The sequence below is a fragment of the Strix aluco genome, chromosome 2 (genome assembly GCF_031877795.1).
Source record: "Strix aluco isolate bStrAlu1 chromosome 2, bStrAlu1.hap1, whole genome shotgun sequence".
NCBI classification, from domain to species: Eukaryota; Metazoa; Chordata; class Aves; order Strigiformes; family Strigidae; genus Strix; species Strix aluco.
In genome coordinates, this window is record NC_133932.1 from 1,461,115 (window position 1) to 1,748,131 (window position 287,017).

The 287,017-nt window shown below is 42.8% G+C and overlaps 9 protein-coding genes and 1 long non-coding RNA gene across 27 annotated transcripts; 4 read left to right on the top strand and 6 right to left on the bottom strand.

Annotated features, from left to right (window-relative positions):
- The first annotated feature begins 3,449 nt into the window (after positions 1-3,449).
- ATP1B1 (ATPase Na+/K+ transporting subunit beta 1) lies at positions 3,450-18,743 on the top strand. Its single transcript, XM_074807795.1, has 6 exons — positions 3,450-3,763; positions 6,481-6,609; positions 13,651-13,806; positions 14,578-14,762; positions 16,590-16,670; positions 17,332-18,743. The coding sequence occupies exons 1-6, from the start codon at positions 3,664-3,666 to the stop codon at positions 17,596-17,598; spliced, it is 918 nt and encodes a 305-aa protein (XP_074663896.1). The 5' UTR covers positions 3,450-3,663; the 3' UTR covers positions 17,599-18,743.
- NME7 (NME/NM23 family member 7) lies at positions 18,379-112,694 on the bottom strand. 4 transcript variants are annotated; one of them, XM_074807755.1, is made up of 12 exons: positions 112,652-112,694; positions 92,790-92,897; positions 89,166-89,332; positions 83,668-83,778; positions 79,924-79,974; positions 77,281-77,488; positions 73,398-73,503; positions 58,109-58,173; positions 57,186-57,254; positions 53,293-53,394; positions 35,259-35,366; positions 18,379-18,820 (listed from the first exon to the last, which is right to left on the bottom strand). In XM_074807755.1, the coding sequence occupies exons 1-12, from the start codon at positions 112,652-112,654 to the stop codon at positions 18,788-18,790; spliced, it is 1,131 nt and encodes a 376-aa protein (XP_074663856.1). In that variant the 5' UTR covers positions 112,655-112,694; the 3' UTR covers positions 18,379-18,787. The 4 variants fall into 4 exon arrangements, with proteins under 4 accessions (XP_074663856.1, XP_074663866.1, XP_074663884.1 ...); XM_074807765.1 differs by lacking the exon at positions 112,652-112,694 and adding an exon at positions 112,242-112,249; XM_074807783.1 differs by lacking the exon at positions 112,652-112,694 and adding an exon at positions 92,384-92,512 and having other exon boundaries at positions 92,790-92,859.
- A 107-nt stretch (positions 112,695-112,801) lies between these two features.
- On the top strand, positions 112,802-122,691 carry BLZF1 (basic leucine zipper nuclear factor 1). 5 transcript variants are annotated; one of them, XM_074807842.1, is made up of 8 exons: positions 112,825-112,874; positions 114,309-114,447; positions 114,703-114,759; positions 115,882-116,321; positions 116,969-117,168; positions 119,399-119,527; positions 120,136-120,355; positions 121,279-122,691. In XM_074807842.1, exons 3-8 carry the CDS (start codon positions 114,741-114,743, stop codon positions 121,462-121,464), a joined length of 1,194 nt encoding a protein of 397 aa, XP_074663943.1. In that variant the 5' UTR covers positions 112,825-112,874; positions 114,309-114,447; positions 114,703-114,740; the 3' UTR covers positions 121,465-122,691. The 5 variants fall into 5 exon arrangements, with proteins under 5 accessions (XP_074663934.1, XP_074663943.1, XP_074663964.1 ...); XM_074807833.1 differs by lacking the exon at positions 114,309-114,447 and having other exon boundaries at positions 112,802-112,874; XM_074807863.1 differs by lacking the exons at positions 112,825-112,874; positions 114,309-114,447 and adding an exon at positions 113,001-113,019.
- Positions 122,692-123,252: 561 nt separating this feature from the next.
- Positions 123,253-135,109, bottom strand: CCDC181 (coiled-coil domain containing 181). 3 transcript variants are annotated; one of them, XM_074807822.1, is made up of 5 exons: positions 129,365-130,363; positions 127,857-128,834; positions 125,527-125,673; positions 124,721-124,875; positions 123,253-124,098 (listed from the first exon to the last, which is right to left on the bottom strand). In XM_074807822.1, exons 1-5 carry the CDS (start codon positions 129,500-129,502, stop codon positions 123,936-123,938), a joined length of 1,581 nt encoding a protein of 526 aa, XP_074663923.1. In that variant the 5' UTR covers positions 129,503-130,363; the 3' UTR covers positions 123,253-123,935. The 3 variants fall into 3 exon arrangements, with proteins under 3 accessions (XP_074663923.1, XP_074663916.1, XP_074663908.1); XM_074807815.1 differs by lacking the exons at positions 123,253-124,098; positions 124,721-124,875; positions 125,527-125,673 and adding an exon at positions 134,994-135,109 and having other exon boundaries at positions 127,093-128,834; positions 129,365-129,525; XM_074807807.1 differs by lacking the exons at positions 123,253-124,098; positions 124,721-124,875; positions 125,527-125,673 and adding an exon at positions 132,323-132,388 and having other exon boundaries at positions 127,093-128,834; positions 129,365-129,525.
- Positions 135,110-136,198: 1,089 nt separating this feature from the next.
- Positions 136,199-149,658, bottom strand: SLC19A2 (solute carrier family 19 member 2). Its single transcript, XM_074816768.1, has 6 exons — positions 149,392-149,658; positions 148,679-149,284; positions 144,117-144,339; positions 140,438-140,630; positions 138,962-139,103; positions 136,199-138,745 (listed from the first exon to the last, which is right to left on the bottom strand). Exons 1-6 carry the CDS (start codon positions 149,572-149,574, stop codon positions 138,620-138,622), a joined length of 1,473 nt encoding a protein of 490 aa, XP_074672869.1. The 5' UTR covers positions 149,575-149,658; the 3' UTR covers positions 136,199-138,619.
- A 239-nt stretch (positions 149,659-149,897) lies between these two features.
- On the top strand, positions 149,898-157,423 carry LOC141916059 (uncharacterized). Its single transcript, XR_012621058.1, has 3 exons — positions 149,898-150,219; positions 152,804-152,955; positions 155,070-157,423. It is a non-coding gene; the product is annotated as an uncharacterized LOC141916059 (long non-coding RNA).
- A 1,006-nt stretch (positions 157,424-158,429) lies between these two features.
- On the bottom strand, positions 158,430-203,759 carry F5 (coagulation factor V). 4 transcript variants are annotated; one of them, XM_074808096.1, is made up of 29 exons: positions 202,724-203,759; positions 202,509-202,633; positions 198,101-198,167; positions 194,845-195,015; positions 194,091-194,276; positions 190,971-191,062; positions 189,471-189,593; positions 188,058-188,270; positions 185,036-185,179; positions 183,914-184,135; positions 183,007-183,172; positions 181,126-181,303; positions 179,982-180,084; positions 179,365-179,576; positions 178,453-178,603; positions 177,628-177,840; positions 173,882-175,814; positions 171,629-171,794; positions 170,191-170,427; positions 169,519-169,726; positions 168,349-168,528; positions 167,239-167,355; positions 166,717-166,788; positions 165,421-165,515; positions 163,915-164,070; positions 162,924-163,068; positions 162,621-162,769; positions 161,662-161,844; positions 158,430-159,974 (listed from the first exon to the last, which is right to left on the bottom strand). In XM_074808096.1, the coding sequence occupies exons 5-29, from the start codon at positions 194,249-194,251 to the stop codon at positions 159,786-159,788; spliced, it is 5,808 nt and encodes a 1,935-aa protein (XP_074664197.1). In that variant the 5' UTR covers positions 194,252-194,276; positions 194,845-195,015; positions 198,101-198,167; positions 202,509-202,633; positions 202,724-203,759; the 3' UTR covers positions 158,430-159,785. The 4 variants fall into 4 exon arrangements, with proteins under 4 accessions (XP_074664197.1, XP_074664206.1, XP_074664215.1 ...); XM_074808105.1 differs by lacking the exons at positions 194,845-195,015; positions 198,101-198,167; positions 202,509-202,633; positions 202,724-203,759 and adding an exon at positions 194,600-194,724; XM_074808114.1 differs by lacking the exons at positions 194,091-194,276; positions 194,845-195,015; positions 202,509-202,633; positions 202,724-203,759 and having other exon boundaries at positions 198,101-201,844.
- ATG3 (autophagy related 3) lies at positions 201,974-225,947 on the bottom strand. Its single transcript, XM_074808131.1, has 12 exons — positions 225,761-225,947; positions 222,665-222,706; positions 219,402-219,451; positions 218,122-218,192; positions 216,293-216,400; positions 214,231-214,280; positions 212,206-212,287; positions 211,649-211,683; positions 210,741-210,896; positions 209,942-210,069; positions 203,766-203,834; positions 201,974-202,195 (listed from the first exon to the last, which is right to left on the bottom strand). The coding sequence occupies exons 1-12, from the start codon at positions 225,830-225,832 to the stop codon at positions 202,114-202,116; spliced, it is 945 nt and encodes a 314-aa protein (XP_074664232.1). The 5' UTR covers positions 225,833-225,947; the 3' UTR covers positions 201,974-202,113.
- Positions 225,948-226,147: 200 nt separating this feature from the next.
- Positions 226,148-237,318, top strand: SLC35A5 (solute carrier family 35 member A5). Of its 6 annotated transcripts, none has more exons than XM_074807906.1 (7): positions 226,148-226,236; positions 227,277-227,429; positions 228,248-228,346; positions 229,936-230,069; positions 233,199-233,266; positions 234,274-235,069; positions 236,252-237,318. In XM_074807906.1, exons 2-7 carry the CDS (start codon positions 227,300-227,302, stop codon positions 236,318-236,320), a joined length of 1,296 nt encoding a protein of 431 aa, XP_074664007.1. In that variant the 5' UTR covers positions 226,148-226,236; positions 227,277-227,299; the 3' UTR covers positions 236,321-237,318. The 6 variants fall into 6 exon arrangements, with proteins under 6 accessions (XP_074664007.1, XP_074663991.1, XP_074663999.1 ...); XM_074807890.1 differs by lacking the exon at positions 226,148-226,236 and adding an exon at positions 226,339-226,510; XM_074807898.1 differs by lacking the exon at positions 226,148-226,236 and having other exon boundaries at positions 226,618-227,429.
- Positions 237,319-238,273: 955 nt separating this feature from the next.
- CCDC80 (coiled-coil domain containing 80) lies at positions 238,274-264,086 on the bottom strand. Its single transcript, XM_074807877.1, has 8 exons — positions 263,510-264,086; positions 261,246-263,149; positions 257,169-257,325; positions 252,144-252,280; positions 251,391-251,539; positions 248,070-248,173; positions 245,596-245,676; positions 238,274-242,868 (listed from the first exon to the last, which is right to left on the bottom strand). The coding sequence occupies exons 2-8, from the start codon at positions 263,139-263,141 to the stop codon at positions 242,522-242,524; spliced, it is 2,871 nt and encodes a 956-aa protein (XP_074663978.1). The 5' UTR covers positions 263,142-263,149; positions 263,510-264,086; the 3' UTR covers positions 238,274-242,521.
- Between the last annotated feature and the right edge of the window lie 22,931 nt (positions 264,087-287,017).

Below are 287,017 nucleotides of genomic sequence, written 5' to 3' on the forward strand. Positions count from 1 at the left end.
AAGGAAGCAGGGATCTCGGTGGTGGCTGTGCCCAAACCCACCAGAGAAAGTCAGAAGTGCTCCTCACATGCTAACTCCTCAGGGCAGCGAGATAAACCCTGAACAACTTCCATCCTCCAGGCTGTTCCTTCTTAGGTGCTGGTGCAGAGCTTTCCCCAGCCCCGTCCTTTCTCCTGCAGCTAATCTCCTGGACATGGATTGCTTTTCACATTTTGTTCTTGGCAGTTTCAAACGTTGCCTCAGGGCCCTTATCGCCTTAAAAAATCAGATCATATAGTGGTGGCCTTAGAGACGGCCTGATTGATATCTGAGCGGCCAAACAAACAGTAAATTTGAATAAAATTTGGCACCCTGTTGCCTAGTAGTTCTGCCGATTCCAAGAGGATAATTCACCGACATCAAGGAAGGTGCGTGTCCTGCCCGTGCATGGGACTGAGGCTTCGGGTGTGTAAAAGAGTTTGCAGGAACAGTGCTCAACCCCCGTGAAGGGCCTTGTGCCCATTCCTGATCCCGCGTGCCCCAGCCTGCGCAGTCACGGGGATTTGGTGTCGCTGGCCACTGCCAACCCAACAGGACTTCTCTGTGTATTTATACAGAAATACAGACGCTTGCAGGAAGAGGAGAGAGTTTCCCGGTGATCCTTAAACAAACACTGATGAAGCCAGGAGCTCCTGCAGCTCAGCTTCCACCAGCACCACTACAGCTTGTAGCGACGGTGAGAATGTGCTCGGAGGAAGATCATGTTTCTGGGCAGCCATTTACCACCTAATTGTGATACAATTATTCAGATACTCTCTAACTGCTTTCTCCAAACTCATTCTCTGTGCTCTTGGGAGATAATGATGTGGGAGAGCGCACTCCCATTCAAACCTTCCCTGATCTGAATATCACCGTGAACCTGCCCTGGATATCCCACGCCTGTTTTCTTTGGGATGACCCCATTGCTGGGGCAGAAGGCAAGGAGGGGAGGGCTTCGCCGACTGCTGCTGTTGCACGTGCGCTGAACCAACTTGTGCGGCGTTTTCCTCCGCAGATGAGGTGAGCTGAGTCCTGGCCCACGGATAATGCCAGACACAGCTGTCTGATGAGTAGACTTCACACTCGGGTGACACCACCGTGCTCCCACACGTAATTCCCAAACTGCTGCCCTTTGCAGGGTAGCATACCTGGGCCGTAAGTTGCCCCCAGGGCGTTAGAAGTCTGAGAGTTGGTTCAGTTCCTCAGTGGCCAGTGCGGACCTGGTGGCCCAGCAGCCGAGAGGAACTGCCGGGTTGGCTACAGCAGCAATGTGCTGAAGCCTGGGAGTTAAAAATGGGTGGTTTTTCCTCCAGCAGTGCTCGCCTGTTTATTGGCTTGATTGTAATCACAGCCACCTTAACTTGTAACTGATCCCGTCCTCCCCGCAGCGTAGCTGATGTTCACTTGGGTATCGGGTACTGCTGTCTGTGTTTGCTTCTGCTATCATCCACCATCAGCAGGTCTCTTGAAAAGCCCAGCTCTGACACCAAGGAGAAAAGACAGATGCCATTTATCCTCTTCCTTCTAGCTGACCAGCCCCTTCCCATCACCATAAAACGCCACTGAGAGCCAGTTCTCCTAACCTAGGCTGAAAATCCGTGTGGCACACCTGAGCATGCGTAACACATCGCGGAGCGTTTGGCAAACCGGGCACTCCCAATTAAACACACCCAGCCTTCTAGGCACACACACCTCCTGCGGGATGCCCGTCCTCCTCCCAACCCACCAGCCTGCCCGGCTTTGGGAAATCTGCTCGCAGGCCTAAAGCTGAGGGGGCTGTGCTCAGCCGCTGCCGTGACCTTGAGGGCGTCTGCGTGGCCCCAGCGTGGTTGGGAAGGCTGATGGTCTCTCATTTCGCTGCTTCAGGGGCTGGTTCTGGGTTGTAGCCATGGACTGCTTGGAGAAGGGTGCTGTGTCACGACTAGACTCCAGACTAAGCTTAACGGCTTAGGGAGGGTAGGAGATGGTGGAGGCCTGAGATCTGAAAAGAGCACGCTGGGGTGGGTTGGTGGGTTGGGTGGCCCTTAATTTCAGGATTTCAGGCGAGGTGATTCTTGCCTGTGACCTCCAGAACGTGTGGCTGCTGGGTGGGACTGAGGAAAGGCCCATCTTAGACGTGTTCATCCAGATTCCCAGACCCCCAAAAAATAAAAAGAGGAAGATGGAGTTAAAGTTGGGAGAACATGAGTAGCTTAAGGGCAAGAAAAGTTGTGGAATACGATATTGCAACCAAAGAGGAAATTCAGAGGTAAATCCAAGGGTGCTTTAGGCAGTAACTTTACCTGTCCTGTCACGGCACTGTGGGATCAAGGCACGTTAGTGACCCGTGATCACACGGCAGATTGACGATGCTGCCTTAAATGCCTTTTTTCCTTTTTTTTGTCTGTTTTCCTGCAAGTGCAAGTATAAGCCTGACGAGAGAGGGGCAGCAGGATGAGTCCCCGGGTGGGGGTGCCGCGGCCCCTCGCGTACTGGCCCCCTCAGTACCCGCCGCCGGGACACGGGAACGCGCCGCCGGGGCTGCGGGGGGCCGGGAGCGCCCTGGGGAGGCTCCGGCGGCCGCTCTTGGGCAGCCCCGCGGAGGGGGGGGCCGGCAAGCGGGGCTCGGGCTACCGGGTGCCCCCCCCGGCCCCGGGGCTGGCAGAGGCGTTTGTGCACCCCCCGGCAGCGCAAGGGCGGCTGCGGCCGGTCGTCCCCCCTTCACCCCCACATCCCTGCAGCAGCTCCCCGGGCAGGCAGCGGGCAGGCACCTGCCTGCCCGCCCTCCCCTGCCGGCAGGTGCTGCCAGCGCAAAGGCGGCGGAGCGCGGGGCGGGCAGCGCGGTCGGCGTTAAGCGTTCCGCAGGCGCGTTACACGTGAGCCAGGCGGAGCGCGGCGGGAGGAGGAGGGCGGCGGCGGGGAAGGCGCCGCTCCGCGCCCGGCCGAGCAGCCGCTGCCGCGGCGCTGCAGGAGCCGGGACCCGCAGGGCGCGGGGGGGGGGGGGGGGGGGTCGGAGGTCCCAGGCGGGGCCGCCGCATGGCACGTGCGCGCGCCCGCGCCTCCAGGTGTGCGGGTGCGCGCGCAAAAGGGCCGCGCGCGTGCGCCTGCGCCTCCCGCCCCGCCCCGCGCCCCGCCGGGCCCGGCGGCGGGGACCGAGTCTCAGGTGCGCGGCGGGGCGGCCCGCGGCGGCCCGCGCCCACCCGCGCTGCCGCTGCCGCTGGTGCCGCCGGTGCCGCAGCCCTCCCCGCCCCCTCCCGCCCCGCCGCTCCCGCGCCCCCCCCCCCCCGGGCCCCGCCCGCCGCCGGGCCCCGCCCCCTCGCCGCGGCAGGCCCCGCCCTCGGGTCCCAGCGCCGTCGCCCATTGGCGGAGGCGGCGGCGGGGCGGGGCCGGCGCTCTATATGAAGGGGCGCGGCGGGCGGCGAGCGCGGCTGCTCCGTGCCCCGTGGGCTCCGCTCCGGTCCCCCTCGCCGCTCCTGCCCGCCCGCGCCCCCGGCCGCTTCCCCCCGACCCCGCCGGGCCAGCGCCGCCGGCCGCCCCGCAGCGCGGGCGGGCGCGCCCAGACCTTCCCGGTGCTGCGGGGCGCGGAGCCAGGCCGGGGCCTGCCCGCGCCGCCCGCCGAGGGCTACACCTCTCCCCGCCGCTCGCCCGCTCGCCCGCCCGCTCGCCATGGCCCGCGGGAAGGCCAAGGACGGCGACGGCAACTGGAAGAAATTCATCTGGAACTCGGAGAAGAAGGAGCTGCTGGGCCGCACCGGGGGCAGCTGGTGTGAGTGCCGGGCCGGGGGCGTGAGGCCGGGTCGGGGGGCGGCGGCGATGCGGCGGGCACTGCAGCACGGCCCGCCCCGCCTCCGCCGGCTGCGGCGGGGCTGCGGCCCCCGGCGAGGGCGGCCCGGGGCGGGGGAGGGGGCCGGGGCTGGGGCCGGGGCCGGCGCGACGCGGCCCCGCGGGGTGACGCTGGGGGGGTCTTTTTCCCCCTCCTCCCCCCCCCCCCCCCCCCCCCCGGGGTTCTGGGGGGGCCCCGCGGGGGTCCGGCGGCGCTGCCCGCGTAGGTGTGACTGCAGGTGGGGCCGGGGGTGAGGCGGGGTCGGGCCCCGGCCCCGGGATGGAGCCCGGCGCGGGCCGACCTTGGCGAGGGCGCCTCGTCCTTGGGTCTCCTTCCCCGGAGGCTGGCCCGGGCCGGGAGCATCGCCGTCGGGGCAGCCTGCCCCCCCAGCCGTCACCTGCCCTAGACTTCGGGGTGGCTTTTCTCTTTTTCCCTTTTCTCTGGATAAAGGCAACTGAGCTCGTTTTACTTCGTCGAGAGAGAACAATTGGCTTTTAATGCCTCTGCAAGAAGGAAATGGCTCTATGTGCATTCGTGATTAAACGGTTATGATGTATTTGTTAGGTGCTGTACAAATAGCACTTAGACTAAGAGGCTTTTAACGTTTTCTTTACGCAAATAGACAGTCTTCCCGTTGCTGCCAACCACAGCTGGTGTGCCACCCTTGCGATGGTGAATTCGGCTCCTGTTGTAATGGATCAGCCGGAGGTGCCACATCCGGAGCTGCCAGCTTTAGCTCTGGCAGGCGGGCGGACTAGAGCAGGCTTCTGCTCTAGCTTTACGTGAGCAGAATTGGGTTGTGGGTGCGCACGGATAGGTATTTTCTGCTCCTGAGGCACCAGGCAACTGCGCAGTGCTTCAAATGCGGAGGCTGAACCAGGTCCTTCTCCCAGAGTGCCCGTCCCTACCCGCCTAGGACTGATTGCCATTTGCGGAGTCGATCTGCAGGCTGAGGAGCCGATTCCTCTGGTCTAAGCCTACCTGTTGCAGGAAGCTTTCTCGTTCAACCCCGTTGTGCTTGGTTGCTAGACCTGCTGTGTATTTTCTGAGACCTCGGCGTGGTTTTGACCTTTAAAGGTGTCTTTGGCGTTAAGAGCATCCTGGCTGGGAACCTGATTAAATAAGCTACCTCCCAGCGTTTGCCTTTTGATGTTACAAAACTCAAAGGCGTTACGCTGCAGACAACAGCATTAGTGTTTGGTTTGTTACAACAGCACCTCCTATGACCGTGCTCTGGAAAAAATTTCCACACGTCCCTGACGTCACAGCCCTTTGCCTTACGCTGCCTGGATACCAAAGAGTACTTTTAACTCCTGGAGCACCACATTACTGCACCCAGCTCTGCCCTCCAGCCTGCCTACCTCCCCTGCCTCCGGTGCACGTGAGGAAGACAAGAGAATGGCGTGCCTTTCCGACAGCATCCCACAGCCTCCGTGTCGCTGGCTGTCCCTCCTGCTCGCCCGTCTTTCATAGACTTGAAAAGAAAACGACCAGAACCGCCTGCTGTCATCGGGAGGCTTCTCCAGTGATGGAGTGTTTCTTACAACGGGGCTGGGGAGCGAGGAGGAATACTTCCACCTACTACTTCCTCCCCTTGCCTTGTAGCTCGTCACTTCAAATAAACCACCTCTTCTTTTTGTTTGCCATTAGAAGAGGACAGTGAGATCAAGCAGGCTCTCTTTCAAGTACTCTTTGGCCCCTGCGTTGGCCTGCTTGTTCCTGCAGCCCGATTAGCATATAGTTGCTTGGCATGGGCTGGCTTCTCCTCCTCGTAGGCGGCCCGGTGATGCCTAGTACGGCATGTTACTGTGCAGTTAATCAGTTGAGATAATCCTTGTAAACTGGTAACTGATACCCGGAGTCTGAGCCGTGCTGCGTCTCCAGGCTCTTCTCCACTTCCCCTCCCTGATTATTCTAGGCATCTCCCTCCAGACCAAAACTAAATTCAGTCTTTCATTATTATGTAATTCACTTTTTAATTGGTATGAGCAGTGCTGGAGTGCCTTTGTAGACATACGAGGCTGGTAAGCGTGTGGTACTGTGACATGTCCGAGTACTCTCCTACATTTGAGATTGAGTATTGGAGCTAATTTGGGCCCCAGTTCTCCTCCTGTTGTCTTTCACGGAGGTGATAGCTGGAAGTACTAGGGGAGATCAGGCTTCCCCGTTGCTTGTAAATCCGAATGAAACGTTTGCTGTAGACTCTCCTGGAAATGGCTTTGAGGCCCAGAGCTTTGTGGAACGGGTGTCCTCCAGAGCACACCCATGGGATGGCCTCTTGCTGTTGGGCACTTGCTCCGCCGAAAGTCTCTCACCTGTGACAGCGTGCGATGGCAGCACCGGGTCAGCCGAGGGGTCCTTGAAAGTATGGAAGAACATGGTTTAATCTTCATGTGTTGCAATCCCAAATCCTGAGTCATGGATTTCTAGGTTTTCAGGGGCTCTTCCAGCCCCCCAAACAAGTGGAGTGATGTATATTTTCTGTCTGCATCGGGGCACAGTCTCGCTGTTAAATGCACCCCTCTGCAGCGGGGCTTGCCATCTGAGTTCAGTGTGCTGGGCTCTTCCTTGTGAGTGGCAAAGGTTGGGAGTTTTGTCTTGAGGTGGGACTGCCTCGAGGGCTTGATTTGATTCCTCTTTCTGTTTCTTTTCTCTTGCAGTTAAGATCCTCCTCTTCTATGTCATCTTCTACGGTTGCCTGGCAGGTATATTCATTGGGACCATCCAAGTGATGTTGCTCACTGTCAGTGAATTTGAGCCCAAATACCAGGATCGAGTGGCACCTCCAGGTAACTAAATAGGAGGCCCGTGTGTGACTTGGTGCAAGCTGTTCTGGGGAGGCGGGCTGGTTACTCACCTCAAGAAGGAGGATGAAATAAGCGTGTCGTTGCTGCAACACATATTTGTAGGGGGTGGGTATGTTCTCAGCCTTCTGTGTTAACAGTACTGGGGCTTGAAGGCAATCCTGCTAGAATTAAAGGTTGCATCACATGAAATATGCCTCCTGCCTGAGAGGAGCTCCAACCTGGATTGCTCTTCTTCCCTGCCCCTAAACCGAAGCGATAGAGTGAGGCCGAGAGGCTTCACTTGGGAACGAGCTGTATGAGGAAGCTGGGTTCAGCTGCTTTTACTTCATAGCCACTGTGTGCTGTGGGAAAGTGAGGGGACAAAGGCGAAATGTTAGCTTTACCTGTGAGACTGGGGTGCACAGGGAGAAAGGGGACAGCACCGGTTCTGGGTGTGCTCCCTGAGTGGTATTAGCCAGCACGGAAGGACACGGTGTGATCTGCAGGAGATGGCAGCGTTTACTAACGCGTGTTTCCATTGAGCGTGTCGTGGGAGGTGAAAGGTGGGTCTTGCAGTTGCTGGAGCGTGACCTGTGTTTACTAGGCGAAGTAACTCTCTGCTCAAAACTGAAAGGATCGCTTGAGCAGCCTCTGTGGCCGGCCTTGGCTAGGGGCAGGCGGAGTGACTAGCCCTTGCCGCAGGTTCCCCGCTCCGCCTGTCCGGGCTCTGCTGCGCCGATCCCCGCCGCAGCCAGCGGCGGCTCAGAGCGTGGCGGGGGAGCTGCGCCACTGCTGCTTTCCCACATTACAAATGACCTTGAGGCTGCTTGGCACTGGGGATGGTAACGATCTGTCTCCGGTTGCTCTGTAAAACAGTTCAGAAGCTTTTAATAACAGTGGTATTTAAGTGACAATTGTGAGGCTGATGGCTTGTAGCTACAGAAGTCGGCTCTGGTGTCGCACGGGGTCTCACAGCCCCGCTGTCTGCAGTGCTGCGCTGTGGTTATTCCCTGCTCTGACAGCACTGGGAATGTTACCATCACCAAATGGTGGTGTATCTCAGCAAAGAATTGTCTTTTTCAGAGAACTGCTTTTCCACCAGCACTTTTTAAAGACAGAACAGAGCCTGGAGCTGCTGCGTTGGTGTGTGGCACTCCTTAAAGTACCAGCGTGGCTGGGGTAAATGCTGCCTTAAGCACTGGAAGTGGCTGTTTGTGTCTCTGCAGTGGGCTCTGACATTTGCAGGAAAGACTAAACTGTCACTGATACTGCCCAGAGCCGTTAGCTGCATCTGAAAAGCCAATGTGCCTAATGGTAGAGTGGCTGTTATTTTAATAAGGTGTTTTTACCCGGCTGAAGCCCAGTGGTCTCACCAGACGTGAAATAATTAGCGAAGAAGCCCATGGATCTTGGGTCCCATCCAGACAGACCTGCTGCTTAGCCTGATGTCACATAATTACTCATTCTAGGTAAACTGTTCACTTTCTGTGTAATAACAGTCTGCGATTCCAATTTGAAAACAACTCTAGTAAAACTTCTGTGTAAGATTTCAGCCTGCAGAGGATTTTTAGTCATCTCTTAATTGCATGCTGTACCAGTTTTTCTGGGGCTTACCCTTTTTTTAACCAAAACGAAGGAACTGAATTTCAAGACACTTGTGTAGCGTGTACCACAGAAACCAAAATGGAAGAAGAATGAAAAGGTCATCAGGGATCTCTGTAATGGGCTTTCAGGACATGTACTGAAATCAAGGGGAATAAAATCCAGCTCCTTTGAGTATACGACAGCAGGCGGCCCAATAAACAAGGGTTTTGGACCATGCTGTGGTGGCACACGCGTACAGCTTTGAGGAAATAATTACCAGGTTCTAGCACAGGGCCCTTTGCAGGGCATCACGCACCAGCTCTTTGTGCAGCTGCGGCCGAGCTGGGGGTAGGGCCTGGGGGGGCTCTTAACGCCGAGTCTGTGCCTTGCCCTGTAGCGGAGCAGCCGTTAGACCCCAGTGAGTCAAAACCAGGCTCTTCACATGGGCTTGGAGAGAGCTGGACACGGTGGCGAGTTGCTGCACTGCTGTGTGGGGGAGGTCAGCAATCCCTGCGTTCTCCTGCTCTCCTGACACACACCCGTGTGGGCACTTTCACTCCTGCACTTGGTGAGCATCAAAAATTTTTTGTGATCTGGGACCCCTCCAGACTGAGCTACACAAAACAAGGTGTTGTGCCATTCTAATGCCTGGTTCTCGTGGGAAGGTTTGCAAGCCAAGTAAGTATATTGGCAGCTTGATAGAGCCCTGGGTTTTCTAGGAAGCTGAAAACCTGGTTTCATTCTTGTTAACAGTGCTCTGTCCTTGGGCAAGTCACTGTTGTCAGCCCAAAATGGCTGGGAAAGGGAAAACTATGCTTCCCTCCAGGATCTGCAGGAGAAAGTGCTGTAGGGGTGCTATAATACCGTTCTTGTTCTGAAATACAACAGATTTCATAGCAGCAACAGAACCTACAGGATGTTTTATGGAGTTCTTGACACGGGTATAACATTGAAAGCCATAAAATGTTATTTTTCTAGCCAAGTGTCATTAATATGCTAATTAGTTTCTGCCTTGCATGCAGCAGGAATGTTACACAGGTGCTTCAGGGCAAGCGGAGTTTTGTACCTTTCCATGATAGTTTTATTTTCCCTCCTCTTTTGTCTTGGGGTGGGGGAAGGGACAGTGCAGTTCACCTTGTCCAGCCTTGCCACCACGACAGCCCCAGCTCCCAGGTCCACGTGTGCTGCAGGCTCGGACTCCGCTTTAAGCACAGCGGACTTACCCTACTGACAGGGAAGGGCAAGGATATCGCCTTTTAAACACAGCGTACCGAGTGTTTAAAAAATAATACTCCATTCTCCTCCTCCCCTTCCCCACCCCGGTATAAATTGGGCTGTGTATCCTGCCATCTTGTGGTGTGCAGCCCCTGAAACGCAGCATCCCAGCGCCAGGGCTGCTGCCTCGGGTGGGTTGTTTTTTTACGGGGCAGCTGGAAGGAAGAACCCCTGCTCAAGCCGGGGGATTTCAGGTGTCCCTGCTTCACATGCTGCCTGGGCAGTGAGCGTGTCACAGAAAAAGCTGCTCTGGTGTGTTCCCCACTTGGCTTCTCTGGTGTGGGGAGGTGGCGGGAGGGCCCCAAGGAGCGTGGTGCTGCCTCCTGCCAAGTCGTGCTTTGCCGCTTCTGTCTCTTGTGGTCTCGGCACCTACGTTTGGAAAAATTGCTGAATCTCGAGCTCCAGGGATGTTCTCTGCCAAGCAGATTTTGCTGCATTTGTAGAAAACTTGCACCTGCTTTTTGCACTTTGGGGATGAGGTAGAGAGGGTGACTGGAAGCTTGGAAGGACACTGCTTGGTATGGAGGCTTTGAAAGTCTGTCCTCAATTAGTGAGTGGGGGGGTGGGTGGTAAGTAAGAATGGTGTAGTGATCACTCAATTCGTCATCTGTGTCAGCCCAGGAGTGTTCAGACTCATTCTGAACCAAGATTATACACTACTTGGAAATAAGCACTGCACGATGAAGCAAGAGTGGTTACTATGGACTTACAACACAGCCATTCCTAATAACAAGCCTGACTTCCCACTCCTAGTTTCTTCCTCTTCACCCTCAGGACACTGTTTTCCCTAAAGTCTTGCTCTTGCACCTTAGAATGATAAAGTCTGTGTGGAAAATGTGGTTTTAAATGAATAAAAGTGATTTTAATCTGCAACAGTGGAACTGCAGCTGAAAAAAAAAATCAATGACTTTACATGCTTTTTGTGGCTTTTGGTGTCTTTGTGCATCCACAGAGTTAAAAAGCCAACAGAAGGTGGTGTCTGTTACCAAGTCAAGGCATCACTCATTTATGCGGTCGCTGTCAGTCAAGTGAAGATAGGAATCGTATTTCCTAGCAGCGCACTCTAAGAGCCAGTTGCAGAAATTTTCTGAAGTAGTTTGTCAGTGTTTTAGCAATAAGTTACTTGGTGTTTCCATGTGTGAAGAACAGCATCACCACGCATGACACCGTGGTGCATCTCTGTGGCAACAGCATGAACTGCAGGACTGCAGCAAACACGTTGTAGCCTGAAGATGGGGAGCGGGTTGTCCCTGGCTATGGAAGCACTTGAGGCTTTTGTTTCTTTTCCCCCATAGGACTCGCTTATAAATGGCTTCCTCATGTGCTTGAAGCTCCTAAGAGGCTTATTCATGCCTGTAACTTGTTGGAGCCATGTACTTCCTTAGGTGTCCAGCAGCCTGTGGTAGGTAGCACTGGAATGGCTCAGCTTTCTAATTTTTTCTTGTCCCTACTTGCTTCAGATCCCAAATGGGGATGAGAGAAGGATTTAGAAAGGTTACAGAAGTGTTCTGCAGAGGTCACCTCCTCTCGTCAAACCAAATCAACACACTTTATTTTAAACAAGATTGCTTAAGGATTCAGTGATTGTGCTGCTCTGATAACAGCACTGAAACTCGTATTTTGGCCATGGGATGTGCAGATGGAAAATGAAAGAAGGAAATGATAGATCTGATCTTTGCATCCGGTCAGTTGCAGGTGTGTGAGGATGGGGGAAGCCAGTAATACATTTTTAATCAGGATAAAGCTATCTTTCATAACAAGTCTTTCATCTTCACACAGATTTACTTCCTTGCTTTGCAAGTGGAAAGATTGATCTCCACTTTGCTCTTGTCCTAAACAAAGCAAGCACCTGCTGTACCAAAACCTGGTCCAGTCTGGTTCCTCCAGGGACCTGTAAATACCCACACTTGGGCTGAAAGCGGCCCAGCTATGGCCACAAGCCCAGCCTGCCTGGCAGAAATGGTTGTTCTCTTGTGCTGGGCACTGGAGCGGCTACACGGAGGTACCGCTTGGGCTTCGGTGCCGCTCTGCAAAGATTTGCAAGGCAGGGATGCTCTGGGATGGGAGTCTGCTCTCCCAGCCAGGTCACTTGTCTCGTGGGCTTTGGACTGTACGTACCGGTGGCCAGGCGTTCCTAACCAGAGAGCAGAGATGTTCTAGCAGGTGGCTCTTACACACCACGAGGTGCATGTTGCTGACCTTCCCTTCACCTTTGCCATGCCTGCAGGGGTGCGTTTATGCACTACCTCAGTCAAGATAAAAAGCAGAGGCAGGGAGTTGCTTTGTTTTAGAGGTCCTGAGCAAAACTAATAGCTTAACTGCATGACCAAAGCTTAACGAGACTGGCCAAGCTTTCTTGAATTTTATATTTATACACTTGAATGACACACCTGTAACTTGAACTCTGGAAAAGGCAGACCCAGGAGAGGACCCAAGACCCAGCCTGCCTTTGCTGCAATTCCAGTTAGCCACTTCAAGTGACGCTGAGCTTGTTGCTTCCCAGCTGAGGGGTAACGTGAGGAGGGTTTGGCAGGATGGGATTGAAGTCCCTTACTAAAATTGAACTTGGCTTATTTATTTTATACGTATTTATTTATAACTGTTTGTGAAGCAAGAAAGCAAGTAATTGCTTGAAAAGGCGTTGAAAGCCACTGACTTTGGGGGGTAGGATGTAATTCTGCTAGTGGAGCAGTAAGTCACTTCTAAACTTGTAACACTCAACCTGGTCAGTTTGTACCAGAGGGAGTTTTGAGCGGTTAAAGCTGCTTCCTGGAATAAAACTTGAAACCCCCGAGCTACTTGCTGGATGTCTCGCTATCTTTGGTGACTAGGAGCTGCGTTTAGGGGAACAAAGCTAATCTTTGTCCTAGGTTACAAATTCCAACTCGGGGGGTAGCGGCGGGGGGGTGGTGAGCTGGCTTGAGGAGGGACTAAGCAGAAGCACTCAAGTGGCTTTGGAAAAATTACTGGAGTCACAAGCTCTTGTGGGCTGGGGCCAGCCAGTTAAGCTGCCCGAGTCTTGCACCAGGGGAACTTGTTGGCAACAGGCCTGTTCTGAAAGCTGTCGGAGCAAATGCTGCTCCCCTGCTCCTTTTTCTTGTTCTTGCTAAAATGAAGATGACAAACTGAGCAGAAGTCAAGACCTCAGTAATTGCAGTGGCCGCCACAAAAGCAGCATGAACTCTAGTTCCCATTACTTAAGTTTAAAGTGTTAGCCATGCATTAATGCGTTCAATTAAAATGTGACCTAAACATCACACAGGAGCAATGATTTCCAAGTCCTGTAATGAGAAGCCAAGGGGTCGGCACTTCTCATCATCTGTAGGCATTGCTTGTATCTAGTCCCTTCTCTTCTCTGTGCATTCTTTGTCTGTTCATCCTCCTGAAGTCAAAAGCGGAGCTAGTTACACAGCCCAGAATCTAGGACGGTCTGTTAAACGTCTCTCCTGTGTGGTGGTATTTCCTACTCGCCTACTCTGAGATGAGCTGCTGATTAGAGCTCAGCGGGCTGTTCTGCAACCAGAAATACCTGCTTACGGAGTGAAAAGACCAGAGAAGGCGATCAGGCTGATGAATTTCCTGAGGGAGAAAATGCCTCCTGCCCTGCATCCTACAAGGGAGACGACATGAAGGCGACGTGGATGACAACCAGCAGAGAGTGACTGTACCTGACTTGGGCAACCTCTCGCCTTTTATTGCAAGGGTTCGTGAGCGGACAGCTCTGATGTATCCTGAACCCATAGCGTGTTTTGCAGACTTTCAGGTCAACCCGTTAGGGATACGTACGTAAGAGCAGGCTTCTGTGGGGCTTTATTTCATGCAGTTGGTCTTGTGTGCAGACAGCTTCCCTTCTGTCCTTGAGGAGGAGGCAGAAGTGGGCAGGAGACCTGTGGTTGACTGTTTTTCTTGAGGAAAGCCTTGACTTGTAGCCTCCCTTTGGGGTTCTGTGGGTTTTATCTGCTTAGTGATGCAAACATCATGACGAATATTCCAGACTGTTGTTAGAAAGAGGAGATAAGAGCCCGTCAGAGCCTCCTCTCTAGTGAGCTTAAGCTATTTTGTGCAAGTCCTAAAGTCTGAAAAATAGAGATTATTAGTTATGTTCTTGGTGTGCGTTGCACTTCCCGGAGGCTGCGCAGCTCTGAGTTGTACTTAATGTTTTCTTCCTGATTTTGCTTTTCTTAGGACTGACTCAAATCCCCCAGGTACAAAAGACAGAAATTTCCTTTAGTGCCTCCGATCCCAAAAGTTTTGAGCCGTATGTGAAGAACCTTGAGAAGTTCTTAAAGGACTACAGTGCCGATCAGCAAACTGAAAGCATAGTATTTCAGGACTGTGGGGGTAAGTCTTGATTGTTTCCTGCAGCTGGGGGCTCTGACCCGTGTCTCTGCGTCAGGTCCCTTGGAAGCTGAGGCTGAGCAGTGGTGGTCTGTCCTCAGCTATTCCTTTTATTGTCACCAACAGCACGTTGGTAAACTGGCAGGCTCTGGTTTCAGTCATATGGCTGCTCACTAAATTAGTTTGGATAGACCGGACTTGGCCAGGGATGTACCTAGAAGTTTATTGTAGAGGTTATATGGTTGGGAACTCCCAGATTTCTCTTGGAGAAAGTTGCAGCTGACTCCCAGAGGCATGTGGCGCTGACCTTATCCTCGCTGAAAGCTGCGGGGGTTTTACTGACGACTTTGCTAAAGCCAGTGTCGGTCCTCTTGATGTAATGCAGCAAAGCATCTGGGAGGTATTAACCTTTAATAGATTCTGTGTAATAATGCGAATGAGACTATCGCCTCATAATACGTGCATGTAAAATCTGAGGGGAACCTGTTTGTAAAAGCTGCCAAAAAAACCAAAGTATCTCTGAGCCAGTGGATTACAAATGTGTGTGTTCTCTTGTCGTCTGGAAGAATCCTCGGTTCAAAAAACAAACCCCCCGCAAACGTGCTGGTCTGGGACCAGCCCACACGTGGGGGTGGCTGGGTGCAGGTCTGTGGTGTCACCTGTTGGGATGAGGGGGAAATCCAGGCTGCGCAGTGACGCGTACGTGTTGCTGTTCCTGACAAGCGGAAAGGTCACGTTGCATATGGTTGTCTTTTCCTTCCCTCACCGTGACAGAAATGCCTACCGATTACAAAGAGAGAGGACCATATAATGATGCCCAGGGCCAGAAGAAGGTCTGCAAATTCAAACGTGAATGGCTGGAAAACTGTTCCGGAATAAATGATCCCACCTTTGGGTACAAGGATGGCAAACCATGCATCCTCGTCAAGCTCAACAGAATTATTGGCTTCAAACCTAAGGCAAGTATCTCTTCCCTTTCTAGCAGAAGCTCCTGATCAGGAGGATGAGTTGGCTGCAGATTTGCTGTGCCTGCTTTTCTGTCTCTGGAGAGAGATCAGTACAGAGGAGAAATTGTGAGACGATTTGAGTAACTGGCTTTAAAAATACTTTTCATTTACAAGCAATGAAAAGCACACACTGCAAGTTGTTAACGAGCAGCAGTGAACCTCACAGTGCAAACTCCTGGTTATTTATCTGGTAACTGAATTGCTCTAACGGGGTATTTTCTTCAAGCAATGAAACCCATTTTAAGTTCTGTGTGCTTCGTGGGACCGTCCCAGACGGACTCTACCTGTAGTAAGAGCAGTACATTGTGTCATTGCCCTGATCTACTCCATGCTTTCCTCAGGCAGTGTAGTTGCCCGCCTTGCTAAAACCACTTAATTAAATGAAGTGGTGCTAATATTAACTATCAGACTGGCCTATAAAGTGTAAACTACATCTGAGAAACAGGCACAGCTCTTACTGCAAGAAAGGTGAGGAGATCTTTAGGTTATTTCATACAGTTTCCTGGATGCTGTAGGATGTCTCTGTCACCCATTTGCTCTGGGCTGCACCTTTGCATGTGTGCAGTAACGCTGAAGGGTGTTCATCTGGACAGGAATGGCTTTTACTTCTAGATTTTTTTCCCCCAATGCATTTAAATGCTAAAAAATTCTCCAAGGATTTGGTGGCAGAGCACGTGCTATTGAATAAGGTGCTGCACAAAACCTGCCACTCCATCTTCTGGGTGGAAGATGGTGCAAATGGTGTGCTAAGCTGCCTTCACCACCATCCCTCGGTGCTGTCAAGGACAGGGAATGGTGCTGTCTGCTGACGAGTGGTGAGGAACATTTTTCTTCAAAGGGAGCCTGTCCTGTGCTAAAAGAAATGAGTTAAAATTTTGGCTCATGTGGTCCAGGGTGGAAACAGTGGGTGCATTTTAGCAGGAATGTGCTGTGCGTGGTGTGCAGTGGCTGTGGGATGGTGTAAGATGCGCACGTTGGGTGACTGGGGAAGAGAAGGGTTGGGTGTGTTCCTCTTCCCTTTGCCACGGAGCTCTGAAGAGCTCCAGACCGCGCTAGACAGCAGGGGCTAGTCAACGAATGCCTCCACGTGTTCCATTTAGCAACGATGTGTGTATCCAAGGTGGTGTTTGTTTTCCTCGTTCCACGCTCTGGCAGAGACCCTTTAGCTCTTGTGTTGGGCAAGGGGTGTGTAAAGCAGGTCTGAGCCTTGCAAGGCTGTGAAGCCCAACGACTGCACTTGCTAAGAGACCAAAGCCCAGCATCGGTGCTCCCAGCTCTCCCTGCCACGCTCGGAGCCTTTGTCCTTCCCTGCGTAGGTGGTGTTGAAGTTCAGCGAGGTCGGGGTGTGACTGATGCTCTTTGTTCTCTCTTGTGCGTTCCCTGTCCTGTGTGCACACACCTGGCAGGCAGGTGGCAAATCCTCCAGCAGCGTGGCTCCTCCTCCACGGCCTGGGCTGTGCACGAACAAGGCCCACTGGCTAGCACTCTGCCCTGAAACTCCTTCCTCAGGGACACCACGAAATTAAAACCAGCCTGATCTGCTTGTCTTGGTATCCGCAGCAGTCAAGCTGTGAGAATAGACAACAGCTCTGCCTGGGTTAGTAAGTTGCCCTGCTTCTAGTTGTGTTACGCCACTCATCTGTCCCAAGAACCACCGCCAAGCGCTGTTGCTGCTGCTGAAATGTAGAGGGGGTTCTGGTTAACGGCACGTCTTTGGGACCTTGGCTCTGCAGAGAAGTGTCCGGTGTGTAACGGCCCCTTGTTTTGGATTTCTTCTAGGCTCCGGTAAATGAGAGCCTCCCTCCAGAGGTGATGGCAAAATACAACCCGTATCTCATCCCTGTCCACTGCGCTGCCAAGGTAAGTTGAAATACAGTAGAGTTGGGAAGCTGCAGGGAGGACCGTCCAAGACTTTGTCCACGTGTAGTTTTCCACAGAAAATGGGGGTGATTCTTAATTTGGGCTATCCTCCCCCTTCGGAACAGGGGTTTCTCAAAACCTCACTGATGATGGATGACGGTCAGCGCTGCCCTCCCAGGGAGGGGTAAAAGCGGGGCCAGACGGTAAAAGGCATCCTCAGAAAGGAGCCATTTAGCTTTCAAGTGCTGTACTGGAGCTCTTAGCGCGGCTGGCTGAAAAAGGGACTCCAGGGAAGAAGTATTTTACTTGGCGGTGTAAAGCAGCTGAGAAAGAGCAAACCCTTTTTTTAGCCAAAGATAATGCATTGCTATGACAGGAACCTGGGGTGGTTTCTGACTGTGTAAAGCGGTTGAGGTTTTAAATAAAGAAAAGCCCTTTTCCTGGCTGGTGCGTGGCTACAGGTTAGACTGTGCTGAAGGGCCCTCTCCAGCCTGGGCCGGCCTCGTGCCAGCAGGGTGAGGCTCAGCGACGGTGACGAGAGGTCGCGGTCTTGGTGAGAAACAACAGGTGCTGCCAGAAAAAAGGGCTGCAAAAGGTAGAGTTTGGGTGACTGTCGTTGTTTGTGACTGTTGTTGTCTGTCCTTCCTTCTCCCGCCTCTAGAGAGAGGACGATGCAGACAAAATCGGCACGGTGGAGTACTATGGGATGGGCGGCTACGCTGGCTTTGCCCTGCAGTACTACCCCTACTACGGCAAGCTCCTGCAGCCGCAGTACCTGCAGCCGCTGGTGGCCGTGCAGTTCACCAACCTGACCTACGACATGGAGGTGCGTGTGGAATGCAGGGCCTACGGGCAGAACATCCAGTACAGCGACAAAGACCGCTTCCAGGGACGCTTTGATATTAAATTTGACATAAAAAGCAGCTGATTGTAAGCACAACTGTCTTCCCCCCCTCCTCCTAGCCATTTAAAAAAGTTAAAAAAAAAAAAAAAAAGAACAAAAAAGAAAACCTACTAGTCTTGAACAAACTGTCATACGTATGGGACCTACACGTAATCTATATGCTTTACACTAGCTTTCTGCATTTACTAGGTTAGAATGTAAACAAAGTGTAGCAATAGCGACAAATATTTATTCTACTGTAAATGACAAAAGAAAACAAAATTGAGCCTTGGGACATGCCCATTTTTACTGTAAATTATGATTCCATAACTGACTTGTAGTAAGCAGTGTTTCTGGCCCCTAAGTATTGCTGCCTTGTGTATTTTATTTAGTGTACAGTACTATAGGTGCATACTCTGGTCATTTTTCAAGCCATGTATTGTATCTGTTTTCTACTTCTCGTGAGCAAAGACTTTTGCTGTCCAAGGTGTAAATACTCAATGGGACTAGAACTGGCATGATACTTCTCATTATTTTGTTCCTTTTCAAAGAAAGGCCCACCTGTGAGACTATATTTAACAGCACTCCATAAGGCTTCTGACTTTTCTGTGGTGTTAGGGTATTTTATTTGGAGGGGTGGCAGGGAAAACTAACTTAAGTGATGTTAGAGAGGATAGATGATTGTGTACTGTGCTTTGTAGCGAATGCTGTCTCTCTCTCCACCTTCTCCCTCATCCTCCAGTATGTTGTGTGAGAGACCGGGTCAGACTATCACTCTCCTCAGTGATAGGCATAACTCTTTGCTTTCTATATTTTCTTTTCTTCTTCTTTTTTTTTTTTTTTTTCTTTTCCTCCTGCTCGAGGCATCGCACACTGTGGTGCTAATGTCTTTATTGAATGTTTTAACCATTTTCATGGTGGAAGAATTTTATATTTATGCAGTTGTACAATTTTATTTTTTCTGCAAGAAAGTGTAATGTATGAAATAAACCAAAGTCACATGTTTGAAAATAAATCTTTATTTTAAACTTTATAAAAGCAATGCAGTACCCCATAGAATGGTGTTAAATGTTGTCTAAAGTGCAAAACTCTATGTTCTAACATGTAATAATAGCCAGGAGTACAGTGCTCTTGTTGATCTTGTATTTCAGTCAGGTTGAAACATTGGACAAATAAATGAATGAACACACCGACCTGTGTGCACGTCTTTTGCGCTGGGTGAGGATGGAGGCTGTTAGTTGTCCAGGATCTTGAAGAAGTACTGCACCTATTTCAATAGGAAAATACAGCTTTACCCTTCCCAGAACGCCTCAGCCGAAGGTAGCTGAAGGTTTGTTACACACCGGCTCTAGAACAGCTTGGTTTGGTGTTTGCCCCTCACGTGCCCGTGATCACACCAGTCAGGGACTCAAAAAAAATCACTGTATTCACTGTCCCTGCACGTTCTGCACACCTGGAGGCACAGGCCACACGTTCTAGTAGTAACCACAGGTAAAACGGATTATGTTTAGTGTGGGCTGAAGCACCCAGCAGCGGTGTGTGCTGCAGGCGCAGAGGGGAGGGCGCCCACGGGAGGCGGGAGCAGAGGAAGCAGAGTGTTGGGATCTGTGCACAGGCTACACCCCACGGGGCTGCTCAGACGTGACACGAGGCGGCAGCTGCCTTCCTGCAGGACTCAAGATGGCTTTATGCTGCGTGACACAGATTACCAGGGAGAGTTTCTCCGTGTAAAGCAACAAAACATGACTATGCTAGAGCAAGCTGCTTGATAAAGCCCTCCTCATCGGAATGCACGATACTGGAAAAGCAAGCTGCTAAACTTTTTGCCATCTGCTAGAAGGAAGCATCGTTATGGCACGCTACGGCCTTGAGCGTACGCATGTGGCTGCCTCATGCTATTCCCAAGGAGCCAGAGCTAGCAGAATCTCACCTTCAACTGTTTCATTTGCTGCTGCATGTTTGTAGCGAGGCAAGACTTTAAAAAAGATGCTGTGATTAAAGTGCTGAAATACTCCTTGCAGGAAGCTCCACCTGCACACGAGCTGCAGGAAAGTGGAGCCATTTTGGCTGCCACCATTTGTGGGGGGGTAGGGGGGTGCACGGCTCAAGGTTTGTAGGGTTAACTGCCCTTACAACTCAATTCTTAAGTGCGTGGCCTGTCACAGTTTAAAAAAACCCCACAACACAACAACAAAAAGCCCCCAAACTGCTTTCTTCATGAAAGACCCAACTCACGGTTAGGTATAATTTATCTCCTTTTAATTTACTATATGAGCACAAAGTCCAAGCATGAACTAGTAATAAAGGTAATGGCTTACGCCAGGGGTTGGGACAAACGTTGTAGAAAACGTATGGTGCCTGTGTTGGCTTCAGGGAGCGACTGTCCAAAGTGGCTCATAAAACGTACTCTACTCTTAGTGATAGCATATGAAATAAAACCAAACCTTGACACACCCCACTCCCAATCACTTTCTCCTACCAAATGAGTGAAAGCAGGCCGGCTCGCTCTGATCACTAATTAACTAGGCAGTAACAGCAGCTGCTACCCCAGCCGCACACCCTGCAGCCACCCCCTGGAAAGACCCAGCTAGCTCATCACAGGCCTCATGACAACTCTGCCACCAAAGGGCCGCACCCCCCCACCCCCCCAAAAAACCACCACAACCCTCCTCCCCCCGTTAGAAATGCTGCTGTAACTTGTCAGACCTAGTAGATACAGCATTAAACAGCTGCAGGATGGTTAAAACAACCCCCAAACAACCAACCAACCCACCCCCAAAAAACCCAACCCCAGCCCCCCAACACACAGGGGCAGATGTTTGGCTGGCCGGCCAGCTCGCCCAATGGCACCCGTACCTTTGGTACAGAACAGACTTGATGCTAAAATGACCTTTCACAAAACGCTGCTGACATAAGGGGGGCAAGATGGGACATCTCATCAACCCAATTTAAAATCTGCATTGCTTGCATGATTAAAAAAAAAAAAAAAATCTGTGCTTTATTGCCTACGTAAAATCGATGCTCCTCAGGAAGGCATCGTTCTCCTTACTGCCTAATAGGACACTACATTATAAACTGCCAGTTTGAACATGTTCTTTCTGCCAGATTGGCTCAACATAGTTAAGTAAAAGTTCACTTTAGTGGCTACAATTAATCTCCCTTCTTGTTGATAAAGGACACCTCCATTTCAAGGTTAGATACACACACAAAAATACTAATAAAATAGCAAAGACACACACACGTTCAAGGACAAGACTTTAAGGCTGTGTCTGCACAAACACACAGCAGCCAGCAGTTCCACAGCTCTGAGCCTTGGCACGTCGGGGCTTCTGTTCCCAGCTTGGCCAGCACGGGCCAGGCCCGACTCTCTGCCTCTGCGGGGAGCTGTGCCAAGAGCAAAAGCGGTGGCCAAGCGCGGTGGCATCTGCTCCTTGGTGGGGAATAACTCTGGGTCCAACCTCAGCCTGAGGTGCCCATAGGACTGCGGCCGCCGCAGGCCCCTTCCCTGAGACGGGGCAGGTTTAATAGAGCCGCCTCATCTCCTCGGCCGGAGCGACGCGGCCTCTCCAGGGTTAGGAACACCCGCCCCTGGCGCACACTGACAGGTGAACGCTGTCCTTGCCCAGCTCCTCTCGCTTGTTATTAGCGGCAAAAGGCATTGTGCTATTTTAGTCCTTAAAAGCCCTTGATTTTGTGGAACCAATTTTCCCAGGCCAGGCTGAACCACCTCAGCTTGCTTGCGACTACAGAAAACCTCTTCCTCCTCAATTAGCTTTTACTGGATTGTTGAACATCCATGCAGACTGTACTGGCAGGGTTCGGACATCAGAACAAGCACACCACCTATTGTATAATGTGCAAAACTAGGTGCTGGTATGTTCTCTCTATATAATTATCTTTATGTGTGTCAGCTGCCACCCAGCTCCCAGTAAAACCAGTTAAGAGCTGGCATATCTGTGGTACACAGAAAGGATCCTCCTCTCCAAGAACCTCACCCTTGGCAGTGCTGGACTAGAAACGCCAGAAATAAGGGGCCATCCGTTACCCCACTCACACAACACCACATACAGTGTTTTGCAGAACAACCAAGACCAAGGATTTCAGCACTACCAAGAGATTTGAGGTGCCCCCGTCTTATGAGGCCCCAGCTGGAGACGGCTTGAAGATCCCATTCTAAAAGCACCAGGTCCTTCTCTAAGGGGAACTTGCACTGAGCATCCAGATGGGGGTTAGGTATTCTGAAGCACTCTGTATTTTAGGAAATACAGTTATTCTCTTTCCCAGGGTCTGCGTATAGCATAAACCACAGAAAAGGGAGCTGTGCCTGTACAAAGCATCTCAACAAGCCTCACATTTGACCTAGGGCAAGGTCAGCTCCCCTGAGCCAAGCACACTTCTGGCCTCTTTACAGGACCCAAAGGTGGCAGGGGACAAACCCAAACCAGGAACTGCTCCGAAACCAACCAAATGTATTTCACAGGTGCCACACAAACGTCCTTCAAATGATGCTAACATTCAGGTGTGCTCACTCCTTCCCAGGGATGAAACAGGATTCAGTTTAACATCAGTACTCTCCTTACAGATCCCAGGGACCATCTACCTGCTTTGTAGCACGGGGCTATGCCTGCTCTAGCTTCTGTTCAGCGACAAACAACAATAATGCTCAGGAAGTCGTAACAAGTAAGTAACTGTGACCTTCTGGCTCTGACCCTACAAACTGCTCCACTGAGGAAGAAGCCGAGAGCTGCTTCAGTTCCGTGAAGTTTTGCTTCAGTCACCCAGTCTCTGCAAAACTCGCGTTAATGAAGTGGGCTGCTCCCTCTGGGCGCTTCCACACTGTACCGCAAAGTTTCAGGAGTTAATACAGCAGGCAATAACAAAATCCAGTCTAATGCCCTGGCTGAGCACAAACGATTATCATCTGAACAATGTGTGCCCTAAGAGCATGGAGAGGCCAGCAAAATTAAGAAGAAAAAAAAAAAAAGGAAGCAAACCAAGTGAGGCAGCCAGTCTTCCAAGGGATAGCAAAGATCTTGGTAATAACAGAGGACCCAGTACAGGCACAAAGTGTCCCGAAGATTTCAAGTGTAAGAATTACAGACACTTACAATTTAATTCTCCTTCTGCCCAGAAAACAAAGCAAAGCGCAGTGCTGAGGAGAGGTGCCAGCTGAGCAGCTCTGGAGTCAGAGCTTTTGTCTACAGAGGCACAGACCAAGGTACACCTTGGTGCCGGTATGATGTGCTGGTACCATCCATTACAGCTTGCCTCAAAGAAAACCCCAGCACTGAAAGGGCACGTCAGCATTCACAGTCCATTCCCCTTCTTCCCTTGGGCTGACAGTTTTGGTAAGAGACCCTGTTAGTATTGTTCGTGGCGAAGCGAGGGGGCTGACAGGGAGACATGCTAGTAAGAATTACGCCGAGATCACAGATTCACTTCTCATCCATCACCAGAAAGACGACAGCAATTCCAGTCCTTCCTCATCTCTGCCGAACCCAAACTGGCAGTCAGGAGATGGGAGGCTTTTTCATTTCTGCATTCATTTAGAGCCTGTCAGTCATCTCAGTGCCTTTTATGCAGCTGGACAGACACCCACCAGTACCCTCTCCCCAAACCCACCAGAACACTGTATCTCCTCGGTTCAGTGTAGGTATCCAGGCCCACGATCCAGAGAGTCTTTGCTGACCTAAAGTTTCAGCATCAGTACACTCTCCCTAAACACTTAGGTCTTATAATTTTTTACAGGTTATCTCAGTTTGAGGTCACTAGTAGGAACCTCCCCCCCAAAAAAAAATAATCTCTCTTTGTCCATTAATCTTGGTCTGTATCAGCATAAACCTGCCAACTCTGTTAGCAAATGCACTTGCTAACCCCTAAAATGCATTTCAGCTACAGTTCACTCAGCTGATTCGCACGACTAAATCATTAGATTGACACACCGAAACACATGGATTCATACCATCCTTCCAGCCACAAGCCATCCAGAAATAAAAATGGTTGTCAAAGAAGAGGGTCTACTTACTCACTGTATTATTTGTTCTGAAAATAAAGAATTATTTTCCCACGCAAACCTGAAGATGGTTTAGTTCCAGGAAGTTTGTTGGAAAAAAAAAAAAAAAAAAAAAAAAAAGGATAGTCACTCCTGCCTCTCTCTCAAGCATCACGCACTGTAAGAAATAAAGCCAGTCAGGCTGCCCAAGGCAGAACAATTTATACACATGCACTTCAACTGTCCAAGTTAATTTCTTAAGTACAACTGGAACAAAAACCCCCTGTGCACCAAAAAATAAAACTTTGCAATGGAAGGTTTTATTAAAGAAACACTACAGGATAACATAGAGTGCATTCTGCTTTGATGCTATGTCAGTCACCTCAAACACTGTGTATGGTAATGATCAACTCGGAAAATACAGTGAAAGAGAAGGGCAAGGGAAGCTATTTGGAAAATGTACCATCAAATAAAAGATTAGAAAAAACCAAATTCCAGACAGGATGTAAATGAGAGGACAAGACAATGATTCGTTACACCATAATCAAAACACCAAAAAGTGAGTTTTATGTTATTTGCTCTGTAACACTACAAGAAAAATAAGTGACCTCAAAAACTTATTTAAAATACAAAGTGTTGTTTTTACATCATACGTAACTACTGTGCTGACTCAGACCACTGATTTCTAAAGTATAGATACTTGTAGATTTAATAAGAAGGTACAAGTTCACTGAATCTCCTCACTCCACAACATAACCCAGCTGCTTGGTAGCTGGGGCTGAACGTATTAGCCCAGGACTCTCCCACCAGGAGGCTCTACTCCTCCTTTAGCAACACCTTTGGTCGCCAACAGAAGAGATCACCGGCCTGGTAGAGCCACTGGAATGAAAGGTCCTTGCGCTCCCATCACATAAGAAAAACTACAACACAACAGCCAGTACTGCTTTCCCAAGCAGCTCACTGAGTCACCACGATCACTGCCTCTGCACTTCACACTTATCTTGAGGGACACTTGCCTGCCTCAAAATCAGGAGCTCCTGTGGAGCTCTTGTATGATGCCCTTGAAGCAGTCAGGTTAGGTACAGACAAGATGCTAGGTGCGCTGCCACAGACAGCAATGCAAGCTGCAAACGCGTCCTGAACGCTGGATAAAAGCACTGAAAAGGGCCCCTGCCGCTAGCACCTGAAATATCTAAGTAAAGCCTGGTTTGGATGAGTTCATACGGGCACTGTGGGGGCTCTTTGCCAATGCCTACTCAGAGACTACTCAGAGAGCACTGAAGTTTGGTCCTCGCGAGCTACCAGATTATGGTAGGAAGAAGTGGTCTCAGAGAGAGAACAAGAACGTGTTTCCACCCACATCACGGATTCAAGCGAGGATGAAAGCAATAAGCAAATAAAGGAAGTAGAAGGCAGCCAGCATTTAAAGCTCCTCCTGAGCAATCAAGATGTTCTGCAGGGTAGTACTTGGCCAGGGGACTCAACAGGCTACACCTGCCAGCAGGGTAAAAGTTATGACAGACAAGACAGTAACACAACATCCTGGAAAAAACCAACCAAACAAAAGCACCACCCAGTCCACAAGGAGTGGCCTTGCATGCACCATCACAAGCCCCTGTGTAGACTGTGGCTCCCTGTGCTGATAGGAAACATCCCACCAAACCAATGGCACAAGCTCCCCCAGTGTAGTGCTCAAAGTACCTTCTGAGCAATGTCACTGAATTTAGACAGCTCCATTCCCCTGTGGAACGGGTCAGTATTAAGAGGCCAAGAGCTCGTTCCAAGTCTCAGCAGCCCTCTGTGATTTCAACACTCCTGCTGTGTGCTATACCATGTACCGTCATGGCAGGACTAGACTCCTGACACCTGCCGTGACCAAGTTCCTCTTGGTCTGAGTAAAGCAGCTACCAGAGAAAGCCCACACTTCCCGGTTTGTGGCTGGATAGTCTCGGCACACTGTCTCTCCCCAGCAGAACAGCAGTAACTACCACTGACACCAATGCAGAAGGAAACTTGTCACTTAGCAACTCTGGCCACTGAAGAGAATTGCCTCTAGCTCAGAGACTTGCCTGCATTCCTCAGTATCTCAGATATACCTGTAGATACAGCACTCCTGCCCATGTGCCAATGCACTTGGGGTTAAAGAGGAAGATCCAGCTCTTCCCGAAACCAGAAGATGCTCGGTGACTTTGAGGAGCCCTAGACTACAGCCAACACCCTTTCAGGTGACCGCTGCCATCTTGTCCCGTGTTTGCACAGTTGCTAGCACAAGATCATCACAGCCAGTGTCTAAGCCCTCAGTATTATCACAACACCAAACCAATACTGGTATGACACTACACTTTGAATAATTAGTTATTATTATTTCTGAAAGGAGAAGTGGTTTCTAGAGCTTGATAAACTCTTAACTCAAGATACCTCATGGTATTAGCATCTGTGGGAGACAGGAAATCTTGTTCACAGTCTTCTAGCCACATTAACATGTTTGGCTTTGGTTTTTTCCTCTCATGTTCCACACGCATTTCAACACACGTATGCAGATAGCTGACTTAAATTCTCCTCTTAATTACCACTAGCTTACAGTAGTCAGTCAAGGAGGTTGTACTGATGAGGGAAGGGGTAAACTCTAAGCGGAAAGTACCGATGTAGCTAATCATTTGCCTATTTGACCTCTGAGAGAGAAGTGGGAGGTGCAACTGGCTGAGGTCAATAATAAGAATCCACGTAAAAATATATTGCATCACATAGCACTGTGTGCTACAGGACAACAGTACTTCTTTTACCCCAAAAAAAAGGTGCAGGACCCCTTGCTCAAGAAATGAAGGGAGATTCTAAGCTTCCACATGACTGTGTAACTACAGTGCCCCACTACTGCTTTTGCTGTATAAGCTATTCCCCCGGGCTCTTCTTCGCTGTGGGCTGCCCATCCTGCAGCTGCGTTGCAGCTAAATTGTGACTACACTTCAGCTGGAGAAAGAGGGGTAATGGAAAGAGGCTCCGGGCTTTTTTGGTTCAAAATGAGAACATGCCGAGCGAAAGAAAGAAGGCAGCAGCCTCGAAGACACAAACTGGGCCTCAGATGAGTTATCAAGATGTGTCACGCCTTCTCTCTGCCTTGACCTCCCCTCCACAAAATCACCTTGCTCAGCGCAACACGAACACGTGCCAAAAGCCAAGCCCTGTTTATCACGTAGGTTACCTTCAGGATCAGGTGAAACTTAAAGAGCTTTAGGAGCTGCTTGGTTCACACTTGTTAACTCCTCTCTGGCACTTATAAACCTCAGACTTGGCAGAACAAGGGGCAATTGGACCTCGGATCTTACCCAGAAGTGGAAGCACAAGAGCTGAACTATTTCACAACTCTGTTTAAACAGGTTTCTAGTTTAGTTTGCCTGTCTGGCCCACAAGTATAATAATTATATGACCTGTGTTCAAAATTAGGCTGCAAGTGACCTAATAATACCATAATGTAATTTTTTTGAAAAAGAGAAATCACCAACATCTGTTCAGAATCCATCCCTCTATCATTCCTATTTATAATTTTAATTTCTCTTCAGGCAGGCTGAAGCAAAGAGATTGCTTACGTCTCTATACAAGTATATGTACAGCATCAGGAGACGTTGAGGGACAGAATTCCAGTGCTGCCTAACATCCTCTGATATGCAAAACCACCACCAAATAAGATGAAGTTTTCCTACACTCCAGATTCTTTCCAACCTGTTCCCACAGCTGTTGGATAAAAAGTCTCAGAAAGTTAAAATGGAGAAGTGCTTGAATCACAATAACTATTATTTGACAGATCATTTTGTACCAGGAGAGACTGAAATTTCCAACTGACAGACAAAAATAGCTACTGCTTTGATGAAAACTTGCAAAAAAACCCGCCAAAAACCCACCTCACCCAAACCCTCCAATTTTTTATTTCTTTTCACTGGAGATGATTAAAAGCATCTTACCCTGGATTATGCAGCTCAGTATGGGCCCCTAATAAAAGACTTCATTGCAAAATTGCCGTATGACTGAGAAAAACAATGGCTTCTTTATAAATATTTTAAAGGCTCCTGAGAGAAATGCTGTACAGATGAAATGCCCTCAGTGAAAGGTTCATTGCCATGCTATGCACTTCTGCTGTGTAATGTTTTACAAGCTGCGCTGCCCTGTGAATGGGGAGAGTTAGTTCTCAGCTGGTGGAGGCAGCTTGCATAATACCAGACAAGTTAATCGGTAACAAGCAATGCAGGAGACCTTTGTTCTGAGTGTGACATACACAAATTCCACACTAAGCACATTGACGCTTCTGAGAGTTATTCATTGACATGCTTTATTAAATTGCTTGGACTATACCTTGATGCACCAAAAAGATTACTTTAACAGAGCTGCATCCCTCTGATGCCAGCCATCCTAAGCTGTTGCACTATAACCTCACCCCATGGATCAGCTCACCGCCCGTACGAAGGCATTGCCAGGGTGGATGATAGCAAGCACCTTGCAGCACGCCCACATGTCGAGACAATGGCAACGGGCAGGCAAGGAAGCAGAAAAACAGGAGTTGGCAGCCAGCAGAGCGCTTCCGTGACAGGACTCTGTTCTTACGGAAATGGTTATGGGAAGCATTTGTCGTGTCCCCCCCTGCTGCAAGGCGAGTGCTCCCCTGTCCACCCTGAACAGCTTGCTAAAACGCCACCCTCCCCCTAGCCTCCCCAGAGAAAGGTAAAGGGAAAGGAGGCATAAGGTGTGCTTCTGGCACTATTTGGAATGCCAGACTAAGGACAGCTGGTTTCTAACAGGTGGAAGACACGCTGCACCACAAGCCCAGGAACAGCACAGCTCTTAACACCCGTCAGAGCATTTAGTTAATACCAAGTCTGAAGAAAACGATGCGGGTTTTCATCACTCACAGCACTTGTCTGGACAAAACACATCTGTTGAACTGGCCTGTCCTGTCACTGCTTATCGTACAACATCCCCTCCCATCTCCCCAAGGCTGGATCCAACCAGCTGAACTTCCAGCGCCAGAACCTGTGCGAGTCTCCATCCGTCAGACTGCCACAGCTGATCCGTACAGCAGGGTGATACTACTCGTTTGCTTAAACGCCTTCAAAACAGTAAGCCAGTCCCACTGGTGCGAGGCTGAGCAAGGGAAAGAAGAGCTTCCAGCAGTATGTTGCACAGGCTGCCAGTCCCCAGCCTCGCTCTCGAGCACCGCGGCACAGCAGAAATTCAAAGAAGCGATAGGGAAAAAAACCAGCCACCGTGACAGCTCTCGCAGAAGACAAACAAAACCCACTCTTCTTTGATAACAGCAAAATCATCCCCCTTTGATAGGTTATTTTCATGTCTGTGGATGCCACAAATAGCTCTGAGGCAAGGGAGAAGGCCAGCAAATGATACTCGAGGAGGTCCTTGCTACTGCCTGGCTGGAAAGCTGCCTGCGACACTGAAAACGGACACATTTCCCTCCACAGTCCCAATGCCCAAGGTGGAGCCTGACGGCACCCAGCAGCCATGCGGAGGCACGCACGCAGCTCCCTGAGGAGTCATGGAAAGAGCACCCATGGGGACGTGAGACTGAGGAGGCAGTTGGCACATCCTCCACTGCCACGAAAACTGGCTTAAGAGCCCACTCCCCTCAGTGGTTTCACACATACCAGACACGCAAAGGCACATGTAAGCACACTCCCGCAGCAATTGCCATGTTATTGTCCACTAGAAGAACTAGTCACCTAATAACAGCATCTTCCCTGGCAACAGGGAGAAGGTTATTTCACCCAGAACTTCAATTTTACCCATCCCATAGCAAATCCATTTTCACTTGTATCTTACCGAGGGGCAGCATCCTCTCCCTCAATGTATCAGTACACACACACATATACATGTATGACTATTAAGCATTTTTTTAATTATGCAAAGAAACCCCATGAGACTGCCTGATGGCCTGAACACCAGGAACACAAAGCCAGCAGGGATGGCTCAGTCACAGCAGGCTGCACCTCAGCAGAGAGACCATTCAGGTCACCCCAGATGTGTGCAGTCTGTCATCCCCACAGTGTCTTCCTGCAGTACAAATGCCTTTATGGAACTGCTCACAAAAAAAACCCCAAACCAAAACCAAAAACCTTGAACTGCACAATGTGAGCAACAATTTATAGGCAGAGCGTGCCAAAACACAGAAATACTGGTTTTGTTGTAAATGCAGATCTAGGCTACCAGGTTTTTAATGGTTGCAGATTATGTAGATTCCTGCATAATCTGAAAGGTACTCAGCCACTTGAGACCCAAGGAACTGAGGTGTGTGTACAGCACCACCTCCTGTGGAAACTTTTACTCACTGGACTTCCAGTGATGTGAATAAGGCCTTCACTGACCGATTTTTAATTTGCCTTCACTTCTTTAAGGAGGCACATAAGCCATGAAGTCTGGTAGCCACAATATCTTGTATCAATAATACTGTGATTAAAACTAGTCCAGGAATGACTAATTTCAAGGAAACTTGTTTTGTCTAGAGAATGATGATTCATCAGATCCAATGGTTTGCAAGCTTCTATTTCAACAAGGTATTTATCAGAAATGTTCCTCAGATCAAAGACAGTGAGAAACAGAATCATCTTTCAGCATGTGCACATGAAAGACCACCTCTAGTCTGTTAAACAGAGCACGCACTTGGCATATAAAATAAGCATGTTCCAGCCCTTGCTCTACCTGACTCAGAAGGAATGTGAATGCAGGCGAGTACTGTAATTGTTTACTTGCTTCAAATATCACCTGCTTTAACTAAAATAGAAAAAAAAAACCTGACGAGAGGTAGAACAGTACCTGGTTTGGATGTGGGAAATAAATGCAAACCCCTGCTCTGAATGAAAGTCCTACGCAACATCAGTTGATCAGAAAAGTTAAGAAACTGCTGGTTTAGTCTTCACTCATGAAACTCCATCATCTCATAAATACTCCATCGCTATCAGACTCCCTCCTCTACTTCCTCCTTTCCTTCCTCTCCCCATTAAAATGGGAAACTGATGACAAGGCTGAGAAAACGGACTGTTCTGAGCTATTTGTGTCTATCCATTGTCAGATGTGAAAATACATTTTGTACTGATACAAGGACACACAAGTCTATGAAGTGACTAAATAAGTGTCTGGCCCAGTAAGTCAGAGATCATCCATATTCACCGGCTTCCTGTATTACTAAACTAGGAATAAAAGAAGCAGTTACAGCTTTACAACTGAAAATACACAGATTTCTCCATTGTGACCGCTGCGTTTTAGGCTCAATTGCATCTCCCCTCCTCTCTCGAGCCAGTGAGTTATTCATTAATTCTAGTTTGCTTTAGTCACCGCCTAAAATGCGAAGTAGTTTGTAGAACAAAGACAGGAGTTAAGGGTCAAACTGAAGGGAGCAAGCACTGATATTTGCTTTTGGGGTTTGTTAGTTTGTTTGTTTGAGGGGTTTTTAAGATTAAAAGTGAACTTTCTTTTTTCCAGGTCCGTGGAAAAGAGGTCTAACAAAAAACCACTGAAAAACTGCTGTAGTACATTAATTAAATATAGTGGTCTAAAGCTAGGTGCACAAGCTGACCCTTACTTAGTTAACGAGTCCTTGCTGTTCCTGAGACGGCGTTGTTCTATCTCCTTTCCCCGAGTACTCCTTGGTCATGATTTTTGGGAGAAAGGTCACTACCTTGCCCTTCCTAGTGACTGTCAACTAAGTATGAACAACCAAAGTCACCTAGAGTTTGGCTATTAACTTCAGCAAGCATTTGATCTAGCCCTCAATTACCTACCTCATCTCCTCTAAGAAGGCTCCATTTGTGCACAATCAGACAATAGCTGCCATTGCAAACACTGCTCAAATTTCAGTTAGACCTTAAACTGTGGGTGACGAAAACTGCAGAGAAAGGTGGAGAAATCTTAAAATAAGCAGTATCTGGCACTAAGGATACCCGAGTCCTCAGGAAAGCACCGGTGTGCTCCCTTCTACACAGGAACATGTCTTTATTGTGTTTCCATAAGTACTGTGCATTTAAGGCCCATGATAGGATAGTAGGTCAATCAGATAGCTCCCCTTTCCATCTCTGTTTGGTTCTGGAAGTTCAAAAGCCACAAAACCAATTAACATACAGACCAACCTATTCAGCTTCCTATCCACAAAGTGGCAACTGCAGCAGTCTCTCGGACCATCTTGCCTCCAAGACCCTTTGGGCACCGCTGGCCCTGCAGATGTGCACACAGAACATGTGACCACAACAGTCAGGACTGTGGCTGGGACCTCTAATAAGCTGCTTTAGCATTAACACGTAAGTACTCCACAGGCCAGCCAACAGACACAGCTAAGGCTTTCTTTGTACAAACCCACTGGGCTCAATTCTAGCTCAGAGATACTTGGACTTCCACTCTGCAACCCCTAGACCTGTAAGGAGAGGCTGCACTGCAAGTGGGAACCTCTGGACAAGGATGATTCAGCCATCAAACATGGTCACGGTTATACAGAAGCTCTGAATCAAAGGCAGTAAACATCTTTATTCACGGTGTATCAGACTGGCTCTGCCTGCTTTTGGGCTCTAACAGTTCCCTGAGGTCCACCTCTCTGGTTCACCAAGAGTTTCAGAAAGCTTACATCACAGCATCCTCTCTCCAGGAAAGTCTACTGGGTTTCAGAAGAGTAATTAATCTATTTCCTATTCTGGAAAAACCCCAAATCAAACCACCACCACCAAGAAACAAACAAAACCCCAAAACAAACATATAAAAAAAACTAAACCAAAAACCTCCCACAAAACACCAAACCCAACAAACCCACCCCCCAAAAAAACCCCATCAACATATATAGTGGGAATTGGGGGGAAAAAAGTGTTAGAAATTTTGTGTCATTATTTGTAATAATGATTCTGCAGTTTGCTTTCTAAAATTTGTTGTATTTAGTATTTTATTTTGGAGAAGAGAAATATAAATCAGAACATCTTCATAGAGAATTTCGGAGACAAACACTTTCATGGCAAAATTTGAGAAGCGGCTTATGCAAGCTCAGATAAACTCAGCACCAGAGTTCAAAATGAAACTCTGGATTCAGATTGCCAAACTTACTGTTCATCAGCAAAACAGGAGTGCAAGAATTTGCATATAGGCTGGTTTCTGGAGCCCTACTGGGTAGTAACTGCAGCAGGAGTATTAACACTGTACAAAAAACAATGCCACCTGAAGAAAGGAGAGACTGCTAGGGATGAATTCATTTTCTTTGGGGTTTTAAAAAGGATCCTTCATCTTTGTAGTATAAATCTAGGAGGTCACATTTCTCTCTGAAATTCGCTCCAGACTCCTCCTCTACTAATCATTGTCCTACAAGAATGTAAAGCTTTTATAGCAAGAGCAGCATTAACATCACCTCAGCAACATCACCTGCTAGAACATGGACATAACAAACACAGTCTAACTCTATATTGAAAAGCAAGTTCCACTGTGCCAACACAGCTAAGGTCATTCTCCTCAATGACAAGTGCCTTACCTATCTCTGAATCCACCTCCTCCGAGGCTGAGAATAATTGCTCTGTTAAACTCTGTATATTAAAATATTCAGTTACCCATCAGAGAACGTGCCATTTACTGAACAGCGTACTTCTTTAAAATGTTAAGTCTGACTCAGTTTCTTTCTATGGTTGTCTTATATGCCACAGAGTCACTCTGCTCTAGCCCAGCACGTACAGCGCTGTTACAGTTACTGGGGTGGAGGGAGGAGAAAGGTCTGGTTTCTGCTTGCCAGCACATGAGACCTCTGTGACTGGATTTGAGCTCCTCTCACAGAAAAGCTCACTGAGAAAAAAGTCCTTCCCCAGGATGATCTCTGTGTATACTGTATTATTTCTTTTTCATCAGTTGTGACAAGTCCTTGCGCTTCAGCAAATCCAGAAGTTATTTTTCATTTTGTTTACCTAAGTTTTCAGGCAACTACATTTCTCACAGAACACATATCTAAAGATACTCCAGGAATGAAAGCATTAGCAGTAAAAAGGTTTCTATAGTTTACATTATAATGCTTATTTGCCAAACAATCAGAATGAAACATTCACTGCTTTGTTTACTCATTAAAGAACACTGACCCATGTCCTCTACAACTGCTGGCTTAACCTGGACTGTTATAGAAGAAACTACAGACAGGTAAGAGCCACATTCTGTGTATAATTATGCCTATGGTAAAAAAAGATTTTAGACACCTCTCCCAAAAAAATACAATCAATAAATGACGGCTAAAATGACCAGTCTGCAATGGGAACTGCAAAGTGTGTAGTCAGAGTAGTATTTGATCAAGAACTTAGTTTCTGCTTCAGCTGTGGGATTCAAAGGATGAACACATGTAGTGGAGACCTTGAGAAAGAACTCCAGCCTCATTTTTTGTTCTGGAGAAGCAATTCAACTGCTTTTTCCCACTCACCTCACTTACAGTTATCTGTAAACTCAAGTTAAACAGCCAGGAAAATGGGGTTATACCTGCTTTGCACCAGCATAAAGGAGACAGACTGTGGACACAAGAGAGAATTCTGCTGAAGTACTAAAACGCTCTGTGAGTGCTGGTGACTTCCATTTTCCCCTTGCAGGCTATGCCTGTTTTTCTGCTGCCATTGAAAAGCCATGACTGAGGGATTTTAGGCATGTGGTGAAAAATACCTGTTTGCTTGTTTAAATCCAGTCCCTTTGGGCAGAAACTAAAAGTTGTCAACTTTTAATGACAGCTTGGAAATGGTTTAAAAAGCTGCAAATTTGTTGATACTGGCTGTCATTCTCAGATGCGGTTTCCTGGCAAACAGCATTTTAACCCACAGATCTGATTTTATTTCACAAAGGGAGATGGTGACACAGTTAGCTCTTCCTCTCCCCTCAATGAAAACACCATTTTGGCTGTGTAAAATTATCCAAGCTAGGAAAAATCCTGCTGCTCCATCATTCTGCTATAGTCTGACAGCAAAACACACACAAATACATGTAGACAGTAAACCAGAAGCTATGCATGTGCTGGAAAAACATCTGCATTGATGCAGAGATCCATCCAAGATACGCTTGCTTACACACCGCTTCAACCCCCTTGTACAGACCTTAGTTCTGAGGCACGGAATTAAGTGAGTGAGCTTGCTCTGTTTTCATAGCGAGTACTTCTGTCTTCATAAACTCCCTTAATTTAACATTTTCCCATTTTATTGGACTTTAATGAAGGCATACAAAGCCAAAATAATATAATAATTAGTAAATTAATTTAAAACACAGGAAATACCAGCTGATGTGCATAATTATGGCTGTCTCCAAATAAACCTGGACCCTATCTGGAGAAATTGAATCCCTAGTGTCTGTAATATTCCAAGCCCTACACAGCTCACTGTAGAGACAATCCAGATCAGGACTCATGGTGGTCATCCAAGAACGGGCTAAGAAGGTGCCCCTGCTGAAGCACTGTTAGGTGCTGATATCCAATCCTAAGGACACATTCAGCCAAAGAGAAGACTCTTGACTTTCATTTCATTAAATACTCTATTGTACTATACTCACTCAAGAAAACTGCATGGATGAATTTTTTAGAGTATCAGAATTAATGCATTAAATGCCCTTAATAAACTCTTTGCTTTTGTTTCTAGCTGATTGCTGGTCTCCAGCAGAGCTACTCCACATATAGAACGCTTCAACAGCTTAAAACAGTGTCAAGTATAGCTTTTCATGTTTGCCTAGCAGGTCTTACCTCCAAAAGTCCATCTTCAGGGAGGTCTGTGCAGTGGACAGCATTCTGAATCTTGTTCTTCCCAAAGACAGCACGCAGAGTTGTAGGTCGGAGATGACGGGCTATTTCCTATTGAACACAAGAAAGCCAAAAGACCTTTGTGAACCACACTGTTGCTTTATATTGTGGAGACGATAGCATCTTATAAAGTAATAACATTATTGTGCTATTAATATATGTGTGGTACACTATAAAAGAAACGAAGAGGGGAATGCCAGCTTGCACTACACACATACACAACTGCTGAAAATACATGACCAGGATTGTGAAGACTAACTGAAATTGGGCCAATCAAGCCAGCTCAGGTGAAATGCAGGACCCTTCGTATTACAGACACACCTTCCTGGCACTTATATTAATACAACTAGCTCATGTTAACACCTTTGCAGCTCTCAAGCACAGAATGTGCTGTCCTTAGTGAGGAGACACAAGCGCACCACCTTGCAGACTGCCTCCTCCAACACTGAGCTGTTCACCTCAGAACCTGACATTTGTGCAGCCCAGCTCCTGAACAGCCCCTCGGTCTTCTCCTCTACAGTGCTCCTCTGACACCATGACTAGTGCCAACATCTGATCCCCTCTGAGGATCAGTCCAGACTCTCTCTACATCTTTCTCTGTTCTTTGAAGTTGATGTTTCAATACTCCTCTTCATCTAAATGCCAAACACCTCCTTGGCCTCTCAGAGTGTTTCTCTTACCAGCAGATACCACTCAGGTCTTGAGACAACATTCCTTCCCTACCTCTTTACTATGGTGTATCTCCCATTTTATACTGCAGAGGACAGCCTTCACTGGCTCTCCCCTCCACCATGCTCTTTCTTCCAAGGCATAATGCAGTCCTGCTGTACTTCTTTGCACTATCGCCTTGCAGTGCTTTCTTTTAACTCCCTTCCTATGCCGACTGTGCTACACCTTGTTGTCCTCTCTTCCCAACACCTTGGAGCTCATCTCCAAGTCTACCTCATGCACAATGTGCCTCCTTTTAAAATTCCATGGTGATGGCATTAACCCAGTTTTCCCTTCTGGAAACCCTTTGGACATTCTTCCACAAATGCCTGCTGAGCACTGCTGCCTGTGAGGGGACAGGCCGATGACAAGCTCACACTACAACTACTGAACAACAACAAAAATAAAAGCATTCTTCCTTGCCAACAGAGCCTACATCAGCCCCTTTCTGAAAAGGCACTGGGTACATAGGGTGTAATCACTCTGGAAGTGGCCAGCTCAGTTTCACTGTGCCACTCCCAGGTGTTTGTTTCAGTGTCACAGCTGGAGGTTACTGCCCCCACAGTCGAGTCACCAGACTGGATCGTCCAAGCATTTCTTAACTTTCAGTGTCAAATGGGTTCAAGGTGACTTCACTAGTGGCTCTTGGATGACCTGGAAAACTTTGCACAGGTACAGATGAGAATCACTCGCATGATGCACACTCTCTTCTGGGACAGCAGTGAATATTTAAAGCTAGTCCCAAAAGACCTCACGAGCATTATCTGACAACACCCTTTAGCTGCTTTTCAGCTTCACCCACGTACCATGTCTCATTACTAAACTAAGACAATTGGACTTTAAGGGCAAGATCTTCTCTTAGCCCAGCAAGTCCTAGATAATTTCCTGTAATAACAATTCACAATTATGGTGATCTGTTACCTAGTAACCTAGATCTGTTACCTATGGTGATCTGTTACCCACCTGGAAGACAATTAAACTGCTTTAATGCTTGAACTGTGTCTAACTCAAAACATGCTACAGACATTTGAGTTCCCCATTGTTACTTGTGTGTATGTCACAGGTTATACAGGATCTTTGGACAGGAATGTTAAGGGTATTTAAATAAGATAGACTTAACATCAAATTTTGCTTCAGAGGAAAGTTCAATAGTTTCACTTAAAAAAAAAAAAAAGCCCCAAGGAGAAAAAAACCCCTTCTCTACATGGTCCTCATTAAAGGCTTGCGATAAGAAAGTCTGCTGCAGAAACAAAAGTCACGTGCCAGTTAACTATAGCTATGTGACACTTTAATTGAGCCTTCCTTGAAACAACTGTTGATTCCAGTAACAACCAGCTGTCAGGAAGCTAGCAATGGCACTACGCTTTCAATTATTTTAAGGAAAGTTTGGGCATATTAGAATTTCCCTTGACCCATCTTCCTCACCAAACCCACTTTTCTGGGGTTTTTTTCCCTTCTTTAAAAGCAGCTATGGCCTCCTGATTTATCATCTGTCCTGAGCCCTCATTTCTATTTCACAGCTTCATAACAGAAGACCTCATGTTTCTTCTCTCAGACTCGCTCTCTCTCACTAATAGTAGGAGCAGTAACAGCAAAAGCTCCTACTGTTGCAGTACGCAATCTCCTGTTCTTCCCTCAATCTTTCAGCACAGGTTGCTACACACTCTCCTGCCCTCCTGAAACTCATCAGTCACCTTGCACAAAAAGGGACTCATTCTGTGCCGCCTGGGACTGCATTAGATGAGAAGCACACAAAGGTAGATCCTCCAGCACTTTATATTGTTAGCACCTGAATAATAAGAATCTAAACAAGCCTTTCTTGCCATCAGTTAATAGACAGGATGAGAGGTAAAGCAGTCTCTGCTTATAGTTACATAGCCAATAATTGTCAATTCCCAAGTTTTACTATTCCGTAGCTTTCTTACTACACCACTGAGGAACCCTCAGGGAACAAGGTCTCTGTACACAATGCAGATACAAAGAGCTGTATGGATCATACATAGGTGTTCTTGTGTATGGCTAGAAATCTTGGGAGTGTTTCAGGGAAGGAGGAAGAGTTCCTTAAGAACTTAATCCTCATAGCACATATTAATAATACACTCCTCTGCTCCATGACAGGGAGCTTGCCAGGCATTTTATTTATAGAGCCTCATCTGCAACAACAGGGACATACAAATATAATAGCAGGGTTTGGGTTGGTTCCCCCACACCCCTCCACCCCCTTTTAAACCTCCTTTTCATAAGCTTTCTACCGAGTCTAGTTTCCAGAGTATGTGTTTTGTGCACTGGTTTTCAAAAACTTTTGGAAAGGAGTCGAGAGTGGGATGATGGAGGAGTTAAGAGCAGCTACAGCTCTACCATATGCATGAGAGGAGAGTAACACGTGTGCACTGGATTCACGTGCGTGTGTAAATAGGGACGCCACGAACTCACACCTCACATAAAAAAATACACTGTCTGCAGCAAAACAAAACAGGGTTGCTGTTACCAAAAGGCTTCATCCTCTTTGGTCTTATTCAGCAGGCTATTTGATTACACCTTACAGGCTGGGCTTTGATCTACAGCTAGCTCTTTGAAGATTCTTGTCCTACACAAGATACAGATGCATATATTTAATGTTTCTCTCTATCATATAACTGTACCCAGTGCAACACTGCCTATATGAAGTACTTAGCACATTCTAAAATCTTTCTATTTCTATACAAGTGAAGGGAAACAAAAATGTCACCAATGCCAGTAATATGTCAAAATCAGACTGAAAAATCATAAACATACTCATAAGCAAAGCTCATTAACTGCTTTTCCTTCAAAAGGCTGTGTTTTCATGGGCTGCACGGGAAGTTATATAGAACGATAACATGTATTCCAGCCAAAACTGCAGATTTCAAGAAAATACAGCCAGGTGTTTAAAAGCATCTGTCCTGAATCCTTAATTGGGTATCTGGAAAGGCCAAAAGGCCTCTGCTCTTAAACATTTCTGCATGCTTTGTTGTTGTTTAAATGGCATCAAAGGAAAAGCCAAAGAGGTGACCACTGACACTGTGCAGAAGCCATTTCCTCGCTCCTCAGTGGGAAAGAGCACAAACTCTGAATAGACCAAAAACACACAAAGGAACTTTTACAGCCTAAAACTTCATTCTGCTTGAACATGAACTAGAACAAGGGAACCTTGAAAATTCGTTGCTGGTCCTCGTGAGCGAAGTAGAGTAAAAAGAAGAATTTGTGATTAAACCCTCTCCTACCCACAACGTGCTCCCAGGGCAGGTTTTTAGGTTTGCTTACAGACCAGCAGCATTCAGAGGACTTTTTGGGCTGCAACAAACTCCACACAGTCCCCTCTAAGCCTCCAATAAAACACCTTCTTTTCCTTCTCTACCCAAGCCCTGACTGCACATCTGCTCCTTGCTCTTCTTGGCATTCCTCATTCATCATCTGAAGGCTTTATGTTGACTTGGTCTCTCCATCCTGCGCTCATGAAGCTTTTTTCTTCTGCAGTTCTCCATGCTCCACTGCTGGTCCCTCTTCCCCCTTGAAGGTGCCAAGGGATCCAGAAGGCTGTAGCCAGCCTCACACAAACAAGCATCTTTCTCCTTTTAAGGACCAGCTACGCCCTTGTCAAGAGAACAGAACACACATTAACTGTGAACAAACAAAATAATGTAAATTCCACCACTCACCATGGAATTTGTCTGTCTGAACTTTAGCCATCGGAAAGATGACTGCCTCATCCAAGCGAGGCACCTGAGCTTCCTCTGTAGTGACCAAAGGGTAATAAGACCTTTCAGGAAAAAAAAAAAAAACCCTCTTCCACAGTACAACAGCTATGTAAAAGGTAGGTAGGGTAAGTGCTTCTCTTCTCTTCCCATCACCACAGCTCTTCAGTTGCCTTTTATTCTCAGGGGATTTTATCACACACTGCTGGTTGCAGCAGGGAGCTGCACAAAATACTCATTCCTACACAAGCCATCAGCAAGAGATAAAATGATAAAAGCAGCACAGCCTCTGTCACGCAGAATACAATACTAGACAAGCATCTCCAGTAATGATTATTCAAGCTAAGAAACACCTTAACATTCTTGTTACTGTGGGAACAACCTCAGTTATCCGTCTGATACATCCTTCACAGAAGTTTGCATCCAAAGACAAAGGCTTAACTGTCAGAATGAAATCTGTGGTCACAGATGATCTTGTGCACGATACCAGAAGGGCTAGCTTGCCTCAGCTTGCTTCAGCTTGCTTCACGTGTTTTCTTTGCAGCCCATACTCCTTCCAAACTCTAGCCAACCAATTTTGATGTGCGTGCTTCCCCCACAGTTACCTGAGCTCTGTTTATGTTCCCCAGTTTCATGCGATGAGCCACCTTACACTCAACGTCAGCTGCTACAGAACACAACAATGTCCTACTCCTGCATCAATCTGAGGTCCATTTAATCACCTGAATGCAGTGCTAAACCTTCTGTCTATATTACAGAGAGAAGAATCTACATAAGATGGTGCTGTTGCCACTGTAAAATCTTTAACTGGGGAAGACCATATTTTGCCCTGAAACCTGGGGCTTGCCTGTTGAAGGTACTTCAGAGAGTTTCTAAATACAAAACCAGGTCAATGTTAAAAAGAATGCAATAGGTTTCCATCAGCTTACATTTCACAAACCAATCCAGAACAGAAATCTCTTGTTGACAGAGTGACGTGTTTTCTCTTTGTGTCCCGCAGGAGCTGCAGCAATGTACAACATACAAATATGGAGTCAGTATCAATGGCCTTATGCACACTTCCAAGGGAGCCAGTGATATCAGAAAGACTTTTGTACTTTCCACATATCACCAAAAAAAAAAAAAAATCAAACCAAAACAATCCCCTCCAAACTAACTCCCTCCACACTAAACACCCCTGATCTTTTAATCTTTATCACAAACCAAACTGATATACAGGTTCTCAGGAATCTGGCAAGGTTGCACTGAAAGTCCTTATAATATTTAGCCTAAACTTCTATCTCCTGAGCACTGTGCATTGGACCTAGACATTCAGGCTGTCTTCTCTTGACTTTTATTTATCTATATTTATACCTCCAATCACTTACTGGCCATCCTGACAAGTTTCTCGTATCTTTTACTGAGCCAAGTCTATGCACATATAGTTACATACTCGAAACAGCATGGCTGTAAATTAAATGATCTGATCCAGGCAACAGCAGTCAAAATTTTCAATTGCAAGGCTGTAAAAAGTGCATCTGAGGCTCACCTCCTTCCAAAATCAAATCGTTTTGCAACTGTAGCAGCAAGTAACCAAACCATAGTTTAGTTTGTTAGAGCAAATAAATAAATAAATAATCAATCTGCTTTTCTGTTTATTTTAAAGTCAGCCTACCTCTGAACTACCAGTCTGAAGCCCTATATCTTCTGGAAGTTTTGTTAACGGGCCTAAAATTATCTTTCATACTCCAGTGTTGGCATTTTTTTTTTTTGGAAGCTCACAAGTCTGTAGAAGTTGTTACACTGGCTCCTTCTCAGCCTCCATCCCCTGAGGCACTTTCATTCTCTCCGCTTCACTCCCACACGTTCCCTACCACTCCTCCTCTCTGGCAGCCCAAAGGTGCTGCACCAACTCTCCGCAGACTCTCTGCTGTGGGCAGCAAACGTGGCACATTTGCCAGCCTGAGATAGCATTTTTACTGGTCTTGGCGCTTCTGGTTGATGCTTAAGCAATTCTTATGATAACTGCCCTGCTCAGAAACTTATTTACTGTTGGTATTTGTGTGCCTGTCTGCCATTGCCTATGGGCTGAATTCAGATAAGAGCAGGCAGCCATGCTTCTGAGTTAAGTGTAAATTAGGTTGGAAGGTGAAGTCTTGAGGATACCTGACACACCAAATGTAAGCTGGTCACAAAATAGGAATAAAGATAAAATATCTAGCTATCCTGCTGTATTATCTGCGTGCAATAATGGATATGTACATTGCTTGACAAATTGGAAAAAGGAAGCATTTAAGAACTGAAAAGCAACTAACGCCACAGGACATCAGAAAGCACAATATAACTGTAAATTTGATTATTAGTTGTTTTACTTCAAGCTTTAAAGGTCCTACTGGTATAATATTGGTCCTACTGATGCTTTTCCAGTGCCTTCGAGGCACCCAGAATTTCATCCATTTATTAATTCACCTGTAAAACAAGGATAAAAAAATACTAGGCTGCAAGGGATATTTTGGGATTTCATTAATTCATGTTAGAAAAATATCTGGAGAGCCTCCAGTGAAAGTCACTATGAAGTTACAAGACATTATTTTTAGTCTGCAGATATCTTGGCTGAGTTTTCCCCTGCACAAACAAGAAAAATTATAAATTATCTTCTCCTCTGAAATTTTTGAGATGGAATTTTACATTTGCAAAAGCAGCCCAGATATCCGAGGTTTACACTTTGCAAAGCAGAAAAAACTGCTTCAGAATTCTACTGAGACTTCCCTAGCTGAACCCACTTTGGACCATCCACCTCAACAGAAGACGCAGACGAGCTGAAAGACAAAATTCACAAGTCTTCTCATTCGGGGCTAAGCATGGGAGAGAGCTTTCCCTTCCACTCTGTGCCCTCAAGCCTCGCCAATTCAACAGCAAGCTTTTCCTGGGAGGCGGCAGTGCTGCCATCTCCTCCCACACAGTTGTGAACAGCCCTGTCCTGATGGAAGGAATCACTCGTTCTTTGTGTTACAACTGCATTTAAAAGCCCCTGCTGTGCTCAGGACTAGCTGTGCTAGTCAGTGCTCCTGTATATACTAAGATACAGTTCCTGGCCTTGAAAACCAGTACGAAGACACAAAGAACAGAAAATAGGAGCAGAATGGACCCCATTTTTTGGAGTGGGAAACCAAGACAGGGAGACAGTAATTTCCCAGGGGCACAAAGAAATACACATTTCACAAGGACTGCAGGTTCAATGTCTAGCTCTTAGCTCAGATCTTTTGAATCCCAGACCAGTGCCTCAGCTATTCTCTCTCCCAGATTTAATGTTGCTTTAACTCCTGTAGAGCACTCTGATGATAAGACACCGTCTGCAAAACTCAGGCTGTACCAGCCTACCTAGGGGAACCTGAGAGCTGCCATGGGAACGTGAAGAACTGCCACTCACTCATCTTCCACCCCAGCCTTGTTCTAGTCCCTTGATCTGGGAACTCAAGGGATGCGGAGAAAGGGAAACCTTCTTAGTAGGAGTATCCAAGGGAAGTCCCACGTGCATATAGGATGCAGTCTATCATAACGTAAGTGAAAGAAGGCGCTAAAAATTCTGCTCAGGTGGCCCTGCAGTAGAACAGAAAATGTCAGCCTAAACCAACAGACCAGCAAGCAGCACTCCAAATTATTCAGCAGGTTCTCAGCATTTGAATTAATCATTTTATATCCAGGTTTTAAAATGCCTCCGTTTGGTTAATAGTGTCCACAGCCAATGAGACCAGTGGTACAGAGTGAAAACTATTACTGCAGCTGTTCTCATGGCTGTCAGCAATTGCAGAGAGGATTTAAAATACCATCATCAGAAATGCAAAATTAGACTACCTACTTCTTTTTGTTACAGAAGGGAAGGCTTAGGCCACGATATTTGTTTTCACCCACTTTGAAGCCTTCAACAATAGAGCTCAAGCAGAAAATAACTGAAGATACACTCTGACCACATCATGTACTTCTTGCATTACTACAGTAGCATGCAAAGCACCTAGGGAATTTCAGTCCAGACACACCCTGTTGCAGTGTACAGTACAAGGATACCACCTATGCCACCAAGAAAGCCAACTAACCCCTCTTAGGGGAAACCCACTTGAGAAACCGATAGATTTCCTTCCAGCAGTGATCAGTTCCCCTCAGAACAATCTCTTTTGTGTACCAATTTATCAGCAAGGCTACATAAGATACACTGTGATCTGCAGCTCCTTTTCTGTTTGGTTATTATTAGCTCTTCCACCAATTTATTAACCAAGCAGAGCCTGAATAAGCAGCGCTACGGGATAAGAAAGAAAAAAGTCATGCACATTCAGGAATTGACTACTCGTAAGTTGCCAACTGAAAGACACGAAACCTTTTGGGACAGCTACAGTCAACTTCAGGATATTCAAGATCACAACATCATCATGGTTATATGGAAAATTAAGAGCCCTACTGCCCTTTTTCTACACATTTATAACTTCCTCTATTGCACATTTTCTGCAAGCACCTTCGTGTGCAGACTCTTGCTAACTGCCTTCTATAGTGCTCTAGAAAAAACCCTTGCAGTCTGTTCTACCAAGTTCTAGCATGGTTTATTATTTTCTTAATATTTTTTTTACTGGAGATATCATTAGTATTACTTCATAACTTGAAGTATACATTACAGCACTACAAAACTACTATGTTCCAACAATAAGTCAGGAAGGATTCAAGTGAAGGACAAGGCTATCTATAGTCAACAAAAAGCTGAGTCAGGCATGTAAGCAAATGCTCTTAATCTATTCGAATCAAAGATTCTGCAAACACACAAGGTCACTGTGACCAGGATGCTAAGAAACTCAAGAATGAGGAAAGAGTTGTTTAGTGCAGTAACAGTATCATTTTCTTTTCCAGACAGAGTGACCGAAGCACTTCCCACCTTCTGGAAACACTGCTCCCTTTTTCCAAGGAAGGACTGAGGTTATGGAGTATTTGGTTTTTGCTTGAATGTTTCTTTTCAGGGATTAACTTTTATATATTAAAAAACATCACTATCCAATGTAAAAGAGTGATTTTGTTGTCTGCTATAACCAAACAGAACACAAGGAAAGAAAACACCACATAGACTGAAATTAACTCAGAACCATCTTGTTCTCAAAAAGGCTTTAACTTGTGCCTTTATGGACTGAATATATTAATGAATCTATCCTCAGAAACCTCAGCAGCTACAGAAGAAACATAATAGAACAGTCCAAAGGAGGAAGGAGAGGGGAAGAAGAAAAAAAAAAAAAAAAAAAAAGGAATCACCAAGGGAGGTAGAACTCCTGTGACCACAGGAGGAAACTACAACCTAGGAATTCTGATGACCAGCTCTGTGTGTTACTGACAGACTGTATTTTCACAAGGGGGAACAATACTTTGATTTTAAAAAAAGTGTTAAAACCCTCCCATAGGCAAGGTAAATCACATTTTGAAACAGTGCAGCCAGGAGAAACAAGCCCTAGAGAGAACCCTGCAGATCACCTTTGATCAGCCTACCTGTGTAAAATTACATTGTGTCTATACCAGACTGGTATCACACCATCACCTGGTATGATAGAAGCCTACCTCTTTTTCTACAGTAGTGAGAAACAAAACTTTTCTCCTTAATCCATCTAAGATATTTAAGCAGAGATACAGTAAAGATATGGTATTAGCTAGCATTATTTAAAAAACAAACCCAGCAAATATTAAACAGAACTAGGCAAGCAAGCACTTTTAAAACTTTGTGTGGTCACCTTTTTAAATAAAATATGATCCACCTATATGAGATACTAAATCTGTAACACCACTCTCTAAAACCTGGCGTATATTCAAAGCTTGGAGAGAACCTGAACAGGAAGATGGAATACAAACAGGATATGGAAGCATTCATGTTGCAAAACAAGACATGCAGATGGACAGTTATAATCCAAACCCCATGCAGTCTGAAGAACCCCACCTCGTCAAGGCTGAATAGACAAATTTATGTAACACACAGCATTTATAAGAATCTTGTGTTCATCACAGACTCTTAAAATACCACTTCTTTAATAACACCCACCTACTACTTTGGGATGCATTCAGTCTGAGTGCAAAGGGAGCCTTTATGATCCCTAAACCAGTCTTTCGGGCTTCTTTCACACCTACCTATAGGTACAATTAGTCTTTGTGATTTCAGATTAGGCTAAATATCTTCATGTATCTGCAGAGCTGAACAGTACAAAGTCTTTGACCAAGAAATTGAGTTTTTTTAGAAAGTAAATAGTCTAAGTGTGGCTTAGCCTTACAATGCTTTGCAGGGAAAGGCCTAAAAACCCAGCTCCAAGGATACCCTGGCACATTACCCATTCTGGGGAGCGGGTAGGAGGTCTCTATGGCAGCACGGCAAGTCAAGGAAGATCAGTAACCAGTGCTGTTAATGCCTTGTTGCACATCCCTGCTTTCCTTCAGTCTCCGGGCTCACGTTCAACTTCTCTTCTCTTGCTATAAAATAGGGCAAGCTATTCCAGCCTGGAACCAGGCACGAGGAGCCCAGGAAGAACCAGCTCAAAGCCAGAGACAGCCCAACGTAAGGGAAAGACAGAAACGTGGATGGGGATCCTGAGGCTTCTGAAGCTGATGCTACTTTTCCAGGAGGGCATACAGTATTTTTAATAAAACATTGGTAACTTCCTGAAAATGTCCAGAAATCGCAGTTAAGAAGGTACCTTGTCATGAGGGGATACTAAAATATCATAGTGTCAGGTAACAGAGGAAACCACAATAAAACCCCTACATAGGTTAGAGGGGCTTTGGTAGCCAACAGAGATTAAAAAAAAAAGCATTGCAGGAACTGGAAACAAGATACAAATGTACTCCATTTCAGTCCTCTTCCAGAAGTCCCCAGAACCTTCTCTCCAGAGGATGAAAGCAGGAGACTCTGCCAGTGTCATGCCTCTGTGATGGTAGTGGGCCTGATATCAGGCAATGAAATATTTTTTATTATCTACTTTACCAAACGACCATAATTTGTGACCACTGAATCGAAGTTCAATGACCTCCCATCCAGGATTTATTTAGGCACTGCTGACATGTTCAAGCCTGGTAACTCTGGAGCCTCAGACAAGGAGTGGCAGATAAAAGTTTTTTTCAAACTGTAACCTTGCCAACACGCCTCAATCACATTGGATTTAAAGCAGAGTTCAGTCTTGAGGGCTCTGTCAGTATTTAGTCTCCTGATGGAGACTGCCAGTCATCACTAATAACAGCAATTTTCAACACATATGCACCCACCCATCAAGAATCAAAGTGAGCCTACAAACTCCAGTTCCACATGACACTGAACAGCCATCATATGACAGCAACCTTCAGGCAATAACAAGCCACGTTTAAAGCAAGCCACTTGCAAGCAAAAGGCTCCTCCACCACTACTAGTGCTCTGATTTTCGTCCTAATCTCCCTGCAAAGATGTATTTCAGTGAGGCTGAAGTCCCTCTTCCTACCAAGACTTCCCCTCGCCTACAAAGGGTGGCTTGGAGAAGACAGTATGCAAGAAACAGAGCTCTGAGCAAGTCCCCTCAGAACTGTGACCAGATCATGCAAACGTGCCACTACACAGCACATACACACACAGTTAAAGCAACCAGGGCGGCAGGGTGAGGGTGTCAGGGACTGGCAGACCTCTGCAATACCCATTCAGAAGCAAGAGAAACATATCAGGAGAACTTACTATGAACACTGAATTCATGCCTGTGAAAACTAATTATTGGATTCTTGGCTCTCAGATGCTCCAGGGCTATACACAGCTGTGACAGGAAGAACAAATACGACATTTATGTATCAGTCTTGTTTCTGGTGCAGCCAGTGCAGACTCCATCCATTTTAAACCAGGGAAAGCAACTCACAGCCACAGGTGTGTTGTTTAGCATCCACACAGGCACAGGCTTGTCTCTGACAGCAAGCTCTAACACTTTTGGAGGTAAATTTCAAACCATACACCAACATACTGAGAGTCTAAAGCAGTGGTGGCAGCTCATGGTTACACTCTCATTACAGCCGTGGGTCATTCTTAATAAGCCCCCTGCCCACACAGAGAGGGGTGACACAGAATACACGCCCTGAACCCACCGAGACTTTGGGCTTTATGAACAAGCAGTATCAGCTCAGCACAAGGGGGCTGCCCTAGAGGGAAGAATCTCCCTCCACAGATACACTTACTCAGTCAAAAATTACCATGTCCCCCAACTAAGAGGCCTTAGCACTGCCCAGAACACATTTTCATTAGACCTGCAGAGGCTGATGTGGAAACTAAAAACTGAAAGGACAGAGTCAGATGACTGACCTTAAATAACATCTAAGCAATTAAATCATGTCTCTCCCATTGCAGGCTTAGACAGCAGGATATCGTAACTGGTATCGATCGATCTGTTTGCTACTCTAGCTGATAATGGTCTGGCACTGAATGCAAATTTTATTATTATTATTACATGACTCAGGCTATCTGAGCAGATAATCAATGTTATGAAAATCAGAAGATCATCAAAGAATTACATTAATAAATCTTATTTCTCTTGAAACACGTTATGTACCTCACTGTCAACACTCTGACCAAGGCTCACTAGGCTATAGGAAGAATTGACACTGAAACAGCTGTGAAGGTATTACCAGAAAACAAATACATGGGAGCTCAAAAATAGTGTTTTGTATTTCTTTGTACCTTCCACTGAACTATTTTTATGTGACGTAATATGAAAATGTCATGCTGCTGATGTAGTTCTAGGAAAGAACATGAACATTTTTGGCCTCGTGTAGATATTTTTTAGTGCTAGAGATTCACAGGAGGTCTATACAAACAAAAATCTTACTGCAACAGTGCTCTTTGGCTCATACCGTTATCCCTATTTAACCGATGTGATAACTGAGGTAGAAACATATTGAACTTGTTGTCCAAGGTCACACAGTGAGGTCAGGAATGGAGCTAAAGCAGACTCCAGCTCTTTCAGTTCACCGCTTTGCTTTAAACCATCTAATCTCCCTTTTAGCTCTTTGGCATTGAAGCAAAAGTACAAAAGACTGTTAATACACCATTACCCTTAAAATTGCAAATCCTTAATGTGAAAAAGAATGCAGGTTAGGATCTAAAGCAAGTATGCGAAAATCCCTTTTCAGCCCACTGGATGCAGAAATATTGCAGCATGTCCCATCACTTTAATAATATCTCACAGCAGAAGGTACTTGAGTCACTTTCAGCATACTGCCAATCCTAACTAAAAGCTCTTAGGACTACTAAAAGTTATGCAATCAGCCAGGAACATGTAGCTGATGTAGACTCCTGGAATCACATGTTATAACCATCCTTTTCATTTGTGTATGAATAAAGTTTAAAAGAAAGGTAAAAATAAAAAAATAAAAGCATTATATCTAATTTCTACAGCATTTTACAAGTATCTTATGAATACTACGTAATCACCTCAACAATTCCATGACAAAATGTTACCAGCAACTATTTCAATATAGAAGCCGCATGAATAAAATGTGAAAACTGCAGCTGTAGCTTGAGACCTAAGTAATATCAAAGGGCCTCCAAGTGCCCCAGAGGCCAAAAATACACAAACACCAATCAAATGAAACATTGATACCAGCAAGCTCAAGCAATGACAGGATTCCCTGGCTGCCATCCCCCTGTTCCGAGGTTTTCTTTTGTAGCCTTCGCTTCCTGATTCACGTGAAACAATGTCAAATCAATGCAGAATAGTTTGGTTTTTCTTACTGCACTTAAACAAAACCGCTTTCTTGACAGCACACACTGTGCTGCATTTACCCCTACCCCTCCAAGCACTTCCAGTTCTTTACAATGAAGAAGAACCATAGCTTCTTTTCTGTTGAACTTTGGTTGCAGTTAGCAACTCTTATTCTTAAGTGATAGTATGTATTGAAAGTTCAACATGCTTGTGTTTTGCATTAATCTGATTTAATTAACATTTTAACTCCTCTTCCTAGCTTTCTAGAGCAGTTACCTCTTTGCCATAGGTGTAACATTTTTTCCTCTCAATGTCAGACCTGCACCCGTAGAAACACGGCGAAACAGCACCCAGCATGAAAAACGTAATTTAACAACCCGCATAACAAGATTTTATAGTATATTTTGAAAAAGGGTTTAAATGATTCAGATACACCATGGAAAAATCAGTGGAATTCAAAGTAATTTCAGAAATCCCATTCCTATTTGAAATTTAAATATCCAAATAGAAGTGCTCAGCTGCTCACAGGATCTCAAACCTCCTAGCTTTGGGTGCATAGCAGAGACTGTGGGTGCTTCCCCTCCTTGAAAAGCTACAGTCTTGTGTGGAATCCAGAGATCTTTTTTAATCAGCCCTTATTAACATTGTAAAGAAACAGTATTTTCAAGAACAGCTGCTGGCCTTTTATAAGGGTGCTGCAACAAGTAAAGCATAAATACCTGTTTATTAGTAGATGTGGAGAGAGCCTTTCATTTCTAAGCCCTACTCTTTAGCCACAGAGCCATTCCAGGACAGAGAGAACGAAGCACAGAGCGACACCAAGAGCAAGTCACAGCTAAGCCAGCTGCAATCAGAAGACAAGAAAAACAAGCATCACAGCTGATCTGAAAGATTACAGAAAGGCCACAGGTGAGGCTACCAATGACACAAAAACATCCAGCTGCACTTCAGGAGCTTAAATCAAGTGTAATTAAAGATGCTGACAGTTCACCAAGAGTGCAATGATCCAGCTGGCTACTCACTAGAAAAGTGCCAGCGTACAACAAGAACACAAGCAGCAGCAAGATCTGCAGAAGAGCCTTTCTCCCAGTGCACATGCTATCCGCCAGGGACAAACGTTCCACAAACCTGCAGCCTGTGCCACTGCGCCCTTCAATCAGGTCATGGTAATTTTGAGGGTCAGCATGTCCAGCACAGCTCCTTACAGACAAGTATCTTTATCCCATGGCCTGCTTTCCAGATTTGATAGGCTGTTTGTACACGACTACAGAGGCTCACGACAGGTTTTTGGTTAGTAGTCTTCCCTACTACATGAGAGTGTTTAATAAAGTATTTATAAGCTGGTTTATAATGAAGGATATTTCTGGTGGAGAGCTTTACTGATCTGCAGTGCTGACAAAATATTACCCAGTTACAGAAAATAGGACAAACTTCCATTTAATTTTTAGCATTGTACACTTGGTATAAATTGCTAGCTTATTAAAGTATAATCCTCAAAATGGAACAACTCTAAATCCTTCTTCAGCCCTAAACATCAGGCACTTGGACAAACCAGACCTATTTCCAAATGACATCTCGGTTTGATTTGGGAAAATTTGTACCACCTCTTTTTGGATGCCTTTTATTGATGTTTACCCCAACCGTCTCCCTGCCAAACCAGGTGCAGACTGAAAGGGCTGTTAACATTCATACTTAGACACCTGACTTGCCACAAAGTAATTATTACATTTGCTATGTATCTTAGATATAATTAACAGCACATGTGATTGGGAGAGATTCATTATATAAGTCAAATTCCAACACCTTTACTCACTTCAAACAGAGCTCCTTGCTTTGAGAGTAATCACAGTGATTTCAATGGCACTACTTGCCAAATAGGGTATTATCTAACAGCCCAAGTGGCCCAATCAGGTACATTTTGTAGTGAACTTACTCTTCACCTGTGTTTATAAACAGGCTGTACACATCAGGATCTAGCATATATAAACAAACAAGTTACAGAGAGAGTCAGATCTCTCAATGATAATGCACGATTTGCACAACACTTAGATCTACTTTAACCACCGGAATATCAAGTCCATGGTATCTTCATGGTCTGTATATAACCTTGCTAGTTAATGAAACTGCTGTTATGGTTTCTGCCACCCCTATCTGAGACAGATATTGTAACCACAAAGTTCAGTTGTGAGTTTCTCTGGAAAAAGAGAAATTTCGGTTGGGAATGACAAAAGACCACTTCTCAAGGACAAGCTACAAATGCTATCTGAAGAGACAGACAAACTTCAGGCAACGATCACCCTTGAGAGCACCTGTAGTTACTGTAGAGATGCTTTATGTAGACAGAATTATATAACACAGCTGCCTGTCTTCCAAACATACCATTAGTGTAACTGCTATGAAGTCACTGTCCAAAACTTGCAGGTACTCATTTTCACTTCACAAGTCACACAGTGAACCATCAAAAAGGGAAACACAAACAGCATAGGTATGTCACCAGCGAGAGATCTGGGAGAAACTATTTTAGTTCCTTCCTTGGCTGTTTTCTTGTGCTACCCAGAGAAGCCATCAGTTCATACATCCCTCAGTTCCTTAGCTCATCAATAATTCCTTCAGCCACGCAACTGTGTGGCTAGGACAGAGCTTTTCATGCGATGCAGTAAGGGAAAACGGAGAAATTCCCCTTGTGTAGGTACACTTGTCTTTAATAACGTAAAGCAGCTGTGATGTTTGCAAGCATATTTTTATTTTAACGTATCAGGCATTAAACAAGCAACACATGAAAAGGATATAATAGGCCCAAATAAAACAACTGCATCTTTGAAAGTTTTAAAGACCAGAAACATGAAACAGAATTTGAAACAAAACTAAAACCACCATATTGTGTACATTACTACTGATATATCATCCTGCTGTTAAAACTAAGACAGATAAACAGGCTATGCTCTGCTTACAAGATGCTATCCCAGCAGAGAAACATTTGAATGTTACCAAACAGAAGGGGAAAAGAGGTTTGGATAATGCCTTTAACTTGTGCTTTCTGTAATGGAAACTCTGGATCTGAAGAAAAATATATCCTGAACAACTTGTTCTCCCCTTCAAATATTAATCTGCATGATTTTTTTTTTTCCATGGAAACTGGTAAACCCGCAAGGTCTGCAACTAAAACATCAAATCATAACCAAAAAACCATAACCCTGACCTCATTGCCTCCATCTTGCTATTCACCTCATGGCTCCCGTGTGATATAGCAGCCTTCATTGTTTAACAAAAAACTGCAAACTTTTTGAGGCAGCACTTATGCTTGTCTCCACGCTGCACACAGCATCATGCCTATCCAATTAGTCACGTCAAGAAATGAAAAATGAAAGCTAGAAGCATTAGCATAGAAAACAGGTATGAGAACTTTCATACTCTTTTTTTGTTCGCTTCCTTCTGAAAAACAAAGGAACCAATTCTGCTTTTACAGTTTCATCCTAGGAGAATGCCACAGACTGCAGTGGACTAACATCTGATTTACACTGGCATGCACAAGCAGTAACTATTTGTTCCAGGACTCCGAAGCCTTGTGTTAGAATATTTATGAATCTTTAACAGAGATTTTTTGCCCAGATAGCCTTCCTTTCACATAAATATCATCACAGTATTTTATCATCTGGTTTAGGTAAGATCAGAAACATGGCTAGAGGATTTGCAAACTGGCCCACTAAGACTAGCATTTGACCTCCACAATAAGGTAATGCTTACATGTTTCCAATGAGTGCAGCAGGTACATGGCAGTCATACCACACTGATATTTTAATTCACATAGACAGCACATCAACTTTTTAAGTATTCCTTATCACTCAAGCAAGTACTTACAGGGTCAGAAGGACCACAAAAGTCTCTGAACACTTTTGGAGGCTCGGGTTGTATAATTTCCATTGCTATGCAAGGGCCTGAACACAACTCTGTAACCATCTCCTGGAAGAAAAAAAAGACAGAAACAAATCTGAGCTGCTTTGGACTTTAGCAAGGGTTGTATTCCTCCCCCAAATTAGACCCAAACTTACAGGACAGGAACAATTAAGAAATATCGGTGCATTTAGGAAAGCAAAGACAGGAAACAAAGATATCATTAGTATTCACAACAAATGTTTTCCATTTTGCTGCTTGGTTTAGAAGGTGGAGATTGAGGTAAATTGGATATTCAGCTTCAACAGCATCCACAATACTTTAAATTCTTTTGTGAGTACATCCTTATTGATCTGGACCTAGATTTCACAGCAGTATCCCATAACTTGTCAAACTAGACTGGATCAATAGAACACACTTTGCTGGGTGTAAGCCTGAAAAATCCCACTATGTTCAGCCAGTTCCACAGGCAGCAATGTACTTTGCAGTGTTCCCTACAGGGAGCACAGTATGTAGCCTATATTTGTTTCCAAATATACACCCGTTTGATGGCTTTAAGTCATTAAAATGTCTCTTGGGCTTTTGGTTCTCACTGTCTTTTCCTCACGTTTTACAACAGAAGATGAAATAGAGAAGCCAACAGAACCTGTGCCTGTGGCACAACCTGTTAGGGAAAGGGTCCTTGATCTGGCAACATTCTTGGGGTGTGCTGTTACCAGAATCTCAGTTACACCGAAATCATCTGTTTTCCTGGAGCCTCCTGGAGAGTAAAGAGACATCATAAGTTCTGAGTGGGTGATGAAGATGGGTCTTAGTTCTCATAAGCTTAAATTAACTCTGGGCATTAGTGCCAATTTGGAGTTTGTTAATTAGAGGTATAGGTTTCACAAGCAGAAAGAATCTATTTTGCTGTTCTGGTCTGACTTCCTTATTTAAATCATGCCCTTATAATTGCATGCTTGTCTAGAAGTCTGGGCAGACAAGTTTTAAACAAACCAGGACAATTACAAGAATCAAAACCAACAAGGAAAGAGGAAAGGAGAAAACACTCACAAGAAATAAGGGAGGACAGGGAAGGACAAGCAAGGTACTGCAATCACGCCCACCAGCCACGGGCAGATCAGGGATGAGCCATGGCAAAGAACAAGAGCATCCAGAGTGGGAAAAAAAGCAGTAGGAAAAGAAGGATTAAGTTCTTCTCTGTCTTTTATGAATTGTGATGGAAACTAAATACACAAAGACTCTAAGTCAAGCAGCATTGTTCCAAAGAGTTGCAATCTTCATAACAGATTCGATGCTGAGAGCATGTGGTTAATCTCCCCACTCTGAAGCCAACGGGACAGAGTTTTAGCCAAGTTCCTCCATCATCAACCTGATCCTAGCAAATGTAGGTAGAAGTATTCCTGAGAGGACATGAAAAAAGTGCAGACTAGTTTCATGCCCTACAACATCCATAAATCTTTTAATTCCAAAAACTGTCTCATCACCAACAGATCCTCTGTTAAGAACCTGTCAAAGGGCAATATATTTCATTCTGTTAAGAAACAGTGAATTGCCATGAAGTCACTACTCTCTATAATTTCACTGAATTCTGTCATCTAAATAACTGTTAACAGGAAAGTGGAGAAAAAACAGGCTTTTAACTTGAGTTGAATGGACTGAATTCGTCTGTGGTTTTTCTTGCTTCTCCCTTTTCTAGTCTTTCTGTATCAGCACTGACATCCCACCAGCAACAGCAAATGACGTAACCAAAGTCACTCCTGACCCCTTCGTTACAACACAGAGCTGAGGACTGAAGACCAGCTGCCATCAGCTACAGCACAGAGGCCGGTGGTACTATGTGAGACAAGCTTGGTCTACCTTACACAGCCTCATTATGTCCAGAGTTGAATTTAAATAGCAGACACTGTTTCTCTGGTAAGACTCCTCGTTACAGCTAAATCAAATTTTCTTTAGCAAATAGTTTATTCATCAAATAACATGGTTTGTGGTCAGCCAAAACCATTCTTGGAGCTGGATCAAGCTCAAGCATTTTTGATTAATGAAGTGGATTCTGAGCTGACTCAAAATAATTTCCCTACTTTTTTCCCCATTTTCTATTCTGGCTACAAAGCAAAGCAGCACAAAAACTAATCAATAGTATGCAAAATCCCATGCAGGAGATACCAACAAAGCTAAAATTTTGGGCAATTGTTCAGCTTTCTCTTTTCACAGAGAATTGTTTTATATACAATGTCAAGCCTTTACCTGACTGACAAGGGATAACCAGAAGAAATGGGAGTACAATTTTTGAAAAGGATTTCTGGATGCCAAGTATCTTCTGTGCTGAGTTATTTTGGAATGATAAATAAAATTCAAATCAAAACAGACGGTTCTGAGTCACAGATATACAAGGTCATATTATTTCTTCAATATCCTATTTTGTAACATACTTCTTCCTATTTGGACAATATCTATTGCTGTTCCCATATGTGCCTTCTCTGGATCCCTTTACCATCATGATTAGTTTTCCCACGTTTTCCTGTTTCACAGACATCCTGAGTGCATGGAGATATTATTTTCATGTAATTTCAACTGAGTGTATCCAGCACATATGGCTCACAGGACAGAGCCCTAGATTCTTACTCTTCTTCAAATTCCATCTAAAACATATCTTCTTTATTGACTTACCCTGTTTAAATGTCACCTTCCCTTCTGAGTAACTCTCCAATTACATTATATAACTAAAATTTGCAACTTATTAGGGGGGTCAGAGATTGTACAAAAGAGCTGCAGAAGACGGTGGAGAATTTCCCATTTGGTTCAAAGCAGAGACTTTTGCAGAGCCGTGGGACTCTTCAGGCCCTGAAATAGTGGTCAGATTTTACCATATTTGAATTCTGCCACATACCTACAAGTTTGCCTGTTCAATCTTCTTTTCATTCTTGTCAAAAATGGTGTTATCAGAGGAGACTTTAAGAGTATTCCCCAATCTGAGAGTGAACTAACAGTACTCCTAACCTATTTAAAGACAAATCTACAAACCCTGTTGAAGTAAGTTAGACTAAACTATCATAAAGGGGGAGAAAAAAATAAAATAAAAATGTCATTATCGGAGTAATATTGGTAACTGTCTGGAGTAATATTAGTAACTGTGCAGAACACTTTTAATAATGTAACCACTTAAAAATTAAGGATAATTTGCATAGCACATAGCATGGCAGTGAAGCTAAACTCATTTACTATTTCTGAAATGAACCAAAAGCCTCTGACAGAAAGCAATACGGAAATGCAAGCTCGTCTTCTTGTATTCCCATTGTTCCATCTGCAGTCAGGAAGTGTCATGTGATGGTACAAGGCATAATACAGACTCTTACAAGTCCACTGGGATTACAGCATAGCTTAAACTTCTTAAATTTTCTGAAGATCCACAAAAGTCAGATTGATAAACTTAAGAATAGCTCAAATTGTTATTAGGAAAGCATTCAAATACAGCAGCCCCACTGTAAACAAAATAATAAATATATATTCTGGTCCAAGCCACTACTGCAATATCAAGAGAAACAAAGACACAGATGTGACACATTCTCATAGCTCTACTGCATTGAAGTAGCTTATCTGAGGGTTTGGGTTTTTTTTTCCACTCCATTGTATTTTATGAATTCCTTGGCTGAACAATTTTCACAAAAGATTCTTCTTTCTTACAACATATATAGCACAATTTTCAAGATGAGTTAGTTTATCTGAGAACAAGCTAGAACTGGTCAATACCAGGTTCCTAAAAGAAATCCCATCACAATCCCAAAAAAGGAAAAATGTGACCGCTTCCTCATTTAATCATATTTTATTTTTAAACAGATTCTTCTCAAACGTATGCTTACCATGTATTCAGCAACAACACCTTTGTAAATCTCATAAAATTCTTCCACGTTTGCACGCTCCATGTTGAACTAAGAAAACAAAAATGTTAGCCAATCTGCCTTAAACAACTATAAAAAAAATAGACACACACCCCTTCTTAACCAGCAAACATTCAGAATACCCCTTTAAGTCTTACTAGGTAAAAGGAATGGCTTTACAGCTGCAATATAAAGTTTGTCAACAACTTAGCCAATGATGCCACAGGCATAGCACACAGAACCTTCTTCCACCTTAAATGTAAGTAGATAATGTAGTGGTGGCTGATGCCACTAACATGCAAGAGGATCTGTTTGCTGCACAGTAAAGGAAAGGGGCTATTTGTCATTTATGGTGGGGATTTGAGTCATAGAGGGATTTCAGATCTCGAGACTTTACAAAAATCAAAGGGCAGGACTTACAGGACTACTCTTGGGAACAATCTCTGTGCCAACTTCCTTTAACTGCTACGGGTGATCAGGGTGTCAAATTCCTTTAAGTATCTTTAAAAACCTTCCCCTAGATTCGTACTAAGCATATATTTCAAAAAATGAGGAAGGATATTAACAACTGTTTCTCTAATCTTAGCTAGTACATTTTGTAAAGATATCTCAAATTGCTCCAGAAAAGACAGATATCATTATCCCCCTTCTAACTACAGGGAAACTGAGATACAGAGAGGTAAAGTGTCTCGGCGCAAGGTCACCTGGCAACCAGAAACAGATCAGCTGACCAATCAAATAATAAAACATAAATATCACAAGGACACTGCTGATTCCAAAACATTGCTGCCCAGTCCACACAAGGGTTTTGTATTGCAGGGAAACACCTGTGCGTTGCTGTGACGTGCACACAGCGCTTCTCCAACTTCTGTTTATTGGAAAAACACACACAAAAGGAAACCTACCATCTGCAAAGCTGAGATCTGAAATCCTTCACTGATGATGACTTTTATAATCTTTCCAGCTAGCCCTGAAGAAACACACAAAAGACACTATTCAATTTTAGAAAGCAAAATTTGCAACTGGAAGGTATTTATGCCAATATACCACTTATTTTCAAACCAAAACCCCAATGTTTGTGTAATGCTGTGAGGGGAAGCAGAGCTGAGTTCCCATACTCTTAAGTTCTATCTAAAGTGACATGTTGATTATTTCAAACATCTAAATTCCATGCAGCTGATGAAAAGAATATCTACCAAAAAAAGGTGATTAGTGAAGCCTCTGCTTTTCTCAGATCAACTGCAAAACACCCAGTTGCTTCAAGATCAAGATTTATATTTTTAATTAAGTTCCACTGGCAATACTGATGCTTAAACAGTAATCAATTCAGAGCAGAGGCTGCCTATTTTTCTGGGTTTTATACAGTGTTCACCAGAGTGGGAGCCCCACTTTAAGCTAGAAACAATGCAGGATGATAATAAATATTCCCAACAAACCAGCATAAAAGTTCCTGTATTCTATGCGGAAAACACATTAGTGCAAAATAACCTACTGCTTTTAAGGTTATAACTCACAAATATGTTATTGCTGATCATACTGCTTGCTGTATTCTCTCCAGAATGCATTCTTAAAGACTGAATAACATTGTAAAACAAAATACTAAATTTTTTTCCACTGAAGGTGTGTTTTAGATTTGCCTGTGCTTACAAGATCAGGCCATTTGAAAGATTATGTCAGCCAAGCACAGGACTCTGTGTAAATGAAATTCATAGAATCACTGTTTTTATAGAACATAAATGCCCGTCCTCTAGTACAATTTGTGAGAAACTACACATTTCTGGACGTTTATTCAGAGCAGAATTAACCATAGAAGAATACCATGTAACGAATGAAACCAGCAGGATTTGACTCCTGGTCATTAAATCCTTTTATTAACTAGTCTTTAAATAGCAAGATTTTTTAGCACTGCATAAATTTAGTAGAGGAGAATAAAACACATCTGGTATCTCGGTTCTAGCATGCTCAAGAGCTAAATTGTGCACAGTCTGCTAATACCTGTGGCATAGGATTGGTGAGCTTCCTACCACATTAAAAGGTCAGTGGAAGCTCTGAGTACGAGATGGATAGTTGGAGGGCTTTCAAAAATTGTATTTACAAATGAAAATGAAAAAAGCTGTCGCTGAAGTATCCCTCACCGTATTTTCACACTAAGGTTTATGTAGAAAAACCTTCACATATAAAACAGTGCCTACTTCTTCCAAAAAATCCTCAAACTACTAAAGGGAAAACCTGAGATTTTGGTATATATTCAGTCCATGCAGCTCCTTGAGCTTATGGAATGTAGAAACAAGAGGAGGCAGGAGCAGTTCCTGCCATCCCACTATACTGTTACACCATGGCTCACTAGCACTGATAAAAGTTCCCTTGTAACACCCCTGTGAAAACAGGAAAATATATTTTCCCTTTTTTTCAAGGTGAAAAAAAAATAATTGCAGCAGCAAAATGAAGGGACTTGGACACGTTTGCCCAGGAAATGCAAGACATATCGGAAAGAGATACCAGACCTCTAGTTTCTTTTTGTCTACACTGCTGGAAAAGCTGAGAAGCTCAGACACTTCTACACACAGGTTCCAGTGAGGCCACCAGCCCATAGTCTTGACTTCAGAGATGAATGGCCAGTTTGTAAGGAGATTAAGTGACTGACTGGGGATCATTCAGGAAATAAGTAAATGAATAAATAATCTGTGACAGAGTATAAACATTTCCTCATTCTCAATTTTCAGAGCAAATACTCCAGACAACAGCCACTGCTTCACAAGAAACCAAAAAAAGGGGAAGAAAGGGCAGTGACAGACAAATGGCAACTGTCACTTGCAAGGACACGGTACTTTGGTATGAGAAAGCTGCTTTGCATGGCAGATCTCCATTTTACACCTGATCAGTCAAGAATGGGCCACTCACATAGGCCTTCACAACTGGAAAGAATCTAATTGAAAAACTCATCAGGTATCAGGTTCTGGGGTACTATGGAGATCTGCTTTTTACAGAACTTTTGTCCTCGGCAGTTTTATGAGCTGTAAGCAAAATTCACATTTTAGGGAAACAAATCAGGACTCAAATATTCAGCTTTCTAGGCTGTTTCTCTACTGAAATTGTTAAGATTTCTCTTCTCTGTAGAGAGGAGACAGGCTCCTTTAATGATAGAAATCAAAGTAGGAATGCATTTTGCATAAAGATCTTTAATATGAGGTTTAATAATTTACTGTGATAAACCTATCAAGATTTTCCTGTAGATTGCATTTCTGAGTCCACTCTCACTCATCAGAGCAAGAGAGCACCTTGTTGCTCCAGACAGATTGCTCACGACTGCAACACCCAACAGGCCTAACCAAAGGAATTATTGTCACCAAGGTACACAGATAGATGTCTTGCCAAAAAAATTCAAAGTCCCTTAAGGAAGAGGCCTGAGATTTCGTTTATGTTTGCAAAGCGGGATGTTAGCTCCACTTCCCAGATGTGGGAATTGAGGCACAGGAGGCTAAGCGAGTTGCCAGTGGCAGCACAGACCTACAAATCCAGTGGCTTGGCCTCCCTTGTCCCAGTTTAGGCAATACACGTATCACTTCTCCTAGGGACACTTGCCTTTCAAATTTTACCTGAACCAAAATAGAAACAAAAAGCACAGAGGCAATCCCCAAGCAACAGAAGAGTGGAAGCTCAAGGCTTGGCTTGGGATCTGTTTCAGGCTTTCAGCCAGTTGCATGACTGAACTGGGACGTGTCCTCTCCTATGTGGGCAGATAAGGCTGAGGAAAAGACGAATTAGATAAGAGTGCCATTTCAGCAGCTTTCAACAATTTGTTTTCAACTTTAAAATCCAGATCGGTAGTGAAAAAAACAACTTTTTAAGGACCGTTCAAACAGGCCAGTGCATGTTTAAAACGTGATTACAGTAAGAATGCAAATCAAGGCTGCAGATTAGGCACCAGTTATGATGAATTTTCAGTCACAAAGCACAAAAATATCACAAGCATTACTAACTAAATACAACCGGGGGAATTTAGTACTAATCCTAACGTGAGAGAGAGGAAGGGAGTGAGAGAACATGCACACGCGGTATGTCTCCTAGGCAGCGTTACGTTACTACGCACCTAATACAGGACAGATAATCTTCCAACATATTTTGATCAGAAAAAAAAGATAAGGCACCAAGACCTTATCAGTTACATTGATCCTCTACAATGTGTTGCTTTACAACACAGAGTATTTGAAAATCCTACTTCATTAAGAAGCAGAAAGTAGCCAGGAAGACATCAGACTGAAAAAATGTTACAACTGTTTGCAGAATTATGGACTGGAATAAAATAAAACAGTTCATGAAAATCACTTTTAACCTAACAGCACTTCAATTAATGGGATGTAACAGCTGTGTCACCGGGACCTGCCAGTCCCTACGCACTATGAACCATCAGCCCTAAGAGTAGGGATGTTACATTCTCTTCCCTTTGTTCTTGGCCTGTTTCCCAATTTAACCATTCCACTGTTAAAAGCTTATTAGGCAAGACAGCAGACTGCCTTCAAATCAAGTCAAGAACTAGCTTCCTCATCTCAACCTCTATATGTCATTATTTTAATACCCTTCCAGTAATTAAAAATAATTCCTCTTGAATAACAACAGTTTTTTGACAGGAATACACAAACTGCCGTGACAGAGCAGATCAATGATCCACCTAAACCAGTAACATATTTCTAGAAGTAACCAGTACCAGATGCTTAAAGTAGCACTAACTATAAGTAGCAATTTCATTTCATGTCTATTTTTGACATTTTAAAATGTAATTTTGCTTCACAGTATAATAAAATTATCTGATTCCTTATTGCCAAGCGTTAAGGTCCTGTCCCAAAATTCTAGAGAATCACAATCAGGCTTGACTCTGAGCAAAGTCCTTTTTGAATTCCAAAAGAGGAAAAAGTGGGACTTGGAGCTGGGCCCTCCTGCGATGTATTTCAGTTGAAGTTCTCACTAATCTTTGTTTCAGACAACATTGCAAAACACGGTGCAGTAGGAAGCTGACAGATGTCCTCAAAAAGTGCACTTCTTCCCATCTGTGGATCAACCTATCCCTTGAAGAACAAGGTTTATCTATCTGTTCTCTTAGAGAACAGAGTTTTTCCTACTTAGAAATACTTAGAAATAACGCAACTCTAGGCATTCTTACTATGCAACACAATTTCTAGACTCCCCAGAAGTTTGGCCATAGTGATAATCAGCAGCCATTGATCTTCCAGCCTCACTGTACCGTCTGGAAAAGGATATCCAGTCATTTTTGTATCTGTTCTCTGGAGCACGAAGAAGTAATTCACAGAGGGACACACACAGGGCCAACAGAGAGGAGAAGGGGAGCTCAAAAGCTACCCAGCTTAACCATGAGGGGAAAAAAAAAAGACAAGTGGATGCAGACAGAAGATAAAGAGGAACACGTGAGGAAATGATGAGAGAATATTGTTCGTAGTGATAGAATCCAAGATTCTCCATCATTCCTCACTTCTCTCTAGGCACTGTATTAAAGAAGTTTGAAGGGTAGCTTTACAGATATTTATGGAGAACTCTCTCAACACTGCAGCACTGCTGAAAATATTTACAAACAGTATTAATTCGAAAATACTGAAAGGGTGAAGACAAAAGATATCACTGCTGCTTTACTGCAGAATAGAAGTTGTTATTTTGCTAGCACAAGAAAAATTATGCACACAGACAGTAAATCTTAGGGGACCTTGAAACCAAAATGGCTGAGCGTTTGATGCAACTGAGAATGGGAACCAACAGAAAGATTCAAAGGGGATGGAAGGTTCAAAAGCTTAATCCCAGCTGCAACTTGTGACTCACTATGAACAAGGCAAGACTCACTTGTGTATGCCAGACAGGGCATTAAGACACAAAATGATGAAAACCTGTAGGGAAAAAAAAACCTGTTCTGGGTCTTCCTGCATGGGAACAGATGGGAAGAGTCACACTTAGAATTCAGATACAAAAGCCCATACAGAAATTCAAGTCAAAGATCACAGCCAGGCTACAGAAAGCATCCAGCAATTTGGCTGTGCAGTGTGTGCCATTTGAGAAGGGAATTTGAGGAAGAAAGAAAGATTAAGAAGGAAAGATCAATACTTCTGCAACATTTATGTTGAACTCAAACTGATGGTTGTATGTTTACAAAAAAACCTGAAAGGCTTAAGTTTCTGACACTCATGGTTCTTGTGCTGAGAGAAAGCTTAAAAATAAATATCTGTTTTGTTTCTCTTTACTTCTTTCTTTTGAGTTGTTCATTATCTTTTACTCCTCTAGCTCGTCCACTCTGATTTTTATTCAGTTCAAAAGATTATGGTCAATCACTAGCCAGGAGAATGTTTCTATGGCTATAATGATCTTCATTTACTTTTGCTTATTTCTTGAGACTGAACAAAATAAACATAGTATTTTAGTTGAGGCCATACTGCTGGCTTATATGATGGTATTCAGTATTATACGTCAAACCGTTTGTATGCTTACTAGTATTTCTTTCTTTTTTTCTGGTTATCCCTACTCAACACTGTGCACGAGACTTTTCATGAATGGTTACAGTTACAGAGAGGAAATGGTTAAAATTATGCCTTGTAGTGTGCATTAGCCCATAATTATAAACAATAATTTCAATCTACTGTTGCACTGTCAATTAACTTAACTCTGGATGTTAAAACCCTCAGGAGATCCCCTATAATCTGCTCCAGCCTTTACTAATTTTATATTCCACTTCCTGTGGAAGGTTTGCCAGCTCACTGTCCTAGATCAATAGTAAATATACTGTAAGCTCTGTCATTTATTTTCGATTTGGCAAAAGACTGTCACATATTCCTACATTCTGTGTCTTGGCTCTTTACAGACCCGATACCTTGCCTTTCTCCTTAGGCTCTGATTTGAAAAAAGGCAGTAAGAGAAGAGACTTCAAGATATTTATCTTTTGCTCCCAGGTACAGTGCAGTTAGACTATGCATGGCTGCATTTTAAACATTTTTCTAAAATGTTCTCAACATCTGGTAACAAAGGTTCCACTACATCCCTAGATATCAGGCCAGTGATATACTTTGAAGTTTTCCTTAATGATTAGGTTAAATCTTCTTTCATCTACATTAGTAAATATGCACATATTTTCCAAATTTACATATAGACAGCTGTATATCCCTGTCTCCTCCATCTCAGGTTACATAAATAAAACCCTTCATGTTTTCAGTGGCTAAATATCTTATTCTTTTTGCTCTCAATTGGTTATGCTCTTTTTTTAAATGGAGTGCCCAGAAACTGGACATGGTACACAAGTTGGGTTCTCAACAGCACTTAGCAGAACTAGTTACTGAAAAAAAACCTAAATAAAGTATGTCCAACATTGTGAATGCTGACTGTGCTCATAATATATGTGTACATATATCATATGCTTATGATATATCACTATTCCAACCATTTCTCTACAGACTTTTCACTGATAACCTGCCAGTTATTCTCTATTTCATATTTGTGCATTTATTTTCCCTCCTCCATGGTAGTGCTATGCAGCTGTTTATATTCAGCTTCATTTCTGCAGTTCATCAGCAATGTTCTGAATTCTAATCACATCCTCCAAAACTGTAGCAGGCGCTTGGTACCACGTGCAAACACTGCAAGCATGCTCGGTCCTTCCCCATCCGAGTCATTAATGGCAGTATTGACGGGAACTGGCCCAAGGATGGGTGACAAGATTTCACTTGTAAAGCCCTTTTAATTTGATGTGCTCACGTCCAGCCCAATGTTCAGGAAAACATTTAAAGCTATGCAGATGCCTACACTGCACAGATCTAAACATACAGATTACTGCATTAAAGGAAAATTTTGGATTCCTAACAGCAAGGGACTTTGACAAAGGCACTGATACTCAAGTGAATTAGACTATCTGGCTCTATTTTACCTTCCTTTACGCAAAGCATACTCAGAGAAGTCAGAGATCGGGGCAAAGCAGATTTTCCTTCAAAAGACATGCTGGTAACTGTCCATCATATGATCACTATCTAAGTGGTTTAAATGAAATTATAGACTCTTGATTAATCAGTTTCCTTGGTATGAAAGAAGTTTCATTAGCCTGAAATTCCCCAGACCACTCAGAATTAACTTTTCTCTAACCTTTTAAGAATGAATAAAAATGCAGTAATAAAGCACTTGTTCTTAATGTTTCCTGGGGTTTTTTTATGTTAACACCATCGTCCCTGCATGGAGATGATTTTCAGCCACAGGAGCACCACTAATATAAGTCTACTGAACACTATTGGGACACGCTCTTTTTCCAGTAGTAGGAGGATACTTCAGTAAGCTTCAGTCAGGATTGGCTGTGCCATTTGATCTGTTTTTTCTCTGAAGTATACTTCCTCCTCTTCCTTCCAGTCTCAAACTGTCAGAAAGGATTTCCAGATTCAGTTCACCTCCCCCTCTACCTTAATCAATTCAAATGTAAAATATATTTTTCATACTTTGAAAAAATAAATGTCACTTCCCCACTAGCCACTGAAATCCAAAGACGGTTTAAGTTGGGAAGCCAGTGTCAAGTCGCTAAAACTTTATTCAGGAAATAATCAAGACACAACAAAGGCTTGGTTTCAAAAACAAACATCCCAAGCAAGGAATATCCATCATTAGAACTACAGCAAAGTAAAACACAGATGGAGGTGGATGGACTACTGTTCTCAGGGAAGCTAGTTTTCTTCTAAAAAACAGTGATAAAGTGGTAAAGTAGGTTGCTTTTATTTTAATCACTTTTTACTAGCTTCTCTAAAGAGAACAAAACCAACCAAACAAACAAAAACCCAGCACCACCAGACACCACCAAACACTTCAACACCCAAATATCATTGATTCATGGAAAACACAAGAAACAAATTGCATTTAATTTTGCATAAATGTCTTCTGCCTGGGCAAATCTGACTGGAAAAAAACACCTGTATCTGAAAGCATAGTGCTTTACTAGATAGTTTTCACATGGTTGCAACACTAAGATTGCCATATTGCATGTGGGAATATCCAGAGGTCACATCTCAAATGATGTACTGTACTTCTCTGAAGCATCTGCAAAGATTTGCATTCATTCCACTTTTTTTTTCCATTTCCAAATTCTATCCTCAAATTTCCTTCCAGACTTCTAACTGTTAAGTGTTCCAAGGCTATCACTGATGGCCCTTTGTACTCAACCTTGTTGACAAGATACAAACAAAAGTTCTGCCTACGCTGAGGGGAGGTCCACAGCATCTGCACTTCACCCTTCTATGATGAATACTTATCACAGACAAAAGATATACTTTCAGATTACTTATTAGAAAATTGCTTTCTCATTTTTTCTCAAATATGAGAAAACAGCTTTCTGAAAACTTTGTTCTACTTCTAAGTTTTCTGAAAATCAAAATTATGAGTTACTTAAACTTATGTCTAAAAACCCAGGGTAAAAAAAAAAATCCAATTTCCAGAATGTTTACAATTTTAAAAAATCTTATCTAATGAATACAAATTATCTTGATAAAAACAATTATATAGATACCTAGTCCTGAGAATGATGATAGATTTGCACCTCTTCTATCCCATCCTCTTTTTCTTTTCCAGCTCATTTCCTTTCCAACCACATACTACTAACTATACTTAGCCCACTACAGAGGTCAACTGGACATTTTCACAGTGATGACTTCTCTCTTTCAAAGAGCAACAATTATATATTGCATGTCAGGAACAGCTCTTCAGCTGTTTGCACTCAGACATATAATCTACTAAAATGCTGGATTTCAGTCCTTCTCTCTCCACTTTCTCTTGTAAAGTAACTTCACTTTAGATCCTATGGAAGTAAACCCTGTTTCTGTACCTGTTTGGGACTGAACTATTGTCCTTGGAATTCTTTCTGTCAGAGGTAGGTTTGACTCTGGAGCGAGAAACTACTCTTTCAATTAAAATTTTTCCAAGTCTTTGCATAAATAAGGAAATATGATTCTTATGGTTACCTGTCATGCAGCGTTTTGTTGATCAATATAAAGGTCTTTGAATCTCTAAAGCAGTCCAGGAGGTATTAAGGTAGGAACACTCTCTAAGATTTATCACCCAGTCAGAACAGGTCTAAAACCACATTTCCACAGAACATCTTTTCCACTTGGGAAGAACCCGCTCCTGCTCCTTTTGTTTTCTATGAGACTTAAATTTTAGTTGAAAAATAATGTGGAAGACAGAACTGTAACTTATTATTATTATTCTTATTTTTATTACAGAAGAGGGACAAGGGTTTAACTTACCAGCAATGTTAGAACAAAATCTCAAGCTTAACACATACTAGGAGAACAAACCTGTCTGGGTAGGCAGTCTCACATCTAGGAGCCCTCAAGACCACAGAGGCTTCCTTATCTCTAGGCTGGCCTTTCAGTTTGCATCAGGTCCAATAAATCCCTGACTAGCAGTTTTCTTTTTCAAGTCTGTGGCACAGCTCTAGCCCCAAATTTGTTTTTGACAAAACTCTGACTTTAGGAGAGCCCATATCTCAGCTTGGGAGTGCAGAAAAGGAGGGCAGGATCTCACCTCTTAAGCTTTGTGCTTTAACCTAAGTATAAAATGTGAAATATAACAAACTTCTGACCTCAGCCTTTATAGCCTGATCATCACTACTTTCACAACTTTTTCCCTGCTCATTCATCAAAGGAATTAAGTAAAAGCTACATCAAAGAAACTTTAAACCAGTCATGAAATACCAAATTCTAATTCCTACAGCAAACATGACTAAACTGTTACACATAAATGCATTAAAGTTAATCCCACCCAGTGATCTACAAGGTGCTATTTCTGCTGACAAAACAGTCAAGTCATAACTGTTCTCAGGGTATTAAACTGAAGTTCATCCATTTTGGTGCATTTACAATTTTGGCTTCTGAGCACTACTGCTAATACCTCCAGACCTAGTAACATGAGGGGAATTACAAAAAGAGAATGTCTAAACGATTGCAACTCTGACCTTGTATCTGAATTATCAGAAGCTCCACGCAGAAGAACCAGTTGGGTTACAGAACACAAATCCACACTAAAACTCACCAACTATGAAACAATTAAGGCCTACAATCCTAACCAACACACTGAGGAGCTGTGCTTACTAGTTACCATCCTCCTTGACTGAAAACTGGTCTCAGGAGAAGAGACGGAGGAGGTTAAAAGACAATGAAAAGCGTGGCACATTCTAGAGGGGCCAAGCCACATCGTGTCTCCCCGCCACACCCCTGGTCAGTCCAAGTCTGCATGGAGTGGTGTCAGGTTGCTTTTGCATTCTTTCAGCTCCCAAGAAAGAGGAATTGTACTGCTCTCGCAAACCCTCTCGAGAGTTAAAATACGACCACCTCACCACTGCCAACTTTCCAGCCAGCCAGGAAGGTGCTTCATCTCCACCGGGAGGAGCCACTGGAGAATGAGCTAAAGCAATCTAGTCGGGAGCGCTGGGCTACATTGCCTTCAATGGCCTTCCCAGCTGGTTTCCCATCTCTGATCTTCCACAGGAGACATTATGCTGACACCAGACCGACAAAATAGCTATTGCCTTACTTCTTTAAGAGGCACGTATCATACACATTCCTAGAGGGCCAGCGATACCACCACTCCAGCATTACCAGCACCCTTGACAGCTGAAGTTAAACTTCGCGTAACTCCCCCGACAGCCTTTATCTGGCCCCAGGGTTCCTCTGTAGGCTGGCAGACACTTTTGGGACTCTCACTTACAGGACTTATCACGTGTGTGAGGGCTGCGCCAGGTCCTGCTGCAGGTGGTCAGGCTGCGCTGCGGCGGCTGCCTAGCAACATGTTGCTGTATGCCTGTCAGGAGAGGGTCAGCAAAGCCAGAGATAAAACCAACAGTGATTTTCCACTGCTCTGTCACTGGATAGGAACCCTATAAACCCTCTATGGTAATCAAAGTCAGTTTCTAAGAAAGGACTCTGTCCAAGAATTAACCAGCGTAAACTAGAGATTAGATCCAGCCTTTTGACAGCAAGGTAAGCTCGCTGAAAAGCCTCCTAGATTACAGCTGTGGTTAAAGCAAACCATCTTCCAGGATCGAAAAAGAGAAGATTTTTCCTTCTAAGAATGAGTTATGCAACAGATTCTGGAGGAAAAAGAAACTCTGGGAAAAAGGACCAGAAAGCAAAATTCAAATCATTAATTTGGTCAAACATTCCTGCAGAAACAAAGACTAAAGCTCCATATAAGCTCAAATATGTAAGTGAAACTTCAAGTAATTGTAAATGTGTAATGAGTGGATTATATTCATGGTAAATTAGATAATCAAGTTCAAAGCCTCAGCAGCAAAAAGGTTTATTTTTAGATACTCGATACTGAAAATTTGTGGAGCACAAATCAAATCTGCAATGCATAAGAGGCTCTGCTGCTTTGACCCATATAAAGTCCTCTCCATGCCTCTGCCCCACCACTTTTTCACGCTGATGGCCACACAGGATTGCCTTTCCTCTCCAGCTGCTGTGTTTCCACTTACATTCTCCCCTCCAGAAACAGCAGGGTGGACAGCCACAGCTAGAAGCACTGTCGCTAGGGGTAAGCAGGTTGCTTATTTTTAAGACCACACAGTCTCCTACATGCAGTTTTGCCAAAAGGGCAGCTCACTAGTTGCCATAGCACCTACTTCAACTGAGACACAGGAGATGTTGCTGGTATAACCAGAATGTCTCGGGTATCACTGAACACTGCTGCTAACAGCCGTTAAAAGGGAAACAAGATGAGCAGAGCCTCCCCGCTCTGTCGCGTATCACTGAGCCCAAAGAGGTCAGCCCTACAGATGCACAATCCACGGGGCCAGCCTGCTCCACTGCTGTGTCTCTCCTCTCCAATCCCTGAAGCTGGGCTTCTCCCTTCTTGTCTGCCTGTTTCAGACAGGCAGCTGAGAGTTCTCCTGAGCAGACTGTTTGGTCCCCCCAAACCCTCTCAGTATACCATTCCCTGACTCCAAAAGAGTCCGCACAGGGAAGGAGGAATGGTGGCATTTCTGTAGAGACAGCCTTCCAAAACATGCTCAAAACTTTAAAAGCCTGAAAATCTGTAGGAGGCAAAGGCTACGTTCCTTCAACTTTAAAACAGGCCGTTTAATCATAGAGTAATTTCAGAATTAAAACTTCCAAAAACTGTTGCAAAGCTAGCACACAGCTCTCTACTCTGTTGCATGTGGTTCTTCCAGGTGCGACGATGCGAAGTGCTTTATAAGAAGACCAAGTGTACCAAAAGAGATGCCACTCAGTGATATTTTTGTTGTTCCTCAGAAGAATAGGCTGAAGAAGATTATGAGAAAGACTAAGGAAGACAGATGAGAACAGGCTAAGAAAGCCAAATCCTCTCCCCTGCAACACTCCTGGCCCATTGGGCTGATGCTGGAGAGTCCCTGCAGCCCTTGTGAAGAAGGATTCACCTCACCTCAAACTGCAGACTGGAACCAGTCCAGTTGCCATATGAAGTCACACCAGTGCTCTCAGCCAAAGAGGGAGGCCACCACACAGCCACAGTGACTCTTCCCTTCCCTAGGCCCAGCTCCCTGTCAGAAGCCAGATTTCTGGAAGTTTTACAAGACCTCCTCAGCCTCATAATCTCTTTAAGAGGTGCAGCACCTGTGGCTTTTGAAACATTCAAAGTAACATTGGAGAAAACAGGCAGGAATAACAGAGCCTAGAAAAGTAAAAGCATAGCCAGTCCCTGAATTCCATCACTCTTGATACTAATTTAAAATTGATAGAACACTTTGCTGACTTAGAAAATTCAGTTTTGATTTCTTCATTCTGTTGAAGGTGGTAATCAAAGCCGTATGGACGGAGAAGGCTCACACAAGGTACACTCTGTCTTTCAAATTTTGGTTGCTGTTTGGCAGCTGTGGTCTGCCTTTCCAGTCCTCTGTGGTGTGAGAAAAAGGACTATATAGCGGATATTAAGCTCAACTTTAGTCCAGTGTTTCTAGTGCTCACATTGCAAAGCTGGGTGTACACTCACATTTTCTGTTTACCTGTGTCTGTACCTCTTTCCCTCTCTCTCACCACCGCCACCTCCTCCAGACACTCACACTCCCAGAGGGGAGTGCAAATAGGGCCAGGATTTGTCCTTTGGTGATTCGGAAAAATTCTAAGTAGTTCAAGAAAAAAGACAGAAAGGAACAGACAGGGCACTATGAAATCTACGGAAGTGAAGATTATAAGTAGGAAGGGACAACCTGAGCTCACCAAGAGAGAGTCTAAGCCTCCATATGTAATAGAAATTATATCTTAAGTATGAGAAAGCACAGCCCAAGCCATCCACTTTGGTACTTTCACAATCAAATTAAGGACCCTGCCAATCCTGCCATAGAAAAGGTTGTCCTCTGAAAACACTTAGCTAGGTAAGATCGTAGTCCCAGCTGCTGCCCATATTTCTGTGAAAGGAACATCACTCTGTCTTTGCTGCATGGCAGACTTATCAGTAGCAGATACCATACAAGGCCTCAAAGAGATAACAGGCATATTATCAGCAGTGAGTGCGACACTCTTTCTTGTGAAAGCCATTTTTTTTTCAGCGAGCTCTCCAGACATCCCACTTGAGGTGTGAAAGGCCTGGAAACTGCTACGGCCACTTCTGTCGTTTCCATTTCAGCTCTCCACAAAGACGTGATTAAAATGTTGCAGTGTGCTCTGCATCTTCCTAAGAAAAATCTCAACACTCTCACATGGCAATATTTATTCTGCACTCAAAAATACTGTTGCAGTGCCAGAGCCAAAATATTTTACCGCACTCACTGCTCCTACACATGCTCCTGTATCTAAGTTCAGGACACAAAAGTGAGACTATTTTTGCATGGTAACAGCTGGGCATTAAACATTTCCAATACTCATATGGTGAGCTCCCAGGGCATTCTCCAGCACAGAAAGCATCATGGAGTCCAACAAATGCCTTAGGTCTTTGGCTCACTTTCATAGAGTAAACAAGCCTTTTCTACTTTCCATCCCCAGCGCATTCAGCAGAACAAGATTCATATCAGCAAAAATCCCCCTTCATGAGTAGTTTTAATGCAACGCGTTACTGCGTGAGTGGAAGACCCCACAACAACACCCTGCATGGCTACAGGCTTGGGGAGGGGGGGCTGGAGCTGTCTGGAAGAGAAGGATTTGGGGGTTCTCATTGACAAGCAGCTGAACATGAGCCAGCAGTGTGCCCAGGTGGCCAAGAAAGCCAACGGCATCCTGGCTTGTATTAGAAATAGTGTGGCCAGCAGGAGCAGGGAGGTGATAGTCCCCCTGTGCTCTGCACTGGTGAGGCCACACCTGGAGGGTTGTGTCCAGTTTTGGGCATCTCAATACGAGAGAGATCTCGAGGGGCTGGAGCGAGGGCAGAGGAGGGCAACGAGGCTGGGGAAGGGCCTGGAGAATAAATCCTGTGAGGAGAGATTGAAGGAGCTGGGACTGTTCAGTGTGAGGAGGAGAAGGCTGAGGGGAGACCTCATCACTCTCTACAGCTCCCTGAAAGGACATTGTAGAGAGGTTGGTGCTGGTCTCTTCTCACAGGGAATTAGTGACAGAACGAGAGGGAACGGCTTTAAACTGCAACAGGGGAGGTTCAGACTGGACATGAGGAAAAAAATGTTTCCCAGAAAGAGTGGTCAGAGAGTGGAATAGGCTGCCCAGGGAGGGGGTGGAGTCCCCATCCCTGGGTGTGTTTAAGGGCCGTTTGGATGAGCTGTTGGGGGATGTGGTGTAGGGGAGAACTTTGTAGAGTTGGGCTGAGGGTTGGACTCGATGATCCGGAGGGGCTTTTCCAACCTGAATGATTCTGTGATTCTGTAATATGGCGAGGTGTCCCGCTGTCGCTCTGCCATGAAGATGCTAACCTCCAGCAGATGAGCGTGGTGGGCAGATGGGAGCAAGGACATGGTAAGCTGTCACAGTAAGATTCATCAAATCTCATGTACATTTTTATCCTTCTTTTTTTCACCTCTTATTCTGAAATTAACAAGTATCCACATGGAAAGCACATGACCCACCCTTCATGGAACTGAACTGCAGAAATACTAAAGGTGTACGAAAGACAACATATCTGCATACTTTTGCATGTACTATGAAATATAACTTGTGCTCTTGCAGTCTCATTTCTCCCAGAAAAGGGCACAGGAGTCATCATGGATACAATGAAGCACACATTGCTTTCACCTCCACTATCTGCATTGCTTACCTTCATTAACTGCATGAGGCTTAATAATGCAACAAGTACAGTTTGTGAATTTTGCACTGTTGACTGGTCCGTGGCCTCCACTGGAAGGAAAGAACAACTCCAGCTCCTGAAAACAATTGTAATTGAATACATTTTAGATCAATTTAGCTGCATACATCAGCTTTTATCATAAGTAACAACATCTTAAGTATCCATATTCACAGAAGAGAAACCTAAATTACAGTTTTTTGTGCTACAAATACTTTTTCCCTATAATATTATAGGGATAAATGTATCTTTCCCCTCTCTGGAATTATTGCTACAATCATTAAACCTTGATTTGAATATTTCTTGCAATGTCTTTCTTTTCACTTCTGCAACACAATCCATTTCCATTCAAGCATTCAAAATGCTGCTGCCACAATTATTTGGTAGAGGTGTTCCCAGTTTTGTGAATTCTCTCTCTTTTCTCAGTATCCTTCCCAAACCCACTCCCATATACACATATTTTATCTTCCCTTTTTTCACATCATCTTCTCCACTATATGGGCAAAAACGCAACTACCATCCATTTCTCAGTATGTTTTCTTTCCATATAGAAAACTAACCTCCATCCCATTTGTTTACAATTTTTTTCCTTTTGTCTTAACCAACTAAACTTTGTCTAAAATGGTTGACTCACTCCTCAGGCCTTGACCCTTTTTTTTTTTTTTCTTTTTTATCTTACTGAATTGAAGCTGATGATCAATTGCTCTGATTTCTGGGATGAAGCAAAAGCACCTCTTTGCCTCAGATCACTTCCTTTCTTCCTACAATCTCTATTCAGGTATCATATAGCTTGGGTCTTAGACCATACTGGGGTGAGCTTGACGGCCAGGTTTCTTTCCTCAGTGATATTTTTTCATCGTTCACTGCCAGCTTCACACTTTTTCCATACCATTTATTCACATATGTTACACAATCTGCCAATTAACATTAGTCAAATGCTCAAAACACAGATTCCATTTCAGACCTATTGGTCAAATTCAGTAAAAGAAATGATAAATTTCTATTTAAGGAAAATAATAATATCCTGGAAATAATACTACTGAATCTACCTGATTTTTTCCTGTGTAACAGTAGCAGTGCTAAAGGCCATTTCCTGGCATTGTCTCATTTAGTTTACTACCTCAATTCAGATGGAATGGACTTAGCTACATCCCAGTCCTTAGCTGATGGCCCTCTGACTCTTCCTGTAACCCTTACCTGAACAATTATAGAATTCAAACTAATGGATCTTTCAATAGAAGGAAAACTTTTTTTTTTTTTCTCCGAGCAAATAACCCAAGCAAATAATCCACATTTTAAGTGGGCATATCAGAGACAAAAGGGTTCATTTCCTACATCCTTCTACTGATAAAATGCTGCACACTTCAAAGACCTTGTCCCACTTTGTTAACTAATGTTTACTCTAAAAGAAGCAGCCGGGAAAAGACAGTAAAATATTTACAAAAAAATTATTTAACATTTTGTTTTATCCATTAAAAGTCATAACAGGAAAGTAACAAAGTAATGCTGAAGGACTAGGATAATGAAATGCCAAACTACAACCATGTGGAGCCTCAAAAAGAAAATGCTTTTCCTTTCCCTTTATTTCTGATCTATAGAAATTCCAAAATTTGGCCTGCAGAGAGACACCAGCTTAAAGTATACCAGAGGCATACTTTCACTTGCCATTTAGCCCCCAAAAGAACAATGCAGTCTTCCACTCTAACTGTTCAGTTTACAATACATTTATTAAAAGTGGTTGAGACCAGTTTTCCTTCAGAAGAGTTCATTTAGGTCCCTTTATCTTATATTTCTTTCTTTTCATCAAAGCTTCTGCAAGGTGCAGTCAACTAGTTTCCATGGCAACTGCTCTACAGCCATATAATACTGGGCCTACTAAATTAAAACAGGCACAGGGGTATTAAATTCACAATTTTGGTTGATTTATTGAAGACTGGTATCAGTAACACCGCAAAGATGCACACACCTGCAAAAGTTCAGCAAAGTAATCCCACAGTCATAAAAACGCTGCAGATGAATGGGGCCTTCAAACAGCATTTCAAAAATAATGAAATGCAAAAAGAACAACAAACTTAAGCCAAAGCACATAGTTATGCTTCTAATCAAAATTTTATGCTAATAGATCCTCTTTCCTACACTCTCGCTTCAAAAGCTGGCACAGTTGTCATGGCAGTACACAGGAACAAAGAGAAACTTTCACCCTTATTTATGAAGACATCTAGCTATTTAACCAGAACTACGAAGACTTCTATGACTGTAATTCCCCTTCATCACAAAAGATCAATTTCATCCAAACTCCTTCTGACTCTGTACCATCTTCATCAAGTCTGCCAGCAGGAAAAGTACTTCAGGTCCAGCGTATGATTTCTTGTCAAAACCAGAGGCACACGGAGAGCATCCCGCAGCCCAAGCATGGTGCAGGTAAGTGAGATGAGTGCTTGACCAGCAGAAAACTACCCACGCCTTGCAGTTTAGCTTGCTATGCCACACAGCCTAACAGCCAGCCAGAAGAAGAGGCTGACCAGCTCTGCCCTCACCACCTGCATAAAATCTCTACGTACATTTTCTAGTATGCAGTAATTGGTGGCTTATTAGGTATCCTGGGGCAGGTCTCTCTCCTGCTGTGCTACTTCAGGGCAACGGAGCTGGTGCAGGGTCTGGAGCACAGGTCTGATGGGGAGCGGCTGAGGGAACTGGGGGGGTTTAGTCTGGAGAAGAGGAGGCTGAGGGGAGACCTCATGGCCCTCTACAACTCCCTGAAAGGAGGGTGCAGAGAGGGGGGATGAGTCTCTTGAGCCAAGGACCCAGCGCCAGGACAAGAGGGAATGGCCTCAAGCTGCGCCAGGGCAGGGTCAGACTGGCTCTTAGGAAGGATTTCTTTGCAGAAGGGGCTGTTGGGCGTTGGAATGGGCTGCCCAGGGCAGGGGGGGAGTCCCCATCCCTGGAGGGGTTGAAGAGTCGGGTTGACCCAGTGCTGAGGGATCTGGTGGAGTTGGGAACAGTCAGTGTGAGGTTCATGGTTGGACTGGAGGAGCTTCAAGGGCTTTTCCAACCGAGATGATTCTGTGATTCAGCTGTTCCAGTTTAAATAGAGGAAAGACTAGGATCAAGGGAGCAACAACTGGTACCTTCTGCTCGCTGGTCTAGAGCTAAGATACCACAGCGCAATACCAATAAATCAAGAGGTAAACTTTGTCCTTGCCATCATTTATCAGCATATCTACCCCACAACAATGCACACAAATAGTCACCTCAATTCTTAGAAATGCTGGTAATATCTGTCACCCGGTCCCAGGGCTTTTTCTTAGCACTAAGGAAAGACACACTGCGAACCAGGCAAAAGAGAGCCGAGCACCTCAAAGCCAAGCCCACTGTATTATCTCTCAAAACACAAAGCACTACGAAGTGGCTTGTTTTCATGATTATTCATTCTGAGCAATAACAGCAGAGGAAAGTAGGCTGCAGGCAGAGGACTAGTGAGGACTGTGGGGGAGAATAGAGAAGTGAAACACGTGAGGGCACAAAAAGATTTGTTTAATCCCTTCCTTTTTATGACCAACATTGGTAGGCTATAGGCAGATTACGCAGACTGTGCAATTAACTCAATGTTTGTGATGAACAGAAGACATTAAAAATGAGCAGGCATGGTCTCCTGATCAAAGTGACCAAGCTTCCCCTTTGTGACAAACAAGATTTCTGTTTTCAGACAGTTTATTTTTCCATGCTAGAAAGGATCCATGAAGAATATATAAACTAGTTCTGAGCTCAAGTGGGGGAAAAAATGAGGAATTCCTGACCCAGCTGTTACCAGATCAAGTAAAAATAAACCTCAGTCAAGAAACAGTCAAAAACTTACTTGAGCAGCTGAAGCAACTGAATCTGGGCCATGAGCTGCATTTCTTAGGCCATCCTGTCCAAAGTTCGCTCTAATGCTGTCTGGTGCATCAGTCTGAGCCACTGCAGAGTTTGCTGGTCCCAGTAATGTTTTCCATTTACAAACCGCATCATCTCCTAAGATTTCCATAGCAACAATGGGACCACTCGTTATAAACTGGAGAAGCTCACTGCAAAATGGAGACAGCACATGGTGATCCAGGCTACAAATTAAGACCAACAAAAACATATGATCGAGTGGAGATGCTCAGAATTCAACTCAGCAAGGCCTTGAGCAATCATATCTAACTTTGAAGCTGACTCTGCTTTGAGGAGGAGGTTGGACTAGGTCATGTGCAGACATTCTCTTTTTATTATAGTTGTAGAAAAAGAACCAGATAACACAAACTCACTCAAGCTACTGTGCGGTATGTTAGACTGCAAAAAAATTTTTAAAAGATCAGTACTGGCAACAGTGAAAGAGATCCTGCTAACCACTTGTCTGACAGGAACAATTCTTAAGTCTCCTCTGCACAGGAGGATTTTAGGATTCTCACACGTGAGCTGTGTGTGCTGCCCACTGACACAACTTCAGCACTGCTGTCAGGACGGATCGCTCCACTGCCCCGTGCATCTCTCCTGTGGATTTCGCCCAGCCAAAACCCAAAGTGGGAGAGAAGCAAGAAGCAAGATCTGGAAAGTTCACAGGGGAAAAGGACTTAACCACAAAGTGAGTTATTTGCATAAGCAGAAGTCACCTGCTTTTAATGGGATGAATCTGAGTAAGGAGAAGCTTCCCTCCTGTCCTGACCACCTCACTTACATGGAAAACAACCACCCAAAACTGGAAACCCAAATGTTCTATTTAAAAACTAAATAAAACACAGTAACTATAATTCTGTATCTTTACAAAACATGCATACCAACAAGCCTGCCTTTTCACTGGGTAGTCTGGACAGAACCAACAAAGCAGAAAGTTGGATGAATGCTTCTTCTATTACTTTCTTAAAAAAAGAGCTTTGCACAATTATAATTGTGGATCTCTTATGCTTCTCTGACCATCTTCTTCCTAATGATCATTTATGCAATGATCAGTGGGCAAGAAGAGAAGAGAAATCCTACTAGTTCTTTGCTAAGGGAACGATATTAAAAATATGAAAAGTTACATAAACATAAAAAAACTACACAGGGAAAAGCTATTGCAACTCAGGTTCCATTGGTCAGAGACTGCTTGTTTAGGATACAGTTAAGTGACACACATACATAAACCCAAGAAAAAAAAAAGAGCAATTTTATAACACTGCTTATTGTGCAGACTAATCCTGACTATTAAATAAATTTTAAAAATTAAATTCTTTAATATGAAAAATATTATTTCCCAAAGAAGTAGAATTGCTAATTTTCCCTACTATTTGCTAGAATTGACTAGCGAACTTGGAAATTAGATTTGAATTTAAAGAGAAGTAATACAATGCTAAATATAAATGAGTCAGAGATTTTACATTTCACTGCCTTGACGATCCTTGTTCTATTTGATTTGTAATGCTTTATAACTATTTGTTTCTAATTTAGAGAAAAATCCTATACAGACAATGTAGCCAATAGGACTGTAGGATGGAAGATGGGCACATCAGAGTGGACAAAGGCTACAGTTCCTCAGATAATTACCATCAGTGTAGATAGACATCTGTGAAATACCACTACGGGCAAAATTCTTGCTCATTTATCAACATATTCAGGCAGGTTTACTCAGCAAAGAAAAGGCAATTCTGAATCTCCCTCTGATCTTCAACGTGGTCAGACATAGCCTGGGGCCATGTGTCTGGGAAGGGCTTGAGTTTGGACCCACAATAAATCACTGCTGTTGCAGGAGAGTAGCTGGCAGATCCTAATACTCAAGCACTTCATGGCAGTACTGAAACCAGGTCCTTTGACCAAGTCAGTGCAAACTCAGGGTCCCACACAGCTGAAAAGCACAAGGCAGAGCTGCACCCTCTTCCTAAAAGAGGCAGACAGCCAAATCCAGAGGGACGAAAAGAAAGTTGTTTGTTGGCACTTTCAGGCAAAGTAGAAACGACACAATCTCTGGGTCATAAGCATCAATCTGGTCAGTTATGGAAACACTAAGGTGTTTGATGTTAGGTGGAGCAGACTAGCATCATGGAAGTTTGACGTCTTGTTTAAGGGTAGCAGTTCAGTAAACAGCTGCTCCATGCACTATCCTTTCACTTACTTATGATCTAGGGTACTTGCTACCAAATCAGTTCTCACAGTTAAGTGTTCCCCACTACTTCTCATTACCTGCAAGCTCCACCCTGATCCTGAAGATGCTCCTTCCCTTGGCTTTGAAGTTTTGCCTTGCTAGGAGCATTTTCACTTCTGAGAGACCAAAGACATTCCCCTGATATCATCAGGCTCTAAAGAGTGTGAGTTAAAACCCTGAATAGCTGAAATAAGGATCTGTCCCTGGAGGAAGATGAACAGGGTGCATACTTTGCAAAGGGCTCCACTCAACTAAGACAAATTCTGATTTTCCCATGGTCCTGCAGTACCAAATAAGGTAAATGAATCCTGTGCATTTAGTAAATAAGCTTAATACATGTCAAGCTGAAATTGATATACCTACTTATAAAAAGGTTTTGATTGGTGGTCTACGTAAAAATCAGCTGCTTCTTTTCTGGAAAAATAAAAAGATATAGATATAGATGTATAGATATATAGATATATACACACACACACACATATATAAAGCCCCCTGAAAACCACAAAATATCATTCATCAACATGTTTCTACAGGTAATGTCTCCCCAAACTGGACAGCTTGTGGGGTGTTCACAGCTAATAACAGAAACTACATTTAAATTTCTGTCATATTTTGTGTGGCTACAGGTGTAGCTTGTAGATGACTCCCCCTTATGCTCCTGTTCTGTGAAACCAGTAATTACTGAAGCCCGTAGTATGGACTTTCAGGGTCTCTGATGGTCCCCACATCCTCAGGTTGAGAAATAAATGCAGCAGAGGCGCCTTCTTGCCAAGCCATTCGTTTGCTGTTTTTGTCTTTCATCTCAGTTTGACTGTGTATGTTGGTTAATGAAGTTTGGCTTTAAAGCATAAATAAACAATTTATCTGCTTCACTGGAACTTATTTCCTTATCAAGACTAGTGTTTGATTGCACTAGTGCACAACAGAATATTGCATAACCTGGTTTCCATTCAGTGTCCTCAAATGTTACAAGTCACATAGGCAGCACAATGCTCTCCAGATTAAAACTCACTTTTTGCCACACTTTCCCACTTGAAAACTCAATTTGGTCTTGCTCTTCCCATCAGGCAACACAGCAATTACTACACACTGCTTTCTCCCAAAGCAATGGGCTTTCTGTAATGAGGAGAGCTCCTCACACTGCCAGGCAAATAAAGGCCAGCAGGCATGAACAGTATGTCTGTAGCACAGCTGTTACTTAGCTTTTACGCAGGTACTGGAAGCAAAGGTACCCTTTTCAGAAGGGTGGTGGCCCTCTCCGAGCTCTGCATTGCCACAGCCATGTTGCTAGCAGCACTGGACTCAGCTACCGAACTACACAAGTTTCAGGGACCACCAGTGCCCACACTATTGTGTGGTTTTCACCCCACCACCCCCTGCAGCTAGCCAGCCTACTCTCTTCCCTGCTTCTTCTCCAGCTGCTTCTCATGTTTAACTCTTGCTTACTGCACTGCTTTTGCTGCATGGCAACAGCTAGAAAAATCCATGGAGGTTTTCAAGTAATTTTGCAGCTTCAAAATTCCAGTTCAGAAGCACAGGCTTGGTCTTGGCTTGCTCCAAATCCTGGTGTATACCAATTTCTGAAGCTGGAATTTGTGGAGAAGGACAAGCTCTTCAGGAGGATTGACAGGTGAAAGGAAGCAATATTGCTCACCCTTAGTCTGGGTGCAAAGTTCATAATCAAAGAAGAGCTGCATGGAGACTAAAAGATTCCCACTTGGAAAATGGTTTTTACCTGCAGAAACAGTCTTCTGATCTTTTCTGGTCTCCATGATTTTGCTCACTCTGAACAGGTCTCTTTACTGAAAGAAATTACCTGCATGTTTTTCAAATAACAGATTCTAAGTATGAACAATGGCGTGGTTCTGTAATCTCTGGAACGTCTCATGTCTCTCTCCCATTTGCAGTCCAGACTTAAGCCCAGTATTGCCAGAGGAAAGAAAGAACCTCAAGAAGAACCTCAGAAGAATTTAATTTTCCTAACCTTGACAAATATTTGAACAGTCACAGCCTTCTCCAGCTTTTTTATCGAAATGACCACCTGCTCATTGGAGCTGAATAATTCCCAGTTTGCTGCTTTCAGTTCAGTGTAAGTATGAGCCATTCAAAATTCAAAAGATTTTCACTGACCATAAAGCTAATATGCTTTCCTTCCATTTCATAACTAAGGCAGAAACATGATTTAAAAGTGATGCTAGTCACAGGAATTCTTGCGGTCTCAAGCTTCAAAATTACACTCTGCAAATAGCCTAAAGTTTTTGCTTACAGTTCACTATTTCATCAGAAAATGCTCTTCTGAAACTAATTCACCAAATAATTTTGGAAAGCAAATATGAAAAAGGTATGCAAGTAGATTAAGTATTATAATTTCTGAAGGTGAAGAAATATTTGAGGAATATATTTCTGAAACAAATTGAGCTCTACTACTGAGTTAAGCATTCCTATTGCAGTAAATACAGAACTGCTGTTGCACTGTATAACTTAGTTCCTTTTTCATTTCATCTCTCTCATTACTTCTCTGTTTTTAAGGCATGGAAAACAGTGTTCATTGGGAATAACAGACTGAACTGACATATGATTAAATGAAGAGACTAGAGAGCTGACCTATCAAAGCAGGTGCCTGCCCTCAGTTTCATATCTTGGCTACAATTTTTACAGAAGGCATGAACCTACTTAACAGTTATTGCCAGACAAATGTCAGTAATAATCCCTTTAAAAAAAGCAGTGGATGATGATGCTGGTTTGAACAAGCATGCCTGCAGAGATCTAAGAGTAGAAGACTTTGGCAAAGCCACAGTTCTATAATTTTTAAATGGCACAGTCCCAAGAAACAGAGTATATAGTATGCAGAGAAACCACAAATACTCAAGACAGTACTTGAAATACATCCAGTATCACAGCCCAATCTTGTGCTTATTAATAATTATTTTCAATTATACAAGACAGGCAGAAATTTTTATATAGCAATAGGCAATAAAAGTTCAAGTCTCAAAGTTTCTTCCCTTCAGTGTGAGTCAACTCTAAAGCACGTGACTTGGCTCAACAGTTCTTCAAGTTCTCAGACAGACACTGAAATAAAGAACCACTCAACACAACACTCCAGGATCAAATCTCTCAGACTGCAGGAGATCAAGCCAAAAAAAGCTGGCTTGAAAGACATTGTGAATTGTAAATTAGCGTTAGAAACCTCACTGAACTCACAAACTGGAGTTGCTTGAGGGCAGATCTGGGACCAGTATCATCAAACACTGCAGCAGGTGAATGCAGAGACAAGAGAAGGAAGTCCCATAGTAGTTTTATCAGTATTTCAGAAAGCCAAAAACAGTTTGAGGTAGGGGAAAATTGTTCCTGACCTCACACAGAAGCCATAAGAACACATGAAAATGGTATTATGTAGGACAGATAGCTTTTGTTTTCAAAGACATGTCATACATGAACAGGTTTGGCAGAGCAGCAATGGAGAAATAGCGCAGCAGCTTTGGGCAAGTCTTCTAGGGTAAATTAATTGTTTTCTTTCCTTTGCAATATGCCTTTTTTAAAATCTTGTGGCTCAATGAGATAAGTGGAGAACAGTGCAGGTTTGGGGCAATTAGGAAGATGCATGAGTAAAACCTGTCCAACCCTGCAACAACACCAGATCATTTGCTGTGCCTGGGACTTCCAGTCATTAAAAAGCAAACAAGTTTGGGTTCTGACAGCACAAATAAAGACAACAGATCTACTGAGAGCGAACAAACCAACGACTTTAAGGACAATGCTGTTATAATCAGCGATATGGTTTGTATCAGGAAGCCATGAGGTGAGGACACACACACGTGTCAGTAGTACACAATGCTGAATTGCTAAAGCTGTGATAGTCACCTTGGATTCGTGCAGAGACATTACATATTTAATCACCCATACTCATTGCACAGAACTTTTTAATACTTAGCTTAATTCTCCACACGCTTTCAGAATCCTACATGATTATGAAACCGATGAATCTTCCCTCTATTACTCACTGGAATGGATGTGATGTGTGGAACAACACAGGATAGCTTCAGAGAACATTCTTAACTACAAAAATAGTATTTAGATACAATAGAGCTAACGTTAACAATTCCTTACCTTGAAAGCACCATCATTTTGGCTTTAGTTATTGTAAAGCCTGCATTAATAATGATATCAATTAATTCTCCAATCTTGGTCATTGCATCGGGTTTAATCAAAGCCAGCGTTCTGGGGGGGGGGAAAAAAAAAAAAGTAGAGAGATACAGCCAACACTACTTTCCTTAGAGGATTTGGTGTGCATGTTGAGTTTATATTCAGATAAAAAACATCACATCAAAGAGAGAAATTCTGCCATAGTCAAACACCCTAGTCCCAGTGTCTCATCAATTTCCACACTGTTCTTGAATGCCTGCACAAAACATTATTCTGATAAGAACGACTTTTGCACATTAACAATTTCCTCGGTTTTCTAACCCAAGTCAGCCCACTGTTCCACCAGCAGTCATTATTTACTGGCTTCTCCTTTCACTCTCAGAGCAAACAATTTTACCACTTCTTCCTTAGCTAGTGTGTATCTCTAGAGCTCCTCACTCACAGCTCAGGGTTAGAACACAACTGATTTGTTAATGTCTCCCTACACTTGCTCAGCTCCTTTTTTTTCCTAATGTTAATCATTATATACATAAAAATGAAGCTGTTAAAATTTCCTATTTAAAAACACTACTTAAACATGTACCTCTTCCATAAAACTCAAAGTGAAATGATTGTTTTATTATTACTTTTAAAATATTTGGAGGCCTCAGTGAGAAGAAGGTCCTATTGTGCTTGGTGCAGTACAAACACTTCATGGTATACAATCTGCACGCCAAATAGCTGACACTGTTAATAGACACAATAAAAGGTTGGCAGAAGAGGTATTACGTCTCTTATACTGACTGACAGCTATATTCTAAGGGAGACCAATCCAAATATCTCTACATTCTCCCCCACATCTTTGTTTCCAAGTACATCCTGTCTTCTCGATAATTATCTTTTTATACTGTACATCCCAAGGCCAGGACTGTTTTATTAGTGCGGTTTGCATAGCACCAAGTACACCATCAGCACTAAACATATTATTAATCAAAAATAACAAGCACAAAAAGAAGGTCTGTAAAATGGCATTTTCTATTTGCATTCATCTTGTGGTGAGTCAGCTTCAAATGTGCTCAGCTTACAAATCAACAGATTTATTCAACCCGGCATCTCAGAAACTCCACGTCTCTGACAATCCTATAGAGCTCTTTCCATCTTTTACACTTTTCAAATAATGAAGGCTACCCAAGATAGAATTTTTTATTGCAGTACTTCCCTAAATGAAAGGCAAATAATTGCAAATTTCTCATTTTATATACCAGCATTGCATGAAAAGCAGCCTTTAGGTTAACAGCAATATATTCTAGGCAGGGCAAATATGCTGAGGAGATGGATGAACTTCCACTACATTTATCTTGAACCTTAAGTGACCCCAGATTGACAGATGCTTTGGGAACAGACAGACTATCTATTTCACAGCAAATCTAAAGGAAGGGAGGTGTTAGGACCAGGAAATGTAAAGAGGAAGATCCGAACGTATGTGACATTTCATCTGAAACTAAGGGAGAGACATAGGTGACCTTCAGACCTCAGAAACAAACACAGATTTCCTCCAGCATCAGGAAGCTCTTACACACGGACAGACCAGCTTAGGCTCAGATCTGTTGGGAAACAGAACACAAAAAGACTGATGGACTAAGGGTGTGGCCAGAAACTGCATGAGAGTGGTCAACCAAGCCTACGCTTCAGCCCATTGCAGTGCAAACTAAAGTCGGTTCAGCCCTGTCTTCAGCTCGGGAAAGGCTGACCTCTGGCAAGTATCCAAAACAATTTGCCAGCATATTCCACGCAGCCTAGAGCCTGTTGCCTGTTCCCCTCTTCCCCAAGGATTTCACAGCTCCACCTCATTTTGTGATATTATTTATCATATGACAGGGTGTGCCATGTGCATCGAGGCACGTGAGGGGGAGCAGCTGCATGCTTGACCGATGACACGTACCCACCCGGTCACACAGTGCATGACTTGCACCCTGGCGTAAGAGGTTCTCCACTCTGCCGTTTACCAGGAACACAGGAAGCTTTCCAGTGCTGTTTGCATTTCCTTGAGGAATACTTTTTTGAATCTATGTTATTACACAGGCTATTTGAGACAGACTGATAATGCTAGAAATAAATTGTCCCTTACTTTTCCAATTTCAAGCTTTCTAGTAAAACTGTAATTCCTACCCATATGTAATGAAATATTGCATTATGAAGCAATTTGCCTAGAAGACATTAATACAAACTGCAATTAGCAACTCTTACATCTTTTCTCTAACACTGATATATAAACTTTAACGTTTCAGTGCGAGCTTCTCAGAGATATGCAGGATAAGAAAAGTATAACTCAGGATGCTGAAGACTGTTTCCGAGATTGGGTTTTGATTCATGTGCCCTATTTTTAGTTCTAATTAGGACTATGTTTCTTGTGGTTTGACATGATGCAGTCTGCAAAGTACATTTTGAAACTGTTTTATGTCTAGGAACAAAGGAAAAAGAATAAAAATTAAGCTAATTTGCTTACATTTTCAGAGGGACTGTACGACAGCACTGCAGTGAGTACTGAAACAACAGAAGATGGGAACTGATCAAAGGAATGGTACACAAAGCATGCTGTGGCTATGCTTTTGAAATCTACTCATTTCTAATAATAGGACTGTTGCATGTACAGTAGCTTATGTCTTGTAGGAGAGGAAACACTGATTATGTCAATGACTAGAAGCAAGAATAACAATACCCCAATCAAAAAAGAATTCCAATATTCCTGGTTGAGACACAAGCTTTCTAACACCATTTTCAAAACCAGTGATATTAACTGACTCAAAGTATAGGCTACTTAGACAGGACACAGTGATCAGACAAATGTTTACCTCAGGTTACAACCACCCAGGATCACAAGTGAAAGACTACAGAAACAGAAAGCCCTGTCCCATGCCAGTGATTCCTTCTGGGGTACACTGTAAGTAAGCACATGCTTACTTACCCATTTTAGTCACTGTTTGTGAGATAGTTTCCTTATGATACACTGGGAGGGGAGGAGGGAAGAACACTCAAATATGGCTGTATTCAAAAATTAACCCAAGACTTAAGTAAAGTAGGTGTAGAAATTGAAGCTCCATAGAACTGTCTTAATAATGTTAACCTAATTCTAGAAAGGGCCTGTGCAAACCTAGCCTCTTTTTTGTACCTCACGTACCTAGAGCCACATTCACTTGCTTTACTGACAAAAACAAAGGTCCCTAATTCAAAACATTCAAGACTTTTTATAAACATTCCTCAGTCTCCCTCAAAGGCCATCGCTGAGGCTGTCTGCACACATATTCAGTGACCAAAGAACGTATTTCCAAAGTCAAACTGCTGATAGTCCTGTTCAGCACAAAGGCAAGAAAAAGATGGGGAAACGTTCTGCCTCATACAACATCCTTTAAATTATTAATAGAATTTCAACTACAGATTGTTTTAGGAATTATCACATAGTGCAGAAATCTTACTATATCTATTTAACTAATAACTGCTGCAAAACCTGCTAGGAACAGGCCAAAAAGACAAACACCTCACATGCAACTATTATGCCCAAGGACTCTTTTAATATGACCCTGTTTACCCAGTGAAAGCTTCTGTGAAGAAACTGGATTTTGAGGATCTCTTGCCTGTTTAAGACACCTTTCACTGTGTTCCTTTGGGCTATTCTGAATATGTAACACCACTTGCATATCTGTTATCTTTCAGATGACATTCCTAACATGTTTTCCAAACAGCTGACATGTCATAAATTCCCCTCCTTCCTTTTGTAGAGCAGTAGAAAAATTCACACCCTCCCAAGACCACTTCATTGACACAACTACAGTGTTGCTGTATAGATGGCAACTTCCCTTACAAGAAGAAAATGTTATTTCATCATAAGCTGCCTTTTCTTGGTGTAACTGCATCAGCACCAGGGCTGATACTAGTTTAGGCAGGGCAGGAATATAAAAGTTTACACTGATATAAAAACCACAAACAAGGCAGATGTAATCTACCCAAGACTCCACTGAGGAACACAGAGAGTAGCCACATATACAGAAGCCTTCCTCTGGTGTTCTCCACCTCCTTTGCTACTCTTCCACCATGCCCAACCCCACCTTGGAAAAAAAGTACTAGGAGAACTCCTTTTGGAAAGATATTGCAGCAGTCATTTCCACAGCAAGGTTTTTGTGAGGTTTTGCATGTTAAAACTTGCAACTCTTCCTATATGTCTGCTTATGTACAACTCTCCAAAAAGAGTTCAAAATAAGCCCAGTTATTAGGAGGGAGCAAGAAAGCAGGCAAACAGGGCTCACTGGAACATCATACCTAAGAAAATATTCTGTGTTCTTTTCAAGAAAAGCTGGGGCAAGTTATCAAAATTTATTAATTTGCAAATTCAGAGATTACCTGCACTGCAGTCAAACCAGATTCCTTTTCAGTTAATCTTACTGTCATTTTATTAGGTCTCTCCTGATATGTTTGTTCATGGATGGGCTCTTAAAAGTCTTTTCCAAAGCAAGCCTTTCAACCAAAATGAGATGATGAGTCTTATCTTTATCCATTATAAACAAAATTTGTCTTAACGAACAAGCCCATAGGTTTTATTGACGTTCTCAATCTATACTTCCTGTCCTCACGCACACAGAGTTTCACGGAATCACACAATTACAGAATCATCTCGGTTGGAAAAGCCCTTGAAGCTCCCCCAGTCCAACCATGAACCTCACACTGACCGTTCCCAACTCCACCAGATCCCTCAGCGCTGGGTCAACCCGACTCTTCAACCCCTCCAGGGATGGGGACTCCCCCCCTGCCCTGGGCAGCCCATTCCAACGCCCAACAACCCCTTCTGCAAAGAAATACTTCCTAAGAGCCAGTCTAAACCTTTTCTGGCGCAACCTGAGGCCATTACCAGTTTAGGAGATGCTGAAAAAATTCTCAGAAAAAATCCTCCATAGTGGGAAAAACAATGGAGAATGGGAATGAGCCTCTCTCACTCCTGTTCCCACTGTTTTCAGTTACTACTACTAACACAGAGTAGATCTGACCAGTAAGGCATCAAGCTTCTACACAGATCCCAGAGAGACAAGTGCTAGTTTTGCAAGATCCAGGCGTTTTGAGCCCAGCACACATCAAGGCTACTGTATCAATTCTGCCCCAAGGGAGTCCACAAATCACGAGAATCCTACAGCTGCCTGCCCCCAGGGAGTATCAAAGCTGAGCAGGACCCCCTGCTTTCCTCCTCCCCCTCTTCTCTCTCAAGAGACCTAGAGGAGGCAGCAGTTGACACCATGGAGAAGCTGGCCTTCAAGATTTGTTGGGTAACAATGACAGTCATGGGTTTGCCCACAAGCACGGGTCACTTTGCTTCTCTCCAACTATCACAGATCACTTCAAACTGCACGCAAACTTGTAGCTATCCTCCTCTCCCCGTAGTACAGAAAGCTTATCTCATTTCCAGCAAAGAGCTAATTTCAAAAACTGTGCTTTCTTACCTCTCTTTGCGGCTTCCCAGCTTGCGAGCTGTATACTGATCCCCATAGTCCACTAAGGATAGATGACGGGAAAAAACAGTAATTTTGTTGCCCACAAATAAATCCTCAAGGTGTAAGCTCTCATACTTGGTGCGCTTCAGAAAGGTGCGATGGTTCTTCACATCATACTGCAGAGAAAAGAAGATTAAAATCTACCATAGCAAGAAATTTAAGCTATGGGCAAACTCAACATAATTTTTACTCTACTTTCAGAAATGTCCATAGTACTGTGGGATTGAAAAATTGATTTAATTCCTAACCCTTTGAACGTACAGGTGTACCAGAAAAGATTAATAGACTAAACCACAATTACAAATTTATTCCATTTAAACAGTCTCAGGCTGACAGCCATCTTTGCATTTTTTATTTTATCATTTGCTTGTGCTAATTCGAGCTGTGATAAATGGTACAGGTGCCTAGTGGATACCTCTGCCCAGTCCCACTGAGAGTTCCCCCTAGTAGATCTATGCTGTTTCACAGACCAATGGCTCGCACCAGGAATGATCAAGATACACACTGCGGCAGGTCTCCTCTTCAGGGCATCGTTCCAGTGATACTATGCTTTATTTGACTGCATAAGACTCAGAATTAGGGACGGATGGATGCCTGCAACACTAGGTTGAGTCGTTCTCGCTGCCTAGAGCTGCAAGCTCAAAAGCCTGTCAAGACAAATCAGCTATACATCATCATTCCAAGCAAGAAGCAAGATGTTAATGTGTAGTTTTCTGGGTGGACTGGCAGAGCACAAAAGGCAACCTGCTGAACAGTTTCTTCACTGCACATCAACATTACAGATGCCTTCAGTTTCCTGAGGAAGTAGAATCCTATGAAAGGAAGAGTTTTGTCCTCCTTGGGCCAAACTTCTCCTTCTCTGCCTTGAATTACATATACTGTCCTCCATTGCAAGTGTATATAGACTAGAGTAACATTAAAAGAAAGAACATCTTTCCCACGAATTTTGGAGGAAAAAAAAATTAAGAGCAAAATTACATACTCCTCCGTGTTCTGAAATGTGTGAATACATTTCTCTCCTGTTAGGAGGCTATAAGAATTGTAAGTTTTTCCAGAATAGCCAAAACTTTGCAGATCAGAGAATATAAATTATTTCGATACTTCTGCTGAGGCAGGATTATAAGGAAGAATCCTTCCCTGCTGAAATGTATTTAGCCCCTCATACGTGCTCCTACTAAGCATCCTCTATTCAAGTGCAGCAGGGAATGAAATTACAACATGCTGAAAAAATAAATCACTGGAATTCAGCTACTTGTTTTTTCCTGGACTTTGTCACGAAGCCTATTTACTGTCTTGATCACATTCAAATTCTTCAATATCTTGACTAAAAATCTGAACATTTCCTTGGTTATTTCACTAACAGTTGCTAGAAAGGCCCCCCAAGCTGTTTCTCTCTTCTCAAGCAGAAGATAAAGGTGGGGGGAGGCATCTACCTGTGTTAAAGAATTCTTCTTTAGAGTGGAATTTTTGATCTGTTTAAAAGACGTTTTCATAAAGCGAATTATAAGCCACAGCAGAAGAAATGTAAGACTGTTTGGACTGTTCCTCTCCTGCCCATGTACATGTAGAAGTAAATTACCCCAAACAAAATAGTTCTCTGCTAAGAATCTGTCCCTCTTAAATATTTATGCTCTCTTTTTAGGAAATCTACTGTAGAAAGAAAAGTTTTTCAGGCTTTAAGAATTCCCCATGAGAGTTATTAACTATGGAAAATTCAGAGAATGGGGCATCTCTTTGTCATGAGATTCAGTTTTGATAAGTTGTTTGCTGTCCTTGGACAAAAAAAACCTATGCTGTCTTCTTCCAGCCACAAGGCAAGCTGGAAACTTGTCTTATTATTCCCACTGTCATTTTTCTTCAGAGGAACCAAGTCATGAAGGACTGATAAAGAAAAGGAAGGCTGAGGACTTCACATAGCACAAGCCTTCAGCAGCTCTGCTCCACCCTCGGCTGAGGTGTGTGATAAAGGAGAGCTATTGTCAGGGAGGTGGGAAAAGGGATGAAACATCTTTCTCATAAGCAGGGAGAAGCTGGCTCATATCCATTACCTCCCTTCTCCTCAGATATGTCAGAGGTAAGAGCAGGCTGTCATCTCCTCAGGAAGATACCAAAAGATGCAGAAGAATGAGGCAGTAATAAGGAAAGAATCACCAAATTCCACAGAAATTTAAAAAAAAATATTCAGAAAAGAATTCTAAATTTAATCTCTGTCCACAAACTCACCCCCAAAAGTGATTTTGAGATATTCTTTCTACAGAGGTGTTACACACATTTTTGCTTTTTTAACTCCTGTCCTGGTCACACACAGCCCATATACACTCATGACTGTGTGCACACCACACTGTCTTAACCTAAGAGCACACTAGCAAAATGCAAAAGTCTACCAAGCCATAGGAATTTGATGCTGAATGCATTAAGAAGCTCAAGAACACCTTGAAAGCTCTTGGGTTTGAGACATCTAGGTGAAATGAACAACAATTTTGCCAGCCTACACATGGTTGTGTAGGAGGATTATTACGGCTCCTGACTGATTAGCTAAACTGTCTCTGGGAAATAAAAAATAAAAATCCTCACATTTTGACAACTGTGCACACACAGACATCATACAAAGAACTAACTTAAAAGGGACAACAGCATGATGGAGTTTGTCTAAAGAGACTATCAGTAAGAAGTGCAAAGTGCATCTCCTCACACAGGTGGGTACCATGGTTTCAGTGAGCAGTAGTTTGGGTAAGAAAAGGCAGATTCCACTAGCTTTCTTATTTCTGCATTTGATATTTACAGCAGGAAAACTAAAATTTGATAATGAAATTACTAAGTGTGAATATCCAAATCTCAGACCCTTAGGTCTTCATTAAAAATCAGAAAGGACTAGTCCAAACCATATACTCGTTCCTAAAAGGAAGCACAAGGCATTGGTTGGTTTATTAGGATTATCTTTACAGTACATTTTATATTTTTATATATGTGCCTGCTACTGCAAAATACTTGTTTTAACCTACTATCAATAAACAATGATGATTAGTTGTATGAACCGCAAGTCAGAAAGGTCTGCACAAGCACCACTGTCAGAAAAATTTAGATCCTGGTCTCTGAAATATCCTTCCTTTCATTAAAACCAAATTAAAAGCAATTTACCATTTCCTCTACTTTGATAAGACTCTTACATTTTACTCTTCAGAGACTTCTGGAATTCCTGTTGAAGCTTACTCCCCTGTTTGGAATCAGCTTCAATTTACGTTTCTCAAGCAGTAGGTCAGTGTTGTTGAGTTTCAATTCTGAAACCCAAGTAGAGACTGAATGAAAACAGATTTGAGAAAATTAATCTCTCCATGCCAAAGCAAGCTTTAAGGAAAAAAAAAAAAAATCATAAACATGGAAGGTCTTCCACGTGCTTCACTGTGAACTTGTATTTCTGCTTTTCTTTTAGTTTTAAAAACAGAGCAAAATACATCTTAAAATACATTTTCCTTACCTGGAAAATTAATAGGCAGAGGCAGTGGCTTGCCATTTTACAAACTGTTTAACTGGATATTACACTTACAACAATAGATTTTTTTCTTCTATTCTTACCATTTCAACCGATCCATCTTTTGGATAATACAGAAGCTCGTAACGCCGAAACAGTGAAGCATTTGGGTCATACCATTCAGCAGTGAAAGCAAATCTGTCATCCTGACTCTGGAAAAACAAAAGGGGAAAAAGGGCTATTACAGAAAGCATACGTGTTTTGTATGTAACACACGAATAAAAAACTTCCTTGCATTTGTTATCAGAAAAGTAAAACAATTCCCTAGTAACTGCACTTGCACACTCTGCATATCATCTTCTGCTTACCACAGCTGGTGACAACTTTTCACTTCTTAGCTATCAGCTTATCATCTTTTAAGTATGATGGAAATGGCATGACAGTTTTCCAGGCAATCTCAAAACTCATTCTGATTTCATCAGCCATGAAACGTGGACTGTTGTAGAAGTTGTTAGACTTCTTAACTTTGTGAAAGTATTTCATTTACTTTCATTTGTTAAAAAGAATGTGTTTGCTCACAACTAAATTATAGAATCTTAACACATTTTCTACACATCCTACAAGAAAACACTTTCCTCTTCCTGAGCAGTCATATCTGAACTCCTGTTACTGATGAGATAAGCATATTCAAGGACAACATTAGTTTGATTCACTACTTAACTTCCTGAAATTTACATAAAGCATAAATAGCCCAATCTCATTTACAACTCATTTTCTGCCCCTAAGGAGTGTGACAAGAAAGCTAGACTTCAATAATTCTAAAACTGTAGCTACATGGGTAGCTTCTCTCCACTCCTCAGCCTTCAGAGGATAACCCCCTACAGGAAAGTAAGCACAAAGGCGCTGCAACGCATGTGGACGTGCAGTTCTAACACCTCTCAGTGGTATATGTTTGTTAGCTATTGATACTGCAATATCAGTTATTTGATAGCTGTTAGATGGGGCTCTAAATTTTTATTTTCCACACCTCCTCTAAATCTGATTGCTACTTCTGAGGGTAAGCACGGTCTTGTCACAGGCTTCCACTCTTTAAATATATCTGTACTCTTCTTAGACATCTTAAACATTTAGGTACCACTGGGAGTTCAAGTTGAAGCCATTTAAGCCTTTTTTGTCCTTCAGATTTTAGGAAACAGCAGCATTTCAGTTGTTTCAAAGACTGCTCAGTAAGCAACAGGCCAGAAAGAGTTCCCCTGAGCTTCCATGACTATTCTGGAACATCAGCAGGAAAAGGAATCATAATAATTTTCCTAGTGAGTGCAAGCTTAAAGACATATAGACATTAAAAAAAACCCCAACAAACCAAACCAAACACCCAAAACAACAGTGATCTTGCTTTTTTGTCAGTGCATTTTTTCTTTCAACATCTTCAGCTTAAAACTGATTTAGGACTAAGTGCTTTTGCAGGTTGAAGTCCTAACACAAGCAGCAGCAGGAAAGAATGAGATAATGAAGAACAAATTCAGAATTTTACAATGTGAGGAATACTTGTACCTGTTCAGTTAAAAGCATCATGGCAAGTGCCCCACCCTCCTGTCAGCCCTTATAGTACCCCTACACTGCAAAACAAAGATACGATTATATCACAGAAAGACTTAGGCAGTGGGGACAGCACAGGGCTCTCTGAAGGGTGCAAAGCTTTCATGTCTAACTGTAGGAGTCTGTACAGCACTGAAAATCTTATTTACATGAGCTACTTTAACTTCTGTGCTATCTCTACACTGCACACTGCAGCCACTGACAATACTTAAACTCATGTTTTAAGTGCAGCATCCAGCAAAAAAACTCCCTATGGACTTAGCCTGGTTTCTGGCCCTAACTTAAACTAGACATGCTTTAAGATGTCCTTACATGATGTCCTTAGCTACGCCTTCATTGCTACTGCTGTCATTCTGGAGATATGTAAGCCAGAACAAACCCACTCATGTCAAAACTCACAACTTAATTCTTCTATATAGGCATGTCATTGGCAATAAGTAATAATAAGGGTTGGCAGACAATAATAAATGGCTGATTTCATCCTCAATCTTAAATACACTCATACTGCTGGAAGGCAAGACAAAATATTTAATTGATTAATTTGACCATCATCTTGTCAAGGATGGATGTTATAGACAAGCAACTTCTCTACCAAAGACATTGCCTAAAAAGAAAAACAGTCCTGTTTCTAGAGCACTACCTCCAGAAGTTGACTACTGATGTATGAGATAAAAAAAGGTGCAGCACCCTTAACCAATGCCTCCTCATAACATGAAGACATATATAATTGCCTTACTTCATACTACTTATTTCATATTATAGCATCAATTTCAAATATATTTTCTACACAGCAGTTGCCAGAGAAGCTACTAATTTTCATTTAAGCAAAACTTCCAAAATTTCTAAATGCTTAATTGTCTTGGGAAGTAATGTATTTATGTGAACAAGCAAAGAAAAAAACCATTAGATTTTTCATTTAGTCACCAGTATCAGTCATAGGCACCTTCATGTTTACAGTGAGAAACTACACTGTACGTCTTGTCTGGTGAGGAATAGGTCTGCTTTTTCTCTTTTAACACAGCCTAGGTTTTAAGATCCATCTGAAATTAATTTTATAAGATATTACTCAATGTCTGAGCTATCAATATTTGTTAGTCAGCAGGCTCTGCTGGCCCCTGCTTCTTACTCAACTGAATGGCAGAAATTACCATTCTGTATTATCCTCTTTCAGCATTGTAAACAAAGGCAAGGTAATAAATGCTACTTAGACTTGAACAACACTGCAGAGCTAACCCCCAAACACCCAGTAACATTATCAGTAAGCAGGAAAATTTGAACTGATTATTAGTTTGTATCTGGAAAATATGGAGAGCTAACAGTTTTCTAGATTGACAAAAACAAAGTCTGTAAAGCTTCTCCTGGGTCATAACTAGAATTTCCTCTGCTTTATGGACATAAAATTATCACAATAAATATTTCTAAATGCAGAGAACAACATCAGAAAACAACTTAAGAGCTTATGGGAAACACTGTAAAAATAACTGCAAACAGATTATGTTTGTGAACAGGTAGATTGTTGCAGAGGCATGCACCACAAAGTGAAGAAATTCAATATTAAAAGCAAACTGAAGACCCTGCCAAACAAGTATAATGTAAAACACAGTAGGACTGCAGTTTTACTATTGCAGATTCATGCAAATAGTCTTAAACCAGATAGACAACAATCCTGAATACAATCATGCCATGGAGTAATGCGAACATATTCTGGTGAGCTCTTGCCAGGCATCACTGTAAATCTGCCACTCCAAGTCATTAAAAACACCAACCAGTTTAAAATCATAAGTTTTAAAACGTGAGTACATATTAAGCTCATAATACATCTTTTTAGATGAGAACTGAGACTTTTATTTACGTATTTAACGCAGGAGTAGGATTTTGAAGGCAAAAACCAAACACAAAAACCTATCCACTTCCTATGACATACTGTAAGGATTGCAATAAAATTTTAAGTCTTCACAGCCCTGAAATTATTTTTTCTGAACATTTACTTTTGATCAATTTACCGCTCAACCAACAGAACTGGTAGGGCAAACAACTTTCTTACATACCCTTTCACTAGTGTGCCCTAGACTGCAATGTGGGAAGGAGTCTCAAAGATGAGAAGGTGCTACAGGAGACAGGCTATGTTTTGTCCTTGGCTTCTGTTCATCCTCCTAACAAAGGAAACTCAGAAAGAAAGTAATTGTCCAGAGCAGAGCAATTAGAGACCAGCGATGATCTCTCAGGTGGTCTCGTGCTCAATGCACCACATTGCTCCGGACCAACACTGAGTCCTGAAAGGGGAAGATTTCACAGCCCTTGACCAGAGAGCCCCAGCACCTCCTTCCCCCAGGAAATGGCTGAAACACGTTAGTCACTAGTGAAATCACATCACTGCAAACAGCTCGAATAATAACAAATCAAGTGAATCTATAAATATGTTATAACTCAGAAAATTCTTGTTTTAAAGCATTAGTTTCCATTCATTTCTGTACCATACCCTCATTAAAATCACAAATATCCTCTGCTCTCATGACTAGGCAATTAACCAAGCAACACCTAATGGGGGAGAAATAATTTTTCATAACTTTTCACATCAGTGGAAAAATTATCAGCATTAAAACACCCAGCAATGATTGTGCACTTTATATTTACATACTAATAGTTTTAGAGTAGCTGTTTTGAGCTCAATTTTTACAGCCCCTTTCCATATGAAAAGCTAAGGCTACTGAAATCAGTGATGTCAAAAGTTCACCCACTGTGAATATGGAAAGAATAATGTTTTTCTTTCTTCCTCCTTTTACTAGCTGCACAGAAAAACATTTGGATGCATGTGTAGGCTTTTTTGTTTATATTAGTATGTGTGAATATGCAGTAGGATGGTTCTGTGCACATGAGAAACATTTATTGAAGTACAGCTGAATTAAAAAAATTAAATTTTGTACTGAGTTCTGAAAGTGATGGGGGAAGCACGCATTCTTAGCTAGCATGGGACTCAGTTCTAGAAGCTAAATCCAAGCATTTATGAAAGAATTGTACTCACAAAAAACCTCTGCTGTAGAGGGAAATGGTTTGTCTGTAACACAGCTGCCAAGGAAGCTCATAACCAGAAAGTAGACCGCTTAGCAAGCTGGACAGGAAATGATCCCTTGTCCTGTTAACCTTTTAGGCTTCCAAACGGCTTCTGTTTTGCAGTAACACAAAGCAGATCTTCCAAAGGTTTTCATGAGAAGCAACAGTGGTAGAACAGCAGCTCAGGGACTAAGGAACTTGCATGGGAAGGTGGAGAAACAATTTTATCCCTCTGGTCTGAACCATGCAGAACATACATCTGGATTTGGTTTTCTCAGCTTCAAGATGCCTCCTGACTGCCACACTACTTTACTATTCTGGGGTGAGTACTTCTGTCCTCTTCCCCTAGTTTTGACTAGAAATTTCATCCTAGAGTTTCTCGTACAATGGAGAAGAGAACACAGGGAGTCAGAAGCTACAGGATTTTTTTTCTGCTGGGCATAAGCATTCTCAGATTTATCACAGTCTAAGGGAAGGGCAGTTTCGACGATTCCCCTTGCTATTACATGGGCAACATTTTTACTAAGATCCTGCCTTCACATGACTTTCTTTTTTCCATTATACAGATAATTCTGTCTCATCTGTAAGCTCAAAGTTAGTATTTTTCTGACAGTTTGTCACTTCAGGCTTTTGAGCTGTAATCTCTGTGATCTGTAATTGACTGGAAACAACTAAGTGTGCTTCAAACTAGTTATCAGCCTGCAATGTATCACAACCCCTTTAGCTTACTACTCACAAAATGAAACAGTATCAAAATATTTCTTAAAATTAGAAAAGCCCTGAGGTATCTAGAAAGTGCATCTTTACATGCTATTAGCAATCTGGTCTCTATGAGGCTTATACACGCTATCAGGAACTTCAACATGTGTGACATATTTGACACATGCTCACGGTCTGTTGCCCACGTATCTACAAGTTTAGGAGTCATGAAGAGTATTGCTACATTTTAAGTGGGCAGCTTCGTGTCTGCTGCTCCTTCAATTTTCCCAGTGACTCAGTGACTCTGAAATCAGACCAGAGAGAAAAAGAATCAAAAGACCTGATTCAACTCCCAATGAAGCAATAAAAAGACTGCACAAACCTCAGTAAAAGCTGATTTGGAGCCAAAAGGATCCATCTTGATATCGGTATTCTATATTTTGTAAAACTCTGTGCTGTCACAGGAAAAACCTGCAGTGAAGCACTGATCTTAAGAATCAAGCTGTTTCTATGAAAATTACTGGGAACAGGATGGCCCAGCAGACAGGAACTATTCTGCTAATATACAAAAAACTTCTGAAAAGATTGACCTGAAACTTCCTAAAATTCTGGCAATAATTTGAAGGGAAACATTTATTTCACAGCCTGGCCCCTCCAACCAGGCTGGTGGCACTCTCAAAAATATACTGGAAGAGTAAGAGTATTTTTATAAAAAATGAGATGGTATCAAAGGACAAGCATACAAATGATTTTAAAATTTTTCAAGTGAAGATATCATAAGGCTGACCGACTCCAACATCAGGTAGTCTGTTTATGCATTAACATGTACTTATCTAGAAAAAAAGAAAAAAAAAATCACAAACGTACACAAATTTGTCAACCACTCTCTTTGGCAAAAAATAGAATTTGTTGAAATGGCCAGTCAACAGGTATCTTTCTCCTTGCCTTTCCTCTTTGCAGTTCTACTAAAAAATAGCTATTGCCATATGTGTTGGTGCATTCCTTAGACAGACATTGGCCTCGTGCTCTTCAGACAGTGGGCTGAAGTGGGGGACCTGACCAGCTGCCTACACCAAGGACATTATTCTCAGAAACGGGTCCAGAAGTTATTGCTGTAGGTGTGTGATCAACCTCTAACAGCAGGTACCTAAGGCCTGTTATGAATTATTTGAAACAGTTCCTCAAAGCTCATAAATCACCGATCGTTCATCTTCCAGACCAATCACCACTTTGGATTTAACTCTACTTTACAGTCCTGAAGAGGACTTTAGCACAAATGAAAAGAAAGTCACTAATAAACTCCTAGTCTGCGGAGCAAGAGTCTCGAATTTCATCCAGATCTATCTCCACCTTCCTCACAGTCTTATACTCCCCCAGCAGGCCACAGACAGAACCACTGTCACAGTATCACGTGCTTTCTTAAGAGCCCTAGAAATACTTTGATTGCTTTAAATGGTTCACTTATTAGCTTTCCTGTTCTCCCATCCTAACATCCGGCTAGCTTTGCTTTATTTTCAGCTGAATGCTTTTAGGTGCATCTGTCTAGGGAACTGCGGGCCCAGCAGTATGCCCAGCTTTCCAAGTAGCACCGCGTGCTTGTGAATTCAGAATGCCAGACAAAAAAATGTAACTTCCATTAGCTTTAAAGATGGTCTAAACCAGTGGGTTAGGAGTGCATTTCTTTCATCATTTTCTTTCAGGACATCATAAATGTCACAGTCCCCTGCAGGTAAAGTTATAAAGCTGAAAAAGGAAAATCAAAAACTTTTAAAACAATTGGAATCTCTAAAAAAAAATGTTACATAAAAAGTCAAGACATGAAATGGGACACGTCGAGCTCTTCATGGACTTGTGTGCAATCTCAGACAAGCCAACTTAACCTTTTGTGAGTCCTTTTCTGAGCTGTAAGAAAATCCTTATTCTGGGAGGGCTCGCCACTCCGGGCACTAGTAAATAAAAGGGATACTTGTATTACAAAAGCTGTAAAGCAATTCTAGCTTATAGAAACCAGACAGCTTAACTTCCTCTTATACAACCTATGCCTGGACTGCTACAGTGAGATCCGTCTCGGAGAGCAAAGGAATGGCTAGCAAAACGGATGGTGTCACTTCATCACAGTGCAAAGCACTTGCTTTTTCAGCAAACATATCTTTGTAGTTTCCAGGCACTGTGTGCCCTCCAGTCTGACTGAACCAGAAAGACTGTATGTTTAACTACAGCAGGCAACAATCTTAAGCAAATAAACTTCCAAAGCACTATTCTCTGCCTTTCTTTAGAACTACTTGTCGTTACTGAATAACAAGTACTTCTGCAAGCATGAGAAATAACAAGGCCTGGTTCTCTATACTCATGTTTCTCATCCCTGACTGTTTTGACCACTGCCTCTCTTCAGCTCAGGCATTTAATAAAGGCTCATACCAACCTGGATTCTCTGATGTCTAACTAGGGTTGAGCTCACGCTGAAGTCTTTCTTTAAAGATGCCTTTGAGGGTTTCTTCCCCCTCCCCATTCTTGTGAAACCTGGAGGAACATCATTATCCCTCTGCCAAATCTGACTGAAATCTGCCAGTAAACTTCAAACTACCCAGGGGGAAAACTTAGTGGTCAGATACACACCAACAGACTGTGATCACACAAACTTTGTTTTTCTGAGGCAAACAGTCAGAGAGCGGCTGTATGAAAAATTCTGTTTGCACATTACAAGTAATTTTCCATCACCTGTAATTCTTAAAAAGAAAAATATCCATTTGTGAAAGAAAAGGGAAAGGAAAAAAAAGTGCAGAAGTAGCTAAGCCATTAAATGTTAGCGACAGTTTTGCAAGACAGAAACAAGAGACTTCAGACATACTGGTGGTATTTAACAAATAACATTCTGAGTGTCAGAAAGTGCCCTCATTTTCAGCATTGTAATGCCCCTTAAATCCCAAAATGAATCCTCAGCGATGCATGCTTATTAAGTTGTGTTATTCAAACCATCTTCTACCTTCACAGTTCCTGTAATACAGGATATTTTCCAGGCAAAACTTAAATCCACAACACTGTGTCGATAGAGCACTCTATTAGCTCTGTCTCTTAAAACTCATTTTCTTCCTCTTCTATACATGTTTCTGGCACCAGAGCTGGTATAATTTTCAGAACTCAAATTTTGCAGCCCCCTCTCTGCTGTTGGACCTCCCACCACTTTTCTCAACAGGCTTTTCTTTAGCCAAAAAGTAAAATCAAAAGATCACTTTTCAAATGGAGAAACATCTGGCAACTGCAATTTCCATGACAATGCCTTGACTACAGAGGATTCTCAATCTAAACCTCATATTCAGAAGCTCACTGGTGAATTTTGTAAGCATATCTCTTTTTATCCTCCCCTTGTAGAAAGCAAATCCTGCCTATTGAAAATTTCACACCAGTTCTAGGCGACTATTTCAAACTAGTTAAGTATTGGTTAAATTATTAAAATTCTTAATCATCTTTGGAAATACATTGAGTCAAACACTCAACTACATTTACATTTACCCTCCTGCAAAGAGGTGCTACATCCTTTAGATCCACAGTTGTCTGGATATTACTGGTACCTCAGCTTCTCAGATGCCTTTTGGACTATATATGTTCATATGGCTACTGCTGCCTGGACCATCTGTTGCCAAGTAACATGGGGATACTTCTGCTCTGTAGCACTAACCAAGTGACTCTTTCTCTTTGCCTGAGACCTCAGTTCAGTAAATCATCCCCATATGCCCAGGGGTTGTGATGAACACAGTACTAGAAGGTTGAAGACCCCAGATTATCTTCTCAGATTTAGGAATCTGTAATCCCACATCACATTGGCGAAATTATCTTGCTGTTCTATCAATTTACTAAGCAAGAAATCTTCTTTTACTATTAGATTATGTAAATTATGCAAGCTTCCTATGAAGTGTGTAGGCATGATTAGTGTAACCTGTTCTTTTTTTTCCCCAGTCTCTCATATAAGAGAATCAAGAATTCAAATCCTCAACCATTAACTCCAGACCTCTGCAACTACATGTTATAGTTAAGTACTTAGTTACAGGATTCTTGTTATTTTTCTAATTATGGAACACAATTTCTCTAAAACACATGTAGGATGACACGCTGCTGTTCACTGCTCTGTGAAGACATGTTTAGCTTCAGAAGACCAGCTAAACCGTGTCCTTAGGGGGATCAGTCCCCATTTAATGCATGTTTGTAAAGCTGCAGATCATAAGTTATATTACTGTACTCTTAATTACATAATCACAGGTAATTCCTCTAAGAGTAGTCAGTAGTGCTTACCATGTGCCTATGTGCCTCCACTGACTCAAGAAGAGTCTGACAGCGATTTTAGCGAAAGCAGAGCAGTTCCCTGACTCAGAACAGCATTTGTAACACAAGTCATCTCACATAATTACACTGGAGCGCAAATCTTAGGCACTTTACACCTTATCAGTCAGTAGTGGCAGAACTAAGGCTGCCAGGGTCAGCTGCTGAATGCTGGGTCTCTGACTTCGAACTATGAGGTTAGTGTCTGCATGGGATCCCAGAGAGAGAAACAGGGCTACACAAACGCTACCTGTGCGCATCCCATTACAAGATCCAACCTATATTGTACTTACAGGAAAAACATTTCTGAAAGGCTCAAAACTTGGCCCAACATTAAAGTTGATGGCAATACTCCAAAGTAGTCTTCTTTTATAGAGACCATTCCTCTGGCAAACTTCCAGCTTTCAATTTCCAAGCTTTTCAGAACTAAACCTCTTCAGAGGAACGCTGAATTTTCATTTTTTTTAATTATGATTCTGAAATGTTTACAATTATTTTTTTCCCCACGCATTCTTATTCAAGTCTTCCATTAAATTTTCAACCTCCAGTAGAATCTGTCTGGAAAATTTCAAGCAGAATGGTTAAAATTTCCGAAAGTTACGAGCAGCTGGAAGTAGAGGTTTGAAAGAAAACACCTACAAATCCTGAACCAAAGCTGTCAACAGCACTTCAAAGTAGTATAATGCCTACAGCATCTTCAGATTATCTCAGCTCATAATAACCTACTAAAAAGCATTTTTAACAAGAACTGGTTGGTTGCCTTGGAATCACAGCTAAGGGAGAGAGGGTCCTTCAGCGAGGGATACTGCCAGCATTAGCACCCAGGAGTTTGTGTGAATGGTCTAAAGACCACCCATGCTGCATCTATGTTGAACAGTCAGAGCTTATAACAGTCAAGTAACAATTTATGATCTTAGGAAGTAGACAAACAACCCTGCTGACATGTTTCTTATTCACTACCGTGAGCACTTAAAGCAAGCATTTTATCTGCACTACTGTTTAACCAAGTGTTGATGTTAAAATACTATTTTTTTTCTCAGAGTGTGTCAAATATTAACTCTAAGGTAGCTGGACTAAATCCAGATTTCAGCTAGTACAGATGTCATGGTCATACAACCTTTATTCTGAAGTCTGACTAATGACAAGTTACATGTGAACAGAAGGTCTCATGATAAAGCTGTTCAGCAACTGCCCATTAGTAAAATTGTCAAAAATGAAAAACTTCTGTGGGGTAGGGGAAGCAAAGTAGGTAAGTAAAATCATGTTCTTACACTCTGCCAATCCTGACAGGCTTTTACAGGTTCATCTTGAAAAGATTTGTTCTACAATTCAAAGATTTATTTCTCTCCCAGAACACAGGCCTTTTGTCATCACAGTTTTGAGCAGACTACGTTACTCCCCAGAGATGCAAAGGTCTCTGCTGACTGCAGACAGTGACTAAGAGATTCCAATCCCAAATGCAGTTTGGGTCAGGTTGCATAGTTCCACCTTCACAGCTGCCCCCTGCATTAGTGCATTTGATGTTCAGCACTTTTAAAAAAAGGAGGCTGTATTTCCCACTTTGTCCATTTATAAAATAGGAATAATCATTCCTTTCACAGAAGGATAGCAAGGTTTAAGAGCTAAAATATCGATACTATTTAGGCATTATAAATCCCTCCTGCTTTTGCCAAAAGCATGGCTGAGGCAGCTCAGTTAGTTCAACCCCATTTCCTGCTTCCTCAGACCCTTCATTGCAGCACAGGAACCAGACACCTCTGGAAGAAGTTCGAAAGGGCTGCTAACGCTGCCCGGCCCACTGCCTCCGCCCTTGCCACCAGGAACCACGGCCACTCCAGAATGTCAGTAGCTGCAAGATTGAATCCAGACCACAGTTCCCCTCCTCCTCCCCAGTGATGGGGGGGATGTTTAGACTTAGAGGCCACGGTTCAGTTATCAAAGAGTGTAATGGAACAGGGAAAATCAGACAGGGCAGACAGCATTGCTATTATGTCACTAGAAAACACATAGCATAATACAGTCCTGCTCCTAGATACTACGGTAAGAGAAAGAATACATAGGAAGGATAAAAATAGGAGGGATACTAAGCTTAGCGAAGGATCATACTTAAATGTGCACATGTCCATGTGGAAGAACAGGTACACAGCCTTCAGCACACATGCCCACATCTCCCCCATTTCCCATCTGTAGACCTCTCTTATATGTGGCTCTCTTGCCAAGGGTGTTATTCTGCAGAAGAAGTGTGATTTTCTAAAATAATTGAGGTAGTTAAAATTATTGAAGAATTCCAACAAACAAAACGTGCAACAGGCTCTCTGGAACACGTCGCCGGAGAGCGCCACTTCTGTGCAAATGCACGAGCACCCTCTGGTGCTCAAAGACAGGTTGAGCACTTTAGTTAAACCTCCAAGAATTAACTTCCGAAATGATCATTAAGAAGCTGTCTCTGCTATTTCTTCCTAGTGCACTCTCCCTCAAAATTAGTAACCTTGTAAGAGGAGGTAGAAATGGCTAAATTAAAAGCACAGATCACCACAGCCTGGGTGACAGAGTCCTTTCACATAGGAAAACTGCTGACACATAGCCTTCTTCAAAACCCAGCCTCTAAAAACGCCAGTGCCACATGTTTGAAATGAGTATCAGAGCTGTCCACTCCAGGACAACTTGCAAGGGCCACCTCACAGAGTTTCTCTCATACTGGGAACATACTTTTCTGTTATGCATTAGTGTGAGAAAAAAAGAATTTCTGCCTTTTATATGCGCTCATCTGATTGGGGGATATTCTCGTTATACATGCAAATGCTTGTTACGCTCTCCTTCACAGTATTAAGCTGCAGCACTGTGTTCCAAAGCACCGCTATACAAAATTTACTCCCTTTATCAAACCTTAACACTGTTTTTTCTTTCCATTTTGTTGACTGGGAGAGAATTACACTACTGAGTGACCTTGGCATGTTGCTTAGGCACCAGTGCCTCTGGTTTCCATCTGTGTACGGACACAAGTGAACACAAAATAGTTTGGGAGGATTAGGCCAAGCACAGTGCTTACTTCCAGGAAATAGTACTTTTGGTGATTATTCCTGGTAGCCACAATTATAGCTAAAGGTCAATGTTCATGGAAAAAGCCCTCTTCAGACTCACAGAAATAGGTGTTTTCTACTACCACTGTTTCTCACCAGCCAGTTAACGATTAACAGAGTATCCCACCTGGATATACCAGATCACCATAATATTTTAGAAACTGACACGCCAGACCCACTTTTCAGAGGCACACTATTCCCTTGGCTTAAATGAAACAGACACTATCAACCAGAAAAAGAGAAAAGGTTCAGATTTTAGTGTTTAGCCACTGGCCAACAAGACAGTCAGGGGCTGGAGAACATGACACAGGAGATGAGGCTGGGAGAACCGAGCCTGCTCAGCTTGGAGAAGAGAAGGCTGAGGGTGACCATACTGCTGTCTACAACTACCTAACTGGAAGGCACCAAAAAGACAGAGCTAGACTCTTCTCGAAGGTGCACAGTGATAGCAAAAAATGCAAAGGACACAAGTTGAATACATGGGACATTTCAGTTACACAGTAGGGAAAAAAAACTTTACCAGGAGGGTGGTTAAACACTGGCACAGGCTGACCAGAGGAGGTGTGCAATCTCCATCTCTGACGATGTTCAGGACTCGCCTGGACATGGCCTGGAGCAGCCTGGTCTGGTCAGACCTGTTTCAAGCAAGTTGGAGGTCCCTTCCAAACTAAATAATGATTCTATGATTCTTATTATAGCTTGGCGGCCCCTTGCCCAAAGGTAACGTCCATCCTTCCAAGCTTCTCCAGAGCCCACACAGATCTGTTGGGTTCATATATTAACAATGGTCTAGATGTGCCTTCAAAAAAATCAAGAGCTCTGACACAACATTCTGAAGTATAAATTTTATCCACATCAAATCTGCCTGGAACAATTCTCTAAATAACCACTGGCTCTGTCATCAAATCCTACTTTTTTTTTATTGCCAACTGAAAGGAAAGTTTGTAACTTTTCTTTATTCCTGCCAATGGCTCATTGAGTAATTCCTGAATTTCTTCAGTTTCTGACAATATTAAAAAAACCCCAACATACAACTAGAATGGATGTGTCAAAGTTATTAAGAACTGCACCTACAACCTGAAGGATCTGGAGAGACAACTCCGGGTGATAAAGATTAGTATCGAATTTATCATTAGGTAATGCTGGATACCTTTGACTGTCATATTGCCAACTATTTGAGCCACTCCATCAGAAGAGCCCTCAATGCATCTAAAATTACTTTTAGAGAGATGGCAATTTCTACAAGCCAAAGCCAAGACTTGGCTAGAGTAGGGAGTAATTTATCCCATGGATCCTGAACCTGTCAACTTCATAGTTGTAGGGTGGTATTTTATAGAGCATGTAATGTCATAAAGATGGCAGCATCAAACCTTCTGGAACAAAGTGAAGTTATATTTTTTAGCAGTTTTCATTTGCTGACAGAGGCCCAAAGATTCTGTTATTTTATCAGCTACATCTTCTACAACATACATAGCTTATCTGCTCAAGAAGTAAATTAGAGTATTTGGAAATGCTAGTTCAAGAAGAAACTATGCTGTATTTTGATGCTCATAGGAAGACTCACCATGCAATAAGCTTTTAAAGGCTACCTAATAGCATTTCATGTATTTTTTTCCTCATGCTGCATACAGTGTTTTATTCTTCCCAGTGATAAAATGCTGCAAATGAGAATTAGCCATTAAGTAAGGAAACTTGCCTTTGCAGTTGATTCTGTCATGCAAGCTTACAACTGAAAGGGTCAGGCCACTTTGCAGCTGAAAAAAATCAGTGTAATCACCAACAGGTGCTTTAGTGAAACTGACTGTCCCGCATGACATCGCTGTCTCTAAATTGGAGAGACATGGATTTGATGGAGGGACCACTCAGTGGAGAAGGGATTGGCTGGATGGTCACACTCAAGGAGTTGCTGTCAACAGCTCGATGTCCCAGTGGAGAGCAGTGAGGAGTGCTGTTCCTCAGGGCTGGGTGTTGGGACCGGCGCTGTTTAACATCTCTGTTGGTGACATGGACAGTGGGATCGAGGCACCCCCAGCAGTTTGCCGATGACACCGAGCTGTGTGGTGCAGGGACACGCTGGAGGGAAGGGATGGGCCATCCAGAGGGACCTGGACAGGCTGGAGAGGTGGGACCGTGCAAACCTCATGGAGTTCAACAAGGCCAAGGGCAAGGTCCTGCCCGTGGGTCGGGGCAATCCCAAGCACAAACACAGGCTGGGCGAGGAGTGGATTGAGAGCAGCCCTGAGGAGAAGGACTTGGGGGTATTAGTGGATGGAAAACTGACCATGAGCCAGCAATGTGTGCTCACAGCCCAGAAAGCCAACCGTGTGCTGGGCTGCACCCAGAGCAGTGTGGGCAGCAGGGCGAGGGAGGGGACTGCCCCCCTCTACTCCACTCTGTGAGACCCCCCCCCGCAGTGCTGGGTCCAGCTCTGGGGCCACCAACGTAAGAAGGACACAGACCTGTTCAAGTGGGTCCAGAGGAGGCCATGAAGATGCTCGGGGGGCTGGAGCAGCTCCCCTGTGAGGACAGGCTGAGAGAGTTGGGGGGTTCAGCTGGAGAAGAGAAAGGTCTGGGGAGACCTTAGAGTGGCCTCCCAGGACTGAAAGGGGCTACGGGAAAGGGGGGAGGGACTTTTTATCAGGGGGTATAGGGATAGGATGAGGGGTAACAGTTTTAAACTGAAAGCGGGGAGATTTAGGACATTAGGAAGAAACTCTTCCCTGTGAGGGTGGTGAGGCCCTGGCACAGGTTGCCCAGAGAAGCTGTGGCTGCCCCCTCCCTGGAAGGGTGCAAGGCCAGGTTGGATGGGGCTGTGGGCAACCTGGGCTAGTGGAAGGTGTCCCTGTCCGGGGCAGGGGGGTTGGGGCTAGATGGTCTTTAAGGTCCCTTCCAACCCAAACCATTCTATGATTCTGTGATTAGGAAAGTGGTTTTTGGAGAGATTTTGCATCTCTTCCTGGAAGAGTTAAAAATGCCTTTTTTTTTTTATGGCAATTATTTTACAACAAAACGTACAGAATTTGAAAATTATTAAATGAAAAGTTATTTTATACACATGTACCTGTTCAGGAAAGTCTATTAGCAGGAAAGAGTTTTGTCTGTTTATATGATGAGCTCTGAATCACAGCTCTACACCAGTGTTAACCCTTTTTGCCAGTTAATCCAGTATGGTTGAAATTACTGGTTCCCACATGAAACTCCTGTAAACCAAAGTATATTCCACAGCTGCCCCATGAGCTGTATTGCCTTTATAAAGTCTTCAACTGAAAATCTGATCACACCATGATATGCTGGACCATAAGGAACCACAGACTCATTGTTGTCAAGTTCTAGAAATGGCTGATTCGCTTCCTGTTTTCTAAGATTCATTTTCCAAAATATAAAAACAGTCTTTTCCACTGATGAATCTAAGTGTTTAAAAAAATTACTCATTTCTCTTCCCTGTCTAAACTGAGGATATCCATGCTGATATTCTCTAAGCTGGGGGTTTTATCAATGAACTGATGATAACAATAACAACAATAAACATATAACATACAAGTTGTAAAATTTTCTGTTGAAGTGAGCTGAACTGCTCATCTCCAGATATATTCAAGATTGTGGTCAAAATTACAAGACTGCAAGCTCTGTCACCCTACCCCAGGAGAGTCTACTTCACATATATTTTCCCCCAACTTTGCAAAAAGATCAAGATAGTTGGACACTCAAATTCCACTAACTGTGTGCTTCTACAGCCACAAAATCAAATCCAGATGGCATCATACTGGACAAGTCACCTGGCTTTCACGTGCCTCAATTTCTTTATAGACAAGACTTGTTGTCTCTCCTGTTGTTCAAAGAGTCTGTAATGTAGGCTGCCGTTGTCAGATGTGCAGGGGTAAGAGTAATTGTTTTAAAGAGTGGAGGGAAAGGAAATCATCCAACCGCACCTATGTAGAGCCTCTCCAAGTGCAGTAAGGTCCTGTATCTGTGTGACATCTACTGTTCTCTGACAAATGCTGTATTTCTATATCTGGAATACTTTCAAGTGCCAGAGTGCACCAAACTCATTAATACAATTAAACTAATGTTGTTAAGAGATGGTCCAATATGTCTCTGCATGTGATTACACAAAAGGCACCATTAAAGAATAATGCATCCCAGCAGCCAAGTGAGACAGCACATCTCAAGATGGAGACAACCAAGTTTCCCTTTGGGAATTTGCTGCTCACCATCCACAGCAGCCGTGTGTCACACACGCACAGTCAAGATGCCACAGTGCATTAGAGCAGATTTGAAATACTGTCATCTGATAACAATGAAGACTGTTTTCCAATTACAGGGTATTTCAGAACATTTCTCCCCTCACCTTAGCTTCCACCACAGCTACGTGCCCGGTTTTACAATACACACAACTACTTCCAGTGCGCTGCCACCATATGACTGAGGTATAGGGTCTGACACAAATACTCTCCAAACTGACTCCGCTAAGAGGTACTACACTGAAGTTACTAGTTTTCTTTCTGTGGCCATGGTATGACTTCTAACAAGTTTTTTCTGAGTAGGTATATACGTTAAAACTAATGCAATCTAGACAACTGACTGGAAGCAACAACATACTAAAGGTTGGCCAAGCTTTCTAGCAGAAAATTCATTACTTTCAGATATAATTAGGTTCCTAAGGCTAAAATCCAGCTTGTAGGTCAATATTTGAATCTACCGAAAGCAGTCTTTTGGTTTTTTATTCATAGTTCCTGAGAGAAGATGTTTTGAAAAATGTTTGAGATGGATCAGGTGTGTAAAGTCATGGTGTCCAGCAGCCAGATAACTTACCCCTTTCCCAGGATGCTGTGTCCACACCTAACTGGGCAGCACACGTTCCCGTAACATCTATTTTCCCATCATCTTCCAGCTACCAAATTATTCTTACTGTATTTTAGGAAACTGGCAGGAGGAAGGGTACACAGGTGGGAGAAATGGTGGCTTTGTAAGTATAAAAGAAACAAGCAGGACTCCGTAACACTTGAAAGGCCAGAGAAAACCAAAAGAGAGCAAGGTCCCAGGGCACTGGAGAAGGGCAAGAGAGATATTCAACCTAACTGCAGTCTTTGGGAAGATAAGGGAATGAGTTATTAAGCAGTTAGTTGCTGAGCATCTAAGAAAACAATATGATGATAAAAAGTAGATAATGTGAATCTGCCAAAACCAAATTTTTGTCAAGAACAAATCTTTTTCTGACACAGTGAGCAAGGGAGAAGCCACAGCTGTGACAAACTTGGCCTTGACTGGGCTTTTAATCTAAGTCACCTGAGAGTCTGACAAGCTGAGTAGGGAATTATGGCCTAAACTGATGAGTGGTTACGACTACCACATGAAGTAGTAATTAGGAATACTTCTCTTGCAAACTGTGAGTCAAATGGGATTCCACAAGGATCTACCATGCACCTAGCTTTATTTCATTTTTTCCTTATTACACTGACAGTGAAACTGAGAAAGCACACTTTCAGAATCTGGGCTGGTAACTAAGGTGGGAAAGATTGCAAGCAGTTTAGTAAACAGAAGCAGAATTCAAAATGATGATCTGGAAATTCTACAGAGCCAGACGCAAAGTACTACAATGATGATCAAGAAAACAAATTCAAATAAAAGGGAAAAACTAACCAGACCACAAAAACACAGGAAAAAAATTCTGAAAGTTACAGTGGGTTGCAGTTAAGAGAGTGAGAGTAAGAGTGCAATGAGGTACAGTTGGAAAAAAAAGGATGGCAAACTTGGCACTCTGAAGATCTAAGACACAAGAAACAAGTGTTTTGCTCTGTTCAGCAGCAGTGAAACACACAACGGTTGGCAATTAACGCACAGACTAAACACATTTAGAGAAAACTGCAGAGTGGAGAAAAATCTAAACTTTAAAACCAGTAGGAAAATACTAAGAAGACAAAATTTATTTAGTGTAGAATAGTGTGAAAAGAGGAACGGGCAAAGTTATAATCTTCAAGTTCTTCTGCACGTAAAAGACAAAAATGGAGTATCTTTATACCCACCAAGGATAGAACAAGTAATCACTGGCATAATTTGCAGCACAGAATGTATTAGGAAAAAAACTCACTATAAAAATCATCATGAAATGGATTTACATCAACAGATCATGCAGCTCCTGTCACTGAAGGCTTTTCAAAACAAATTAAACAAAATCACCATGAAACATTTTGTTAGAGGTTGCTGTAAGATTTGACACCGCTTTAATGAATCAGTTAATTTGGTGTCACCTCAGAAATAAAGGGAGGAACACATCACGCCAGTCACCTACAACAAAGTTGAACGCTTTACCTAAGTGACATCTGCGTGAACTCACAACGCAGGACTTCTGCTGGCATGAATAAATTCAATGTGGGAATAAAAATTACAATTTTGCCTGGATTAAACAAAAGACCTGTAACTCCTGTATCTGAAAACGACCGGTGGCATTCCTACTTAAGCGGCAAATGCTAATCTATAGTTCGTGTTCCGAAAGCAAGGTGCAAACAAAGCTGCTACACAGGCTGGCAGAGCTGGGGCAAATCTGAGCTGCTTCAGGCAGGTATTTAAAGCTGAGCAGGCAGGCAGGTGCACCGGCCAGGCTCTTAGATGTATCTATACATGTTTGAGTACAAAATTCCATTCAAAGTTGTTGGCTTTTAATCAGCTTTGCAACACTGTTTTTTGCATACCGTGTTCGGCAAAGGGGACTCAGTTGTTTTATCAGTACAAACCGTTTTTTCGTTAGTGCCCCAGCAACGACATCCTGTCGTCTTCCTAAACAGGAGATCCAGGCAAAAATAAAGACTGTCGCACCTGAAACGTATTCCCCTCTTCAGATTCACCAGCTGCCTTCCCACGGGGTCCCTCACGCGTTTCCGAACTAGCCTGTTCCTCGTTCCGGGCGGCTCGGCCGCGCAAACAGCTCTCCGCTTGGGTACCAGCGAGACCTAACGGCAGTTTGCAATTACCCGCTTACTGCGCCTCACGCGATCCCTCAGAGAAAGGCGGGAGGAAAGGCCTGGGAAAACCTCCCCCTCCCTGAGGGGAGCGCAGCCCCTAAGGGGAAGCGCCGGGCGTGCCCCGCGGCCGCTACTCCGGCAGCTCGGCACCGGGGCTGAGCTGGGCGCCGCCGCCCGCCTCAGCAGCCGCACTAGCGCCACTGACCGCCGGCCCCGCTCCCCCCGGCCCGGCCCGGCCCGGCCCGGCCCAGCCCAGCCCCTCACCATGGCGCTGGCGGCGGGCAGCCCGCCTCACCCTGCTGCCGCGAGCCCGACGTGACGCCACGCCAAGCCGCGCCCTGGCAACCGAAGCCCCGCCCCCCGCGCGCGGCCCAGCGATTGGGTGAGGGGGCGTGACGTCACCCGGCAGCGCCCCGCCCGCCGCAGGAAGCGGAAGTCGCGGGAGGTGACGGTGGCGGCTGTCGCGGCAGCGCTGCTGCGCGTCCCGGTAACGTCCGCGGGGCTCCGCCGCCCCTCCCGCGGCGCCGCCCTCTGCCCGGCTCGGCCTGGGGTTGCGGCCGGCCTGGTGGCAGCAGGGCCGGAGCTCGGGAGCGGCCGGGCCTGGGGCGCCGAGGCGGAGGGGGGGGTGTTCGGTCTGTGTCGGCCGGTACCGCCGCGGGGTGAGCGGGAAACCGCTTGTCCGGGGGGGGGGGTGGTTAACGTCCAGCCTCCGCTGAGCGGTCAGCTGAGGGGTGAGGGGGTGCCTCCTCGCCGCTGGTAGCTGAAACGCACGGCGGGGGGGGGGGCTGGGCGGCCGGGGCTGGGCCGGTGGTGGTTCCCTCGTGGGTCGTGACTCAGCCGTGTTGCAGCAGGATTTCCTGGCGTTGTGGGTCATGCGGGGGGGTTGTAAGGCACGACGTTAGTCTAGAAGCGCGGTGGTTAACGATTCAACTAGGGAGGGAGTTTTGCCTGCAGTGATGTAATAAAAGGGGGGGGTTAGGGAGTGCAGAGGCTTACACTGAGACTCTGAAGGCGACAGGTCAGTAAGAACAGTATTACAAGAGGAACAGTGCAGGACCAGGATCATCAGCTGGTGGTCTTGGATGAAGCAGATAAGACCAAATGCTCATAATCAGTTTTTTATTGTGCATTCTTGCCCCCATCTGAGCAGCTACATTTTAATCTTCCCTGTTCTCCTCAGATGAGTAAAGATCCTCAGTCAAAAGTGAATGAACAGTGGTGGTGATTAGCACATCGTGGTCATAAATGAGCAAAGCTGTAACTCCAGCTGTAGAAGCAACAGGTAGCAAGATGTTCCTGTGTCTGTAGTTTGAGAAAACTCAAGGAGGGAAAGTGATATCTTTTGTCTTCTCGTCATCACAGAAGATAAACCTACCTCTGACAAAAACAAATTTAGAAAGCTGGCAGTTGTGGTTTACTGCTGCCATGATCTTTTCAGGGCAGAGAGCTGTAGCAGTGGAAATCAAAAAAGTTGTAGTTAAGCCTCTTCAGTTAGTGGTATAATGAAAGGAAACAAGAGCTGTGGGAGAACTAAAGCAAAAAACCCCTAAACCTAACAGGATATAGCAATCTCAAACTAATGGAGTTAGTGGCAGACCCTGGAAAAGGGAGGCAAGTGGCCTGGGGAATTGGGAGTGGATGAACATACAGGTACAGGAGGTGATGGTCGATGGAGTTTGTGGATAAGGGAGAAAGCAGCCAGGGTGACAGTTTGGGCCAAACAGGGGGGAAAGTTTCACTGTTGGTTTAAACTAAGCCTGTGCAGCCACTCAGGGCACTGACTCCTGCTTTTGCTGGGAATTGGGTCTGTTAAAAAAAAAAAAAAAAAAGTAAAAAATTGCCGTCGTTTCCTCCTCACCTCTTGATTTGCTTTAAGCACAGTGTGGGATTTCCTTTTCTTGTGGTTCTGTGATGATCTTAGGTTATCTCTGCATGGTCGTGCAGTTGTACTCTGGAAGTGTTAGAGTTCTAAAGGGTAAGATGAGGGCTCGCTGAAAAAGGAGGGAGACCAGAAAGAGAAGTTTGAGGAAAGGCAACTGGAACTGGATAAGGAGCAAGAGGTAGGTGTCAAAGTCTAGCTCTTAGTGAAAAAAGAAACAAGTGCCAGAAATCTCATAGGCCTTCTCTTTTTAACTCTTTGGGTCCTGGTGTGGTTTTTATCATTTTGGGTTTTTTCCTTGGTTTGGGTTTTTTTCACTGTGCCACTGAACTGGAGTTTAGAAGTTGTACTAGAAAATAGGGTAATCAAAGATTAAGTGTCACGGTTACCTTGCTAAAGACTTTTTTTTTTCCCCCCTTCCTCTTTTCCTCCTCAGACTTATGTAGTTAGGAAGAGCTGACTGCTAAAGAGAAAATGACCTCTCTAGAAAAAGGTAGGTGGTTCACATGGGATCTAAGCGGACTGGATTAAAAGTACTTTAACTTTAGAATTCTAAAGACCGGAGTTACACTGAATGCCAGGCTCCATTCATTTAAACTTACTCCTTTTATGTAGCTATTAGAAAGTAGTTATGGGACTTTGTTATTGCAGTGAAAACCAGAGCTGCCTGGATGGAAGAGTTAATTATAGTTTTCTAATCCAGCTTCGTATGGAAAAACAAGTTTGTCAGTGGTACTGTCATCTGTACACTTGTCTGTCAGTCCTCTGGTAATTAGAACCTGTTGGAACTGATTCAGCCAACTTGAAAGCAGGGTGATATCATGGTGCTACTACAGCGGTTTTGGAATTAATTATTTGGGTAGGGGATGCAGGCTCAAGTTAGCTGCCTGCAGTGTGAGGAAAAAGCAGCATGTGTAGCTATGTTCTAAGAAACTTTCTTGCCTTCACCCCTTGCAAGGAACCTTTAATAATATTTCATTCAGCTGAAAACTTAGTGAACTTAAATGAATTTCAGTAAACATTATCATGCATATTGGGCAATTCAGAGTAGAATGCAGCATTACTGGGAATACTGGGGTCTGTTGTTTAGAAATGAAGCAGAACTGGCTTGTTGGCTTTTCTTAAACCGTCACATGGACAACTAACCACATGGTACATAGTACTTAAGAGTGCTACACTCCTTAAGGTGTTAGGAGTTATGTAGCTAGTAGCTGCTTTTCATTTAACTCTTGCATGTAGGATGAGACGGCTCTGATTCTGTCAGCTCCCAAAACCTGATTTTGCTTTCAGCCTATGAGCCTATTATCAAGAATTTTCTCTGTACTAGCTCTCTTTTATGTCTGCTTTAATCTGGTATGGCAGCAGGAAGTTAAGATTAATGCAATTCAGACCAGTGTTTGTGTCTTGTACTATTAGTATTAATGAGCAGTAGACACTTGAGTAAGGACTTTCCTAATTTGTGCTTGATAATTGCTGCTGCAAAGGACTATTTTACACATGCACTGTGCAACTAAAATCTGTAACTCTGAAGTACAGAAATTAAGTGAAGAGTTACAATGAGACTATAACAAAGTGAAAGGTGGTAAACTTTCCGTCCGCTATTTCTAAATTTTAGTTGATGATGCCTCATCACCCATCCGAGGACCTGGAGATGGCATGGAAACAGAGCAAACAGCTGAATCGGTGGAAGTAATCACTGGAGCCAACACTACAAACCATCACATCCACCAGAGCCCACATAAAAAAGCAGCTTCTTCCCTGAGTCCCGGAGTTCTGCAGCTGGGGAAAGTACCTGCTGATAAATCAGTGGAGATTGAAGCTATTCGTATATTAGTCCCCAAAGCAGCTATCACCCATGTTGTTCCAACCAGAAATGCTAAGGTAGCTAAATCAGCAGGACATAAAGGAGACGCCTTCCATCAGTCAGATGGAGCTGCAGATCCCAAGAAGGAACAGATAGAGCTGAAAAATGCAATCGAAAAGCTAAAGAATTCAGAAAAGCGGTTGTTGCAGGATAAAGAAGGTCTCTCTAATCAGCTACGTATACAGACAGAGGTAAGAAATGAAAGGTATTTTCACTCACACAGCTGAGCTGCTTTGGTTTATATAAGCAGTTTGTGAATGTGACCAAAGAGAACTGCTGTAGCCTTGAGACAAATAGTTTTCCTTTTGAACTTATCAACTAAGATACAGAGTAGAAGGACATCTAAGTAATCCAGTGCTGCTTCTCTGACAACAGATGAAAGAATCAAAGGCTTGAAGCTCGGAGAAACACACTAGAGAGTGGCAAGGAGATGGATCTTCCATGAGGAAAGATTCTGCTCCTCAGCTCAACCGCAAAGTGAAAAATGTTATGCTGTAGAAGGGGTGACTATAATTCTGTGGATGTCTTGTCTAATCCTTTACCTTGCTGATTCTGGACTTGAATACTACTGAAACTTTCTTTGTTTCTTGTAGCAGGCTTTCATTCTTCCTCTTTGGCCTCTTAGAATTTAAACAAGAATTTGTTGAATGTTCATTAGTCTCAAATGTTTAAGCTCACTAAAGTGAATTGTGAGGCTTAATGTACTCCACGTTGGATGCGTCCCATTCTGGAAAGGCAATTTATTGTGAGCAATTTGCAATAACTTGCATTGCATTCTGGAAGTAGGAGGTGTTTCATTCTGTATTGATCATTACAAGACACTCTGATTTAATTCTAGGTGAATCGGGAGCTGAAGAAATTACTTGTTGCTTCTGTTGGGGATGATCTGCAGTATCACTTTGAACGGATGGCTCGTGAGAAAAATCAGCTAATTCTAGAAAATGAAGTCCTGGGCCGGAATATGTCTCAGTTGTCTGAACAATTAGAGCGGATGTCTATACAGTGTGATGTGTGGCGGAGCAAATTCCTAGCAAGCAGGTACTGCCCCTTACACAGCTGTTGTGACAGCATTCTCCTTCAGTCTTTTATTATGTACAGCCTTTGCAGTGCCTGGCAATGTGCTTATACACGTGGAGGACAGCCATGACATCTATATCGACACCTACTATGAAATTTGGGTATACAGAAAAGAAAGTAAGCTCCTTGTAAATCTGAATATGAGCCAGCAGTGTGCCCAGGTGGCCAAGAAAGCCAACGGCATCCTGGCTTGTATTAGAAATAGTGTGGCCAGCAGGAGCAGGGAGGTGATAGTCCCCCTGTGCTCTGCACTGGTGAGGCCACACCTGGAGGGTTGTGTCCAGTTTTGGGCATCTCAATACGAGAGAGATCTCGAGGGGCTGGAGCGAGGGCAGAGGAGGGCAACGAGGCTGGGGAAGGGCCTGGAGAATAAATCCTGTGAGGAGAGATTGAAGGAGCTGGGACTGTTCAGTGTGAGGAGGAGAAGGCTGAGGGGAGACCTCATCACTCTCTACAGCTGCCTGAAAGGACATTGTAGAGAGGTTGGTGCTGGTCTCTTCTCACAGGTGATTAGTGACAGAACAAGAGGGAACGGCTTTAAACTGCAACAGGGGAGGTTCAGACTGGACATGAGGAAAAAATGTTTCCCAGAAAGAGTGGTCAGAGAGTGGAATAGGCTGCCCAGGGAGGGGGTGGAGTCCCCATCCCTGGGTGTGTTTAAGGGTCGTTTGGATGAGCTGTTGGGGGATGTGGTGTAGGGGAGAACTTTGTAGAGTTGGGCTGAGGGTTGGACTCGATGATCCCGAGGGGCTTTTCCAACCTGAATGATTCTGTGAATAGCTCTGCTTTTCAAAGGTAATACAGCGGGTCTTAAACTTCCTAAAAACTGCAGTTCTTGTCAACATAGCAAGAGAAGTTTGTAATTCTGGTAGACTGTGTGCAGTTTAGGTTTTAAAAATGTCTTCTGGGGCAGCTGTCTTGACTTGTTTTAAAGGTTATAAGCTTGATTTTCATCCCTGCCCCCCAGTATGATACAGTCATCAGTTTGTGAAGAAGCTCATTTGCTTAAGAACTCTGCTCACAGTGATTCAGGGATCTACTAGGAAGAGCAGCTCAGTCTGGAAGAAAGAGCAGGGGGACCTCTTCATTAAACACTGTTTGTGTTACTGCTGAGAACCCTACTGTTACTTCTGTAACCATAGAAGCTGGTCTGAATGTCAAAAACTCATTTGATAATGGATTAGACTTTTAACTCACTAAGTGTAATTGTCTTACCAGATCTGTAAGTAGTGCTCTAGGATTTTTAATCTCCTACCATACTCGGATATAACTGACTAAATTTTAATTATGATGCATGTTACAAAAGACCTTACCACTTGAACCACTTGAAGGAAATGGTAATAGAATACAGTCTCCTCCCTTTAATTTGCTGGTCTTAAGAAGTTTTGTCATACTGAGTGAATGGTAAGTACTTGTGATAGTCCTAGCTAGGCAAGAGTTACTGTCCTAACTTAACTTGTTTCTTTACCATTAATAAGAGTTCTGAGATCAGGGATGTGAGTCCCTGGTGATATGCTTAGAGTAACACCCTTTGATATTGTAATGGTCTGGTTCATTGGGAGCTCAGATTTCGAACTGGTGGTTGTTTAAATGTCATTCTGGTTTTTACATTTGCAGTATTGCACGGATGTGAAATACCTGTTTTGAGGGGTCAGTGCCAAGCGTCATGGCAGAGCAAAATGTGACAACTGTTGTCTCATTTGTAGCTCTTAAATGCTCATATCTGGCATGTGTAATGTCTAGTTACTTCCCCAAGAAAAGCAAAGCAGTGAATGAATGCAGTCTGCAGCCATAGCTGTCATCTTTAGAGATGAGTATGAAAAGATGTGATTACAGCATACTTGAGAACCGTGTTAGTAAAGCAAAATGTTTTTAGCTTTTTATCTCTCAGGATCCTTGTCCACCACATTTGCTTACCCAAGGTATTTTGGAATGTCTGATACTAGATTTGTATTAAGTGACATTGTTTGAACTCAGCAAGTCAAAACATAATCTTGCACTTCTGTTGACTGTAGTTGAACAGAAATTACTCATAATATGTGTCCTTTGTAATTAGGTTGATACAGGCTCTGTCTGGGGGAAGGGAGTGAGAACAGCAACTTGATCCTTAGAGCTGACAAATTATGGTCTGTAGTAGAATAAAGGTGACTTTCAAACTGCTCACACTACTGATTGGCGACTTCTTTTGCAGGGTTATGGCTGATGAGCTAACCAACACCAGAGCAATTCTTCAGCGTCAAACCAGGGATGCACAAAGTGCAATCCAGGACTTGCTGAATGAACGTGATCAGTTCCGTCAAGAGATGATTGATACACAGAAGTATGATTTTTTTTTTTTTTTTCCCCCCCCTAATCCAGACTACCTCTGTGCAAACTTCATTTCTGTCAGTTTATTCTAGGCCGGAGAAAAATCAAATAACTTCCCCCTGTTTCAGTGATATTCAATAAAAATCAGTTATGCTGATGGATAGTACAGTCACTTTTCAGTCTCAAAGCTGAAAGAGCCAAAATAGCATTAATTCTTTCTTCGTTCCCTGGGGGTGTGAGGTCTTAGGGGTAATACAGTGTAGCACTGACATCCCTCATATCCTCAGGCTTTCTCTGTTTACTCACTTACTGTCTTGACTTCAAGTCTCCTCTGACTCCTTCCAGAACATACAGATTATTCTACCTGCATTGACTTTTTAGTGCTTATCCTGCCAGGTGTCATACATAAGTTTTACCAGTATTAAAAGACTGTGTTGGTGAGGCCTTGCCTTGGAAAAGAGCCTGTTTGCCTCCTTGTTTTTAAACACTTTTTTTCTTTTTTTTAGTTAACATTTAGCTTGTGCAGTAAGTCTTGGGAAGGGACGATGCCTCTGAAGTATGCTGTGTGCTGATAGCATAGAGTACAAAACCACTAATAGTGCTGCTTTCCTTTCTGCACAGGCTGCTGGAGGAGCTGATGGTTTCTCTTCAGTGGGGGCGACAACAGACATACTATCCTAGCGCCCAACCTTACACTACAACAGAGCTAGCAGCTGTGAATTGTAAGCTAGCCAAAGCTGTAAGCTCACATCTTCTTGGAAATGTTGGCACTAATAGTCCAAAAAAGACTCCAACAGCTGTGGAATTTTGCAATACCCCTGCTGAGAAAATGGCTGAAATGGTAAGAACTCTTCATACCTCTCAATCTGTCAACATGGAGTCTTCTTTCCAGAAAGAAACACCTTGCTTTGTGTTAACTGCTTTATATCTTGACTTTTTTTAAAAGTATATGCAGGAGAAACATGCTGAATAGAGCTGTCTGTTTCCCTCATTTAAAAAAAAAAAAAAGAAATCACCCCCTCCTACCCCCCACCAAAAAAAAGCCCCAAACAGAAGAACCCCACACAAAACAAAAAAAACCCCAAACCAACCAAAAAAAACCCCGTGGAAGAATAAGCAGAACAGAAATAATATGATGATACACACTGTTTCCTTCTCTGTTCCTAGCACCACAAGTAACTGGGTCAAAATTTGTTTAGAGTTACTGTGTCAGGAGGAAGAAAATATATAGTTGAGTTTAAAAACTGGGTGGGAGAAGAAATTCAGGTAGGAATAAGTCATAACACTTCAGCAGTAGTTTCTGTTGCCCTAAAAATCAGTTCTGTTGAAAGTGGGTGGAAACACAGAGAGAAGCTATATGATTATCTTTCAAGATAAGGTTCCACTGCAGGAAGCTTGATGGCTAGATAGCAAGACTAACAGTTTAGTCTGGAAGCAATTGAGTAATAGTTGAGCAGAAGGAGGCTTGCAGTGATCTGTGGTGTTCTTGCCTGGTTTTGCTCAACTCTGCTAAAAAGATTAGATTTTTTTGTTTGTTTTATTCTTGATAAAATCATACCCTGGATTTCTGATGGACATTACTAATTTATAAACAGTACTTGGTGTCTTTATACTGAGGGTCTGGATAGATGGATATTTGGTTTTCAACTTGGAAAAAAAATGGAAAAATTGTTTTTGAGCAGGAATCCTTCCTGGCTATTACAGAAGGATAGAACCTATTAAACTTAATAGATACATTTTCAGTCTCCATTTTTCCATCCTTAGGTGCTACGTGTATTGGATCCAGCTGCACGTACAGAAACGTCAACAGAAGTTTCTTTTTCGGAGACTTCTCCATCCTCCTTCCTTTCCACAAAGAAGAATATTGGAAGGTTTCACCCATATACAAGATACGAAGATGTAACTTTCAACTGTTGCAATCACTGTCAAGGAGAGCTGATAGCCCTTTAAAACACAGCACATGCACTCTTGCTGAAGAATTACACTAGTTGCTGTTCAGCAGGCTTCCCTTTTTCCTATTTCTTTCCATAATGGGTGGGTTTAACATTGGAAATGATGCGGTTTCTGCTTCTCTACCTCTTGAAGTTAGGGACTGAGAGGATTTCCTTAGCCTCTGGCATAGTTCTACTACTTTTCAGTCTGGAAAGCTACGTATTTTCTTCTACAAAGGTAAGACCAAAAATGTTATGCTGGTCCAGTTTGTAGAGCGTAGAGATGCCCTTGACTATTTAAGGTTTACAGTCTTGCTAGCAAATCTCAAATGAATTTTTCTTTAGAGGGAGACAAAAGCATACTATACCAAGGTAAATGAAGTGCCGATAGGTTATGTTTAAAAAATAATTGAAAATGGTCAGCTCTGTGCTTTTTTTGAAGTCTTAACTAAGGTGACGAACTGTCCTCAAGTCTGTGTTCAGCCTTTTAAATTTAGTAATAAAAAGGAATATGTGCAATGATTCTTCAAGGCTGTAAGTTCTGAAAGTAAGAGCCTATGCAGTGTTGCAGCCCTCCTGGCAAGCAGGAGAAAGAGCTTGAATGAACTCTAGCTATAAATAGTAACTGGTTTTAAATGGATTCTGGAAAACTGTGTGGGGTGAGATTGTGTTTCCATGTAGCTATAGTAACAGCTTTACTATCTATTTCAGCTTCTGGAGTGAAGCTGTTGCATAGCTGATCCTCAGCAAAGACAGACTGACAGACCTTTAGTAGAGAGTGTCAAAACCTGACCTAGCATTAGAACTCGGTCCTTGCCCAAGGTCTTCCTGGGTGTTACAGGAAGCTGAAGATAAGCACTAAATTTGCACAGCTACTGGTAAAAAAAAAAAAAAAAAATATATATTTTTTTACTTGTATGGTTTTATAATCTTGATGTAGGTTCCAAGAGAACTTCTAGCAGATAATCTGCTAAATCCAAAGCAGCCTATTTAAGTTGCAAATGTAAAGAGGAAAGGTAGGAGAATGCAAATAATGTGGTTTAATTTCTTAGTTTCGCTCCCAAATTTATTGTATGTAGCTGTCTAGTTTGGGGAGAGGGTTTCTGAAATGGTTGCTTTTACCCAGTTTTGCTTTCAGTCTCATACCATGACCAGAATACCTAAGTTGTAAGTCCTTGCTGTTGCTGGCCATGCTTTGGTTTGCATGAAGGAAGCTGCAATAAACTTTGCTTGCTTTGAAACTGCACTTTTGGATTTAATATAGCTGTATTTCTGACCTTGTTTTCTCTGCAGCATTAAAGCCCTTCACTTTACTGGTCTGAGGTAATGAACCAAGAAGCTTTTGCAGCTTACTGCAGTTAGGGAGGTAGCATGAACCTTTGCAAACTCTCCCCCCTGCACTTGCTCGCTAGACACAAGCAACATTTCTGGGTGTCCAGGGGAAGGTAGAGGAAGGAGGAAGGCACCTTTTGCTCATGTTTCTCATTAACATGTGAAGTTTTCATTTCACTTCCATGCCCTTTATCTATGCTGCCAAAAGCTGCAACGTGGCACCCTCTGGTCAAACCCCAGTTTCTCTGAATATGCCTGTAACTATCCAAAATGGGAAGAGAGAAATACTAACAGCACATTTGCTTTGCATCTGCTACGCTCTGTCTGTTACAATAATTCCAGAAAACGTTTTCACTGGGGAAAAATGTAAGAACAACGCCAGATCATGAAATCTGGTGGACACACAGAATGTTCCTCGTCTTCCACTAACGTTGTGATTTCATGAGTGACCTCTGACAAGAGTTCACAAGCTAGCTGGGTAGGGTGATGTAGTTTATTATCATTAATTTAGCAAACATGGACATGTATACAAGGAATCCATCTTCCTCCATATTAGTAAAGGTCATAATTCACACCATCTTTTAATTTCATGGAATAGAAAACTACTGAATGTGACTCACATAAATAAGTTTCAAAAACTTGCACGTTCACATACATGTTAACCTGGAGTGACTAAAATAAAATAGTCCTCCAGCCTAGCCAGAACTAACAGCTGGTCAACAGATCACTAGGAAGTGGTACAAGAAACAGCATTTTCCAACAACATAACACGTTGTACAGGCTTCATCACAAGCAGCAGCAAACAGCAATATTAATCCATCAAAAATTCAACACTTTTCATAATAGCCTGCATCCAGGAATTCAGGGTGGAGTTGAGTATAAAGTGCCCTTTAAAGACAGGAATGTGTATTTGCCACCCTCGTATACAGATCTCACACTCATTTAGGTTTGGTCAAACCAAGAAGATCCCTGAGTTATACTAAAAGCAGGCTTTTCAACAAAATTACAAATTAATAGTAAAATCACGGTCAGGTAATTGTTAAACTTGCTTGAAAGCTTTAAAAACACCACGAAAAGTCTGTGGCTGTAAAGAGCAAAAGCTCAAGCCATAAAAATTAAGAGAGTTGCCACTAAGAACTCTGTGGTTACCTCAAACTTTCAACTATAATGGTCTGTGAAGCGAAAGGATTTTGTCTCTGAACTAATACAGTGGATGTTCTGCATCTGTTTTGCTCTTCTGGCTTCTAATCTAAACTGCCTTGCTCTCTCTTTAGCAGCTAGTTCTTCTGCTCGCTTTTCTTCTCTCTTTCTTTTTAGCCATCTGTGGAGAGAGAAAGAGGACTAGAAGTACTGCCAGTTGCAATTGAAAGTTTTACATCATCCATTCAAAGGAGACTTGCCCCCATTTACGTAGAGTCACCTTGTCCTGCAGGATTATGTCAGGTGTCACAGCTGAGCCGGTCTAAAAGCCTGTCACCCCTAAACATTGGGAGTGCTGCTTTTCCATCCCCATTCCCTGGCTGCTGCACCCACGTTTACCTCCCCCCTTTTGTTGAGCTGATACAACTAACAGACTTGAGAGAAAAAAAAAAAAAAATCATCTTACTGGATTACCTTTCTGCTTGTTTAATGAGCTGAATCAACCCAAGCCTGCTCCAGAACAGGCAAAAAGGGGTAGGAGAGAAGGATCTCCCTTTTTGAGCAGAAGTAATTCACTATTTCAGCTCGGGTTCTGACAAGTAATTTCACAACAGTGAACAAACAACATCGAGGAATTGATGAATTTTTGCTAGGGTGTAAATTTATGAGGGCATATTCATGCAAAAACCCCTCCAAAACAGTAAAGGCTTCAGCAGTAAAGATGTACCATATAATAACTACAGTCTTAAGCTGGCAGACTACAACATTTTCAAATATGATTCTCTAGGAATGACCCTACTCACTCTTTAAAGGCTCTGTTGCATTCCTCTGTTCTTGGAAAAAAGGCAAGTCCTTCAGCTTGGCGTCTCAAAATTTCTATCTGTTTTTCTTTCATGTGTTCTTGGTGCTTTTTTTTAAGCCATAACTTGAAGGCTTCTTCTGGATTCCTGTTCCTCTCCTATTTAAAAAAAAAAAAAGATAGATATATATATACATATACAAGGCTTATCATTAAATGACCTTTATATTAATCATGTAATTATTTTTGGAACTGTGCTGGCATCTCCCATCCGCAAAACTTACCTCATAAGCAAACTAGAGCATATGCTAATCTGGCAGGGAATATATACATGGGCAAGCATTCAAAGTGGTATGTTCTAAAAAATACTGAATTTAGCTTTCCAAGCCCATCGCTGCAAGAACTTTAGAACAGAGCCTCTGCATCTTCAGGTTTTGGTCAGGTCACGTGCATTAACTGCTTGCCAACAAGTTCTGATGGTAAGGAATACACTTCAAGGGGCTTTCTGGCAGCTTGTTCACTGCAGGGTTCCATCAAGTCATTCTCCTGATAAAAAGGAGCATCACTGTATCTCCTGTGACTTTATAGCTATTAAGTTCACATAGGCAGCTTCTATGGCACAAGCCACCCTGTCAAGCAGAACCATCTTAAACACGCAAGTCAACCTAGCTCTTCACCGAAAACAATGTAACAAAAACATTTCCTATCACTGTAAACTTTCATATGCTTAGCTAGGAACACAGGCTTAGAATTTGGTTTTCCTATTTAACAAGCACTGTAGATCCCAGTCCTACATTAGGGAGATCTTACTTTGCTGTTTAAGTCTTCCAGCTCCTTCGCACGACGAATTCGCTTTTCTTCTTGCACTTGTTCTTTCTTCTTCTGTAACCAAGCTTTAAAAACCATCTCGTTCTCTCTTCTCTTCTGTTCTTCTTGTTCCTTTTTCCTTTCTTCTTCCTTAAATGGAATGAAGAGTGAATAAACTTAGCTTTTAAGAGAATCATCTTAATCTGCAAAGGCCTCCATAGACAATAAGTCATTTGAATTATGTGAGAGAGACACAAAACCACTGATGAAACAGGAATACTCAACAACTGCATCATAGTTGATACTATTTAGGAAGAAATGACTCTGAGCACTTCTGCAGTTCATGGGTACTTTCAGTCCAACCCTCTTTGCGATTACCTCCAATCTCCATGAGACATCTCAACTCTCAGACATTTCAATAGCAACGGGTGAAGACTTTTAAAATTAAGCCTGCCTACTAGCTCTGATTGGCTTAAAATCAGTTTAAACTGTTGCATTTTTAAAATGAATGCAGCTCTCAGGCTTGATGGACTGCTGAACCCTAAAGGATATTTTAACTACCTACGGACTGCAGGCACTACCTTATAAACAAGGATTTTCTTCTGGACATGAAGTTGTAATGTATTTACTTAAGGAGTATTAATAGTGTAACACTTTTTTCAAGTTTACAAAACGAACTGATTTTCACAAAATTGAGAAAAGTCTTTTTAAATTATTAATCACATTTTAGCTAATGACAAGCATCTACAAGGAAGAGAAAGGTTTTCAAACACTGCTTCAGAAAGCTGATTGGGACATTTTACAAGGTTTTGACTTTCCCTGACACACAAACTACAGTCCCTACTCATTTCAACACTCAGAGAAATCTGTTCTTCTTGCAAACAGATGATGTTCCTCCCACCTACACACAACTTTCAGACTATCCTCCAAATTAATAATTTGTCATTTACTGAAATGGAAGAAACCCCACCCAAATGAAGCGGATGGATTCCAGTAATGTCAAGAATGTTTCATGCCTGTGGAATCCATCACAGAATGGAAGAACTCCATTCAAGAATGAAGAAGTAAGGTAATACATTCTTACCTTTTCATAAGTCAGCCAACAGAGGAAGAGATTTAGCACACACTGTTAGGAAAATAACCTTCCTTAACCTCCACCACTCTACATTTTATTTTAAATACACAGAGCATGGTGTCGAGAGATCTAGTCTTGTGTGTACAAAGGAAACACATCAGTAACTCTTCCCCTTTCATACCCCTCATTACAGAGCTGTGCCTCGGAAACTTTTCAAATAAAGCAAGCTAGACCTACTTCCACGGATAGGAAGCGACCTTTTAAACTACTTAGCCAGCTTACTTAGAACATCATGACACAGAAAAATGGTAAATGCTTCCTGCTCTTTTTATAGAGCAACATACATAGTAAGTTACCTTTTTGTAATTGTATTATCGTAATGCAAAGCAAAGAAAAACATCTAAGCTTTTAAAATCTTTGGTAAAGATTTCTGCAGTTCCTGTTACAGCTGTCAGAGGCTGACTCTATTAATATTATTTTCTTCTGAATAAGAGGCTGAGAAAGAATTAAAAGGGTTTTTTTTTCCCAGTCATACATAAGATACTGATTTGACTTTCTAAATTATAAATATTTTTTTTTCTTCTAAATTACTGTCCTTTATAGATACAGGAAGAATAACCTCAGTACTGGGAATATTTTCTTCTTTTCACCTGCACGCATCTTACACAAGCAACAGGGCATGCCACTTTTGAAGTCAGCTGTATCTTCCATACATGTTAAACACACCTCTCTTTGTTCACAGTTCTCACAGTCATTCTCCTGTGTAAATCTTGCTTTATGACTGAACACTCTCCCACATGCTTAACTGCCTGTTACACACTTCAGGAGCACCCAAACGTGCACCTGCACTACTGTTGTTAACGCTAACTTCCTGCACTGCAGTGTAACCTGGGGAGCTGCCATACCGTGTGCTACGTTCCAGTAAACAGTGGGCCTGTAATGGAACCTGGGTAGAAAGAGAGTCAATAAGCAAAAACAGTAAGCACAGCACAGCAGAAGAAGGCCTATTTATGAAGGACATATTAAATAAATACTTATTTCTCCTGGGAGCGTGACTTGATCCTATGCCACTCTGTGGGGTTTTTTTTCTTTTAAGGAAAAAGAGTTTTGAGAGATTCTGTACAATCTCCAGAGAATTATTATTGTTATTGCTGCCTCTTTTATAATGGAAAAATGGAGTAAATGCCCTGCCCATGTGGTCTCTGTGAAGCAGAGGAACAGGATGGTCACTGTGATCTACTTGTGTCTGTATCTTTACCTCTTTCCTCAGTTTTTCCTTCCTTTGTTCTAACTGCTTCCGCAATTCTTTTTGTCTGGGAGAAAGACAATAAGTAGAGCTTCTCACAGGCACATTTGCAGACTGTGCCCTCTGCGGAGTCTTCCGTTTTCCCAGACCTCTTGCAGCATTGATAGCGGAATTTGGACGACGCTTAGGGTTAGACGGAGGCTTAGGGAAATACACACGCTCTTCTCCACCGGGAGAAAAAGAACGTGCTCCTGGTCTTACCAGAGGTACTTCCTTCATTCGAGAGACAGTGCCAAAAGCACCGTGGTGTGAAGACTTTGCAGACATCTGTTGAGTTTCAATATCAGTAAAAGAAACACTTATCGGGGGCAAAAAGCCCTGGCTTTCAATATCGCGTAAACTTAAGAGTTCAAACTTCCCATCTTTTTCCACTAGGATTTTACCATCCTTGTTTTCCTCATCCTTGCCAGCACATGGCAAAAGTGATGTGCTTTCCTGCCCCATTTCATTAGAAATATGCAACCGAGATAGCCTATTTGAAACATCATCTCCTCTTGCGAGGTCAGTTTTACAACTTTCAGCATCTTCTAGAGGAGGAACTTCAAGATCCACCAACTTATCCTTAAATTTTAATTTCCGTTCTCTGTTCTGATCCACGGGAGCCTGATTCTCCAGCAGTTTGTTGGCTTCTTCAATCTTTTCCAAGATGTAACGCTTTATTTCTTCATCTTCTTCCTCATCCAGCTCCTGCTGGTTTTCCAGCTTGGATTCCTGGATAGAGCTTTCACTATCAGTATCAGATACATGGTCCCCCTGTTTAATATCAGACCTGGATTCCAGACTTTCTTCATTGGTGGGTCTCACTTTCACATCTCCATCCGATTCTGAAAGCTGATCTGGATTTTCTTCCATTTCCTCATTGTCTTCCTCAAAGTTGTCCGCAACTTTAAAAATCTGTGCTTCGATATCCTCTTCATTTTTTTCAGGATTCTAGAAAAATTAAAATAAGCTAGTCTATTCTCCCAACAAAGAACAGTATCAGAGAAAGAGAAAAGAAATAGCAAGAGGGAAGAGTAGTACTAACTACCCTAATTCTAAAACAGGCTGTCAAATAGTGCATGTCATAACTAAGAGCTGTTTTGGCACGAACAACTCTCTGGCAGTTTCTCCATGTTCACATCTGCACAAAGTTTAACTAACCATGGCTTGTGCAGTCGTGATCAGTGACAGCATAAAACCAGAACAACATGTATTGCACAAACACTTAAAGGGACCCAGAAGTACTTTTGAAACAAACGTTATTTTCAATGAACACTGAATTTTCTGTTTTAAGGTAATTATAACCAAACTAACCAGTTCGCTGAATTGCTTTTTGTTCTAATTCCAAATAACCTTCCTTGTCAAAATTCAGTGAATGGACCTACACGTTTCAAACCATATTGAATTTTGTGCTTATGATTCCAAATATTACTTAATTTTGTCCTTTAAATAAGACAACCAGCGTTTAATTTAACAAATACCTCTCCTTCACCAAGATTTTCTTTTTCTTCTTCATTAGTTAGCCATTCGAGGTCTTTTTCAAAATCATCCTCATATTCTCCACTTTCTGTTAAATCACCCATGTCTGCTGGATCTCCTTGGTCTTCCTTTTCACTCATTTTGGTGATGTGTTAAAGTAATACTACAAAAAGGAGAGGGAAAAAAATTGTTTTAAAACTCTAGCAACACACAAGTACAGCACATTGATCTCTCTTACGGCACACACATCAAACTTGTGAGCAGTATCAACACAACCACGTTAGATAGTGCTACAGCACCTCAGGGCTAAGGATCACCAATGATTTATAAACAGGAACGGATTTGGCCTTTCCAGCTCTGACCACGAGGGGAAGATTTGAGTCAAAGCAAACCGAGGTGACTTAATGTCTTGCAGCAAGTCTCTGACAGAGCTAAAACTAGAACTCGTCATCTCTTAGCTGTTCGTCTCCTGCTTGGACAAAGAGACCGCTATTTTACATTCGTTAGAAGTCCTGTGAGCTTTCATTGCTCCCAGGTGTGTATTATATTGTTGTTTTGTACCTGCCTGCCCCATTTTCCTTTAAAGAAATCTTAACTTGTTTCAAGTTACGTTGCAAAAATGTGGGATGCACAAGTCCTAGAAGATCCACGCCACAGCTTACAGTAGATCAAATTACCAAAAAGCTTCTCATAATGACATATTAAAATGAGAAGACGTGCATTGACTGGACTCTTGACAGCAACCTTCTGCTGCAGTGCCTGAACATTTACAAGCAGCTAGCTTTCAAACCATATCACCACCACTGGTATTAGGGGTAAAGAAAGCTACACAGACAGAGTTGAGACTGCTGGGAAATGGATTCTGTCCCAGTTTGAATTTGTGAGGAAGACAGCAATGGGAAAAACTCATTAGCCAGTTAATCATGCTGCATATAGTCATATTTGAGACAAAACTGATGATAAGCCACTCTAAGGACTGAATCTTTTTAACAATCTTTGGACTGCAGGTGCCGACAGCTCCTGAAGGACTGCCTGCACGCCAGGCTGACTGCCTGCCACCCCTTGCCCCAGCTCTCTCTACAGAAGGCGTCTGTCACCACCTAAAGACATGAACAGGTTAAAGACATGTGGAGACACATCAGCCTAGAGAGCTGATTCTGCTCTTTTTACAGCTTTAGCCTCTCATCATTGCCTCCCTTATCCGTTTATTACTGTTTACAAAATGAACATAAAAGATGGAAATACTGATTATTCAAAAGTTCCTATTCTCTTTGTACCCTCTGCTGGAAGGTGCCACTTCGAAGCGTCTCTCTAGTAGGACAAACCTGTGTCATTTACAGCTCACTAAAAGATCATGATATGAGCGTTAGCATATGGCAACACAACACGGGATGTAAGAGTTAGCTCTGACCCTAGATGGCCCTGGAACAGCAAGACAGCTCTTGCCGTGTGACCATCCTGCCCTTCCAGACAAGGAAGGCTGCACCTGGACTTCCCAATCTAAGCATTTTGTAGTGCATTGTGTAAAACCCTTCCATCCAGAAGATGTTGCTTAAATTCCCTCAAGCTTTTGCATTAAGTTCTGACGAGCATCTCTGAGTTCTCAGTTATTTATTCTCACGAACACCAGCTCCACTTCTTAAAAATTCTGCATTTCACGCTTGACAAAAGTGCTGGTTTTTTAGGCCTCAAAAGTCAAGATTTATTTAAGAGGAAAGAAATAAAGAGAAAGAATAAAGAGAAGAAAGAAATTAATAAAGCTGGTCACTTTTGTTGAAAACTTGTTTGTACAGAAACTTTGTAAAAGCTCTTCTCTTTGCTTGATTCATATTTTGTTCAAGAAAATCTGGTAATTTTTTTCTCCTAATTCACTTCTTAGCCACCACTTGCCACGAGAATCACTCATTCACACTAGATTTCTTCGAGTTTAAATTTTCAAAGCTTGTTCAGACGCCTTTGCCTTGGCTTTCCACACCATGTCTATTTCTATCATGTTTTTCCTGCCCTTCTGATACCACACATAGTCATTTTTGCTGGGAAATGCCCCTTCCTTCACAAATATCCTTGGTTTGGGTGGTGATATGTACCTGGGTTCTTAACGGAGATTACTTTGCTCTAGTGCATACTCAGCACAAGAGAACGATTTCTCTTTAACTTCATCAATTATGGTAAGTGGATGCAAAAGCTACAAAGCCAAATTGTGCCTTTAACAGAACACGTTCACATCAGTCTGTGACACTCAACACAAATACAATAGGATATGTATAATAAAGGGGAGCAGCATAAAAATCAGCCTCTTCTGTTGTAACCTAAAGTAGTCATGGCTGAAGAGGTAATTTCAGTTTAATGACCTTGTTTCAGAAAATCCTGAATCAGCTCCTATTCTCTTCGGGGTCTTATGAAGTAAAGATTGAAGTGCTTCAGCTTTAATCGGGACCAGAATTCTTCAGAAAACCTCAAATCTTCATTTTCACCTGCTTCTATTCTAACAGGGCGTGGATGCGGTGACTGAATTGTTCTGCAAAGCTTAGTAACGCCTCTACGTGGATATATTCGGGCACAGGCACAACAAAAAGAGGGATCCAGCGATGGATTTTTGTTATTTTGTCCTTTTGTACCTAAGTACACATCTCTAGGGGTTCATACACCCGAGCCCCCCACAGCTACGATGGGGAAGGTGCAGCCCCGCGGGCGGGAACCGGCAGCCCCCGGCTCCGCAGTTCAAGGCGGGCAGCTCCCGCCGCCGGAGCCCGACAAACGGCACCCCCGGAGCCCCTCCGGCCAGCGACCCTGCCTGGGGCAGCGCTCCCCGCCCCGCCCGCGGCCAAGCGGAGCAGCCTCCCGCCGGGCCGTGAGGCCCGACCGCGCGCGGGCCGCCATTCCCCTCACCGGCCCCACCTGCCCCCCCCGCCGGCCCCGGCCCCCCCGCCGGCCCCGGCCCCCCGGCCCTGCCCGCTCACCCCTCCGGCCCGGGGGACGAGGTGGCGCCGGCGCCCGCCGAGGCCCGGTCAGCCCCGCCGCTGCGTCGCCCGGCGGCGTTGCCATGGCGGCGTTGCCATGGCGGCAGCGGGGCCGCCCCCCCCTTTCCCGCGCTCCCCTTCCTGCAGCCACGGTCAGCGCCGACGGCGGCCCCCGAGGGCCAAACCCCGCCCCTGGGCGGGCACGAGCGCGCTCGCCAGGCGGCACCGCCCCGTCGCCATGGAGACGGGCCGCCGCGCCGCGCCCCCCCTTTGTCCCCCGTTTTCAGGTCTGAGGGCCCGTGAGGAGGCGGCGTTTTCTTTTCCCACCGCGTTACACAATGTCATTTAACGCCCGGAAATTAACACAAGGAGCGGGGGGGGACGACCCGACCCACAGCCGTGAGCGCCCAGGAGAGGGGCAGCAGCGCTTTCCCCGCCCGGCTAAAAGCCTTCAGATGCTGTTAAATTATGCGCTTGTTTGGGAGCTGCCTGAGCGTCGGCAGTTTTTTGTGTTGTATTATTCATGCTCCGGCTGGTGATGAGCAATTTGATCAGACCGAAAGCTAGCAGTGTCAAAATCGCAGCTTTTGTTAATAAAGATAGCGCTGCATCTCCAAGAGGCACCTGGCTGCATTAATCACACATCACTCCTAGAACTTTAAATGTGAAAAAAAAAAAAAAGAAAAAAAACAACCATAACGAACAAAAAAACCCCCTAAATTGATTCCCTTCTGGAAAAAAAAGCCACCAAAACCCACCACCCTGAGTTACCTCCTGGGCAGGGGGAGCTGACAGAGGGGTCAGCAGAGCCCCAGGGGGAGGTGGCACGTCACAGCCTCGTCTCTGGAGGACCAAACAGCCCCCCAGGTCGCGGATGCTGTGCCCCTGTCATTAGCAGGCCCCACAGCAAGCCCCGTGACCACCAGACCTGCCACGGAGCGCCCAGAGGGCTCGGCCTGGGGCAGAAGCCCTTCTGCGAAACGCTGGCTGTGGTGGCACCATGGCTGAAGCCCGTCAGGGCCTTGCGGAGGGCAGGGCTGTGCTGCACGGCCTCCGAGAAGCGAGAGCGGTATTGGAACAGCTGGCAAAACACCCCGGTAACTTCTGACAGGCTCCCGATAAACGTGGTGGTTGGTGCTGCCACCGGTTACCCCAGAGAGCCACTGGCTTGACCCCGCTAGGTGTAGTTCAAAGGGAAGCAGATACACTCGCTCGTTAGAAAAAACACACACACACCCCCCGCACTAAAGGGTTAATGCTAATGAGAGAAAATATGGGCAGAATATAGCCATGAATAAATTTAGCCAGGGCGTTGATAACTCCCAGAGTAACGTGAGTAGAGTTACCCTTTCACTCAAAGTCACGCGGGGTAGAAAAACTAAACCCCTTCAAGGTGGGGTTCAGGAGGTCTCTGAAGACATCTCCCATCATGGCCCACACGCCACAGGAGGAGGGTGGACTTCAGCACCTCGGGGTTTCTGCTAATCCTACATCATACAGGGAGAAAGAGAAATGGGTTTTGACATTGTTTTCAGTGGGTTGGAAGAGCTCCCTGATGTTTACCTGAGATAACACTCAGGCACCTGCCTAGCAATGGTTCCTGCTGTACCTGGAAAAACTTCAACCACTGACCTCACCCAGGGTCACACGGTTATCCCCCTCTTGAAGACATAATGACGAACTTCTGGTTTTCCACACTTCATAGACGGGTGGCTTTGACAAGTTCACAGCAGATTAAAATAAAGAGATCTGGGCACAATATCAAAGCTTTGCTCTGCTTTTATCATAAGACTATCCTTCATCTTACAAGCCAGTGCTACTCCCTTCATTCACAAGAAATGCTTTGTTTGACTAATTACAAATCAGTGTGATTGTAAGACAAGGATTAGACCCTATTGTTGGAAGATCAAGCTGTGATGCTTGATAATGATAATTTAATGGTATCTTAAGGGCAATCTAAATTCATGCATGCATTCATTAACCCGCACATCATTACATTTAGGTTTTCAAATGTTCCCGTCTGTGAGGGAGCTACAGAGTACGGTTATGAAAAAATGCAATGGAAACAACAGCCAAGCACCGCAGGGCTCCAAGGACATGCTGGTTGCTCTGTGTTTAGGGAACACTGATCCATGCAGAGCAAGTATGTTTGACAGAGAAAGGCTGTGCAACACCTCCAGAGCAATGTTAAACAAACACCTTGACACCTTTTGTCTGTAGGAAGCAGCTGACACTGTCAAGAGTCACTGGGAACTGAGGCCAGAGCTCCCAGTCTCCTGCCCCTTCCATAGCCAAAGTCTCTCTTTCCTTCCCAGTACTTGGCTACGATCACACCCGTAGAGAAGAAAACGTAATGATTTCCATGCAGAGCCCTTCCCTTTCCCTGAGAGCACTGCCAGAGCAGCACACAGCCACAGCACGGTTGAGTGTAACCCTGCCATGGCTTGGTGGGCTGTCACAGCCAGTGCCAGCCCCGGGGGACATCAGTGGGTGCTGCTCCTGCAACAGCAGCCTCTGGCAGCTCTTACTTTTCCTCACTTTTTGGACAGAACAAGCCCAGCACCTGGCCTCTCCCCCCAACAGTGATCCTAAAGCCCAGGAACTATACCACATCTCACCAGCATCACAGCAAGCCCGGCACAGGACACCCGGATTTGGTAGTAACACTCACCTGCAGCAGCCCACAGCATCAACTGGAACAAAGGAACAGCCACAGCATCCCAGGCAGACACCCCAGCCGTGTGTAGTATTTATCTCCTCTCCATCAAACCGTGCTGTGTGCTGTATTGCCAGTGCAGGAATTCAGCTCCTTGACAGCAGCTGGGTGTTCCTTTTCAGATCTCTTAGCCGTACGTGGTGTGGCAGGATGCGATGGGAGGAGCAAGGAGGATTGCCAGAGTTCACGTGGACCGCTTGGCTCACAGGCGAGAGCAGCCTCAGGGTTCTTGTCACAGCGCTTTTCACCAGCACCAGAGGTGTGAAACAACTGAAGCCACCTTAAAGGATAATGCTATACCTGTATGAGCTACTAGTTACCTTCCTGTCATAGGCAAGCAAAGATTTTAATCCTCAACACTGTCAAGCAGCTCATCCCTGCACAGCTGACTCCTGCATTCACCCAGGGAAGACAGATGAATGAAATTCAGAGCAAGCCTGACATGCTGACAGCCCTATCCCTCCTGCCTCAGCAGTAAGGCTCTCAAGGAAACACGTGTAAGAAAGGCCCCCTCTTCCTCCCCAGACCACCCCTTTTCCTCTTGCTTTTGGTGTACAGAGGGCCTGCTGGGCTACTACCACACTGAACTCCATCAAACTGGCAGCAGATATTGAGATCACTTTGCCCTCCAGCCCAGCCTGTACTGCCAGGTACAAGCCACCTCTTCTAGGAGCACAAGACAGGGAGAGCTTTCCAAGGCAGTCAAGTGTAGGTGTGCCAGGGCAGGGAGTTAACAGCATTTCTTCCTTAAGGCCTCAATGTTGTAATTAGGTCAATGTAAATAGAAAGGTCCTCCTGCATGGCAAACCTCCACCTGCTTTCCCTTACAGTCATCTTCAGTGGGACTGACACATCCTGACCAGGGTTACCCTGCATCAGTGACTGAGCTTCTCCCTCACTGGACCAGTCTGCACTGGAACTCCAGAGTGGTATTTCTGAGCTGCTCAGCAATTAAGGATCCTCAATGCAAGACACCTGCACAGGATTCTGCAAACCTACACAACCAGCCAACAACTATCAGCTTCCTGAAGACTTGCTTTTTTTCCACATGTTTTGTCCTGTATTTTTTTCCTCTTTGTCACAAGGATGCTCTGAACAACCTGCAGCAGCAGTGCTGTGGATGAGCAAGGTATCAGAATACAAGACAAACACTGGCCATGCAGGGTATCTCAGAGTACTTTTTATTTAGCAAAAATAGCTATTCAATCAGAAACCAACAATGTCAACACGTTTACAGAATTGCATAGGCATCACTAACATCACTAACTGTGTACAGCTCCAGTAGTCACCTCATCACCACAGCAACAGCCAGTGCAGGAACCTGAACGGTTTCCAGGTGTGGCTTCCAAACATTAATAGCCCTGAAGACGTACGCAGCGTGGCATGCCTCTCTATTGCAGTTGCCAGTTTCATTACTTTGGCAGAAAAATCATTGTTATCGCTGTAATTCATTAGTTACTTTTTGACTTGCTCTTAAATAACTGGGTTGTTCCCCATCAAAGATCTGTTCTCTCAATGAAAAATGTGATTAAAATCGAACTGCTTCCTTCGGTCACTTGACACGAGTGCTGTACACCCACTCCTCGTGCCTCACTGCAACTGTCATCAGACTAAGAAACTCAAAGGACAGGATAGGCAGGATATGAACTTACTATCCCTTCCCAGGGACAGCTCATCAGCTAGCATTTCATGGCTTCAGATTTTATTTTCTTCAAAAACAAAAAACCGTAAAGAAAGGAATATATACATGGGTGGTTTCAAGTTTTCATTTCAGGATAAGGCAGTTCAGTTTAGATGTGTAAATGCCAGTACAGCTGTGCCCCTCTTCAGGGGGTTGTTTTAAGAGACAGGCTGCAAACACAGAGAAGCTTTGGGGAGTGGGTTCCCCTGAGCAGCTGGCCTGGAAGGGCTCCCCAGACCCCAGGCAGCACATCCCAAACACGTTAATCATTCACCTTGTGCGATAAAGGCTGAGGCTCACAGAAGCGGTGAGAAAGGCTGTACCTGTCCCAGCCAGGGGAGAAACACCTTCCCAAACACGATACTGTGAAGTCTCCATGGCCCTAAAAGCAAGCAATGAACCAAAGCTGCTGCCTCAGACTCTGACTGGAAGAAGCTCAGCACACAGAGAGAAGGCACGGAGGGAAGCACACTGCATTACATCTTCTCCCTTGCCAGTTCTCCTGTAACACTTAAAACTCACCACAACCTGCACAGCAATAGGGAGAGTCCACAGGTCATTTCCACAGCATACTGCAGATACCTGTTGCTGTGCTGGTCGTGGTGCTTGGGTATCCGGGTGCCCAAGTCCAGGACAACTCTGTGCAACTCCTTCCCTGTGCTGAGTAAATTTGGAAAAAATAAATTATTTTTAAAAAACAGATATGAGGCAAGTCCCAAATTGCTTAGACAATAAAAGAACTGCCCACTCCAAACATTCATTGTCCTGCTTAGGTGGAAAGAAGAGGTAGAACTAGTGGCCAGAGACCCACTAGAAGTATAAAGGCATTTTAAAACAAGGGGAAAAACTGACAGACCAAAAATCAGCATTTTTCAAAGCCTTAGGTAGTCATCCTGCCAACTACCATAACTGAAGGTGTCTATTTAGTCACCAGAGTCACGATTCTCCAAGGTCACAAAGAATAGCTTAAAATCCTGAAAGACACCTTCCTTCTCAGTGCTATACTAAAATCCACCATCCCACCGAAATAGCCCAGCTCCCAGGGTTGTGAGGCAGTGACTCCTATAATCGCAGGAATCTGCAGTCCTAAAGGACAAAGGCAAAGATGTCCAAGGGTCCCTTGGATTAGCATTTTGTCTACTTAAACTCCAACCTTCCCCTCCAGCTTTACAGCCCCTTGGGCACTGGTCTTCATGGCACAAGTAGCGCTGCTGATTGATAGCCAATTCACCAGTGTCACAAGCTGCCCCAGGACAGAGTTCAAGTGTTGGGGAAGCACCATGATCAGCTAAGGTAAAACTCTGGCAGCAGGGGTGACAGACAGGAACAGCAGAAACAGCACAAGCAACTCAAGGAAGCATGTGCATATGCAGGAACATTAAGCGTACTCGTCCTCAAAATGGAGCATCCAGCATCACGGGGCAGCCACTGCGAGAGTCACACTGTGGAGCACAGGCCTAGGGCCACCTCCTGTCCCAGGCCTGGGGGTCCCCACAGAGGGGTCTATTCATGTGCCCTCACTTCTGCCCTGCAGCAGCACCTCAGCAACAGAGAGAGCAGCAGTTGACTAGACAATCATGAAGCTACCTTCTCCATGGCAACCTCCAGACGCACACAGCCTTAGACTAAAGCCTCCCAAGGCTTTCATTCTTTGAGAAAATTTACTGTTCTTTGCTGCACATCCCATATATGCAACAGAAGAACAAAAGGCATTTTAGAAAGAAGATATTTGTTCTTACTTACGTAAGAGCTAATACATTTACCTTCTAAAATGTGCTACAAATATAGTATAAATATGGATCAAATACCATTGAGGTGACTGCCTTGGGAAGAAAAGGCAGAGATTAAAAAACAGAGCTATATCTTCATACATAGCTGCCAGAAGTCTTCACTTGGTGTACTACTGGCTTTCAGGAGAGCTGCTTTGCATCTGCTCTTGTCTTCTGTAAGCTTTCACAATACTGTGTATGCCACTGCCCAAGAACACCAGCGAGATGGCCGCGAAGTAAGAGGCATAAATCATGAACTGCAGAGAAGGGGAAAGTAAAAAAGAAGTGGTTAAACCAAGCAGTTACCAAATTTGTAAGAAGGTTAATACATGAGCTCCCTTTCTCTTCTAAAATATCAGGAATCAGTGATTATGTCTGTCAAACCCTTGACCCAGAAGCAGGTAGCTGAGAAGCTTTACGGCTTGGTTTACCTTCCTCCCTCCCATCAGTAAAGCTAAGAGAGCCCATCATACCTGGGTGAAGATGTCCAACCCCAGCCCACTGGCATCCACAACAATCAAAGTAAGCAGAGTCTGAAGTGCTAAGGCAATGAAAGTATTGACCCCAAACACCAGGGCGTACCGCTCCACGCTGAGATTTGTAGCGATCTGGAACCTGGAAAGAAAGGGATGACCAGAAATGTAACGTCTGGGAAAAAGCAGGGAAATGCAAGAATAGGAGGAACATCTCTGCACAAGACGACTATGCAACTTGAAGAGTTACATAGACTGGTCTGGTATTCTCCACAGCTAAGATACCTTGCACTAATAGTGTACTTTTCTAAATAGGATCAAGAGACAGACTAACATAGAAGCTAGAAGAGACCCACGGACACATGTAAAAAGCTTAAAAACCAAACCAAATGAAAAAACCATCTTGGGAGCTCTGTGGGTTTCAGCCTCATTGAAGCAGGCCTCCTGTCCAATGCAGCTAAAGGGTCTTGTCACACAGAGAAGATCCAACGCACTCTGATCCCAGAGAGCTGTTGGCAATCTCAAAGTGTCAGCCTACTGCAGTGTGGTCCATAACCTCCTGCATCCTTCACAGAATCACGGAATCATCTTGGTTGGAAAAGACCTCAAAGCTCCTCCAGTCCAACCATGAACCTCACCCTGACCATTCCCAACTCCACCAGATCCCTCAGCACTGGGTCAACCCGACTCTTCAACCCCTCCAGGGATGGGGACTCCCCCCCTGCCCTGGGCAGCCCATTCCAACGCCCAACAACCCCTTCTGCAAAGAAATCCTTCCTAAGAGCCAGTCTGACCCTGCCCTGGCGCAGCTTGAGGCCATTCCCTCTTGTCCTGGCGCTGGTTCCTTGGCTCAGGAGACTCATCCCCCCTCTCTGCACCCTCCTTTCAGGTAGCTGTAGAGGGCCATGAGGTCTCCCCTCAGCCTCCTCTTCTCCACACTAAACCCCCCCAGTTCCCTCAGCCGCTTCCCATCAGACCTGTGCTCCAGACCCTACACCAGCTTCATTGCCCTGGTTAGAAGTTACCAGTTTCAGCATCACCCTTTAGATTGTGCTTGAGCTGTCTTGTAGCGATCATGCATGTGCGGTTCAACAACAGCTGTGTTTTCCTCCCAAAAGTGACAAAGAACATCAAAGTTTTCCTCCTTACAGGTTAGGGAAAGTTGACAGGCAAAGCATTGTCCTCTCCTCAGCAGTTAACACTTCGCTCCAGCCACGTTTATGAAAAACATTCCCCTGGCAAGCAGCACTATCTGATATTTAGAAGTAGTCACTTCAGTGTCATAAGACTTTTAAGCTCGGGCAGACTGTCAGTGAAATATATCTCTGTGCCTCAGTGTCCAACCTGAATCACAACACAAACCCTTGCAACAGATTTCCAAATTCCTGGTAGGCGAGAGTCTCGTTACTCAGCAAATACACCAGCTTTCACACCAGCTGTAACCTCGAGAGCAATATACATTAAAAAGATACTCACGTTGCTATCGTGATTAGCAGCATGTAGATAATTCTGAAGATAACATAGGATGCATAGCACACGCAGATGTCACGAACTGTGTCCATGATATATACGGCAGCAGCAATAAGAAAGGAGAACAGGGCAAGTGTCACTTCACCCCACTTCGCCCAGGATGCTTTTATGTGACCCACAACAAACACTGCAACAGCTCCTGTGAGGGGAAGGAAAGCATAACTGCTAGTAATTGCAATTGGAGCAATTTTGAGACTGTATTAGGAGCTGTAGAGCCCCTAATAGCCAAACGTGATTGAAGTGGGGGACACTAACGTGCACAGCTTAGCAGCTCTTCTTCCTGACCTCTCCCTCACCTGGAAACCTGCTGTAAACTCCCATTTACTTTTACAGGAATAGAAAAAAAAAAAAAAAATAGGTCAATGCTGACTGCCTCTGAAGTCTACTCCCTGGCTTCAGACACACAACAGCCCCAGGACTCAGACCACTGCTGCTCAGTCCTCTGCGCCTGGCTGTGGCGGTGTTGTCAACTGGGCTCCAGAGAAACGCAAACCCTGGCTCTCAGAGGCACTCAGCTGATTATTTTGTGGTGCTTTACAGTGGATAGGAGGGAGGAAGACACTTTGACACACAGCTGTTAGAGCTCTCTCCCAGGAGGCAGAAAAACCTACATTTACTGTCATCCTCATGCTGGGCTGTAAGAGTAAGAGTGAGCAGAGATCCAAATCCACATCTCCTGGGATGCAGCCTAATCCCAAGCTACAATCACACACTGTTGATTGCACAAGAACAATCCTTTACAACCAGAACAGGTTTGTAACTGCTGCTGGATTTTACAAAGGGGGGATGGAGAGAAAAGACATCACAAGATGGAAAGAGTGTGATATTTTATGCAACTCAACAAGCAGACAAGGTGTGTTTCATGCACTATCACAGTTTTAACTGAGAAGCCCAAATACACATTACATTAAAAAAAAATTCCCATTTGAAGTAGGCCTTGTTCTGCAAACAAGCCAAATAGCAACTAACAGCATAACGATGCTGCTGTACACAGCAAACTAGACAAACAGCATACTGACAAAGGGAGGTTTACTGAAGATCTCTGAAAAACAGGATTGTTTTCAGCGTTTGATCACTGTACAGAAATGCTACAGTGCAGCATCCAAGGTCTTTGTAGCCCTCAGCTGGCCTTCTATCTTAGAAATCCTGCAAGCACATGAAGACTCCTTCTGTACCATCTGTGTGTACAAGCCTACAACCCTGTCAGACCTCACATCAATCTTGCAGACTAGTGAAGAAGGCAGCTATGCCAAGGGAAAAGAATTTGTTTCCCCCCCACTAAATTCTTCTTTCTAGTGCCTGCTCTGACACCCTGACATTTTGCTCTTTGAAAGTCTGTCTCCCCCAGCAGCAAAACCCCGAGATGCAAAAAGAAGCTAAGTCCTAAAGCCTTCTTTCTACTGTCTCAGCAATTCTGAAATTTGGGAACAGACATGACTCTCTGGGGATCTCACAGCAACTCATGAAGTTGTGCTCCCCTATGGCTCAAAGCTGTATCAGCCTGACACCTAATTATGACAATACAGACAATCTGTGTCCTGCAATGAGACAGCTACCACTGATCCAGTGGTTTCACAACCCCACCCTATAAGATTGCCACATTCCCAAGAAGGTGCAGGGATGCAGCTTAACAGTCAGTTGATCTCACTAGAAGGAATTTATCTTGCCCAGGACAGGAAGCTGACAGCCACATGAGTCACCACGCTCGACTTAAACCCTTCTGCAGGGCAGCACAGGTACAGGCAGGGATGCCAGCAGCATCTTACACAAAGGTTGCCAACCATTGCTCATAACCGAGCACAGAATGACTGAGAGACATGAAAATGGCAAATCACATCTGGGATGCACCAGGAAAGGTATTTCTAGTAAAGGGAGAAGAGTGAACAGTATGTTCTTCTACAAGCCTGAGGCCTCACTGAATAAAGCCGAGTGCAGCTCTAGTCATCCACCTCCACAAAGAATGCAATTCAAACCATGTTTGGTGCAAAGAGGGGCTAGTAAGATGACAAAGTGAACAAAGAACTTAATCAAAGAACTAGAAAAACTTGGCTTCTTTGGCCCAGAGCAACAATTTTGTGCTAAAATACAACCTTGGCATGACATCAGAGATAAATAAACTGCTTATTAATAAATTCAAACTGGAAAGCAGAAGTTAGAGCATTTGCACTAGTGCCTAGGAATTGGGTCACTGGATGCTCAGCCTTAACAGGTCCCTTCCAGTCCTGTATACACTTCAAGTTTTCAGTTGAGATTAGTACTGCACTAAACTTCACTTGTTCCAAGCAATGAATCTGTGTCAACCAGAAGGATTTTTTGGCTCTGTCTTTTGAGCAGTTCAGGGACAAAGACTATTTTGCTTTCAGAAAACATTGCCCAAAATGACTCAACCATTTATAAAAATGATACTAGAAGAAAAAAATCAAAACAGGAAACTAAAAACTTCAGTTTTACGTGAGTTTAGTGCCAACCACCTTTCCTTCCAATAGGTCCATTGTTCACACACCTTGAAATAAAAGATGTTCATAACATTTGAAGAATACTCCTCCTTTTTTTTTTAATCTGCTGACATCTGGCCACGCTATGGGTCTTCTTTCCCTTGATACCAATTCTCCTCCTTCCTGGGACCAAGGCAGGATGGTGGAGGAAGCCAAACCAAACAAGAAATAAGAACTACAGCATCCCGCTAGAGTGTATGACTGTGTGCTATTAAAGGGCAGGTTTGGCACACCAAAGATGATTTAATAGCCAAAGCCTTCAGAATCAAGTTGCTGACAGTTTCAAATCCAACTAACAATAGGTGGTAGACCAGCTTTTAGAACTATAAACCAGCCACGGCTTCCCACTGAACTCCAAGAGGGGGCTTAGCATGCCCAAGAAAATACTACGCCTTCCTTGTTTGTGAATCTTGGTTTCTTTTACCCCCAAGTAGGTGATGTCCTACAGATGGTGGAACATTGACTCCATCAAAGAAAAGGAACCTACTGCAGCAACACGTAGAAAGCCTCTGTGAGGGTATTTTAGCTATATTAAAAAGGTATTGTCTGAGTTCTGGTAACGGAACAGTATTAAACAACTTAATAAACAAATGTTTGTGCTGACTGACCTACCTGTACCTTTCAAATCAAGCAACTTCTTTCATCTTAATAGCTTTTCTGCTTAACAGTGCTGAAATGACTAAATGGGGCTCGCTGCATGCTGCATGTGTACAGGAAACCTTTATCCGTTCCCTTTGCTGCCAGAGGAAAAAAAGCAATAAACCCACAGGACCCTTAGCCTGACTTTGAGTGGTTAAAACAAGCATAACCCCACTGCCATAGCGACAGCCAAGGACACACGGTCAGCCACATGCCTGGAGCCTTCTGCCAAATCTCTCAGAATGCAGACTGGCTCGGGAGGCTCCCTTAAACACCTACGTACTGGATTACAAGAATTAGGGCTGCGTGCAGCAACTAACTCAACGCTGAGCACCATACCTGTGCACGTCAGGGAAGACTCACCCTGAATGCCAGCGTTGCCTCTCCAGCATGCTTGGGGGAACCCAAGGCACTTCCAAATTGTGCTCTGGTGACCTTGAGGGACAAAAGGCATTTCTCACAGCAGAGCAGGAGCTATGCTAGAAGCTTACCTAGCAGCGTCGAGGCTGCCTCCACAGCACCATTGTAGATCTCCGTGCTCTGAGAAGGCTGCACCATCTCCCACAGGCCCTGAGCGTAGTTGATGACCTGGAAGTAGCCGCAGGTGGACAGTGCCCACCACACAGACCAGCAGAGCATGGTCCGGGAGGAGTAGCACTGCAGAAAGTCCTGCCAGAGATCTTTGAGCACTTCTACGATGTCTACATTCTGCTCCTGCATAGATTAGAGAAGGAAGGGGAGAGAAATGTTAGTCTTTGTTTATAAATACTTCACACTGCTCCACAAAATTGCCTCTTTCAAGTAGTCAGATCACTGGTGAGTGACAGTTCCACTCTTGGACACAAACCTCCACAGAGTAATGAACAAAAAGCTTGCCCATCCCACAGTCTCAGCAGCTGGTCCCTGCCCTAACCAGGGCCATCCCCTTACGTGCAGAGGAAGGGTTAAGCCCCAAGCACCCCTCGATCTCTGGCGCTCTCAAGCAGAGAGCAGTAACTGCTAGATATTGGAAGTACTACGTGAGGAACTGAAGGGTACCAGAGCGAAGAGACACAGGAGAACAGGCCATGATACCCACTTTGACAAGACAGGATCAGAAGTCAGTGTACTGGGTCTGGCTGAGCCGGAATTGGTTTTCCCCTGTAGCAGCCCTCATGGTGCTGTGTTTTATGTTGGGAGCTGGCAGGGTGTTGATAGCACACTGGTGGTGTGGCTACTGCTGAGTGGTGCTCACACAGCACCAAGGCTCTTTCTGACATTTCCCCCCCACCCCCCGCCCCCCGCAGTGGGACGGGGTGGGTAAGATCTTGGGAGGGGACACAACCAGGACAGCTGACCCCAACTGACCAAAGGGATATTCCAGACCATATGATGTCTGCTCAAGTATAAAGCTGGGAAAAAGGAGAAAGGGGTGGGGGGGGTCACCCTTGGTCCTCCGAGGCAACCACTACGCGTATCGGAGCCCTGCTTCCTGAGAAGGCCCGACATCGCCTGTTCATGGGAAGTAGAGAATAAATCTGTTTTCTTTTTTTGCTTCCATGCGCAGACCTTTGCTTCGCTTTGCTTATATTAAAACTGCTTTTGTTTTACCCACAAGGGTTGGTTTTTTTTTTTTCCTATCTTATTTTCTTTCCCCTCTTTGCCCTGTTGAGAAAAAAAGGGGAAGGGGGGGGAAGTGATAGAGCGACTTGGTGGGTACCTGGCATTTAGCCAAGGTCAAACCACCACAGCCAGACATTCAAATCATAAAGGCAGAAAGCATCACTGGCACTTTTAAGTCCTGATCAACAAAATTCAACCAAATTTGGTAGGGCAGAGAACACGAAAGCCACCAGATAAGTACATTTCCCCACAAATAAGTTGATTTTCTTTACTACTAGCATTCAGGGATTATAAATATTCAAAGAAGCAAATTCATTACGCCATGCTCCACCCTGTTAATGTTCATCAAGGCTCTGAGATGGTGAGACATGTTGCCTGGGGATCTGAAGAGAAAGAGAAGCTACTTCACCGGACACTGCTATCATAAATGGCAGCTCCTGTATATACAAGTGCTCCAACAAATGGCATGAGATAAAAATGAAGCTTTCCCCTCCAAGTGTTTCTAGAAAAAGCATGAAAGGGGGCAGACCCATGAAGTGGTTTGAAAAAATTTTGAAAATAAATCAGTTCTTGCAACAGAGGATAACGACAAACAAAAATTACTTTTTACATACAGGCTGTTACACTCCTGTTCCTAACCACCTTACATCAACAGCACCGGAGGAAATGAGCACATCTACGTTGTAGACAGAGCTGCTGATTACATTTGCTGCATGCACACACTTACAGAATCACAGAATCATCTGGGTTGGAAGGGACCTTGAAGATCATCTAGTCCAACCATTAACCTAGCACTGACAGTTCCCAACTACACCATATCCCTAAGTGCTATGTCAACCCGCCTCTTGAACACCTCCAGGGATGGGGACTCCCCCCCTGCCCTGGGCAGCCCATTCCAACGCCCAACAACCCCTTCTGCAAAGAAATCCTTCCTAAGAGCCAGTCTGACCCTGCCCTGGCGCAGCTTGAGGCCATTCCCTCTTGTCCTGGCGCTGGTTCCTTGGCTCAAGAGACTCATCCCCCCTCTCTGCACCCTCCTTTCAGGGAGTTGTAGAGGGCCATGAGGTCTCCCCTCAGCCTCCTCTTCTCCACACTAAACCCCCCCAGTTCCCTCAGCCGCTCCCCATCAGACCTGTGCTCCAGACCCTGCACCAGCTCCGTTGCCCTTCTCTGGACACGCTCGAGTCATTCAATGGCCTTTTTGGAGTGAGGGGCCCAAAACTGAACACAGTAATCGAGGGGTGGCCTCACCAGTGCCAAGTACAGGGGCAAGATCACTTCCCTGTCCCTGCTGGCCACACTATTGCTGATACAGAGCCTTTGAAGTCAGGCAAGACCCTTCTTGCCTAAGTCAGAGCAGCGGTTACTTCATGTGAGACTGGGCAGAGCCCCCAAGGCCCACCCAGCATCTCTAGCCCCTGTGAACTTGAATTCCCTGCAGGGAAACACACAGCACTGTCACAGTACTGAGCTATTGCATGCTGTGCTGTTGCACGTCCAGTTTCAGAGCAGTTTCCAGCAGCAGCAGCAACTTTGGGCTCTTGGCTGTATGCCCTTTCCCTGGGAGAACTGTGCAGCGTGTGTCTGGGAAAGCCTCTTCTCGAAGAGCAAAAAAAAACATTTTAAGATGTTGCTACTAAAACCCCCAAAGACCACAGCCTAACTCTGTCCTGAATTCCCTTTTTTCCACCCCTCAAAGTGTCACTGATTTCTAAGCATCTTTATTAAACACCACACAGTCCTGTTGGTGCTTTGCCAATGGCGAAACGCTCGCTCTGCACGTGGACACCGTCCCTCCAAAGCCCATCAGAACAACTCGGGAAGAAGTCAGCTTGTGGCAACACGACTTTAGCAACACAGAAGGTTTCACATGAAGCTCAAGTTTAGGCGCAGGAGAAGCAAGGAAAGGAACTGTGACGCACACTGCAAAAACTGATTTGGCACGTCCAACCCAAGCATGTGCCTGACAAGCCCATCCGCCCTGCCACCACCTGGCAGAGTTTCTTCACTACAATTATTCATAAAGCCATTCATTTAAGTTCATGAAATACAGCTGCTGTCACCTTAGTAAGAAGGGCTATCATCACATGCCAATGCTTCTCAGCTTTTAGCACCTGGTATAATTGAACTCTGGAGAGAGTTATGCAAATACACTTGTTCCTTTTTGAAAAATTTTCCACCATTAGCTTGGAACCATCCTTGCTCTCACAGGATGGCAGTAAGAGAAACAAAAGGGACTGGTAAGTTATAGTAATATTTTAGTCTTTATTGGCACAGAATTTATCTTGTTTAACAAATACCCTTCAGCACGCAAGCATGGTTAAAAATACTTTTGCTCACACAAGATCGTGCTGGATGGGGCAGGATTAGGTCCCAGGAATGTTAATGCTTTTAATTCCCAGCTGTAGCTGGAAAAGCTGAAAGCGTCCCCAGATGCTGCCCCCCCACCCCGACCCAGCTAACCGGGGCTAACTTGCTAAGTGAAATAACCATTAGCTAACTAAAGGGACAGCTGTGCTTACCTTCTGGCTTGTTCTCAGAACGAGCACAAGCTCCTCCTGACCCCGGGGCAAGGCTGACCTCTCCCCCAGGCCCTCGAATCCCCTGGCCACCACAGGCTCTGCGTAGGCACACACTACCTGGAGCAGAGACCAGTGCCCAGCAGGCAACTACACACACGCATCGGGCCTCAAAACTGGAGGCTGCTCACCCGTCACCTCGCAGGACACACCATGTCCCACCACCAGACAAGGGCACCTGCACGCTTGTTTCCATACAAGTGACTTTGTTGGAGGTTATGTAGCCCACAAAAGCCACAAGTCGGGGCGCTACCCTGGTGCTCTCGTGGGCTGCATTAAGCTTTATTATGCACAGGCGTTTTCTGCAATTTATCCATATTCTGCCTCTCTAACTCATCAATGTCAGCGTAAGTGACCTCAAGGACTATTGCAGTTTCCTTCCTGGACTGGTTTCTTTCCAGGATCATAAGATAAAACCCAATTACTACACAGCTTACTACTGCACAACTTGCACAACAGTTAAAGTAACAAGTGTTTTCAGAGCCCGAGCGCAGGAAGAACTGCCTCTTTTCTGCGAGTCACAGGGTCCATCCAGAAGCATACACCAAATTTGGACACAGGCACAATTTTTAGTGCCCCAAAGACGTCCCTTGCTTTGTACCATTGAACACCAATTTGATGCCGTTTAATCACAGCCTTGGGAGGCATGCAGAACAATTTCAGAAGAACTAAGGAGCAGCCTAGCATGTTCAATCAGCAAAATAAAGTCAGGAATAAGTTTTCTTGAGCCATAAATAAGGAAGCGGGATAAGCAAAGGGATACTTTTTGCTGTTGGTTATTACATCTCTACTACTGTGTACATATATGTGCACACATTTATATGCATGACAACCACATCAGTATTGCATCTTCTACTCAGCGCACAGCTCACCTCTTTTTCTGCTGAAGGACCATCCCCCTTTAAGGGAACTTTCATCTCATCCTCCCAGCCGGGTGCCCTCTGCACACTGGGATGATCTTGGACAGCCGATCCACTTTTACAGTCCATGACCTTCATTTCCCAACCAAGCTGCTGACTTGAGACGTGGTGAAAGAAAAGGCTTTTCTGTGGCATGGGCAGGAACCATGCCATGCCAAAGGCAACAGATATGCTGGTTAAGGAGATAACGTTCAAGCTGAAGAGCGACCATCCTGCCACCGACACGAGGACCTGCCCGGCCACCGAGCCCACCATGTAGCCCACCAGGGTGGCACTCCGGCAGTAGCTGGTGACCTTCTGGTACAGGTTGACATCGACGATGCTATAGATGTAGGAGTAATAGGCAATGTCGGTGGCAGTCCCCATCCCGTAGAAGAACTCGAGGACCTGGACGGCGCGCAGCCCCTGGGCGTACAGCAGCATGAACCAGGTGACGATGAGGCTCAGGCCCTGCAGCAGGACCACGGGCTTGTACCGCAGGTAGTCCGTGGCCAGGAACACCGGGAACAGCAGCGCCAGGTAGGAGTAAGTCCACACCGGGTAAATCTCGTTGAACACCTGAGGGTGGGAAAAAGACAGCGGTAACTCCCAGCCCCCACGTACCGCTGCGGACACACAGACACAGACACCCAAGCAGGGGTGCGGGGCGCCCGTGGCCGCCGTACCTGGGTCTCGGAGAGGTTTTTGTGCGGCCCCAGCAGGTACCGGGTGAGGAAGGGCTCCGAGGGCCGCACGCTGCAGAAGAAGCCGTAGGCGCACAGCAGCCCGGTGGGCAGCGCCCAGCAGCACCCGCCGCCGCCAGCCCGGGTGGAGCGCCGCGCCGGCCGGTCCCCCCGCGGCCCCGCCATGCCGGGTAGGGGCGGGGAACGGGCGGGCCGGTGGCGAGGGGGGGTGGCGGTCGGGTCGGGTCGGGTCGGCCCGTTCCCGGGTCACCTCCCACTCCCGCCGCCGCCGGCTCCCAAAAAACACCGCCGGCCCGCGGCATTGCTCTTAGAGCCCATTGGCCGGCGCGCGGGAGGCGGGTCTGCGCGTTGCCCTCCGATTGAGCGCCACCGCCTCCTCTCGGCAAGACGGGCCAATGGGAGCAGGGTGCCCGGCGGGAGGGTGGTGCCGCGGTCGCGTGAGGAGCAGCCGGCGAGCGCGGCCTTTCCGGCCCCGAGGGCGACCGGGGGAGGCGCCTCAGGGGGAGGGAGGGCCGGGACCCTTTAGGGTCAGGCTCGGAGGTGACCGCGGAGAGCAAGGCTGGCAGCCCTCTTGGGACGCGCAGCACTCCCAGCGTGGCAGAGCTCCAGTCACTGCTGAGGTCCCCCCCTGTAGGTCGTTCCCCCCTCAGAATTCCTCATCTCCCCCTTGCCCTGAGGGGCAGGTACAAGCTTTTCCTGCAAACCATCTCGACAAAGAGATCCTTCTCCCGCCCTGCTGTGCTTGAGCTCTCTTTCCTGGCCCAAATGCATTCAGCGGCTCACCTCTGCCACGTTCTTCCCTTTAGCAAGGTAAGAGCTGGAACCACTTCTGGGGTTTAATAAAAGCTGCACCTTGTTGTCCAGCCAGAAGAAATATTAGACATGAGGGGAAAATAAAACTATTACATTCAAAGTATTGTCGAAATTATCTAAAGCTTTGCCCAAGACAACTATTCTTAAACCTTTGCCAATCCTTCTCTAAACTATTTGCTGTTCTGCTACTCAATCTGTCCCACATTGTCTTTCTATCTACCTGCTGCCTTTCCCAGTGCTCCACTCCTTCAATCTCCAGCACGTTGCTACCGCTGCTAGGGCTCCCTACTCTATCCCTACGGTTTGTTCTCCGAAGTGGCTGATGCCATGGAAAGTTCACACCAGGGGTCAGGCCTCCCACCTGTGCAATGGCAGATCCCGCTTCCCAGCTGGGGTCAACGCTCGAGGAAGCAAAATAAAAGCCCTCAGAAGGCATCTGGCTGTACACAGTTGGATGGGCAAGAACAGGTTCCTCTCAGCCCCAGAACAGATTCCTTGAACTGCAGAATTTCATTACCATCTCCATCATCATAGCTTAATAAACATAGCTACAAAAGGTTTTAGGGCCATAAGATTACTTAAATCTCTAAAACACAGCTGGACATTTTGGTCCAGTATCATCTGGCATCAGCAGTTCGCTGCTTTCTGGCTATCTTTTGGGTCTAGCAAAATTTCCTTTCAGTTGTGTGCAGGCCATTGCTCTTCAGCATCTCCATGTTCTCTTTTGTGTGCAGGTTTGTTAGAAAAAAGAAAAAAAGATGACAATTGCCATCTTGCCACACTTTAGCTTGAAGCAAAACTCTAAATAGAAAGAATCAGCTCCTGTTAATACTGGTAACCATCTCAGCCATTCACAAGGAGCTGCTGGTATCTTAAAATAGCACGATGAGAGTGCAATGAGCCGAAACAACGACTGGTAAACAAGTTGCCATGGGGAAGGGAACAGAAACGCACAGTTCCCTCTCACTTAGCCCTTCGCAGCCCCTCTGTTCTGCTGGCAGGTGGCTCAGTAGCAGGTAATAAAAGGCTATGGCCTGCCAGCACGAGGTGTCATGCGTCTTCTTACTGATCTGGGTCACCGTTTCATGCTGAGCAGAGGCGGGAGGGAAGAGTAAAACCTTGGAGTTCCCATGGCGCACCCTGCCCAGGGGCAGCAGTTCCCAGAACTTCCAGGCTGCTTACAGGAGCTGATGGGTGACATCGGTCCTTTCCGAAACAGCAGTCCCTAGAGTTGTACCACTGCGGCTCAACTGCTGTTTCCAGGGGATTGGCTGGGGTAGAAGGGGATACAGGAGCTCAACCCGTTTCCTTGAAGTGATGCACAGTCAGGCAGCCTAGATTTCTCCTCCAAAAACTGCGTAAGAAAAAGAACCTGCAAAGTTTTGATTGAAGTACTCCAGGTTTTCTCAGGGTTTCTTTTGTTTGCAAAAGAACTCATTTTGTTTTCACAGAATATTTTCAGCCTTTGGAAATGAGATAAAATTTAATTCCCTGAATTTTTACTTCTATCTTTCCTTCCCTGGACTTCCTCCCCATTTTATGTCTCCATCTCGCCACTCTACTAGAAAAAATAAGGTCAAGTTTAAGGTGTTCGTTAGTAAAGAAAAACCTCAAAACTTCCAATATTTTTTTCCAAGATGAAGACATCAGCTGTGAAAAGTAGGATTTCTCACACTTTCTTTCCTTAATCTGAACTGCTCCCTTCCTCTCTCAACAAGCACACACCTTTTTCAGTGAAAAAAAAGGAGTAATGGGAAGTTTAAAAATAAACAGGAATAGGGGAAAAATTCGTACACTTCAACTGTATCTTTTTGAATTCCAAAACCAAAATAACCTTACAACTTACATTAGTGTTAAACAGTGACTGGTTTCATCCCAAAGGTACATGTTTGTTCATTTCTAGCTTCCCAGACAGGTGATGTGAAGAGTGCCTTGAAAATCACTCCATTCCACACAGGATGAAACCATTTTCCACAGAAAATCATTCTCTTACCAGAAGGACTTGACCAATTTGAGCAATTGCTCATATTCTGAACACTTCCACATAAATAGTATTGGAAATAATCATAAAATCTTTCAAGACCATAACAGTCAGTGCAAGTCTGCCAGAGAGGTACCACCTGCACATGTGTGATCTGAACGGGTTGAGTGATAGTTGCAGCATGGATGCACTGTGTGATGGCTGCCCTTTACAGACACAGCTCTGGCTTCTACATCTCCTAAACATTTCCCAGTGCATAACGTTTTATACAGCGACATAGCTCATGCAGTATTATTGGGCAAAACCCTTCTGTGCTGGGTTACTCGACCCCTCAGAACTGCCTTCAGAGCATATGAGTTTCCTCAGACAACCTCTTGATCGGGAGCCTCGCCTTCGTACAACTCAGGGCTGACATACACTAGAAGGCTCTCTTGCCTTCTAGTTACTTGTCCAGAACTCTTCAGTTTTTCAGATCAATCTCAGAAAATTGTTGCTGGCACTTTGGAAGAAAAGGATCACACCAAGCCCTTCGCCATGCCTTCAAAAATTGCTGCTTTCCTTAGAGCTAATGACTAAGCATCCCTTTTTGTCTGAATCTAGGATGGAATCACCCCTAGAAGATGCCTGATTCAGCATGTGATCCAAGTAACTCATCTAAATGAGATGTCATCAGACTCAGTCGACAATGTTTTGAGGCCACATCTTATCCACACCATAAACTCTGACAGGTTTCACCCAAAAATGCACAAGAGGTGAGTATTGTTAATGAGTTCTGGCCTGTGGTTTACTGTGGAGGAATTTATAAAATATACATTCAAGAAAAGTTCTGTTAAAGTCTTGCCAAGTTGTTTGGAGAAAAGCTTCTGTAAGTTAAAAACTTTCTGCACTCTTATGAAGCTGTTCTGCAGGGTGCTCTCTCAGTATGTGAGAGCCCTAAGATGGTACAAATACCTTGGAAACTCTCCAGGAGGAGGGAGTAAAACAGATTTGTCTTTTGCTGAGCATGGAAGGAACAAAGGCACATAAATGTGAGAAAAGGCAGCAACTGATTTCTTTGTTTTATGATTTTGGCCATTGTAATTAATTTGGAGAAGTAGACTCTGTTAACTAGTATATATGTTGGAAGGAATCAGAAGTAGTGAGAACAAAAAAAGCCAAATTATTTCTGAAATGAAGTGTGATTAATTTAGAACAAAGCTTATAGACTGTAGCTGTAAGAACAGAAGACTGGATACAACCTTGAAGGTCTGTGTCTTCTAGTTCCCCCCGACTGATCCTTCGATAATTTGGGGGCTCTGAACAGAAGACTTACAAATATCATGCAGCCGTGAAGGGTTAATTTAAAAGCTTTTGATTGCTTTATTCAGATTTTGATTGCTTTATTCAGATACTGCATTAATTACTTTATTCAGATAGTATGCCTTCATTTCTGTTACTTCCTATTCTCCAAGGGTTTGTTAGTTCCAGACTTTTTAAGATGTCACATGTGGAGTAAATATGAACACAACTCTAGAGGATAGCCCTGTCCTGCAAGCACAGAATGTGTGTTTCCCTGGCATCAAAACCAATGGAACAAGGCAATTTCACTGGAGTGAGGAATACTTTTCCCATATCAGGACCTCAAATAAAAAATTACTGTTTTCAAAAAAGCCTTAAGAAAGACAACAGAATTAACTCAGCTTCTTGATGCCTTCTTCTTAATTCCTTTAAAATTCCTTCCCCTCTTCAGAACATAAAGATGTATAAATTCTGCTAGGATATTCTTTGAATGCACAGCTTTTTTGGAGCCATTCTGAAGCCATTCTGGCTTTTTGAGAGCAAGAAAACTCTCAGGGGCAAGTTGTATTTTTGTATTTTAGAGAGGTGAAGGGAGAGTTAGCAGTCATTGTCATAAATATATTGCTATAATCTGACCAATTGTCCTTGCCCTGTAAGAAAACGCCCCTTGCTATTAGAATGCAACACCTCTCCTCTGTAGCATCAGAGAGCGTATTTTCTGCTTCTATTTTACTATACACAATCTGGAAGTCCAAGATATTTTGGTACTCCAGTTCAACACAAACTCATCGTCTTCATTTGTCTGAAACTTCACTGTTTTTACCTGTAGCTCCTGCCTTAATGTCCACACATCCCACCATGTATCTCCTCCAGCGCTGCCTTCATCACCTCTAGTTCCATAGATCTTGGGTTCAACAAGACTGGTAAACCATGTCCTGAAAGCTGTGCATGGGGAGAAAAAAGAGCAGCACTGCAGTTTACTGGAACACAGCTGATAGAGAAGCCAGTATGAAATCCAAGCTATCAAGACCTGCAGAAGCCTTAGGACAAACAGCAGCCATCTCTCCAACGTGTAGGAGTCATCAGGAGGCAGGTTGCTGTTGAAAACCTCTGGCAGAGAACTTAGCTTCTGCCCCACGCACCATAGCAGGCTCTGCGTTTGACACAATGCAGACTGAAGCACACAGCTGTTGGAAATAAGGCATTTATGGCTGAATTTGTGGAATCACTTACCACAGGGCACTAGATTAACTCTTGCTCTAAGATGGATTATGTTGTACAGCACTATACATTTCCATTACGGAGATAACATTTTTAAAATACTTTGCAGTCAGCTACACAGGAAAAAAATGGAAAAGTCACTTAAGTCATCTACAAATGGGGACACTGGGGCACAAATTCTCATGGGAAATGCTAAAAGAGAGTACAGTAGTGGTGTTACAAAGAATAGCAAGCAGTGGATCAAGTAGGCTTAGAAGAAGCATGTCCAGTGCTTTTATTAAACATAGAAGCACATAGTCTGAGCTACTTGGTGCTTTTAGATATATCTCAAGTCACAGTGGGCTTAACATAGTATTGCTCCCATTAGGAGTGGTGCTACAGATGTGCCCAGGAACCCTCAGAATGATCCCGTGGCCTGTTTTGGAGAGTGCTCTACAAACGTTCAAGAAGATGGTGTCCCTGCCTGGAGGAGATTATTGTAATGAAAGTATGAAGCAAGTACTGGGTGTAACAAACAAATGGAGAATGGGGCACAGTAATGATAGGAAAGTGTAGGTGGATAAACTGGTTATGATGTACAGCTAGCACGACTATAAACATTAAAAAAGGAGCAAGAGCAAGAGGAGGAATATTTAATGCTGATTAAGTGGAACAGCTGACTTATACAAAATGGCAATTGGTCACCCCAGGACAGTGTTGCATCTCATTTCTATGGTGCTAAACAATAACATATTAATAAACAGTCTTCCCTAGCACGTGTCTGGGCATGGGCACAGCCTTCACCTTCCTCCCTCAGGTATGTGTCCAAAAAAACCCACCTTTTCCCATCATGAATGATACCTCATGAGCATCAGTGCTTGTGAAGCTGCAAGCCCTCTTTTTGCCCCTTCGCACAGCCCTAAAATTCTGATCAAGCCACCAGTGTTTGTGGCCATTTCAGGGGGTGCTGGAGAGTGCTGAAAAGGTTGGATATTTGTCTGGAGTCCTGACCAGATTCCCACCGGATGTAGTTTTTCTGTAGTTTTCTGGCACTTCACAGGGGCATGCTTCTGCTGTCTCTAATAGGTGAAGTGCCCCAAAGCCCAGACTCACCTTTGCATGTGTTGATGCACAGCTCAGGAGGCTTCTGGGAGAGTGAACACAGAAGCATGATCTGCACTGACTTTTATCCATGGGCAATATGCAGGTTTATGTCTCCATTATGCTTTGCTAGGCCAGTGATGTGGAGGGAGCCACCCAGTTTGCAAACTCCTGGAAACCTTTGTGAGGGTGAGCTGGCTCAGCTCCGGTCCAGCTACTCCTTCAGTTCAGGTGTCATGGTCGGAACTACCAGCAGAAAAACTGGCAAAAATGGAGGTTACATCTTCTCTGTAAGCAAGGGGTGTGCTTGACTCATATAAGCCTGAATCAGCTTTAGACTTTACAGGGCGGTCTGTATAGAAACCCATCTGAATACTGGACTAATGCGTCAGGCTCTGTGCTGCTGTCAGTGACTACTTCAGAGCTGCTCAGCTGTCTTTACACATACTTCCACCTCCCTTCCAATCCCAAGTGCAGACACAACCAGTTTCACAACTTCTGCGTGAAGGAGTACAGCACCACCTCTGGAAGGCAAAGGGAAACACTCGGGCCATCTAGCGAGCGAAGCAGGAGACTTGACACACAGCCACCCGTACGTTATCGTCACCAACAGATGGTCAGCTCTGGGCACCCTGAGGCCTTCTGAAAGCTGGGACGAGATTAGAGGGCAGTGACTCCATTATAACCCTGTTTGAGGCTAAAAGCAGTTAACTTTGGACCTTTGGATCAAAGAGCATCCACCCAGATTTGTGAGTGAAGAAATTATTGGCCAGATGAGAATGCTTTGAACTCTAGCACATTTCTCCCTCAATCCTAAAGAGTTTGTGTTTGCTAACTGTCATGCTGTGATACTTGTCTTTATTTAGTTTGAGAAAAGAGAAGGAATTCTTGCTCTCCTTGTGCATTTTGCAAATAATTTCAATGTACACAGGACTTCATTCCACAAAATGTAAAAGGTTGTGCAAGACTGACTGTTTTAACTACAAATTTCCAAAAGCCTTGGGCAGATTCAGTCTAAGCTGGCTGCTTCATAAAATTGATAGAAGTTCTTTGTTTTCCAGTCATCTGCAGGCTCACTAAACATCACTTACCTTTGGTTTGGCAAAGCCAGTACAGATGTTTTCACATCATCCTTGCTGTAAGCATGGACCAAGAATTTGCCCCCCCCCATTTGGAAATACTTTGTGTATCTGGTCTGGTTGGGGTAGAGTTAATTTTCTTCACAGCAGCCTGTACAGTGCCATGCTTTGGATTTGCAACTAAAACAGTGTTGATAACACATCAAAGTTTTAGCTGTGGCTGAAGAGTGTTTGCCCAGCACCAAGGCCGCCTCTTTTTCCCACCCTGCCCCACCAGAGAGCAGGCTGGGCATGCACAAGAGGCTGGGAGAGGACACAGCTGGGACAGCTGCCCCAAAGGATATCCCAGACCATGTGGCATCGAGAAAAGCTGGGGGAAAGGAGGAGGAAGGGGGGATGTTCAGAGTTAACGGTGTGGCTTCCCAAGTAACTTAGTTGTGCTGAGGCCCTGCTTGCCGGGAAGTGTTGAACACCTGCCTGCTGATGGGAAGTGGGGAATGAATTATTGCACTTTGCTTGCACATGCAGCTTTTCTTTACTTATTAAACTGCCATTATACTGACCCACAAGTTATTCTTGCTTTTGCCCTTCCAGTTCTCTCCCCCAGCCTGCAAGGGGGAAGTGAGCGAGTGACTGACTTAGCTGCCAGCTGGGGTCAACCCACCACAGTCCTTTTTGATGTGCAGCGTGGGGCAAGATGACTTCAAGATAACATCAGAGGGTGGGAGGTGGAATTTATAGCTGTTAAACTGTTAATGAGCAGGCTCCTGTGCTTACTTGCCTTACTGTGTATTTGTCTTATTGGTGGCTGTTTTGGACTTGTGCTGTTTATTGAGGCACTCACCCTCTCACTTCGCTGTGCCAGGGAACATTTTGTTAACAGCAGGGGCCAGGTGCCGGGGCTGGCAGAGGGCCCAGGCACTGCTGCTGTTCCTGTGCTGCTATACTGGACATACTGGGACACCAGTGTTACGGGGTTAATTTTCATCACAGCAACCCATAGGATTTGCGACTAAAACAGTGTTGACAATACATGAATGTTTCAGCTGTTACTGAACAGTGTTTGCACAGCAAACTTTACACAGAATCACATATATATACACAAAGAACTAATTACTTAAAACCTTTAAGACCATATAGTTTAGCACTTATCACACAAAATCCTGGTTCTGCTGAAGTTAGCAAGTGTTTTATTTTCACAGAATTTCACAGAATCATCTAGGTTGGAAAGGACCTTGAAGATCATCTAGTCCAACCGTTATTATCTGTTTTCTAGGGTAAAACCTGACTCTAAAGATCCTATTTCTTCCTTTTTTACTGAATATGGCTTGTATTGCAATTTCATGGCTCTATCCAACAAAAATAAATTAAGCACCACTACACAATATTAAGAAACTGATCTTTTACAATGAAGCAATTATTCACATAGTTTCACCATTTGAAATTAATTCTAATTAGCACTGAAAATTCCCATCGAGCTGAAAATTCTACTTCCATGATGCAAAATTTCACTAAATATTGCCAAAGAGATATTACTGCCAAGGCAAATATACAAAACAAAATGTTGATGCTTTTCATGCTACAATATTATCTTTATTTTCCAGTGAAAAATGACAACAGTTTTTGACATAGTAAAAAAAGAAAATATTTGTTTAGTTTTTATACTTTTTTCACTCACATTCTATACATTCATTTTGAAATGCATGGTCTGTAAGGTACAAGAATTGAAAAACTACTGAAATAACTTGGATAACACCATATGAGGTTCAAAGAGAAACTGCTTTGAAAAATCCACCCTGCTGAATGGTACCTAGTGTGAAAAGTGGAAGTTCTGCAATTAAACAATTTACATGGTAGAAGCCAAAAACACTACTGAAAGCTTAGCTAAAACTCTGCTGGAATAATGAGATCATGGACAGTGTATATACATTTGCAATAGATGTAAGTCATCCTGGGAAAAATCCATGTATGCTCTATGCACCAGAGTAGCTCCGTTAGGGAACACAGTCAGAGCTCAATGGTGAAGAAGGTGCAGATGTTTATTACCCACTTTCATCTAACCCTTCTCTGCCACCACCAGGCTGTTCTCACTGAACGGTTACAGTTCTCAAAGCCTTCCTGTTTGAGGGAGATTCACCTCACCGTCGTCTAAAAGCCTGCATGGGACTGAGCGTCAGGAGTTCCGGATTCTCACTTTGGTTCTACTGTTGCCATTCCATGACCTGCCATAATCCCAGTTAAATCACTGCCCTTCTCATTTCTGGGACAGACAGATGTTGCTGCCTCCCCCTCCCCTTGCCAGGGCACCGAAGATGAATTACATGAAATCCACAGCATTTCAGGTCTGCTGGGTATGTAAGAACCTTCTCTGAGAAGGGGCTGCACGCGCCTCAACACCGAGAGATGTTCTACCTTTGTCACAGTGTAGATGGAAGACATGTGGAGGTGAGGCCACCCCTACAATCATTCCTTACCGAGGCATTGCTGGAATGCAGCACCACAGCTCCAAGCCTGCATTGGTTTTCCCTCTCAGCCCTACATATGGAGAACATCCACCTGCTGTAGCTTTCTATTCCTCCTCTGTGCTGCAGAACCATTACAAAATGGAGGTAACTAGGGCTCAGGATTAAGGCCAGAGTCTCCATCCCTAGGGATTTAGAACTTAAAATTAAGTAAAAAGAAAGACAGACTACTGGCTAGAATGAAGAAATGATAATACAAATCAGAAGGGATTGCTATTTCTTCCCAGAGAAAAGCAGCTGTGTTCTAAAATGTGTAGTTATAGGAATGAAACACCTGCCAGGGAAATCGCTCTCAATTCTTGCTGGCAAAACAGTAAGGTCCTTTGAGGAAGCAAACTAAGTGTGATTGTTTTAAGGTTTTTTCTTTTTTAAATGTTGTTCTGCATGACAATTGCCAAAAGGTTAAGAACTCCCAGACTCTTCAGTCCTTTTCACAGCCTGACCCCCACCAAAATCACAGCCATAGAGTTCCACCCGAAGGGCAATACCATTATACCATGTTCTTGGAACAACGCGGATAAACCTGGACAGGATGGGTGGGTTAAAGAAATGCTTGACGTGCCCATTGCTGTTTTCATTACCTGAGAAAACCTGCAAATACACAAACATACAACTAGTTAAAAGGCAACACTTTAAATAAACCTCTGCTTTTTCTTTTTAAAATGGTTCCAAGCTGTTGCATTAGCCATCCAGGGTAGATGGACTGGCTCATTTCTGATTTTACAGAAGACCACATCCAGTCTCTTCCTAAAATGCTGGGTCCAAGCTAGTTCAGGCCAGCAATATCTGAGTCAGAATGAATTAAACAGCCTGTTTCTGTCCACACCACAAAATTTGCCATTCTAATTTGGATGGACTAAAAAAAACAAACTTCCCTTATTTTACCTCTGCTAATAGCCCTTGTGGTTTAGGTTGGTGTAAGGTGATACAGGCAACGATATAAAGTACTGCATCTGCTCTGTGGGTATCTGGGGCTTTCCAGCTCTGTTACAGCAAAACTGCTCACTAACATTAATTTCACTATAAAATCAAGGCAGAAATAAAAAAAAGCTGAAAAGAGGCCCTGGGAAATCCATTGTTCTTTCAAAATTAAGTGTCTTCATGCATTCAAATTCCTCCTTTACAAATAGCGTCAGCTCCTTTTCACAGAATCCCAGAATCATCTGGGTTGGAAAAGCCCTTGAAGATCCTCCAGTCCAACCATTAACCTCACACTGACTGTTCCCAACTCCACCAGATCCCTCAGCACTGGGTCAACCCGACTCTTCAACCCCTCCAGGGATGGGGACTCCCCCCCTGCCCTGGGCAGCCCATTCCAATGCCCAACAACCCCTTCTGCAAAGAAATCCTTCCTAAGAGCCAGTCTGACCCTGCCCTGGCGCAGCTTGAGGCCATTCCCTCTTGTCCTGGCGCTGGGTCCTTGGCTCAAGAGACTCATCCCCCCTCTCTGCACCCTCCTTTCAGGGAGTTGTAGAGGGCCATGAGGTCTCCCCTCAGCCTCCTCTTCTCCAGACTAAACCCCCCCAGTTCCCTCAGCCGCTCCCCATCAGACCTGTGCTCCAGACCCTGCACCAGCTCCGTTGCCCTTCTCTGGACACGCTCGAGTCATTCAATGGCCTTTTTGGAGTGAGGGGCCCAAAACTGAACCCACTCATCGAGGGGCGGCCTCACCAGTGCCGAGTCCAGGGGTAAGATCCCTTCCCTGTCCCTGCTGACCACGCTAGTGCTGATACAAGCCAGGATACCATTGGCCTTCTTGGCCACCTGGGCACACTGCTGGCTCGTTATCAATCAATCCCCCCCCAGGTCCCTCTCTGCCAGGCAGCTCTCCAGCCACTCCTCCCCAAGCCTGTAGCACTGCTGGGGGTTGTTGTGGCCCAAGGGCAGCACCCGGCATTTGGCCTTATTGAAACTCCCCCAGTTGGCCTCAGCCCATCGCTCCAGCCTGCCCAGATCTCTCTGCAGAGCCTCCTCACCCTCGAGCAGATCAACACTCCCACCCAACTGGGTGTTGTCTGCAAACTGACTGAGGGTGCACTCGATCCCCTTATCACAATGTTGACTGCATTCTCTACAGATTTGGAGTTCCTTCCTTTTATTACTGTTAGTTACTATGATCAACATCAGATAGACTTTAGATGACATTATCTGCAGTAACCCCAGCTGCCTAGCCTTTTAGGTGAGACTACTTCTGTCTCAGTATTCTGCCTTTGGGCCTTGACTGTGCTCAGCATGTAAAACCAAGCGATGATACAATTGCCTGAGCTGATGATGATACCTTTGCCACTGAGCTCGAACCATCTGTATAGGATTTCCACTCTGAGCCTTGGTCGCTGTATAGGATAACATAGGTTTTCACAAAGTTTTCAGCAGATACGGACTTGACCCCCTGGGTAGCAATAGCAGTTATCTTCTTAGTTCCGAGGAGATCAATTTGCAGCCACTGTTGGTTGTTGTTCGACTGCAATTGATAAAAAGGTCATCTATTAGCAAACGTGTCTATGTATTTGCTTAAGTGAAAATCCTGCTTAAAGATAGTTAAAACTGCATCCAAATGCATCAAAACTGTACCAAAGAAGTGCAGAAGAGTAAAGCTGAGGCAAAAGTCACAAGTGTTCTTGGTGGCCCACACAATTAACTTCTTCACTGCAGGAAGTGTATTTGATGTCTTATGATTTCCACATTAATTTCCAATATATCACAAAAAATAGCACAGATTTATCTCCGGTATTAAAACATAATATATAATACTAATACCAAATGCTTATTAAAAACCAGTAGCTTCCAGCAAATCTCAAGGTGCTTTGTAAAGAAATGCAGCTCCATTTTGAAGTCACAGAAGCTCACATGCCTTGCTGAAGGTCATCCACCCCCAGATCCATTAAGCTGCACTGCCTATAAGCTAACCCAGGAAAGGTTTCTTTAACCCCTTCGAGCTAAATATTCAAGTTTCATTCATCTCCTGAAATTAAAAGGGCTATTTGTGCAGGAAAGTGCTGCATGGCTCTGCACCATCCATCTCTCAAAACATGATTTCCTTGCTGTTGCCAGAAGTTCAACAAGTTTTCTACTGGAAGAGTTAAATGGGCTTCTTCCCAAAGGGTGGCTAGAGAGCTGTGAAGTAACTCTGTCTCACTTGGCACTGGACACAGCGTCAAGAAAGTGCATGAGCACACTGGCAGCACAAATTTATTAACTGCAGCTGTCTTGCTGCCATCCCTATTTTTCACACGTTACCTTGGCTCGCCAGGCATTCATCTTTCCTTTCTGATTGAGACGAGCAAGTGAAGGGTCCCATGTGTTAAACCAGGAAGTCTTAACAGATGAAGCTGTTATCTGCGTATTCTTGATCTCTCCATTTTCCATTCCAAGTGGCAAAGAGCAACCTGTTAAGAGTAGCACCATGTTATCTCCACTTCATCCAAGTAGCCATACCCTAAGCAATGTTGGAATTGAGAACACCCACAATTCTAACTTTGTTTAACATATTCAGTAAAAAATTTGCCAGAAAGGAAGCATCATCACATGACCCATTCTTACCATCTACTTCACAGCCCAGAAGCTCCATGCGAAGAGTAGGCCTGTTGTAGGCCTCGGTTGGGTAGACTCTGATGTACCTCGCAATAATAGGGGGATCAATGATGTTCTCTTTTATCCCATAGGCATCGGAATTACCTTCAAAAATCTATTAAGAAAAAAAAATCCACATATAGTTAATGTAATTGGATTACGTTATCCAATTACAACATCTAATTGTTAGTTGGATGCTGAAAGCCTGCCCTGTTACAAAAATAGTCTTTTTTTACACCATTAGCCCCATCCACGCTGATGGAACGCCCTATGCTGCAGGGCAACTTGAAATAATTCATGGGCCCATCTCAGCACATTTGGAAGCACCTCCAGGCCTCAGTTCAAATAAGCAAACCATTTCTATGCACTGTGTAAGTCTGTAGGAAGACATTAGCAGAGAGGCAAAAGGAGAGGTAAGAGACAACAGGTTTTCGCTTTGGGAGTTGTATCATAGAAACCTCAGGGTAAACTGCAGGGAGCTGTAATTGGTAGGGCTGGAGTGGCTGGACATAAAATGAATCTCTTGCAGGGTATGGCCACAGGCAATTCAGACAGTTTAACATTCAACTGTTGTGACAACAGGGAGGGAGGGAGAGGAAGGAGGACCTAGTCCCAAATGAGGAAGGGCCTGATTTTTAGTTCACCTTCCTGCTTGCTTCAAGAAGCTGACATGGGATTAGAAAATAAAAGTAGGGAGAGATGCTTGTGAGAAAGCCCAACTCTACACAGCCAGAGTCACTGAGCCAATCTAAACCCCAGCCTAGGAGGTTCCTCACCTTATAGTTTGTCTTCTGGTTTGAATTTGATTAGATTGGTAAATCCCCTTTGGGGTCTCAAGCTGTATTATTAAGTCTCTGAAGGCCATAATTTTTTCCACCCTCTCTTAACATAAAACCGTCACCTCACTGCATCATCCAGTGATGCTACCTAGGTTGTTGCAACCCCTATGGCACGTACAGACCTTTTGTGCTGGACAGCTGTCTCCTTTGAAGGTGCTCCACTTCCTTTTGTCTTTGCTGTAAACAATGAAGAACTTCTGGATGTACAAGGACTTGAAAAACTGCTTGGCTCCCTGCGTCTGTATCCCAGTTAACAGAACTTGTCTTTGAAAGTCCACCTGGGAACAGCAAACAGTGTTTATAAACCCAGTAACAGTGAAATCTGCTTCATTCTTTGGCATCTATGCAATAGCTTTGAGCTGCGCATTTTAAAACCCACAACACTAACACTCTCAAGGGGAATACAGGCAGATGCCAGAGTTCAAATTAATGCTCTCTCATTTCAGTTGTGTATTTGTGTGTGCATTTAATTTCAGAGGCCATTTTACAGTGTTCAGGACAGCACCACAAAGACACCTCAAAAATATCTGTGTCTCCACACTAGGCAGAACTCTGCTAGCCTTATTTTACAGATAGGCAAAAGGACTACAGAGAAGTCCAAGGCTCACATTTTCATACACTGCCTCTGGTTTTGGATACCCAGGCTGAGAAAAAAAGGGATATGACATTCTGAAGTGCTGAAAAGCCACCGCTCCTGCTGGTATCAGATCAAAAAACTTAGCACATAAAATCAAATCAGCAAGATGTTCCTATAAGCAGTGAAACTCATTCTTTGGGATATGCCCTCCACATCCCTCCGTGCTTTACTGCAGTAGCCTCAGCTTCTCACTACCATACCCCCTATTAAATTATTTCTCTTCCCAACGTTATTTCCAGTTCCACACCAGATGCCCCAACTTTCTCCCCCTACTTCACCTCTAACTTGCCAGCCTGTCAAATGTTAGCAAGCCAGACATAACATTCACCTGTTGAACTTACACTGCAACACTAGTTTGAGTCCTTTTTTCCTCCCAACTGCCAATTTTAATGAGATTTGTAAGAAATCAACTATCTTCCCTAAATTTGGGCGCAAATTGGCTATCTGGTGCAAAAGTGATTGGGATGGGAGAAAAAGGTGGAAGAAGCGAGGTGACTGCATGATATACTGCTGGAAGCCATAATTATAAGCTTAATTTCCCTGTGAAGCCACACTAAGCTGTGTCAAGCTGGACACAGAAGCATCCAAAAAAACCACATGCACAACTATCTGACATAATGTTTGAGAGTATTACACTTTAAATGACCACCCAACATAGATAAATATAAATATGTACTGTTAGGTAGACAGAGGAAAAAAGAGGTAATGGAAAGTTACTCCATTTGTCTACAAAACAGTTACAGTCTAAATTGTGAGGGTAACTGTCCAGTCAATGGGCCTCAACAGCAGTAGAGACCAGGTTACTCCAGGGGAGGTGGACAGTTTATGGTCAAGCTTGCTACATCTTTTCAGTTTTCCCCAGCAGTCTTCTCAGCAAGAACAAGAGCAGCTTGACCTTTTAAAACAAGTTGCTGAAAAAAAATCTCAACACAGGATTGTATGTTCATACCCAGGCTCAATGATGGTCAAGCACATGTTGTACCAAGCATACCTGGATCCAAGGGCGTTCTTTCTCTTTCATTGTAGTGCTCCAAGCATTGTATGATCCAGAATTGTTTAATCGGGCTAGCTTAGGTTCCCAATAGTCTAGACAGAAAATATGAATAAAGCAAGAACTTAAAGAGAGGTGCTGAAAAAAATTGGAGGCTGTAAGTAGCTACTGATGTTGAGTGCTTCAGTTATTTTCCAGTCCATCTTGAGGAAAAAAAAACCCAACCAATAGACTCCAAAACCATAATCTAGGATAATTTGGACACGGTCAGCAACTGAAAGTCAGCTGTTACCCTGCAAATTTTAATAGCTGGCAGAATGACTTTAAAAATAATAGCCTTTTACGTAATGTACTGTCTACTAATTTGGAGCCAGGGTCTAGAGTTTGCTAAACAAGTTTTGTCCGCCAGCAGGATCAGACACAAAATGTGCTCTACATCCATGGCAGAGAGCTTCCCTCTGCATAAGGAGGTTTCCATGTTAACAACTGAAATATATATGACAATACAGCTCTCAAGCCTTCATAACAGTGTGGTGGGAAATGAAGAAAGAAAAAGTAAAAATCAGTTCTCCAAATTAAGTAATCTATTTGTTATTTTGAGGGAAAGGATGTGTGCTCCTGCGTGCGTGTGCAATGTGCATACCTTGATTTGCCACTGTCCACGCAAAATTCTGTCAGTTTCTCTATCAAATGATCCCATTTTTATACCAGGAGTAAACTTGATAAATTAAATACTCTGTCATTGCTCTGGATGCCAGGTTCCCAAATCTTTCATAACAGATACACTTTCAATCACAGGATCCCAGGTTGGAAGGGACCTCAAGAATCATCCAAGTCCAACCTTTCTTGGCAAAAGTACAGTCTAGACAAGATGGCCCAGCACTCTGTCCAGATGAATCTTAAAAGTATCCAGTGTTGGGGAACATTGTTCTTTCGTATCTCATACCATATGCAAGTCTCAAAAGCTTTTTGAACACTTGCTGTTGATTTTCAAGCAGGGAACCCAAAGGGCAACAAGATAAAGCTGGATTTGTTCCAGGTCATCCAGCAGGCCACAGACAGGGGCCTCCCTGACTCAGGCAGTAGACCTGTGACACTGTTAAGATACAGTGAGGGCTACTTAGGACAGCTCACAATCTCTGCTTGCATCACTGGAGAGCTTTTTAACCTGACAGTTGATTCCCTGTTGAACTGATCCTGTACGACATATCATGAAATGACAAAAGAATATGCAACTGCAATACTTTGCTGGGGATATTCAGGAGCATGCCGGGACCTTTTCAAGTATTAACTCACCTATATGATCTGAAGCGTTGATTTGCGAATCAAGTATAAGTCCACTTGCTAGACCCATTGGAATCCTGCACTCTAAAGAGAGCACAGTGAGTTTGTTGTTAAAGAAAAAGGAGGGCTACTCCAATATATATTCTGGTGGAATCTTCCAAGACATCATCATTTAGAACAATTCTTAGTAATACTATAACATCACCACTCTCTTCCCAGAGAAGGCCAAGTTAATCTCTGCAGTTTCTCTCAGCAGACTGATCCACTGGTGACTGTGAGGAAACCTCAGTAGCTAGTATGCTAAAGGAATAAAAATAGTATGCTAAATAATTCAAAGTTAGCCTGCTAGAGGCTAAATATTTTTTCTTCTAGAGTAAGTTTACAGTATCCACTCCACCCCCTCCTTCAAAGCACAGAGAATCTGCTTTGGGTTTTTGCAGAACAATCTCCCAAATTCATTTTCAGTGATCCTGAAAGGGTAGAGATGACTTTACAGCTTGACTCCCCCAGCCACAAAACACCTTAGTTCAGTACCTTTCTCTATAACCAAATAGGATGCCTGCATTCCTGCTTGCTGGTATTCCCCCACTTCAGTGTCTAAAAGCCACCAGCCAGGTCTCTGTGGTTTCATTTCAATTGTTCTAAACGAGCCTTGAAAAAAAATGGAAGAGAAATGTATCAGAAACGTTAGCATTATAAGGTTGATGTTAGCAAGGCTGGATGTTAAACCAAAGATCATCCTATGACTTAATCCAGAAAAATTAAATAACCTGCTACAGATTGCAGAGCACAGTAACTACCACTGTCTTGATATTTATTTTGGTTTTTCTTAGCAAGCAAGTTTCAGCTGGAAACTGAGATTGGAATTAAGTGACCAGATCAAAACCTAACCTTTGCTGCTGGTGCAAAGTAGAAAACTTTGGCTGCCTGTATGTAACAACAGATACCAGCCCATTAAGTACAGTGTTCATGTAATGAACAGTGCTAGGAAGTTTATTACATAATGTAGGGATGGTAATTCTGTGGTGCTGATTATAGTTCTTACTTGTGCTGCCCCAGTGTGTTGTTCAAGTAATGTATAGAGTGGATATAAAGAAGCCAAAAGTAGATGTAGGAGAATCAGATGTATGGGCCCTCCCCTCACTTTCTGCATGTCCCAGGAGGGCCAAGGATTGAGCAGGAAGCAGATATGGTTTAGGCAGTTTGCCACACTTTTTAGAAAGCACGGTACATGCCAAGCCAATTTTTTATTTATAATTGGAATTACAATTCCAAGCCATTATTTTGATCTCCTTGTTTCCTGGTTCTGTTTTTGTTTTTTTTAAAAGACTTGTAGCTGGCAGTACAGGCTTTATAAGTGCTGTTACTGCACACTCGCACTGCTGGCAGCGAGTTTTGTCTGTAACTTTACTGGTATTTCCAGTTTAAAGGATAACACTGTTATCTTTATTTCCCCCCTCCCATAGTGTTAAGTGAGGTGCAAAGATTTTCCTTCTGACCATCACAGGCAAATGAACTGTTAGTGCTCTCAAACTCTTTGCTACTGTGCCCAAAGCCAACTTCTGTTCACCTTTACATTGGTATGATGACAACAGACTGCAACGATCACCCCTTAGAAGTTACTCTGCTGTGATAGTTACTTACCTGGAAGGAGTGTGTATGTACCAAGCTGATGCTTTGGCTCTCCTTGTTCTATGAAGGTCTGTCCATGAAAATGAACAACATGAATGTCTTTTGGCCCACCCATATTCAGCAAATGCCATCGGACCAGTTCACCTTCATACATCCTCAAGCCTTGCAAATTGTAGGTAATCCCATTAATGGCTGAAAAAGATATATTGTTAGTAAGGAAAACTGCTCACAAAACAGGTCTCAGAGTGCTAGAATGTAGTTATCAAAATGAGTAAAATACTTAATGAAGTAATGTATTTGGGAAAAACACCACTTTTCCCAATTCAAAGTGCTACACACTTTATAGTCTATGTACATCAATTCAGAAAATCCAGGGACCTCACCAGAGGATTTGAGCACAGTTTGCAACACGTGGCAGCCAGGAGAAGGAGGTGTAAGAGATTAAATGTCACATGAAGTCCAAACGGAAGGACAGCTATCCAAAACGTGTTCTGGAGCTTACATTTCCACAGCCATACAGGCATAACTGACATCTTTGGTTAATAACTGATTTTATAGACCACATTTTCAAAAGGCAGCTTCTACTTTTCAACATGCCTTTTTCAAACGTGGTCACAGCACACAAGCATCAGATATTCAAAGACAGCAACAAGAGTTTTGTTATTGACCATTATTTCAAAGAGAAAAAAGGCTCACCTTTGAACAGTCAGCCACTGACCTCTACATGACTAAAATCGCTGTATCCACAGAGAGGTATATGAAGGGCTGTCCTACAGCTGCTTCAGATTCCTCAGCAGAACTAGTTTATTTGTCAAATTATTACAATATTTTTAAATTTCTTGCAAAAAGTTTTCAGGGTATTAGCTTCTTACTGAAAAGAGTTGTTTTGGGTTTTTTTAAATATGGGGAGTAGATATATGAGAGTGTGAGAGAGAAGTTTTCTGTTGAAAGTTTCAGTCTAATATGTCCTTTCTTAATTTTAATAACAAATTTCCAGTCAATGCTAATCTTTACATATAAAACTATGACTATTATGGGTACAACGGAAAACAAAAAAACCCATTCCCATAATTAATGTGTAGGATTTATGCATGTTCATAGGCACTGTAAACTGAGATACCTCCCCTAATACCTTTCCCTGTATCCCAATAAACAAAATACTTGGCAAAATGAAATAAGTACCATAGAATTTGTGGCATTGCTGCATTTCTTGGGTCTTCTCAGTACAAGGCCTTCTAGAACGTTTGTCAAAGTACCAGCTTTTCTCTTCATCAAAGACCATAAAAAGCAGGAAAAAGTCTCGGGTCGATGTTTCGCTGTTTGACTTACTGAAGGTACCTTTTTGACAGATCAGGATTGGCCCAATCAAACCAGAGTGAATATCTTTCTCCTAGAAGGTAGAAACTCAGATGTAAAAGTGGATTTCCCAAAATAAGTCAAAAAAACCCATAACATTCTGTAGAAATGCATCAGGCCCTAAAAATTTAAAGCGAAGGCCAGAATTGCTGTTGCCTTGACTTTCCCCTGCTCAGTCTACCAAAGAATTTGAATTCTTCAACAGCTTATATCCTCTTTTAACTGAGTGTAAGAGATTAAATGTCAGATGGGAACATCAGGCCCAACAGAAAGGACAGCTATCTTAAACGTGTTCTGCAGCCACAGCCATACAGCAACATCATCTGGAGATATCCAAAACCCAACTGGACATGGTCCAGGACAACCTACTCTAGCTGACCCTGCTGGAGTTGCAGGGGGTGGACTACACGATCTCTAGTGATCCCTTCCAACATCAATGTTTCTGTGATTCTGTGATCAACCCCAGCAACACTACCACTTCTATTTTGATTTCCCTACCAGATTTAAATCAGAGTAGTAGATCCAGGACCGACAAGCTGCTCCTGGCTGCACAGGTCCCGATCGCCTGTTTGCATACCATACATAGATATAGCTGTTATTTGGCTGAACTTTGTCATCTTCCTTAAACCAAGTGGTAGATTCATCATCATAAAAGCTTCCCTCAGAGGACTTCTCATAGAGGAGTCCATGAGCATGGACGGAATACGGTCTGGACGCCAGATTCTTAAAATGAACCTTAAAAAAAAAAAGAAATACATTCTGTTCAGCAAATTCAGGCCTAAACCAAAGTCCCCACACAATACATTCCCATGACCTCAAATGAGGGTCAAGATTGGTGCAATGATTACAGGCTATGTTCATGGCAAAGCTAGCAGGGATAGCTTTTGATATCTCCATGCAGAGTCACCCGCTTTGATGCGGGAAGTTAATTAAAAAGTAGAAACCATGAGTCTAACTCCCTGTCTTCCACTGAGTCTAGGTTCCTAGGACTTGTACTGCTGCCCTTCACACCTGAATATGCTTTGTTACAGCAAGCAGGAAGATGGGGAGTTTCTACCCCCTGTGCTTTCCTGCACGGTCACACTAAAGAATGGCACAAAATAGTAACACTAGACGTCTGCGTGTATCACTCTCTCTGAAATAAGAGCTTCTCACCTGTCCTAGAGAAGCATGAGGATAGGGAGATTACATATTTCCCTCTCCTTAGAGAAAGACACTCCCAAGCTAAAAGAGCCTCTTTCTTCTCTTACTCATGCTTTAAAATGTAGCTCAGTGTGTTCCTGTTGTGCACTACTGCTGAAATAAGCAGAAAGCAGCGAGATCTACTCTCCCCATCTAAGCCCATGCCTGTGTGTTGGAAGACTGGATGAGAGAAGGGAAACTGTACAATTATGTGCTTCCTAATGCAAATATACCACTGTATCACCAGGGATACAGTTCCTCTCCATCCTTGTTGTTTGTATTAGAACTAACCAACCCATTTACAGCAAAAGTTTTCAGAGAAAAATACACTTTTTGGACAAATATATTTGTCTTGAATACAAATTTACTAATTTCTTTAAAAAAAATAAGCTCCCTTTAAACATAAAAGTAGTATTTTTCAGACCCAGTGTAACCTGGGTCTAAAAAACTTTTTTTTTTTTTTTAATGTTAAACTTAAGTCTCGCTTTACATTAGACTGATAAGCCAGTATTTAACGTTGGGAAACATAAGAAAAACAGAAATGGATTTACTGTGGATAGGAGAGAAAAAGCATATGTTTCAAAGAAACACATCACTGCGCTTGTATGTCTACACTGTGATTTCTGGCTTTGAAAACTGTTTCCCCATCATCATCTATTTAAAAATTTGTGGTATTTTTAGACCCATTCAATGTCACACTGTAAGATCACCATAAGAATCTTATCCTGCACCCATATTCAAAACATTGACCTACTAGGATAACATCGTCCACTTCAGCCCGGATAACTGGCCCCAGGATGCCAAGGTGTTCTTTATCTTCGTCTTCATCCTGAAGAGTTGTAAAGGTACTGTCTGTATAGCTTTGGAAAATCACTTTGTATGTGCTGCCATCTTTACAGGTTTTGTCATTCATCGTTGTACTGAAAGGAGATCCCCAATTAGAAACCCACACAGTGAATCACAAATAATAGCTGTGATGAAATCTGAGAACTCATACAGCAGGAACAGTTTAGAATATAAAGAATAAACACACAAATAAATGTCAGATGATTCTGAAAATCATGACTTGCAATGTTTAAGCAATTCTAGTTCTACAGTTGTATATGAGACTCTTCAAAGATTTGGTCAGCTATCACCGAAAAACTCCAACTAGTCTCTGAAAACCCACCTGAGCTCTATTTTCCTTTTATACCATGAGGCTTAATAAACTGAATCAGAGCTTAGCTCAGAGTGTAGTGAGCCTACCATCTATACCCTACTGTCTCACAGATGTACCTTCTCTGGAAAGCCAACAGAAACACGTTTTACATTTGGTTATACCTGCATTTTGCAACACAGAGCTGGTAAGAAAAAATAAGCTTTTAGGCATTCAAACCATTCTTCAGATCTTAAATAGAAACACTCAAATGCTATTATTCTGATAAAACATATATCATTCTCTATAAACTTTGCCTCATTATCAATTCTGCAAAAACCAGAAACTTAACCAAAGTCATCTAAGTAGGAAGAAAGGCTGGTTTTCAGCTCTTCACCACACTGAGGTGGTGTATGCCATGAGCTCTCAATTTTACTGGAACTACACACCTCACACCAGCTGAGGGTGAACCTCACTGGGGAGATCTACATAGAGCTCTGAGCATAAGGATTTAGACTGGATATTAGAAAGTATTTCCTTTCAGAAGGGTTGTTGGGCGTTGGAATGGGCTGCCCAGGGCAGGGGGGGAGTCCCCATCCCTGGAGGGGTTGAAGAGTCGGGTTGACCCAGCGCTGAGGGATCTGGTGGAGTTGGGAACGGTCAGTGTGAGGTTCATGGTTGGACTGGAGGAGCTTCAAGGGCTTTTCCAACCCAGATGATTCTGGGATTCTTTATTTTACAAGTGTGCAAAGAGCCTGTCTGTAGTCTCTGCCATTTTTGCAAGTGCCACTTACACGGACTGAGATGAGACAGGAGTCAATCTGGAGAATGCTGAAAATGTAGTGTGGGGGAAAACATCAAATAAAATGGAAATTCAATTTGAGAAATAATATATGTTTGGAGGTGATTTTTGTATAATGAAAATTTTCTTGCTCCTGTTTTTGTCGCTTTTGATAAAACCTGAAGTTGTGGCAGTTTTGGTCTTGTTCATTTCAAGGGCCACAACATTTAGCTTTTTGATGAAAAGTGACTAGGAATTCTACTCATTCTAATTTGTATGAATTAAGATAATGAATTTTTAGTACAGAGTTTCTCTCAAGCCACATATACTCTTTGTTGTGGCACAGTGGCCAGTCTTCCCTGTCAAAATGAAAGAAAACCCCTTAACATTAGCATTTGTGATCCAGTTACCTTCTAATGTCTCTAAACAGTAGGAACAACAATGTAATCATTCATGCAGCTTTAAGTATAAGGAAGTCACCAGTGTGGTTAATAAATTTGCATCTTTCATATATTTTTCAGTCCTGCAGCCTTGTGAAATTGGAAATTGCTATTATCCCATTTTACAATAGAGAACTGAGACACCAGAATCACTTCTTGCTAGTGCTAGAAACTGTGATTGCATCTCATTGGCACATTCTGTCCGTATTGGATTAGTCCATCCGTTAAATTCCTGGAAAGACTTTGTACAAGGAGGTCTCTATCCTGTCTGTACTACAGAATCCAAGAATTCAAGGAGGAAGTAAAACAGGTCATTCAGTATAAAACAACTAACTGGAAGTTTCCCTCTTGACTCCTTACAATGGGTTCTTCAGCTTCTGTTTTAAAGAGTGTTTCTAGTGAGATACAAAAGGGGGCTAAGAAAAAAAAAAGGGTTCTTAGTTGTGTTGCTCTTGATTATAGTAATCTCTCTCTATGACATTCTAGGGCGATCCCAGCCTCCCGTGGAAAATTCTTAGGGTCCTGCAAATGAAGTGTTGGAAATCACATCACACATTACAGATGCTCTTAAATTTATCAGCATGTGAATCAACATTCTGCTAGTATGTATCAGGAAGGCCTGCAAAATGTAAGCAAATGATTTAGCCAAACCTTTTTTTATATCCTGCATAGTTCCAGCAGACTTCTTTAGCTGCTATGTAGTATCTCCTCTCATTCCCTTTGCTACGCAGGTAGTGTTCAGCAATGTTTTCTGGGTTGCGTTGTTCGTTGATATTCACTTTTGGATCTGTCATGTATGGGTCATCAAAGCTCACATAATGGTATTCGTATTCAGCACCTGACGTTTCCTCGCCGTAAGACCCTTCCGTAATATATTCGTAGTCTCCATTTTCTTGGGGAAGCCCAATCACGATCGATGGCTTAAACTGCCGTGGGGTGAGCGTGTAATTTAGCGACTCTCCGTGCCTGGCTCTACTCAGATCCACTGGATGGGTGGCCTCACTGGGTGCCCCCGTGGTGTTAGCGCAACACGGCCGCGTCGTGCGGTTGGTCTCACCTGAAAACAACGTACGGCCAAACCCTGCTGTAGAATTGGTGGGTTTTTGAGGCTTTTTACTCCTTGGGCTCAGCAAGTGAGTCGTTTTTGGATAGTCCTTTTTTTTCCTTCGCATCTTGATGAAGGTTCCAGATGTACTCAAAGTACCATTCTTGTTCCCCTCCTTTCCTTTCAGAGTTGGGTGCATGTGGTTCCCTTTGTGGTTTTCTCCTATTAGATGTGAGAACCCTTGATACTTCTTCATATGCTTCTTATTTATGAATGCTGTACCGTTCCTGCCATGATGATTTAACTTACCACTAACAGATTTATCTAAATTTGCCTCTAATCCCAGAGTCCCCTTTGCAGACACCAAATTCCATTCCTCATTTGTCATTTTAGATGAGTATTTGCCAGCCCTGGGCAGTGAAGCTTCTAGTAGGTTCTTCACTAGTGCAGGGTTGGAATTAGGGCTTATATTGCCTAATGTATGATCTAAAGAAAAAGCATCTGCTTGTTTATCTTTGGATAGCTTGGATTCAGGGAGGCTGGATGCATTAGACACATCTCCTTCAATGAGGTCCAAAGCTCGCGTCAGGTTAAATGCACGTGTGGCATTTTCCATCTTTGCTTCCTCCTCTTCCAGTTCATCATCATAATCGTTTGGAATCTGGCCAGTTCCCACCATGTCTGTATCAGATGCGTTCTCTGCATGATGCACAGGATGAGGTGCACTTGTCATCTCAGAAAATGAGACGTTTTTATTTCGTACACGATTTAGAAGGGTGTTCATCATTTGGACAGCGTAAAACTTCATGGCCAGCGAGTTTCGCCTTTTCCTGTTACTGTTATGATTTCCTCTTCCTGTACTTTCCTCTTGATGCTTTTCTGAAAAAAAATTACTGGCCTTTCCATCAGTTGGAAGCTCTTCTGCAACATTAATTTGGCCTTCCCCATTGCTCAGCAAGTGTTCACCTGCAGACATGTTATCATGACCTATTTCATAATTGCTTTGACTTCTGTTCTCAAACACCAAATCAGCCTTTCCATCACTTGTGCTAGCTAAAAATAAGTCCTCTTCCACTGTGACTGATGTGTGATTTGACTGGAATGTTTCAGCCTCAGTTGGAGGAAAAGGAGTGATATGAGTTTCTAAGAACTTCGAGGTGTTTGTGGATTCACTACTATTTATAGCTGCCAGACCTGAGCCCGCTGCCCCCTCAGAACTCGCAGCATCAGTGCCTTCATCCTGTTCCCAGGCCAGTGCTGTAAGGTTTTGTTTTTCTTCATCCCCTGTCGCTTTCCTCGAGCTTCGGATGGAGTAAAAAGCAGCCAGGTAATCCTGATAATCCAAATCCTCCTTATCTCCTTCTTCTTGCACATCTTCTTCAACTGAGGTGGAAGCAGCCTTTCTATCAGTCTTGGTGTAAGAGAAGTCTATAACATCAAATGTGTCATCTTCCTCATAGTCACATTTGACATCTCTGAATCTCAGCCTCATGCCGTAACTCATCTCTGGGGAACCCCAGGATGCCAAAAGCCAAGTACCTGCAATTGAAATTGAAAAGTGTTTTTCTAATATGCAGTAGTTACGAGAGCAGACTTTGGCTATCATGTAAGTGGTCAGGGCAAGTTATTGGGTTTGTTTCTACAGCACCTGCTATAGCAGAGTGCTAATCCTCATCTGGGATTTCCATGAGCTCTCGTTGCAATGAAAAATAATTAATAGATGTAAATAAATAATAGCACATATAAATAAATACATATAAGAGCTGGAGCTCTTCTCCACAGATTAAGCTCTACCTAGGACCCGAGTCCAAACGTAACCCATAAAAGAGATGGATATGAAAAAGAAAGGAAGGAACAGTATATAAAGGATCCTTTGTTTAGATCTGGATCTAAGATTGGGATCTTCTGAGATAAAGTTTTAATTTTGTCCTGTGCATTGCCACACAGATAGAGCATTCTGAACAAAACAAATACATCCTGAGGCACTGTTGACAAACATCTGACAAACAGTATTTTAAAAGCTTTTGAATGCATAAAGGATGATCTTTAAAAGAATAAAGTAATTTGAATTTCCAGTCTGGACACAAAACGTTCAGCTGCCAATCTGAGGCATTTTAGATTAACCTAAAGGTTTCAGTAATTACTCCAAAACCTAGTCAGAAGATAAGTTCCCCATTTGAAACTAGGATCTGCAGAGAACAAATTACAACCTGTTTCCCTAAACAGCATCAAGTTCTGTGCTTGTCACAGCTTCTTTCTGGAATTAGCAAAAATTACAGAATAGACAGAATTAACAGAGCTTGAGAAAACCAGCCTTTTTTATTTAAAAGGTCATATAAATTTTTTCTGTATTTATCAGAGTTTGAAGTGACCTGCATTAGCCTTCCTTATTTCTAACAGCAAATTTACAAAAGAAAACATGTGCTAGATGGAAAGAACAGATTGCATACCAAAATCAAGCAAAAGTACAACTTCATTACTGGGGTGGTTTCCATAAAGTCTGATGGAGTTTTAACGATTCCCTAGTCTTGAAGAATAAAACCCACTTAACATACAATACATTTTTAACTTATAAAGTCTTGATGTGCAATCACCAAAAACAAGCTTTGAGGACGTAAATAATTCATTATTTAAATAGATAAAAGATACCAAAGACTACTGGTATTTTAAATAGGATGAGAATATCTAAACCTTGTGGGATTTTTAGGATGATCACTAAACAGTCACAGCCTTCAGTGAGGAAGAATCTCTGTCCTTTTGCAGACACACTTAATTCCATAAGTGTGGACTACATGGGTTCTAGCATCACCTTTTCAAGACATGGTATTAATCCTAGTTAGACATTGAAGTGTATCCTGATGGACCAATGACCTGATTCAGTCAGGCAGACTTTACTGCTGCTAAATGACCACAAGACTAAGGTGAGGTGTAGCCCCTTTGTCCAATAACGACTAGCATAAGTCGACAGTCTTGGCCCATTTTAGCTAACTCAGGATGGACAAATACGTGGCAGCGTTGGGAATCATACAGTGGAGCTAATACTGGATTGTTTCCAAGGACAGTCTTAGAATTGCCTTAAAATGATCACTGCTAATCCAAATATTGAGAAGTGAAATAAATAAATAAAAAACAACAATAAAAAGAGCCTCAGTATAGCATACAATTGTTGTATTCTATACTGTGTAGTCAACAAAACTCCATACACATCAGTTTCACTGGGGAATGATTCAACATTTTCCAGCTCTGTGTTTATCTGAAAAGCTTTCTTTCATATTTAGGTAAATTCTTACAGACTGGAGATTAAAAAAAATGTCTTAGAAGAGCTGTCAAACACTATAGTTTTACCACTTACCAACATTGTCCATTTCCACTGTGACTGATTCTCCACTCATTGGGAAAAGGTTCAATACATCTTCATATTTCCCTTGATATAGAAAAGAGTGCCCAGAAAGGCGAACAGAGACAATCTCATCATGGGTGCCAACACTGGAGAAGTGCCACTGAACCACGTTATCTTGGCAAAATCCAAGGACTTCACTGCTGTCGGACACATAGCCATTTATTGCTAAAAGGAAAGCAAAATAAAAGTGGTCGCAGTATTTTCAGAGTAAGACTTCACAGAATCGTCTCGGTTGGAAAAGCCCTTGAAGCTCCTCCAGTCCAACCATGAACCTCACACTGACCGTTCCCAACTCCACCAGATCCCTCAGCGCTGGGTCAACCCGACTCTTCAACCCCTCCAGGGATGGGGACTCCCCCCCTGCCCTGGGCAGCCCATTCCAACGCCCAACAACCCCTTCTGCAAAGAAACACTTCCTAAAACCTCCTGTTCTTTGATATCAGTCCACTGAACTGGACTCACATTTTCACCTGGAAAGAGACTGGCACAGGGCTGAAACCACAATAGCCTTGATGGAGATTCCAGCTCTGGACATAGTATCTCTAAGGCAGCAGGGTGCTGTGTCAAAGTTAAATAACCCTTGCCTTTGCTTCAGGGTCCAGAGCCAGCCTGGTCCCTAAAATACTGCATATTTCTGTACGGTGCCACCTGGCATGGTTAGAAGTTCACTGACTCTCTACTGAATTCCCTCATTGCACTACATCCGAGAACAAGCAATTACTGAATGCTCAAGTTCACATGAGCTTTCATAACATTCCAGTTTGATATCCCACTCACTGTGCATTATGTTGGAGTTATAGAACTTGGGATCATCCCTTTTAACACTGGCAGGGTTGCTGCAGTAGTCCTTGATGTTATCCTCTATGTACCAGCTCTTATTTTCATCAAACACAGCAAACATTGCCTGCTGCTCCCCATCTGCCTTTTTCTGAAAGACAATCAACACAGCACTTACATTTTATAAGCAGAGATATTATTAAGGACTCAATCCTACTGTGTTTCTTACTATGTAAGCAATATAATCTCCACCAGCGTTGTGGTAAGTGGGATCCAAGGGCTAAGTTAAAGGGAGTAGGGGGTCATGACTTCAAGGTCACAATCCTACTACTGCGACCAACCTCAGCAAGCGACTAGCACTGCTGATATGCAGATGGTATATGACTGGGCTCTCTGTAAAAGGACAACCCTCCTGGTTTGACCTGAGCACAAGCTTTTGACACTTTTTTCTCCCAAGTGATGCTCAAGTCTTTGCCAAGCAAGATTTCAATGGATGGTTAAGAGAACCGCTCTCCCAGAACTCTCCCATGCTCTTTGGGTTGCTCTGGATTCAGCCATGCCTGAGACTGTCAGACTGTTGAGTTGTATCTGTTACAGAAAGGGCCAGCTCAGATCTGAATGTCTTTAGAGTGTGAAAGTGTAATAGCAGCAGGAAATTTTATTATCAAATCTAGTAATAATCAGGCTGACCGTTTGCTGAAATGCCGCTCTTGCTAAGAAAAATCAGAATATGATTCCTCTACCCCTGGGGACAGTTAGAGGACTGTTTCTTCAAGCCATTTCTTCAGGAACCTATTGGTTTAATTACTCTCTACATGACAGTTCTCTAAGGGGAGCAAAGCCAAATTCTCTGTAGGTCAAATAATATTTTTTGAGCAAAATCTATCTCTAAGAGGTTGCCAAACATGTTACCTGCACACCCTTCTGCGTCAAGGCTTCACTTTTACAAATCAGAAGTGGGCCGATCAGCCCAGAGGCTATATCTCTCTCAGTATCTACAGCACTATGATACAGCCTCGTAATACATTGTGCATCCTGTTCAGTGGGTTGGTCCGTTTTAGCAATTTTCCATTCGTAAGTGTATGTCTTCCCGGGTTCAATTCCTCTACTCTGCGTGCTATTGCCTACGGAAAAATAAAGGAGAACAGTAATGATACACACTTAGAGCCAGATCTTTATATAACATCAGGCTACAGCTTTTAATGAAATTGGTGCAGTTATGCCATTTCAAGCTACCTGCTTTGGAGGGGATGCTGTGGCTAGGAACGTGCATGTCTGGGAGACCTCAATTCTGTGCTCTGCCTCTGCTGACCACTTGTATAACCTTATAGAGAGACCAAGGTATTACAGACAAATACCTTTTTTTGGTGTCATCGTTTTCTGTTCTTGTTTATGACCTGAAGTTCAGCGTGAACTTTTGTCTCTCTCTAAAGTCATAAACAAGTTCCTAGCCACAGCATCTCCTTCAAAGCAGTGAAACCCTCCACAACAGTTAGTGCTATGCAAAGCGTAATTCACAAATTTCTTACTTGCAGGATCCAGAGGATAATCAGCTCCTTCAGCATTCTTTGAAAGTGTCACCCCATGGAAGTAAATGCTGTAGGGTCGACTGGCCTTATTTTTGAATACAATCTATATTGAGGGGCAAATGGGGAAAAAAAAAAAAAAGAATTTAGTATTCAGCAAATCCTTGTCTGAATACATAATGAGTTTCAACGACAGTAGAATTTTGCCTGGTTTCAGCCAGGAAGCAGTGGAAACGCAAAGGAATGTCTTAAATATTGTCTGATAATATAAACCCATGGTCTAAATGCTGCTGGTACCCTGCTGCTGGGCTTTGTAGAGCCCATTGAGTGAAGTTCAGCTTCTTACACCCGATCTCTGGAAAATCTAAAAAGAACACTTGTTCTTCCAGCTACTCAGGCACACACTACCTCAGGGAATATGAAGTTATTGACTAAAGCTCTTAAGAACCTTAAATATAGAGGAAAACAAATTTAAACAGATTTAAAAATGAATCTTGTCCCAGATTCCAAGACCCAAAGGGGATATGGAAGGAAAAGGCAAAATGTTCTGCCTATTCTTGATGAAACCAGAAGAAAAGAAGAAACGTGCTAAACTCAGAGTCACAGTCACGGTGGCAACTAAAAGTCATGAAACTTTGTCATTAAATGACAACAGAAAGACAAGTGGATGTGACAGCAGCACAAGCTTGTAATGAAAACGCTTTGTAGTTTCATTTCATAACCCCATGAAGGAATATTTAACTATGAAAACTGAGTACCATTGTTTAAAACAGCCAGAAAAAAATAACAACATAAGGAATGAGGGGCTCATGAAGCTTGGCCTCACATCCAAATCCCCCCAGAAGTCCAGCTGGGTCTAGCTTTTTTTCATTTTGGACCAGTGTCAACATATAACTATATTTTACGAAGAGCGTGAAAAAAATGTGTTTGTTGTAAAATAAAGTACAATCATGGAAACTATAGAGGGAATGCTGGAAAATTTAATCTAAACACTGTCAACTTGTGATCATACCTTTCAATAGGGCCAATATTAGCTATATTTTTAATTTTTTTTACAAAAAACCCAAATCAAACTAGTTCTTTTGTATCTCTGCCCAACAGAAAATTATGCTATAGTATAAATAATCTCTGAATTTCTGTTACTTACTTTGACTTTGTCATTGAGTTGAGCTCTGATAATAGGGCCCAAGATTCCAGTTTCCTTGGGACGAGGATTTTCTAGACGTTTAGTGAAGCTGGCATCGGTATATTGCCTAAAAATAGCCTTTTTATACTTTTTACCTATGAGATTTGAGAAGTTGTCCAAGTGCTGTGCTTTATAGTGTCTTAAAAATAAAGGAAAAGACAAGTGATCAGCAAAACTTGAATAGTGACATCTGTTAGAATACAGAATTAGTACTCAAGCAACTGGTAGAAACCTCACTGCTTGAAAAAATCTAAACCCTGAACTAACCTAATGCTATTCACCCCAAATTCTAAATTTGGTAAGAAGCTTGAAATATTATTTGTGTTTTAGTATTATGTATGACCAATTAGTATCAGAGTTTACATTTAATTTAATAGGGTATACAAGCAAGAAAGAAACACACTGAAGCAGCAGCTACATTTTCAAGATAAAATAGCAGAAATCACTATTCTTTTACAAAGGAGTCGTTGAGCATAGAATAAATAATTTGCTTACAGTAGCAAATGCTCTAGGAGAGACAGGAACTGACAATCCTAATTCTAGTCAAGCACCATACAGTAAGTAGTGTTAAACTCAGGTTTAAAAACATTAACATTGTTAATGCTGAGAGCAAGACTAGGATAAATACTGGGAAGTAACACAGAGTAACGTGTTTGTCCTGGTCACCTGCGCTTCAACAAAGGTTACTGAACTGGGGTAAACTCTAATTTTGAACACAAGAGGAAAAATCAGAGCACTGAGGTGGTTAAATAATGGCATGTAACTAGCAGGAAAAGATATAAAACTTTGCTCCATGCAGTTCAAGAGCAAGTAAGAAGGGAAGCAAATCATACTGAAGAAGGAGGAATACTTAGAGTTATGTGAACACTATATTCTAAGGAGGTATATGAAACTATAACCCCATAGGGGGTAAGGAATTTGTCTTGTTCTGCTTGAATTCTTAAAGGTTCTTATGAACATCAGCTTGTCAGTGGGGAACTGACAGATTGCAAATTTAACTTTACAGTGCACTGGCAGCATTGCATACAATGGCCTCATGTATGTTATAGAATTCCTCCTATTTACCTTAGGTTGAACAAAATAACCCAATGTATTTACTTATTATGACTTTTACTACATCTACACTGGTGCCCTGAAAAGGTCATTTATAGAGAGACCTCTTTCTCCCATTCCCTAAACACTTTATTGTACTGAACTTTTAAAAACTTTTATTCTCCAGAAATATTTCCTCCCTCCCTTTGTCTTCCTCTTGAGGATTGTTCATTTCAGCAGAATTCATGCTGAAAAGTAATTCAGAAAATAGGCTTGTATCCTACTTAGGGCATTTCCTAAGTCATCTTCATATTTTGGGCTGCCTATTAGAAGCAAAAGAAGGTGTTCACTTTTGGGCTCCTCAGCAAAGAAAGTCATTGACACACTGGTGAGAGTCCAGTGGAGGGTCACCACGGTGATTATGGAGCAAGAGCACATGACATCGAAGCAGAATCTTCGTTTATTCAGTCATGTGAAGACAGCTAAGGGAGCATCTTATTTTTATCTTCAACTATCAAATGGGAAATTATAGAGAAAACAGAACTAGACTGTGAGAAGAGTTGCACAGTGAAGAGATGAGACACAAGGTGCAACATGAGAAAGTCTTATTAGATATAAGGAAAAACTTTCTCACTGTGAGGTCGCAAAGGTGCCCAGAGCAGCTGAGGAGTCCCCATCCTTTAAGACGATGAAAACTGGATAAGTCCCTGTGCAACTGGATCCAACTTTCCCCAGAGGCCTTCTCCAACCTGAATTATTCTGTGATTTCATGTTAACATTCCATATTGTGTTGACAAAGTATTATTTTACCTATCAAGGCTGTCTGGAATAGTTGGGGCATAATCCCAGGTAACTTCTTCTGCAGCAATGAAGTATTCCCAGCTTCTGACCATAAGGCGTTCTTTATAGGAGAGACGACTCTTCTTCACCTCCTTGTCCCCACAGTCTCTTATAGTGAGATAACCGTGCATTCCAGCTAATTGAGAAGAAACAGTACCACAGTGATTTTCCATTTTATGAACCCTTACCACTTCAACTGCATTTCTCATTTCTTTACCTAAGGTTGCCAGCAAGCATTTGTTCACCGGATAGCCACCTTTGCAGGCTTGAAAAGGCTGCACCTTTGTAGACTCTATAGGCTGGGAGCCTTCCAAGATGCCCATATTAATCAAAAGGAATACAGAAGCTCTCTCAGCTAACCCTCTTTGAAAATACCAGCTGAACAGACATAAAGTGTTTTGGTTTTTTTTTTTTTTTTTTTTCCAAAACATGTCTTCCAGCTCTTGTAAGAGAGACTTTTCTCATTCTTTAAAACAGAATTCTGATCACTGCTGAGAGATACCCACTTTCAAATGATGAACAGCAAATATTTTCATCAGATTGAGTGTCCCTTAGCTGAAAGTGCTCAGTTTCTCAGGAAACATTACTCATTTAATAACAGTGCTTATATCTGAACAGTCCACAGAGACTTAGACGCCAGAGTACTGATTCACTGTTGCTCTGTGATCTGCAAATAGCAGTAAAGCTGCAGATAAGAACCCTTTTTAGTTCATTGTGCACTTTGCATTCCAGCAGAATGCCCTGCTCTCCGGTGGTTGTAGTGAAATGACAGCCACCTCAGACACAGGAACTGTACCACTACAAAACAGTAGAAGCCATTTGGGACATAAAGAGAAGGACAACTCTACAGTTGCCTAATAAATAGGTGTTTCCTTGCCTTGCAGGTGCTTTTGGACAAGAGAAGATATCAGCCACCTTCCTTCCTCACTCACTGTCATGTTTACTGTGGTTGATGCTCCTCCTACTAGGTTAACGGTAGAAACTCGGCGGTGTCTTTGCTCCATGGACTGGCCATTGATATGAATGGAGAAAATTTCTGGCTTGGAACTCATTCCTATCAAATGCAAGCTAATGTTGTCATAGGCACAAGCCTCTAAATCTGAAAGAGAAATGAGAGCAGGGTTCAGAATACAGGCAAATCATGCAAGTTCCCTACACACACCAGGTCTGAAGTGAATATTCGCTCAAAACATTAAAAAAACTGACTCCTGTGATCAGTGTTTGTAACAAGAGGAAGTTTCAGAAGGTTGTATCTGTTCCATTTACCAAAATCCGGTACATCAGTGGAAAATAGGTGTTTAAATCTTACATGCAAGTGACAGCCTGACTTAGTGAGCTGGGGAAGAAGGAAGAAAACCAGTAGCCTCTTTTGGAAAGCTGACTGGTCCTTGTTTGGGGGGGAAAAAAACAACCAAAAACCAAAAATGAAAAAGGCAAGAATATAAGCTAAAGAATGAGGTTGTATCTAGTCACAGTAACTACCCTATTTGTTTAAAACCCCCCACCTAAGACTTTTATATTTCCTCAATGAACCGGACAGAGATATGAAAGTAGCTCCTTAGGAGAACATGGGCAAACACTAGCAACACAATAGCCCCGTTACCACCTTCCTAGTCTTTTCCCACTAAATTGTCTAATTTAATGGTAACTGACTTTCCACATCTAGGAGGTTCTTCACCTAGTATGTTCTATATGCTGTAAAACCAGCAGTGCACTTAACCCCATCAGCAGAATAAAAATTTAAAAAAGAGGGATTTCTCATTTAGTAATCCTGTTCTTTGAGCAGAACTCTTCCAAGAAGTAATTTTGTTATTCTTATCAGCAACATGGCATGACTTCCAGCAGCACAGTCTCTCTTCTAGAATTTAGATGCTCACAGATATGTTCTACAAAAGGCTGTATCGCATTCCTCCACATTCCTGTTCTCTTGCATAAAAAACAAAAGTAATATGCAGTCTTCATCAATGTTAATTTCTTCCCACATAAGCCTGAACAGTACCTGGCAATGTTCCATCAATATAGCCGTTAATGGTGTACTTGAGTGACGTTGATTTTTGCCAACTCTTGTTTTCATCAAACACACCAAACATCAGTACATACTCCTTGTCGAAAAGTTTCTGTGACCCGTCCTCATGTAGGCTTCCTATGAAGAAGAAACAACAGGTCTTAATTTGAAGCAGAAGTGAAGCAGTTTTCACATCGATGTAGTGGCATTAATGTGTATTTAATGAGCTTGCTTCACACGTTGGCATGTACTGGCTGAGCCTTAGCAAAACGAGACCTTAAGAATGCTCAGAGAGATTTTATTTCTGAAAGTACTTTGGGGTTGGGTAACCACGAAATCAAAAATCTGTAATATCCCAGAGGAGATTAAGCAACATGCAATGAATTGTCTCAGACAATTCTGGCAATGCATTACCTTAATGAACGGGAGCACCACACAGCCTCCTGTCCACAATCAGGCAGTGGACTCTCTCTTGAGACTGTGAGGCAAGGAGAAGAATGATGGCAGAGTCACCTGCAGTGTGAACACTGCCTTTTCAAGCACTACACTGAGGTCATCAGCTCCTTTAAAAAGCATAAAACCAACCACTCAGCAAACAACCTTTATTATACAGAAAGCTGACAAATACTGCCGAATTGGATCACTTATAAGAAACCATCTTGTTGAGTTTGTGATACAGGTGTGATTTCTGTCAACAAGTAGAACTCATTCTGGACATGCCACACAGAACTGGTGTGATTTTACTGATTCCTTCTGTAGATTGCTCACATCAAAACCTTTATTTTGCTACTTTCAATACATAATCCAGGACTAAAACAGATGTCCCTCTGGACTGCAGGAACTAAAAATTTGGGAGCTTGCTGATTGTTCTACTTAGGAAGAGACACTGGCAGTGGAAGCAGTTATCTTTAATGTAATCCTTTTTACTTATGACAGGCTACAAAGTCCTGTTCTCCTGCACAGAAGTCTCAGATCAGAGGAATATCTGCTTGTCACACTAAGAACATTCAGTCAGTGCTTTAACTCAAAAGTCCACTTTTTAACCTTCTCAGGGTTATACCACCTGTGCTGCTCTTAACGTGTCAGGCTGTGGTGGGTTGACCCCAGCCAGCTGCCAAGCACCCACACAGCCACTTCGATGTCCACCTCCAGTAGGACAGAGGAGAGAACAGGAAGAACAAAAGTGAGAAAACTTGTGGGTAGATAAAGATGGTTTAGGAGGTGAAAGAAAGAGGGGAAAACCACCCAACCAACACAAAGGAAATCTCTCATCATCTCCCACAAGCAGACTGATGCCCAGCCAGTCTCTCAGGAACAGCCACCTTGGAAGTCCTTCATTCTCCTGGCACTGCTCTTTCTTCCTCTACCTTCATTTTTATTGCTGAGAATGACATTACAAGGTAGGAGATATCCCTTTGGCCAATTTGGTTTATCTGTCCAGCTGTGTCCCCTCACAACCTCCTGCCCACCCCTGGCCAGCTAGCTGGGGAGATCTGAGCAGGAAAATGAGAAAGTCTTGACACTGTGCAAGCACTGTTCAGCAACAGCTAAAATATGGGTGTATTATCAACACTATTTAGCCACAAATCCAGAACACAGCACCATATGAGCTGCTGTGAAGAAATTAACTCCATACCAGCCAGACCAAGTACATGGGCATGTTGCACACCTACCACACGCAGTGCCTAGTCAAAGAAACCCTGTTCAGAAATTTAAAAATGTGAGTAGATAGCCATTTGTCTTTGCTCTAGCTAGAAACACATGCTCAAATCATCTTGAAGGTAGTGGTCAAACCAATCCATCTAAAACTCCTACCCAACTCAAGCCCACGGTATATGCATAAATTTGAGAAGCCTGGGAAGGAACGAAAGCAAGTAATTCCAAAGCATTTATCCAGATTCACTCCACCAATATGCCATAAAATGCGCCCATACACCCAAACGCAGACAAAGAAAACCCAAGAAAATTAGGAAAGCAACAAGTCCTAGATAATACTAAAAGGACTAATTCTCAAAAATCTTCAGGAGGAACGTAATTAATACTAATGCCACCCCTTTGAGGTGATACTTTGAGGCGTGTTCTGCAGTTAAATGGATATCTATCAGTGAGAAGAGTGCCCTTGTACAATCCACACTGCACCAGTTTTATGTTTATTTTCAGGAAAGCTTCAAGGTCCAAGTCCATGGAGTCTGCAGTCTATACAGAATGTCTGACTCAAACTGCAGGGAAAGAGGATCATGCTAAATAAGTCAGAGCTTTCAGTAAAAGGAGGATATATAACTTGGAATAAAACAGGATTTAAGGGATCAGCAAGTAGTTTCAGTAGCTTACACAGTGGTATGCTGTTTCAAACTCCCCTCACATCAGTGGCATGTACCTAGCAGTTATTTACAAGTCCTACAAAACACCCGTTCATATTAGCAGAGATTAAATTTAATGGCTGAAACTGCTAAAAATCTCAAGTCTCTGATCACATGCAAAGAAATTTTCAAAGACCTATAATCTGCTCAAGTCTGGCCATATTTTCAAATGACTAGCAAAAGGCACACTGCTCTGCGATTTCAAGTCCTTGTTACCAGAGCGTGGTGCAGCCTCTTGAGGCCTTTAAAAAGGTATGGGTAAAACAATTATTTCTTGCCTTCTTCTCTGGAGTGGCTGAACCATTTTGATTGAAGCTTAAAAAAAATATTTAGTCTAAGACAGGAAATTTGAGGTCATATATTTAGCAGTTAAGCAACTGAAAATGCAACCACTATAGGCAGATGTATCTATTAACAGCACGTTCTGTCCATCCTATAATTATAGGATGGATCTGCCTGAAAGCTGGCATTAAAAAACTTTAACATCTAAGAGAAAGATGTTGAAAACCATTTACTTTACACTGCACGTAAAGATGTGAAAAGGAAAATAATATATCTTTCCTCATTACCATACAACCTTTATTAAGAAATGAAAGTATATTAGTAGTCTTAAATGAAGAAATGAAACTTATAGTAGTCTTAAAGCATTTCATTACCTTTTTTACAGATAAGCAGTGCTCCAATCAGACCAGAGTTAAAATCCATTGCCATGTTCTCATGAGAATAATAAGCATAAGTAAGACAAGGAAGGTCAGCTTCTCTTGGACCAACTTCTTCTGTTATATCCCACATATATGTGTAGACCTGGCCTGGAAGTACAGCATCATCTCGTTTTTCTGCAGATGATGTTCTGTCATCATACAGGGAGCCTGCCAAGAAAAGTCAATAGGGTGGCATGAAGACAAAGAGCAATTAAAGCATCTGTAATGCCATCCTACAATCAATTCCAAAAGCTTGGATTGTTCTTGCCTATATGATACTTCAGCTTCAAAGAGGTAAGTGATGATTCTCTCACAATGTGGAGAGTAACTGTTCCACCATCCTGTTTCTTACAGATTAAAGATTCCCTAGAACTGTCATCACTGCAGGGGGTTAGGAGGGCAGGAAGCTTCAGCCTCTGCTCACTGATACTCCTTGGAGGAATACCGTCCACTTTGTCAACTTTCTCATTGTCTCTCAAAGCTACTGCACAGACTAGCATCGCCTTGCTGCCTTAGATCTTTTGTGCACTGCGTATCAAGATGGCAGTAACGGCTCATATCTATGCCTACCATATCCAACAAACCTGCAGTACGACAAAGGGGAGCCAGAGAATCCAAATCCTAGGTGCAAAAGGCACATTAATAAGATAGTCAAACTGAACTCCTTATCACTTCCAATAACATGTGCTGTTCAGCTCCATGAGACGGGCTTGCAAAACTCTTTGTACTGACACAACAAAGCCTTGAATAAATTTGTAAACTGCAGGGCAGAGCTCTGGCTCAGCACCCAGGGCAGGGCAATCCAAGAAGCACAAACTCTCTCTGTGCTAGTGCAGACATTTAACTGTCAATTTGGTCACAGTTTATGATCTCTTCTTGCTAGTCTCATGAGGGTTCCAGGAACAAAACACCACAAAGCTGAGCATGAAATGCTGAGTAGCAGAGCAACGTGATCAGCACTGTCAACTGCCTTTACCAATAATGCTTTGATTATGCTACCGCAAGGGATTTGGAAAAGTTTTTTTAAGACTTGTATTTAAAAGTTTACATGTCCTGAAATAGAATATTTTGCAATGAGATGGGGGTTGGACCAGATGACCTCTAGAGGTGCCTTCCAACCTCAACCAGTCTGAGATTCTGTGAAACAGTACTAGCACACAGGCAGCTGGTCAGGAAACTGTGTGTCAGATGACACTCCTATTCCTAGTGGTTCACTGCTCAACAAGAAAGGAGCTGGCAATGGGTGCAAAGTTTTAATCCAGGATCGACAGATATTTGTGTTACACATTCTCAAACATTGGTCTGGGGCCCTCTCAATATTTCATGCAGTAGTAAATGAACAAAACATGGAGGTTTTATAGTATTTACCTTCTGCATTTTTGTTGTAAACTACACCTTGGGCATGAATACTGACTGGCTTGTCAGCCATATTATTAAGGTGAACGACTAAAGTGTCTCCCACTTCAGCACGCAGAGTTGGTCCCAGAAGTCCTGTAGTTATTCAAGATAAAGAGAGTGGAAAATGTGAGCAAAACAGTATGTTTAGTGAAACAGAGTTCTCTTCCCCGCATTAGGAAATGTGAGCTCTCAAAGTACAAGTTGCAGAATACAGGCAGAGAACGTAACACCACTGCAGTGAAGATTTACCCGTAAAAAGGCATGTGGGGATTTAAAACCTGCAGCTCATAGTCAGGAATGTTATACATTGTATATCTGGCAACTAGCACTTAAAAAATCACAGGAAAATGGTAGATTTGGGAAAAAAACACCAGTTATTTCCAGATACAGAAAATTTATCAAAAGGTTCATGTTGACATTCATTGGGAATTTCTATGAATCCTTCACATATGATTTAATTAAACAGTTTTAGGAAGGCAGACATTTTATAATTTAAGAATTTAGAGAAAGGCATTCAAGCACATCTCTTTGAATAGCACTCTCAATGGCAAAAGTCACAGAACAAAAAGATCTTTCAATCCCAAAATGTTATCTAAAGAAATCATCAGTTCCATGCTGCAAACTTCCTGAGGCATAGCCTGCAGAAGGTTTCAAGAGGAGCTTGTATCCCTACTCCTTAGGTTGCAAAAATAAGCAATGGAAGAAAACTGCTAAGACAACCTTTGGCTTGTTAGTCTCTTGTAACTATTTTGTAAACTTCTTTCTCTGAAAAGAAAGAAGCAGTTTCAGAAAACACAGGAGAACAAACAAAACTGGAAGGAATCAGATCATAGACTAGACCTTTAGTGCAACTTGTAACAATTTCATATCAGCAACTTCACACACATTTACTTTGAAATCTAAATCTGAACATCTAACATCTGAAGTTATTTTATCTATTAATATGAAACACAGACTTTAAAAGTACTCTGCATAAGTATCAGGACACAAGTACCATACTTACGTATAGTGTAAGTACAAGGACTTGCCTCCATCCATTTAAAGTGTCTTCAAGCAGCAAGACACGCAAAGGCAAGGGAACATCTTTCACACCCAACCTCACAGTTTTCCTTTCCACTGATCTATCAGAAACATAGCAGGCCTTGAGCTCCTTCCATGTGAATTTCTAGTGTCAGCTCTGTGACTGCCACACAAGTCTAAATGTGTATGGGAAGTCTCATCAGATGCTGAAAACAAAGGGAACAACTTTGTACCGTGCAACTAATTTGCAGATAGGACTGAGCCCCGGCCTCTGAAAATGCAACGTCTCTGTGGCCTTTGAAAGCTTAGTGCCCTGTAGAGACCTCATCCCTGTGCCTATTTGGTTTATGTGCAAAACAATGGACACAAAAATGCAAGCTTGCTTAGCTTGTTACTGGCTTTGTAACAAACGACAAATAAAACCACTCCGAACATTTTCTTCCTGTTTACCTGCAAATATATTTGCCGGCTTTTCTTTTTTAAAATCGACTTCATATTCTCTGTAAGAAATTTTCTTAAACACAGGATCTGAATGTTCCAATCTGAAACCAAAAGAGTTACAAAAAAATTTAAAAGGACAAAGATTCCCAGAGATGTCATGGCTGTTTAACGGGTATCTCAGAACATGAATCCTGCAGTTACATTCAATCACTTACACATTTTGCTGAAGGCAAGGCACACAGTCCAACTCTTTGTAGTGTCCTCCTCTCTCCCTCTTACTCTATTGAATCTATGATGTTCCTGAGCTAGGCCATTCCATGCCAGACATTCAATTACAGTACCCAGTACAGTTTAACCCCGATTTTGCTGGTGATTCCTATATGTCATTTTGATCCTGCGATGAAGATCTTTGTTTTGTCCATTTAAGACACAGAGGAAGATGTCTTGACCATGCTTAACCTAGAGAGCATCTGACAAAGCACTGAAAGAAACCTGCATTTCTCTTTACTCAGCCCCATGCTTGAACTTTAAGAATCAGCACAAGGATTCTGAAACAGCATTAACAGCAAGCTCCTGCAGCAGCAGTGACCTTGGAGGCAAGCACAAAACCGTTCCCTGACAACAACTAAAGATCTCACAGCAAGTCAGAAAACAGCTTTCTGAGAAACACTGCAAGTGTCCTTAGCGTTGGTTTGTAGATGAATCGGGCACCCGGTAGACCAACGATGTTTCCTTAGAAAATATTTAGGCAAGCAAAAGGAAATCAGCACACAACACATCTGGAGTGGAAATAATGATGAAGAGAGGGCCGAAGGGATAACAGCTTGTATTTAGTTTCACATTTACCGGTTGATTTCTTATGTATGATGACTGGATTCAACAGTAATTCCACTTGTTTTTTCAATAATGCCCTTTCAGGCACATTTAACAGTGGGGAGCTGATGGGCTGCTCAAGCACAGAGAGGGTGGGCAGAGATAACACAGTGCGCAACTTCAGTGACATCCAGGGTCCATAAGGGGGAGATGTCTTTTTGTAGACATCTTTTGTAAATCCCTCTGCGACACGTTCTTGCGAGAGAAGCGTCAGGCAGAAGCGGTTCATGTTTCAATTCATTCTGCTCTCTAAAGTCACTGACAAAATCTTGTTTCACTCTTTAAGGAGAAGGACCTGATCCCCAACCTTCATTGCCAAGTGCTGCCGTAATGCAGCAATGCTCAACACAACACACGTATAAGACTATGGGGTAGAAGGGGAAATTTTTCAATGCCAATTTTATAGCTAGAAGGAACAAAATACGTAGCTTACTAACACTTCAGAAATCTCAGACTACGCAAGCAGCTCTAGTTAGGTAGCTTTTGAGAATGGCAGCAGCAGTGCTGCATGAACAGATAATACATTTTCCCTTTGCTCTGAAGCGTCTTATCACTTGTACATGGCGACAAATCTCCTCAAAGATAAGACAACTGACACTCAGAGAAGTTAAGTGTCGTTTTCTAGCCTCTCTGACTGGAAAATTAAGGAAATAGTTCAGGAGGAACGCATTTTCAGCCTCTCTTCAGTTATTTAGAGCCAAAAGCAGCAAAGTATCAGATTCCTACGCTGTATTTAGACATTCAGCTTCTAATGAAATCAGAGCACGTTACATACCCAAATGCCTTTGGGATCCAAGCCAGTAGCTTTTCCTTAGTGTTGGTTTTTCATTTTTTTTTTGAGTTAAATTTCTATAAGCTCTACAAAGTTCATCAGACCTGCTTGGGATGTGACTCGCTTTAAACACTTATGTGAAATATTTCAATAGGCACTGTGTATGAAAAACTCTTAGCTAAGCAGAGGGTACCTCAGCTGAGGTTTGAGGCAGTTCTGTGGGTGTGTACTGCATGAAAACAGTCTATCCACAATGTGATGCTTAATGAAACAGCAGTTGATGCTTATATTGATGCATCCAGTGCAGAGGAGAATGAAGTTCCAAGTACTAAATTCACATGTCTGCATCAATACTTAAAATGGCATTTGATTTCATATTCCTACATTTAAATCCTGTTTTTGTCTGTCTTGCCAGTTTGACATTATGCTTATACCAGTTGTATTAAACTTCCAAGAGGAGTTTTAAAATCATAGAAACTTTGGTTTAATTAAGTCTTGAAAAAAAGAGTAGTTAGAAAGTCTAAATCTGAACTGGAAAGTCCTTTCCATAACATCCAGAAATGCAATACATATTAAAAAAAAAAAAAAGAATAATGAAATAAACAAGCCATCCACAGAATAAAAAAATGCAGTAGTATCCAAATACACCTTTCAATGTAGGAGAACAAGTAACTTGTACCATTTCATGCCACTTCATGAACAAAAGCTGTGTATGGCATAAGAATGAAGCCTAATTTAAACAGAATTCTGAATTACACCCAAGTTTTGTCATCTACAGCATTGCACTTGCAGTGTTTATAATCCTAAGGATAATAGTGGTAATGCAAATAAGATACTTTATATGCTTGATTGGCATATGCATGTGGGCTGGCCGTTCTGCAATTCTATCTGAAAAAATAGGAAATTAATATTTTCACTTAATGAAGTACAGCAATGCTTGATCCTACCACCTTTACTTGGCAGAACTCAGGACAGACATTTCACAAAAACTACTGAACAACTCAGAAACAACATAGCTAGTTCCAAAGTTCACCAGCCTCTGATTTAAGTGAAAGTGATAGTATCCATATTGGAACATATTTATTCCTTCAGCAAATTCTAAAGTCTGAATGTTTTCAAAATCTTACCAAAGCATGGCTCAACATTGCTCAAAATCCATATACCTAAAATTACATTAAAACAACCAAAACAGCAAACATCAACCCACACAGAAGATGATAAAGCAAGCTCTGGAACATATTTACAAAAGTGCTCTGGAAACAAAAGTAATTCTACCCACTAATGAAGTAAATAAAAAGGAGCTTTTAATACTTCACTGGCTCCAGTTCAAATCATGCTGTTCAAAGTCACACAAATTCCTCTGAAGCCAATAGATCAGGCTCTAAAATCCTCCTGAGCTCTAAAATTCCACAGGAGTTGAGACAGATAAAATACTTTCAGTCACAAGAGAGGACTAGTTTCATCCTTATCCTGTACGTTCTTACCTGGACTTTTCCTCAGATTCCGGTTTGTAGGTCCAGCTAGTGATCTGAGCAGCTATATAGTGCTCCCTGACCTTCGTAGCTCCCACCACAAGCTTCTCTGAGTCTGGCCACCATGAACCAAGCAGAAGCAAGAGAAAAAGACGCATGCAGTGGAGTGTCATGGTATAGATGCCTGTTGATGCTGCTCTGGAAGTCAAGGCAGAAACCGCTGCTTTTATTGCTGTTGCTGCTTCTAACTTCCCCTCAGAAATGAAATAATTATGATGCAAGAGGGTAACAGCATTTGCTACGCTCAGGTCATTGCTCTTCACCTCCTCCTCCCCTTGCTGACAGGGATCCAAATAAAGATAAAAAAACCTGTTTAAACTACCTTCCCTCCCCTCCTCCACACCATCTTCAGTGAGCACCAAGGAGAAGCAGCTTCAGCCCCATTACAAACTGTGGTTGGGTCATTGTCTACTGAAGCAGCAGGGTATCAGAGGCAGAAAACAATTACTTAGATTACTTACAATTACAGGATATTTGAGTTGCATAGTTAGGAAGAAGGGGGGCATATTTTCTATCTTCGCAGAAAACAGAAACGCAGCACACAGCTGGCACTGATGGAAATTTCCCGGTTAGATGCTACATCTCCTAAGAAATCATTCCCAGTTAGAAAGCAAAATGCTGAGGGATTAGGTGTGGGGACTAGAAGAGCTAAGTCCAGTTCAAATCTAGTACATACACTACATACTCAGAATAGTAAGCCAGTAACCTTTCCAAATATGTTGTCAGCTTCAGTTTGGTTCCTACTACACTCAAGTATCTCAGGTATTGGATAACGAACTGGCTTCTCAGTGGCAGGTAGGTGACAGGTCAGCCTGAAGATTTGCCCATAGTCAGAATCCTTCTAATTCAGTCTTGATTAGGATCTGTTGGCATTTATCTAAAGAGAAATGATTAAGAAAATACCTTTTGATAAGCTAACTCCAAATATCAACTATATCACCAGAAACGTTTCCCTGGTTTTGACAGTGCTGAGTTTGTCAAAACAACAAGAAAATTGTTGAGTGTGTTTTCCATACACTGGGATTACTGGAAGAAGAAAAACCCCCACCTATTTTTTTCATGGATAAAAGATCACAATAACTTTTTCAATAATGTTTTGCTAATGTTTCCATGGAAAAAGTTACCTAAAAACCCAAATCAAAATAATTCAACTCCAGATCCAGATGAAAATAAGGACATTTCCTCAGACTACTTCAAAAGAAAACCTGATCTAGATTTGACATATTGTTCAATAGCAGAATGGTCTAACTGGCAGCTTGGTTAGTTCTATCCAAACTATATAGTACCACATGGCCTTAGGAGAGACTGGGGAAATGGTTGGAAAAAGATTGATGAAGACCAATAGCTAAATGCTCCCTAGCAAACTTCAGAATAGTTTGGTGCCTAAACCTGAAAACAATTGTGATCAGTTGGACAGCGTAAGACTACAGACATCATGGTACAGTTTCATGGCAGCAAATTGAACTTAAATTACCTCCTACTGCACCTGCGTGGAGCTAATCACTTGTTCCCATGAGCTGCTTTGACATACACATTATGTATGAAAAGGATTCACAACCCAGAATCCAGCAACAATGAAGTTGGACCAGAATGTATGCACTGATATTGAAGAGAAAAATCTTTGGTAAACACAGTATTTAATTACTAATTGATTATTGTTCTGATTGAAGAACTCACCATAATCCTTGGTAAACTATTTCAGTAATTTTTAATTAGAAAGTTATGATATTTGTCTCATTTCTACTCTGGTCCCAATCTCATCTCTGGCTCAGGATCTATTTCAATGCTGGTGCTTAAGAGTTTGACAGTTGATGTGAAAATACCTATAGTTTAGATTTTAGGAAATAAATCTCTGGGCAGATAGACAATTCCTTCTTTCGATCCACAACTGATGGGAAGCAGCTGCTGCTGAAGCGCCTGGCACATTGTGTTGATTCTAAACCATTCTCACTGTTAAGTTAGCTTGTCTCATCTCCAGGTCTTCAACATCCGTACAGAAGCACACAGAAAATATCACATGTCTCAGAAAGAAACTGATCTGTGTTTGAGTCCAAACTCCACCCACTGGGCTTTACAACACTGTTCCTAAAGCTCCTTCCCATACAGGGGTTTGAAGACAACGTATTCTTATGTGACTGGCTGAGGAGATGAAACTGAAATACACTTTAAACGAGTCTTCCTGTAATTCTGTTTAATGAACAAAGTATTTGAATTTGAATTTTCCATTATAGGTTTTTAATACTTAATTCTTCCCTGTAATAAAAGCTAAAAGGTTGCAGGCTAAAAATTAATACTCAGAATACCTGCTTAAAACCCCTTGCTTTGTGACTGTGAGCTAGGAATCATCAAAGCTGACATCAATGAGTTACTTCCCTTTTACCCATTTTGATGAATTTGGGGGTTACATTTTTTCAAATTTCTTAGCCAATGAATCGTGCAGTACCAATCAAATGGTAAAAGAAACTAAAAATGCGTTACAACAGTGAAATTACTTTTACAAGGGTGGCTGATAATCCTGATAGTTTTAAAGAAGAGTAGCAAATTAGACCAGATATACTTTCCATTAAACTACATGGATTAGCATGTATTACCCTCTTTAATCCTTTAAGAACAAAAAGTCCAATATTGTCTACCCCCTTATTTTCTTCTCTTCCTGTAGAAGGATTCTCTTAGAATCAATGTAAGGTTGAGCTGCCTGAAATTATCTGGGTCAGCCTGTTTTTTTTTTTTTAATTTTTAATTTTCTTTAAGCTATTGCATTATGTTATCTCCTAGACCGAGGCTTTGGGAAGTTTCACAGTGTTCTGAAAATCATTATTAATAATCCAAAGATCTTGTTCTCTTTCACCTGGCCATTAATTTCTGATATGTGCAATTATATCCTCTGTCTGACATGGTGGAAGTCTCAATATATGCACATAATTTTTTAGAGAGCATTGGTTGCCTGCAAGCTATTACTAGTAGTCACATGACAAGTGACTACAGAATACATTCTTCAGGCTGAAGTCTTCCAAGACAGTGCAACTTTATTGTCTATTAATCTATATAGCCATAATCTTAGCTTCTTCAAAACACTGCACATGCAGCAAACTTCATATTTGATCCTCATTACTTACTCATGCGTTTAAATGTAATTTACATTTGGTCACCAGCAACATCAAAAGATCTTGTGGGCAAAAGCCATTCATGGAAGAGCACAGGTCTAGTCCATGCTGGCAAAACAATCTCTGCAGCATGATGAACAATGTTATTCCCAAAACTAAACAGTAGCTTTGGATGTACTGATAGCGAGATGCCAGATGAAAAGAAAGCATGGAAAGAGAAGCATAAACAATGCTTTTTAACACTAAAAGCTGGTCTTGCATCTTCAAACTGGGGAAGATTACTGTCTGTTCTGACACCCAGTAATTATGATCCTGATTCTTGTTATGCTATATACGAAAACATACTAAGAGTGTATGCACAGTACTGCTCTAAGGCTTTAAAACTAACTGGAATTGCCAATTTTTCACCCAGAATAGCCTAGGCTGAGTATGAGCAATCAGGAACAAATAATTCTTTTTTTTAAAAGAGCTGTAAAAGTGGTGATTTGCAACTTTCCGCAAATTACAGATCAGGAGCCACCATAAACTTGGTTCTACTTCATCACAAATACTATCCTATCCTCGCATTTGCTAGCAGGCAGCCATACCCTGATAGCTGCCATCAGTTCTAACAGTTGTATTATAGAGGCTGGGAGGGAGCTCGTATAGAGAAGTTGTAAAACAATTATTGAATTGGTTACTAATAATGCCCTCACATAGATCTCTCTGTCAAACACACAACTAGATGCCCAACAGTCCAGCAAGCATACTTTGTTTAGTGCAGGGTGAAAGGACTTTCATAGGCAAACAAGGAGTTAATTATTGATCAGCAGTGAACACATCGTTCTGAAGTAGGTAAAAGACAGAGGGTGCACTTACCAGGTCTGCCAGGCACAACTCGGAACAGAACCCATCAGATAAATATCTTCACTTCTGCAAGAAGGCACTAAAGCCAAGAAAGGTTAATCTGTGAAACGGCTCATTTTGTAAGTTTAAAGTAGATGTTCTATATCAAAAACCACATGAGCAGGCAAAAAGAAAAGATGGCAGAGGAACTCAGGCTTCCTTTCAGACAACAACTTACTCAAAAGGCATACATACATGCATTTTGCATTTGATGGCAGCTGATATATGAGCACATTCTGCATAACTGCTAGAGGAAGGCAGGCTGTGCAACTTGTGTGGGGCACACACACCACAAGGCAGTAGATGCAGAACAGTATTTCAGACTGTTCTGGTGCTAAAGACTTCAGGAGACAGATAACCACATTGATTTAAACCTAAAGACATTCACATGCTCTATTTTTCCTGTATTTTTCCTTAGCAGAAAAGCAAGTGTCCTTGATTAGAACTGGGTGTTTCCCCAGTCAGTATGTTTGCCAAAACCAATTATTTAGCAGGACCTGAAACTATTTACACAGAAACGCTGAATTCAATAAAGTTTCAGAGAAAAAGAAATATGTGAATTTTCTAAATATTATAAAACCTAATTTCAGTGCTTTAACAAATTTTGTCTAAGACCACTGGCTTTTGGTCTGAAAAAAAAATCATTTTAAGGAACAAAAAGAGAGAAAAATACACTAGCTTCCTCTCTTCAACAACATTAATAACGTCGCACTCAAAATTCTAGACTGACCCAAAAGAAGCCTTTTTTTTTCCCCTCTGTGCGTTTAATTTTTGCCAGAAAATTTTCAGTTTGGCTCCACAAAGAATTTTGCTCCCACTCTAAACCATGTTTGTGTTCTCTGTGTTCCAGTTTGTCTTCTTTACTACAGAGATTTGTTTATTTGCCCAGGCTTAGAACTGATATGCTAAATGAGCCCAGCTGCCCTCCTGCTAAGTCAGTCTAGCAGCACATTCAACTTGGCTTGTTTTCAGGGGGGAATAAAAGTAATAAGATCAATGCCCACAGCATGATGTTAACCAGGTGGTACAGGATTGCAAGAGTTTGCAACTAGGAAGATTTGCATCTTTTTATCATAAATACTTGTTGGAACTGAAAGTGGATTATCAAAAAAGAGAGCCTCTTATCAAGTTGTATACATACCTACTTCCAACAATAGGTATGATACTTGGGGTTCATTAACTTTTTCTTCTTTCACATGGTTGCATTTTCTACATCCAGGTATCTTTTTTTTTTTTAAAAAAAAGTACACTTGGAACAATTCTTAGGAATTACCAGCAGAGAAGGTTAATTTCCAATAGGAAGCTGATAGCTTTCAGGAAACATGAAATCAATAAGCTTTTAGCATAATAAGACACTACATTACTCTGTCCCTACGGACTTTACGACACCAAGACAAACTGAAGGCATTCTACTTCTCTAGCAGCAGATCAGGCTGCTCGTTAGCAAGCTGGCTAAACAAGCTCCACTTTCCCATACCTAAAAATGCAGCCACAAAAGGACAAAGCTGAAACTGCCCTCATTCTTTAACTCTATTTCCACCCTTCATTATTTATAGGTCAGACTTTGATTAGACTTTTAGAAGACTGAATACAGAAGTGCACGTCCCATGTATCGCTTGGAAGCTACTGCTTTGATCTTTTAATTCTAGGTTTATTTTATTTAAAGCAAGTATTTTTTGTATTTTTAAAAGTATTTCATGTAAATTGAGGACTAGGTATCTTAGATTTGACAACAGAGCTTGTGACGATCATAACTCATTCCCTTAACTTTGGTTCAGATTCAGTGGAATTAAAATTTCACCCACATCTTCACTGCATGCAGCACCTGTAAACTAGAATGCACTCAAAGTCCAAGATCAAGAGATAGAGATCTAGAAGGCAAATAAAGAGCCACAAGAACTGTAAGACATGCAGTAGGAAAGGGACTCCAGCAGAGCAGAACTTCCCAGGAGCTATTTTGAGGTAGAGGCAAGATTCAGACAATTAATGACCATGTAGGATTTGCCAGAAGCTATAACTGGTTACTGTGTTTGCATGTGTTTATAGCAGCAATCTTCACTTCTCACAGGAATTTTTAATACTAGTCCCGAACAGAAGAAAAGGATTAACGTCCAGTACAACAGCTGCAAGTGAACCCAGGTCAGATTTGCTTGCTCAGGTGCAGCCACTTTGATATCCAGCCAAGCAGAGCACCACGCATCAGGTTTTGTAATACTAGATACTTCTGTGCTACAAATGCCCCAAGACATTAAATATCATGGTGCTGATGGAAGCCATTGGCAAGTTCTCTTGCAGTTCTGCTGCTCCTCTGTTCTTCTGCTAGGGCGAGAGAAAAGTGCCTTCATCAGTTTATACTTAAAAAAAGTAAATCATGGCACTTAGTTCCGTCAGCAGCCTGACGAAGAAGAATGTGATATGTGTTAACTCAACATACTAGAGACCAGTGAAAGGCTAATCCACCAAAGGAGAACAGACACCTTTTAGGGAGAAGGATGTTTCAAAAGATTCTGACAGAGCAAAGAAAAAAACCCACTATACATCACTGCTGGTTATTTTAAGTCATACTACCTCTTCGCTCGCCCCCCAAACCCCCCTATCTGTTGGGTGGAGGACAGCTACTTCCTTTGTTACCAAAAATCCCAAAACAACTTTGAGATTAGTCTGATAGGGAAAATCCTACGGCATGACTCAGTGGGTGTGGTTAAGTTTTACCAGGTTTCAGCTAGCATTACTCTTCACTTCTATAGACATTGCTTAAGATATTGTCCAAGAAAGAGGAAGTGAAGATAGTATCAAAAGAGGAAAGCCAATTTAAGCATAGTACACAGAACTTGATTACAGGCTCTCATGTAAGTAATAGCATGGTACAGGGGACAGCCAAGACAGGAACCAGTTGTGCCAGGACAGGGACCAACCTTCCTACCCAACAGTAAATTCAGTCAGTTGCAGACACCCAACTTCAGATTACCTTGTAGAATGCAAGTTGGATGTCTGGGAGACAAAGATGCTGTCCTGAAAGCTAAAGAGAGTTTAAGGGAACCTAATAAATATGAACACACACACACACACACATCTATATATGATGGTCCTTTCTTCCCATTTTCATGAATGAAAACCCCACATTTTTATAAGGCAGAAAGTGGCTGCTAAAGCCTGGATGCATCTGCAGTCTTTGAATTCATAAACCACTCTGTCTATATTTACCCCCAAAAGGAAACCATGCTATTAGACTACCAGTTAGTGCAGTTGAGGCAGACAAGTAATCGAGATTAAACCTTGCTCTACCATAGCAATCTTCTCCCTCTACCCCCAAGCTGTAATTTTGTCAGTAAGACTTGTTCTCACCATTATTACAAGATGAACAGATTACATACTAATATTCCTCCTTTGTCTCCCAAAAAGTTCCATTTTAAAACACTAGTCTTGCTCAAGTGTAAATCTAAATCACCTTTCAAAGCTTAGTTAGTTAGATGTTTTAGTTTAAGATGTAGTCAAACTTTCCTAACAAGATGACCACTTATTTTCTTTCAGCTTTCAAAATCCTCCTCCAGCTAGAGGAAACATAACCAGTCATAACTAGGAAAACACCACGTAACTCTCAAGTGAATTTAAAAGGAAGAAAAATAATCAAAAATTTGCATTTTCAGGAATTGGCAATGAAGCCTAAAGCATTAGGCTTCTACTAGGAAAGTAGATTTTAGCTTCCAATATAGACAAAAATAATCTTCTGTTGAAAGGAAAGTGAAGGAATTATGGAGAAAAAAAATCCCACCTCTTAGTGCAGTGTCTGTATTGGAATGAAAGTGATTTATTTATATTACACACAAAGATTTTTATTAAAAAGGCTGGTAATGGAACATTTTATTTTAATGCGTCAGCTTGATAAAAGGTTAGTTACAGAAATTGTATATAATGTTGTATAAGTCACATGGATGGGTTATTTAAAAAAAGATTTGATGATTAGAGGAGGACATCTCTTATTTTAGTTACATCGTAAAGTGCCTCGTGTAGTCATATTCTATCGTTGGAATGACCGCCTGTACAAATTTCAAGAAAATAAGAAGGTACCTGAGTTTCTTGTTAAGGAAAACATGCAATAGCTAGAAATCCTGTAAAAAAAGCAGAAGTCACATTCAGTGGCCTGCTCAACAGTATTTCTTGCTAACAGGAAAATAACACCTAGTAATTATATAGTTAGAGACTGGGAAATTAATACAGCAGAACTCTGGTAATGATGGCTGATGCTTGCCCAAACATAGAGACCTTCCTCTTTTAAGTTAAAGCAGGGAACCAGGAGTTATTTTCACTCAATCTTACAAACACCACACAAACATCTACAATCCCATTTACATACTTAATATTTGTTATTAACAAATCCCACCTAGCAAGGCTAATCCCTAGCTAACCGTCCTGTAGTGCAGGGAAAGCAGCTCCTCCTCAGTGTTTCAGTGACTCAGAAAAAGAGATAGGTTCCTGTTCTGAACCATTCTTTGAAAGAGCTCCTTCCTGTTGATGAGGAAAAGTACAGAGATTAGTTTTGCTAAGTTGAGAAGTCTGCCTTTGTAGAGACCTTCCTTGTCTCCCTTTGTATACCACCTTCAAATGTATGTTGGGCCTGAATCTGCACTCTGGAGTATATTGGATAATTATAAACTCAAGTGTCTGTCCACCTGGGACTGTGGCAGACAGCAAACTGAAAAATTAAAATAAATCATTACTTTTAACTGATAGTTAAGTTACATTGGTACTGGATATAAGTAAACCCTACTATTTTGGCACGTCAGTCTCATGGACCATTTCTTGACAAACACAAACTACATGATAATGGAGGGAAGAAATTGCCTGTTAAAACCCCCTCAATTTGTTAAGCAATAGCCAAGAAAGTAATCAAAATCTTGAAAATAAGCTATTTCTAACTATTGAGGAGTAGCAGACTTGAACTACCTCCCCAGAAAAGTTATTTTCCAGTTCAGTTTCAGTTGCTTGCTGTACAAATTGAGCAAGTCTCAACTCATACAGTGCATGAGAATTTTACTGATTTGGGGCTTGTAACTGCTCAGCAACCCTCCCTTGCTCACCTTACAGCGGCAAAACACTCTTCTGAAAACGAAAATTCTGATTGTGAGGCATTTGATACTGATGTTCAGGATGATTTCGGTAATTTTCATTGCTTTTTTTGTCAGCTGAATGTTTTACCAAGATATTCCTTACATGGAGAGAGGAGAATAATGGGACCTCCACATTTTTTGGAAATGAATCTCAGATTCACACCTAATACTGAAGCTGCTGTACCAAGAGGAGTGGTTACACTCTGGCCAGAGTCTATGAATCTCCAGCCTCATGCTCCCCCACCGGGATCTCAGTTTCATACTCACAGCCACCTCTTTCACACCCCTACAAACAAGGGCTCAATCCTGTCCCTTCAATCCTACCTACTTTCCCCATTGCTCCTGTCACCCTCTTCCTCCCAACAACTGATGAACAGATGAAGGAAGCTCCTCACAAAACTCCAGCAGGTGCTACCACATGCAGTTGTTTACTGCTTTCACACACAATTGGATTCCAGTTTAGGAATCTTGAGGTAACAGCTCCTTACACCGCAAGAAATCTAATACCATGTAGTAATGCAAAAGGATACATGTGAACTCCAAGTTCTCCCCCACCTTCTGCAACAGTCTCAATTATTTTCTTCATGACTTCTGCATGCCTGAAAAACAGACCAGAAACAGTGAAAATATTTTAAGGAAAAAGTAATTCCCTCTTCGTCTCAATAAGACTAGGTTTTGTGCAAATTAAATAGTTTTGGACTTTTAGCTTCAGAAGCAGCAAGAGGAAAATTTCAGTTTACTGAGGAAAAAAATCCCAACAGTAACTGAAAGTTAATATTAAGTGATGAATGTAACATTATGTGCCAACTCCTTACATTCACAAGGAAAGCAAAAAATATTCTATGCTACAGTGAAGACTGAGTGCCATGAGAGCCAATACATATTGCTTGTCACTAGTGTCATTTTTAATTGCTAAATGCCAAAGAAGCCACCAGCTAAGTCCCCAGAAGGTAATCCTCACCAGCAGCAAGCCACTAGGAGTTCCCAGATGATCTCTGAAGAAGACACCTAGAAATTGCTGCAACTTTTTTAGCTGCCTCTGCTGCACTCAAATTTGTAGAACTTAAGAGGTGTCAAACACTCAAGCAATTCATAGTTTCCTAGAAAAGGCAGGCTAAACGAATCCTGCATAAATTCAGAACTGTTCCTCTGGGACTGACTTAGGGTATGGAAACTTCCTCTGGTGGTAACTCGGGTTCTACGGCAGATCAACAGCTTCTCAGGTAGCTTCTCTCTCGTGACTCTGTTATTGTCAAGCAACACAGGGGAGAACAAACATTTCCTCAAGTCACTGTGATCTGACATTAAGTCACCAGTGACATACTAGATCTACTATGAACCACACAAACATTTGTGTACAAAGCTGATCCTGGGAATATAACATGGAATCACAGAATAGCTGAGGTTGGAGGAGACTGACCATCATCTAATCCAACCCTCCTCGCTCAATAAGTGGTAAACTAGAACTGATTATTTTTAAGACAAAATCCCAGGTCATATAACTCATTTTACTTTCATCTATATTTCAATTTTGTTTTAAATTTGTGATTCTGTGGGCAGTCTTTATCAGTGACATCATATAGGGCTACGGACATCCACCTACACAACACTGCAATCTAGTTAGCAGCAGCAGTTTAAAATACCTGTCCTGAAACAACCTGCGTGCCTACTGAGAACAAGGAAGAGTGGTAAGCAGGGTTTGCATAACTTTCTGACCATGCTTTGATACCGTTATGCAAATCTAAATAGCTGACCAGTAACTGGCATTTAGTAGTTACCTCCAAAGTTAATCACGCTGCCAGTGACTGCAAACACCAGGAAGGAAGCTGTTGCGAAGTTACCAAGACACATTGTAAACAGGAACACGCAAGTCTGGGGAAATACTAAAGGTCAGCATTTGTCACTTGCTGTGCTGTTGGTCTTTGCAAATCAGCTAACCCTCACAGCTGATTCCAATTCTGGATCCTCACGATCCTGCCCCGGCAGAACACATGCCAGATTGGGTGCCAAGGCCAGCTGCTTCTATATAGGAACCCGGCCACTGTTGAAACTTAAGCTTTGACCTCGTCCCTAACAACGGACTATTTTTTGTACTGGCACAGAACACAGGTCACCCTATGGCTATTAGAAGTCTTTAACAGGATTCTGGCTCAACTTCACACATCTTAATGACATTTGTTCTTTTCTGTTTTCTAAGGGCTAGTTAGATATCTGGAATTCTGTAACAGCCACAGCAATGGTCATTCCTACTGTCATACAGTTACTCAGGAAAAGCTTTGCAGGTGCTCTAGACTTTCAAAAAGTTATTTTCTGCTTTCAGTTTCCTTCTATAACAAAATGTTAAGAATTAATATATATACTCCCCAATGCAAAGAAACAAGATAACTTTGGAAGAAATATAACCTAAAATATCCTGCTATCCAGAGGGTTTTTTTTTACTGCTGAGTAGAAGTCCCCCAGAAATAAACTCTTAACTCCAGATGACCAAACACACTATGTGCTCATTCATGCTTTTTCCAGGACCTCTTTGTAGATCACTTGAGCTATCAAATAGAGCAGACATTTAAAGCATCTACTAAAATCACCTAATTTACTTTCTGGTATATCAACCAACTCTCGATGTGGTCCAAGTAATGTAAATGAGTTATTAGTCATATTCCAAGTCAGAAATATTGCTGTTCCTATTGAAAATAAACTGAGATATACATAGTTAAAGCCATACATTAAGGGGTTAAAAAAGTTGAAAGCAGCTGGTTTCTTAGATTGATTAGATGACCATTTATGCTCTCATCAGGAACATTTGTTTTCCAGCTGAGGAACCTATCTTCTGCTTTGCAATTGACCAAAGGTGTCAGTCAAAAAATTTGTTATTAACTTCACATTGGAATTCAGCAGAGCTGGTGTACTGATGTTGTCTGAATATCAGCTGGAAGGGAAATATATACCATCAGAAAGTAAAAGTAAAAAATAAAAGCCTTCCTGACATATGGGGAACACCAGAAACTTAATTCCCACCCCACCTTGCAGTTCATAGAGATAAAAGGCCTTCCACAGGACTTTCGGTGTAGTGGACAACTACAAACTTCCATAAAAGAGTAAAATGCAAGACTTTAGGACAATGTACTTCCAAGAAAAAAAATTATCTGTGAATTTGATTCAGTGTCTGTAACTGCTCACACACACACAGACAGGTATGGAAAAGCCCACAAATGTCATCATTAGAAGAGACATTCTGAATCCACAACAGTCAAAGTTAAGATCTTGCAGTTGCCTCTAGTCACCTCCCTGCAGATATTTAAAGTACGTAAGAAGGAAAAAGAGCTCTCTGAAATAGAGAGCAATAAGCCCTTGGAATTAGTGAAAGTAATTCAGATCTAATTGTAAATGTGTTTAGTAGTTAACTAGTTTGATAGTTCCTTCATAACACCCACGGAAAAAAGCTGAGAATTGCAATTAAACCAGTTGGCAGCAATTAATGAGGAAGTTGACTATGTTCCTCCCAGTACCACAAAAATGCTGACAAGAAATGCAACTTAAAGCAGAGCTGCAAGATGAACACTTTCAACTAACTACTCAAAATAGAAGCAATCTCAAGCAGCTGACAGCAGCACCAGACTGCATTCCTTTCCTTTCTCTGACGCATGCCATAGGGATATCCACGTCACAAGAAACAGCCAAGTCAGTTTAGGACCACCCAAATACCCTACATTACACAATTCTTGTAAGGTGCAGAGAAGCAACAGCAGCAGAGCTAGCTAAACATGGGTACTTCTTAGCTAAATTAAGAACAAACCAACATTTTTGGCTATTACTTTCCACCTCAGAAGCCCAGACCTTGTTAGCTGTTAGCCTTACCAACGTAAGAAAATAGAATAGCTCACCTTGGAGAGTAAGAGAACATACTTAAAACTTCCATTTTAGATATACTGTTAGCCTCTTTCTTCAGCATCTCAAGATGACCTTTTCAAATCTTTCTGATGTTAAGCAGTTGCTGGTCAACCAGATTGCTTTTTGAGAAGGATAGACAGCTTCCTCCACATTTAAGACTACCAACAAATCTGTCTCACTGTGGTATCAATTATCTCTTTCACGCTTAAAAGACCGACTGGAACAAGTGCCATGATGCAAACCATTTCTTCGAGAGCCGATGTGGATTACATAACAAAGGCACTGGCGCTTCACTGGCTTCAGAGGAAGAAGTGAAAACATGCACACACAGCTCTCATCCACAAACTCTCAATCCAAATTCACAGACTAGCATTAAGTGGGTTCTTACTCTGCAAAGGTGTTTGCAACATTAAGCAGATTACACTGCAGCCATAGCCCAGTATAAAACCCACAGTCAGTGAGGGCCCAAATATCTAGTCATCTTTGTTTCTTCTGAGAGTGCCCTCCCAGCCTGCATCCATCAACAGGAGCTTCTTCCCAACCAGTTTATTAGCAGGGCTTCCAGCAACCACTAAATTAAACCTTGGCTTCAGACTTTTTTTCCCTTCCTTCTATTAATCCCCTTCCTAGTTAGTCTGTTAAGCCTTCCTCCATTCATCCCACCTGATGCTCCTTCAAAAACACTAGTTGCACAAAACGCTGCATCCACTTTTTTGTCCAAAATCCTACAGACAACAAACAATAAGACAGTTAGTCACTAACAGGTTGACGTATTGACTAATATGCCCATATAAGGTACAAGTATACCTTACTGGATCAAATCAAAGGTCTACCTCGTCTTGCTTATTTTATAGTACAGGCTCAAGGAAGAGGCCAGAGGAAGCACCTCGTAATGCTTCCTCCAAAGTACTACTAGTCTCCAGCAGTATGCAACCCAGGGACTTCTTAATCCTGAAGCATTCTAATAACTTCACTTTTAACAACTCTTGACAAATTTTTCTTTCATTAACATCATATTGCTTAAATAAATATTTAGTTTCATTAAGTGCTGCGTGCAGAGTTTTAATCTTTTTTCTGGCGTTGAACATGCCAGCAGTGAGTAGCATTCAATGCCACTAGTTTTACTACTGGAGAAAACTGAACACCTATTACCTCACCTGCTGTGGCATTCATAATGAAGGTTGCTGAAATCATAACTCCATCCCCAGCTGCCTTCTTCAAAGCTGAAAGGTCCCAGGTTATTCAACCATTTCTTATGGGAAAGAGCTTCATAACCTCAGTTATCCCGGAGAACCCCTCTGTATCTTTTCCAGTTTCAGCTTTCTTTCATCTCACAGACTACAGAACAGATGACCAGAGCTGCACTGCAGTATTGTATTCGACACGTGGGTGGTCCCACAGATTAACAGAGGCCTTATGCTGTTTTCTGTTCTATTCTTTATTATTTTCCTAACAGTTTTCTAAGTTCTGCTTCCTGTCCTACTCTTGAGCACCGAGACTGACATTTTCACAGGTCTATTGTGCTAGTGTAGACTTAAACCCGAGGATTTAAAGACCAACAATAAACTTCACCACTTTTGAATTTTCTACAAAAGAGATAAACTGGGAAAAAGCTGTGTCCCAGTTGTACAATGGCTTCTCTGCTCAATATTGTCCAGATATAAGCCTGACTGCTGCGTGAAAGCAAAGACTGTTGTAAAGCAGTAGTTAAAGAACTATGAACTGGAAGAACCACAAGATAGAGATTTACAAAGCCCATGAATATACATCTTCAGAATAAGATCAAAAGAAGCCATAAACTGCTTGGTGCAAAGTTCCCTTGCTCTCTCTCTAAAAAAGTAGTATACCCTTCCCAAGGCTAATCTTATGATCAAATCATTCCTAAACCAGAAACAAGACTGTTTTGAGTCTGCAAAGACTACCACAAGCTTGTCAACAACAATCTGCTTATTTGACACCTCAGCTAGTGACATGGATCCAAGAAGTGTTTCTTTAAGTCAGAAGAGATGACAAGACTTACAGGGGCAATCTGGACTTTTTTTTTTTTTTAAAGCATATGCAAGACTGCAAAGGGTGTCTTTTTTTAAAAAACGACATAAAAGCCCAAACTCGTATCTCTGAGAACACCATATTATCAAGAAGCTGCGGAGTTACACTGTGTAAGATATTGGCTCCATATCACTGATGTTAGGGCCCACATTTAAGATGAAAGGCACCTTTCAAAGACCTAGAAAAAAACATCTGCGCAGCTAGCTGAACGACAGACTCCCTGTGTCTTGGGTGAGAAACATGGAACATGCAACAGAAACCCTAAAAACACAAGTGTGTTTTGCACTTGCATTCAACAAATATTCCAGTGTGGCAATTAGAGAACCTCTATTTATCAGCGTAAAATTTTAAGGACTGCTGGAAGAGCAGAAGGTAGTTATTACAAAATAAGAAGAGTTATTTCATGTTCAGATAGCTTTTTCTACTCCCAAAGTATACATTATACTTTCACCCTCCCAAAAAAGCACCAAATATAGGAGAACTTTTTTTTAATAGAGTTCTAGTAGTCTGCCATCTTCTGGAGTCCATAGGAAACTGGAGGAAAAGTAAGCTGAGCAGAGAGAAGACAGCTCTAACTGCAGAATACACTTGCAGCAGTGAGCACTGGAATGACTGACTTCAGAGAACTGCTGATATCTTCCCTTCGAAGCTAACAGATCACTACAGCAGCCAACTGTGGAAATATGTCCAGAAAACCTGAACCAAATCCTTAACAAGACTAGTGAAGTGCCTGTCTGCATGCTGAATCAGACCAGAAACAAAGACTTACCTGCATGGATGAACTGAGCACATGGGAGGTGGAGGAAGATGAGGATGGTTTTCAATGGTCACTGTTTTCTTGACATGATCTTGACTAATATCTTCATACATATGCTCTACTGTTAAAGGCTGCCGTTGCTATACAGGAAAAAGGAAAACGAGAACAAAAGCATTACTAACAAAGAATCTTTTGCTCCTTCTCAGCAATTCTAACCTCATTAACAGATGAAGTACCATAAATTATAAGCATCTATTATACAACAGTTCTGAAGATACCCTGAAAAAACTGAGTGTGTTAAAAACCACATGGTGTAGAAATGGTATTGCACAAATTTTTGGTTTTAATATACCAGGTGAATGGTAAAATCAATATATTTGAGAACCATCTGGGCTCCCACCTAGGTATTTGAGCCTTAAGCCCTAACCAACTTTAACTCAAGAAACTCAGTCATTAAAGGGAAGAGTGATTTATCTAATCCTCTCTCCTCTGAAGATCATAAACACACATACCTGCTTATTGACTGAGTTTACTGGGGTTATTACTAGCTCTGCAGAGCTAACAGAAATTCAAATGACAGAGCATGGTTTGCTTCCTTCCAAATCTGCTTGGTTACTAAGCACAATTTTCAGTGAAATTGCTCCTACTTCCTGCTAGTACCACAAGTCTTGTCTGCAACCCTGACTGTATAATGGTTTTCTCACCATTTTTTCCTTTAAATTTCTACTGTGAATAAGCAACAAAATAGCCTTGCTATTTGACACGGTGAGTCTAATTTCATGGAAGCGGGACAAAACCAACATAGCTATACCTCATCATATCCAAATAACCAGAGCCTTGGAGTTTGGTAATATTTGTCATAAGTGATGTAGAGGTCATAAGTTCTAGTCTGTAGAATAGCATCTTCCCCTCCAACATCAACTTTAGCTTTGTTAGCTTCTACAATCTGTCTTGTGTCAAGCGTTGCCTGGTTCAAGGTAAAAATGACAACATTAGTATAGTCTTGTTTGGGTTTCCTTCTTTCTCATCCTAAATATAAAGCTGTAAAACTGAAATTAATGTTCTTAAGTGAGCATTAAAAAAACATAGACTTTTGGGTTTTGTTTTTATCTTTAAATTAGGAGTATCAGTTTCTCTCCCAAGTGGATTTTGGTTTTATTTTTGGCAGGGCTTTTTATTTTTTAAAAAAAGACCAATTTCTTAAGGAAGCATGCAACTACATTGTCATATCCCCCTCCCTTCTTTCACCAATAACTTTTGAACCCAACAGACAATTCCAGCAAAGTTCAGAAGGCAGAGGTCTCAGTTAATGCAGGTTCATGAAGACCTTAGCAGAGTACCACAAATAACGATGCCCTCCATTTTCTCTCATGACAGTCCGGTGCATCAGTGTAATCTACTGACCTATAAGCCACTCATCCTCCACATGTAAGCCTCAACAACAACCACCGCATTTTTTACCTCTTGGAAATACAGCACTGTGTGTAAGCAAAGTGAAAAGTATCAGGAAAAAAAAAAAAGCAAAATTACAGTGATCTAAATCTTCGAGGGCCTAAGAGTTAAGGTTACTGCAGTAGGTTGGCAGGAGACAAATCCTTAGGAAACCAGGCTCATGACAAGCTTTTTACATCATCCACTTGTTATAATTGTTTTTAATTTGCTTGTGCTCATATTGGTGATAAGCATTGTAACAGACAAGAGGGAGAACTGTGCACTCACATCATCTGTCTCCAAAAGCCCACTTTCTTCATACTCTGAAAAGAAGACCCATAAAATTCTGTGTTCAGCTTGTAGCTAGTCATCATATTTTTCATTCATAAACAACTCCTTTAAAACAATCTACATGTATCTAAAGATGTTTTATTTAGGTAGACTTCCCAATTCCCAGACCAGACTATACCTTTTTTAATACAAATTTGACCAAGACTACAGTAAGTACATGATGAGAAATGCTTAAGTGGTTTTAAGTAGGCAGATTGAGTTTAGGTGTAGGTATGAAGCAGGAAGGAAGCTGTGCTAAATCCCTAATTTATACTTGCTTGGATCTGTTCTGCTACTCAAATTAATTCCCCAGTCACCAACATTCAGGTTTTGGCACACAAGTTAAGAGTAAATATGCATCAATAAGACCATACAAAAGATGATAAGGAACATATGCCCGATGAATTTTTCAGCACTCATTCCATGGAAAAAAAAAAAAAAAAAGAGAGTAGCGTTTTCTTGGAGTGTACTACTTTAGTTAAATAAAGCATGTCCCACCCAATTTAAGGAAATACCTTCCATGTCTGCAGCTTCTCCTTCATCCTCCTCCTCCTCATCTTCGCAAGATGCTGAACATTCTGGTATTTTTATATTATCCTTTAGAAGTTAAATTGAAAACATTGCTTTAAAGACTGATGCATCTACAGAGCCTAACAGCCCCAGCAAATTTAAGGTATAAGTCCAGTCAATACATACAGTGAACCAGAAAAAAATAGGACTATACTGAACTCAAATATTTGCTTATTAACCAATCTTAGTTTCAAAGTCCTCATACAACATTAAAAATCCGTTTTAAAAGTTCTCCTTTGACTTTGTAATCTGGAATGATTCCTAAGCAAAGAAAAATAAACACGGTGTTAAACAGCCTAGAATTTCTTTTCAAAAAACAACCTATCTCTAATGACAGGCAATGACTAAACAGCTATGACTGGCACATGTAGATTAATATTTTGTATGTCCTAATCCACAGCCAAGTGTGCAGCAGTTATCACAGAACATCTCAAGTTGATATGACTAAGAGCATCATCCCGTCCCACACACTAAGAGCATCATCCCGTTCCATAATTGGTTTTAAAACACAAGAAAGTCCCAAAAAATATCGCATTTTGATATCGTTGTCTGAGGAAGCACAGTCCAACAGAAATGAATATGGTACAAGCCCTCAGTCAACTTTTTCTTTCGGGCACTGCGAGCCTCTGCATAGCATTTGAACCCAAGAGACAACCCCAGTGAAATTCGTAAGGGGGAAGTCTTGATTTACAGAGGTTTCATGAGGACTTTAGGAGAATACTCCAAATAATGATTACAATTAGAAGCTGCTCTAATTGTAAGCATCAGGTGGCTAGTTTCCTCATTAAAAAAAACCCCAAAACAACACACCAAAACCAGTAAGAAACTAAGTTGTGAAGTGCTTTGGCAAACAGAACATTAGCAGAAAGAGTTGTCCTTCTGGATTGGACCTGTGGTCCAAGAAATGAAGTACTGTACAACAAGCAAGTTTTTCTACATACATTAGAAGTGAAATCCAACTCTTATCACACAACAGCAGTTATGAATCACAATAACATTCTGCAAGTATTGTGGCTTGCAGACACAGCAATCACCTTTAGGTATTCCTTAGAGTGTTTCTTCCACCTTTATGTTACTGACTTGTGAAAAAGCAGTATTTTTACTATGTTCAGCACAGTCTCACTTGAAATACATGTACTTCACAGTTCCTTGTATCAACAGTATTTTGAGCTGTTTACAATCGTGCAGTAGCATGCGGCAGCCCATTCTCTTTCCCCCTGATTTTCAGAATCCAAAGCTTTGTGCTTGGATGGTTTAACAAACTCTCATAGTGCACAGAGCTCCACTTTAACAACCAACTCATCTTTAAAAGCATTTTGTGTCTCTCTCTGACTTTCTCCACACTTCTTAAACATGTTAGCTAACACATTTCCATTTCAAGTACTTCCAACTGTTCTCAGTTTCCCGAGGACTTAAGTTTCAGATCTGGCTCCTGCTCCAGAGTGACTTTCTGAAAGCATGCTGAAACTGATGACTTTAAGACATAAACATTTGAACAGTTTCAGTATCTCTAAACTTGAGTGCACAAACCTGTCAAACAGGACCAAATACATTAAAATTCTGCTCGGAATAGTTAAAGATTACGAAGAAATACCTTACATCCCTTCATTATTTTTCTATATAAAAAAACTTCTTTACACCAGATTGCCAAACATGAGTTTCTTGAGACACAAAGGTGTGGTATCACTGTAAGCAGAATTTCATTCTCAGCTTGTAGAAGCCTGTCACAAGAGCATACTGGCTCAAGACATTCAAAAAAAACCCCACCACTGCCTCAGTAAACACAGCCGTAAGGAGATGCGCATGCTTAGACTAATATCACGGGCTCTGAAGGTCAGTGTATATCTGCAACACACCTAGCAACAAAGTTAATTTTAATCTTTCACAGGCAGTACCAGATTGCTGCAGGTAAAACTTCTATTACCTTTAGGTCCTGTAATAAAGCAAGAGGAAAATTCAGAAACAAGTACCTTACTGTCTAGTGTGATCTCTTTAACTGCTTCTGTTGCACCCACTATACCTGTTAATTGAACAAGAAGTTTGTGTTAAAAGAGCTTGTTTTTTTGTTACAGAATAGTATAGAAAGAGGTTGCAAAGATTTCAGAAAGCAGCCTATGATCTTTCCAAGTTATACCTCACAAGTTTGATATTTGAAGGGCTGTTTATGTGGTGTTGGTAGCATGCTTGGTGCTGCTCAACCAGAAAGAAACCATGCCAGTAACACGGAGCACAACAGCACAGCTCTTGCACGTCAGACAAATTATGTTGATGGAACGCTGCAAAGTAGTTTGGATTTTTATTTTAAGGAATTTTTGCATAAAAATGAGTTCAAGAGAGGCATTCATATCATAACAATGGAACTCAACTTCATGCGCAAGGCGTGCATTTATGAGTATTTCTGAGCATCTTGAAGGCAAGGTGTTTGTGCCAAGGCATAATGTAACAGAACATGCAATGCTTTTAGCCGAGAGGAAGTGGCAGTAAAAACCATCCCAAATGACAGTGGTATCAACTCCTCAGTTCCGCCCCATTAGCTTTCTAGTTTTACTGCAGCTCTCGCCCAGCGCTCTTTGGGATCCATGACAAGATTCTGCTTTGACACAGTACATTTATCTAACTAACTCTTCAGCTGAAAATAAGATACATCATTATGGTGAATGAACCTGGAATCAAGTAACTGCTCATCAGAAATAACTGTTTAAAGAAAAGGAGGGCCAGCTGGATGCTGCTTGGAAACAATGCATCTCTAGTGGCCACGTGATCATTTACGTAAGTTATTTCCTACCAGAAAAAGTGGTGTTCTAAAGCACATCTATACAGATGGGTGACAACAGATTTTTATCTCCTTTGACAGTGTTTGGAGACCTGGCCAAGTCTAGTCAGAGTGTTACAGTTGTGCTACCACGGCATGGTGCCCAAATCAGTCAACCCAAAAAACAAAAACTTGGCAGAGGAGTCTACCCACAGCAAGGATGGAGAACGCATCCTTAATTCAAGGACGTGACAGCTATGACAAACAATTTCTTTGGTGTGAGGTGTTCAATTATCAGCTGCGACACATTTAAGAATTGCCAGTGATGAAAAACGTACATCTACAGAAACAAAAGGCATCTTCTCCTGCCCTTTTCTCCCCAGCCTGGGTGAACTATTTAGAGAACTCCTTCCACACTACAGCAAAAACTTTACACCAAAGAAAGTAAAGACTGAGTGGAGTACCTTCTAGACTTGGAAATGGTGGAGAAAACATCATAGAAAGATGGAATTTTATTATCTCATGATAGAACATCAACAAACAGACTAAAACTAATAAAATTGCCAATTCTTAGAGAAGAACAAAAGGATTTATAAGAAGCTGTGCTAGAAAAAGTTAATGAAATAGATTCATGTAAGCAGTCATTTTTAGATTTCTTTATAAACACAAGCTCATCTAAGGACTTAGTGTAAAAAAGGATCATGTCCCACACTCATCTCTGTATTTAACAATATTCTCTTTCTTTTTAGTGCCCCCGCCCCATTTTCCCCCCTGACCTCAGATACTAAGATAACAGCTATATTTTAATGATTCCCCCTTTTAGCTCAATCCAACAGAATGGGAAACACTGAAATAATTAAGTCAGTTGAGGTCATCATTAAGATAAAGATCTTCACGTGCTTCACATGCAAACTTACTAAGAGAAATTTGCATATTCTTCCAACAATTTAAACCAGCATTCTTTTCACAGGATCTCCTTAATAAGGAATGAGCCACTACACAGCTCGTTTTTAAAAATAACTTCCTAGAACTTTAATAAGAGAATATTGTAATAATTTATTGTCAACACCTCTAGAAAGTAGCCTGTTTCAGGCACATACAGCCGTACAGTTAAACACCTGAGCAGTCATGTACCAATCAAGTGGGTAGCTGGCAACATAATTTATTCTTCCAGTACACAGCAATCTGTATGTAAGAGTGGAAACTGAAAATCTTTCTAAGAGTAGAAACTCAAAATCTTTCAGATTACACAATGCAAGGTGTGATGCAAGACTGAATACCTGCATTGTGAAAAGTGTCTACCCATCCCCCATCACCATCATCTTCTTCTATAATTGCTTCCTGCTCATCCGAGTACTCCATCTGCTTACACCTTTTGTAGCACGGCACTGCAAAAAATTGCAAAACAAAATGAAGTCATTCCTATACAAAACCACATTGGAGCAAGAAATTATCCTACAAGGCCTTCTGAACTGTGGTAGTCTCTCATATATCCTTAGTTAAGGAATCCTAAAGCTGTATTTCAAATGCAAAAGCATGAACTTAATTATGTTGATGTGCTGTACCAGATATTTTATTCCATGTACAGTACAACACTTGCAGTGGCCTTAAAAGTTCATTCTTCTGTTACCCATTAGAGCACTTTCCTCCAAACTCTTAAGGATTAGAAAAGAATTAACTTCTCATTTGCTAACAACTGGAGACAACCTATTAGTTTTCTTCACATTGCTAACCAACTTTTAGTTTAAGTAAAACATTGCCTGGATCAGTTTACTGAACTGATTTGTCTTTACAATTCTGCTAGAAGTCTGCACCAGCTATTCACACAATATATTAGGTATGCTTAATTATAAATTAACCTCTAGAAGTTTAGAAGTTAGAATCAATGTGTTATTTAGAATAACTTCAGTCATATGCATTACAGAGCCGTTCAAGTACAGTTTTATACAATATTTTCAGAAAATAGTCAAAGAAAGAATGTGGATCTGATTAAGGCAAAACAGACATTTTCCAGCATCAAAAGGACTATGTAAAAAATGCTCCTTTTCTACTAATGTAGAGGAAAAAAAAATCCTGCTGCATCAAGTGCAGAATTTGTAAATTGCTCTTAGACCTTTCAGAAAGGGAGGAGAGGGGTGTGAAAATCACAGTGAAGTTCTCCAAAGACTTCCAAAATGAGGTCTGCAGGATGGCTCCCAGCCTCACCCACAGCCCACAACTTTTACTCAGGTGGGTAGGCCAATGTGTCACCATCAGCAGGATACATTATTTTGAAATGTGATCTAGAAGGATCAGAGCAGTGAGGGAGCTTGGAAGTGGGGGGGGGGAAAGAGAAACGAAGTAGATTACTTGGCCATCCAGCCATCAGGGCCATTTTAGGAAAGTCTGGCCAACACTACTGTAAGCATTTTCACATGACAGCGCACTGCAAGACTCCAACAGCTAGCAAGTGAAATCCAAGTATAAAATACAACCCATTGCAGGTAAAAATCCCCTCAGGCTTAGTTCTTAGTACTAAAGGTTCATCTAACGGCATTATCTTTGACACATTTTGATACAAGATCTTTTGAGAAAATTATTTCCCACAGGGTGTCTTCTTATCCATTAAAAAGGTAATCACCACAAGTATTATAGATCCACAGCCACAAAGCTGGTCAAAATTGTATTTTATATTATTGTTATTGACAGGGATAGTGATATTAATTACATATCTGAACTAGAAGTATCAGTGTCACCATGGAAGACATTTCAGGAACGCTTCAATAGCCTGAGTTTTCCAACAGAAAGAGGAAAACAAAAGTATTCTCCTTTTTGACACTGAATATGAGTTGAAGGACAGGAGAAAGGAAAAGACAGACAAGGAGGTTTATAATGTTTAAACTTCATTCCTACTTCATCAAGGCAAGCTGTATTACTAGTATAAAGCCCTGCTAACAGCTGGTCTAAGGAAAAGACTTTAGATGTGCAGGAAACTTTTTTTATATTGCTAAGCCAAAGCATCCAAAGTGCAAGATATTTGCTTCCCCTGTCAATACAATCAGTAGAGTTGATAGCGCAGTCAACCATGCTATCAATCCTACGAACACTTATATTTAAACTTCAGCCTTACCATTTTTAGTTACCAAAAACTGTTTGTCTGTTGGCAGATAAGCCTTGACTTTTAGTTCTTCTCCTGAAGCCCTGTAAAAATGAAGTGCACCATAAAAGGTTGAGAATTTGATGATCTGCAAACAAAAGAACCCTTTTATTTTCAGTGTATATCAGGAACATTTTACATACTCCTCTTAACCTATTCTCAGAACCTGTTTGCTGTGACTTTACTCTTCCCTATGCAAAGACTTCAATATAGGTATGGGGTCAAAAAGGTGGGCCACCCCTAAACTATGGAGTCTTGGATCAAAGCTATTTTCTGCTTCAAAAACTACTTTCACTTTGAAATGGCCAAGCAAAGACGGGTTGACAGAACAATCTAGTCTATATGAAATTTTCTAGGATCAGCAACAATAGTCCCAAATGTCCAAAGAAAGCAACTTCAGAAAAAGCAAGAAATAGACCTCTGTAAATATAAAACCTGCCCATAGTCACTAGAGCTGAAGTAATCTTTGCAAGTTCACATTACTCAAGCATTTGCTTTTCACCTTCAGTGGTTTTTGGTTTGAAATAAGAGTAACATCCTAAATAGCCTGTTCCAAACTGCTGGCACACAGGCCAGGACTCATGTCTTCTCTGAAGGAGACACTTAAAGGGCAAGAAACAATGACTGAAGCATAATAATTCCTCCTTCAGCAATTCATGGCCCAGTATAGAGCCAAGAACTTTGATGATACCAACAGCACAGACAATGCCCATCTAGGCACTGATTAGTTTTATAACGCAAGACACCAGTAAAACATGAGGAAGCACCTTATCGTACGTGAAAGATAAAGGATTTCCAAGGGCAAGCACTGCACAGAATGATCTGATGTGGGCCAACTTGAACGTAATTAACAGATGCTTGTCTAAAGTATACCAGTTACAACTACTTGCTAGCAACTCCTGTTGCTCACAACCTTTGCTTTTTCAATCATCAAGACAAGCTCAGGGAGACATGCTGTTACTGCAGCTAAGCACTGAAAGCATTTGCAGTATGTACCAGCTTATTTCCTCTAAAACCTTAGGAAAACAAACAAAAAAAAATCCCCAAAGATATCCTCATTTCAACTACTGCTACACAGAGCAATAAGTCCTGCCTGACTTACAGATAACTTCATCATAAAACCAGCAGAAGTTCTACTGGAAGAGTCCATGTACTGTTCTGAAATGAGACACCTGTATAGTTGCATCCAATGGAAAACCATCAAAGCATAGGTAGGGATGCTAGCTTTCTAGAGTTCTTCTGATTTCACTTACCATTGCCAAGTAGGACAGTGGTGAACTAAGTGATCTCCAGCTGCAACAAACTGTTAAGGAAGGAAAAAAATTAAAGCACTGTTAAATATGGCATAAAGAAACAATCTCCAGTTTTCCTCAATATTAATATTCAGTTGCACATTCCTTTGATAGATTAACTATGTAACTATTAACCATTTATAGCAGTTCTTTATTTTAACTCAATTTCTCAGCTAACCATGAAAACCCAAACAGTAAATTGACTTCACTTGAAGGAAACGCATACAACAGCTAATTCACATAAAGTTTAAAAAGCTGTGGTATTACCTACCAGTCTTGTAACAAGCAAAGAAGTTTCTAAACCCAGTAACAGTGTTTACTTTGTGATGCAGAAACTGGTTTTATTTGCCTCTGTTCAAAGTTTTACAGAGATAATGGAGCATTTAATATAAAAAAAATTAATTCTCTTTCAGCGTTCTTGCAGCAAGAAAAGTAAGACTGACAAATTCATTGAATCAGTGAGAACTGCAGCAGAAGAATAAACAGTATACTTTAAGTAATAACCATCACTATAATAGCTCACCAATGAGGTTAACTAAATATGGATAACCAAGTACTTAGTACATTGAAAAACTTACATATAACTTTGTTCTGAAGAAATAGTTTTTAAAAATCTTCACTCGTTCTTAGTATCAAAAAGGCTTTTATAAAATTACATCACTAATGCAAAGCAATGTTGGAAAACTCACGCTAGACTTGCATAGGAACTCAGAATTCACCCACTGTCTAACCCACTGGGTTTCTTTTTTGTACACATAAATTGAGGAAGGCAAGCCTGCACTCCAGTGATTTGTGTGGTCTTTGCACCAGTTACTTTGAAACATTTGAAACTTGAGGTGGATGCCAACTGCCAGAGTTGCTCTCTGGCCTTAAAATGCCAGTTTATAACAATGTACTTCCTAGTTGACCAGAAGCTGCTGCAGCAGGACACAGCAGGCTTGCGGCCTGTCAGCCCTTTTCTCACCATGTCCTCCAAAGCGAGGCGAATCAGCATCGTGGAAAACACCACCACACACAATGCACATGGATTAAGAGATTTAATCTCTGCAAAAGTCCTTTCTTTCACCTGTTTTTCAACAAAAGTCTCTAGCAAAAGTGAAATCTTCACTTCAAAGAAAGCAGCAATCCCTCCCAACACACATGGAAACTGAAAAACTCATTAGCTTTTACATAATAATAACTAAGACATGAAACTCCAAAATTATTTAAAATTCTCTGTTCAAGGAACTGGAATGCAGTTTGTGGCAATGTTAAAATATATTATTAAAGATGAAAAAGTGTTCTTTGTGGGTCTAACACAGATGTAAAAACCTAAAACAATACTTGAAATTGCATTTGCTTCAGCTTAGGCTGCAAAATTATCTAGCTGGTTTCACTTTCTATTTCTCAAGCGCTAATGTCATCTCATACCTGAACCGATGTTGGAAAAGTGGCAAGAGATCAATTTTAGGACAACACCTTATTTCTACTCCTGGAAAGAGTAATTTTTAGGGTTTGCCTGTACTTACATATATAATTAAAACAGGCGTTTCCTGTCTGAGGTATTAACTAGTAAGAACTCATTGCAGCAGGCAAGAATTTGCTGCAATTAAATCAAGTACACAGATATATGAAAAGAGGGAGTAGGTGTTGAGTTTGATTAATGAGTCATCTTTAGCCTTATCACTAATTGATTCATCTTCTGAGGCAAGCCCCAGGAACCCCACAAAGTCTATATAATAGTCAGCATCTCAGACTAAAATACAGTTGAATTGAGATTCATTACCCCAGAAATCCAAACTCACTCGAAGATAACATCCTAGCATCATTATTGATGACTTTCAATTCTTCTTTAGCAATCACTAGGTAAAGACTGAAATCATTAGGGAAGAAGAAAGACTGTCAAAGGGACAATCAGCAGAGCCATGCTCCAGTCTCATCTAAATTTAACAAAAAATTAATCTTGCTGCATAATTGTTTCCCTTGACTTCTGTATTGAAGGTTCCACTTTATTCCTCCTATCAGCATCTAACTTTATACTGAGTTTACATACTATTTGCATTTTTACTGGTGTTTAAGTGCTGCAAACTGTTTAATGTAACATAGTGTGGTTCTTGCTACGTTCTACAGAATGTACCTTTACTTTCAGTACTACTGCCAAGTTTTCTCCCACAGATCAAGAAGGGATTAAGCATTAGAACATTTGTCTAGACTTCCTCTATTTGTTTTATATATAATATAGTTTGTAAATATATTATGTAATATATAATATATAAACATTTATTTACACAGTTATCAAAACAAGAGAACATCATGTTGCTAAGCCTGTTCTTCTGAACGCTACTCTTCTGGATTATAGAAAGCACAAACACTTTCTTGCCATAAAATGTAGCAGAAAAATGTCAGGTACCAATGTTAGGAAAAATACTTCTGTCCACATTATCTACCTGCAACAGTCATAATTTGTTCCATCTTCTACCATCTCCTTTTCACATTTGTGCATTCTGTCTCATTTTTCTTTCATTCTACCTAACAGTCTTAACATTATTTTCTTATACCTCTGTAAAGACAATGTCTTTTCAGAACAGTAGCACTTTAATATGAGAAAAAGCAGAACGCGGAAGTCAAAATATCACTGCACAATCAGTGCTTTTACTATTCTAGAAAAAATCCTTTATCTCTTCGCAGCAGACTCCTTAAAAAAAAAAATACAACTGCTTTGCAGCAATCCAAAATAAAACCAGCTTGAAGTAGCCTACAGAGAAGAAGAGGGGAAAAAATAATAATCATTGGATATTTGGTGTGGACAAGCATATGTAATGATTTCAGCCAGAGCGTTGGAAGGAACCAAAGTGAGGTAAGAAGAGACTGTTCCCAAGATACAAGATTCTCTTTGAGTTGCTTACGGGAAAGACTTTTGAAATCAATATACTCCTGTTTTAGTCCTGAACTCCCAAGACAAATGGAGCTGTTGACCCAGCACCAGCTTCCTTACAAGCTTTTCACAACATAATACAGGAAAAAAAGCATCCCACGTTCAGATGTCAGGTGTCGTCTCAAGACTAATTCTGTTGATCTACTTTGTCTGTAGAGCAAAAAAGCCATTTAGAACTTCCACTTTGTGGAAATTGTTTCAAGAAGCAGTATTAGTTGGCAAAGACATGAACTGTTGGGAGATGAACGTGGTCATTTTCAGTAAAACTTATCATTACTTTCAAAATATTTCAAAGTTCCTAAATACTTACTTCTTCAGGTGTAATTACTCCAGTTTCTTTAAACTTGGACTCCTGCAATAAAGAAAGTTTAGAAATGTTGAGAACTGCTGACAAATTAAAGTATCCCACTCTACTGGCAAGACAAACATCTGCTTTACTTTTGTCTTGGAATTAAGGTCTGTGCACAGAGATCTGTGAATCAGTTTGGAGGCAACCTCTGCCAGGGCCGATAGGCAGCTTACTTCCAATCTATAACATAAGGCTCAACAAAATTGCTTGTTGCAGAATTGGGGCTATTATGAAAAAAACTCACACAGACAAAATAATTTTCTTGCTACAGCCAATTACATCAATAATGAAGTAAAGATTGTCGGTAATCAGTATTACATTTACCGGTAAGAGATACAAAACCAGCTGGAACTGGTGATTCTCACAGTCAGGACTTTGGGACTGTTCTAGGCACTGAACAGCACTGCAATGCATCAATATGAGGCTTTGCAGTTAAGCAAGGTCATGAAATGAATGACCAAACCGACTTTTCTCTGTGGTGGAAAAAGTTATGTAGAAAGATGTAGTCTATAACTTTTTAAAAAATACTAATTTCTGTGCTTTCATTATGCACCCCTTAGAAACAGTTTTGATTTTCTCATATTGTCATGGTTTTTTACGGATGAAAGAATAGATGGTAAGCAGCAACATGATTTAGTTCTGCATGGAGAAGTTAAGTACTTTTGCATTAAAGATGACATTCATGAAGTTTAAGGATACAACATTTTTTAGTATATTCAAATCTAGAGTAAGCAGACTATTTTGTTTCAGACTTCTGTTTGCCTTTTTCTTCAGAAAAGTCTCAAGCACCAAAGAAACCTAACATTCCCCAGCATTAGAGCTATCTAAGAATGGCTTTTGAAAAAAGAATACAATTTCAACCACAGCACAGCTCACTTGTCAAGTTTTTGCATCATCAATTACTGAATAACTTCTTGCCCTAAAGAACTCATGATTTTTTTCTATCAAGACTAAAAGCAGCAACTGAAAAGTACCTCACTTTTGTCTACAACTTCACCTTATTCGATCATTAGGAAATCACTGAAGAAAACCAGCCATTGCTTAACTTGGTTAATTCTTGCTGCCTCACCCTGGTGCATGCTATCTATCGCCTGTGCTATGTCAAAGGAAATGGGCACACCTGTTTCATACAATACTGATTACTTCCTTTCTCCCTCATTTCTAAAGAAGAGGCATTTAAGAACAAGATAAGCAAAACCGCAGTTGCACAAACACCATAACATCATTACATGCTAGTTAACAGAAATCAAAGAAACTCAAACAACCCTAATTTAGAAATTTGGATTGCTGTAAAACCGACAATTCTTGATAACATGTTATGCAGCACCACAGTGGAGACAACTTATTATTTAACCTCAAAATGAACTCTAAGTAGTAGGCAACACGCACAAACTTGTGTTTCTGGAACTACATAAGGAAAATACTTAAAACACCCATCCTCTGTTCCCTGAGGGTAAATAGTTTGTTTTTTCATCTCTGTACATTCTGTGGCATGTAAGCTAGTGCCAGACACAGGGCTAGTTTCCTTCCAAAGTTACCAAGCTGGAGCATTTATTTCAACTCCTTGTAAAAAGAACATATACACATAATATTATCACTTCCCATTTGTGGGATGTTCTCCTCCTGCCTCCTCCCAATAGTACACCTGGGCACAAGAATTCCTCCACTATTACACCAGCTGTGCAACATGGTAAACAAGACACTTCATGTTTCCACACCACAATTTCACTGCAGCCCATATATGTCACACGGGTGGGCAACTCTAGAAAGGTCCACTATCCAGGCGAGAGCACACTATATACCACAGAGGGACAAGTTCAATTAATAATTATCACTGTCTTCTGCCCAAAGATCTAAGCTGCAGAGTAAAAGGCATACAGAAGGTCACACCATAAAACCACGGGCAGAGAGGTTGCTGTCACAAACAACTGTGGTAGAAGTATTTTTTCAAAAACACAGAAAAATGCGAAAATTGGCAGTGAAAGAACTGATGACAAGCATTCACAAAGTTTGGTTTAAATAAAAAAAGTGTTCGTAAATAGGAAGCAGAAGATGGGATGTAGTCTAACAACTGCAGAAAGCCACAATTTATTTTTAACTAAGTAGTAACAGGAATTATAACAATGTGCTGCCCACCTTTACAAGCAGATTGTTAAAATTCACTCTTAGTAACCAAACAGCCCATTTCTACTATTCAGTTACTTCAGTGCACAGAGGCTTGTATTAATATAGTAATACTGATACAGAAATAAACTACGCTATATAACTTTATACCTGCTCACATAACCAAGACGTGACTAGGGGGTTTTTTTGTGTCAGCTGAAGAAGTTGCACTCTTACCCAAAATAACCATTGCAATGCATTCCTGAAACCAGGCTTAAGCCTATCAGTACACGAGCACCTTTGGATTTCCATTCCTGGTCACACAATCGGTTAAAGTTTAGCCACTTTAATAGGAAACGGCACCAAATAAGTTATTCCTCGAGCAGTAGGACCAGCAACGCCTGGTCTTCGAAGGCCTGCACCTCCCAGGTGAACGCTCCCCGCTCTAACGGCAGCTCCAACCCAGCGGCCCTCCAGCCCCTACGCCGCGGTGCAGGACGAGGGCCGGTGGCTTTGCCGCCGCAAGGCTGCCTCAGCACAACCTCCCCCCAGGCGTGCGGCAGCACCGCGCCCTCGGAGACCCTCCGCCGGTTGCGTAAAGCCGCCGCAACGACAGAGTTCCTAGGGCCCGGACAAGAAACGAAGCCGCAGCCGCTTTCGGGAAGGCGGAACGATCCCCGCGGGGCGGCGGGGAGCCCCTCATACCCCACCGGGGCGCAGGCGGGAGCGGCCCTAAGGAGCAGCCAGCGGGCGGGCAGCGGCCGCACTACGGGCGGCACCCCGGAAAGGGGCAGGGGGCGGGGAGGCCGGGGCCGCTCCGTCGCCACCCGCGACCCCGGCGGCTCACGGCTCCGTATCCCCCCCCCTTAACGGCTCCAAGGCCTGAGGGAGCGCGCGCCTCCCCTCACTTCACCGCAACCCCCCCCCCCGCCAGGCTCCCGCGCGGACCGGCACCTTGAGCACGGGAGTGAGGTACTCGGCCACCTCCAGGGCCTTCCCCTTCACCGTGTTGATGACGTTCTGCATGCTGCTGCCGCCGAGGAGGAGGACAGCCGCCTCCCCCGCCCTCCGACAACGATCTCGGCGGCGGCGGCCGCCTCGGCAGCACCACCCCCCCTCCTTCCTCACTCGCCTGTCACGTGACACCGCCCCCCCGGCCCTTCCCTGAGCTCGCGTCGCGCTCGTGACGTCACAACGGCGCGCCGAGCCCAGGCCCCTCCTCGTCGTGTGCGCGCGCAAGGCGGGAAGAGGCGGGGCGGGACAAGCGGTGACTCATGGCGCGTCCCGGTCCCCTTCGGAAGGGGCGGGGGGGCGGCTCAGGAGGCCGAGGAGGGGCGAGCGCTGGGGCGGGGCCCGGCCCGGTTCCCCGCCGTCACGCGGCCGGGAGGGGCGGGGCCGGGTGCGCGCGCGGGAGGGCCCCGCCCCAGCAGGTGAGGGCGGGAACCGGGCAGCGCCCCCGGCTGCGGCGGGGCGGGGCGGGGCGCCTGGGGATGGGCGCCGGGGGCGTGCAGCGGGGGTGAGGGGGAGCTCGTGTGCGCCCGGCCGCGGCGCCCGAGCACCGGCCGCTGCCGCCTCGCAGCCCGGCTCCCCCCGCGCGGCCGCGGCCCCGCTCCCGGCTGCAGGCAGCGACGTGGCAGACGGCGGCCGGCGGAGCTCGGCGAGCCGGGCGTCAGGGCGGGGGAGCGCTCCCGCCAGCGCTGCGAGGTGGGTGTTCGCCCCGGGACTCCGCGGGGCCCGGTTTGAGGCCGCTCTCCCTGCCGCCCCGGGGTGCCGCCGGCCCCGCTGTGGTGGGGGGGGGTGCGAAGCGCGAACCGCGGCGGCCGCGAAGGGATGGCGCGGCCGTTAACGGGCGTCCTGCCCGCCGCCGGCCCCAGGGGCCTTCCCCCTTCCCACCCCGGCACAGGGGCCGGCTGTCTGCTGGCCCGTTTTTCAGACCTGTGGGCCCGTTAACGGGTCGGCCGAGTAACGGCGGAGACCGCGGGTGCGGCCCAGGCTCTGCCCCCAGCAACCCGTGTGCCGGCCCCGGCCTCCTGGGCACAAGCGCCAGGTCATCTCTTGAGGTGATACTCTCTCACCACAGCTGCAGAACTTTTCCTTGCTGGGATTAGGGACAAGAACACTTTAAAAAATATTAAAGAGAAATAAACATGTCATTTGTTTAATCGTTTTAGCTAATCAGTGTTCCACAGATGCACCGTTCTGACAGCTGGCCTCTCTGTGCCACCTTCTGAGTCGCTGTGCATACGTTGTTCGTCCCACTTTGCTGCTCCTCATAGCATATCCTTCTCTCTTAATTTTATATATTTTTTAAAATAAAAAAGAAAAATCTAATGCTTACATCACAAGCCATGATCTCATTCCACAGTTGTTATATAAAATAACACAAACCAGTAAAATACCAACATTTCACCTTGTTTAACCAGTTTCTGGAAGTACTATTTATAGTGTATTTTCATTTTGTCATCCAAAGGGCATTGACAGCAAGACAGCAGAATGAAGAGCAAGTGCTGTAGCCGGTTTGTGTTTTGCTCCAAGACAACCATCTATACCTTTCTGCTTGGAGGAGTGTTTATTGCCTTGGGCTCAAGTCGAATCCTCCTGATGAAGTATTCTGCCAATGAAGGTGCTGTTGGGCAACAAACATAATGTACCTTAAATAAGGAGGAGTTGATGTTTAGGGTAAAATGCACACTCAAAAGCCTAGTTCTCCACCTGCAGAGTTCTTGGCATAAACATTCTACTATATAAATAGTGACATGTATTTCTGTACTGGAAATCTGTATCATCACTGGTCTAACAGAGAGTGATAACTTGGGTTGCAAGGTGTATGATCCATGTGGAGATTCGCCCTTAAAAGATGAAACAGTGAATTATTTTAGAGCGGATTTTCAAAGACTAAATTATTATGTAAGCACTATCCATGGTACATGTCTTGACTGAAATATTTGTCTTGCAACAGGCTTAGGAGAAAAGTGGTGTCATAGTGGGTGTGCTATAAGTGGCTAGTATTACTGCTTCTCCTTTCACCAAGTATCAGCAAAATATGCTATCAAAGAAAAGATACAGTCCTAGAAGAAGTTTATGCTGTCCTGGAAGCCATTTTTTGTGAGGGGGGAAAAAAAAAAAGCATATTGGTGTTTGGGGAAAACATTCCCATTTTTAATTTTTTTTAAAACAGTGATGTTCTTGAGTTCTTCCAAAAACTTCTGCTCTAACTGGGACCAAATGAGGAAAGATTTCAGCCCAGGAAGGAGGCTGTTCAGGAAGTTGTATATCATAAAAATTTGAATATTTATAATGAAAGTGCTGACATAGCCTTTTGCATTTATGGAAAATGGTTAAAATTCTGACTGGAGGGGTTAAAATAGTTTCTTGCTCTAATGATGAATGCAGGAGACAAAATCTGATTGTGTGCTCTCTATGATTTGCTGAATCCCACAGATAACAAATACGATTACCTGCCTACAACAGTGAACATATGTTCTGAAGTAGTAAAACTAGTGCTGTGTGTGGTATTGGCACTATGGGTTAAGAAAAAAGGTAAGTATTTATGTTTAAAGTAACTAAAATGTGTTGACTTTCTAAGATTTACTGTACTTCAAATCCCTTTTTTTGTTCTTTTTTTTTTTTTTTTCTTTAAATGATGGATTCACATGTAGTAGATTGGAGTAGGTCCTGCTAGTAAGGTTCACTGGATTTGTGTCTTCATGCAGAATTATTACTAAAGTTTACTTTAACTCTTATTTTGTGCTATAAATTCAGGTGTTCTTGAGTTGTGTGTACAGTAGCTGAAATGGGGACAGGTAAGTTGAATTAGAAAGCATAATGAAGACAGAGTCTAACATTTTCAGAATTTAACACAGTATCATGCTAGGGTAATAGGAGTCACCTCACTGTGAAGTCATGACTGAACAGAAGCTTATAAATTGCACTAACTCAGGGGCTGGCCTTTATGTTTGGTTGTTCTGACCACTGTTATTTAAAAGCACCACCACCTTCCACTGCAGAGGTTTTGTGTGTGTGCATTGGTATTGGAGTCAGAAGCAACATAGCAATGTTATAATTCAAGGCAGCTTGAAAAAGCTGTCAGAAAAAGCAGTGCCAGGCTTCCCTAGCTACTGTTTTTCCATTGCAGGCTATTTTTCTTTTATCTTTCTTGGCTTTTCTCTCCTGATGTTAAAAGGATGAGAGGTTAACTTCATAGCATTTCAAAATAGTAGAGAACAGAGGTTTAAATTGGAAGAGGGTGACAGTCACGGCTCTGGCAAGCTGCTGAAATTTTTACCTCCACCACTTAGTACAGACATACCTAAGACAGTAAGTCTGTTCAGTCAGTTTTTGCCATCATTGGCTACTGCTGATTACACTTTTTCTGGTTGTCTGTCTTTTTTTTTTTTTTCCTTCCAGAAATCTGATTTTTGCTGAACTCCGTGGTGGTTCAGAAGAGGATTAGATAGCACTGTGTAATCTTGAATTTGTGCTAACAAAGTACTTCTGTCACCAACTCTAGAGTAGTTTAAGGTTATCACAGTCTTCCTCCTAAAGTGTGTGTCCTGAATACCTAAGTAAATGTCATTCTTTGTGCCTTGTCCTTTCTTCCTTCTTCCTGTATGTTCTCTTTTCACCCAGATCATGTGCTGTCTGCTACAGATACTGACTTGTGGTTTATTTTGCATTTCTGACATCACTGGCTGCCCTTTGGGTGCTACATGAACAGATCCACTGCCTGTGTCATTGTTTCGGTTCTAGATTTGATTGATAATCATCAGAGAATTGTACCCAGTAATGACATCGCTGTTGCGTGGGGACTTTGGGGTGCTTTTCGGCCCTCAAAGAATGATTGATAGCTGAATTTTTGCTCCCAGTGGACAAATACTCTGATGGGGGCAACAGGTTCCTTGATGTTTTCTCTGCTGAAGCAAGGAGGCGAATGCCTGTAGACATGGGATTGCTGCTCCAGCTGTGTGTTCTGCCCTGGATCTGTCCTCTACGTTGCCAGAGGGCTGTGGTACGTTAGTTCTTTCAGTCCAACAGTGTTCCTGAAAACAGAACAGTGGTACCTATTCTGTTGTAAGGGAATGGGCTTTTGATAATAAGAAAGATGTCTTACTGATTTCTTTTCCTTTCAGAGGGTTGTTTGGATCATCCCTTTGGATGTCTTTCCTGGAGGAATTTTTGTAATTCCATGAAATGGTCAATTCCTGCCTTTCTTTACTTTCTGGATAACTTGATTGTCTTCTACGTACTGTCCTACCTACAGCCAGTAAGTATACGTATACGGAATAAAGTGTCTTCCAATGTCTTAGTGGTAGGTAACATTGCCCTTAGACTATCTGCAGTTGTAACACTGGCAAGGCAAGATTTGCAGGTAAAAGAATGATCTTTTACCTGACCAGCCAGACCTTCCTGTTCTCTTGCCCACTGGTCAGTGTCGTACAGCTCTCAGTAGAGTCTCTGTGCATTTTCTCCATCTGAAGTGATTTAGAAACAGGCTGAATTGCTTAAGTACTAGCCAGGTTTTCAGTGCTTTCCCTCTGGTTTCTTCAACTCTGTATTTCTCTTTCAGTGCATTTGCTCATCTTCTAGTGTTTGAGCTGTGCTTTTTGTGTGGCTTCTACCACTTTATGTATGTGACTTCACATGATGACTTGTTTTCTTTCCTCACTGACTCCAAAGAAAAGTGAGTAAATGTAATCCCACAAAGGCAGTAAGTGTAACAGGAACTAAGGAGGGGAGGAAGAAAACTGTTTGACTCTTAATTTTTGCATTTTTTTAATCAGTTATGCTTAAGCATAAAATTTAATTGGTACTTTCTTGTAGCTACATTCATCCTTCTGGATGAATCTACATGCTCAGGAAATAGTACAGTTCTTGTGCTTTCTTTTATTTTCATTTTTATTTTTGGTTCAGAACCTCTGAAGTTAGATGGAAACAGATGGTTAGTAATTGCTATAAAATACTGTGGTTGCCTCCATTTGACATTAAAAATAAGTATAAATGTCTCTGTTCCTTCTCTTTCAGAATTTCTCTTTAAAATATTGTCCTTTTAGGTGTATGTTTCTGTCAGGGACAGACCAGAGTCTAGAATAGGACCTGGCTGAAAAAATCTAATTAAAATCAAGGGTCAGATATCTTAAAATAACATACATGGGTGCTTGGTTCTGTGGTTTGTTGTGTGTGTGGTTTTTGATGGTGGGGTTTTTTTTGTTTAGGAAGGAAATTCAGCTATGTTGTTTATAATAGCAAAGCCTGATGTTTAGAAGGTTACATAAACACTTGCTTTCTTAAGCAATGTGATTTGGCTCGGTTAAGGTCATCTTTTGTAATATGCAGAGCTTTTATATTTTACACACACCCCCACCACGCACACCTTGTGTTTCTCCCCTCAGAACATATGCTCTAAGATTCTTCTTTTTTAGAACTCTTAGTGTCTTATACCTTCTAACTGGATATATTTTATGGGGGTTAGCTAAAATTTTAACATTATCATGGTAAACAAGTATTAAAAGAGATAACTAAATACCTGTGAGATAGAATACCTTGACAGTTTGCAAGGCTGCGGTAAGTGAAAAGGTGGAGGCAAGATGCTTGAAAGAGGGAGGCCATACCTGACTGAACTTGGTTTCATGTGACTTTAGGTTTGGGACTAAGTAGCACCTGGGTGAGCAGTTACTTGAAGTACAGAGTTGCTTTGGTGAGATTTTTTTGCTTGAAGCTTCAGCTATAACTATACTCTTTAGTGGCTAACATTTCCTAGTGATAAGACTTATTTTTTAGAAACTTTGTTTGTGACATGTTAGTGGCATGGTGATCTTTGGTAAATTTTTTTCTTACTCCTCCTCATCTAGGACAGAGGTCCCCTGAGGTCTCAGAGAACAAAGCAACTCAAAATTAATTCCTTGTAACTATCCTGCTGTAGATTTTGATCATATTACGTTACCAGAGATGTTGGGTGGGAGGCTTTGACTGTAAAGCAAAGCCAAGAGTATACGTGGAACATTTGTACATTTTGCATCAAGCCTCTTTTTTTCCAGAGTGATTTCTGCCAGATTCATTTGTTATTCAATATTTTTCTCCTTCCACAGAGTTCAACTAACACGAATATTTATTGAGTTGTAATCTTGCAAAGTGGAAAATGAAGCTGTGGTTTCTTAGGCAGATGTCTCATGTGTCAGCCTTCAGCTTACTTGAGACCCTATGTTGTGCTGTTAGGTGAGATTAATTATTCAGCAGATAGTATGTTGGAATAGAGTGGAACTAAGGTAATCGGAAAAGGGCCTGTGCTTTTTCTCTGGTAAATGAAAAAGGCTCTGTTACCGCAGAATTGGGAGTGTGGAAATGCAGATGAGAAAGTTCAAGATAAAGTCTGTGTTTTGCACTTCTGAATCTGTGTATGTTTTTGCGTAAAATTGTCTAAAAATGTGATCTCACTCTAAGGCTGAATTGGAGGAAAGAGTTCAGATGCCTAGATTTTTGTATGTGTACTGACTACACAGGGCAGACCTGAATAACACACAATTTGAGAAATCCCCCCACCCCCAAAAAAGAACCTTTTTTCCCCACTGGTGCTGGTAGATTCTGATCTTTAATGGTAACTGCAGTGCCTAAAAGAGCTTCCTCTTGGTCCAGTGTTCCAGTAGAGAGTCTCCAACACAGAGACCTAAAAGACAATCCTTGCCACAAGGAGTTTGCAGCGTGGGATCATTAAGGCACTGTCATTATTATACAGCTATTCCCAAATTAGACAGGAGCTTTAGAGCTGTCTTCAGCTGTACTTTGAAATAGGTGATTTTTTTTTTTTTTTAGTACAGTTGTAGTCTTGAAAATTCAAGCCGAGCACCTCCTTGCCTTTGATAAATGATGCAGCAAATGCACTTGCCATACAGGAAGTTGATTTTCTGCAAATGCCTTGTCCAAGTCTGGGATTTCGTGAACGCTGCAAGCTGCCACTGCAGCCAGAAGCAGCCTGACCTTGCCCATATCTTTTCTTATTTTAATTTTGGAGCAACTTTCCCCTTCGTGCTGACCCAGATGTTTTTGCAGCTGACTGGTCAACCTGCCTGAGGAACTGACCTGACAGAAGTCCAAACCATTTTCTTTTTTGTGAAGTAAGTTTTCCGCTGGATTGGTTTCCTCACGTCTCTGTTTCAGTACAGCTTTCCCCACTACAGTGGAACTTAGACTCTGTGGTTTGCTTGAGGTTTTGAAATGGGACTTGAATGTCATTTTAGGGACATGTTATTCTACCACTTGGGTAAGGAAAAAAGTTCAGTACCAGGATGATGCTTTTCACTCTGGAACCTTGCAGAAAGGTGAACACTTGAAGTTGGTGGGCTTTTGATGTTCATACGATGACTGGAGTATAACTTTGTTCCCCTCCTTCTCCTTCTAGGCAATGGCTGTACTCTTCTCAAATTTTGTCATTATAACAACAGCTCTTCTCTTCAGGATAGTGCTAAAGTAAGTAGAGTTTACTAAAGTAAATGAAATATTTTATCTTATCGATGAAGAAGCTAAGCTACATTCTTTCTCTTTGTCTGATGGGAACAGTAATTCTCTTGTGGTTTCTATACCAACTTGGAGAGGTGGCTTTGTTTTCTACATCTGAAGATGTAGAAAATAATAGTTTATTAGGAGTCCCTACATACCTCTGCACATTTGGTTATCTGTAATAGAAAACAACTGAAATCATGATTATATAGTTATTGGATGGTCAGAATTAAGGTTTGGGTACTTTAATTTGTGCATTAAATCTCATATTTCGTGATTAGCAGTACTTCTTTCCAGTCTGTTGTAATTCTTAATTGAATATAAATGTAATCTAACAAGAGGCAATGAGATATGTAAGAGTGAAAGGTAGAGGTGTCTTTGGTAATATTGTGCCAGCCCTGATGTGTTTCTGGTCAACTGTGTAGTATGTTTTAAAAAGTAATTATATGTCCCTTCTTCATTATTCATGGGACAAAAACCAGACTGTCCTATATATTCCCCAAGATAAACAGGCTTTTATAGATTTATATGATTTACCATCATAAAATACTAGAAAAGGGTACAAAATCATGGGGGAAAAATGAAATGTAGTGGAAGTTTACCAAAGAAAGAGGGTAATTATTTGAATGTCTGTGATTTCTTTTTATCCATCAGACCTGTGTTCCCACAGAGACAACAGTTGCTTTTAAGTTGTCAGGCAGTCATGATCTTGAAGGACTTTCCTTAACTTATCTCTATAGAATACTCCATTTTGTATTTCTGTGATTGCCAGGCTGGGCCCCCCTTGCTGTAGAAAAGCGTGCTGCGTTTTGGCATTTTACTGTCAATTCTGAAATGCCAAGATTTTCCTTGCATCTGTCTCTGTCTCCTCCTCTGTGGCATGATGTCTTTTATGTGTTCGATAGAACTTGTTCTCCTGTCATTTAATTTGTGCCACTGTGTTTCTAAAGTTGGTGGCTTTTTTTGTCTACTCCTAGGCGAAAACTCTCTTGGGTTCAATGGGCGTCTCTAGTGATTTTATTCCTGTCCATCGTTGCCCTGACTCTGGGAACTGGAGGCCATCAGCAAAGCTTGGCTGTACATGGATTCCATCACAATATGTTTTTCAGTCCATCTAACCACTGCCTTCTCTATGCCGGGCCTGAGGAAGCATGCCTGGAAAAGGGCAACTGCATGGCACCAAGTTTCCTTCCCAGCTTCCAGTGGAATGTCACCAGTACCATGGCAGGAGCATTGAAACCTCTCCGCCTCAGCCTGGGCCATCTGCTTATTCTAGTGCAGTGTTTCATTTCTGCCCTGGCTAACATCTACAATGAAAAGATCTTGAAAGATGGAGATCAGCTCGCTGAAAGCATCTTCATGCAGAACAGCAAGCTCTATGCCTTTGGGGTGCTGTTCAATGGGCTTATGCTGGGGCTGCGGGCTAAGGACCGGCGACAGATAGGGAATTGTGGATTCTTTTATGGGCACAACATCTTCTCGGTGGCTCTCATATTTGTCACAGCTTTCCTGGGGCTGTCTGTAGCCTTCATCTTGAAGTTCCGAGACAATATGTTCCATGTTATGACTGCTCAGATCACCACTGTCATCATCACCACCGTCTCGTTCGTCATCTTTGACTTCAGGCCTTCTCTAGAGTTCTTTTTGGAAGCTCCTGTAGTGCTTCTCTCCATATTCATCTATAATGCCAGTAAACCAAGAGGCCTGGAATATGCCACTCTGCGGGAAAGGGGCAAACTCGTCAAAGGAGATGCATGGGAGAGGTCAAGTGGGGTAAGGCTTTTCAGTACTTGTCTCCTCTGGTTTCTCTTTTGTTTCACCTCCATTTATGCTATGGGATTTTTGGAAGATTCATTTTGCACGTGACCAGACTCATCCCTTAACTCAGACACCAAAACTCCTTAGTGCTTCTTAAAATCTTTTAAAGTGATGGGGTATTGCTTTGCATATTCGACTTTTGGAGTTCACGAAGCCTAGGTCAGCATTGCTTTCCGCTGTGACTATAGAGAGTCCTGTGAGCACCTTCAGCTTTGTACAAATCCTTTCTTGAAACCTTTATAACAAAAGTATTTTACTGGCCCTGAGCATCCAGAAATTGGAATTGATGCCTGGGAAATAATTGTACTTAAGTAGAACTGATAATTCTATGTAGTTGAGCCCACATCATGAAGAAGTTAATGTATTTGCTGTTAAGATTCTTTCCGTCTTAACAGTCAAAGATACCCAAACGCAAAAAGATAATGTTTAAATACAGAGTTGCAACATGTTTTTTTTCTTAGGAAACATTTCCTCCAGGCCCGTTACTGTTTTTTGTCCTAATTTGAATAGTGATCTAGTTAACTAGAACGTGGCAGGGAGGGCTTGCTCTTAGATGTGTCATTCAGTTTAGCTGAGCAGTCAGTCTAAGGTGGAAGGGTTGTGGATCTAGTTTGCCTGTACAGATGTGTTCTGTAATACACATTGCATGCAGCAGAGAGTGCTGTCTCCATTTAATTCTAAGAAACATTAAACTTGGAAGAGGTATTTTCCAGAAATTCCACATGGTGCCTTTTTAGGTTGTTGCTTAACAAGCAGTAAATAACACAAAGTCGTATCTTTTTGGTATACCAGGCGTTACCTATTTTAACACTTACAACTGAGCAGCCCTGGTAAAAACAAACAGCACTATGTGAGCAGGCTTCCTGATGAAGGAATGGGCTATAAGATGTTTTAGGGAGTGAGTAACTAAAAAGTGTTAAAGTTACAGGGGATGATTTTATGAGTATATATATCCTAGAGCAAGGTTATAACACACTGGTAAGAGATTTAAATTTCAGGGGTTTGATTTTATATAAGTGATGCCTTCAAAATAAACTTTACTCTTTTTCTTTTCTTTTTTTTTTTTTTTTTTTTGTATTAATAACAAGATAACTTTTGCTTATGTTGTTCTCTTTTGCTTCTGGTTCCTGCCTGTAGGATGGAGAAGAATTTGAGAGATTGAACAAACCAAGCAGTGACATCGATACAGATGAAGATTCTCTCTAAGATGAGGCTGGCTCAGAGGAGTGCTGTTACTCACAGTGAGAGAATGTTAATGTTTTATTAACATACAGAAGGATCATTTTTCCCCACTTGCAGAGCAATTGAGACTATTTTGGGGCTGGATGTCAGAGGTGGATGAGGAAAACATTCAAGCCATATATACAGAGAGTTGTATTCCCTCTTCCTGTTCATGTAAATCTGCTGAAAGAAACAAAATTTGTAACTGATGCAAGCAAGAAGAGGCTTGGACCCTGGACTCAGTGGTCTGGGTGACATGTGGTACATTGTGGAAGGCAGTCCTGGACTCTTAACCATATGTCTTTTGATGGCTTTGATTGACTGTCCTGAGTCACTGCAACTTCCTGTATGAATTCCTTGGTTAGCAAAGCAGAGACAAAACTGTTCTCCACCTTGCAGATGTGATGTGAATGTGTTGATTAATGTTTTTGCTGCATCTTCCAATGTACAAGTGCTCCAGTAAGTTTTCTTTTCAGGACTTAAGATGTTGCTAATAACCTCATAAATAATGAGGCATATTGTTGGTTTTATTGTATTTTGGCAATTCAGATTGACATATCCCTAGCTCAGTAAGAGTCCCTCTGAATCAATCTCATCAGACCTTCACTTGAGAATGTATAATAAATAATTTGGGTTAAGGGTATGTTGATCTGTCAAACAGGCAGATCTCTAGAGTACGATTTGTTTGAATGGTCTTAATTTTGTCTTCATTCCTGTTTTTACTCAGTGTAACTCTGTACTGACTCCTGTGGAGTCCTTTCTTTGTGATTTTCTCTGATGTGACTGAGAGCAGAATAGATTTCACTGATTTCAGCCACTAGTTCTCCTCACATTTTCAGTGTGAGATTGTTGTGTGCCTGTCTCCCAGTGTCTGGGGAAATGGAAATCTGGAATGCCTTTGTAGCAGAGTGTGAATTTTACATGCAATTTATGTGGCCTAATTTGGAAAGAGCTTGAATAAAACAAAAGTGTGTTATACAGTATGAATGCATCACAGGGTTTTTTTTGTGTTTAGAGTAGCTATGTGTGGAGGCTTAGTCTGCACCGAGGCCACTGTCTGAAAACAAATATGCAGCTACAGTGATGCCCTTCCACATCAGGAGCACTGAGCAAGAGGGTGCAGGTGGTCGTATCATTTGGTGTTGCTCCACCCCATCAGACTGATAAGGTCTTGCATTCATTTTGCAGAAAGAGGAATCATTCTGCAGAGTGCCAGGCATAGTGATCTTGGAATCACTGTTGAGGCGTCTGCTGGACTGTGTTTTGAGTGAGATGAAAAATAGGTTCCAAATAATTCAGAGAATTTTAAAAGGGTGGTGGGGATAGGGATGCAGATAACAGACTCTTGGTATGCTCCTAAAGCCTCTTCTCTCAGAACAGTGGAAAAGATGTTGGTTTATAATTTCCTCCCTTCAAAAATGCATCTTTCATAGTTGAAGGATACCGTCAAAAGAATTCTTAAGAAGATAAGCGATGAGGTCAGTGTCAAAGCCTCATACCACAGTGTATAGTAATCAGTTAGCGATGCATTTCTTTGTGGACTGAAAACAGTCCTGCCTTTGTTCCCCTCCGCCATCCTGTTTCCAGGCTCTGTGTATAACAGCTTACTTATGCATACTGTATTGATGGCTCATTGCTATATTAATTAACATACCTCCTGTCATTGATCCATCAAGAAGGGGGCAGCCTGTTTTCATGTGGTCAATGACTGTCAAGTTATAAATGATGAATCTAAAATTATTATTCTTATTTCGTACTTTTTTCCTGGGAGTATTAACTTTTTCTAGCATACGTGAACTGTACAATTGTTGTGGTTGAAAAATTTTACAGCTAATCTCACCGTGCTTGTATAGTAGGCCATTTCAACAAAAGGAATCCTAGTTGTTTGCATCTGTACAGAATGAATAAGAAAGCATATTTCAATGTAAATTCCAGAAACATGTTTTTCATTGGTTTATGATGTCCTGTTTTGGGAAATGAAACATCAACTCAAAAAAAAAAATGCTCAAACTGTTAAAGACTAGTTGCAATAAGACATTTTCTTTTTTTTTTTTCCATTACATATAGCTTTGCAATATATACCTGCCTGAGTTCATTGTCATCTTCATAGCTACCAACTTTAGCAGGTATTTCCAAGAAGAGTGAAAATACTGTTAGCTTTAGGTTACTTTGCATTTACATGAGCAGTAGCTTTTTACATGAACTTTTCCGGAGAGCTTTGCCTTGCGTTAAGTCAGAACATAGAAATCGGCCTCATACCTCTAATGACAGAGCATCAAACCAGAGATGAATGTCTTAAAAACCATATGTTTGACCTTCCTGCCTGAAATATCTGCATTAAGAGAGATATGTAAATGAATGATCAACAGATTTTATAAAGTGCACTTAGTTCTTGCTTTCAACGTTTGTCCTGCTTAATGATTTTCCCTCTATAAATGTCACTGATGCTGTCATGCTTATTTGCCAAAGTCTTAGATTGCACAAAGATATCAGGTATATAACTGTTGATCCAAATGTTTACTTGCGCTGTAGAGTTGGTCCTGTCTAACATGTAGAAATCTTTCTGTTGTCTTCAGGTTGGAGGTCTTGGAGAGATTCTGTTGGATTGACCAGGCAGGTTGCTTTTAGTAATGGAGGAGAGCTGTATATTGCCTTTACAGCAACAGGAATGTTAACTAAAAATGGGTCTAAAAATGGGTAGGGATTTGCATCAACCTAGCAATAAAGGAAGTGTGTAAAGTAACCCAAAAGTATAACCACGTAATTCTGTGCAGCTGTACTATCCACGGTAATAGTCGAGTTTAGTGTGTACAGGAGATTTGTTAGAGCAAGTGGCTGTAAATGATTGTCAGCTGGAAAGCAGCCCTGGTTAGCAAGGGGGAGCTATTCTATAGTTACACGTTTCAAATAGATCATGTGAATCTGATTTAATTAAGTATTTCCACTGTATGATTGTTGACCTACTCCATGTTGGAAAGCTTACTATTTTTCTCCTCAAATGACAATAAGGAAATTTAGGAGGAGATTTTTGGAGAGCAGCATTCGTTTGGCACATAGTCTTTAATGAATACATTGGGCAGAGAGATCTTTCTAAGCTGTGATTTAGAGCCCAGATTCACAAACGTTTGAACTTAATCGCTGCTGAGGATGTTATGTTGCTCCCTCCAGGTTTGAGGAAATAGTTCACAAAACCTTCCAAGAAGAGACGTGTTCATATTTCTCTTGTTTATAACAAGCCAATTAAAACTATATTTATTTTGGTTAATTTCAGCTACTCTGTGAATGTAACAACCCAGCCATGGTGCTTGAAAGAGAGCCTGTGGATGAAAACAGCCATCTTGGGGCTGAATCACATCCCATAAATATGTATAAGAAAAAAGTTTTTCTTTATCATGTGGAATCTTCCCACTAAGGGCTGTAGAAATAGGACCTTAATCTCAGTAAGTCTGTCCTCGGAGTGATGCTGCAGGGACAGATCCAGTGCTTTGGATTTGATTTGTGTTTTGCAAAATGAAGTCTTAATTGAAGTATGCTGAATGCTTATAGTCTTCAAGATAACTATATGTTGTTGAAAGGATTTTTTGGCTTGGTGTTCCTTCACGCTTTGCTTTTAGTTTTCCATAAGGAGAGGTAGGTTGCAAAATGAGGATTTTAAATCATTGCTAAAGGTTTCTGGTAGTTTTGAGCCAGTTTGTAACGAAGGCAGGAATCAGCACCAGAATGCAGAATAATACTGAGTCTTCCTCAGATTCTATGAATATCTGAATGTGTAGTTTTGGTTAAGAGCCCATCCCTACCTCCCTTATAAGTTCACAACTTGTTTGGAGTTGTCTTTTTAATGCAACTCCCACTGAATGCCTAGGCTGGGTTTGAAACTTGTACAACTTAGCTTTGAATTCTGGAGAGGTGGAAAAAAAAAAAAGCAATTTGGATCAAGTGTTGCACTCTCTTTTGTAAGTTAACTGTCTCCTCCTCCTCCTCAGCACAGGACATTTAGTTTCCATGATTTGTAATGTGAGTTAAAAGGGCTTTCATTTAAAGACTTTACATGAAAAACAAGATTACAGAAAAGTTGAAATGAACACCTGAAAGAAAACACCCCAAAGGTGTTTCTCTTTGTCTACAGGAGGTGGCTGTTAGACATGTGGTATACTTTCCTCTGCTTTTGCTTTAGGCAAAGAAAGTTAGGCAGCTGACCTTAATACACTGGTGCAATAAGCACTTGTTTGCTAAAACTGAGCTATGGAACCTCCCATTTTCTTCTAGAAACCTTTCAGTTCTGTGATTCTTTTTTATAGCTCCTCTTTGGTTTTTTGAATTTCTCTGTCCACTGCTTTCAGCTGTGGAAGTGCTGTGGTTAATGAGAGCTGGGAAACTATCTGCAGGCAGCAGTCCTCTCAAAATGGTTCTGTCGAATGCCCGCCTTCCCCCGTTTAGCTCCAGTTCCCTGCGGGAGGTGAGTCAGGAGCTGTATGTACCCTGTGCTGGCACGGAAGGCAGCCTGCCCCAGAGGGTGACCACGTTTGTAAAGCTGAGGAAGAACTGGCCAGGCCCTGTGACCTCTCCACATCTGTTTGCCTTTCTGACATTCAGAAGGGCAAGCAGGGTCTAACCTTTCATGACTAAGTCTCTAAAGAAGGGATCTGGTTTTGAGTAAATTCGTTGCTTTACCCCGTTCTGTTTTCGGCTGGGCCAAACCAAGAAAGGATCAGGAAAATGCTGAAACTCAAACTGTGGGGCGTGCCCTGGCTAGCTTAGAGCTGTAGCTTCTCCCTATTCCCGTGCTACTGCTGTGATGGCAAAACCTACAAAGAGTGCCCTGTTGCATGTATCTATACATGGCATGTGCACCCATATAATGCATTATAAAAAGAAATATGACTGATCAGGCATGCCTTCAACATTAGAAGCAACCACTGAGCCACTATGAAGGCTTGCATGATACCTTCAGGATATTCCTGAATCTTTCTGCTGGGTCTTTAATGTTTAGAAATCTAACCCAAATGGTGGTGAAAGCATGGCTGTGCATGCAGTTCTTGCCACTGATTTCAGCAGGAGTAGGGTGGTGCAACAGATCCGATGCCCAAAGACACCAATGAGAAGGGAGAAGAAAACCATTTCAGAAAGTGCAGCAGAAATAGTTTAGTAGCAGATCAAATTATTCCCAAATAGTTTTATAAACATTTAGTCTAGATTTTTTTTTTTAATGGGGGAGGGTATGAGAAAAAGAGGTAGAAGGAAATTTGAAATTTAGAGTAATAGTGTAATTGAAAACATTATGATAGAGAGCTAGTCACAACTAATTTAAAATATAAGTGAGTGAGAATTTTTTTCCTTTTTTTCTGATGAAAATAACGCTTTTCAGTTTTCTCTGTTTCAAACTGCTAACTATGGTTGTTGTTTCCACTTAGCTCTCATTAACTTGGATTTAACTGTTAGGTGGGCAGGACCTAAGAGAACAGGGACCCCAATTAAATGAACAAATGGCCATACAGCAAGCTTTGTAGTTAAGGACTTTACATTGTATTGTATTGGAACAAATCCTGCCGTAGCCATAAATTCTTACTTTTATTGATAAAGTCAGCTAATTACAGCGTTAATGCACTGTGGAAGGGATGCTGTCTTTTTAGACAAGGTACTTCAAAAGGATTTTATTATTATTGTTGTTGTTATTAAAGAGCCTGCCCCATGCGTTTTTCTTAAATTTTCCTTTTCTGGGAAAGTCCTGAAGTGTGATTCTTTGTTTCTCTTCATGAGCACAATGCAATCTCACTTTCCAATAAATATTTTTTCTTCTTTAGAAAAAAATACTAAAAAGAGCATTGCGATATTTGTTGGACAATTCGTGTCCTGCCCTACAGTAGTGTCCATGAACTGGGGCTGTGGGGTTTTTTTGTTTGGTTTTAATACAAACAGCACCTGCTGATGCCCTTTGTTTATAAAGGTTTAAAAATATAAAGGAGTCTTTATTGTTTAAAGCTTCAGTACTACTGGTTTGAATTACTTCACTGTAAAGGCTTCTGTGTTTTGAGAAGGCAAATGACCAAAGTCCCTTGATTGAACAGTGGAGGGACAAGGCATGGATATCTAGGCGGCCTGGGAAGACTTTCTGCCAGACTGGCCACCTATTGCTTGGGTAGCTATTAGAAGACAGACACGGGGCAGTCGGAGGCTAAGTTGCTTTTTTCAGTATGGATATCCATGGTGGTAACTTCCGTGGTGACGGTAGTCATCTTGGTAACCTTCCTGGTATCCCTGGTGATAGCTATGGTAACCATACCCACCATACTCATCATCTGGGCACTGCATGCCGAGCGATTGCTGAATTGTCATTTCCTGTCGCCGAAGCTGCATGGAATCAATCAGATCGTACACAATCGCCATAGACCACATTGGAGATGGATACCAGGATTTGACGTTTCCATCTTTCCCAACTAGAAGCATGGAGAAATATTCTGGGCTAATTTGGAAATAATTTCGAATGTCTTTCACCAAATTAGCTGGGATATCTTCTCGGTCTACAGTAGAGCTTCCTAGAAAGTGATCACATAAAAACAGCGTTGATATTTTGTTTAGGCAATGATGATGGTTTGTAGTAAGTGAGTTAGCAACACGAGATAGGATACTGCCCAGTAATTGGCAATGTAAGATTCTTGTCATTTACAAGTTCAGGATTTCCTGGTTCCAAAATTAAACTGCTCCACTGTGAACTAAAGATGTATTTTTAACAGTTTTGTTAGGTTTAGTAAACTTGCCTTTATTCTCTAGGCTGAAGCTACTGGAGTGTGGCACACCTTTTTGTCACCCAACACACGTGCACTTCTTTGGCTTCTGTGCAGCTTGGGTCACTGGTACCCATAATGTAGAAGTCATATGTGAAAAACAGTCACAGTGAAAGAAATCTCAAGAATTGAAGTGTGATAGTGTGAAGAATTGCAGGGTGAATTTGCGGGGTCATTAATGGCAGTATAGAGCCTCACTCTTGAACTGTCATGATATGGGATGTGGTGGATGTGTCCACTTTAAAATATATGTTCTAGGGCAAATCTGGTGAACTCCAGGCTTGTAAGTGTGAAGTCTGTGCTGGGTAAATGAGTAGAAAAACCTAGAATCAGTGGACACCTATATATATATATATCTTTCTGTACACACCCATATATATAGTTGGCTTGGCAACAGGACTCTTACAAAGTGGCATCCTGCCTTACAAACGTGTTGAGGTTCTTTGAAGGAGGTCAACAAGCAGGTGGCTAAGGGTGGTCTGGCTGATACGGGCTATGTGGATTTCCAGAAGGCTTCAAAAGGGACTTTGGTAGCTTGGTTGGAAGGCAGAAACAGGGTGGGAGTGAACTATCAGTTCCTAGAGTGGAGGGAGGTCACCAGTGAAGTTCCGCGGTTCTGCTGGGACTGATGCTGTTCGATGTATTTGTAAATGATGCACATAAGGTATAAGCATGGAGGTGAGGAAGCGTACTGAGGGGGTGGAGATACTCAGAGTAGTAAGGGCAGGGGATGATTGTGAAGCACTGCAGAAGACCCTTGTAAGACTGTGTGACTGGTTAATAAAATGATGGAAGAACTTCTGTTCAGGCTGAAGTGAAATGATGCACATGGTGAAAATTTTGCTAACTCCACATAAGAAATGGTGAAGTTTGACCGTTACCGCTTGGCAGTGAGATCTTAGGGCTATGAAAGTTTCATGAAAGGCTAGTTCAGTGCTCACTAATGGTCAAAAGCCAGAACAGATACTGTAAACCATGAGGAAAATAGTAAAAGACAAAACAGGGTGTTAGTATGCCACCACGGAAGCCTATTGTTTGTGTGCATCTTTTACATTGCCTGAAATTCTGGTTCTTTCACCTCAAAAGAATATGGTAGAACTGGGGAAAAAAGTCAGAAAGGCAACAAGGTTGATCGTAGGTTTGGAATAAATGTATGAGAAATGGCCAAGTAAAGACTGAAGTCTGTAAAATAAACAGGTAGGGGGGAAGTCTGCAGGACTGTGAATGTCACCACAGGGATGGATAGGGATTAAATGTTTACCTTTTTCCCCACAAAAGACATAAGGGGTATCAGACAAAGGTACAGGGACGATGATCAGGACAAATAATAAAAGGTACTTTGCAGATCTTTAGAGGTTCTCACAGGAGGACACTTGCTAGAAGTTAACATTAATTCAAAGGGAGATGAGACAAGTAAATTGGAAAGATATCGATCTTAACAAGTGGGAACTATAACCAAGGTCATGAAGGCCTTCAGTGAAAAGTAAGCAGAGGCTGCAAGAGTGTTGATGGAAGAAGTACGACATCTGCTTCCTCTGTTCTTAGTCTTTCTTAGGCATGGACTTAAGTTGTTTATATGCAGTAGGACTAGGGCGCTTTCATCTACAGAGCAGTCAGAACGGTGATGGGATAAATAAGCTCCTTCCTGTCTTTGTTCCTTCCCTGATGGAGGCAGTTGTTGGGGTTAGGTAGTAGAGGAACCTGTAACGTTTGAAATGTACCCTGACAGTGAGATCTCCTAAGAACAGCTACCTGAAGCAGCCTGCTGGGGAGCAAGTGGAATACTTAAAGTGGGCTTATAAGAAAGATGGAGAAAGATTTTACCAGAGCCCATAGAGACAGGACAAGGGGTAATGGCTTTAAACTGAAAGAGTGTAGACTTAGATTAGATGTAAGGAAGAGGGTTTTTTTAGGATGAGGGTGGTGTGAGATGGGAACAGGTTGTGCAGAGCTGTAGATGCCCCATCACTGGAAGTGTTCAAGGTGGAGTTGGGCAGGGCTTTGAGCAACCTGATCAAGTGGAAGATGTCCCTGCCCACAGCAGGTTGATCTTTGAAAGGTCCTTTCCAGCCCAAACCATTCTATGAAGATGAATGAGGGACCCATGTCATAGACAGCTGCTGAGTCTGTGTTCTACTAGCCCTGCAAACTCTTGAGCATGTAAAAGCACCGACGTGCCTTTGTCGTTGACAGCAAGGCAGGCAGAGGAGTGTACTTGGGACTGGATGTTTAGGTGGGAGGTAAAGATGCAAGATGACTTCCAGATGATATTTGGGCTTTTCTGTCCTGAAAAAGCTCTATAATGTTTAGCACAGGAACACAAAGAAAGCTTTTTGTTTGCTTTTGTGTCATAGTTTCTTAAAAGAAAAAAACCCACAGTCATACCCATCCCTCTAAAGAAACTACAGCAAACCAACACTCAGGACTATGTAATGCCCTTCATGGGTAGTACTGGAGAAACTGGAAACAGTCACTTACCATTAATTGGATACAACTCTAAGACACCTCCAATATCTTCTCCAAGTCCTAGCAATTTGAGAATAGTTATATGGCGCAAACCTGTGGGGGAAATGAAGGAGGTTTGGGGTCAGACCAGAATTTTCTGCTTATTCTTGGGCAGATTTCAGTTTGATCAGCCAGGTCTGGGCATGCTACATTAGGGGCCAGTCTCAGCCAGCCCTCTAGGAGGAAGAGTTATGGATTTCTATGGAGTCTCTGCCAGTCACATCACCTGTTCCAGACACGGGGATAAGCTAGTGTGTCAAATAAATGTGGTATCAGTTGCATAAAAGCTGTTGCTAGTGTCCCAGGGACAACAGCGTTTGGTGTGGTTCTGTAGCGTAGGGATACAAGCATCAGACAGGCCAGTAAATTACAGAGGCCATTCTGCAAATTCAGAATGCTTCTGCACTGTTTTGTTCACTAGTAAAGCTCTTCCTTGCTTACCACACACACAGCACAAAGTATTTAGAAACAATATAACCTATCACAGTTAAACTCCAAATGAGTGTGGGCAATGGCTTGGGACAGCCATTCGCTTCTTTCATTTGTTCTGGGCAGAGGCTTGAATTGTTGCCTCTGCTTTGAAGAAAGACCTTAGGGGCTGTAGAAATCGTTCATGCAACGTGAGTCTGTACAATCTACAAAATTTTTGATGTAACTGTTTTTACAGCTTGGAGGTAAGATGCTTGGAAACATATCACTTAGTTAAAAAACCCATTGAGGACAGATGCTTTAGGAATCACAGAATCATTCAGGTTGGAAAATCCCCTCGGGATCATCGAGTCCAACCCTCAGCCCGACTCTACAAAGTTCTCCCCTACACCACATCCCCCAACAGCTCATCCAAACAACATTGGATTAAACACACCCAGGGATGGGGACTCCACCCCCTCCCTGGGCAGCCTATTCCACTCTCTGACCACTCTTTCTGGGAAACATTTTTTCCTCATGTCCAGTCTGAACCTCCCCTGTTGCAGTTTAAAGCCGTTCCCTCTCGTTCTGTCACTAATCACCTGTGAGAAGAGACCAGCACCAACCTCTCTACAATGTCCTTTCAGGGAGCTGTAGAGAGTGATGAGGTCTCCCCTCACCTTCTCCTCCTCACACTGAACAGTCCCAGCTCCTTCAATCTCTCCTCACAGGATTTATTCTCCAGGCCCTTCCCCAGCCTCGTTGCCCTCCTCTGCCCTCGCTCCAGCCCCTCGATATACTCACTGGATCCCATTCAAGCTGTCCCTAACAAAGGGTGGGGAGAATTAACTGTTTTGGTTACATTCCATTCTTCAGAAAGCATTTTACAGTGGTCCATGTCACAGTATACTTTGGTAGTTACCAAACGAGATGATGCTGATGCTCTGAATGAAAGCCAGGTGGTTATGAATAAACAGTGATACTGTGCACATCTCCCTTCAGGTGTAATTGAAATGTGTTGAAATAGCGGCTTTTGAATGGGACCTGTTTCATTCTGTTGTAGCAGTCAAGTCTAGGCCCTGTATGGCATTTGCGTTGCCAGCAACCTAAGTTAAGGACTAAGTCTCTCTGGGCTTCATAATGGAAAGACAGAATATTTTGGGGTCTTATCTTTAATTGCCTCCTGGAGGTGTCCATCTCTCTCCACTGACTATGTAGTTGGATCTTAAGTTTTTGGGCTGGGGGGGTCCTTATTGGATTAAAGTGGCTTCTGTTAATGTTTTTACAGGTTTTGGCAATGAAGCAGAAAGGAAAAGAAAAAAAACTGATGTCCATGCTTCTCCCTGATACCTGCCCCAGTTCTGAGCTCGATATTAGAGGATCTGCCCTTCCCAAAGCATTGTACTTATGTCACAGAATCACAGAATCACAGAATCATCTCGGTTGGAAAAGCCCTTGAAGCTCCTCCAGTCCAACCATGAACCTCACACTGACCGTTCCCAACTCCACCAGATCCCTCAGCGCTGGGTCAACCCGACTCTTCAACCCCTCCAGGGATGGGGACTCCCCCCCTGCCCTGGGCAGCCCATTCCAACGCCCAACAACCCCTTCTGCAAAGAAATCCTTCCTAAGAGCCAGTCTGACCCTGCCCTGGCGCAGCTTGAGGCCATTCCCTCTTGTCCTGGCGCTTGTTACTTCATTAAATAGACTCATCCCCAGCTCTCTGCAACTTTGTGCAGCAAAAAAAATACTACAATCCCTTGAAGTACAAGCCCAAAGAGAAGCTTTGGAGTGCTAATCTTTTCTGCCTCTCACACATGATTCCAGGGAACACTTCGTTTAGCTGTCTTAGCTGTCAGGGTGAGCTGTACTACCTGGTTAGCACAATCTTTTCCATTTGGATTTGGAGTAGCTATGGCAAACTTTTCAGTTGTCAGACTCCTCAGCCTGTATAGATTCAGACTTGAGCAAAGGAATCCATCACATCACCAGGAAGGATGTGGTTTTGGGGAGCAAGAGTGTAATTTCTTTTGACTCACCAAAATTGCAGGCTTGTCCACTGAGAGCAGCAAGCTGCTGGGAATAAGCCCAGTCCTCATCACTGGGGGCAGAGATCACCACGAGCCGCCTTCTCCATCGGAACCTGGAAAGTGAAGAGAGTGCGACAGGGCACGGTCACGACACGTGACTCGAGTCCTCTCAGCATTTTTGTTCTCTGTAGGCTGAGATATGTCATACCTCTCACAACTTCTAAGTAACAGCTGGATGGGAGATCTTCCAAGGTCTATCAATCACTGGGAGAGGATAAAGCTTGTTTTGAATTTTACAACTCCAGAACTCTCAAAGAAACATCTGCAGTTTCACTGCTTCGCCAAGCAAACACTGCAAAGCTTACGATCTTTGCTCAAAGCCCCCTTCAGCAATGCTGAGAAGTGTATATTCAAGAGAAACATTCCCATAGAATTCCTCACTAGACATTTAGCTTTTACGTCATTCACCACTGCTGGAACTGCATGGTTATTTTGCAGTCCAAGGGCTGTCTGAGAATTAGGGTGTATCTTCATTTCAGACATAACTCATACTTCTGTGTAAATATTCACTGACCTCTTTTTCTTCTGTACCACACTTGCTCAAAATACCTTTAACATGGCTTTAAATCTGAGCTTGTAAGTGTGGTTTTGTGAGCCCTGTGGCTATATAAGGCATGCATGGGGCAATAAGATAAATCATGGATATTTCTTTACTATGGGATGCCCCATCTAACCAAACTGTTTTACAAAGAGCACCTTCCATCGTCCTCTCAAGGAAAGGCAATGCCATAAGGACACTTGAAACCTTTAAAAATTCTCACTGTAGTGGTTTCTAATACTCCCCAAACAACCCCTTTTTTGAATAAAGGTACTTCTCCACTAAACCTAAATAAATCAGATTTATAGGAATTTGCAAAGCTGCAGGGATATTTTTATAGCAGGAAATGATCTTTTAAATGGATGCAGATGTTACTCTTTTATAATAATAGCTTGCCTTTCTGCATCACCATGTGAAGATCTCAAAATAAAGGCTAATGCAATGGATCAATTCTGTTCCACTTGAGAGAAGCAGAAAATGTGGTGGGAGTTGCTCAAATCCACAGAAGAAGTTGCTGAAAGAGCGGGGAATGCTGATGTCTTTTGTCTTGTTGACTGATACTGCGTGTATTTTTATAATTAAAAAAGTAAATCCTTCAAAGCAAAGCTCCCCAGTTTTAATCTTGCCCAGGAGGAACAGAGATCTGGGCATGTGTATACAGTTATGTAAATAGAAATGAGAAGCATTAAGAATCACATATGTGACGTGAAGGGGGGAAATTTCATGTTATTCTAAAAATGGGGAAAAAAATAATCTTTGTGATATTTTGTGGAGCAAAGACACCTGGTTACCTATAAACAGTGACCAAGGTTGTAAACATTGGATCATATTTTGTCTACGGCGTAAATCAGGATCTTATCTGTGAGATTCTTCAAGATACTCTTAATTCCTTTCTGGTCTTTTGAGTGTCTCCTTTGGAGATGCACAGAGCTGAATAGGGTTGAAAGCCACTCAAGCTGTTTATCCCCCTGCCCCAGGCAATCCCTATACATGGTGTGCTTGTCTGGGGCTACATCTTACTGAGAAGTTAAGTCAGTTGGTCCTTCACAGCTGTTAGTTCACCAACACTAAATGTACAGATCTATGCCTTATCTCTGACATCAGAAGCCACAGGCCAATGCTTCTGTCCTGAGAAATCTGCCAGACCCTTCCCTGTGTGCATCCTTTCTTCCTCTTCTACCTATTTTTCATTCCATTCTTGTTTGAGCAGCACAGTCGGTGTCTTGGGGGACTCCCCCGCCCCCAAACTCAAGGACCTCCTCCTGATACATGTGGCTTTTAAGCATTACTCAAGCCAGCTCTGGCTCTCATGGTCTCCTTTCACGCCAGCGAGGCTTGTTAAGAACAATATTTGCATTATTGTAGCTGACCTCCCCAGTGAGCAACACCAGGGAGATGATGCCAGGACTCTTGTTCAGCTGGGAAGATAATCTCGGACAAAGCTGGAATGAATCTTGCTGGCAATCTGACCAGTTAACGTGGCTAGTGAAGTCCACCCAATATTTTAAAAGTCCACCCAATATTTAAAGCCTGATGCTTGCTTCACAGACAACAAATGCATTCTGTGCAGCCGCAGTTCTGTTTATAGATGCAGCATTCTGCACTCTGCCTGCCTGTTTTTCTAACGGGTGTTTATTTCTAGGGCTGTTCCCAAGCGAAGAAGGATTTGGGGCCTGTCACTTTCCAGCATACAAGCTCTTTCTTGTGTTGGTCAGCTCGTTCCAAACTGTGGTTCTTCTTGGTGGATGAATCACTGAGACCTAGACAGGAGGTGGTGAGGTGGGTGGGGTGGATCGTGTTAAAGGTTCTCTTTCTGTTGAAGTGGCCATTGAATTTCAAAATGTTTATGAACCAACAACCTATTCATTTACCTGTTGCTCCTTCCCTGCTCAAGTCATAATCCATCATGCCACCTCAGTTATTTTTACAGCCATCTGGCATTAACAGTGTATTCCTGTGGATTCTGACTGTAGGTGAGGAGGATGCAGTAGTAACAGGTAAAGCCTAGAGTGATGGGGTAGCTCTAATTTAATGTAAATTATCCTGTAACAGAGAGGGCTATAGCTGCACAGCTCTTCTGTGGATCTGAATTCCCACAGTCCAGACATGTTTATTGCCTGGAATTTAGGTCTCGCAGGTAGAGCAGTAACACGGCATATAAAGATTGCATAAACAAAACTGTCTTTCTGCAGGAGGACTCTCAAACATTTTGCAAGAGACATCTGCAAGACCCTTAATAATATGCATGACTAATACTGGCAAAGACCAACTGTTATCTCAAGCAGGATAAGAAGGAAGTTACAGCAAATTAATTACTGGTTTGAGCTACATGGAAGGGATTAGAATGGGATTAATGATATTGTGATGGTTGATGATTGAAACACATAAACATTGTGCTTCATACATTCAAAACACTGAGCTAACATCTGTGAATCAATCCTTATTTGCTCTTCTAATGCAAATCAGCGTTATTATCTCCATGTCGTGACAGGGGAACTGAGGTACAGAAAGTTAGTGTCCAAAGAATATGCAGTCAGGAAACACAACACGCATCCTGACTTCCAGTGCTCTGTACAAGACTGCATTCAGCTGTGGGTATATCTCTGTATTTGCTTAACGCTGTAAATACTGTGAAATCTATATTAAAAAATCACAGAAATGGTTGGATGAGTATTTTTCCAATAAGACAATAATTGTTAGAGCTAGCAGCAGATAAGAACAGAAGGTAATACCTGGATAAGAAGCTCTCAAGGGATTGCTTCTTATCTTCTTTGCAGACAATGCCCTCTTTTTTCTGTCTTTCCATGTCTTTAATTCGTGACTGGAAGGTGTCAATCAAATCAAACACGGACTTCATTGCTATGGGTACTTCATAGTATTGCTGTTAAGAAGAACGAACAGATGGATAAAAGGATGCACATATTAGCAGTCTTTGCATGTATCACAGCACCATAGGATATAAAAAGATTCAGGTATTCCTACTTACACACAGGTAACATGGCCTAAAATAGATTAGACACCATGGAAAATATTACTGGTTTTGCTCTTTGGAAGTGGCATATTTTCAATATTTGCCCAGTGTGATAAGGCCAGGCCATTGCAGGCAACAAACTGTCATTATATGCTTTTGTAAAGCTCCATTGTCCATATGCAACGTGCTGTCATCCCACCAAGTTGCCAAACTGTGTTTTAGAACGCCAGGTACTACATTAAAACCCCTGCCAGTGGGGGGTCCTGTTCCTATGGTGTTAGCTCACCATCCCAGCAGAAACCCGCAATTCCCAAAATCCCCTAACTGCAGAAAATGAAGAGAGCTACTGAATTCCTGAAAATTTCTCATCCTGACCTTTTTCACATCCTCCAGCAATGACCTGCATGAGCCTCTAATGTGCGTCACATGCAAACCTGTAGTGTAATTTCCTAAAATTTTTCAATGTTTTCATATTTTTCCAATGCCTTTTCTTTCAAAGAGTCGAAACCCTCACCTTGACCTTCATGTCAGTGTCTGTCAGCACCATGAAGAAGTCATTGTAGGTCATCCCATACTCTTTCCTCAACTCACTGATGAGCTGCTGGTCCACAAGATCTTCATCCTCTATCACTTTCATGGGCTTTTCATTATCTTAATGTGAGACAAAGGAGAAATAAAAGTAGTCATGGAATTGCACAGCACTCTGCCTTTAATTTCACCTTGAAGGAAAAGGGGAAATTCATTTCCCAGAAGCCCTCTTCCTGCTATATAGGTGAGTTATTAAAAAAACATCAGTATGGCACTGTGGCTTTTAACTGTCCAGTTTTCAATCCCAGTATTTTTTGAAAATCAGTCTATCCTAGGGCACATGCACTTCAGTATTCAACATTTTTACTTGCTTTTGAAAAAATCTTGGTTGCCTGCTCCTTCCTGGAAAGATATTTTAGGTGTTTTTCAATATGCTTATACGTGTATATATATGTACTAATCATTTCACCAGCCCCTGAAATGCAGCCACTTCTGGAATAGAAAATAGAAACTGTTCAACAATTTAGGGCAGGAGCTGGAAAGCACCATATCCAAATGAAACAGTATGGAGAATTTGGGTCAGTAAAGTATGGCTAGAACAGCTTGAGGTTGGCCAGGAGACTAGAGTTAACCTTGTCAGTCTTAAAAAATTATGTGGGAAGTTTAGTGACTACAAGAAACCAAAATGGTTTGATGTGTCTTGAATACTGCAGTCGTAGCTCTTCAGCTTTCTACATATACTGTGCTGTGGCACTCTGTCTGCTTGCTGGTGTTCATTTCCCATTCTAGCACCCTGACGGGGAAAAAACTTCATTTTGAGAACGATTTGTATCTACTCACTGCTCTACCCTAAGAAAACATTCAGAAACACTTGAGGAGAAAAAGACCTCTGAAGACAGAAATTTGAAGCATGTACAAGACAAGCCCGTGGAGGGTGTATTAGGGCCAAGTCCTGCAGACCTCTGTGGTATCAGCTCAGCCTCAGCTGTAGCACCCAGCACAGCTGGAACACGCCTCCATAAGCAGCTGTGGGCCTGGAAAGCTAAAGATGGGCTAAATCACATACAAAGTGAAATGCCACCTGGGCACCAAAATGCGCTCTGCAAACATTGCTTGCTTATGCCCTGTGACACCGCTATGAATATGCATATTCATATCATCACTTAGAAATCCCATCCACGGCTGACCTGCCTGACATCAAACAGAGACACGACAGCTGACCAAGAGCTGGAATCCAGAGGTACAGCTTTCCAGTCCTCTGCTCCACCGTTATTCACCAGCAAATAGAGATGAGATTAATTGATCCGAGTTGAGCACAAAGCAACAGAAAAGATTGGATTCATCGTACAATAAGGCATTTTAAATAATTTTCTAAACATCCACAGCCTTTAAGGAGCGTACTGATCTGATTCAAGTTTTGCAGTAGTGCAATCTGTGTGATAGACTGAACGAAATTTCTGAGTTAAAACTTTGGGAAAATGTCTGAATCAGAATCTGACCTATAGGTTTCACACCTTGGACCTGCTCCTTACAATAAAAAAAAACCCAAACCAGCAAACGTTAAAATTTGGTTATTCTAATCAAGCATAATTTAAATGGTTTTACATGGTTATATGTATCCCAGTGGGAAGTTTTGTAAAGAATTATAGGCAATGTAATAAATTCCCCATGGGATGGGTTGCCGGATGTGTTAATTGGTTATTCACTTCGTAAAACATATGTAAATCATGCATCAGTGTTTCATAAGTGAGATTTCCATGTTACTAATGGCAAGCATGACCATTAAAACATAGACCAAAAATTCATACTTATGTCTGCAAACAATTCCCTGCAAAAGCAAAGACTATCTCATTGGCCTATATGGAGGTAGAATAATGCAAAAGATATTAGTGGGAAATGTGATGGAAAACAGCTGTATGGTGCAGTACCTTAGACCAACTGACCCATGGCACTCTTCTGCTTTAAAGAGTCTAGATACCAACATGAAGATAGCGCTTTAGAGTTTCATTGTTAGGATATTTTCTTTCAAAACTTACAATGTAAAGAAGAAAATTAAATTACAAGAGTGATGCAGAAAAACGTTTTGTGGGGAAAAAAATAATGCCACAAAGGCTGGCCTGCCTTTCAAAACTGGAAGTGATTTCTAGGGAGAAAAAAAAAAAAAAAGAAGCTAATCCAATCACCTCTTTCCAATTCACTACTTGTCCCTGACCTTCACCTCATTAAGGACATGTGGGATCAACATGAAGAACAACGGGAGTTGAGACTGTCTGCTGCTGCCTGCAAAGTCCTCACCCACTTTGCTCTTTCTAGAAAGGTCACTGAAAGAGTGTGGAAACTTTTCCCCATACATCTTTAGCAGCTAGACAGGCTGGGAAGATGAGTTACTCTTTAGAAATAATTCAAATGAGCTTGCAAAGAAGGTCAGCAGGTTGTTGTAAGGTAGGTAGCCTGGGGCTGGTGTTTAGCTGAGTAAATCCCTGTTCCCATGAGTTGGGGAGAAGAGACCACATGGCTGACTCGGGGTGAAGAGAAAACCTCTGCAGTGACCCAGCTTTTGTGTCATTCCAGTGGGAAACTGGGAAACCCTCTTTGGTTTCAGCATGAGCTGATCTTGGCCAAACACTGTTAATGAGCTCTCTTTCATTCTCTACTTCTAAATGTGTTTGAAATCTCAAGTGAAAAATCCTGTGGACATTTCTGTTGTTGTCATTTGTACTTCAGTCCCAAGATGCAGCACTACAAGTAGACCTCATCATGCTGGGCACTAAGGCTTCTCACTACAGCACAAATACTGTGAGCACAGTTTCTTAGGAGCTTTTGCTGCCTCTGGTGCTGACAGAGAGTGAGCAATGAAGAGGCTGTGCAAGGAGGAAGGGTAGAGAAGAAGGGGATGTAGAATAGAAAGACGTTTGAATTATTTAAACTTTTAAAAAAACTCAGGATTTGGTGTTTTGGGCAAAAATGTAAGGTGAACTTCATGTAAGGTTTAATTTACACCCTTCTAAGTCTCCTGCTTTTCTTTGAAAAGTTAATTCCTCCTGTGAGAATTCAGCTGTTATATACACTTGTGTGGTTTGGGGAAAGTTTGGGTGTAGATTAAGTTTGGAACAGGCTGAAAGAGTATGGTCTATGTCAGAGTGAATGTCTGTTTATTAGCCAGACTGGAGCTAAATATAATCCTAAACAGTCCACTGACAGGCAGATGGGTCTAGGTACACACAAAATGACCTTGAGTAACCTTGGCCTGATGTGGAAAATCCTGTCCTGCTCCAGATTTGTCAAAGAGTTGCTCAAATGGACTGCCACAATCTGGCAGGATCTGAGGCTCACTGTCACCCCGGGGCACGAGGCTCCTGGTCCCCTGCTAGGTGCTTTCCCCCTGAGAGTAGTAGTGGCACAGCTGGAAGCCAGACGTAACTCTGTGATCTTCTGGCCTGTTGTATGCCACACCTGAAATACCCTCGAGCTGGTGTGGTCCTGCACTTTCTGTTCCATCACACATCTCTTCCCAAGGTCTGGTAAAACCAGATGAACTTCCAGAAAAAAGATGTGGTGGAACTACAAGCAAAACTAGTAGCTTTTACACTATTTATCTGCCTTTGTCCAGCGAGGCATTCAGGGGGTTTTTAACCTTTAGACATAGACAGCAGTGAGATTATTTACATGATTCAAAGAGACACCTAAGATTAAGTGCTTTGCTGGACTAGGACCAAGTCTTTGGACTAGGACCAAGACTAGACCTAGTCTTTGTCCAAACCCTACTGTTTTGAAGGGAAAGGTTCTCACTGGCTTTGGTGGGCGCTTCTCCAGGACTTGAACACCAACTGTTTCAAAGATGCCTAAGAGAGATGGATGCCCAGCATCACTCATCTATATGGGAACTCTGTATGTAAAGAAAATGGTGCTAAATATGGCTGAATGAGCTACTTTGTAAGTCCTGTGTAGCCTGATTTATAGTGCCTCCAAAACCTCTGGCTTCAAGAAGATGAACCTCTTTACAATAGCCAGCAATAAGCAGTCATACTGATGGATATCTTGCTTTACAGTTAAAGAGAGGTGATAGGACTTCAAATGGTAAACCTTTTAATATCAGGTATGCCAGTGCAAATTTGTAAGATCATCCATACCTAGAGGCCATGGCTGAAATCTTCTAAATTAATATCTGTTTACCAGTACAGAGGGGAAAACGTGCCTGGACCTCCCCTTACTGCTTTGTGAACATACCAAAATCAGCCCTTAAACCTAGGAAAGCTGATCCTGGGAAGGAAAGGAACTCACAGCAAGCGATGTAACTAGCATGCTTCTCTCTGTCCTAGGTTTAGCCAGTGCATGCTCCTGAAAAATTAATCTTTTTCCATGACCTTGAGGTCCGTGAGGAGTGTAAAGGCATGAGAAAATTTTATATGGCAGAGTGGAGAGATAATAATGTTGAACTTCAAAACAGTATTAACTTGGGCCAAGTTTTGAATATAATCTCGAACAGTTCCCTTCAGCATTTCCTGCCCCCAATCTCTCCTTTATGACAATAGCCAGTTTCTTTAAGTGTTTAAATCATGCTAACCAGTATCTAGCTACCCATGGCTGATGTCGTGCAAAAACCAAGGAGGGGGGGGCATTGTGTTAGGGCAGCTGTTCACTTAGACAGTGAGGTTGGTATTCAAGTTATTGGTAGAGCTGAATCTAATTTCCTCTTTCTGTCCTATGCCCTCATCACATTTTTCTGCTTTTTCACTGTTTCACTGTTTTACTGGCTTTAAGAATTCCCACAAAGAAAGCTGAAGGTGCTCAAGTTACACCACTGGAAGCCTAAACATGGAAAATACCAGACACTCTTATATAAATACAAAAGGGGGATAGTTAGCATGGGGGGAGGAGGAATGGGTTTGAAAATGCAACTGGACCACAACAAATGAACTTGCTTAGATCTTGACCCAAGCTGGGGAGATTTCTCCCTTTGCTGTCTGTATTGTGCCCACGAGATGGAAAGAAATTATTTAAAAAAAAGAACCTAGCTGGAAGTGGTCAATTTTCATGCTGCTGTTGTTCATGGTGCCAAAAATTGTAATGACTGAGATCTTCCTCGTTGCCATCTTGCAGAAGCTCTCCAGATATTCATCTCGCTGCTGGACATACATGGTGTTGTCCGCCTTGGGGGTTGTGATCAGCTGGTTGGTGGCAGAGACAAAAGAGCTTGTTTAGTATAAGGAATGAAGCAGGTGAGTATTTTACTGAAGGAGAACTAGTCACTGCCTGCAAACTGTGCTTTCTTTTCCATACTGCTGTTGACAGTTCTATAGACTTATTATACTATTTTGTGATTCTGTGAATGTACATTTAGGCCCAGGCCTGGCCCAAAGGTGTTCAACCAGCTACAGGAAAACCTTAGGAAGCATGGCCAGCCGGTGGCACCAGCCTCTCCGCTGCCTCTCCACAGTGCTGGTAGAAGAAATGGCACAGGATTTTACAGAAAATCACGTGTTCTCCCATTATCCCTTGCCCTGCCAGTCCCACCAGGTCTCCCTCACAGCTTCAGTGGTGCCATGAATCTAGGATTCCCCCTACTCACTCACAGTGGGAGCACTGGGAACAGGGCAGCCGCTCTGGCCTCATCCCATGGTCCAGGCAGGGCTCCCAGTGGCTGTTTTACTGTCAAGGGCTGTGTACTACTAGAGCTACATCAATACTTATCTGACTGATGGCCATATACAAAGACCTCGAAGCCTTGCTAAGGCCACTGTGACCTCATCTGAAAACTGCTGGTTTAGCTTTTGTTTGTTCTAATCCATTTCAATGTCTTACGGGACTTATATTTGCTGAGAAGGCACGGCTATGGGGGAAGAGCAGGAGGAGGAACAATTACAGCATAAGTATAAAAATCTCTACACTTTATAGTACTCATTTCAAAGCCTCCCAACAATTGCAAAGATTTAATTTTTAAAAAGTTTAAAGCATGCAACTTAAATCCTTCATCAGTGACTGAGATGCCAATATTGCAGGGAAGGTGTGTGCGTAACAACATGCAGTGGTCCAGTGCAGCAGTTTCCAGCAGAAGGTGGAGAGGAATGCTGCAGCTCTAGAAATGCAATCATTCTAACTGGCAGTGGCGAACGGCAGTCAAGAACCTGTCACTGATCCCTCAAACACAAAGGGAGTTGGAATCTGGATCCAAACTTTATGGTTTAAGGTCAGAAATAATCACCAGAATCCTTCAATTGCAAACTTAGGCTTTGGTCTGTAACAGGTGCAACCATCTTCTAGCTGCCTTCTTAAGTTTGTAGGGCCTGGAGGCTAATTTCTGTGATATACTCCTTATAAATCCAGTTCATCAATGTACGAAATGTAAGAGGCATTTCTGGGTTTGTAAGATCTGACTCTCATTTATGCAAAGGCCCCCTGGCATGCCTACAGCATTGGGACATGAAGGTGAATGAGAGACACACAGAGGATTTGATTTCTGGGCCATAACATGTAACACATTGCTTTTAAATTGCATAGAAATGCTTCAAATGAAACAAGGATCTTGAAAAGGATTTGAGGACCGAGATCAACACCAGACCATTGGTTTGTATTGTCCTCCTAGTATCGGAGGCCATAAGCAGGATCACACAGTCAAGTGTGAATTTGATCTATGTCATCAAACCCTGTAGAACAAAGCAGGGAACATTTAAGAGGCAAAGCAAACTTCAAATCAAAGCTTTGAGCCAGGACTGGTTTAACCCAGGCAGTATATACACCGTATCTATCTGTATGTGCATGCACGTGTGTGTATGTGCATATATGTGCATGTGGGTATAAATGAGCGTTACATATAAACTGTCAGTCAGCACTTCATCACCACGGAGAAATAATCAAAAAACCCAAGCTCACTAAGCCAAGATTTCTCAAGATTAGTAAGACTGCAATAAAAATCACACTATAGAGAGATGGGGCTTCAAGACTCAAAACATAAATTTTTTTAAAGTTTCTAGAGCTGGCTCCTATATTTGTCATTAACTGAACTTAACCCAGAATAGCCCTCAAAATTCTGGATGTTTGAAATCTGCAATCTGAAATCCTTAATGATGTGTAGGACTTAAAAACCCATGTCCCTCTCAAAAAGACTTTTGGGAGAGGACTGAAACAATGTCCTTGGGAGGCAGTCTGTTAAAGCATCTGAAATACAGAGCAAAGCCATGGGGAATAGCTCAGGCAGAGCCACTTCTGCAGCAGTGTGGGCTAATTCTCTAGAGAGGTAGCTTGAAGACTCATGAATGACAGAGTTCATGTAGCTGGAAATACTGACCCTAAGGGAACTGAACAGTTTGATAGGAAGGGGTGCAAGTAGGCACGTGTGTGGATCCAAAGAAGCTTGAGAAATTCTCCGTTTTCCACATGTGCCATGTGTGGCAAAGAGACGGTAGAGTTCAGCCACTGCTTTTACTGATGACCAAATCAAACCTATTCTCCAAGAAACTTCAGAGCAAGCAGGCTGAGGATGGTACTAGACCCTGGAAAAGTGAAGTGCAGCGTGGCATAATCATTTGTCTTCAGTGAGTTTTGGCCTGACAACTTGAGATTGTGCAACTCTTTTCTTGGAGCTCCAGCTGAGAGGTGGCCTAGTATCAGAAGGTTCAAATTTCAGACCATCCTTTAAGTTGCCAAGACTCTGTTGGTGTAATGAATCAGCAGCCTGACATCTGTGAGCTCTGCTTTTGGCTCTTTTTAAAAATTTGTTTTTATTTGTCCTGATGCTACAAATATTCTTGGAAGCCACAATGTTGAGACATAGGACCAAATTCCAAAGATCCCAAACTTCTGTGAGGTTTATCTCTCTGAGCTTTTGATCTGGCTAAGTGTTAGTTAACAAGTAACAAACAGGCATTATTTGCAAAATTCAGTCAATTTCAAATTTTTCAAATATATGGCTTTTCTCCACTTCCAACATGTTGGGGAATGCAAGTCTGCTAGCTCTGCACAGCCCTACTGCTGGAAGAATGGGGAGGGGGAGAAGAAAGTTGCCTTCTGCTCAGGTCTGTGAATCATCAGCAGAATGATTAATTAAATTCCAATGGTTGAAATCTTAGCTTGGCATCTTAGCTATTTGTATTGGAATATGGAGGATGAAAGTCAAAGCTATGTTTGTGACACTGACTGTTGGACAATAACTGTGAAACAGGCCAGCTTGCAGTGGAATAATTGCAAGAAACCAGCTCCTACAATAATATTTTTAAAGAACTGTTTTTCAAAGTGTACCTTTCAGGGTATGTGCCATCTGCCAGAAAAAACATTTGTACTACAGCTAAAACTGTTTCCTGTCCCAGGTGAAGTGTTTTTTTAGATAAGTAGTTGGAAAAACATACAACACTATTAAACCCTGGGACAAGTAACTTCAGACCATGCTGAGTTTCTCAGACTTGAAAACTTACCATAGTGTTACAGTTTAATAAAAACAGCAGGAGAAAAAACCAAAGCAAAATAAAGTTTCCACGGGATCTCTGAAGATGTCTAGGAGATTTGAATGCCAAATTCCCATCAGAAAGAATAGCAAAAACCAGTCCTACCTCAGGGCATCTGATCATACGCCTCTGTGCATATCCTCGGTCAGACATGCACTCGTACTGCCAAGCCACCTGGCTCGCTTCCCGTTTTAGGACACCAGCACCAATACAAACCAGGTGTGCCAGCTGGGCATGCCGAGCATCGAAATGTGGTAACGTTGGCAAGTGCCCCCGAATGGTGAATGGATGTGATCCACGCTGGAACCTCATTTTATCAATCATAACTACAGACATCTCGACACCTGCATACCCACTGGAATCAAAATAATCTGATGGCTATATGGTGGCTCATGGAAGCGACTGGGAAGAGGTTTTAGCCTAATTCCTGGCTGACTGGTGTTCATACTGCCTGTAAGATTTCCAGCAAGAGGCTGCGAAACCTTCCCTGTTGGAAATTATTCTTTGGTTCTAGAAATTTTACTTCTTAAACAAAAGCACCAAAAAAGAACAATACAACACCATGATAAACCTTCTGCTCTGCATATTCCTGCTAGGAGGGAGATATGACTTCATTTAGGTAATAAGATTCAGATGAACGAGTTACTTACAATGAGTCGCCTTTTGCCTTCGAAATATTCCAGGAGGTCAGTCACCGATTTCCTAGGAGGCTGTAGGAAGGGCTTCTTGTTGGGCTTGGGGAAATCCTCATTCTCAGTCCTGCTCCCCTTCTTGTTCTTCTTGCTACGGTCTTTGTCCTGCTTGCTCTTTTTCTCAGCTTTGTCCTTCCTGGACTGCTTCTCACTCTTCTGCAGCTTGTCAGGTCTGTCCTTCTTCTTCTTCTTCTCAGGTTTATCCATTCGCTCGTGCTTCTTTGATTCTTTTCCTTTCTTTGGGGGAATATTTCCCGCTGCAAACTCTTCCTCTAAATGGGAACTAGCAGGCTTGCTCGGATTGTGTTTATCTTCATATTCATTGCTCAGTATCTTTTCTTGGGCCTTCTTTTTTGGTGGTTTAGTCTTAGTTGGCTTGTGTTGCCCTGGTGTGACATTCAGGTCCCTGTGGTTATAATCCTTTCTGTCTGTTCGGTTATCTTTAAATCTACCCACATTTGCCTTTGTATAGTGCACTGAGGGAGCTGTTGGGACTTCTGTGAAGCTGTCGTAGCGGGCAGCTTTGCTTGGTTTCCGTGTGGCCACCGGGTGTTTCTCCGGGTGGCCACGCTGCCGGTCTCTGCGGTTTGCCTTCCATACAGGAGAGTAGAAATCCTCAGAGGCTGTGACTCGTGGCGTGGTGGCATCGGGGGCTACTGGCAGCCTGTGGTACTCTGTGGTGGAATGTGACTTTGTGGTCGAGGTCCTCTGCGTGGTGGGGAGGGGTGTAGTTGTTGTAGACCGGCTTGCTGTTGTCACTGCACGGGTAGTGGCACGGGTAGTGGTGGTGGTGGTGGGAGGGAGCATAGTGGTCCTTACTGTAGGTAGAGGAGTGGCCACTGTGGTTGTCACTGGTTTCCTCACTGTTTTGGTCCTTGTTGGCTGATTATTGCTCTTCCTTGGCTCCTCCTTCCTTGCTGACACCTGGACATGTCCAGTGCCAGGGGTAGCCTGGGTGCTGCCCCCGTTATTGCCTTCCTCAACCACTTGTCCCTCCACCCCAGCTGCTTTGCAAGTCTGGATGAAGCCCTTCTGCCTCATTTTCTCAATTTTTCTGATGGGGCTCTGATCAATGACTTCGTACATGGCCTCTAGCCTGACCGGATAAGGGTACCTTTCCTCCACCTGCAGAGTTTTCTTCAACAGCACCATGCCAAATTTCCCCTTCTCCAGTTTCAGAAAGCTCATGAGCTTAGGGATGAGGGCAGGATCTAGTGGCTGCTCCAGGATTTTTCCTTCGTTGGTTATCCTTCTGACTTTTCCCCCTTCTTCCCCTTCTTCATGGAACAACACAATCTGCTGGATGTGCCTCTCAGCCAGTTCGCAGTAAACATCATTTTTCAGCAGGCTCATCATGAGCCGGTAGTAGCCCTCAGAGGCATGGGGGGCAGAAATGACCCACACCCGATTTTTCCCAGCAAAGCTGGCCAGGACGTTGGGGGAACTTGACCCTGAAGGGAAACGTACCACTCGTGACTGTGAGGCAGAGGATATCCCTTCATCCTTAATCATCTCGGACTTGGAGTATTTGGCTGCAGCTGTGAGTCTCTGTATCCGTCTCGTTCTGGTCCCCATGCTCCTGGCCTGGGAACGTGCTTCCCCTTGCAGGAGATTGGCAGGTGCCTTCAGAGGTCCTGAAGAATTCCTCTTGGTGACGGGGTGTTGGGGATTTGGACTCGAATTCCTCAGGGATGCTCCAGACCTTCTCAGGAGACTGCTCGGAGCCCTGTAAGCCAGGGGCACTTTCCTAACTCCATGGCTTCCTCTCTCCGCCAGCCTCCCCGTCTTCTCCGAGCCACACACCAGCCACGCTGCCCACAGCAGGGCTAAGCTGAGAGCTGGCCTCCAGTTCATTGTGCAATCTGCTTGAGGGGAGGAGGAAAAAGAGAAAAGGTTAGACATTAACAGTATGATGATATCTTGTGCAAGTGATGAAGAAAGCAAAGCGCAGGCTGGCTAGTTTTTGTGATTTAAAAGCAGTCCTGCCCTGGTGGCTTTGTACAGTTTACAGTTAGTTTTGGAAAAGCACAACATGGATCATTTTATGCAAAAATGAGATCATCCATCTGTAACATGACTGTCTATCCAAAAGGACACTGTGATCTGATCTGCATCCTTCTCTCTCTGTCTCTCACGCTCTCACACACACACATGCAAACACACACAGAGCAAAAGGGTCTGGTACATAGAGGAGAAAGCCAAGAATTTGACTTGAGACTTACACTTTCAGGGAAGTTCCCCTTCCAGAGACAAGCTTTCACGTCTTTTTCCTATAAAAGGAGACCAATGCCATACAGCTTTGCTGCTTCCCGGTGCTTTATCTTTACGCAGCCCAACAGGTCGAAGATCCTGTCCGTCTCCCCGTGTACCTTTTAACTTTCTTTCTTCTTCACCTTCTTGACAAGCGGGATGAGGTTAGCGGAAATTTCCTTTGGGATCTCTGCTTCTCCATTTACCTGCAGGTCTGGCTTTTTGCTGTACTCATTACCCACACAGGCAGGGATTTCATTTAAGAAAAGGGAACTCCCTGCTGCTCCGAGTGCCTCTCTTTTAAACTTCCCAAGCCTCCGTCCCACTCCTTGCTTCCTCAGTCCCGTTTAGCTCCTTTGTTTCCAGAGAGGAAAGCACCAGCATTAATATATTTTCCAGGCTGAAGAAAAACACAGGAATGTGATGCTGGGAAAAAAAAGACACTTCCCTTTCCCCTTTCTCCACACTTCGACAAAAGCAAACTGTAAAAGACTTGTCTTTTCTTCTCTTTCCCTTCTTGGCTGGCCACGGTCCCAGAAATGTCAGGGTAACCCCAGCCCTGCTCCGAACCAGTCTCAGCAGCGGTGGCCACTGGAAATGGGGGAAACTTCACTCAGGATTTAACAGCTCAGCAGAACCCGCCTCCTCCCCACTCCGACACAGGGAGGGAGGAGGAGGAGGAAGGCTCTGGGGGCTGAAATACTGCACAGCATCACACAGCACTTCAGAGAGGGTGACTCCAGCCTTAACTCTTTCCTTCACGCGTCCCAGCTCCCTGGCGCTCCCCAACCTCAGCTTTCTCTTTCTTCCCATTAAACTGACACCGGCTGGATAAAAAATAGTCCCGTGAGAAGTGCGTTTCCCCATCGGTGTCAATAACAGGTCTGGTGTTTAAGAGTTATTGTTTTTTAACCCCATTATTTCTGCCTCCTGTTCCCCTTTTCCTTGTTTGTTTGCTTCCTGGGAGTTCTCCAGTGAAATCCAATTTCTCTTCACTTTCCAGCTAATTTCTCTTTCAGGTCCTCATGTATGTCCATATACTCTTTTCTGCAAACATCATATAGGCGTGGCTGTTGGTTAATTTGTAGTTTTTAAAGAGATCAGGATTTTTACTTTATTATTGCACTAGAGCCATATGTATTTCCCATGAATGTGCACTAGCGGTGGGAAAAAAAAAGAGAAAAGGTGCAAAAATACCTACAGAGACATGGGTAAAGACAGGGTCACGTCCTTTGCTCTCCCTTCATGGTGTAAATGACACCATTCTATTGAGCTGACGTAAACTGGCAGAGCTACACTGCCAGCACCTGGTCTTTAGCCGATTCACACTGGCTTCAGCGTGTCATGCACCTTCAGTGTAAAACACCACTTAATTGTAGTTGATGGGTAACACCTAAAAACATCCAAGACCCTAATACTACTTTTACTGTTCCCATATTTCATTTATTTACAGAGGTGCTGTTACATTTCCATGATAACATACTGGATTTGACCTCAGTTATCTTGGGGGGAGGGAGGGAAGTTGTACCTTCTACTTCCCTTGAAATGAATGTTTCAAGGATAAAAAAACTTTCTTTTCTTTCTCTCTTTCCTTATTCGCTTCATTTTTACTTTAAGTTGTCCAATGCACAGATAAACATTAGTCGAGGTTTTGCTAATGTGTCCACAGTTTGCATTCTGTGGCCAGTGGTTTGCCCAGTGCCTGTGCTCACATGAACAGGAGTGCAAAAATGCTCAGCCTCTCCCAGAATATCATATCCTACATCCGTGGGCAGGTAGGAGGATTGTACCTCTCACAAGGATCACAGAACTGGAGTTCTGCAGAGCAAGGGTGGGTAACACTTTCCACTTATATTAGTGGCAGGACTGCTGGTTTATTAATCTTGACAAGAAAAAGATGTCTCTAAACATTACACTATTTTGTTGTGACATTTTAAAGGAACTGTAATTCAGAATGAGGTTTTTCATTTCAGTGTTTCCTCCAGCTTTATTACAAAGATTTAAATAAGAAGTGACTCCACAAAGCTGAAGCCAAGTATTTAATTTTGGGGTAAATTAATTTAAAAAAACCCCCAAACTAAATTATCTCCATTTTCTTGGCTTTGGTGATAATTTGAAACCACACAGAGGGAAAACATCACTTATCTGCATAGGTCTAATGAAGCCAAGGAAAACACACTCAGCACTTGACAACAAAGGAAAGAAACAGATTTCCCCATTAGCTCTGCTGTCTAGCCTATCCAATTATACATATGCTAAAGAATTTCTGTGAGGACTTTACTTTGCTCTCCAAACCTGATTTAAAAAGGAGCATGCTACAGAACCTGTCTTAAATCTATCAAAGCATGGCAGAGCAGTGGAGAGGGTAGATGGTAAGGCAGCTGTAGGGAGGGACTAGCACACAACAAGACATGGAGACATGCGAATTATTCTCAAGGCTGGTGTTTGTTAATATCTATCTGAGGGGAGGAATAATCTTGAAATGACTGCTGGAAATATTTGGCATCAGAATTTCTTAGAATGTAAATAATTTATACAGGCCAGCACGGGACTCTTGGTAAAGCGAACATATATTTTAAAGGGCCAATGCAAGGTCATACAGCAAGAAGCAAAAAAACGCATGAAATATGCGTAACATAAAGAACAATATCCTAGAAGGCAGATATTCTGTAAGGGACTTAAAGGTCACACTATATAATCCACTGAAAATAAGCTTTTGGTGTGATATTGCAGCAAGGAGAAAGTCTGCCAGCATGTCAATGAGAAGTTGGAGAGTCATACGTAGTGTCAGTAAGGTGGCTAGTGCCATGCACATCAAGCTTTTCAAAAGGATTGCAAAGGGTTCAAAAAGTGACCTGATGCCCAGATGATCCTATTAGAATCATAGAATCATTAGAATCATTCATTCAGGTTGGAAAAGCCCCTCGGGATCATCGAGTCCAACCCTCAGCCCTACTCTACAAAGTTCTCCCCTACACCACATCCCCCAACAGCTCATCCAAACGGCCCTTAATGAATGAAATAGAGGTGGGGAAATAACTATGTGGAGGGCACAGCCACACCTTCATCATGATCTTCTCATGCATATGCAGGAAAGAGACTTCTGAAAATAAATTGCTTTTTAATCCAGCAGAGGAATGCAGAAGGATAACCAATGATTAGGAAGTAAATCTTGACAAATGCAGACTTGAAGTAATTGCAATTACTTGCAATTTTTAATAATGATCTCAGTTAACCCCTGGGATAATTTCCCCAAGAACGTGGTGGTTTTGTGCTGCTTAGTCTTCAAATCAAGGCTCTGAGAGACCTTCTTGGCTGGACTGGAAGTCATGGCAAAAGGATGGAATGAGATCCCTATGGACACATCTATATGGGAAACTTCAGGTCAAAACGGCACCCACCCCTGAAGAATGCAGCTCTCTGGAGCCTCATGGAAATGAATTCTTTAGCCCACTGATCTGACATGAGCAATTTGAGAAAAGTGGAATGCAGTGTACAAACCCTGTAGCCCTCAGAGTGATTTTAATAAGGAACTGAAAGTTAATGCTATGTCCACAAAGGGAAAACATATATCTGTTCAAGGATGACAGTACTGGGAGTCTTTCTATATTCTGCTTTACGTATCAGACTTAAAAATATATATATCAAGTGTGTCAAGGGGTGTGCACACAACTACGCTATTTCAGCTGCTAAGGAATTAATGGGGAAGTCAACTACCTCCTGAACTAGGATTCTTTCTACAAAACCTGGAGAAATAAGGTAGCAGCAAGAAGGAGGCAGCCAGAAGAGTGAGTGGGAAGAGCTTCCTTTTTCAATAGACTTCCAGGCAATCCTCCAGACAGTGTGGGAGAAACGGCTTACAAGGAAGGTGAAAAGAGGCAAGAGCCTTGGGAAAACTGGCACCAGCTGCTTTGTACAGCGCTGGGGAGCTGGGAGCCAGATAAGCAGGTGTAGGTTCTCCTGCTGATGCCACTGGGGGGTCATTAGAGCGGAGAGCACCAGAGCCTGAATCCTGTAGAGCCAGACATTGTTGGTGCTCTGAGAAGGGACAGGTTTCTTGAACCCCGCTGGCTCCTCGTTTTCCTGAGAGGGGAGGAGGCTATTATTAGTGATCTGACTGGGGTCATAACCCAGCCAGCAGCTGGGGAAATAACAACTAATAGTGTAAACAGGGGAACTGCCCCGCAGCCCCCCGTATGTAAGCAGGAAAAGGAGTCAGTACAGGGAGGCTTGCAAAAGCAGTGACCCATAATAAAAAGAGCAGTGCCTGGTTAGTCAGATCAAGCTCCTAAAATAGAAAGGCGCTTTTGATAAATAGGTTGGTCTCATTTGAGTCTTCACTTTTTAAATATACATTTTTCTGTGGAGTCCCTAGGAATGTTGCTTAGAAACAGGTGATGCTCTGTGACACTTCAGGCTTTAAAAATAAATATTAAAAACTTTAAAATGAAATGTTTTTAACTGAGGCTAAGCACCCTAGGTACTGACAGGGTTGCAGCTCCAACGGTTCAGGCTGTATTTGAGATGCAGCGAAATTCTGATGTCTGGGTGTTATTATTGGCCGGAGCTTGAGCTGACCTTGAGTTTACCACCTCTCCTTGACCAGTTTACAGAGTTTCCCAGCGAGAGGAAGGCTCTCATATAGACCCATTTCTTGTTCTACATCTGGTTGACATCTGGGATGGAAACGTCAGCCAGGGAGAACAAAACATCTTCTGGCCAGGACTGACAAAAGTTCTGCCCCAAACTGACTGATGCAACTGGTGTTATGTACACGAAGATGAAAGTGTTACACATGAGAGCAGAGGAGTACAAAGATTGCCATCTGCTGGCCTTGCAAACAGTGTTACCTAGTCACAAGCTGGTGGGAGTGATAAAGCCACTGCATGGTACTGCAAATGGTTTCTCCATGATACAGCTGCTGAGGTGTAGTATTCAGAAAACCACAGAAATAGTCTTGGGATAGTTACAGACAGTCAGTCACAGAAATAGTCCTTGAGATGATTAGGAAAAGGAGACTTCATTAGCCCCAATCATCAATGAGTTGGGCCAACAGGCTCTCTCATAGCAGTATAACCCCACAGGGAAGCTGTGCTACTGACATCTCATGATGCTGATGTTCAAGTTTGTCCCATGAAGTCCCATTAATTACCTCTTCCAAATCACATGCCTGCGTGACTACATGAATTTGGCCATGCAATGAACTCACCAGCTGCAAGGGCCTGGATTCTCATCTCACTTTTGCACCTCTGCACCGGAGGGCTTTATGCTAGCACTGATCCACGCCACCTCCTTTCTCTGGTGTGCTTTCTTTGTCCTTCTCCCTTCCTTTGTCTGGGGGACTGCCAGCTGATGTCAAGCCCTTCTGAACAGAGGGGGAATTCTCTCCTGGCTCTCGTGGCCCCACTTTGTGGTACAAAGGAGATTTAATCAGGATGAAAGCTGGTGCTTATGCAACTTCCCTCTTTGCACAAATACTAGGACTGGGATTCTTAATGCAGAGCTACCAGGTCTGATCTCTTTGACAACTGTTTTGTCCAAATGCAATCACTTATGGCTTTGCACACTTGGAAGAAGATCAAGTAGAAATTGTCCTGCAATACAACCCGCTCATTCACTTACCAGGGAAGACTCAGCTCTCCTCTGCACTGGTGGAGGAACTTCAATGAGATTCTGCCAGAAAACAGAGCCCACTAATTCAGAGGTGGTTGTTCCTTACATATTTGTGGGCCTCATTATCTGTCCTAAAATATTCTGGCTTACAAATCTTTTCCTGTAATTTAAATAAAAAAATGGTTTGGTTTGGGTTTTGTTGGTTTTTGTTGTTTTATTTTTTTTTCTAAAGACTTGTTTTGATTATGAAAGTGAAGGGGTAGGAGTAGAGAAGGATCATGTTTAAAAACCAGACTGTGCTACGGTTCAGCAATAGAAGAGCCTTCCAAACCAGGGCTGTGCTCAGTGATTACTCTCAGTGATTACGTGTCAGAATGCTTTGGGGATGAATATAAAAAATTACTAGTTACACGGCTGCACACATTCTTGTCCTAACATTCATTACTAGTCAACGGAGAAGCTTCAAATCCTCTGCTGGTTCTAAGTCAGAAAAGCACTTAAGTATATACTGAAGTTTCACTTTGGTGCTTGCATGGCTCTATGGAGAGAAGGCCAGGCCAGGCCAGGCAAGGCAAGGCAAAAGACTGAAGTAGAATGAGAATTTAATGTTTATGTCCATTTGCTTCAGGTCAGACTGAAGGCAGTTCAAGCCTGGAAGTGACAGCTGGAAATATTATCATGTGCAGATAATGTACCACTCTCTTGTCAGGCTGTTTATGCTCACTTTTGCAGGCATTCATGGCCCTTGTCTTTATTTATATGCTATCAGGTGCATTCCAGTATTTAATCTTCAGTGAAGTCACTCTTTTTACTTTCCTTCGTGTGAATGTCTCGCTCAGTGGAAGCCTGTGGGTCTCTCCCATCTCCTTTGGGCTGAACTAGATCTCTGCCAGAGGCTTTTGGAATTTTTCCCAGGCGGGTGGCAGAGGAAGGGGGCACCCATTGCGGTGGGTGCTCTGACTGTCAAGCGCTCCACAGGCCAGGAGTCTGTAGGTGGGGTGATAAAAATGGGGAAAAGGTGTACAAGTAGTTGGAAGCCCAGGGCTCTGAAGCTCGTTCCTTGAACTAGCTTTCGGCACCAGTGTCTACTACCCAAACCTTGGAGAAGCACACTGGGAGACGGGGAAGAAATGGGCAAGTATCTGCTTAAACTTGAATATTTAGAAAATTGAGTCAAAAGCTGTGGAATCATTTAGAGTGGGATGAAGATCCATAGCCTCCTTTGAGGTGTTTCATTTGCTTTGTGAAGGCCCGTGCCAGCCTCCTGAATATGCTGTTTAGCTGGAAAATACAGTTCTTCCCGTTTCCTTGCAGAATTTTGTTTCCCTTCTGTGGCTGTGTAGGGGCAGAACCTACTCACCTGGAGAGGGATTGAATGGCTAATCTGGTTAGTGTCATCATTCCAGCAGCCAACAGGGACATGAATCCAGTGACCTTCCTGCGCTACTCCTGGAAGCAGAAGTATGCACAGAATGATGTAGGTAACCAGTTCTCAAACAGTAATTCATGAGATGATGGTGAGTGGTCAGCAGCTGACAAGAGAGCAATGCCGACTACTCTGCTGCTTTCAACTAAAAACATATGAAGAGGGTGCAAAATGGTGTGAGAAGTCTTGAGCCCTGACACTGGTCCAAAGAATTTGGGAACTGGGGGTTTTTTTTGTTTGTTTTTTTGAGGTCTGTGACCCAATCTCAGCTCAGGTTGCAACCAAACCCAAACTGGTACCATGTGGATAGGTTTCCACCAGGCCAAAACCTAACAATGCAGTTCAAACCTAATGGTTTCCCTAGCAGAAAAAGCAAAGAATAAAAAAGGATCCTGGTCCCTGATACAGTGTCTCACATCGAGGAGATGTACATATGCGTCTCTTTCCTGTTCAGTAATACCGGTGCTAATTTTTAGTCAAACAACAATAGAAAATCTGGAGTTTTGAGGTTGCTGAGGTAGACTACTTCACAGGCAATAAATTCACATAAACAAAATTGGTGCAGAAGGGATTAGGATATACAGCAGAGGTAGGGAGTGGTCTCTGCCATGCACAATCAGTGTCAGTATTTTCATTCAAGATGAAAAATACTTTTTAAGGGTGGAAGAACTTGTGCGCATAAATTCCACAGCTCAGTTTTGTACTGCAGGGTGAGAGACATTTTTCACAGTTATTGACAAAGGACATTCCAGCAACTAGTGAGATCTGGATTTCATTATATATTTTGGGCTACAGTGCAAAAGTACTATCTGCCAGAAAAAGTGCGGCCGAAGCATGTTTTATTAATATATTGCTGCTGTTCTTGGATTATACTCCTGTAGAGACTCACAACTGAAATGACACATCTGATAGGCTATATATCAGATAGCATTTCAAGGTTTATTTTTTAGATGTGATTCCCTTACGATACACAGAGACCATGTATATTCCTATTTTTAAGCATCCGGAGACAAACTGTCACTGCGCTTCTCAATAGATCATTGCTGGGGGCTGTTTATAGAGGACTTTGGTGCCCGTGTGCTAGAAGCACTAGTCTTACTATAGTGCAGTAAGTTTTTACCATGGAGTTTGGTACCTCTGTATGTACTGTATGACTAGAGAATGACTTCCCAGTCCAGGCAGCTTCTGTCTAAATACATGGGATAAGGCAGTCCAGTGTTGTCAACATTTCTGTCCCATGAATGGGCTGAGTCACAGGACAAACAGTGGCAGGAGGCCTGTGCTGAGCACACCTGGAAGACCAAACGAAGTGCATTTATTTCCCTGTCACCTCACTTTAGAGAGTTATATTAATGATAAAATCTCCCTGACAGTTCGCAATCTCCAAAAACAACAAAAAAGAGAGGGAAACCTGCACACAGATTTCTTCAGAGAAACACATAGTAAGGACCAACATTTCCATTGCTGGTTTTGCTTTCTTATCTTCATGTTAAAGGCAGCCTTGTATGTAAACCCACATGTGTTCCTGATATATGAACCCAGCTGCCTTGAAATCAATGGCAAAGTTCCCGTCTTCAGTGAAGACTCCTGGATTTTGGTCATATTTATAGGATACAATTAAGCTGAAAACCTAAGGGAGATCACAGCCTTCCAAAAATTACAGAGGAGAGAGAAAAAAACGAGAAAGCAAATATGTTGTGAAAGAGATCCCAGGTGAAATAATTGGTCCAAGTTTTCATGTCTGGATGTTGTTATTTTTTCCGTAATTACTATAGCAAGCTCCTGCTTCCACTGAGGGGACGTGACCTGGGATTTTTCCAGTAGCAATGGAAATTTAACACAAAAATGACCAGAACTGTTAAAGCGGCTTTACTCATGTGTGTCAGCACTGGGAGAATCAAGGTATAGCAGACATCATTTAGTCAAATACAAAATTTTGTGAGTGTATATGTGTGTCCATGCACGCAAAATGGAGAGCAAGGAACTGAAAACCTCTGTCTAGCAAGAAGAAGTTGTCTTAAGTACCAATTAACGTACAGTGATGTAGGTGTGGGTAAAACGTGGTTTTGATATCTTATTTCTTGCAGATATCTTAGAAAGTCACATTGTTGGAGTAAGGAAGTCTGATACCACTGATACCACCTTTAGCTGGCATAACACATCTGCTGTTGGAAATGACACTGTATTTGGACCTCTAGTTCTCTTCAGTGTCCTTTCTACAGAGGTGGCTAATCTTAAATGGTCACATGACACAGAGGCTTATAAAGCAGCCAACTCACTTCACCTCCCATAGTGAGTGATTTTCTAATCTCCAGAAGTATGAGGCCACATATCCACGCTCTCCAAAACCATTTGGGGTCTATCACATCTCTGCAGGATACAAAGGAGATGACCAGATACCCAGTCCATTTCATTCCTTTTCCACAGACTCTGTTCTCTGATTTCTGTTTTTGTTACTAGTATTGTAGTTGCTACCACTCCCAGAGGAAAAAGAAACCCCAGAACAACAGAGAAAGCAACCCAATCCTGTTATGGACTAACAGCATTGCAGTTTATCGAAAGCTGCCTACTGAAATGTACTGGTTTCACACCTCCACTAATAACCCCCCTCTTGAAAACTGCCTGCAAATATGTACTGCTAATAGTTGTCTGATGCTAAAACTGTGACCAGCCCTCCAAGATTACTTGTCCATAGTCTCACCCTTGGAAATATACTATTACATCTGATAAAACCTTATTCTTGTTAACTGCTAAGAATTCATTTAAGGAGTAGGGTTTTATGATTTCATCCATGGTGGCTATTAGTAGCCTGGCTGTGGCCAGGATGCTACTGTACCTGCAATCAAAAATCTGGGGCATCAAGAAAATCTCTTCTTCTGCGAGATTATAATCTCTGTTGAAGATAACAGGTAGACAGGTGGATGCAAGAGCTCAAGGGACAATGAGAGAACAGAGGCAGGAGTGCCAGGCCATTGTGGTAGCCCACCAGTGACCAAAGTCATGTCAATTAACTCAGTGGCAGTGGTGTGGGGGCATCTTGGCAAAGAAGAGGTTTTAGGGATTTTTAAGAAACAATATGAAGGAGAAGAATGAGCATTTTTTTCCTAAATGTAAGTGGCAAAATGTGATTTTATTCATCAACAGCAAGAAGCAAAGGCAATCCAGTACAGAACTAACCTTTCATTACTTAGTTCATTTAAGGCAAGATCTCAAGTTTGTGTGTTAGAGAAATATTTCTTTATTGCTGTACTGGTAGCCAAAAATGTCTGACATCTGTATGACTAACATCTGCATGCCATCATGCACAGCAGACGGTGGGCTATAAAATGTCAAGAAGCTTTGGTAATGGAAAGATCAGCAGCAGACTGGAACTATTTATAGAGGGAGAGATTTAATTCTCTTTGAGAAGAACAACACAAGTGATTGAGAGTCTGAGAGACTGACTTATGAGGAGATAGTGAAAGAAGTAGATATGTTAAGCCTGGACAAATGACAAGCCACCAGGCTGTGATATGAAGAATCAGAGAGCAGATTTTTTACTGGGAGGGCTAGGGTGATGGGATCACTGGACAAAGGCAAGTCTAGGGTGAGGCTTTTGAGGCTAAGGAGGAGATGTATTAAAACCTTGCAAGTAACTTCCCAAGGGAGATGGCAAGAGCTCATGGTGCCTGAGTCACCTAAATCTGAGCTGGGCAGAGCGCTAGAGGATATCTTGTTGGCAGGGGACTAAGTCCTAGGTGACTGTATCGGCCTTTTGCATCTGCTCCATCTCATTCTGGCATCCCAGTCCTGGACAGTATTAGATACACACATGTCCCGTGCAGAAGGAAGAAGGAAAATAGGAAGTGTCCACCTGAGCTTCAGGTGACTTGACCGTACGTAAATATAATCCTGCTGGCCCTGCAGAACAGGCGCAGCTCTTGGTGAGGAAGCTGGGCTCTGCTAGGCTCACACATCATCAGCAAACTCGTTAGCTAAACTGTAAAGGCAAGGCCGAGTTGTTCTCCCCTCTGGTACCTGCCAGTTCTAAAGCTGCCAGTGCAGCCACGCAGCCGTAACCGAGGGCAGACTCGGGAGGTTGGAGCTAAACTCATCTGACAGCCCTGGTCCAGGTGAACTGGGAGATGGGATACCGGCTTGATTCCTAGAGCTCCCAGCAGTGTGGCAAGCTAACTCCTAGCTTTTCCTTTTTAAACTGTTAAGATTCGATGAGCTGATCTTAAATATGAATAGACACAACACCTCCCCATAGAATTTTTAGAAAATCCGCTACATCACAGGCTTTAAGAGAGGGCAGTGAACGAGTCGTCTGCTTAACATTAGAAATGTGCCTGCCAGATTTTCCAAGTCAGGGCCATATGGAAACAGCTCTAACTTTGCCACTGTCCCTGGTTTCAGTGGATTAGCTTAGTATGAGTGTGTCACTACACTTGCAGGAGCACACAGAATCACAGAATCACAGAACCGTCTAGGTTGGAAAAGACCTTGAAGATCATCTAGTCCAACCATGAACCTCTCATTGACAGTTCTCAACTACACCAGATCCCTCAGCGCTGGGTCAACCCGACTCTTGAACACCTCCAGGGATGGGGACTCCCCCCCTGCCCTGGGCAGCCCATTCCAATGCCCAACAACCCCTTCTGCAAAGAAATCCTTCCTAAGAGCCAGTCTGACCCTGCCCTGGCGCAGCTTGAGGCCATTCCCTCTTGTCCTGGTGCTGGGTCCTTGGCTCAAGAGACTCATCCCCCCTCTCTGCACCCTCCTTTCAGGGAGTTGTAGAGGGCCATGAGGTCTCCCCTCAGCCTCCTCTTCTCCAGACTAAACCCCCCCAGTTCCCTCAGCCGCTCCCCATCAGACCTGTGCTCCAGACCCTGCACCAGCTCCGTTGCCCTTCTCTGGACACGCTCGAGTCATTCAATGGCCTTTTTGGAGTGAGGGGCCCAAAACTGAACCCACTCATCGAGGGGCGGCCTCACCAGTGCCGAGTCCAGGGGTAAGATCCCTTCCCTGTCCCTGCTGGCCACGCTATTGCTGATACAAATATCAGAAGATATTTGTTTTAGAGAAAGAGAATTGATTATTACTATGTGTTGATTCTTTCAGTCTACTCACATGTGAATTAAACAAGCTTAAAAGAGATGGCAGCTGGTACCCAAGCCTGTTTTAGTGACCATGTAGACATAAACAGGTTCTCTGGGGCCCTACACGATAACACCGCAGCCTATCACACAACCTTCACAGCCTTGTGATTTGCCACTAAACTATACCATAACTGTTTTGCAACGCCATCTAGTGACACATACGGATGCCTCAAACGCACTAAAACATGCTTTTGTCTGATTTTATTGCACTGAATTGAAGAGACAATGGTTTTGCAAGGAAGTGTTTACATTTAATAGCAGTGACAATTAGACCAACAGATATGAGAGGAGCATCTGATCCATAGAGGCCGAGCTGGATGATTTAATTTATTCTAAATGAAAAATAAAATCGTCGGCTGAAGCAATAACCTGTTCCCAGGCAGTATTGAAGTTGGGTTGTCACTCACGGTGCTACCTCAGCTTCAGGTCTCAGTGTGAGGCCTCATGATATACAAATGTGCCTCTGCTTTTAATATCAATAAAAAAACATTTCCATTTATGTTTCATGGAAAAATAGCCCCCAATTAAACATAGTATGTAAATTATACTGGTGCTCTTCTTTGAGTGAATTAAAATATCCTTTGCTTAATCAGAGGCCTATTAAAATGGAAGCCTTGCTGAGAAGTTACTGATGAGTTCCCCATTTGATGAGCCTGCTACCAAGCTTCCAAGATTTATAAATCTGTGAGGAATGAGAGGGAAAAAGAGTGATACTGAGTCACAGAAAAGCCAATAACCTCCTTCTATAATCTTTAGCTGTCTAGAAAGACACAAATCATTTTTTCCCCATACTTTTTCAAACTTTAATATTTTGGAAAGTGTTGAATTTTTGCTGTATTTTTTTACTTTGGAACTGATACTTTTTTTCTCTACTTAAAAAAAAAAAGTTTAATGAAAACCTTATGTTCGAAAAATGTAATAATTCTGAGGAATGGTGAAGCCCTTATTATCCTGCGGCAAGCTTGTAACTTTATTCTCACCCTTTCTAATGACCATTCTTACCTGGTTCTCCATTTGCCATCCTTGGACAGGCCATAACAAGAAGTTACTTTGCACCTATCTTCCCATCCCATACCTTTTGAAGCGTTCCGGCCGATTCACAGCACAAACGTTTGGTGTTGTGTTTTTTGCATCGAGCAGAAAGTTTTGGAACAATCCCATAATCTGAAACAGACGTCTCCTCCCTCATCCCCCTCTCTAGCTCTACACCCGGAGGACTGTGTGATTAAGGGATACACTCTCTCAGCAGCACCCAGCACAGGCCAAACTCACACAGAAGGGGAAAAATGGTACTTAAAAACTTTCCACTCTATGTGTATGTGGAGAAAAAACAAACCCATTCAGAGCAGGGGAATTCTCCATCACCCATGCTAAATACTGGGTGCCCTCTAGAAGGCAGCCTGTAGTTTGAACAGAAGCTATGAGGGCGCGATGCGACGATAACTAGAAGCCGTGTTTGTGTGATAAGCCTATTTTAGTCATAAAATCTCTGACCACAGAGCCATTTCTGTAGAAGGCAAGTTCCCTTTTTGTTATTCCAGGAAGCAAGTGTAATAACACACTATCTAGCAGGTCAGAAATACATGTGGCTAGGCATTGCTAAGTGTTTTTATTAGAATCAAGTGGGACAATGCAGAACAATACCATGGTGCCTTCATTTAGTACATTCACTGACCCATCTCAGGCCAGTGTTTATATGTGGATCTGTGCAGACTCGTATAAATACAAGCCTCAGCCCCTGTCGCGCCATTCACAAAGGAGCTGTTATGGCAATGCTGGTTTTTTTCCTGTTTCACACATTGTGGCCTATCTTAGAGGATAATGTTGTCTATGTCTATTATTTCCTATTTGAGATCCTAGAGCTGAAAGCTGACATTTAGCAATATGCAAGCCTCTGCAAGGCACTTTTGAAATACAGCCTATGCCTCGTGACAGCCTTTATGTTAGATACAGTGTGCAAACACAGAAACAAAGGTGTAGGAAATTTTGGTAACTTGATCTTTCACTCCTTCTATTGGGAACAGACCTCAACAGTGTCAGCTGCCCTTCCCTTTCTGTCTGCAGAGGGCACGAACTCAGAGCTGCTGTTCTTGAAAGTGGGTTTATCTCTTACCAGCTCTTCTAGTCAATGAAACAATGCAGAAGGGGGGAGAAGCACAAGAAGAAACATTTGGATGATCCTACATTCTTGTGTATCGCCTTGAAAAGCTTCCCAAGGATATGACACAAGTTCTATCATTCTAATTCTAAAATGCATGGCCTATAAATGTCCATAATGTCCTGTTAAAAGCAGCCAGTCTTAACACACTGCCTATTTTGAACCCTGGAATGTATGATTCATTTTAAAAAATGTATTTTTTTTTCTGTTGCTGCTACTAGTGGGCCTCTCATCACCTCATTTGTGTATTTCTGCCTTTCCTGTCCTTAGCCACAAAAGATAGCATTCCCATTCATGCAGTTTTTCCATCCCATAGAATGCTACAGCATGAGCTGTGGGTTTGTCTGTTGAAAAACCCAGTGTCCTGCTCCCATTTACCAAGCACGTTGCATGGATAGCAATGGCTACAGAACCCTGGTGTCAGGGAAGGTTTTTAGAGTTCAGCAAGCCTGGCAGGCAGCTGTGCATAGAAAAAGAAAACCGAAAAGAATGAAGATCCAAGATCACACCAGGAAAGCAGCGGGGAGAGCAGAGGGTGGGCTTCAAGGCTAGGTGGCAGCTTCTATGCTCACCCAGGCAAAGTGGACTGAGAGAGCAAGGCCTTGCCTACCTCAGCATAAACACACTGGCTGATGGAGTGACGGCTGATGGCAGGATGGAGATACAAATTGCAACTCACCACTAAACCTACCCCTCTCAGCACCTTCCCTTCTACCTTGGCCATGGCTGGGAAGGTTTTCCTCTTCCTCTGGTTTTAAAAGCAGTTCTAGATGCACTACTGATCTAACCCTCCACACACGACACTGTTTCTGAGTGTGTCAGCAACTCTCCATTTCTTTCATGGGATATGACCCCCTTCTCTCTCTCTCTCCCCATCTTCCCTGGCTGGGAGATTGGAGTTTAAACCTGCTCATGAATGACCACATTGATGCTTCTTGTGTCCTTCAGTTCCACTTCTGCAATGGCCACATCTTAAATTGCTGCCTGCAGCACCCACTGTCAGCACGACATGTCTGAGATGGCAATGACAACCCAGTCCCAGATGTGAGATGCCTGACCCTTCAAGCCCAGAGTTGGTGTCCCAGCTGTCAGAAAATCAGAAGTTCTGACGAGGAAGTGGAGAAGGAGCAAGTTGGAGAGCTGGCCTAAGCAACTGATTTCAGAAAGAACTCACATTTGTTTGGACCAGGTCTGCAAACTGCAGAAATGCCTTGGGTATGTTGGCCTCATTCATTTACTGTACAGAAAACATGTTATCAAAGATGTTTGACTGGTAAAACTGGGAATCTAGTACTTTTTGGGAATCCAGGCCCCTCGTGATGGCATCTCTAATCAGGTATCCAAAGCTGCTAGTAATTCATGGTATTCCTCCTTATGTAAAACCCAGTCCTGTTTCTTCAGCCAAATGCAGACTCAAAATTCATACTGGGGACACAGGATCATGTTAGGGGTAAAAGCACCCATACTGAATCACACCTTGGAGTCTGCATTGATGCTTATGGAGGTTATATAGTTCAAGAGAAGGATTAGTTAGGGGTGAGGACAAGGACTCTGTACTGCACTATGTGAATTCCAGAGGTGAGGAAGAACCTGCACCCACAGCCTTCCTCTTGAGCTCAAACATCCCAGGTGTCATCCTACGGAGCAGGCGCAGCATGCTGCATTGCTGGTGGCCTTTGATCAGCAACAGCTTGTTACATTTTCCCTGGTTTCTGAACATTGTGCAAACAGCTGTGCAAAGGAACACTTTCCCCTAGGGAATGCTGTGGTATATGTAAGATTCTGGAATGGGTGCTGGCAATGTCTATGGAGCTCTGTGATCTCAGATGATTTGAGAGAGGAGAGAATTTTGTTTTGTTCCCAAAACCAGAACAGGAAGAAGGAATTTGTAGGTACATTATGTTACAATATGCAGCCTTGGTGGCCACAGATAGCTTTTCAGACATAGTGATTCTCTAATTAAAGGCAGGGTGGTTTGAGGAATATGTGATTCCAGAAAGACTGTGAGAGAACAAAGTTAACCATAAAAAAAAAAAAAAGCCCCAAAATATCAACATGAGCAAAACTGTTCAGGGGAGCGAGCAAAAATGTAGTAGCTACTTGTGATCAGTGACTGCACAGGTTCAAGCTGAAGGAAGCAGGTATTGAAGAAGGAAAGCCTGCAAGGGATAGCCCTACACCTCCTGAAACCGGCAGAGTTCAATCGCAGCCTGCAGGTAGTGAGGTAAACTGAGGACCTTCACCGAGTCAACACTGAATCTGTGGCATAATCCATTACTGATGATGGAAGATACAGCTACTTGATTTACCAGTAGCAAAAAAGTGAAACCCCTCTGTGGTGCTTTCACGGGGTTCAGACTGCCTTCATCAGGCTGTTTGCAGATGCCAGTGAGAACAAATGCCAACAGACCCCATGCAATTCCAGTATTCTTCTTGTGTCAGTCAAACCAGGTGCTAGAGGGATTCCCAAGCATTCGTAAGACTTAGTGTTTATAAAGAACTTGCAAGAGGCAAATGGGCAGGCTACAGAAGGCCAGTAACTAGTAGTCCAAGAAGATTCTGTGGGTCCTCTTTGGAGGAGCATTTTGATGGCTTCTCTTTGAGGGAGCCACTGAAGATACATATTCACAGCTCAAATCTAGTTTGAGACAGCATCAGTTAACATCTTGAGTGATACAAGTGAGAATGAGCAAGAAGAGAGTAGCTTCTCATTTGCTTTGTGCAATGTTCAGTTGAACTGGCTAGCTGAAATAGCTCAGACATATCTGAGAACCTCTTTCATTTTACTTATTCTTTTTCAGGACAAGGGTGAGTTGTGGAGGAAATGGAACCATCTGTTAAATCATGACATCTGATACAAAAACCAGCCTTTCTCTTGGTTTACTACCTGGGTAAAAGTTTATTTATATGAGATGCTGGATTGCTTTGTGAACTACTTCAGCAGGCCAAGCCAAGCTGGTCTTCCAGCACCACGAATTTATGTCCTTGCTGTGGCTTCCTGCCAGCATCCTCTTCATTGAACTGTATTTACATTAGCGCTGTAAAACATTACTTCATTCAAGTGTCTGAAGTGAAGCACTCACTCACTCCATGCACTTAATTCTTGATTGTTGCCAGCTGGTGAGAAGTTAGCTGATTGCCTTTCCCAGCTGGGCCCCGCCATCCTGAATATAATGACAATTAAAGCCACTGATTCACTGGGGCTGCTCAGGTTGCAGGGTTGGTTTTGGTTGTCTATAGCTACTATAAATGCAAAATATTGGACAGTTAATTTCCTCAGCTGAGATTGAGAGATAAATGACTTCAACAGGCATCACCTTGGGCATCAGATCTTAACATCCTCGAGTCCACATACTAGTAAGTGATCTGGATGACAGTTTACTGCATTTCAGTTTGTTTTTTCTTCTGTAACTTTCAAAGCTCTTTACAAAGTGACAGTATTTTTGCTTTATGGAGGGTGGAAATGGAGGGAGAAAGGCAGATCATATTGTCTAAGGTGAAGATCCTTGTGAGAGCTTCTCTAGTCTGCTGAATCAATGTGATGGTCCCAAGGTCTCTTACTGACAGAACTATGACAACTTCTATAGGAATGAAAGATAAAGGAGGCTTGGCTCAGTGTGCTCTGATGTTCAGGCTGTATTACTTCTGAAGAAATGCTTCAGAAGGGAGTCAAAGTCTTATGTTCTTCTATATGTTCAAAAAGGGCTTGCTGAAGGGCAAGCTTTGCTCTGTTTATTTTAAGAGAAGGTTTGAATAAGGATTTTTCATTCTTGAATTTCACTGAATACATTGAAATTATCGTTATTACCTGTGTCACACCATATTCCCAAAAGGCACAGGGACTTTGCTAGCTCACAAGAACCAGAAAGCAAAAACCATCTGGTCTTATGACCAAAAATAGATGAACGATAACAGCTGATGAATGAAATATGTGTTTAAACCCATATCTAAGAATAAAGTACATCACCCTGCTTGGAAGTTAAAAAAAAAAACAAACCAAAACAACCATTTTTATGCTTTTAACACTAACAAATATGCGAGAGCTAATTTAAGGAGAATAATTGTTAAATAGCTTGGAAATGATATTTCTCATGGATGTGTCCCACAATAATAAATTTTTAGTTTAAAACATAGGTTTGGGTGTCAGGAGACTGCATTTTACTTTCTGGCTTAGTGATCCTTGCTTTGAAAAGGGTGATAGCACTCACCACACAACACCAGGGCCTCAGGGCTGTGTGAAGTGCCTTAAGATGCTTGCGTGCAAGGTTTGAAGGTGCTAATAAGCACTGCTACCTCTTAGTATTATTGTTTCAATTTTATTCTTTCCTCATTCTTAGTTTGCTCGATTTTATCTTCAGTCTGTGGAAACCACAAGCAGATAATGAGGAAATGGTTTCATGGCTTTGCTGGAGGCAAGCAAGGGAGGTGTGTTGGGGGGCTGTAAGGATGGCCAGCAACGATGACTGGCACTGCCTTCTTTCCTAGTGGCAAAAAACCCCAAACAAACAAAAAGAAGGTTCTCCATTACTGCTGTGGTACCTACCAGTGTAGCAGTGATATTCATCAGGGCCTCTCTATAACACCTCCAGGGTTTCAAAGAAAAATTAAGAGATATTAATGGAAACTTGTTGTTTTAAATTTGCTATATGGGTGTTTGCATCTTCATGGGAAGAAACCATTTCCACAAACCAACACCACTGCACAACTTCAGTCTTTCCTGGAGATACCCCACCAGAGATGAAGCCCACCCCTCCCTCCTGGGTGTACAGGCAGCTGCTGCTCTCTCTCTCTCCTGTTCAAACAGCTTCCCAGTGCTGTGAGGTTCACTGAAGGTGACTACCTCACAGAAGCAGGTCTCTCTTTCTGAATCTTGAACATACCAGCTCTGACTCTCTCCTACACCCTGGCAGAAAACACATCCTGCCTTCCACATTACCTGATACAACACTGGAAGGATTCTCTTGGAGAAAGTGCAGGTGACACCAGTGGAGATGCATTTAAATTTGCCTGGGAACTTGGCCTTACTTCTAATGAAGAATATATTGACCTCTTTTGTCTACAGGGTCATGGATAGTCAGCAATGAGGGAACATTAAAGACTGGGAGTCAGTTTTGGATCTGTCAAAAAACGTGAGCACTTCTAGTTATTTATTCTCCCCTCCCTTCTCTTTGGTGTAGGTTAGAGGTAAAAGTCTCCAGAGAGTGGATTCCTCATTAAGATTTTTCAATACCTCCCAGTATACAGAGGCTGGGATTACCACATGAAGGGCATCCTGCTATTTTTGCCTCTGGCCCAGTCCCTTTAAAGGGACCCTGGAACACTTTGCAATTGTGCAGATTTATGACCACTGTGCAGCCTGCCAGAGCCTTCCTGACATACTCCTGTAAACTAATTATGGGAAACTGCCCCAGGCCTCTGTCATTAAAAATACATTCTTAGCATTTCATGAACAAAGCTTAGCTTCCTCCTTCTGTTCCTATAGGATATGATCTGTTTCCTGACAGATGTTTATCCTAAAACATCAAGTGATTTTTTTCTGAGGAAAGTGAATAAAAGCATAGCTTGTCACCTAGGATGAGTCACAATGTGAATCCTGAACTCCCAGCATGATCTGAACTTCTCCAATGCCCAAGGAAATCGCTTTTTAAGATTTTAAGTTAGTTTAAATTCATCATAGAGACTGGGCACTTTAAGTTCTGTATTTGTCATCAAGCCTTCCTTTTCAACCCTGTCTTAGCATGGCTTTTGACCAAAAGCCGTTACCCACCCACTGGCTATTTGGGCACCTGAATGAAATGAGTTGATCCATCCAACTGCTTGTGCCTTGCTGGCTCTTAGACGCTACAACATGGGGTGCCAGGAAAGGCAGACAAATATAGAATAAACAAGAATGGCTGTTGGCAGGAGCAGAGCGCTGGCTCCTGTGGGCAGATAAACACAACGTGTTTTGGCTGACTGGATCGCATGTGTGATCCCAGGCCCCTGGAGAGCAGGGTGGGCTCTGTGCACATGGGCTGTGTGTGCCTGAGGCCGGCTTGGAGGTTATGAACACAGATGTAGATGTTCTCGACACGCACATTGTAAACAGTGCCCTTGGAAACACTTGTTCCCTGGCTAGGCAAGGAGCACGGGTGCTCGGTGGTATGGGGACACCAAATTCAATTCATAGTCTTAAAATCCATCCCCATGGAGTGAGAGTGAGGCGCCTTCTGGCTCAGGCAGGTGGTGAGGTTACCACCACTTACCTGATTATCTCAGGCCAACTGAGCTGCCAGAACTCTGTATGCTTCAGACTGCTTAACCTGTTCAGTATTATAGCTCCAACCTCAGTGAAAGGCCTGACATGTGTCATCATTAACCTGAGCTGTAACTTAGACTTGCATTTGGTCAGCGAGCAGGGTGCATGTAGGAACTTCAACTTGTTGCTGCTGTTGCATCTGGATGGGTATCAACCGGGGTCCTAATTCCTGTTACAACCCGAGCTCCTGTGTGCATTTTATGTGTAATGTGTATGTGCCTAGTGCTCACACAGATTTTGATTTTTAAAGGATCTTAAAATCCCAGTGTGGTGTTCTTCTCAAGGCTTTCAGTTTGTGTGTAGGTCAAACACCAGATGATCTGCTATAGCACAAGGCTTTGAACTGATCCTGAAACTCTACAACCATTTTCCTGCTATAATGTTTTTGAGCTGCCAAGTAAAATGCACTGGGAAAAATAATATGCAGAAGGATGTCCATATTTTCCATCTGTAAATGCTTAACACCGAAGATTCAAGAAGGATAGACATATCTATTTTGTGATAGTATTATTACTTAAGTTCTGATTTAAATTACAAAAAAAAAAGGGTGAGTGTGGGAATTAATCTCTTACAGGGGATCTAGGTTAGCAGTAGAAGCTGAGCCACAGGAAGATGCTTACCATGAGGTCTTCTGTTGGGTGTTTTTGTGTGGGTTTTTTTATCCCCTGCAAATGATAGATCTGAAATGCTCCCACAGAGTAAGACCAAAGCAGGAAGAGAACCCGAAGAACACCCTCCTCCCCCTGCCACACATGCACAAAAGAGGAAACATTGAAAAGGAGTCCTCTGTGGGGCCGAGATTTGAGGGGACACAAGGCCCCTTACAAGTGCTGGTGGAGATGGCAGGAACTGCAGAGAGAAAAAGGGTACTGAGAGATAAGATGGAGGGACATTCAGGAAAGTGCTGGTGTACATCTAGACAAACCGAGGCAGGTTTAGGGAAGAATGGCAGGGCGCTCTTCCCTGTATTTCATTCCATGAAGTAGCGTACAGTAGGGGAGAGCCCCTCGCTAACATGGATGGTGGTTATCTGATTTTCATTAGCTGAAGCTCTGGCTCTTGACCTGACAGTTTTCTACTCACTCTTGGCATTGGTGTAAATGATTAAAGAACCAGGGGAGTAAAGAATCAGGCTGTAAACCCATGGGAGTAGCATAATCCCTAGTTTGAAGTGGGTGAGGCAGTAATTGAGGTGTACGGGGTGGGGAGTGATGTGGTCAAGTAAAGAATCGGCGGAATTAGCTGTCTGTTTGTGCATGTGGCTATTATGGCTATTTTTCCTTTTCTCAGCAGCATAGTTTGGATCTGAGCCTACTCCAGACAATCCTAGCTTTCCCCTTCCTTATTTCCCATAGTAAAGGTTGAATAAAATAAAATGATAAACTCTGGGCTCAAACTTTCCTTTAGGACCTAGAGGAAAAACACTCTTTCCTTCCCACCTCCCACTTCACCTATTTCTCACACTTTTCCAGCTTGTTCTGTGAAAGATTCTTGGGCTTTGCTCCTGAAAGCTGATGCTGATAGATGGCCCCAGTAAGGGACCCAGTGAACTCCTGGAGCAGAATGGGGCAGAGCTGGGTGCGTCCCTGTGATTTCTCTGGAAGGGGAAAATGAGGGAGAGGAGTAGGCTCCTTCTGCAGGTGGGGTCCACCACTGTGTAAGATAGTGCTGAACAAAAAACTCAGCTCAGAACCCAGGAAAAAAAAAAAAAAAAGCGTGATTTTGATGGGTTTTGGGTAGGTTGATAAACATGCTATAGGGTCTCCATTCTGCAAAAAGCCTTTCTGATTAACCCTACCCTCGAAACCCATCACCTTCAAATAAACATAAACTGAAACAGGCTTACACTAGATGAGGCTGAAAAGCTGCACAAGGAGCATCCTCTGTGGACCTAGAAGATGGCATGACAGAGGAGACTTTTTCTAATTATTATTTTTTTAATACAAAATTGTGTGATACAATAGTACCGCTTCCTGTTCCAGAACCAGCACAGCAGACACCAGCTTGAAGGGCTTCTCCACCATGCTCCTCTGCACAGGATGGACATGCTTTTTTGTTACCCACCCTGTGAAGCGAGAGTATATGTGTCTGTGATCTGATATCATCATGCTGCTTCTTCACCAGCATCAGAAAAAGCATTTTAGCGCCACTAAGGCTTATGAGCCACAGGCTCCTTCACTCCAGCTTTTCCACTGATAGGGTACTGACTGCTTTCTAGAGACAGGGGAAGAGCTGTCTTATTGATGACTTCTTTGTGAAAGCATGAGTCAATGAAATAGTCAATGCTGCAGCCTCTTTCATCTACTTCTCCTCCAGAAGAAACCAAAGGTAGAAACAATATATTTGGTCTCACCTGATTAATCTCTGGCAGGATGGAATAATTCCTACTGCTCTACTGCTGGTATTTAATTTGTTGTATTTCGTACAGTACAAGTGCTCTACCTTCTTTGTAAGTCTATTCCACACCCTAACAGACCTCTCTATTGAATGTACCGCACTGTCAGCAAGATGTAGACGAACATGAAAGAGTCACTATTGGAGCAACAAGAGTGATAAGAGACTTAGAAAACATGAACTCTGAGCAAAAGCTGAGAGAACCAGTTTTCTTTAATCTAGGAATGAGAATGTGGAAGGAGCAGAGGTGGGAAATATGATAGTCCAGACATTTCTAAGGGTGTTACAGATAGAACAATGATCAATTCTACAGGTCAAGATGGGGTAAGGCAAGAAGAAATTGGCCCAAGTTCAGCAAAGAAGATTTGTGTTAGATCTTTAAGAAAGGAAGAAAAAACCCCAAAACTCTTTCCAGCTGTAAAGATAGTTGAACAATGACTGTCTAGGGAC

Coding starts and splice junctions, on each gene's coding strand:
- ATP1B1 (XM_074807795.1), top strand. CDS start 3,664: ATGGCCCGCGGGAAGGCCAAGGACGGCGACGGCAACTGGAAGAAATTC. Junction 6,610..13,650: donor GGATCGAGTGGCACCTCCAG/GTAACTAAATAG, acceptor TGCTTTTCTTAG/GACTGACTCAAATCCCCCAG. Junction 16,671..17,331: donor CTGTCCACTGCGCTGCCAAG/GTAAGTTGAAAT, acceptor TCCCGCCTCTAG/AGAGAGGACGATGCAGACAA.
- NME7 (XM_074807755.1), bottom strand. Junction 79,975..83,667: donor AAAATGATGGTGCTTTCAAG/GTAAGGAATTGT, acceptor TTATTTTTCCAG/AAAAGAAGCAGCTGATTTTT. Junction 35,367..53,292: donor TTTGTGGTCCTTCTGACCCT/GTAAGTACTTGC, acceptor TGTGTTCAATAG/GAAATAGCCCGTCATCTCCG.
- BLZF1 (XM_074807833.1), top strand. Junction 116,322..116,968: donor AGCTACGTATACAGACAGAG/GTAAGAAATGAA, acceptor ATTTAATTCTAG/GTGAATCGGGAGCTGAAGAA. Junction 120,356..121,278: donor CTGAGAAAATGGCTGAAATG/GTAAGAACTCTT, acceptor TTCCATCCTTAG/GTGCTACGTGTATTGGATCC.
- CCDC181 (XM_074807815.1), bottom strand. CDS start 129,502: ATGAGTGAAAAGGAAGACCAAGGAGATCCAGCAGACATGGGTGATTTA. Junction 128,835..129,364: donor AAAATCTTGGTGAAGGAGAG/GTATTTGTTAAA, acceptor TAATTTTTCTAG/AATCCTGAAAAAAATGAAGA.
- SLC19A2 (XM_074816768.1), bottom strand. CDS start 149,574: ATGGCGGGGCCGCGGGGGGACCGGCCGGCGCGGCGCTCCACCCGGGCT. Junction 139,104..140,437: donor CTGCTAATCACGATAGCAAC/GTGAGTATCTTT, acceptor CTTTCTTTCCAG/GTTCCAGATCGCTACAAATC. Junction 138,746..138,961: donor GGTTGGACATCTTCACCCAG/GTATGATGGGCT, acceptor CCTTCTCTGCAG/TTCATGATTTATGCCTCTTA.
- F5 (XM_074808096.1), bottom strand. CDS start 194,251: ATGACACTCCACTGCATGCGTCTTTTTCTCTTGCTTCTGCTTGGTTCA. Junction 169,727..170,190: donor ACTACTCTGATTTAAATCTG/GTAGGGAAATCA, acceptor TCTACCTTCTAG/GAGAAAGATATTCACTCTGG. Junction 161,845..162,620: donor TGAATGCCTGGCGAGCCAAG/GTAACGTGTGAA, acceptor TATCAATTGCAG/TCGAACAACAACCAACAGTG.
- ATG3 (XM_074808131.1), bottom strand. CDS start 225,832: ATGCAGAACGTCATCAACACGGTGAAGGGGAAGGCCCTGGAGGTGGCC. Junction 222,707..225,760: donor ACCTCACTCCCGTGCTCAAG/GTGCCGGTCCGC, acceptor TCTTTATTGCAG/GAGTCCAAGTTTAAAGAAAC. Junction 203,835..209,941: donor TGCTCAGTTCATCCATGCAG/GTAAGTCTTTGT, acceptor TCTGTTTTTCAG/GCATGCAGAAGTCATGAAGA.
- SLC35A5 (XM_074807906.1), top strand. CDS start 227,300: ATGAAGAGCAAGTGCTGTAGCCGGTTTGTGTTTTGCTCCAAGACAACC. Junction 228,347..229,935: donor ACTATGGGTTAAGAAAAAAG/GTAAGTATTTAT, acceptor TTTTCCTTTCAG/AGGGTTGTTTGGATCATCCC. Junction 230,070..233,198: donor TACTGTCCTACCTACAGCCA/GTAAGTATACGT, acceptor TTCTCCTTCTAG/GCAATGGCTGTACTCTTCTC.
- CCDC80 (XM_074807877.1), bottom strand. CDS start 263,141: ATGAACTGGAGGCCAGCTCTCAGCTTAGCCCTGCTGTGGGCAGCGTGG. Junction 248,174..251,390: donor CTTGAGAGCTTCTTATCCAG/GTATTACCTTCT, acceptor TTCACTTTCCAG/GTTCCGATGGAGAAGGCGGC. Junction 245,677..248,069: donor TGGACAAGCCTGCAATTTTG/GTGAGTCAAAAG, acceptor TTTCCCCCACAG/GTTTGCGCCATATAACTATT.